General features: G+C 43.5%; 7 protein-coding genes, 1 long non-coding RNA gene and 1 pseudogene across 19 annotated transcripts in view; 7 read left to right on the plus strand and 2 right to left on the minus strand.

The window, feature by feature from the left end:
* Positions 1-347: 347 nt before the first annotated feature.
* Positions 348-53346, plus strand: LOC115113131 (heterogeneous nuclear ribonucleoprotein L-like). Of its 2 annotated transcripts, none has more exons than XM_029640412.2 (13): positions 348-776; positions 35362-35480; positions 36576-36813; positions 43907-43992; positions 44238-44334; positions 44462-44534; positions 48522-48593; positions 49110-49321; positions 49539-49660; positions 50087-50288; positions 50861-50918; positions 51026-51124; positions 51740-53346. In XM_029640412.2, exons 1-13 carry the CDS (start codon positions 573-575, stop codon positions 51793-51795), a joined length of 1638 nt encoding a protein of 545 aa, XP_029496272.1. In that variant the 5' UTR covers positions 348-572; the 3' UTR covers positions 51796-53346. The 2 variants fall into 2 exon arrangements, with proteins under 2 accessions (XP_029496272.1, XP_064868841.1); XM_065012769.1 differs by having other exon boundaries at positions 44462-44533; positions 48512-48593.
* A 20999-nt stretch (positions 53347-74345) lies between these two features.
* On the plus strand, positions 74346-102428 carry LOC115113133 (atlastin-2-like). 3 transcript variants are annotated; one of them, XM_029640414.2, is made up of 14 exons: positions 74399-74483; positions 85336-85628; positions 86436-86803; positions 95905-96048; positions 96211-96315; positions 96505-96555; positions 96667-96723; positions 96836-96928; positions 97363-97501; positions 97698-97825; positions 97939-97995; positions 98112-98183; positions 98255-98686; positions 101198-102428. In XM_029640414.2, exons 2-14 carry the CDS (start codon positions 85370-85372, stop codon positions 101309-101311), a joined length of 2019 nt encoding a protein of 672 aa, XP_029496274.1. In that variant the 5' UTR covers positions 74399-74483; positions 85336-85369; the 3' UTR covers positions 101312-102428. The 3 variants fall into 3 exon arrangements, with proteins under 3 accessions (XP_029496276.1, XP_029496274.1, XP_029496275.1); XM_029640415.2 differs by having other exon boundaries at positions 95908-96048; XM_029640416.2 differs by lacking the exon at positions 85336-85628 and having other exon boundaries at positions 74346-74483.
* On the plus strand, positions 86810-89709 carry LOC135565559 (general transcription factor II-I repeat domain-containing protein 2-like; annotated as a pseudogene).
* A 4337-nt stretch (positions 102429-106765) lies between the features above and the next one.
* On the minus strand, positions 106766-175373 carry LOC115113134 (equilibrative nucleoside transporter 1-like). 8 transcript variants are annotated; one of them, XM_065012770.1, is made up of 15 exons: positions 175192-175373; positions 141179-141249; positions 138566-138662; positions 127791-127871; positions 124994-125075; positions 124411-124592; positions 118117-118256; positions 117437-117571; positions 117247-117344; positions 116282-116366; positions 115928-116013; positions 115704-115812; positions 115359-115444; positions 108113-108312; positions 106766-107839 (listed from the first exon to the last, which is right to left on the minus strand). In XM_065012770.1, the coding sequence occupies exons 4-15, from the start codon at positions 127817-127819 to the stop codon at positions 107728-107730; spliced, it is 1344 nt and encodes a 447-aa protein (XP_064868842.1). In that variant the 5' UTR covers positions 127820-127871; positions 138566-138662; positions 141179-141249; positions 175192-175373; the 3' UTR covers positions 106766-107727. The 8 variants fall into 8 exon arrangements, 7 of the variants coding, with proteins under 7 accessions (XP_064868842.1, XP_029496280.1, XP_064868843.1 ...); XM_029640420.2 differs by lacking the exons at positions 138566-138662; positions 141179-141249; positions 175192-175373 and adding exons at positions 146158-146274; positions 146631-147200; positions 147956-148949; XR_003861080.2 differs by lacking the exons at positions 138566-138662; positions 141179-141249 and having other exon boundaries at positions 106766-107463; positions 107595-107839.
* On the plus strand, positions 130500-132170 carry LOC135565490 (general transcription factor II-I repeat domain-containing protein 2-like). Its single transcript, XM_065012534.1, has 2 exons — positions 130500-131491; positions 131672-132170. Exon 1 carries the CDS (start codon positions 130564-130566, stop codon positions 131476-131478), a length of 915 nt encoding a protein of 304 aa, XP_064868606.1. The 5' UTR covers positions 130500-130563; the 3' UTR covers positions 131479-131491; positions 131672-132170.
* Positions 175374-185106: 9733 nt separating the features above from the next.
* On the plus strand, positions 185107-189590 carry LOC115113143 (F-box only protein 5-like). The gene is made up of 5 exons (XM_029640440.2): positions 185107-185260; positions 186123-186781; positions 186892-186982; positions 188570-188767; positions 188951-189590. The coding sequence occupies exons 2-5, from the start codon at positions 186150-186152 to the stop codon at positions 189200-189202; spliced, it is 1173 nt and encodes a 390-aa protein (XP_029496300.2). The 5' UTR covers positions 185107-185260; positions 186123-186149; the 3' UTR covers positions 189203-189590.
* Positions 189591-204465: 14875 nt separating this feature from the next.
* On the minus strand, positions 204466-208236 carry LOC115113148 (VIP peptides-like). The gene is made up of 6 exons (XM_029640445.2): positions 208082-208236; positions 207466-207570; positions 206733-206837; positions 206203-206334; positions 205965-206067; positions 204466-205482 (listed from the first exon to the last, which is right to left on the minus strand). Coding segments are annotated over exons 1-6 (456 nt in total). The 5' UTR covers positions 208084-208236; the 3' UTR covers positions 204466-205473.
* A 4903-nt stretch (positions 208237-213139) lies between these two features.
* Positions 213140-270832, plus strand: anapc1 (anaphase promoting complex subunit 1). 2 transcript variants are annotated; one of them, XM_029640428.2, is made up of 49 exons: positions 213140-213334; positions 213892-213983; positions 214081-214317; positions 215389-215550; positions 215736-215778; positions 216732-216832; positions 217708-217790; positions 217908-217981; positions 218207-218352; positions 221758-221978; positions 222202-222411; positions 225735-225830; positions 225938-226028; positions 227511-227576; positions 227660-227797; positions 228359-228499; positions 229241-229301; positions 232414-232601; positions 232917-232991; positions 233654-233925; positions 235041-235132; positions 235342-235490; positions 244700-244778; positions 245942-245978; positions 246442-246515; positions 246626-246810; positions 246919-247145; positions 248883-249001; positions 250716-250987; positions 251804-252038; positions 253465-253556; positions 253849-253983; positions 256189-256271; positions 256525-256603; positions 256947-257021; positions 257450-257511; positions 257622-257712; positions 257785-257838; positions 257964-258157; positions 259580-259666; positions 260214-260331; positions 263347-263424; positions 263720-263787; positions 265607-265745; positions 266547-266633; positions 266983-267078; positions 267735-267936; positions 270163-270297; positions 270487-270832. In XM_029640428.2, the coding sequence occupies exons 3-49, from the start codon at positions 214105-214107 to the stop codon at positions 270612-270614; spliced, it is 5853 nt and encodes a 1950-aa protein (XP_029496288.1). In that variant the 5' UTR covers positions 213140-213334; positions 213892-213983; positions 214081-214104; the 3' UTR covers positions 270615-270832. The 2 variants fall into 2 exon arrangements, with proteins under 2 accessions (XP_029496288.1, XP_029496289.1); XM_029640429.2 differs by having other exon boundaries at positions 246626-246804.
* A 2372-nt stretch (positions 270833-273204) lies between these two features.
* LOC115113150 (uncharacterized) overlaps positions 273205-288358 on the plus strand; it is a 42158-nt gene continuing 27004 nt past the window's right edge. Inside the window, exon 1 of the long non-coding RNA XR_003861081.2 lies at positions 273205-273426. This is a non-coding gene — a long non-coding RNA (uncharacterized LOC115113150). The remainder of the gene's footprint in view (positions 273427-288358) is intronic.

Here is a 288358-nt window from a genome sequence, read left to right on the forward strand (position 1 = left end):
CAAGCGGTCACGTTTGCCACTCAACCCTTTATTTTACTCAAGTTTGAATACACTTCAGCTATTCAGAAAAGTGTCAATGGAAAACTAGAACTGATATATATATATATATATTTCAGTGGTTATTGTTGGCTAAACACTGATACCTTGCGGTAAGAATGTTTCACTTTACGAATTTAAACATTTTTTTCTGTTGCAGCAGAAGCACTGATATGACAGCTCGAGCAGTGGCAATAATCTCTGCGTACTTTGCTGCAGAATGTGGAGACTGGAGAGCGCTTGCTTCTCTGTTGAACGACTAAGACTGACCAATCGGTATCTGTATTCCTAATTAGCAAGCACAGACTGTCCAATGAGGGACGTTCTGGGTGGGTTCTCCACACACACCTTCTCGGTGCCACTCTGGTACAGAATCGCGAAGGAGGGCGCGTTACAGAATGACATACAGGTTTTCTTGATGCACACAACGCCAGAGACAATTAGAAAAAAAGAACGAGAGGGACTTTTCGACGAACGACTAGTCCGTCTTCACGCCTTGTGTCCAAGAAGGATTCAATCTCTCCATTTGAAGAGGCATGTCGCTTATTGAAGAATACGAGGAAGGGGAGTATGGGAGGGCGCCGAAGCGACTGAAGACCACTGAGGTGGAGGAGGGCGAGGAGCTGGAGGAGGGAGAGGATTCAGACTCGGAGTCTGCAGGGCTGCTCGGCGATGTGGAGAATGTAGGAGCCGATAAAAGGCCCCGGTGGACCGCAACGAAATACGGACCTGAAAGACGGGTAAGGGAAGCGACCTTATTATAATATAACATCTGAATCTGATCTTTTACAATGTTTCGCAATATTACTGGAAATAACTGCCAATGATCACAATGTTGCTACTGGAATAGTAGCCTAGCCTATATATAGTTTATTAATTCATTGGGTTCCTCTGCGATTGATAATCTGTCAGTTCTTTGCAGTCAATATAACAGTTGACAGTCTGAAGCGCTACATGTAAGATTGAAGGGTACTGTCCAGCTAAAAATCATACAATGCGTTGGCAGACTACAGCTATTTTATACTCTGACAAGGTGTAAATCTGGTTAAGAAAAGATGCACACTTGTTGAAGTAAAACGGGATTGCAATATGATCCACATGACATGGATTATAACTGATTTATTGGACAATTTATGCAGAACATCAAACTGCATAAAAAAAGAAAACTGTTTTGCAGAGTTTCAACCAGCCTGGTCTCATAGACTAGAGGTAACATAGTACATGTAAATCTGGGACACTGAAATGACATTTGGTATGGTTACATAAAACAGATTCGTTCAGGGTGGATGGGTGGGCATATAACACAAACATCTAGCAATCTAGCAAAGGCTAATTAGCAACTTTTCAACTACTTACTTATTTATAATAATGTAATAGGAATTGTAATTCGTAACATATCAAAATAAATATGCGATGGACAGCCACAAATGAAAACAGTTGAAGTCGGAAGTTTACATACACCTAAGCCAAATACATTTAAACTCTGTTTTTCACAATTCCTGACATTTAATCCTAGTAAAAATTCCCTGCTTTAGGTCAATTTGTTTTTGGTATCATTGCCTTTAAATTGTTTAACTTAGGTCAAACGTTTCGGGTAGCCTTCCACAAGCTTCCCACAATAAGTTGGGTGAGATTTGGCCCATTCCTCCTGACAGAGCTGGTGTAACTGAGTCAGGTTTGTAGGCCTCCTTGCTCGCACACACCTTTTCAGTTCTGCCCACACATTTTCTATAGGATGGAGGTCAGGGCTTTGTGATGGCCACTCCAATAACTTGACTTTGTTGTCCTTAAGCCATTCTTCCCCAACTTTGGAAGAATGCTTGGGGTCATTGTCCATTTGGAAGACCCATTTGAGACCAAGCTTTAACTTCCTGACTGATGTTTTGAGATGTTGCTTCAATATATCCACATCATTTTACTGCCTCATGATGTCATCTATTTTGTGAAGTGCCCCAGTTTCTCCTGCAGCAAAGCACCCCCACAAAGTGATGCTGCCACCCCTGTGTTTCACAGTTGGGATGGTATTCTTCGGCTTGCAAGCCTCCCCCTTTTTACTTCAAACATAACGATGGTCATTATGGCCAAACAGTTCTATTTTTGTTTCATCAGACCAGAGGACATTTCTCCAAAATGTACGATCTTTGTCCCCATGTGCAGTTGCAAACCGTAGTCTGGATATTTTATGGCGGTTGTGGAGCAGTGGCTTCTTCCTTGCTGAACGGCCTTTCAGGTTATGTCGATATAGGACTTGTTTTACTGTGGATACAGATACGTTTGCACCTGTTTACTCCAGCATCTTCACAAGGTCCTTTGCTGTTGTTCTGGGATTGATTTGCACTTTTCGCACCAAAGTACGTTCATCTCTAGGAGAAGGAACGCAACTCCTTCCTGAGCGGTATGATGGCTGCGTGGTCCCATGGTGTTTATACTTGTGTACTATTGTTTGTACAGATGAATGTGGTACCTTCAGGCGTTTGGAAAATGCTCCCAAGGATGAACCAGACTTGTGGAGGTCTACAATTTGTTTTCTGAGGTCTTGGCTTATTTCTTTAGATTTTCTCATGATGTCAAGCAAAGAGACACTGAGTTTGAAGGTAGGCCTTGAAATACATCCACAGGTACACCTCCAATTGACTCAAATTATGTAAATTAGCCTATCAAAAGCTTCTAAAGCCATGACGTCATTGTCTGGAATTTTCCAAGCTGTTTAAAGGCACAGTCAACTTAGTGTATGTAAACTTCTGACCCACTGGAATTGTGATAAAGTGAATTATAAGTGAAATAATCTGTCTGTAAACAATTGTTGGAAAAATGATCACGCACAAATTATATGTTCTAACCAACTTGCGAAAACTATAGTTTGTTAACAGGAAATTTGTGGAGTAGTTGAAAAACGAGTTTTAATGACTCCAACCTAAGTGTATGTAAACATCCGACTTCAATTGTACACACCATATGAAACTTAACATATCACACTAAATGGAGTGTCTTGGTTTTACATACAGAATAATATGAAATGCTCTGAGATCATGTTGCAACAAACATACTGAACCCTATATAGACTACAGTAGTAGTATGCCTACTATTGTAACCGTGACATGAATATTGACTGACATTCGTGAAGTTAGGTAATATCCGTCATATCCTTAGCCTAATATCATGATCATGAGCTATTCATTAACCCCAGTGTGTTTGGAAATGTCCTCTACCTGCTGCTTTTTGTAAAAGTGCATAGTGACATGACATCTCTTCAGTGAAGGTGATTTGCACGGCTTACATAGGCTAAGTCTGTAGACTGTGCTACACTGTCAGAGTATAGTCTAGTCTTGTACACCTGTCACCATTAGACAGTGCATTATTGATGGTGATCCATGGGTCGCTCGGTTGGATAGGTTATCTCCACTTCTGATGTCTAACGTCTGGAATTAAATTATGTGAAGGCCTGCTCATGCTCTGCAACTCTGACTTTACCAGGACATGAATAGTTGACTATTATTAAGAGCAAATAGTCTATAAACGTATAATAGTGCGTAAAGGGGAGTATTTGGATTGTTAACCATAATCTTCTGAATTGTCCAGTGAAAATGAGCATCGTGATTTTCACTCATGTTTTAGATCTGATTTAGGTCATCTCAACCTCTTTAGGGTGCATAATGCAGCCCAGTATGTGCCTTGCTTTGAGATGCAGGAAGAGAAACCAGCTCCCTGCTCTGTGTGCATAGGCCTATCTCCGCTACATCTTCTCAGCAGATTATCATAAGAACGGTCCCGGCATGAGGAGGCATTGAACGCATTATCTAGATTAGCTATGCAGTGTTTTGGTCTTTGCTAGCTCAGGCGGTGCAGATCTTTCGTCCGTTGGTCGGCTTTTCCCCTTATCACCAAGAAAAAGCTGCGAATCCGCCACCGGCAAGACAGATTCAGCTGCCTGATGTCACAACCGGCTGTGGAGCATGCCCCTTATCTGTACTCTCTCCCAGCTAGGGTTGCCTGTACTTTCAACCAATAGATTGGTCGACATTTTAAAACGTGTATTTTTCCATATATAGACACACCCTATGTTTGAATAAAATCAACTATATTTAGGCTACCGAGGTTGTCAGATGCTTTAAGCACTGCGGTTAAAAATGAAGACACACAGATTACTAAAGAGGGTGTCAGAGATCAATAGAAACATTTTTGTTCCCGACCATTCTCCTCCCTCTGCTGCTTGCTGGCCTCGTCATGCTCCTAAAGTTGCTGGTATTAGGCTACACCAGTGGTCAGCAACCTTTTCCATTTGGAGTGCTAAGTTATTGTACCATTTCTACTGATCTGCTTTGCGTGCCAGTAATGTTTTTCGTATGTACATTTTCGTGGAGCAGTTTAATTTAATATATAATAAAGTCTTCATATCTCAAAATCAATGTCATGTGTTTAAAAAAAAAATATATATATATATATATATATTTAACCTTTATTTAACCAGGTAGGCAAGTTGAGAACAAGTTCTCATTTTCAATTGAGACCTGGCCAAGATAAAGCAAAGCAGTTCGACACATACAACAACACAGAGTTACACATGGAGTAAAACAAACATACAGTCAATAATACAGTAGAAAAAAGTATATATATACAGTGTGTGCAAATGAGGTAAGATAATATAAATGCATTCCAGGTGACTTCCTCATGAAGCTGGTTGATAATACAGTAGAAAAATAAGCCTATATACAATGTGAGCAAATGAGGTGAGATAAGGGAGGTAAAGGCAAAAAAAGGTCATGGTGGCGAAGTAAATACAATATAGCAAGTAAAACACTGGAATGGTAGATTTGCAGTGGAAGAATGTGCAAAGTAGAGATATAAATAATGGGGTGCAAAGGAGCAAAATAAATAAATAAATGCAGTAGGTGGAGAGGTAGTTATTTGGGCTAAATTATAGATGGGCTATGTACAGGTGCAGTAATCTGTGAGCTGCTCTGACAGCTGGTGCTTAAAGCTAGTGAGGGAGATAAATGTTTCCAGTTTCAGAGATTTTTGTAGTTTGTTCCAGTCATTGGCAGCAGAGAACTGGAAGGAGAGGCGGCCAAAGGAAGAATTGGTTTTGGGGGTGTCCAGAGAGATATACCTGCTGGAGCGCGTGCTACAGGTGGGTGCTGCGAGCTGAGATAAGGGGGAACTTTACCTAGCAGGGTCTTGTAGATGACCTGGAGCCAGTGGGTTTGGCGACGAGTATGAAGCGAGGGCCTGCCAACGAGAGCGTACAGGTCGCAGTGGTGGGTAGTATATGGGGCTTTGGTGACAAAAGGGATGGCACTGTGATAGACTGCATCCAATTTATTGAGTAGGGTATTGGAGGCTATTTTGTAAATTACATCATCGAAGTCGAGGAGCGGTAGGATGGTCAGTTTTACAAGGGTATGTTTGGCAGCATGAGTGAAGGATGCTTTTGCGAAATAGGAAGCCAATTCTAGATTTAACTTTGGATTGGAGATGTCTGGAAGGATAGTTTACAGTCTAACCAGACACCTAGGTATTTGTAGTTGTCCACATATTCTAAGTCAGAACCGTCCAGAGTAGTGATGTTGGAAGGGCGGGCAGGTGCAGGCAGCGATCGGTTGAGGAGCATGCATTTAGTTTTACTTGTATTTAAGAGCAATTGGAGGCCACAGAAGGAGAGTTATATGGCATTGAAGCTCGACTGGAGGGTTGTTAACACAGTGTCCAAAGAAGGGCCAGAAGTATACAAAATGGTGTCATCTGCGTAGAGGTGGATCAGAGACTCACCAGCAGCAAGAGCGACATCATTGATGTATACAGAGAATAGAGTCGGTCCAAGAATTTAACCCTGTGGCACCCCCATAGAGACTGCCAGAGGCCCGGACAACAGGCCCTCCGGTTTGACACACTGAACTCTATAGTTGGTGAACCAGGCGAGGCAATCATTTGAGAAACCAAGGCTATCGAGTCTGCCGGTGAGGGTGTGGTGAATGACAGAGTATAAAGCCTTGGCCAGGTCAATGAATACGGCTGCACAGTATTGTTTCTTATAGATGGTGGTTAAGATATCGTTTAGGACCTTGAGCGTGGCTGAGGTGCACCCATGACCAGCTCTGAAACCAGATTGCATAGCGGAAAAGGTGCTGTGGGATTCTAAATGGTCGGTAATCTGTTTGTTGACTTGGCTTTCGAAGACCTTAGAAAGGCAGGGTAGGATAGATATAGGTCTGTAGCAGTTTGGGTCAAGAGTGTCACCCCTTTTGAAGAGGGGGATGACCGCAGCTGCTTTCCAATCTTTGGGAATCTCAGATGACACAGGTTGAACAGGCTAGTAATAGGGGTTGCAACAATTTCGGCAGATCATTTTAGAAAGAAAGGGTCCAGATTGTCTAGCGTGGCTGATTTGTAGGGGTCCAGATTTTTGCAGCTCTTTCAGAACATCAGCTGACTGGATTTGGGAGAAGGAGAAATGGGGAAGGCTTGGGAGAGTTGCTGTGGGGGGTGCAGTGCTGTTGCCCAGGTTAGGGGTAGCCAGGTGGAAAGCATGGCCAGCCGTAGAAAAATGCTTATTTAAATTCTCAATTATAGTGGATTTATCAGCGGTGACAGTGTTTCCTATCCTCAGTGCAGTGGGCAGCTGGGAGGAGGTGTTCTTATTCTCCATGGACTTTACAGTGTCCCAGAACTTTGAGTTTGTGTTGCAGGAAGCAAATTTCTGCTTGAAAAAGCTAGCCTTGGCTTTTCTAACTGCCTGTGTATATTGGTTTCTACCTTCCCTGAAAAGTTGCATATCACAGGGGCTGTTCGATGCTAATGCAGAACGCCACAGGATGTTTTTGTGCTGGTCAAGGGCAGACAGGTCTGGAGAGAACCAAGGGCTATATCTGTTCCTGGTTTTAAATGTCTTGAATGGTGGTTAATCAAAATCTAAATGAAAATGACACATCTAAAAGTAACTTCTATTGCCAATATGTAAAAATAGTCTAAAAATAGCCAAATAAAAACATTGCAGCCCACAGGGAGAAAATATCCTGATAAAAATAAATGTCTTATGAATCACATTGGCTACACATGGCCTTGTCTCCAAGGAACTTGAAACATGATCAACTATTGTATTAACTTGGTCAGGCCTGAAACTCCTGCAAGCAAACTTGCAACATTGTATAAAATATTCTGGGCCTTCAGAGTTTCCTAGACCAGTGAGCTCCGGACAGACAGACACTCCTGTAGGCTATGTTGGGCAAGGGATAAGAAGTAATCAGGTAGGCTTAGTTTACAACGTTTCCACCGGATCAGAGCATGACATTTTTTCCCCTTTCATGCTGAGTGATAATCGAAGGGGAGAGAGAGAGCTGGAAAGATTTTTCAAATAGGTTACGTCTATTGTCATTCTCAATGGATGTAAAAACAGGCTTTATTTACTTGCTGTTTGAGGTGAAGAACTAATTACTTTGAAAAGCTCCACAGTGATGGTGAGTTAAGACAATCAGAAATAGTATCAGATCCCCAAATGGGCACATTTACAGGTCTACATTTGTGAGCAGGCCAGGTAGCCTAGGCCTAGTTCTATGTGTAATCAGGAGCGTGTCCTTACTCAAGATGGTCAGGAGCGCTCCAAACAAAACACAATGAATACATTGACAACCCATAAATGGAATGAAATAAACCAACACTTTGTAGCCTAGGTTGTACTCTCTGCAAACAACGTGTCCAGTCCTGCAATGACAAAGGTAAGACTGTAATAATAATAGATTGAATGCATTAACAGAAATGACTGTAACCAAACAAACATTGTAGATTAGAAAATGTGGGAATTAACGGTAAATGTACTACTGGTGATATTGGTGTGCCATCCCCGCGGCCTCCTCAATGGTTTGGTCCACTTAGACAGGCGTGAATCAGACAGGTGTCTCGTGTGCCATCATTTGTTATATATATTTGCCACTGCTTGACTAAAAAAAATCTTGGTCGACCAGACAATCGACCAGTCGAGTAAATGTGGTCCGCCCTACTCCCAACTAATGTTTGGGTACTAAACATTAGTTGGGAACTAAATGTTTGGGAACTAAACTAGTGTTTATACAATGTTTATCCCATGTGTATCTCTGTGTTGCTGTTTTTGTCGCACTGCTTTGCTTTATCTTGGCCAGGTCGCAGTTGTAAATGAGAACTTGTTCTCAACTGGCCTACCTGGTTAAATAACAAATTTCACACTACAGTCCATGGTCGTCTAGACAAGACTCCAGCTTTGGGTAAGACAAAGGGGGAGGGGTGTGTCGATTTCTAATGTTAAGGAAGTGTAGATTTTTTGCTCGCTTGAGTTCCGAGTACCTCATAATAATCTACAGAACATAATATTTTCAAATATAGTTTTCATTTGTATTTTAGCTGTTCATAGCTGTTTATTTACCACCACAAACTGATGCTGGCACTAAGACCACACTCAACAAGATCTATAGGGCCATAAGCAAACAAGAAAATGCACATCAAGAGGCGGCGCTTCTCGTGGCCGGTGATTTTAATGCAGGAAAACTGAAATCCATTTTACCAAATTTGTACCATCATGTCACCAGTGTAACTAGAGGTGACAAAACTCTTATTCACCTTTACTCCACACACAGAAACATATACAAAGCCCTCCCTTTGGAAAATCTGACCATAACTCTATCCTCCTGATTCCTGCTTACAAGCAAAAACTCAAACCTGGAAGTGGACCGATGAAGGTGGATGCTAAGCTACAGGACTGTTTTACTTGCACAGACTGGAATATGTTCTGGGATTCATCTGATAAAATTGAGGCGTTTACCACATCAGTCACCGGCTTCATTATTAAGTGTATCGGTGACGTCATCCCCGCAGTGACCATACGTACTGTACATATCCCAACCAGAAGCCATGGATTACAGGCAACATCCGTACTGAGCTAAAGCCTAGAGCTGCTGTTTTCAAGGAGCGGGACACTAATTCGGGCGCCTATAAGAAATCCCACTATGGCCTCCAATGAGCCATCAAATAGGCAAAGCATCAATACATGACTAAGATCGAATCCTGCTACGCTGGCGCCTACGCTCATCGGATGTGGCAGGGCATGAAAACTATCATGGTTTACAAAGGGGAAACCCAGATGCGAGCTTCCCAGTGACGAGAGTCTACCAGACCTGTTAAATGTCTTCTATGATTGCTTCGAGGCAAGCAAAACTGAACTATGCATGAGAGCACCAGCTGTTCTGGACAACTGTGTGATCTTGCTCTCCATAGCTGATGTAAGACCTTTAAACAGGTTAACATTCAGACAGATTACCAGGACGCGTAGTCAGAGCATGCGCAGACCAGCTGGCAAGTTACTTCACTGACATTTTCAACCTCTCCCTGACCCAGTCTGTAATAGCTACATGTTCTAAGCAGACCACCATAGTCACTGTACCCAAGAACGCCAAGGTAACCTGTCTGAATGACTATTGCCCCATAGCACTCACAACTGTTGCCATGAAATACTTTGAAAGGCTGGTCATGGCTCACAACACCATCATCCCAGACACCCTGGACCCACTCCAATTCGCATTGGTGCCCCAACAGATGCACAGATGATGCAATCTCTATTGCAATCCACACTGCCCTGTTCCACATGGAAAAGAGGAACATCTATGTGAGAATGTTGTTCAACTACAGTTCAACTACAGTTGAGCGTTCAACACCAGAGTGCACTCCAAGCTCATCACTAAGCCCAGGACCCTGCGACTGAACACCTCTCTCTGCAACTGCATCCTGGACTTCCTGACGGGCAGCCTTCAGGTGCTGAGGGTAAGCAACAACACATCCGCCACGCTGACCCTCAACAGGTGGGCCCTTCAGGGGTGCGCGCTTTGTCCCCTCCTATACTCTCTATTCACCCGCGACTGAGTGGCCGCGCACGACTGCAACACCATCATTACGTTTGCTGATAACACGACGATGGTAGGCCTGATCACAGACGACAATGAGACATCCTATAGGGAGGAGATCAGTGGTGTGGCAGTGTGGTGCCGAGAAAACAACCTCTCCCTCAACATCAGCAAGACAAAGGAGCTGATCGTGGACTACAGGAAATGGAGGGCCGAGGACGTCCCCATCCACATTGACAGTGCTGTAGTGGAGTGAGTTGAAAGCTTAAAGTTCCTCTGTGTCCACATTACTAATTAGTTAACCTGGTCCACACACACCAACACAGTCATGAAGAAGACACGACAATGCCTCTTCCTCCCCTCAAGAGGCTAAAAAGGATTTGGCATGGGCCCACAGATCCTCAACAGGTTCTGCATCTGCACCATTGAAAGCATCTTGAATGACTATTACTACTTGGAATAGCAACTGCTTGTCATCCGACCGCAAGGCGCTACAGAGTGTAAGACGTATGACCCAATATAGCACTGGGACCGAGCTCCCTGCCATCCAGGACCTCTATACCAGGTGGTGTCAGAAGAAGGTCCTAAAGATTGTCAAAGACTCCAGCCACCCAAGTCATAGACAGTTCTCTCTGCTACCGGCAAGCGGTACCGATGCACCAAGGTACCGATGCACCAAGTCTGATTCCAAGTCTGGAACCAACAGGACCCTGAAAACCTTCTACTACCAAGCCATAAGGCAGCTGAATAGTTAACCAAATTGCTACCTGGACGATCTGCGTTGACTCACTTTTGCACTAACTGTTTTGACTCATCACATATGCTACTACTACTGCTTATTATCTATCCTGTTACCTAGTCACTTTACCCCTACCTATATGTACATACCTCTATTACCTCAGCCCTGCACATCGACTCGGTACTGTTACCCCGTGCAAATAGCAAAGTTATCGTTCTATCATTTTTTTATTATAGAAACCCTTTCACTGTTTGTCTACACCTGTTGTTTACCAAGCATGTGACAAATCTTTAAAAAAAAATATATATAGATGAAGTTTTTACTGTATGTGCTTGTTACGATTAAATAAACGCTTCAAAATTCATAAAAAGTGACGTTGGCTGATGAAGATTATCTTGTAAAATAAAACATATAAGATTTCCTAATCCTGTGTGTTACACAGACCATATGTCCAGCATTTATCCAAAACCCCCCCCAAAAAACTAAAAAACATTCATTTCCCCACAGTCCTACAAAAAGACCCCATTACTATTGCGCTCTATATGCTAATGTGATTCTATGTGGAGAAAACACGCCTTTTTAGCTTTTGCGCTTCAATGCACATGTGTAATTTAACGTAGCCTTCATTTAAATGAGATGCTATCAAATAGGCTCCATTGATAATCTGTTTTTATTTTGTAGGCCTATCCAATTCATCCCAATTAGGTAGCATACAGTAGGCCTACCCTGATAGCCTTTCTGAGTGCTGGATGCTGATGCTAGTGTTATTTAACACCGTAAATAATAGGAATGAGGTTTTGGGTGTATTTTCCCTTTAAGACGAGGCACCACAGTTTAAAAGGACATTTTTTTTTACATCTAAAGCTTATTAAAGAGCAGTGATACTATCAAGAGCAGTGATGCTATCAAGAGCAGTGATACTATCAAGAGCAGTGATACTATCAAGAGCAGTGATACTATCAAGAGCAGTGTGTGGGTTTCTTCTTTCTTGTCAGTTTATCATGCTACCGTCATAGAAATGTCATGCATTTTAACCACATTCAAGCCCATTTCATAGACAATGTTACAAAATTGACGATATGTAGTAACATAACATATTTTGAAGAGATTGTGATTGGGTCTATATAGGCATTTGGCGATTGGTAGGCACAATTCATTGCATTTCTCTTTAACTGCCGTTCACTGAAAGTTAGACCCTTCCCACACATCAAGTCATCAGAACTCTTCAGAAGCATCTATATTCATGAAATCTAATTTTCTGTGCTTATCTTTAGATATATTCTCCAGACTTGTATTGAGGGAATTGTGGATATGTTGTCAAATTCATTTTATATACGTGTCTTTAGTATTTCACAGATAGAAAGATGAAAAATGATTTATACACAATCGCTCTGTAAGTCCTGGAGTGTCTTAACAGTGTCCAGAAAAAGCTAGGCCCTCCCCTCATTGATGATGTGTGTGTGTGTGAGAGAGAGAGAAAGCGACCTTGTGGGCAGCGTGGACTGCAGACATACCAGGTTTGCCTGCAGTGTTTGTGTGTGGGCTGGGTGCTGCTGTGTGATGCAGAGTGACAGGGTATATGGACTGAGTCTGGATGTGAGAGTGTGTTTTGAGCCATCACTACTGATAATATGACAACTGGGACTGATACTGAAAACCAGCGTACACTGGAGACAGGAAGACGGAGAGAGAGAGGTAGAGAGAGAGAGGTAGAGAGAGAGAAATAAATAGAAAGAGAGGTATGAGAGAGAGGGGGATAAAGCATTTTATTTTGGTATACAGGAAGTCAATGAGCTCCCTATCAGCATAGCGACAGAGACGTATGACTTAGTCCATGACTAAATGTCACACCTAAACTATTAAGAAAAATATATTTAAAAGGTGTTTGAGCCTGTGGCATAAAATGTATTTCTATTTCACACCGTCTTTGAAGAGGACGGAAAAGAGAGAGCGTCTGATAAAGGGAGAGGTTAAAGCTATAGACAGACAGAAGTTGAGACAGTCTGCACCGAGTAGAGAACAGGAAAAGAGAGAGCGTCTGATAAAGGGAGAGGTTAAAGCTATAGACAGACAGAAGTTGAGACAGTCTGCACCGAGTAGAGAACAGGAAAAGAGAGAGCGTCTGATAAAGGGAGAGGTTAAAGCTATAGACAGACAGAAGTTGAGACAGTCCGCATCGAGTAGAGAACAGGAAAAGAGAGAGTGTCTGATAAAGGGAGAGGTTAAAGCTATAGACAGACAGAAGTTGAGACAGTCTGCACCGAGTAGAGAACAGGAAAAGAGAGAGCGTCTGATAAAGGGAGAGGTTAAAGCTATAGACAGACAGAAGTTGAGACAGTCTGCACCGAGTAGAGAACAGGAAAAGAGAGAGTGTCTGATAAAGGGAGAGGTTAAAGCTATAGACAGACAGAAATTGAGACAGTCTGCACCGAGTAGAGAACACAGCACCTTTTCAAGTTGTCTGAAAAGTCTGTGGATGTAACGGTTTTGGTCCTCCTCTTCTGAGGAGGAGTAGGAAGGATCAGACCAATACGCAGCATGGAACTGAACACTACACAAACTGAAAATGAAACAGTTCTGTGTGGAAAACACGGACACAGAAAACAATCACCCACAACCAAAATGGGGAAAACAGGCTACCTAAGTATGATTCTCGATCGACAGCTGCCTCTGATTGAGAACCGTACCAGGCCAAACACAGATATTCAACATAGAAAAAAGAACATAGACTACCCACCCCAAATCACGCCCTGACCAAACTAACGCAAAGATATATAAAGGAACTAAGGTCAGAACGTGACAGTGGAAGACGCTTTAACAGTGAAAACAAGATTAGTGAAAAACAATATTGGATGTCTTGTTTGATTTCCACTTTAAACACTGTTTTGATGACTGCTGAGCACATTAGTGTATGCTTTTGTAGTGTGAATGTGGGTATTTGTATTTATGGTTTGTGCAGTGGTGTAGTTTTGTGTATTTGTTTAGTTTGTGTGTGAGAGGTAAGTGACCTGGCTCTACAGTATTGATATTGACCTTGTATCCTACCTAGTGTGCCAGAATATATTAAACATTGACATTCAAATCCAAGGCACAACAAATGATCAAAGATTGAATAAAAAAACATAAGGGCAAAGAAACAGTTTTAAGTTTGTCTTTTTAGGTTTAGGTATTTTTTTGTTTGCCTCAGACAAAGGTGCTTAAAACTTGGAGTGGTGTAAAAGCCAATCTGCCCTGGATATATCTAGCAGTGTTGACAGAGAGTGCTTGTGTGCGTGTGTGTGTGAGTGCGTGTGTCTGCGTGCGTGTGTGTGGAGCCTAGGGCTGATCACAATTATTCGACTGGTCAATTGTTTGGTCGTTAGACTGTTGGTCGACCAAGATTTCTTTTGTTGAGCAGTAGCAAATATATATATACTTCTTTTTTTTATGGCGCACGAGACACCTATCTTATTCGCGCCCATTTTAGCAAACTGATCCATTGCGGAGGGAATGGGAATGGCACAGTTCAAGAAGGGGAGTGTGGCTGCACAATGCACGTCTCTCTCCAGAATGCGCTCTCTCCCGCCAATTTGTGCACCTTCATTGTTTCATAACTTCATTGTGTCAATTGTTTCGGTTTGACTGTTAGTGTCTATCATTTCCCCATTACATACAGTATATCACAAAAGTGAGTACACCCCTCACATTTTTGTAAATATTTGAGTATATCTTTTCATGTGACAACACTGAAGAAATGACACTTTGCTACAATGTAAAGTAGTGAGTGTACAGCTTGTATAACAGTGTACATTTGCTGTCCCGTAAAAATAACTCAACACACAGCCATTAATGTCTAAACCACTGGCAACAAAAGTGAGTACACCCCTAAGTGAAAATGTCCAAATTGGGCCCAAAGTGTCAATATTTTGTGTGGCCACCATCATTTTCCAGCACTGCCTTGCCCCTCTTGGGCATGGAGTTCACCAGAGCTTCACAGGTTGCCACTGGAGTCCTCTTCCACTCCTCCATGACGACATCACGGAGCTGGTGGATGTTAGAGACCTTGCACTCGTCCACCTTCTGTTTGAGGATGCCCCACAGATGCTCAATAGGGTTTAGGTCTGGAGACATGCTTGGCCAGTCCATCACCTTTACCCTCAGCTTCTTTAGCAAGACAGTGGTCGTCTTGGAGGTGTGTTTGGAGTCGTGATCATGTTGGAATACTGCCCTGAGGCCCAGTCTCCGAAGGGAGGGGATGATGCTCTGCTTCAGTATGGCACAGTACATGTTGGCATTCATGGTATCCCTCAATGAACTGTAGCTCCCCAGTGCCGGCAGCACTCATGCAGCCCCAGACCATGACACTCCCACCACCATGCTTGACTCCTCACCTAGTTGCCGCCACACACGCTTGACACCATCTGAACCAAATAAGTTTATCTTGGTCTCATCAGATCACAGGACATGGTTCCAGTAATCCATGTCCTTAGTCTGCTTGTCTTCAGCAAACTGTTTGCGGGCTTTCTTGTGCATCATCTTTAGAAGAGGCTTCCTTCTGGGACGACAACCATGCAGACCAATTTGATGCAGTGTACGGCGTATGGTCTGAGCGCTGACAGGCTGACCCCCCACCCCTTCAACCTCTGCAGCAATGCTGGCAGCACTCATATGTCTACTTCCCAAAGACAACCTCTGGATATGACGCTGAGCATGTGCACTCAACTTCTTTGGTCGACCATGGCGAGGCCTGTTCTGAGTGGAACCTATCCAGTTAAACCGTTGTATGGTCTTGGCCACCGTGCTGCAGCTCAGTTTCAGGGTCTTGGCAATCTTCTTATAGCCCAGGCCATCTTTATGTAGAGCAACAATGATTTTTTTCAGATCCTCAGAGTTCTTTGCAATGAGGTGCCATGTTGAACTTCCAGTGACCAGTCAGTATGAGGGAGTGTGAAAGCGATGACACCAAATTTAACACACCTGCTCCCCATTCACACTTGAGACCTTGTAACACTAACGAGTCACATGACACCGGTGAGGGAAAATGGCTAATTGGGCCCAATTTGGACATTTTCACTTAGGGGTGTACTCACTTTTGTTGCCAGCGGTTTAGACATTAATGGCTGTGTGTTGAGTTATTTTTACGGGACAGCAAATTTACACTGTTATACAAGCTGTACACTCACTACTTTACATTGTAGTAAAGTGTCATTTCTTCAGTGTTGTCACATGAAAAGATATACTCAAATATTTACAAAAATGTGAGGGGTGTACTCACTTTTGTTATATACTGTATATCACCAGTAGTACATTTACCATGAATTCCTATAATTTCTCATTTACAATATTTGTTTGGTTACAGTAATGAGTGTTAATGCATTCAAATATTATTATTCCAGTCTTTTACCGTTCTCATTGTCGGAGTGGACACGTTTGCAGATTTTATCTACGAGTTTTGTCAATTTAGTCATCGTCTTTTGTTTTGAGCGCTCCTGTCAATGTTGAGTAAGGTCGCGCACCTGATTACACATAAAAGTAGGCCTATAGGCTACTTGGCCTGCTCGCAAATGTAGTCATATAAATGTGCCCATTTGGGGATCTGATAGTACGCCTATTTCTGATTTGCTTAACACACCACCACTAATGAGCTGTGGAGCTTCTCAAAGTAATGTTTTCTTCACATCAAACAGCAAGTAAACAAAGTCTATTTTTACATCCATTGAGAATGACAATAATTCCTCAATGTTTTGAAAAATCTTTCCAGCCTCCTGAGTGGCTCAGCACTTTAAGGCAGTGCATCGCAGTGTTGCGGTGTCACTACAGCCTGGGGCTGTGTCATTACTGGCGGTGACTGGGAGTCCCATAGGGCGGCACACGGGTTAGAGAAGGGTTTGGCCGGGGGGACTTTACTTGGCTCATCGCGCTCTAGCGACTCCTTGTGGCAAGCCGGGCCCCTGCAGGCTGACTTCGGTGGTCAGTTGAACAGTGTTTCCTCCGACACATTGGTGCAGCTGGCTTCCGGGTTAAGCGAGCAGGAAGTGCGGTTTGGCAGGTCATGTTTCGAACAGACGACTTTCAGACGTCTTTCAGTCTACCATTATTTTTGGGGGTTGAGGACAGCCCTAGTGGAGCCTCTTGCTGTTACACCCTCTATAGAATAAAAAGCCTCTCATTACAAGCTCCTCCAAGGGACTTTCCTCAGTGACAGAATCCAGTGCTCTCTCTCCTCCTCCTTCTCCCTAAACACTGTAAGGTTAAAGAGAGTGTGAGAGGGAACTATATTCTCATATTGCTCCAGTTTTGCTCCTTCATGCTGTAAAGTGACCCCCTGACCTCTCCTACATCATCTCAAATCTTCCTCTCACCAGGTTTCCATCCAACCTTTTTATCCATGTACAGTACATGTCAGATAAAGTACATGTTTCGGTAAACTTTCTAAATGTTGACAAAACAAAATACGCTAGACAAAGTGGGATTTTTTTGTGTCTGTAAAATTAATTATGCGAGAAATGTCGGTGGAAACACTTTTATGCACAAGTGTTGATATAATAACCATCATATTGAAGTAAACTTGGAGTCACGCGATGTTGTGTGGTCCTCCCACTACGACTCATGGAGAAGCATGCAGTTTATTAGGCTACAGAGGAAATAAGTTATGAGGGTGGTGACTTCACAGGGTGGTGAAAGTGCAAGGTGATGAGCTTGATGCTGCTTTCCAATAAATATCCAGGGTCTTATCCTGTTCACATGATCATCGATGCTTGGCTGCCATTTGATAACTAAAAATAATCTTGCTTTTTTGTCGATAATAATCTCATCATGCAGGCTATACAGTGCCTTTGGAAAGTATTCAGACCCCTTGACTTTTTGAAGAGTGAAGAGGCGACTCTGGGATGCTGGCCTTCTAGGCAGAGTTGCAAAGAAAAAGCCATATTTCAGACTGGCCAATAAAAAAAAAAGATTAAGATGGGCAAAAGAACACAGACACTGGACAGAGAAACTCTGCTTAGAAGTCCAGCATCCCGGAGTCGCCTCTTCACTGTTGACGTTTAGACTGGTATTTTGCGGGGACTATTTAATGAAGCTGCCAGTTGAGGACTTGTGAGGCGTCTGTTTCTCAAACTAGACACTCTAATGTACTTGTATTCTTGCTCCTTTGGGCACGGGGCCTCCCACTCCTCTTTCTATTCTGGTTAGAGCCAGTTTGCACTTTTCTGTGAAGGGAATAGTACACAGCGTTGTACGAGATCTTCAGTTTCTTGGCAATTTCTCGCATGGAACAGCCTTAATTTTTCAGAAGAAGAATAGACTGACGAGTTTCAGAAGAAAGTTATTGGTTTCCGGACATTTTGAGCCTGTAATTGAACCCACAAATGCTGATGCTCCAGATACTCAACTCGTCCAGATACTCCAGATACTCAACTGATCTCGTCAACTTTGTCATCTAGGAACTGGACATTAGCAATTAGCGAGTAATATACTCAAAAGCGGTGGGTGGTGTGCGCGCCTCCTAAGTCTAATTAGAAGACCGCTCCGAAATTCCTCTTCTCCGGTGGCGTTGTTTTGGTCGGCCTCTGGAATCAGTTCAAATGCCCTGGGTGGTGCGAACAAAGGATCCGCTTCGGGAAAGTTGTATTCCTGGTCGTAGTGCTGGTAAGTTGATGCTGCTCTGAAATCTAATAGTTCTTCCTGGCTGTTCTGGACTAACAATGTAAGAAATAATACATAAAAAACGAAATACTGCAAATCCTGACAGAGTTGAGAGGATCTGCAGAGAAGACTGGGAGAAACTCCCCAAATACATTGTGTGTAGATTGATATTTTCATAAACAAAAATTATTGAACCTTTATTTGATGAGGGGAACAAACAATTTTTTCAATTTTAGAATAAGGCTGTAAAGTAACAAAATGTGGAAAAAGTGGGTCTGAATACTTTCCAAAAGCACAGTACGTGCGCTCAAGCCAACAGCATTCAGATACAGTACTGTATCTGCATCCTGCACGCTGTTGGCTTAAGCGCACATGCCAATATCAGACGTTGACTATATAAGGCAAAAAACTATTGTGAGAAAACCATCAGTAGAGTTAAATATGTTTGAAACCCATTAATATTTTGGTATTTTTTATTCGGTACATGGGAATTTAACCACAAAAGGTATTTTTATGTGCACTACGTCATCACACACAGCCTTTTATCTGCAACAAGTCCATTTGATGGAAATACATCTCTGGTGTGAAAATGCGCATCTTGTTTTTATGTAGATTTTAGAATATTCAGATGATAATCAGTCGCCAATTGGATGGAAACCTAGCTAAGGTTGCCAATATTAGAACAGGGCAAATATGTGTTAGATTTCCCACGGGCTTGAATCATTTTTCAAACAGAGCCTAGAACCGAGCCCTGGGGCACACCAGTAGTGAGAGTACGTGTTGCAGACACAGATCCTCTCCACATCACCTGGTAGGAGCGGCCTGCCAGGTAGGATGGAATCCAAGCGTGTGCAGAGCCTGAGAAGGGAGAAGCGGATGGGGTCAAGCGAGCAGGTTGTTGGGCGACCAGACCTCAAAAGTCGCAGGATTTCATCTGGAGAGAGAGTGGAGAAAGAGGTCAAGGCATAGGGTAGTTCTGTGTGAGTGGGACCAGTGGACTCAATAGGCTGAGTGAATGAGGAGCGGATTATGGAGGGAGGAGAATGTGGAAAATAATTTCTTAGGGTTAGAGGCAAATGCTTGGAATTTAGAGTGATAGAAAATGGCTTTAGCAGTGGATACAGAGGAAAAGAAGCTAGAGAAGGAGGGAGTGACAGCAGGATAGGTCCTCCAGAAGTTTTGTTTTCTTCCATTTTCACTTATAAAGGTGTCAAGCTCATTGAGGAACTCTCCAGGGGCACCTGGTGGGCGATAGATGACAACAATGATAAGCTTGAGTGGACAAGTGACAGTGACAGCATGGAATTAAAATGAGGAGATGGACAGGTGAGAGAGGGAGAAAATATAAAATCTCCAGTTAGGAGAAATGAGTAGACCTGTGCCAACACCAGATGCTCTTCACTGCTGAAGAGGCCAGCCTACCAGATGCTCTTTCCACAAGTTTTAATGACAGAGAAAACATAGTCAGATGAAGAAAATATTTTGTGTATTCATGCAGCTAGGATATCAGTATCAGTTCTCTGGGGTGACCCATGTCTCCATCAGGCTCAAAAATCTCAATATTTCTGGAGATCCTTCCTGAAGTAATGGCAGCATATTCTGGCTGAGATTAACTCTGTGTGTTCTTGACTGCAGATCGGCAATTGATTGACCAAATGCTGCCTTGTGTAAATTTTATTTTATTTTTTTATTTCGTGTGTATAGTGTGTGTTCAGCAGGTGATGAGAACAAGTTCTCATGGTCGGGACAACACAGAGTTACACATTGAATAAAGAGAAAACAGTACATTAAAAAAAGTAATAAATGTATCATTATTGTGCAATTTATATCTATAGACTACATTGAGGTTTTAGTTTCATTATCTTTAGGCTATCTGGCATTAATGTGTAAGTCTCCAACTAAACCCAGTCAGAGCCTAACTGTTGGCTTTAGGCATCAAAATAGCACCTGCTGGAGGCTTTTGGGAACAGTGAACTGAGATAAAGCTTACCTACGGACTTGGATCCACTGATGCAAAAAGGACAATGTCAGAGTTGAATTCAGTAAGAGAAAAGCTGTGCAATGGAGGCTTGAAAATAAAGAGAAGGGAGGGCCAGAAAAGTCATGTTTGGGAAAGATTTGGTGAAGTGGTAAAGATGTCCAGGACGATAGCAGTGCTAGTCGGGCATGTTGCAGGCAGCGATGTTGAAAAGCATGCATTTGGTTTTACTCGAAGAGCAGTTGTACAAATTCATTGAAGCCGTAAGACTAGACTTCAAATAGGCCTATGGCCTATAGAGATGCTTTCTTTATCAGCATCATAAAAGCTGATAGTATTTCTACCACAAGTTTTAATGACTCCAACCTAAGTATGTGTAAACTTCTGACTTCAACTGTACGTGTATGTACGTGCGTAGCCAATGTCTGTATAGTATGTGTAAATATTTTGTGTATTCATGCTTAATGGTATTTCTTAGTGGATATGAGAGTATATCAGTATCACTTTCTCATTTTAATTCAGCTGATACAACTTGACACCACACAATGTCCTCTTGAGCAGATGACTCTGATACACATATCTAACACATATTTCTGGAGGTTTCTCTTTATCCTTCCTGGTCTTTAGTAATGGTACAGTTGACCTATCATTCTGCCTGCTCTGGTCATTGTGTTTATGATGTGGAGTCGTCTGTGTGTCTAGGCTTTCTCCCTTCTCCCTCCTCACTCTACACCAGCCTTGGCCTGCTGGAGAAAGTCCATTTTATTGATTGACACTCAAGTGACAGGTCTCCTTTCCTCTTGCAAAGTCACAGAGCTACACAGAGTTAGGGTTGTACAGATTTGAATATAGTGTGTGTGTGTATCCTAGTTTAGGTCACCTAACAGAACAAACTGATGTCAATTCACAAATGGTGTCCAACATGGAGCTGAGGTGGCCAGCAGGCAACAGTGAGAGACTTATTTCTGGAGAGAGACGCATGTATGTGTGTGTGTGTGTGTGTGTGTGTGTGTGTGTGTGTGTGTGTGTGTGTGTGTGTGTGTGTGTGTGTGTGTGTGCGTGCCTCTCTCTCTCTCTCTCTCTCTCTCTCTCTCTCTCTCTCTCTCTCTCTCTCTCTCTCCTGGTAATGGAACACTGTATATACATGATAGACTGAGTGTGTTCGGCACACGCCACATGCCTTCAAAATGTCTGTCCTGACAGAAGCTGCAGGTGTCAAATGGATTGGCTGTGTTTGCCCCCAGTGCTGTGGAGCTAAAAGGGATTCAATTAAAGTCACATCCACTCATGCTGTCACATTACATGTGTGTAAAAGAAAATGTGTGTGCATGCGTGTGTGTCTGTTCACAACAGCTGCCCTCTCAGCGTGTCCAGGCAGAATTAATGTGACATTACACCTTAGTGAGGCATCCTGACAGGCATCAGGAAAACACCATTAAAAATGTACGCCCGTGTTCAGATAACGACAGGACTCTTCTCAGCCAAAACAGCACAACACTAGTAATTGGCTGCTATAGTAAACGATGGGTCTGAATTTGATTGAATTCGTGAATGTCAAACGTTGCCAGGTGCATACTCAGAATAAAGGGGTATGAAAAGGCCAGAGAGAGGCCAGTTATTGTCGCAGGCTTGATGAGACTTGATTGCTAATACGGCTAATCTTCTCAGACAATTATGCAGGTGTTAGAGCAGGGTTGGGCTGAAACATTACCCTTTAAAGCGGCTTCTTCTGAATGTGGTGTTCTGTTGATTAAATGGTTCGTGTTTCTGGCACCATGAATGTCAGAATGACAAATTACGTCAAAGTCTAATTTGTACAAATAATTATCACCTGCTCTACCTTTCATTTGAAAGTGTTATTGTTCGTCCAAGGAAGTCGAGGATGGACTCGATCATGATCATTATTCAGGGAAGATTTCTGTTGAAGCAGAGGTCTGTTAGTCCACATGCTGTAAGGCTCATCGTGTAACATAGAGAGGATTCTAAACGATTCATGACAGGCATGTGAAATGGTATGGTAAGCTACCTTTGAGCCTCATTTTAACCATCCCCCAAAATGTCCATTCGGAAATGTTGTTTTTAGGGCGAAGCTCAATGTGAAGGCCTTGTGTGTTTCAGGGATGCAGTCTGGTACAGAATGAAATGGTTTCATTTAAACGAAAGCCTGGTTGAACTCTGAGGTGGAATTGGAGAGGGATGGGATGCTGTAGTAGAATAATCATATTCTTAAGGGATATGTCTCAGTGAGGAATGTAGGGCTGTCACTGGGAAGTTTGTTTTTTACACATCCCTGACCTGTGGATGATATAATATTCCTCTCAGACGTTTAGGGGAGGGGGGTGGGGCTCCTGGGAGGCAAAACGTCAACAGTCGATGTTCAATACTCAAACACATACGGAGGGACACAGACACACACTCATGTTTCTCGTATTTGCACATGCTCTCGCGCACGCGCACGCACACACACACACACACACACACACACACACACAGACACACATAAACAAACATGCTCAAGCCCCCAGGAAACAAACCCTGGAAAGCTGATGTTGAACACAAACTCTCTCTTACTCCACACACTTGGAAAGCCTGGAAAGCTGATGTTCACAGTCCATGGAACATTACTCTGTACTCTCTGGCCTGGACTATCATAGATTCTCAACATGCTAACAGACTCCCCCAAGTTAACCCATGTTCAGTATATCCCACAACAGAGTCCCAACACGCTTACACACTCTCTCCTCTTAAACAGACTATGCTACTTTACTGCTTTTAATCATTCTCAACATGTCTCTCTAGACTCTCTTCACCATTTATCTGTTGTATTGCTTTCTCCCATCAGCTTACATGCTTTAATATATTTTCTGACATAGATGTATGCATCTGATCTGCTTTGTATTCCCAGGACAACATACTGTATAGTAAATCTAGCTACTGTGTGTAGAGAGACTGGTCTGAGAAGGAGACTATAGAGACTTTAAGGCTTCCAAAGCTCTCACAAGGATGAGCTTTCAGGACTCAATTTGAGCTTTTGAAAGTTTGATGTAAAATCCAATCCCCACCTGTGGATTACTTATGTAATTGCTGTATTGTGTGTGTGTGTGTGTGTGTGTGTGTGTGTGTGTGTGTGTGTGTGTGTGTGTGTGTGTGTGTGTGTGTGTCTCTGGATGTCGATTACAGGTTTGGCATCAATTCAGTTTTCAGTCAATTCAGGTAGTAAAAATGAAGGACATTTAACTACGTTTAAATTCTGTACGCATATCTCAGAGACTATCTCAGTATGTTGTATTAGGTTTATTATGATGGCGTGTATAAATTTTACTTCTCCTGGAACATACTCTGGTCACTTAATACTCTTCAACAGTATTAAGTGTTCAACAGTATGAAGTGTTCAACAGTATGAAGTGTTCAACAGTATGAAGTGTTCAACATTATTAAGTTCAACAGTATTAAGTGTTCAACAGTATTAAGTTCAACAGTATTAAGAATGTTCAACAGTATTAACTTCAACAGTATTAAGTGTTCAACAGTATTAAGTGTTCAACAGTATTAAGTGTTCAACAGTATTAAGTGTTCAACAGTATTAAGTTCAACATTATTAAGTGTTCAACAGTATTAAGTGTTCAACAGTATTAAGTTCAACAGTATTAAGAATGTTCAACAGTATTAAGTGTTCAACATTATTAAGTGTTCAACAGTATTAAGTTCAACAGTATTAAGAATGTTCAACAGTATTAACTTCAACAGTATTAAGAATGTTCAACAGTATTAAGAATGTTCAACAGTATTAAGTTCAACAGTATTAACTTCAACAGTATTAAGTTCAACAGTATTAAGAATGTTCAACAGTATTAAGTTCAACAGTATTAAGAATGTTCAACAGTATTAAGAATGTTCAACAGTATTAACTTCAACAGTATTAAGAATGTTCAACAGTATTAAGTTCAACAGTATGAAGTGTTCAACATTATTAAGTTCAACAGTATTAAGTGTTCAACAGTATTAAGTTCAACAGTATTAAGTGTTCAACAGTATTAAGTTCAACAGTATTAAGAATGTTCAACAGTATTAAGTGTTCAACATTATTAAGTGTTCAGCAGTATTAAGTTCAACAGTATTAAGAATGTTCAACGGTATTAAGTTCAACAGTATTAAGAATGTTCAACAGTATTAACTTCAACAGTATTAAGAATGTTCAACAGTATGAATTTCAACAGTATTAAGAATGTTCAACAGTATTAAGAATGTTCAACGGTATTAAGTTCAACAGTATTAAGAATTTTCAACAGTATTACGTTCAAAAGTATTAAGAATGTTCAACAGTATTAAGTGTTCAACAGTATTAAGAATGTTCAACAGTATTACGAATGTTCAACAGTATTAAGAATGTTCAACAGTATTAAGAATGTTCAACAGTATTAAGTGTTCAACAGTATTAAGTTCAACAGTATTAAGAATGTTCAATAAGTCTGTACTCTTTATCTCATCCTCATTTTGATCGTTTCAATGTAAGATGCATTTCTCAATTTCTCTTCACCATGTAAGGAAGCATGACATGACTTTATCATTTAAGGGAAGGAAGTTACAGTTCACTCTGCCTCCAATAAGTATTCAAAAAGAACATTACCTGCCTCACACTTGAATTTAGTTCAACTGCACCACCAAAACGTTTAGGTATCCGTGGACGTTTGGCAGGAAGTATGTTTGCAGGACTTCTCCTCTTTATACCAGTTCTACTGGCTGAAGATGTGGTAGTTTTATTTTGTAGAAAGAAGAGTGTTTGCGTCTTAGAAGGAGAGTTCTGTGGAATTGTCCTGCAGTTTCACAATCCAAGATACCAGACGTAAATTAAAAGAATTCTACTGGTTTAACAACAACAACAGGAAGAAATGGAAGGACACAACTATTCCGGAGGATCTGAGGAAGACCCAGAGTATTATGGTCGTTTGAAACATGGTGCTGTTGGGTATTCCCAAATTACTATAATCAAAAATTTGAGACCAAGTGACTCTGCTGAGTATAAGTTTAGACTTAACACACAGAACTCAGGATGGAAGAACAGCAAATCTGGAACAACTGTTTTTGTCACAGGTCTGAAGGTGATTAAGAATCCGGACACTGTGAAAGAGGGACAAAAAGTAACACTGACCTGCAGTACCATGTGTATCCTGAGTAACAACCCCAACCTTACTTACATCTGGTATAAGAATGGACGACGACTAACCAACCCAAAGACCCTGAAGACCAGCCTGTACCTAGACCCATTCAACATTACGGATTCTGGCAGTTACTCCTGTGCTGTAAATGATCTCCGTTCTCCTTCACTTTGTCTCCTGGATAACTGTTGGGATGTGAAATACGCAAAGAAGACAATCTGCGCCATAACCGGGTCATCTGTGGATCTGCCTTGCACTTACACATACCCCAGTGGTCAGACCATCACACAGACTCTCTGGTCAAAAACTGTGGATGCTAAAGGGAAGCCTGAAGCCTTGGAGTATGGAGATAGTGTGCAGTACCGTGAGACAAGAAGACTGACTGCACCCTGAGAATCACAGAGCTCAGAGAGAGAGACTCAGCCAACTACAGTTTCAGATTCAAAACACAACAGGGGAGCTACAGTGACCCATTTCAGGTCACTCTGTCTGTCACAGATGTATTTGTAGAGGTTAGTCCTGACATCGTCATAGAGGGAGAGAAAGTCTGGATCTCGTGCTCAACGTCCTGCATTCTGAAGCAAAACTCTACTGACTACATCTTCTACAAGGACAAACTTCGCCTACCTAGCCCTAACAGACACCGGGTCTTGTACCTTGACCCAGTCAGCAGTGAGGATGCAGGCAGCTACTCCTGTGTATTGGTTGGCCTCGAGAATCAGCCCTCCCTTGGAGCTACACTCACTGTGAGATATCCTCCAAGGTCCACCACCGTGACGGTCAGCACAGATCAGAATAAAATAGTGGAAGGCAGTTCAGTGACTCTGACCTGTAGCAGCGATGCCAACCCACCAATGGAGAAATACACCTGGTACAAAAGGAACGGAACTCAAGTGAGCGTCTTACAGGGAGAAACAGAAAGTTACACCATCCCCAGTGTCAGTCTTGGGTACATTGACCAGTACTTCTGTGAGGCTAAGAATGAGATTGGTGCTCAGAACTCTACCTGGGACCTGACCACAGATGATAGACTAGTGAATGTCTTGACTCCTGTACTGTGCATTGTGGCTGTCCTGACTGCTGGAACTCTTCTCGTTCTCAGCTACTACACACTGAAACAGAGAAACCGCGGAGAAAGAGCTGATACACCGAGAGTCCATTATGTCAGTAATGATGCCTCCAACTCCGCTGTGAATGAGGAGGAGAGCGTAGATGCTCTCTACGCTCACCCTGATGAGTACGATGACATACAGGATGACACCTACACAGCCCTTCAGAGAGACTCTCGCCTCTCGATGTACGATTCTATCCTGAAGAGAGAATCACCATAGAGCCTGAAGACCTACAGCACCAACCCAAAAATACGCCTTGCACCTTTTTTTGTCCTGCTATCACATTGGCCTGTCGGGGATGTTTCCCACACATTGAGCTATAACCTTAGAGTTTATGATGAAGGTGAATATGATTGCTGGAATGTTTTGCCATTGGCTAATGCAAATGTAAATGGTGTTATATTGTTTGGTTTTTAGAGTTGATTGTTGCTTACTACACAAGATGAGGTTGAAAGAAACATAATCAAATCATATGCAAGCTTTCCTATTCTTTACAGTGAGGGAAATATATGAAAGTATGCCATTTAGTAATTGCCACTTCAATTACTGCTCATGCTCATGCTCATGGTAATTATCTTTAATCATGGATTGATTATTACAAAATAGACGCTTGTAGATATAGCAATTAAAAATATATCAGCAATCGTGCAAAACTGTCAGTATTGTTAATATAATACTAATATTAATAAATACTAATATTTAAGTAAATGAAATTCATTAAATGTTTGCTGTATGACAATACATTTGTTTTTTTGACCCCTGGTTTATTAGCATACTAGTATGCTAACTCTAACCGTTAGGGTTATAATTACATTAAGGGTTAGGTGCTAGGGTTAGCGTTAAGGTTTTTGGGTTAAGATTGGGGTTAGGGTTAAACCCCCTAGAAATAGCATTTGACCTTGTGGGGACTAACAAAATGTCCCCAGTTGGTCAAATATTTGTTAGTGGGGCGGCAGGGTAGCCTAGTGGTTAGAGCGTTGGACTAGTGACCGGAAGGTTGCAAGTTCAAATCCCCGAGCTGACAAGGTACAAATCTGTCATTCTGCCCCTGAACAGGCAGTTAACCCACTGTTCCTAGGCCGTCATTGAAAATAAGAATTTGTTCTTAACTGACTTGCCTAGTAAATAGAATAGTTAAACACACACCTCCCTATACAGGAAGCTAATCAGTTGTCTATCACTGCAACAGCTCTTTTCCTGGATGGCCTACATTTTTTTCTGAAGCCAGTCCTGAAATGTGCTATAAATACTAGAGAGAGGGGAGAGGAGAACACACACACACACACACACACACACACTTAGAAAAAAGGGTTCCGAAAGGGTTCTTCGGTTGTCCCCGTAGGAGATCCCTTTTTGGTTCCAGGTAGAAGAACTTCTGGGTTCTTCTGTGGAAAGTGTTCTACATGGAACTCAAAAAGGGTTCTACCTTGAAACAAAAAGGGTTCTTCAAAGGGTTACCTTATGGGAACAGCCGAAGAACCCTTATAGGTTGTAGATAGCACCTTTTTTTCTAAGAGTGTAGGGGAAGACACATGTATTCTGTCTCTCAATGCGCATACTGGTGCCATGCACTCACTAAACGCCAGGCGCTGATGTGTGTGCCAGGGGGTCACCTCCCTATGAGACTGCCAGGGGTCACCTCCCTATGAGACTGCCAGGGGGTCACCTCCCTATGAGACTGCCAGGAGGTCGCCTCCCTATGAGACTGCCAGGGGTCACCTCCCTATGAGACTGCCAGGGGTCACCTCCCTATGAGACTGCCAGGGGGTCACCTCCCTATGAGACTGCCAGGGGTCACCTCCCTATGAGACTGCCAGGGGGTCACCTCCCTATGAGACTGCCAGGGGGTCGCCTCCCTATGAGACTGCCAGGAGGTCGCCTCCCTATGAGACTGCCAGGGGTCACCTCCCTATGAGACTGCCAGGGGGTCACCTCCCTATGAGACTGCCAGGAGGTCGCCTCCCTATGAGACTGCCAGGAGGTCACCTCCCTATGAGACTGCCAGGGGGTCACCTCCCTATGAGACTGCCAGGGGGTCAACTCCCTATGAGACTGCCAGGGGTCACCTCCCTATGAGACTGCCAGGGGGTCGCCTCCCTATGAGACTGCCAGGGGGTCACCTCCCTATGAGACTGCCAGGAGGTCGCCTCCCTATGAGACTGCCAGGAGGTCACCTCCCTATGAGACTGCCAGGGGTCACCTCCCTATGAGACTGCCAGGGGGTCGCCTCCCTATGAGACTGCCAGGGGGTCGCCTCCCTATGAGACTGCCAGGGGGTCACCTCCCTATGAGACTGCCAGGGGGTCGCCTCCCTATGAGACTGCCAGGAGGTCGCCTCCCTATGAGACTGCCAGGGGTCACCTCCCTATGAGACTGCCAGGGGTTCACCTCCCTATGAGACTGCCAGGAGGTCGCCTCCCTATGAGACTGCCAGGAGGTCACCTCCCTATGAGACTGCCAGGGGGTCACCTCCCTATGAGACTGCCAGGGGGTCAACTCCCTATGAGACTGCCAGGGGTCACCTCCCTATGAGACTGCCAGGGGGTCGCCTCCCTATGAGACTGCCAGGGGGTCACCTCCCTATGAGACTGCCAGGAGGTCGCCTCCCTATGAGACTGCCAGGAGGTCACCTCCCTATGAGACTGCCAGGGGTCACCTCCCTATGAGACTGCCAGGGGGTCGCCTCCCTATGAGACTGCCAGGGGGTCGCCTCCCTATGAGACTGCCAGGGGGTCACCTCCCTATGAGACTGCCAGGAGGTCGCCTCCCTATGAGACTGCCAGGAGGTCACCTCCCTATGAGACTGCCAGGAGGTCGCCTCCCTATGAGACTGCCAGGAGGTCGCCTCCCTATGAGACTGCCAGGGGGTCGCCTCCCTATGAGACTGCCAGGGGGTCGCCTCCCTATGAGACTGCCAGGGGGTCGCCTCCCTATGAGACTGCCAGGGGGTCGCCTCCCTATGAGACTGCCAGGGGGTCGCCTCCCTATGAGACTGCCAGGGGGTCGCCTCCCTATGAGACTGCCAGGGGCCCCCTATGAGACTGCCAGGGGGTCGCCTCCCTATGAGACTGCCAGGGGTGCCCCTAGGGGGGTCACCTCCCTATGAGACTGCCAGGGGTCACCTCCCTATGAGACTGCCAGGGGGTCACCTCCCTATGAGACTGCCAGGGGGTCACCTCCCTATGAGACTGCCAGGGGGTCGCCTCCCTATGAGACTGCCAGGGGTCGCCTCCCTATGAGACTGCCAGGGGTCGCCTCCCTATGAGACTGCCAGGGGTCCTCTATGAGACTGCCAGGGGTCCCCCTATGAGACTGCCAGGGGTCGCCTCCCTATGAGACTGCCAGGGGGTCGCCTCCCTATGAGACTGCCAGGGGTCGCCTCCCTATGAGACTGCCAGGGGTCGCCTCCCTATGAGACTGCCAGGGGGTCGCCTCCCTATGAGACTGCCAGGGGACTGCCAGTCGCCTCCCTATGAGACTGCCAGGGGTCACCTCCCTATGAGACTGCCAGGGGTCACCTCCCTATGAGACTCCAGGGGGGTCACCTCCCTATGAGACTGCCAGGGGTCACCTCCCTATGAGACTGCCAGGGGTCACCTCCCTATGAGACTGCCAGGGGTCACCTCCTAGAGACTGCCAGGGGTCGCCTCCCTATGAGACTGCCAGGGGGTCACCTCCCTATGAGACTGCCAGGGGGTCACCTCCCTATGAGACTGCCAGGGGTCGCCTCCCTATGAGACTGCCAGGGGTCGCCTCCCTATGAGACTGCCAGGGGTCGCCTCCCTATGAGACTGCCAGGGGTCGCCTCCCTACTGCCAGGGGTCGCCTCCCTATGAGACTGCCAGGGGGTCGCCTCCCTATGAGACTGCCAGGGGTCACCTCCCTATGAGACTGCCAGGGGTCGCCTCCCTATGAGACTGCCAGGGGGTCGCCTCCCTATGAGACTGCCAGGGGTCGCCTCCCTATGAGACTGCCAGGGGGTCGCCTCCCATGAGACTGCCAGGGGGTCCCTCCCTATGAGACTGCCAGGGGTCGCCTCCCTATGAGACTGCCAGGGGTCGCCTCCTATGAGACTGCCAGGGGTCGCCTCCCTATGAGACTGCCAGGGGTCGCCTCCCTATGAGACTGCCAGGGGTCGCCTCCCATGAGACTGCCAGGGGGTCGCCTCCCTATGAGACTGCCAGGGGTCGCCTCCCTATGAGACTGCCAGGGGGTCACCTCCCTATGAGACTGCCAGGGGTCACCTCCCTATGAGACTGCACCTCCCTATGAGACTGCCAGGGGTCACCTCCCTATGAGACTGCCAGGGGGTCGCCTCCCTATGAGACTGCCAGGGGTCACCTCCCTATGAGACTGCCAGGGGAGACTCCAGGGGGTCCTCCCTATGAGACTGCCAGGGGTCGCCTCCCTATGAGACTGCCAGGGGTCACCTCCCTATGAGACTGCCAGGGGTCGCCTCCTATGAGACTGCCAGGGGGTCACCTCCCTATGAGACTGCCAGGGGTCACCTCCCTATGAGACTGCCAGGGGTCGCCTCCCTATGAGACTGCCAGGGGGTCACCTCCCTATGAGACTGCCAGGGGGTCGCCTCCCTATGAGACTGCCAGGAGGTCGCCTCCCTATGAGACTGCCAGGGGGTCGCCTCCCTATGAGACTGCCAGGGGTCACCTCCCTATGAGACTGCCAGGGGTCACCTCCCTATGAGACTGCCAGGGGTCACCTCCCTATGAGACTGCCAGGGGGTCAACTCCCTATGAGACTGCCAGGGGGTCACCTCCCTATGAGACTGCCAGGAGGTCGCCTCCCTATGAGACTGCCAGGGGTCACCTCCCTATGAGACTGCCAGGGGGTCGCCTCCCTATGAGACTGCCAGGGGGTCACCTCCCTATGAGACTGCCAGGGGTCACCTCCCTATGAGACTGCCAGGGGTCACCTCCCTATGAGACTGCCAGGGGTCACCTCCCTATGAGACTGCCAGGGGGTCACCTCCCTATGAGACTGCCAGGGGTCACCTCCCTATGAGACTGCCAGGGGAGACTCACCTCCCTATGAGACTGCCAGGGGTCACCTCCCTATGAGACTGCCAGGGGGTCAACTCCCTATGAGACTGCCAGGGGGTCACCTCCCTATGAGACTGCCAGGAGGTCGCCTCCCTATGAGACTGCCAGGGGTCACCTCCCTATGAGACCTCCCTATGAGACTGCCAGGGGGTCACCTCCCTATGAGACTGCCAGGGGTCACCTCCCTATGAGACTGCCAGGGGGTCACCTCCCTATGAGACTGCCAGGGGGTCACCTCCCTATGAGACTGCCAGGGGGTCGCCTCCCTATGAGACTGCCAGGGGTCACCTCCCTATGAGACTGCCAGGGGTCAACTCCCTATGAGACTGCCAGGGGTCACCTCCCTATGAGACTGCCAGGGGTCACCTCCCTATGAGACTGCCAGGGGTCACCTCCCTATGAGACTGCCAGGGGTCACCTCCCTATGAGACTGCCAGGGGTCACCTCCTATGAGACTGCCAGGGGTCACCTCCCTATGAGACTGCCAGGGTCACCTCCCTATGAGACTGCCAGGGTCACCTCCCTATGAGACTGCCAGGGTCACCTCCCTATGAGACTGCCAGGGGTCACCTCCCTATGAGACTGCCAGGGGTCACCTCCCTATGAGACTGCCAGGGGTCACCTCCCTATGAGACTGCCAGGGGTCACCTCCCTATGAGACTGCCAGGGGGTCACCTCCCTATGAGACTGCCAGGGGTCACCTCCCTATGAGACTGCCAGGGGTCACCTCCCTATGAGACTGCCAGGGGTCACCTCCCTATGAGACTGCCAGGGGTCACCTCCCTATGAGACTGCCAGGGGTCACCTCCCTCTGCCAGGGTCACCTCCCTATGAGACTGCCAGGGGTCACCTCCCTATGAGACTGCCAGGGGTCACCTCCCTATGAGACTGCCAGGGGGTCACCTCCCTATGAGACTGCCAGGGGGTCACCTCCCTATGAGACTGCCAGGGGTCACCTCCCTATGAGACTGCCAGGGGGTCACCTCCCTATGAGACTGCCAGGGGCTTAGTGAACACACAGTAAAACACTCGCACACACAATAGACTGAGGACATCGGCAAGAAAGTGGGATCCACACATCATAAGAGAGGAGAGAGAGAAAGAAAGTGCTGTAGAGAGAGTGAGAAGGTAAGAGTAATTTAACCTCATTTTAGCCCTGGTCACCTGCGCTGGGGTGGAGATTATTCAGGATTAGAGTGAGGAATGAGATGGAATACAAGGCCAGTAGGCCACTCTCACTCACCACTTTAACACACACTGAAAAAAACTGCGCTCTGGGAAAATGAATCAGTTGATGGATAGGACTGCCACTTAACCTTGGGAACCATCTGGCCATGCCTGCACATACAGTACATACACTCACATACACTCACACATACACACACACACATACACATACACATACACATACACATACTTGGGCAGCCAACTGATCCTTGCACACTAGGTTGGTATTTCACAGAGAAGTGATGGGGAATGTAGATAGAACAGGGGGAGAGGAGAGGACCAACTAAGCTAGAAAGCCCAAGAAAGAGGAGAGTTATTCTGCTATTTTCATCACTTAAAGGCACCACATTCTATTTACCTGATTGTCACCAAGTAGCTGAGTCATTTAATTGGTTCTTTAGCTCAGAGAAACTGATGATATAGCCTTGCCTCCCCCTTATCCGTATGAAAGAGAATGTAATGGAACTTCTCCATGACCCTGGGAATGAATACATTGATATGGAAAGAATAACATGATTTAATGTGATGTTATAGATTATCAGAGTCTGCAGAGACTGAAATGTGGGCCATTTGAAATCAATCTCATTTTGGGAACAGAGCCTGCCAGTAAGGATTTAATCTTACTGCCTTGTCAGTAGTCTTTCTCTATCTCTCTCTCTCTCTCTTTGCACAGGCTGTAGTCTCTTTCTTTCTCTCTCTCTCCATTTGTACAACTAAAACCTTCCCTCTCTTTGCCTCTCTTTCTTGAACTACTCGCATCTCTTCGTTAACCCCTAGCTGTCTCTCTTAGTGCTGTCTTTTGACTTTTAACCTCCTCATTCTGCCTTGCTTCCTCTTCCTCTTCCTGGCTCATAGACTTTGAGTAGAATAGGACATCTGAAAGGGAAGAGTGGGAGGTTTTTGGTGCACTATAGGAATGGAGGTGTATTGCTAAATCAATCAAAGAGAGGTGTTTGAAAGAGAAGTGAGCTTTAACACTATGCTGCACAACCACCTTGTCCATTCGGCATAGGTCCTGACCGTTATTCCTGCATGTCACATATTGAATGCATGTTAACATTGGGATATCACTATCAGAGAGAGATAGAGTCCCGCCCACTACCACTAGAGAAATGCAGCTCAGCCCGCCCAGTTACAGCTCAGCCCGCCCAGTTACAGTTACTCAGCCCGCCCAGTCCTGAGGCTATTAGATCACAGAGGTAGTGTAAACATCGTTCTGTTGCTACAGCCTGAAATAAAGACTCATCTGAGATTCCCCGAGCAGGCCATGGTTTTTCTTCTAAATATTTTATCTTGCCTTTAAATATGAGAGCATTTTTTGCTGATTTTACCATTTTCATCTGTGGAACTAACCCTGTTCCCTGTTCAAAACAAAATACATGTTTTCACCTAATTTTAACATTCTATCATAAAGATCACATGCTCAATGTAATTAAAAACACATTTTCCCATCTCAAGAGGTTAAATTTAAAAAATACTATAGTAAGTGCCGATTAAGTGCCAAATAAAATAACAGGGTTGACGATTTCATCTGATATCAGCCATACATCCCCTTGTGACAGAGGGAATGGAAGCTTGTTGTGCACAACAGGGAGTTGCAATTAAATGTAAGCTTCACAAAAAAACAAGGAAATTGTTAAAACATTTCTAGCCTGGGTATCTATGGGTAACAGGGTTGACGTGTTATTCTAGCCTGGGTATCTATGGGTGTCAGGGTTGACGTGTTATGCTCGGCCCGCACAGTTTTCCACCACTAAACACCAGAAAATGGCCAAAAAGAGTAGAACCAGCTCACATGCTTTTACACTAGGATTTGACTATTAGATGTTCAACATTTATTTTTTATATATTTACAAAGGAAACGTTTCAGCAAATTAAAATGAATTAAAATGAGAATTCAGTTAATGTAACAGGGTTGACCTTAAAATGAGGGACACTAATCACATCAAATAAATGAATCACTAATCACATGAAAAAAATAATAGTCTTCAGAAATGACTTTGTCAAAACAACAAAATAACTAGGGTTTTACAATGATGGTGAAACTTGGAGAGATGTTGGGTTACGTGGGTTCAAATCTTCCTCAAGGTGACACAGGGTTGATGGAGGGACATGTCAAAGTGCTGAATTTACTTTATTCATATTAAAAGTCTGATTTATTGAATTATGCACGTGGTCTATAGTAAAGGGCACTTCATTTAATATAACAGGCTTTTAAAATTCAATATTGGTGCACAATTTCTACTTAAAATATCAAAGGGATGAAAAGGCACCCATTTGCACTCTCCAATGCACTCTCACTCTCTCACATAGAGGGGTACAGTCCCAGTTAGGGAAGGTTAGGCTGTACTGGAGGTCATCCATGTTGAGCTGCAGTTAAATTATTCAGCCTGAAACCTCCTCCCTACACCCACTCTTTTCAAAATGACTCCTATTTTAGATAGGTATTATACAGTGCATTGCACTTGAGTTGCCAGTTGATTTATGATCAACAGAACCTCTGCCCCTATTCTAGGAATTGTATTTGTTCTGATCTCTAACCAATATTGTGTGTGTGTGTGTTGCAGGACAGTGGGGATGACTCCCACAGAATTGCCCAGTCCCCAGTGGTCCATGTCAGGGGGCTGTGTGAGGCCGTGGTGGAGGCTGACCTGGTGGAGGCCCTGGAAAAGTTTGGCCCTATATGGTAAGAATCCACTCACATATGTTGGATGATATGTGCCCCCCCCACCCCTTAACCCCCTGTTTTCGTCATTGTAAGACATAGAAATAAAAAGGCTTTTATCTCATCTTTTAGTTAAACAGAAGGAAAACGAATATGGAACATGCACTGTACTGTGACTTGGAAGACTGTGGATTAGAGTGTAGCTACATGGATCATGTAAATGTGGTGTGGATATGTGTGAGGCATTTCCCCTCAGGCCTCCCCAGTGACTTGCCTTTCATCCTGTTGAAGTCATTGGGGGGTTCTGTAGAAATAAAAACGTATATCAGCATGTACTGAAGCCTCAACTCACTTCCTTTGAAGAGCTACACACATACTCACAGACACACACAAACATTTTCAGAGTCACACGTCAGTATACAGTCAACTCACACACACACATACCAGCACGCACATGGAGTGGAGGTGTTTGTGGCCAAACCAAGCTTTTACCTCACGGAGACCTTGAGTAACAGAGAGAGCTCAGTGTTAATCAGGCTCGTTATGTGGTGCAATATTAATTACGTAACGACCCATCAAACCTAGGAGAGCTGCGACAGCATGGTTAACCCACAACATAGAGACAATCTACCGTACCATGGTAACTGTAGAAACTATGGTAACTGTCCAATTAGACCAGCACTGCCCACAGTATGGTCACAACTGCACTTACTCCCTCCCCTCTTCTGTTTTTGTGCATTTATGTTGAGCCAACATAGGTGATTTTGGGGGGGAAGTATAAACAAAAAGCCCCACAAACAAATAGAGCGGTTTCCTTTCTGGTAGAATTGTTTGAGAATATAACCTCATAACCTCAGAATTGAACTTGGAAATGTTTTACATTCCAAACTTGCAAAGTTTTCATTCTGTCAGTTCAGGACATGAGTTCTCATTGGGCAAATTTCAAAGACACCCTATTTCCAATAGTGTTCTACTTTTAGCACCAAATGTCGTTCCCTACGGTAGACAGGGAATGTGGTTTTATTTGAGCCACTGTCCATTTAGAGTAATAGACCATTTTTCTACTCAGTGAATTGAATTCTAATGGACTTCCTTGTTGTTCTGTGTTGATGGCAGCTATGTGATGATGATGCCCTTTAAGCGGCAGGCGCTGGTGGAGTTTGAGATGGTGGAGAGTGCTGATAAGTGTGTGGCGTGTGGGAGTAGCGAGGCCGTCTACATCGCAGGCCAGCAGGCCTTCTTCAACTACTCCACCAGCAAGAGGATCACTCGCCCCACCAACTCAGACAACCCCAACAGTGGCAACAAAGTCCTGCTCCTTTCGATCCAGAATCCCCTCTACCCCATCACCACGGTAAGAACATGGTAACAGTACGTGACTCCTGGCATGAGTCAGTGCTGAAAATACATACTGTATTACACAATAGCATCACAGCAGTAACAGTAATTGCCACCCGCCTGGCACTGTATGCATGCTATACTGTCACCATGGTAACAGTACTGACCAAGAGTACCTCATTATTGCCCATGTTAACAGTAGTCAAGTGAATATATGAATTATAAACATTGTGTATTATCATAGAACTACAGGGTTTATATTTGTACTCTTTCTTGCTTTCTCGCTCCCTTTCTATCTCTCTATGTTACACTCTCTTTCTTTCTTTCTTTCTCTCTCTCTGTCTACCTCTCTCCCCTAATGGGAGCAGTCAGGATACATTTAGAAAGTAGTGCTTAAAAGCATCTTGTGGCTGTTTCAAGGTTTATTTCCCCCTGAGTTTGTACATATCTCCTGCCAACACCCATCTATCGCCACCTTTCTCTGGCATCTCCCTCTGCTCTCTTTCTCTCCCCCTCTCTCCTTCTCAGGTTGCATTGAAAGATAGAGAGGGCTCTCCGCGGGGTACCTGTAGTGTTCAGATAGCATATGTCTGATGTAGGGCTGACCCCATTTAGTCGACTGGTCGATAGGCGGTTGGTCGACCGAGATTTCTTTAGTCGAGCATATAGCAAACACGAAATAAAAATGTCATGGTGTACAAGACACCTGTCTGATTTGCGCCTGTCTGAGTGGACTGATCCATTGTGGAGGCCGTGGGGATGGTATAGTCCATCAGTCTAAGACATTTGCTACTGAAAATGTATATGGTCATATTACATAAGAACAATAAAAAATGTAATATTTTAAAACAAATGCGCTTTCTCCCGCGTTGGATAGCGGTCGATATCCGCGGTTCTGAAACACCAAATAAAATCAAATGTTATGGTTCTAATACACATATTTAGCACATATTATTGTGGGTGTCGTGAAATGCTTGTGGCATTGACTAAAATTCAGTAGATTATAATGCAGTACATACATATGACATGAGTAAAGCAAAATGTAAATATTATTAAAGTAACAAGTGTTCCATTTTTAAAGTGGGCAGTGAATTCAAGTCTATGTATATAGGGCAGCAGCCTCTAAGGTGCAGAGTTGAGTAACCGGGTGGAAGCCGGCTAGTGATGGCTATTTAACAGTCTGACGGCCTTGAGATAGAAGCTGTTTTTCAGTCTCTCGGTCCCAGCTTTGATGCACCTGTACTGACCTCGCCTTCTGGATGAAAGCGGGGTGAACAGGCAGTGGCTTGGGTGGTTGATGTCCTTGATGAGCTTTTTGACCTTCCTGTGACATCTGATGCTATAGGTGCCCTGGAGGGCAGGTAGATTGCCCCCGGTGATGCGTTGTGCAGACCGCACTACCCTCTGGAGACCCTCTGCGGTTGCGGGCGGTGCAATTGCCGTACCAGGCGGTGATAGAGCTCGACAGAATGCTCTCAATTGTGCATCTGTAAAGGTTTGTGAGGGTTTCGGCTGCAGATCTATTGGGGTGGTAAGCAAATTGAAGTGGGTCTGGGGTGTCAGGTAAGGTAGAGGTGATATGATCCTTAAAACTAGCCTCTCAAAGCACTTCATGATGACAGAAATGAGTGCTAGTCATTAAGTTCAGTTACCTTAGCTTTCTTGGGCACAGGAACAATGGTGGACATCTTGAAGCAAGTGGGGACAGCAGACGTCTTGTGTCTGAGTCGTTGAATTGCGATTCCACTTTGTCTCTGTACTGACGTTTTGCCTGTTTGATTGCGTTATGGAGGGAATAACTAGTGTACACTGTTTGTATTCGGCCATATTCCCCGTCACCTTGCCATGGTTAAATGCGGTGGTTCGTGTTTTCAGTTTTGAGCAAATGCTGCCATCTATCCAAGGTTTCTGGTTATGGTAGGTTTTAATAGTCACAGTGGGTACAACATCTCCTTTACACTTCCTGATGAATTCAGTCCCCGTATCCATGTATTCATCAATGTTATTCTCAGAGGCACCCAGAACATATCCCAGCCCGCGTGATCAAAACAATCTTGAAGCGTGGATTCTGATTGGTCAGACTAGCATTTAATAGAGCTTAGTACTTCCTGTTTTAGTTTCTGCCTATATGAAGGGAGGAGAAAAATGGAGTCGTGATCAGATTTTCTGAAGAGAGGGCGGGGGAGGGCCTTGGAGGCATTTGGAAAAGTTGAGTAGCAGTGGTCCAATGTTTTTCCAGAGCGAGTTCTACAGTCAATGTGATGGTAGAACTTAGGTAGCGTTTTCCTCAACTGTGCTTTGTTAAAATCCCCAGCTACAATAAATGCGGCCTCAGGATGTTTGGTTTCCATTTTGCATAAAGTCCAGTGTAGTTCTTTGAGGGCTGTCGGGGTATCGTCTTAAGGGGTAATATACACAGATGTGACTATAACCGAATCACTTATGGTCGGCATTTGATTGTGAGGTATTCTAGTTCGGGTGAACAAAATAACTTGAGTTTCTGTGTGTTATCACAATCACACCATGGGTAGTTAATCATGAAACATACACCCCCGCCTTTCTTCTTCCCGGAGAGTTCTTTATTCCTATCTGCGCGATGTACTGAGAACCCAGCTGGCTGTATGGATGGGGACAGTATATCCCGAGAGAGCTATGTTTCCGTGAAACAGAGTATGTTACAATCCCTGATGTCTCTTTGGAAGGAGATCCTCGCCCTGAGTTCATCTACTTTATTATCCAGAGACTGAACATTAGCGAGGAATAAACTCGGAGCGGTAGATGGTGTACACACCTCCTGAGTCGGACTAGAAGTCCACTCTGAAAACCTCTTCTCCGCCGGAGGTGTTTTGGAGTAGCTTCTGGAATAAGTTAAATTGCCCTGGGGGGTACGAACAAAGGATCCATTTTGGGAAAGTCATATTCCTGGTTGTAATGCTGGTGAGTTACCGCTACTCTGATATCCAAAAGTTATTTCCGGCTGCATTTAATACAAATAATAATAATAATAACCCTCCTTTTTAATCTCCTTATTGTTATTATTACTATTATTATTATGATCATTATAATAAGTAATGTTATTATCATTAGTAGGCTTAGTATAGCAGCCTTGTATAACCACCATCAAGCTGTAGGCCAAAGAGGGCATCTTGTTTAGTCTTAATCCCATAATTTAGGCCTGTATTTCCAATATAGGCTACTGTATCAATCAATCATTCATTCGTTAATGTCATCACACAGCATACGAGTCATTCATGATTTGAAATGCAATCAAGCATTTTAGTTTTCAAATAACAAAGCGAACCTTGAATAATTAGCGGAAACAATAAATAAACCGTTCCATTTCGGCGATTGCATTCACAAATTCATGCGACTGTTTTTAGTCTTTGCTGTAATAAAGGCTTTCAAATAAAAATAAAAAAAGACTTACAACAGACTCTTTGGTATGCTTATAATTGAATTTGTGTTTTTTACATTGTTTCAAACAGTCTGAACAATTATATTGTAATCTAACAGCACCTGTTTGGCACACCTTACCTTATTTTTCTTGATCTCCAGTATTTTCAGCAATTAGTCAAATTTATTCCGCACATCTGACTTCCCCTTTACCTCCTGAGCAACCAAACAGTTTTGAGTTTATTCGTCACTTCATCTGCATACATTTTGTGTTTTAGCGTTCAGAGTTTGTGCTATAGGTCAGGCCCTCTTGGTCATGTGCATGCGATGCATACGTGTGTCAGGTAACGAGAGTAAGGGAATAGGGAATGTTTAACCGAAACAAATGAGGGATTTCAGAAACCAAACTTTTCCATCAGAAATGGTTGTAATTACTTTTCAGGTTCAGCAACACAGACAGCGCGATAAACACTGTTGTCGCTGCAGCAGGGAGGAGAGAGTGACAATGGGTGCTAGTCACACAGTCACTCGCTTTCTTTTTATCAACACAGAACATCAAGTCTGATCCCGCCTGGCACAATCAAGTCAATTGCGGTCGGACTACCTCTTGTCATCTGTGTGTCTTAATTATTTAATCAAACAGTTGCCTTAAAGCATCAGACAAGCTCAGTGCATATAGTTGATTTAATTAAAACACATATGGAAAAATTGGTCGAAAGAACAGACGACTCTCGGTCGACCAATTCTTTTTTTTTGGTCGAGGACAGCCCTAGGCTGATGATAAGAATACCAGGAAGCTCAGGTATATCAGTCTCCCTCAGATATGGGATGCACAAATAGGCTGAGAAAGGATCCAGCCTTATGCTGTCTCACTCCAGGTGAGCAGAGAAGAAATAACACACGCAACAACCAAGATAAATGTGCAGAGACCTAGATAGGGTTGAATTATGTTATTATTACTCAAACTGAGACAAACTGTCTGATTAGAGAGACACAGTCACTGTGTTAGAAGTATAACAGCACACACTAAAGTACAGATAAATGTAAAGTACCAGTCAAAAGTTTGGACACACCTACTCATTCAAGGGATTTTCTTTACTTTTACTAGTTTCAACATTGTATAATAATTGTTAAAAAAACTACGAAATAACACATATGGAATCATGTAGAAACCAAAAAAGTGTTAAACAAATATATTTTAGATTTTAGATTCTTCAAAGTAGCCACCCTTTGCCTTGATGACAGATTTGAACACTCTTGCCATTCTCTCAACCAGCTTCACCTGGAATGCTTTTCCAACAGTCTTGAATGAGTTCTCACATATGCTGATCACATGTTGGCTGCTTTTCCTTCACTCTGCAGTCCAACTCATCCCAAACCATTTCAATTGGTTTGAGGTTGGTGGATTGTGGAGACCAAGTCATCTAATGCAGCACTCCATCACTCACCTTCTTGGTCAAATAGCCCTTACACTGCCTGGAGGTGTGTTGGGTCATTGTCCTGTTGAAACACAAATGATAGACCCATTAAGCGCAAACCAGATGGAATGGCGTATTGCTACAGAATGCTGTGGTAGCCATGCTGGTTAAGTGTGCCTTGAATTCTAAATAAATCACCAACAGCGTCACCAGCAAAGCACCCCCACACAATCACACCTCCTCCTCCATGCTTCACGGTGGGAACCACACATGCAGAGATCATCCGTTCACCTACTCTACGTCTCACAAAGACACGGCGGTTGGAACCAAAAATCTCAAATTTGGACTCATCAAACCAAAAGGCAGATTTCTACTGGTCTAATGTCCATTTCCCATGTTTCTTGACCCAAGAAAGTATCTTCTTCTTATTAGTGTCCTTTAGTAGTGGTTTCTATGCAGCAATTCGACCATGAACGCCAGATTTTTTTAATTTTAACCTTTATTTTACTAGGCAAGTCAGTTAAGAACAAATTCTTATTTTCAATGACGGGTTAACTGCCTGTTCAGGGGCAGAACGACAGATTTGTACCTTGTCAGCTCGGGGATTCGAACTCGCAACCTTTCGGTTACTAGTCCAACGCTCTAACCACTAGGCTACCCTGCTGACCCCGATTCACACAGTCTCCTCTGAACAGTTGATGTTGAGATGTGTCTGTTACTTGAACTCTGAAACATTTATTTGGGCTGCAATTTCTGAGGTTGGTAACTCTAATGAACTTATCCTCTGCAGCAGAGGTAACTCTGGGTCTTTCTTTCCCGTGGCGGTCCTCATGAGAGACAGTTTCATCATAGCACTTGATGATTTTTGCAACTGCACTTGAAGAAAATGTCAAAGGTCAATCCACACCTGTTAATTGAAATGCATTCCAGGTGAAGCTGGTTGAGAGAATGTCAAGAGTGTGCAAAGCTGTCATCAAGGCAAAGGGCGGCTACTACTCAAATATAAAATATATTTAGATTTATTTAACACTTTTTTGGTTACTACATGATTCCATATCTGTTATTTCATAGTTTTGATGTCTTCACTATTATTCTTCAATGTTACACCAGGAACGCACAATCCCTCCATCAGTGCTCAGACTGTCCGCAATAGGCTGAGAAAGGCTGGACTGGGGGCTTGTAGGCCTGTTGTGAGGCAGGTCCGCACCAGACATCACCGGCAACAACGTCGCCTATGGGCACAAACCCACCGTCGCTGGACCAGACAGGACTGGCAAAAAGTGCTCTTCGCTAACGAGTTGCGGTTTTGTCTCACCAGGGGTGATGGTCGGATTTGCGTTTATCGTCGAAGGAATGAGCGTTACACCGAGGCCTGTACTCTGGAGGGTCCGTCATGGTCTGGGGCGGTGTGTCTCAGCATCATTGGACTGAGCTTGTTGTCATTGCAGGCAATCTCAACGCTGTGTGTTATAGGGAAGAGATCCTCCTCCCTCATGTGGTACCCTTCCTGCAGGCTCACCCTGACATGACCCTCCAGCTTGACAATGCAATCAGCCATACTGCTCATTCTGTGCGTGATTTCCTGCAAGACAGGAATGTCAGTGTTCTGCCATGGCCAGCGAAGAGCCTGGATCTCAATCCCATTGAGCACGTCTGGGACCTGTTGGATCGGAGGGTGAGGACTAGGGCCATTCCCCCCAGAAATGTCCAGGAAGTTGCAGATGCCTTGGTGGAAGAATGGGGTAACATCTCACAGCAAGAACTGGCAAATCAGGTGCAGTCCATGAGGAGGAGATGCAGGTGGTGGCCACACCAGATACTGACTGTTACTTTCGATTTTGACCCCCCCTTTGTTCAGGGACACATTATTCCATTTCTGTTAGTCACATGTCTGTGGAACTTGTTCAGTTTATGTCTCGGTTGTTGAATCTTGTTATGTTCATACAAATATTTACACATGTTAAGTTTGCTGAAAATAAACGCATTTGACAGTGATAGGACGTTTCTTTTTTTGCTGAGTTTAGGTTCCTGCATCCAGGCTGCATCCTCTACTCGAAGGACACACAGATGTTCCTACTTGATGAAGTCTCACATAAACACTGGTTCTCATTATTCCACCAATTTCACACAGGAACCTCTCAAATATTGTGAACAAATTTGTCACCGCCTGGTGTATTGTCTCCGGTGTTGTAGGTGTCAGGGAGAAGTGCCGTTTTAATTGGAACATGTATCTTCCAGCTGCAGCCTTGGTGAGAGCTGACTAAAGCCTTCCGTGTGTCTCCGTCTCTTGTCTCCAAGGATGTTCTCTACACAGTGTGCAACCCCATAGGCAGTGTGATGCGCATCGTCATCTTCAAACGCAACGGCATCCAGGCCATGGTGGAATATCCTTTCTGTCTAGCTGGTTGGCTGGCTGGCTCGCTGGCTGCCTGGCTGCCTGTTAGAGTGTGAGTGTGAAGGGTGTGACCATAAGAAAGGCAAACACAGGTCAAATTATTCAACCAGCGTAGATTTGTTTTTGTTGGTGGTTTTAGAGGTTTTATTTCTTCTATGTGGGGACTTGTAATTGTAGATTAAGGCTTGAGCTTATTTGGTTGTGTTGCTGTTGTCCTTAACTGCCCCTCCTAACATTTGAGTCCATCGAGTGCGCTCAGAAAGCTAAGGCTGCTCTCAATGGAGCTGACATCTATGCTGGCTGCTGCACCTTAAAAATCGAATATGCAAGGGTAAGTCTATATTCACCACACACAATCACATACATAACGCTTAGCAAATAGATTTTCTTTAAAACGCTGGAACACTTCCTGATGATCAGCCTCAGCATGCAACAACATATTTGTTTCCCTCCTATAGCCAACTCGCTTGAATGTGATCAGAAATGACAACGAGAGCTGGGACTACACAAAGCCTTACCTGGTCCGAAGAGGTAAGATTCTGCTCCTTGTTCCGTGTGTGTAGGCTATGGAGTGTTCTCATTGTGTAGAAGCTGCTGAGTTAGGGCTATGGGCTGCCATATAGGGCTGTCATTGTGTCAGAGTGTCCATGGGCAGCCTGCAGGGCAGAGTCAGGTTTTCCTTGCCGTTTATCTGAAATCTGCCCAGGCTGCAAACAGAATAGCAGGAGAGGTAAGGATATCAAAGAAATGTGGCTGTTTCTCTTCTCATTCCTCACAAGCTGTAGATAGATACACTCTGAGCTGAGAGAGAGAGAGAGAGAGAGAGAGAGCTGTCCTGAGTTTAGTCTGCGTCAGCTGAAATGAGACAGAGAAGTTGTGATACTTCTCATTATCCTGTGCTAAATATGCTAACTTGAGACAGCCAGATACTGAGTCAGAGGCTGAGGAGAGCACTGTGGTTGTATCATTGCATGAGGAATGTTATAGTAGCAAAGATGCCGTTTGAAAAAAGTGCAGAGAAATGGCCTGTTGTTGGCTACCCCTCTTTACCACCCACCCTCCCCCCATCCCACCCGTCTATGTGAAGTCATCATTGTGACTGTAGCGCCCCCTATTGTGAGGTGGTTAAGGACCAGTATGGACCACAGACCTGCAGTCAACCAAGCCAACACAAGACCGACCCACTGCGCGTCCTTCTCCAAGCAACACACTCTCACATCCGTCTCTCACAAGCCTGCACCCGCCGCCCATGGGAATAGAGGGAGAGAGAGGAAAAAGAGGGATGGACGACAGGCTGACCCTGCACAGCAACATGCATCCATCTTCACCCAAACCTCAAGAGAGAGGGAGCGAGACTACTCATTCATCCTGACCTCATGCAACCTCAACATCAACACGCCCAGGACAACCCGCCAGCGCCACCTCATGGCTGGAGGACTGGCTGCTTTTAGACTTTTTAGACTGGACCAATTTCCTTCTCTTGCTTGCGTCCTGATCGTATTCAGTCAGTTATCTGACTGGTTAAAACCCTTTATATTCTCTCACCAAATAATCAGTAGTAGAAATATCGATGTATTAGTCTATACTATCTCTAGTCTGGACATGTGAACATAAGAGTGTATTTCTCTCTTTGTCTTCTAGGCGTTTGTCTTAAGTCAGACAATAAGCAAAAAATCTCTGCTCTGTAATCTACTTAAACACCAAGGTGACACTATCTTCTACTGTAAACTACTTCATATTATAGCATTTCTGTCAGTGTCAATGTGTTGAAATGCCTACTGTAGTAGAGAGAACTGCTAAGATTCAATCCTGAACATTGAATGTCTATTCTTGAATGCACTGTTAATGGGGGTACATCGTGTGGATGAAGAGAGTCACAGTTCCTTAGAGGCCCTCTATCAGAGACCCAACCTTTATATCGCTATCTGAAAGGCATTGCCCTGTGAAAGTCAGCCCCTTTTCTCCTAGTGCATCCATCTCCTCAAATTAACCAGGGGACACAGTCGACTGCTGAGGGGGTTCACCCTATGATGAATATCACCCTTTACTGCATGGCTAAATGAGAAGTCAGGCGAGATGCTAACTAATTTGAAAGCCCAGTGAGAATGAGTTAGCCTCCTGCTGTGGTGCCGTTCTTAGGACACTCAAATGTTTTCCTCCAGTGTCCTCTGTGGACGTCTCTCACCTCGCCTCGGGAATGACTGCTTCAGTACCATGCCGCTCTCCGCTTACCTGAGAGGAACTTATATTTGATTCACTTTAAATCACCCTCACACTTTTATTATACTGGGTATTGGATTGTATATCAGCATAAGTATAAGTCATGGTTCTATCAGCTGCTGTATAATGAATTATCCCACACCTACAGTATATACTGTGTGATCTGGTCTGTAGCATCTTTCCTTATGGAGAACCTATATCCCTGGCATTTAGGAACAGGTGTCAACATGGTGTTACAACACGTTAGAGCGCGATGCTCTACGTGCAACAACATGGTGTCTGGTTCACATCCCATGGGGACCAGCCAGAGAGGCTGTCTGTGACATCACGTCCCCTGTGAGTTGCCTTAGCCAAAGCAGGGTTCATATTGCTGTTGTCCACAGCGAAGATTAGCTGCCTTTTTAGCTAGCAGTCCTCCACAAGAAGACTTTGCTGTGACTCTCATCCCCTGGCCCCTTTGGGGGAAATAGCAGTCGACTTGGGTGGGGTAAATAACTAGCAATTTAAACTGAAATTCTAACGGACCATTCCGCAAAAAACGGGAAAACAGTCAGCCAAGAAGAGAAGCAGCGCTTTAATTCTCTAATCATGCTCAGTGCACCAGTTGGCCAGGGAATTATGATTGCCAAAGCATATCTGTTCTCTGTTAACTTTACCTGGATAAATAAAGGTTGAGTGCACAGCATGAGACTGCAGTCTCTCCGAGGGTGTTGTTAATGATGGATAGTTTTCCCTTCTTCTCCCCCCCAGAGGACGAGCAGAGGAGAGAGGGGTTTTGTGAGGCATGGGGAGGTGGGGGTGGATCTCAGGGTATAATAATAGATGCTGTTTGAGGCCTGATTGTGGAGGGAGGCATAGGGTGAGATGGGGGTGGGGGGGTGGTAATGATGAGTTCCGCTGGCACAGCAAACAGGGCGGTGAACCCTGCTGTACACCCCTAATCTGTGAGTGAAGGTCACTTTGACTATCTGATGAAAGCTCTCTCTCTTAATAATCCCCCTTATCATTTTACACCCATGTAGCATTTCAGTAGAGTGTGTGTGTGACTTGGCCTGGGGGGACTGTTGTGGATACCACACGGCATCACCCAACCCCCAACCACAGAGCTGACCTGGCTGCAATAGTTACATAGATGGGTTCCTGTAAGCTATAGTGGAGCATGACTGACCAATAAAGGAGATCTGGTTACTTGTAAGTTATAGAGGGGCTTTTCAGTTGTAGAGGTAAACCTATTGAACTGAATAATTGGAGTGATATTATCTGCGTTTCCATGTAGAAAAACAGGAGCTCTGATTCATGGAACATGGAAGGTTCCCACTGGGCACACACTGGTTGAATCAACGTCATTTGAACCAACGTGGAAAAGATGCTGAATTGACCTCTGTGCCTAGTAGGTTTCTTTGATCTTTTCAACTGTATTGTTCGTCTTCTAATTAGGGATCAGTTGGGACTGCTCTTGTGGGAGATGGAACTGCAGCTGCTCTTTGTCCATCCTGTGCCTCCATGTATCTCTCTGTGATTCTGTGCCAGTTGTGAACTGACTATCTGATGATGCAACACAGGTTGATGTTGTTTCACTTGTCCTGAAAGAGACAGCCTGTGCCAGTAAAGCCAAGACCTCAGTGAGAGGGGTTGCTGACTGTTCACGCTAGTGATGTAATTCAGGTACTTTTCCTCCACCAATCTTTGTATAAAAATGGAACAACGTTTTCCCCCTGTTTAAAATGTGCCCTTTGTTTTTTCTTTCTATTTTTGAATCTTCTCTCCACTGTTCCTTGTCTATAGATTGCTGAAGGATGTCAACTGTATTTAGTAACGTAAATTGCCATTGTGGTTAACAGTAGACTTACTTTAGGCCTATGTGTCTTGGTGTCTCCTTCTCTCTGTATGTAATAGTACAACATAGTACTACTGTTCAAATAGTACAACATAGTACTAATGCATGATAAAGGTACAACTGTGGATGCATTGAAGTCCTTCTAATGCACAGTATTACCAGGATTTATATTGTAACGTGTGTTAATCAATAGCATTGTTTCCATATGTTGCCTAATGGCTATAGTACTGTTACTATGTAAATGAATGTTAAATGTTAACAGACTTGGGGTATCACCAGTGTATTCAGACTCACCTGTAATGTCACAGGTCTTCTGTCGCTTCTCTAATTATATTTTGCTTATTTACCTCCAATGACCTTTTTATCAGCATGTCTATTTGAATAGCTCCTATTTGAATGTGTAGCCCAGAGTCATTTTCCTCATACTCTCTCCCTATGCTGTCAATGTGTTGATGTTTCAGAGCGTGGGAAGGGCAGGCAGAGACAGGCCATACTAGGGGAGCACCCGTCCTCTTACGGAGACAACGGATACGGTAAGGTCCCCCCTCCTAACCCCAGCACCAAAACACTACCCTATTACTCGGTGTGCCAACCATATCCCCCTTTGATGTCACGCAGGTTGATACATAGCTATGTTTTCATTTAAAAAGTCATTTTACAAAAAGTCCCACTGTGCCTAACATCATTACTAAACTTTAGACGTACGAGTTACCACACCCGGACTGCCACATTATCCACACTATCCACACTCTATCCACACTTCCCACACACCCCTTCTGCTCAGATGGAGGGTGTAGATTCTCAACCCTATCTGAAGGTGAGAGGAGTAGAGACCTCCCAAGAGGCTAGTAGAGAAAAATAAAACCCACCTCCACACTCCTTTCACCATCAGGGTTGTGTTCATGAGGACCGAACAGGACAAGAAAGTAGTAGCTGATCTCCTTCATTTCAAAATGTTTTCTCCCGTTTCGTGCCTGCTGAGCACAACCCAGGTGGAAGTGAAAGTTGTAACCCCTGCTCCTCCTTTCCCCTTGTGTTATGTATTCCAGGGTCACACTGCCCCCTGCTGCCTCTCCCAGGGAACAGCAGGTACAAGCTGAGCCCCCACGACATCCCAGAGGTGGTGGCCTACCCCCTGCCCCAGAGTTCCTCCTACAACCACGGCTCCAGCTCTGTCGCCATGGTGAGCGGCCTGCACCCCGCCAAGATGAACTGCACCCGCATCTTCAACCTCTTCTGTCTCTATGGCAACATTGAAAAGGTCAGCAGGGGGACCCACCTGAGGAGGAACTTAAGGGCATCCATGTGTGTGTTGTGGTAGTTTGTCTGTGAATGAACATTTATTTTATATTTTGGGGGGGGGGAGGGGGGTGTTATTCTGTTTGAAGTATTTCTGTTTGAAGTAGGTGTAGCTGACGGTGCGTGAATCTATTTGAGGATTGCTATGCACACAATGTTTGGAACTGTGTGTGTGGCAGGTAAAGTTCATGAAGAGTGTCCCAGGCACTGCCCTAGTAGAGATGGGGGATGAGTATGCAGTGGACAGGGCCATCACTCACCTCAACAGCATCAAGGTGTTTGGCAAGAGGCTCAACGTCTGGTGAGTGTCCTTGTTAGTACATTACAGGGAAGCTTAGGACCTGCAGTATTCAACCACGTAATTAATATTATTGCCTACTAGTATCTTATTACTCTTTCTCTGATCAAATCTAATTACCGGTACAGAATCAGTGTGCGGGGGTACAGGTTAGTCGAGGTAATTTGTACATGTAGGTAGGGTCAAATGACGATGCATAGATAATAAACAGAGAGTAGCAGCATTGTAAAAATAATGTAAATAGTCTGCGTAATCATTTGATGAATTGTTCAGTAGTCTTATGGCTTGGGGGTAGAAGTTGTTAAGGAGCCTTTTGGACATGGACTTCAACTCCCTCCCTCTCCATTTCTCTCTTCCTCCTTTTTCTCTCTCTCTCTCTCTCTCTCTCTCTCCCCCTCTCCTCTCCCTCTCTCATCTCCCCCTCTCCAGTGTTTCCAAGCAGCATGCGGTCATTCCCAGTCAGGTGTTTGAGCTGGAGGACGGCAGCAGCAGCTATAAGGACTTTGCCATGACCAGGAACAACCGCTTCACCAGCCAAGGCCAGGCCTCCAAGAACATCATCCAGCCACCCTCCTGTGTGTTGCACTACTACAACGTCCCCCCCTGCATCTCAGAGGACCAGCTACTGAGGGTAGGGCTGTGATAAGGTCTATGGTGGAGAGGGTGTGAGTAGAGGCCTGAACAGAGGGGTTGAAGGTCAAGGCTAGGGGATGGGATGTAGGGAGTAAGGTAACAATTAACTCCCAGAAGTCCATCCTTTGTACTGCACTACTGCAAATCCCTCCTGGCATCTGAAAGCACCAGCTGCTGAGGGTATGGCTGGGATGGCAGGGTAGGGTATTGGGAAGGTCCGTATGGGGTAACGTTTAGCATGGATTCATCCTGTGTGCTGAACTATTACAAGCCCCTCCCCCTACATTTTAGATGCCCAGCTGGATCTTGGGTAGGTGGTTGGGATGAGGGTGCATATCTAATATTTTGTCAATAGGGCTAAGAGGTGAAATTAGCCTGCTACTATTTTGCTGCACAATTAAAATAGCTTGCATAGAAGAAGACGACCGCTGATGGTTCTGCCTGTCACTCACTGTCAAAGATTTTTGTAGTTTGACTGAGACTGAAGAGCTCCACCATGTGGTTGTGGTTAGAACATAAGTATTGTCTCGCAACAACCTTTATCTCAGCTGTTCTGTTTTTTTTTTACAGTTATGCTCAGAGCATGATGTGCCAGGTTTCACCAAGTTCAAGATGTTTGATGCAAAGCGTAAGTTTGGGCTTTTTTAACTTTTTCTATTTGTGTGTGTTCGGCTGTTGAAGGATATAAGTGTACCGTCATACTTAAGTTGTCCTTTTCTCCTCTCTTCTTGTCAGCCTCCTCCAAAACCATTTCTGGCTTGTTAGAGTTTGACTCCAAGACACACGCTGTGGAGGTCTTGACCGTCCTAAACCACTACCAGATCAGAATACCAAGTAAGTGACCAGATGGCCTTGCTTTCCTCAACAGTGACCGCATACTAGCACCAAACACTCAACCGTTAGTAGTCACTCTCAGCATGAGAACTGATAGTGCCACATTCAGTCTGAGAAATGCCCATAAAATTGGATTTAGACCAAACTTACATGAAGACCTGAAGATAATAAATATATTTTTCCTGGGTGAAATAGCATGAGGGACATGTTATAAAATCCAAAGGGGAGAAAGCTGTCAATGCTGTCTGTTCTAGCAGCAGGTGGTTCTTTTTTACATTATTTCTCCTGTCTGTGTTGGTTGGCACCACAGGTGTTTCAGCCTGGCCCTGTGGAATCAGTCGCTGTCAGAGAGGGAGATTAGATGTGTGTGTGTGTGCTTGAAGTGAGATAGAGGGAGCACACTAGGACAGGAGTCTGCACCATCTGCTGCACACCTTTTCTCTTCCCAGACCGGACTTAACGCTCGCGTCTTCAGAATTCTCCCTGCCAATGTCCCCAACAGAGTGTGCACGTGTGTGGGCATGCCATATGATCATGTGTGTTTGTTTATGTGTAGAGATATGTGTGAGTGTGTGTGTAGTATGTGTGTAACCTTGTGTGTCTGACCTTTTCCAGATGGCTCTAACCCCTACACCCTGAAGCTGTGCTTCTCCACGTCCTCTCACCTCTAAAGACCAGTGTACCAGCAGGAGAGGGAGAGATGGAGATGGAGAGAAGGAGAAGCGATGGTACTGGGAGGGACAGACTACTAAGCTGACAAGACACTGATAAAGAGGGCCCTCATCCAGACTGACTGGCTCCTCTTGAAGTGGAGAAGACTACTGAAACACAGACGTGTGAAACACTGGAGATTGCTGAAGAGGTTTTTTATCTTGCACCTCTTATTTTGGAGTATTTTTTGTCCTCTTTGTTTTTTGTTTTCTCTGTATAGAGAGAGCCAATCAGAACTAAGAACTGAGAGATGGCACCCTGTCTCTTCCCGGCATCCATTGGGGCTGAGCATGGTACCTTAACAGGTGACCCCTGAAAAGACTTGTTGTAAGATGATTTGTTAATTTTTGCGTTGTGTTTGAAGACTGGATAGAGGACATCTATTATGCCCATGCTGGTGAAGACTATCCAAGATGGTCGCCATATTTATGGGTTGACAGCGCAGCTTTTATGCTCGGCACATTCTGTTGAGCAGCAAAAACTCAGTCGGTACTTCAGTGGAACAATGTGTCAATATGAATTTTAAATCACACTGTAATGTGATAATATGTAAAGGTGTATAGAATTGAAATGGAAGTTCTGTTATGGAGGGGTGGGACGGGGGGGAAAGGGGAATATCAATCTTATTTGAAGACATTGTGTCAGCAGGTGTTTTGCTTTGGAGTGGACTGTTTAATGACGCCTTTGTATGATGTTTACACATGAAGAGCCCATGGTCTGTCGTATGTCAGTGTTTTGGGGCACTCTGTTTGAGTGTTAGTACTGTGTTAGTATCATGGCTCGCCTGCACTGGTTCAGTGTCAGTAGTTTAGCACATTCGGATTGTTTTAGTGTTTAGTGGCACGCCGATATGTCTTATGTTCACAAATGGCTGTATCCAGAATCATTGTACATCATCCCTAGCTCTTTTCCTGATTAATTAGAAAATATAGCAACAATGTTATAGAGATATGTTTTATTTTTAAAACCCTCAAATACCTAAGGTTATTTGGGAACAGCCCTGCCAAAGAGGGTAACAAATAATATGATTGTAGAGATGCTTTGTACAAGAATTGTGGAATTCCATTTTACTTGCAAAATAAGGAAATGACACGTTAACACCATATTCCATGGGTCTACTCTGTATATTGTACTGTATAACGTGAGCAAATACATAGGTGTTATTCAAACCTTTCTGCAAGTAGCAGATTATAGTTTTTGCCACTACAGTGAAGGGTTGTCCAGGCATCAGGATCAGGGTTTGGTTGGATCTGGATGCATGCTGTGAGCGTGACACTCATTAAACATTCAGCAGTCTTCAGATCCTCTTACATCTTTATGATTCGATAATTGTTCCACGTCGTGAGTTACATTTCAAAAGGCTTGAGTTACCATAAACAGCAGTCTTGTGCTTCATTTAATGGTATCATCAAACGTAAGGAGGGTCTTAAATTTTCACTACACGCATGTTCAGATAGGTAGTACCCATGATGTCCATGTCTGACTGGTCATTAAATGGCGTTGTGTCTGTGTCTTTGTGGTGGATTTTGTGTTTGAGTTTGGTAATCTGTGCCAGTGATAGTCATTGGAGTGACACCAGAATAAAATCTTCATGAACACTACTGAGTGTGTAGTCTCCAGCCCTATGAGCTTTGAGAACACACTCCCACGAATCCTCTTAAACAAACTTCAGAGGATCTCTCTGCCCACAAATGTATCTCTGAGGGTTTGTCAAAATAGAATAATGCAACCTTTTGGCTTTCTAGAGCCACATTGTCAAACACACAGCGAAAGCTTTACTTTTCATGACTTGAGAAAACATAGACGTACATTTAAATGTGGAGAGAGCTGGTTGGGAGGAAGGGACAAAAGAAGAGGAAATGGAAGGATGGAAACGGAGGCATACACACACAGTAACATTTCATGCTAGTTATTTTTTCTTTCAGATGAGATACTGTGCACAGCTAGTGACATGTACTGAAATAACAAACATGTCTTGCTCTCTTAACTGAAAAACCAAGAAAAACATAAACTTATACAAACCCAAGTGGGCACACACTCACAAACACCTCTCTCCACCCCCACACAATCTCTCTCTTTCACACTCCAGCCTGGTCTCTACCCACAACTTTAGAGAATGTTCCCTTCAGTCTCATTAGGTCATTAAACTAACGTTCTCATAGAAATGTTCCCGTGATGTGCAAGGAAAGTTCCAAAGAGACGGTTCCCTTAATGTCAAATAGAACTTACCCACAACATGGTTACCATGCTCACAGAACTTAAGATATGAATGTGATAGACACATTTCATGGGATCGTTGCAAGAACATTCATGTGTCCAGTTTTCTGAGGGTTATGAGAATACTCCCATCAACATCCCACCGAACACACACATAACAGGGTTGCCATGTTCTCAGAATAAAAAATATGAATGTTCTAGGCCTGTTTCATGAGAATATTGCAAGAACAATCCTTTGCCCAGTTTTCTGAGGGTTAGGAGAATACTCCATCAACATCCCACCAAACATACATTACACAGAACATGGTTGTCATGTTCTCAGAACACAAGATATTCATGTCTAGACAAGTTTCACAGGAACGTTGCAAGAGCTTGTATGTGTCCCCCAAAAAAATGCCTTTACCCATCAATGTTGCCGAGCCAATCAATGCCCTGATTGATAAACCACTGATGCATTCATAGCTCTTCTTCTGTTGGCAAGGGATCGTTTTTAACATACAGTCTTTTAAACTTACGCATTTGACACACAATTGCATTGTGCATGTTCATTTATACAGTAATCATTCTTCAACATGTCCTCACCTATGATTTAAAGTCACACCATCTTTGTTCGTGGTATTCTGATCCTTCTGCTGCGCCACCATGTCCATGCCAGGAATCAGTTAAACTGGCTATTCTCTCATCATTGATTTTATTTACTTATTTCAACTATTTAAGGGTTTTCCGTATAGTTGTCTAATTTTGGTGGTGCATATCAACCTGTTTTAATGATACTCCTGAATCACTAGGATCAATAAACTATTTTCTTGAGTGTACTTTTAACAGAGCTGAGATTTACTTCAAAGTGTATTCACCCCATTGCTTACACCTATCAAGTTGTTTCAGATCTACACAAGTGCCTACTGTAGGAAGGAGGGGTTAGGGCAGTGTTTCCCAAACTCGGTCCTAGGTACCCCAAGGGCTGCACATTTTGTTTTTTGCCCTAGCACTACACAGCTGATTCAAATAGTCATCTAATTATCAAGCTTTGATCATTTGAATCAGCTGTGTAATAGCAGGGCAAAAACCAAAACGTGCAGCCCTTGGGGTACCTAGGACCAAGTTTGAGAAATATTGGGTTAGGTTTTCTTCTAGACAGGGCCTAACTACACTGTCCCAATAAGCACATTCCCTACAGATATCCTTATTAGGACAGTGGTTAGGGTGTTTGGTATTGGTGGTCTGGGTTTGAGACCTGCTAGGGGAGTCACCCTACTCTCACATTCTTAGCAATACATACTGAACAAAAATATAAACGCATCATGTAAAGTGTGGGTCTCATTTGTCATGAGCTGAAATAGAAGATCCAGAAAATGTTCCATACTCACAAAAAGCTTATTTCTCTCAAATGTTGTGCACAAATTTGTTTATATCACTGTTAGTGAGCATTTCTCCTTTGCCAAGATAATCCATTCACCTGACAGGTGTGGCATATCAAGAAGCTGATTAAACAGCCTGATCATTACACAGGTGCACCTTGTGCTGGGGACAATAAAAGGCCACACTAAAATTTGCACTTTTGTCACACAACACAATGCCACAGATGTCTCAAGTTTTGAGGGAGCATGCAATTGGCATGCTGACTGCAGGAATCTCCAACAGAGCTGTTGCCAGATAATTTAATGTTAATTTCTCTACAACAATAAGTTGTTTTAAAGAATTTGGCAGTACATCCAACTGGACTCACAACCGTGGCGCTGAGGACTATTTATGTCTGTAATAAAGCCCTTTTTGTGTAATAGTATTCTGACTGGTTGGGTTTGGCTCTCCAGTGGGTGGGCCTATGCCCTACCAGGCCAGCCCATGGCTGCGCCCCTGCCCAGTCGTGAAATCCATAAATGAGGTCCTAATCAAATCAAATTTATTTATATAGCCCTTCTTACATCAGCTGATATATCAAAGTGCTGTACAGAAACCCAGCCTAAAACCCCAAACAGCAAGCAATGTAGGTGTAGAAGCACGGTGGCTAGGAAAACCTCCCTAGAAAGGCCAAAACCTAGGAAGAAACCTAGAAAGGAACCAGGCTATGAGGGGTGGCCAGTCCTCTTCTGGCTGTGCCGGGTGGAGATTATAACAGAACATGGCCAAGTTCTGTTCATAAATGTTCATAAATTACCAGCATGGTCAAATAATAATAATCACAGTAGTTGTCGAGGGTGCAACAAGTCAGCACCTCAGGAGTAAATGTCAGTTGGCTTTTCATAGCCGATCATTGAGAGTATCTCTACCGCTCCTGCTGTCTCAAGAGAGTTGAAAACAGCAGGTCTGGGACAGGTAGCACATCCGGTGAACAGGTCACTCAGTAAAATCGTGGAAATTATTTAACGTTGCGTTTATACTTTTGTTCAGTATATGTTAATGTCATTATTGATGTTTTGAATTGCATTTATCAGACATTTTAATTGTTTATATGGAAATGTCATTAGAAATTGGAAATATTATTTATGCATCTTTGTTTATTACAATAATGTGCAGAGATTTCTCCTCTTTCACACATTTATGGGACTTTGGCTTCCAGCTTTGTGCCTTTGTGCACAATCTCTAGAAGCTTGATTAGGTTGGATGTGTTTCTGGACAAAGAAATCAACGCGGTCTTTGCGGAGTTTGCATTTGACTAAAATGTTGTCCTCTTTCTACTCAATTAACTCGAAAATAATGGGAGCATTTACACAAGGAAAATGTTAAGAGAGGTCATTGTAACGTTGAGAGTCGGGATGCAAGTTCAGGGAGTGAATACATTGAATAAATAAACAACACAATAACCACAAACAGCGCACCGACAAGAAACAGAAACAATGACGACTGGGGAAGAAACCAAAGGGAATGACATATATAGGGCAGGTAATCAAGGAGGTGATGGAGTCCAGGTGAGTGTCATTATGCGCAAATGCACGCAATGCTGGTGACAGGGCTGCGCCATAAACGAGCAGCCTGGTGACCTAGAGGCCGGAGAGGGAGCCCAAGGGACAGTAATACAGCTGCCATCTTTCTTATTTTTTTCAGCTTGATAGCCTATTGGAAATGAGTTATACTACAGCACGAATTTCGTTAGCATGAGACAAGGCTTTGATAAATAATGTATACATAACTCGCATGTAGAGATACAGTGTGGCAAAAAAGTATTTCGTCAGCCACCAATTGTGCAAGTTCTCCCACTTAAAAAGATGAGAGAGGCCTGTAATTTTCATCATAGGCACACTTCAACTATGACAGACAAAATGAGAAAAAAAATCCAGAAAATCACATTGTAGGATTTTTTTAATGAATTTATTTGCAAATTATGGTGGAAAATAAGTATTTGGTCAATAACAAAAGTTTATCTCAATACGTTGTTATATACCCTTTGTTGGCAATGACAGAGGTCAAACGTTTTCTGTAAGTCTTCACAAGGTTTTCACACACTGTTGCTGGTATTTTGGCCCATTCCTCCATGCATATCTCCTCTAGAGCAGTGATGTTTTGGGGCTATTGCTGGGCAACACAGACTTTCAACTCCCGCCAAAGATTTTCTATGGGGTTGAGATCTCGAGACTGGCTAGGCCACTCCAGGACCTTGAAATGCTTCCTACGAAGCCACTCCTTCGTTGCCGGGGCGGTGTGTTTGGGATCATTGTCATGCTGAAAGACCCAGCCACGTTTCATCTTCAATGCCCTTGCTGATGGAAAGAGGTTTTCACTCAAAATCTCATGATACATGGCCCCATTCATTCTTTCCTTTACACGGATCAGTCGTCCTGGTCCCTTTGCAGAAAAACAGCCCCAAAGCATGATGTTTCCACCCCCATGCTTCACAGTAATACCTACTGTTCTTTGGATGCAACTCAGCATTCTTTGTCCTCCAAACACGACGAGTTGAGTTTTTACCAAAAAGTTATATTTTGGTTTCTTCTGACCATATGACATTCTCCCAATCTTCTTCTGGATCATCCAAATGCTCTCTAGCAAACTTCAGACGGGCCTGGACATGTACTGGCTTAAGCAGGGGGACACGTCTGGCACTGCAGGATTTGAGTCCCTGGCGGCGTAGTGTGTTACTGATGGTAGGCTTTGTTACTTTGGTCCCAGCTCTCTGCAGGTCATTCACTAGGTTCCCCCGTGTGGTTCTGGGATTTTTGCTCACCGTTCTTGTGATCATTTTGACCCCACGGGGTGAGATCTTGCGTGGAGCCCCAGATCGAGGGAGATTATCAGTGGTCTTGTATGTCTTCCATTTCCTAATAATTGCTCCCACAGTTGATTTCTTCAAACCAAGCGGCTTACCTATTGCAGATTCAGTCTTCCCAGCCTGGTGCAGGTCTACAATTTTGTTTCTGGTGTCCTTTGACAGCTCTTTGGTCTTGGCCATAGTGGCGTTTGGAGTGTGACTGTTTGAGGTTGTGGACAGGTGTCTTTTATACTGATAACAAGTTCAAACAGGTGCCATTAATACAGGTAACGAGTGGAGAACAGAGGAGCCTCCTAAAGAAGAAGTTACAGGTCTGTGAGAGTCAGAAATCTTGCTTGTTTGTAGGTGACTAAATACTTATTTTCATGTACCTATGATGAAAATTACAGGCCTCTCTCATCTTTTTAAGTGGGAGAACTTGCACAATTGGTGGCTGACTAAATACTTTTTTGCCCCACTGTATTTTTCTGAAAGTAATACACTGGTTAAGTAATATATTGCCCCCAACATTGGTCCCAAGTGATTCTGTTGCAATTTGTCTATTTTTCCACATTAAAACTTGGAGATGGAACTCTGTGTTGTGTATTGTTTTGGTATAACTGGCATCATCATTGCTTTAATGACAAATGTGAGAAAGTTCAGACATGCTATTGTGCTACTGTAAATAAATGCATTTCTGATATTCTGAGAATATGGCAACCATATTCTGAGTATGTTTCTGCCAGAAGCAACACTATGATGAGAGCGGATGTCATTCCTTATCATAGACGTGTTTGTTCTAGATGGTACATGTGATGTGGATTTCAAAAAGACGATAGAGAGTTCTCTTTTAGATGCTCAGCTACCTGGAATACTACTGATTCCCAGGAGCGGTGCGTGGGTAAAATCACTGGGAAATGGATCATTGCATTGCTTGGTCTATAACCTGTTAATTCATATGCCTTGCGACCGTGATATATAGGCCTAAAGGCCGAGACAATAAGACACAGTGGCAGAATAAATTCAACCACACCTTTGTTTTATCACAAAACCGGATAGCAACCTCTGTCCAGTGACGTCCACAAGGCATATTGCATGTACAGTAACAGACAGTTACATGACCTACAGCATGGTCAAGCAAGTTAATGTTTCCGACATTTTCGAACCACTTAACAACTATTGATTTTGAGCCACAGAGAGTTACCGCAAGTCGCAAAGAAAACAAGAGCTGCCTCCACTATTCAAGCACCATTTCAACTTCAACATTTCAACATTATTAAATCACCTCTGCTTAGTCTAATACAGTGGCAACTAAAAGATACCAAAAACAATTTAGTCCAATCCACATAAGTTAAATATGGTGTGGCTGTCCATGGTTCTGATTTGTGTGTGTGTGTGTGTGTGTGTGTGTGTGTGTGTGTGTGTGTGTGTGTGTGTGTGTGTGTGTGTGTGTGTGTGTGTGTGTGTGTGTGCAAGTAGAAAAACATATTGACTCACCCTACTTGTAGAGAAATGTCAATGCCATCCTCCTCTCTACTTATTTTCCACCATAATTTGCAAATAAATTCATTAAAAATCCTACAATGTGATTTTCTGGATTTGTTTTCTCATTTTGTTTGTCATAGTTGAAGTGTACCTATGATGAAAATTACAGGGCTCTCATCTTTTTAAGTGGGAGAACTTGCACAATTGGTGGCTGACTAAATACTTTTTTGCCCCACTGTATATATATACAGTGTTCTATCCTATTCTACAGTATCTTAGTCTATGCCGCTCTGACATTGCTCGCCCAAATATTTATTTTTCTTAATTCCATTCCTTCACTTTAGACTTGTGTGTATTGTGTGTATTGTCGTGAAATTGTTAGATATTACTTCTTAGAAATTACTGCACTGTTAGAGCTAGAAACACAAGCATTCTGCTACACCCACAATATCATCTGCTAAACATGTATATGTGACAAGCTAGCCACTGGAGGACAACAACAGAGATGCAACAATTCAAGTATACAGTGCCTTGCGAAAGTATTCGGCCCCCTTGAACTTTGCGACCTTTTGCCACGTTTCAGGCTTCAAACATAAAGATATAAAACTGTATTTTTTTGTGAAGAATCAACAACAAGTGGGCCACAATCATGAAGTGGAACGACATTTATTGGATATTTCAAACTTTTTTAACAAATCAAAAACTGAAAAATTGGGCGTGCAAAATTATTCAGCCCCCTTAAGTTAATACTTTGTAGTGCCACCTTTTGCTGCGATTACAGCTGTAAGTCGCTTGGGGTATGTCTCTATCAGTTTTGCACATCGAGAGACTGACATTTTTTCCCATTCCTCCTTGCAAAACAGCTCGAGCTCAGTGAGGTTGGATGGAGAGCATTTGTGAACAGCAGTTTTCAGTTCTTTCCACAGATTCTCGATTGGATTCAGGTCTGGACTTTGACTTGCCCATTCTAACACCTGGATATGTTTATTTTACCATTCCATTGTAGATTTTGCTTTATGTTTTGGATCATTGTCTTGTTGGAAGACAAATCTCCGTCCCAGTCTCAGGTCTTTTGCAGACTCCATCAGGTTTTCTTCCAGAATGGTCCTGTATTTGGCTCCATCCATCTTCCCATCAATTTTCACCATCTTCCCTGTCTCTGCTGAAGAAAAGCAGGCCCAAACCATGATGCTGCCACCACCATGTTTGACAGTGGGGATGGTGTGTTCAGGGTGATGAGCTGTGTTGCTTTTACGCCAAACATAACGTTTTGCATTGTTGCCAAAAAGTTCAATTTTGGTTTCATCTGACCAGAGCACCTTCTTCCACATGTTTGGTGTGTCTCCCAGGTGGCTTGTGGCAAACTTTAAACAACACTTTTTATGGATATCTTTAAGAAATGGCTTTCTTCTTGCCACTCTTCCATAAAGGCCAGATTTGTGCAATATACGACTGATTGTTGTCCTATGGACAGAGTCTCCCACCTCAGCTGTAGATCTCTGCAGTTCATCCAGAGTGATCATGGGCCTCTTGGCTGCATCTCTGATCAGTCTTCTCCTTGTATGAGCTGAAAGTTTAGAGGGACGGCCAGGTCTTGGTAGATTTGCAGTGGTCTGATACTCCTTCCATTTCAATATTATCGCTTGCACAGTGCTCCTTGGGATGTTTAAAGCTTGGGAAATCTTTTTGTATCCAAATCCGGCTTTAAACTTCTTCACAACAGTATCTCGGACCTGCCTGGTGTGTTCCTTGTTCTTCATGATGCTCTCTGCGCTTTTAACGGACCTCTGAGACTATCACAGTGCAGGTGCATTTATACGGAGACTTGATTACACACAGGTGGATTGTATTTATCATCATTAGTCATTTAGGTCAACATTGGATCATTCAGAGATCCTCACTGAACTTCTGGAGAGAGTTTACTGCACTGAAAGTAAAGGGGCTGAATAATTTTGCACGCCCAATTTTTCAGTTTTGGATTTGTTAAAAAAGTTTGAAATATCCAATAAATGCCATTCCACTTCATGATTGTGTCCCACTTGTTGTTGATTCTTCACAAAAAAAATACAGTTTTATATCTTTATGTTTGAAGCCTGAAATGTGGCAAAAGGTCGCAAAGTTCAAGGGGGCCGAATACTTTCGCAAAGCACTGTATCTGTCAATGGTATTTGATAGGAGTGATGCCAAATCCAAGCTGGCTTCCCATGACAATTGTTTTTGGTGTGCCAGGACTTTTCACAGTTGAGCTCAACGCTGATTGGCACATTTTTTATACTCTTGTCAAGGAAGGCCAGATGCTTGCCAGCTATGGGCGGCAAACTTGTTTGGTCATAGTCGTTTGGACCTGACAGCATCAAATACATGGCTTACACATAGAAAGACAGAGAGGCGCTGTATTGCTCGCTCGGATGCTTTCTCCTGTGAGATACATTCAATCTCTTGTGAATTGTAGGAAAATTATGAAACACAGAGAGACAAAAGAAAAAAAAATATTGGTACATTTTTGGGGAAGCCTGGCTTTCTTTGGCATCCATGAATGCACACCACTGCTGATTTCCATCTTTCTAGATAAGATAGGTGTGTTGTAACTGTTGCCAAATAATGATATAAACATATATGGCTAAGAATGCGAGAGTAGGGTGACTCCCCTAGCAGGTCTCAAACCCAGGCCACCAGCACCAATGACCTAACATTTACATTACATTTAAGTCATTTAGCAGACGCTCTTATCCAGAGCGACTTACAAATTGGTGCATTCACCTTATGACCTCCAGTGGAACAGTAGTGCATCTAAATCTTTTCAGGGGGAGGGGGGGGGTGAGAGGGATTACTTTATCCTATCCTAGGTATTCCTTAAAGAGGTGGGGTTTCAGGTGTCTCCGGAAGGTGGTGATTGACTCCGCTGTCCTGGCGTCGTGAGGGAGTTTGTTCCACCATTGGGGGGCCAGAGCAGCGAACAGTTTTGACTGGGCTGAGCGGGAACTGTACTTCCTCAGTGGTAGGGAGGCGAGCAGGCCAGAGGTGGATGAACGCAGTGCCCTTGTTTGGGTGTAGGGCCTGATCAGAGCCTGGAGGTACTGAGGTGCCGTTCCCCTCACAGCTCCGTAGGCAAGCACCATGGTCTTGTAGCGGATGCGAGCTTCAACTGGAAGCCAGTGGAGGGAGCGGAGGAGCGGGGTGACGTGAGAGAACTTGGGAAGGTTGAACACCAGACGGGCTGCGGCGTTCTGGATGAGTTGTAGGGGTTTAATGGCACAGGCAGGGAGCCCAGCCAACAGCGAGTTGCAGTAATCCAGACGGGAGATGACAAGTGCCTGGATTAGGACCTGCGCCGCTTCCTGTGTGAGGCAGGGTCGTACTCTGCGGATGTTGTAGAGCATGAACCTACAGGAACGGGCCACCGCCTTGATGTTAGTTGAGAACGACAGGGTGTTGTCCAGGATCACGCCAAGGTTCTTAGCGCTCTGGGAGGAGGACACAATGGAGTTGTCAACCGTGATGGCGAGATCATGGAACGGGCAGTCCTTCCCGGGAGGAAGAGCAGCTCCGTCTTGCCGAGGTTCAGCTTGAGGTGGTGATCCGTCATCCACACGGATATGTCTGCCAGACATGCAGAGATGCGATTCGCCACCTGGTCATCAGAAGGGGAAAGGAGAAGATTAATTGTGTGTCGTCTGCATAGCAATGATAGGAGAGACCATGTGAGGTTATGACAGAGCCAAGTGACTTGGTGTATAGCGAGAATAGGAGAGGGCCTAGAACAGAGCCCTGGGGGACACCAGTGGTGAGAGCACGTGGTGTGGAGACGGATTCTCGCCACCTGGTAGGAGCGACCTGTCAGGTAGGACGCAATCAAGCGTGGGTCGCGCCGGAGATGCCCAACTCGGAGAGGGTGGAGAGGAGGATCTGATGGTTCACAGTATCGAAGGCAGCCGATAGGTCTAGAAGGATGAGAGCAGAGGAGAGAGTTAGCTTTAGCAGTGCGGAGCGCCTCCGTGATACAGAGAAGAGCAGTCTCAGTTGAATGACTAGTCTTGAAACCTGACTGATTTGGATCAAGAAGGTCATTCTGAGAGAGATAGCGGGAGAGCTGGCCAAGGACGGCACGTTCAAGAGTTTTGGAGAGAAAAGAAAGAAGGGATACTGGTCTGTAGTTGTTGACATCGGAGGGATCGAGTGTAGGTTTTTTCAGAAGGGGTGCAACTCTCGCTCTCTTGAAGACGGAAGGGACGTAGCCAGCGGTCAGGGATGAGTTGATGAGCGAGGTGAGGTAAGGGAGAAGGTCTCCGGAAATGGTCTGGAGAAGAGAGGAGGGGATAGGGTCAAGCGGGCAGGTTGTTGGGCGGCCGGCCGTCACAAGACGCGAGATTTCATCTGGAGAGAGAGGGGAGAAAGAGGTCAGAGCACAGGGTAGGGCAGTGTGAGCAGAACCAGCGGTGTCGTTTGACTTAGCAAACGAGGATCGGATGTCGTCGACCTTCTTTTCAAAATGGTTGACGAAGTCATCTGCAGAGAGGGAGGAGGGGGGGGAGGAGGATTCAGGAGGGAGGAGAAGGTTGCAAAGAGCTTCCTAGGTTTAGAGGCAGATGCTTGGAATTTAGAGTGGTAGAAAGTGGCTTTAGCAGCAGAGAGAGAAGAGGAAAATGTAGAGAGGAGGGAGTGAAAGGATGTCAGGTCCGCAGGAGGCGAGTTTTCCTCCATTTCCGCTCGGCTGCCCGGAGCCCTGTTCTGTGAGCTCGCAATGAGTCGTCGAGCCACGGAGCGGGAGGGGAGGACCGAGCCGGCCTGGAGGATAGGGGACATAGAGAGTCAAAGGATGCAGAAAGGGAGGAGAGGAGGGTTGAGGAGGCAGAATCAGGAGATAGGTTGGAGAAGGTTTGAGCAGAGGGAAGAGATGATAGGATGGAAGAGGAGAGAGTAGGGGGGAGAGAGAGCGAAGGTTGGGACGGCGCGATACCATCCGAGTAGGGGCAGTGTGGGAAGTGTTGGATGAGAGCGAGAGGGAAAAGGATACAAGGTAGTGGTCGGAGACTTGGAGGGGAGTTGCAACGAGGTTAGTGGAAGAACAGCATCTAGTAAAGATGAGGTCGAGCGTATTTCCTGCCTTGTGAGTAGGGGGGGAAGGTGAGAGGGTGAGGTCAAAAGAGGAGAGGAGTGGAAAGAAGGAGGCAGAGAGGAATGAGTCAAAGGTAGGCGTGGGGAGGTTAAAGTCGCCCAGAACTGTGAGAGGTGAGCCGTCCTCAGGAAAGGAGCTTATCAAGGCATCAAGCTCATTGATGAACTCTCCGAGGGAACCTGGAGGGCGATAAATGATAAGGATATTAAACTAACCACTGTCCCAAAAAGAGTTCTCTTTAGGTCATGTGCTTATTGGGCCAGTATAGTTAGGCCCTGTCTAGAAGAAACCCTAACCCCTCCCCCCTAGGCACATGTTGAAGAATAGTGATTGTATAAATGAACATGCAGAATGTAATCATGTGTCAAATATGTCAAGTTAAAAGCACTGTGTGTGAGTATTCCTAACCTTGCCGACGTGCAAAAAGAGCTGTGAATGGATCAGTAGTTCACCATTCAAGTCCTTCATGGCTGTGGTAACTGTAACAAGGTGTACTGTAATTGTTTGGGAGGAAGAATATTTATTTGGGACTGATACAAAGAAATGGTTTTATGAAACGTGTCTAGAACATTAATATCTTATATTGTGAAAACATGACAACCATGTCCTGTGTATGTTTGATGTGACGTTGATGTAATGCTCTCCTAACCCCCAGAAAACTGATGTATTTGATACCATTCCACTGATTCCACTCCAGCTGTTACCACAAGCCTGTCCTCCCCAATTACGGCGCCGCCAACCTCATGTTCTTGCAACGTCCCTTAAACGTGTTTAGGACATTACTGTTGTATATTCTTAGAAAATGGTAACCACGTTGTAGATCATTTATGTTTGACATTAAGGCAATGTTCTCCTAACTTTACCACCAAAACATGCTACAAATTTTCTTAGAAGGTTTTTGCTAACATAGATAGAATGTTCCACCTAACTAACGAAAAACTGGACACTCAATCATTAGGGGAACATTATGTGCTACATTACAAAAATGTTGGTAGCTGGGTAGCTTTTCTGCACACTCATTTTATTTTATTATTATTATTTATATGATTAAAATCACCCTTGGTACCCAGTAACCCGTTGGGGGGTGCTGGTCTCTCTAGTGACCCTCTAAATTAACAGCGCCTGTTGCTGTCCCTGTGTGGGTCTCTCATATTTCTTTAGCCTGCTGCGACACTCTAAGAATAGAAGTAGAACAGATTAGTCCAGCCTGAGCCTCTCTCTGCTGAGGCCTTTTCTAGTTCCCTGATTTTCTTTATTTAGCCACTGACCCACTCATCATTTCTCTTTGGAACGCAGTGCAGGTCAAAGACTCATTAGCATATTAAGGCTGTATGCATGTTTTTATCATCACTGCGTCTTATGGTCAGCACTTAAAGTATTATGAGTGATATAAACCAAGAGCAAGGATTTAGGAGGAAGATATTAGCTATGAACTTACACAGACTTCACAAGAGCACAGAGAGGGACTCCAATGAGGAAGTCAAAACTAGCACAGATGTCCTTCAGCTCTATGTGGCCCAGTTTTATAGGGGAGCCAGACCTATCTACGTAAACAGGTGCCGTTGAGCCCAGAGATACACAAAGAGATCCTTGTCTCTTCATACAGTAGATTCCCAGTAACAAATCCATTGTGATTCTAGCCTCATGTACAAGGCTTGATGGCTCTCCTGTAAGCTGACAGCTAGCTCTAGTTCTCTGTACCTGAAAACCACACATTACATTTTATAACGGCAGAGGAGCATGTTACACATGGGAAAAGTCCTTCAGGAGAACCAAAATGCCACATTTAATCCTGGCTCAGTTGTCCTGGCCTTTGGGTGTGTGTGTGTGTGTGCATAGGCATATGTGTGAGTTTATCACGTGTGTGTGTTTACTGTATCCTGAGAGTGTGTGTTGGTCCAGTGCCACCTGCCCGGATACCCGGGCAGCCTTTAAATTGGGTTGAGTAAATCTTTTATAGCACTGTGAGAGGTTATTTGAGGGCAGCTGTGAATCCCACCTTGAGCCATCCGGTGGACAGTCACTAACCAGTGAGCTCTGGTCATGAAGTTCATTCATTTCAGAGGCAATCCGCACAGTTGCGACTCATCTGCCAGGTTGTGGTGTGCCCAGTATGTCGCAGGTGTTGGGTTTTTCCAACTTGTGCGTTGCTTTGCAGTGTGGTATCAGAAAGAAAGTAGATAAGCCACTGCAGAAGGTGCTAATGTGTAGCGTGATCCTTTTTGTTGTAATGCGGCACAAGGATTGCGACGATTACGCAAAATGTACCGTAAGCCAATGTAATGAGCATCCTGTGTGCACGCAGCATTACAGTGTGTGCGGCAATGCAGACTTTGTATGGACAGGGTCAAGCTGGGCCCTAGTGTCAAAGAGGACTACTGTAGGTAAGTGAATGGGTTGATACAGCTTTAAGGAGAAATATTCACTTCCTAATAACCCTCTGCCCAACTTTTAATGAACTCATTTATATAACTCCCATGAACCCTGGGGAGAGAGCCAAGTTCAAGCCCTGCCAATACAAACACACTATCTGACAAATTAGGCTACGAAAGCAAGTTTGTGGAAGTCTGACTAGCCGAAATGAATCAAATAGAGGGTTATCTTGTGCTTGTTCTTTTTATTGTGTCAGTGTTGAAGGATTATAATGCATATGTCTCACATTTTGTAAAACACTCACAGCTATTCATTACATTATGGACCTCCACACCTACCACTTACTGTACAGTGACTGATCATCACATTTAGCATGCCCTTCTGTGTCACCTCTCCTATTCAGAATGAATTTATGACAGAGGTTTGTCCTTGCCCTTGTTTTTTTCCACAAGAGAAGAAATCGAGCGTGAACACGAACAATAGCCTCATAAAATTCAAGATAGTTGGGAACAGATTTTCGATATCCCAATACCATGGCATTTGGTCTAGGAACTGATAAACAAAACAACAATTGATGGATCAATTTGTTATTTTCAATATAAGCTATTATATGAAATTATCGCTACAAAAAGAACGCTCAGTATGTGGGGCATCAAACAGTCAGACCGGTGCAGACTCTGTCACGTGGAAACAGAATCAATAGAGCCTCTCTTTTGGTAGGCTACTGTCCATAGGTTGCTTTTTTTTGGTAGTCAGCTCCAAGAATGATTGTTATGTTATCACATCAGGACCTGCAAACTGTATTGTTGGGGGATTTGAAGGACCATAGTCAGTTAATAGGAAATATTGTGATCTTGGGTAAAATGTTTATTTTCAGGGCATTTTCGGCAGAAATGTTGCAGATGGGGAGATTCAAGTCCTTAGCGAGACACCATGGTAAAATGGAGGGATGTATTGCAAGAGGAAATATTAGAATGATGATTTACTGGGAAAGATGGTATTTATCTGTGGCTGTCTGAAGGTTAGAATTAATAATGAGTGTTGGGATAAATGCATAGCCTAAACATACACTACAAGTCAAACGTTTTAGAACACCTACTCATTCAAGGGTTTATCTTTATTTTTACTATTTTCTACATTGTAGAATAATAGTGAAGACATCAAAACTATGAAATAACACATATGGAATCATGTAGTAACCAAAAAAGTGTTAAACAAATCAAAATATATTTTATATTTGAGATTCTTCAAATAGCCACCTTTTGCGTTGATGACAGCTATGCACACTTGATGACAGCTTTGCAAACAAATGTTAAAGGTCCTCCAATCAGAGGTGAGGGTGGGGCTGTGATTATTGTATGTTTTGCGTTTAGTTATTTATGTTTTGTGTTTTGGTTTGACGCTGTGAGCGGTGTGTGTGCTGGTCCTGGTGGTTATGGGTGCCCTTGCTTCCATGTCCACCCAGGCGTCGGGCAAGGCTTGGTCCTTCCCGCCCTTGAAAAATCACTTTGGCCAGGGGCTTCGCGCTGCTGGCATCACTGGGCGGGTGGCCCGAGCTCACCCACTGGGCAGAGCATCCACGGATGGGAGTGGCCATTCGTATTGTTTTTGTATTGTATTGTTGATTTAATTCAAACTTAATATAGATAGATAGATAGACCGACCGACCGACCGACAGACAGACAGACAGACAGACAGACAGACAGACAGACAGACAGACAGACAGATAGATAGATAGATAGATAGATAGATAGATAGATAGATAGATAGATAGATAGATAGATAGATAGATAGATAGACATCATTCCATACGTTTTATTTATTTTGCCATGCCATGACTTTGTTGACTTTCAAACAACTGAAGCAAAATTAGGTGAAGACCTGAACAATCTTGAGGGCCTGTTTTATTGTGTTTGTTCTGTTCCACAAGGAGACCATTTCCTCAATCAACGTTACTAGATGTTTACTGCTCTTATCCAAATAGTGATAGCAGGAAGCAGATTACATGAAGTGAGATAAATAGCAGAATGCACCTCTAAACCAAAGAGTTGTATTGGTTTTTAAAGTGCTTCAATGTGTACTACTGCTAACAATAATGGCTAGACAATGATAAACCGATACAGAATCTAGTCAGCTCCATGGGCTATTTACAGTATACACATTTTTCAGTAGACTATGTGATTTCCTTAGTCCCTCTATGGTGGGTCTACAGAGCTCTCAAGTTCCCACCTCATCCTCTCTGACCTAATTTTCTCCTCAAATTGTCTAGAGAGCAGTGTGAGCAGAGGACAGTGACGTAAGTAGATCTATCAGTTTCTCTCAAGTGCACTGCGGGTACTAGCAATCCTTGGTCTACTCTTCTCTGAAGAATACAAAAGGGTTTCTTTCTCTCCCCCTCACCACAAACCCCACCTGCCACTGCTGCTAGAATCAATAGGCCAAGTAAAAAATATGGGTACATTTAGAGACAACTTCAGCTTTTAAGTCATCTCTGGGTGTATATACAGAAGGAACACCTACATACTGTGGTGGTTATGCTATTAGCTGGCCAAAATTTGACTACATGAAGAGTGCAATACTGCTCATATAACCGCGTGTCAGCAACAAAAGAGTGATCAAATTAAGATCCCACACTTGTAGCCTACAGTGCACTCATTTCATTCTCTCCTCTGCCTCTAAAAATGCTCTGCTATGCCTGAAGCATTATTCAACCAAACCGAGACTTAATTTCTGTGTGGCCTGGTTTGAATGACCCAGTCTCCTCTGCAACTTCTCATTTGAGAATCACCTCCACATCTGATATTTATGAATGCGAGAAAGGCATTAGGAAACTTAAATAACTAAAGCTATCAGTGTGTAGAGTCTAAATAATTTGTATTTTTTAGGAGACTCTTCTATAGACATTAGCCTATATTAGAAATGAGGTATCTAAAATTAAAGCTAACCAAAATAAACAAATAAAGTTCAATTGTCAAAAGCAAATGCTATACCCTACATCAAATTCCTTATAAGAAGCAAACCAGTCAGCACAATTATTATTATAAATTTTTTAGGGGGTAGATCAGCTTTAATATTGCAGATAGATTGAAGCCTATATCAATGTAATTGTCTGCATCATTTCCAATGCCCCGTATATTTTGGGGAAAATATATATACACATACAGTGCCTTCAGAATGTATTCACATCCCTTGATTTCTTTCACATTTCAGACTTATTCTAAAATGGATTAAATTGTGTTCATGGGAGGACACCACGGAAGAAGCCATTGCTGTCCAAAAAAAAACATTGCTGCATGTCTGAAGTTCGCGAAAGAGCACATGGATGTTCCACAGCGCTTCTGGTAACATATTCTGTGGACAGATTAAACGGAAGTTGAGTTGTTTGGAAGGAACACACAACACTATGTGTGGAGAAAAAAAGGCACAGCACAGCACACCAACATCAAAACCTCATCCCAACTGTAAAGTATGGTGGAGGGAGCATCATGGTTTGGGGCTGATTTGTTGCCTCAGGGCTTGGACAGCTTGCTATCATCGATGGAAAAATGAATTCCCAAGTTTATCAAGACATTTTGCAAGAGAATGTAAGGCTATCTGTCCGCCAATTGAAGCTCAACAGAAGTTGGCTGGTGCAACAGGACAACGACCCAAAACACAAAAGTAAATCAACAACAGAATGGCTTCAACAGAAGAAAATACGCCTTCTGGAGTGGCCCAGTCAGAGTTCTGACCTCAACCCGATTTCAAATGCTGTGGCATGACCTCGAGAGCGGTTCACACCAAACATCCCAAGAATATTTCTAAACTGAAACAGTTTTGTAAAGATGAAAGGTCCAAAATTCCTCCTGACCATTGTGCAGGTCTGATCCGCAACTACAGAAAATGTTGAGTTTATTGCTGCCAAAGGAGGGTCAACCAGTTATTAAATCCAAAGGGTCACATATTTTTTCCACCCTACACTGTGAATGTTTACAAGTTGTGTTCAATAAAGACATGAAAACATATCCTTTTTAGTGTGTTATTAGTTTAACCAGACTGTGTTTGTCTATTGTTGTGACTTAGATGAAGATCAGATCAAATTGTATGACCAATTTATGCAGAAATCCGGGTATTTCCAAAGGGTTCACATACTTTTTCTTGCCACTGTATGTGTATATATATACATATATATATACACACATATATATATATATATGAACTCAGCAAAAAGTCCCTTTTCAGGACCCTGTCTTTCAAAGATCATTTGTAAAAATCAAAATAACTTCACAGATCTTCATTGTAAAGGGTTTAAACACTGTTTCCCATGCTTGTTCAATGAACCATAAACAATGAATGAACATGCACCTGTGGAACGGTCGTTAAGACACTAACAGCTTATAGATGGTAGGCAATTAAGGTCACAGTTATGAAAACTTAGGACACTAAAGAGGTCTTTCTACTGACTCTGGAAAAACACCAAAAGAAAGATGCCCAGGGTCCCTGCTCATCTGAGTGAACGTGCCTTTGGCATGCTGCAAGGAGGCATGATGACTGCAGATATGGCCAGGGCAATAAATTGCAATGTCCGTACTGTGAGATGCCTAAGACAGTGCTACAGGGAGACAGGACGGACAGCTGATCGTGTAACACGTGTAACAACACCTGCACAGGATAGGTACAATCGAACATCACACCTGCAGGACAGGTACAGGATGGCAACAACAACTGCCCGAGTTACACCAGGAACGCACAATCCCTCCATCAGTGCTCAGACTGTCCGCAATAGGCTGAGAGAGGCTGGACTGAGGGCTCGTAGGCCTGTTGTAAGGCAAGTCCTCACCAGACATCACCGGCAACAACATCGCCTATGGGCACAAACCCACCGTCACTGGACCAGACAGGACTGGCAAAAAGTGCTCTTCACTGACGAGTCGCGGTTTTGTCTCACCGGGGTGATGGTCGGATTTGCGTTCATCGTCGAAGAAATTAGCATTATACTGGGACCTGTTGGATCGGAGGGTGAGGGCTAGGGACATTCCCCCCAGAAATGTCTGGGAACTTGCAGGTGCCTTGGTGGAAGAGTGGGGTAACATCTCACAGCAAGAACTGGCAAATCTGGTGCAGTACATGAGGAGGAGATGCACTGCAGTACTTTATGCATCTGGTGGCCTCAACAGAAACTGACTGTTACTTTTGATTTTCACCCCCCCTTTGTTCAGGGACACATTATTCAAGTCCTGTTAGTCACATGTCTGTGGAAATTGTTCAGTTTATGTCTCGGTTGTTGAATCTTGTTATGTTCATACAAATATTTACACATGTTAAGTTTGCTGAAAATAAACGCAGTTGACAGTGAGATGACGTTTCTTTTTTAGCTGAGTTTTGTACCAGTCAAACGTTTGGACGCACCTACTCATTCAAGGGTTTTTCTTTATTTTTATTATTTTCCACATTGTAGAATAATAAGTGAAGACATCAAAACGTTTTAACACTTTTTTGGTTACTTCATTATTCCAGGAAGAGCAGCAGCTAATGGGGATGGATCTATAATAAATATAAATATGTGTTATTTCATTGTTTTGATGTCTTCACTATTATTCTACAATGTAGAAAATAGTAAAAAATAAAGAAAAACCCTGGAATGAGTAGGCGTGTCAAAACTTTTGGCTGGTACTGTACATACTACGGACACAATCTATACAGTCTGATCTCAAGGCCATCAGACTGTTAAACAGCCACCACTAACATTGAGTGGCTGCTGCCAACACACTGACTCAACTCCAGCCACTTTAATAATGGGAATTGATGGGAAATGATGTAAAATATATCACTAGCCACTTTAAACAATGCTACCTAATATAATGTTTACATACCCTACATTATTCATCTCATATGTATATGTATATACTGTACTCTATATCATCTACTGCATCTTTATGTAATACATGTATCACTAGCCACTTTAACTATGCCACTTTGTTTACATACTCATCTCATATGTATATACTGCACTCAATACCATCTACTGTATCTTGCCTATGCCGCTCTGTACCATCACTCACTCATATATCTTTATGTACATATTCTTATCCCCTTACACTTGTGTCTATAAGGTAGTAGTTTTGGAATTGTTAGCTAGATTACTTGTTGGTTATTATTGCATTGTCGGAACTAGAAGCACAAGCATTTCGCTACACTCGCATTAACATCTGCATGTGACAAATAACATTTGATTTGATTTGATTTTTACAGTAGTTATATTTTGTTTGTTATTACTCCTATCCTTCGCCTACCCTCACAATTGTATTGTTTTTATTTTATGGACAGCCAGGGGCACACTCCAACACTCACAGGATTTTGTGTTTAGAGTCCACAAGAGGCCGTATACTGATATATTGATAACATTAGTGATGCGCGGGTTGACTCAACCAGCCGCAGGGCAGGCAGGTTTAGGATCATTACATATATTGTGTGGACGAAGGGAAGGTGGGAGGCGGCCGGGTTGAATAAAGAAAATACCTTTAAAAAAATCCATAAAGGTATCATTCTTGTGCATTTAAGTTTTTCTTTCGTTATTTTAGGCTATATGGCATCAGTGCATGAAAGGCTATTTCTGCTTGATCCGAAAATGTGGTCAGCGGTTCCAATTGTGGAGCCTTTGAAGGCATGCAGAGGCCAAATTGAGCTCCCTACCGCGTCGCTGTGCGCCTCCAGTATTTTATAATAAAGAGGAGGGCTCTGTATAGCTCCTTAGAAAATGGGTGGTTCGAGTCCTGAATGCTGATTGGCTGAAAGCCGTGGTATATCAGACCGTATACCACCTGTATGACAAAACATTTATTTTTACTGCTCTAATTGCATTGGTAACCAGTTTATAATATCACTAAGGCACCTCAGGGTTTGTAGTAAATAGCCAATATACCACGGTTCCCTTTCTTTAGGGATGTAGTGAAGTAAAATTAGACCTAGTCAAAATATAAATAGTAAAGTCAAGTACAGATACCCCCAAAAACGACTTAAGTAGTACTTCAAAGTATTTTTACTTAGTTACTTTAAAACACTGATTGGACATCAGCCACTGATGGTGTACTGCACTGGATCTTTCTTAGGACCCAGCGGATAACCATCAGGCAACGGGAACTTCCTAAAAGAAAGCAGCGAAACGGGGTTCTTTGACGTCAGCTACGTGTGACTATTTCAATTTAAACAGGACAAGATGGCGGAGGTGAGATTGAGCGGGCTGAGTAAGAGGAATCATTTCGAACAAAACCACAAAAGACACGTCTTTGACGAAGGTAACGTTTTATATAACAAGAAAATATGGAGTTGGATATGTGCTTGAGACTGACGAACTGAAATCTACCTCGTTTGGCGTTGCTTCTCCTGAGTGTCGCAACCTCCAGTAGCCAAGCTATGTTTTTACTTTTCAGGGACCCGGACAGTGAAAGGTGTATTGTGTAGCTTAGCTGGCTAGCTATTTCGTCCCCGCTTGTGCAGACCAGCCGTCACTCACCTCACCTGGCCTGGTCCGTCATTTCAGTCTGCGCGTGTTGCCCGCTGTTCCGTGGTTCAGCCCCAGACATTGGGGTACTTTTTGCATTTCATACGAGAGTTGTAATTGACATGCATCTATGGTTGTAGGGACATGTGTTGGCTAAATACTGTAACGTTATCGAACCAGCTGTCACTAACAGTTTCCTTGCAGCAAGCCCTCTCGAAAACCGTTTTCTCCATAGGGTTTTCAGCGGTTAGTTTCGCTGGGGTTCAACGTTTATAAACGTCAATCATCACTTGCAAAGCCGTTTTCAAAATATACTGCCCGTATCTTTCATATCAGTAGGATCACAATATACAATTAATGTAGCAGAAACATACCCTGTGTGCATCCAGTTGATGAACTACACTTCTTCCCCAGTTACGCTTACACACGCCCCGACTTTCCGACCTGAACATCACTGACTTTATTAAAATATTTATTTTTAACCTAGTTTTTCTTGAAAAGCACCATGACCATCCGATGCAGGTACCATCAAACCAGTATAAAAAAAAGGAAATTATTTCAACTTATACTCAGCTGTGCATTGCAAGTGCTACACCAACTGATCGATTTTGTTATCATAGCTTGAGTTTTGAAATATGATCTGAGAAGAACGATATTGTCAGGCCAGGCATATAGCCAATATGCTGTGATAATGTATTAGGCCTGCATGCTGCACAGAACTGAACTGTTTTAATTAGATTAATGTCAAAATTGAAGACTAGTTAAAAAAAAAGAAAGTTGAATGGTAGATATGTTTGCTTTTTGACTGCAAAAGTCTTCTTTACACAGGTTGGTGAACACTTGTCTGAAGGCTTGATTATGTCATACTCGAGGAACTGTTTGTTTAGATAGGAGAGGAAAGGTAGTGCATGTTGTGCACCGCAACATCGACCACCTCGCCCCAGAGTCAAAATGTTTACACTATTGAAACGTAATTGTATAAAACCTGGATGTTTTTATTGAGGTATGTCTTACTGTGTTCCGACCACAGGCATGCTAGTGGTTATTGACTTGTTAATTGTTTACTCCATGTGTAACTCTGTGTTGTCTGTTCACACTGCTATGCTTTATCTTGGCCAGGTCGCAGTTGCAAATGAGAACCTGTTCTCAACTAGCCTACCTGGTTAAATAAAGGTGAAATAAAAAAATAAAAATGTTAATAGGATTATTTGAACACTTCCTAATACGATTGACGCCAGTATTTCTCATGTTCTCAACATTATTTCGTTGTCCAGCAGCCAAAGACGCACTCCTAGTCATATGAACAACCCATGGTAGTTGCATCTTTAGCTCTTCCCATTTTTAACATTTAGAAATTATATTTTCATCTCATGAAACAGTTGTGGTGCGCATTGGAGAACGGTGTTTTCCCGCCAGTTGCATTTTGGAACCTTCACGCTTAGCCAGCCGTGTGCACTGCTGCCCTTATAATGTATTGTAATGACCTGACTAGCTCATAAATGAACAATTGTCCAGACAGAAGCTTGAGTTTGCGAATTGACGGTTTATTGAACCAACTCTACACAGGCTACTGTTTGGGCCGTAGCACACGCCAAATAGATAACCCACAATCCAACCGTGACCTTCTCTTGTGAAGCCCAGATGTAAGAGAGAGAGAACAAAGGCTGAACCTGGTCTTAACTTCCAATGCCCAACCCCCCCTCCACGCCACTCCGCCAACCACCAGGATGCCCGGCATCAGAACATTCCAGGCATTCCCGTGATTGGCAGATAGCAGGTTGATTGACATGTCGGACCCCGCGAACACCGGGTACTGGTCAGTACAACACAACCACCTCCTAGCCTAGCACATAACACACAGCTGTCTGTGCGGGTCGCTACACAGCCCCCCCACCACAAAGTCCCTCGTCCCCGAGGGAACAAACAAAGTCTCTGAAGCGACCCGGAGGTCTCCTTTGCCTGCGTGGCCGTGATGGTCGCAGAGTGCCCCTCTGGGAACCAGGGGATGAAGGCAGGGATATGGGGGACAAGGAAGCGGGAACGGGTAATACAGTCCGTGGTTCTGGGGAACCACGCGGTGACACAGGGGGAGACAGGGGGAGTGGGCTGTCTGGAGCCTTGTCTGCGGCACCTGAGGGTGGGTGCCTGGAGAATGTCATTGCCAGAGAGGGGAATTGTGGGGGTTCCTGGGGTTTGGGGAGAAGAGGCCCCTCTGTATGGGGCTAACCTGTCCCGGTGCAGTGCCACCTTTCTCCCCCTGGGAGGAAGCTGCACCCGGTACACAACCTCCCCTACCCTCTCCAGGACACTGCAGGGTCCCACCCAGTGACTGTCCAACTTGGGGCATCTGCCTTTTTTTTTCCTTAGGGGCTGTAGACCCAGACCAGCTCCCCAGCCACAAAGTGCCTTCCCGGGTGTGCACGTCATAGTTCCTTTTCTGCCTCACACCTGCATTCACCAGCTGCTCTCTGGCGAAGGTGTGGGCTGTCTCCAGGCGGTCCTGGAGTCTCCGGGCATACTCCGGCCCCGGAGGAACATGAGGGCTATCCAGGGGCCGACCAAACGCCATCTCCGCAGGGGTGCGGATCTCTCCCCAGCATGAGGAGGGCAGGCGTGCAGGAGGTGGAGTCTTGGACAGCGGAGCGGCATGCCATGAGGACCATAGGCAGGTGCTTGTCCCAGTCACGCTGGTGTTTGGAAGAGACGATGGCCAGCTGCTGTCCAAGCGTTTTGTTGAAGCGCTCCACAAGGCCATCACTTTGAGGATGGAGAGGAGTAGTGCGGGTCTTGTGCATACCCAGCCTCTCACACATGGTGGCGAACACACGGGACTCAAAGTTTCTGCCTTGGTCGCTGTGGATGGACTCTGCAGCTCCAAACCTGCTGAACATCCCCGCTGTCAGGGCGTCGACGATGGTCTCTGCCTCCTGGTCAGGCAGAGCATAGGCCTCGGGCCATTTTGTGAAATAGTCCATGGCCGTGAGCACCCAGCGGTTTCCACTGTCTGTGGTGGGGAACGGCCCAACTACATCCACTCCCACCCTCTCCATGGGAGCCCCCACTGGGAACTGTTGGAGCTGAGCATGAGAGCGGCCTGGGGGCCCTTTCTCGCTGTGCAGTTGTCACAGCGGCGACAAAAGTCCTCCACATCCCTCTTGTGCTGCCCCCAGTAGAAGCCCTGACGGAGACGGCGCAGTGTTTTTGTGACCCCAAAGTGTCCAGTCCCCACCCCCCATGAGTACTCTGGAGCACAGCCTCCCGCAATGCTTTTGGGACCACCACCTGCCACCTCTCCTCTCCCGTAGCTGACTCCTTCCATGCCCGCTGTAGCACGCCATCAGCCAGCCGCAGTCTCTCAAACTTCGACCACAACCCTTTGGTCGCGAGTGAGAGCGCTGTCACCTCTTCCCATGGTGGCCTCACCTGCGCCTCTACCCACTGTAGCACTGGCTGTAGGTCTGTGTCCCGTCCCTGCTGCTGCCGCCATTCAGCCACGTCGACAGTCTGCAGCTCACAGCAGACAGGCCCGCTCGCCCGACACACTGTGGCACAGACACCCTCCTCTGCCCGCAGCTCTCTCTCCGTCCCTCTCTCCGTTCACAGTGGCGGCAGCCGTCTGCAGTACAGGGCCGACGGGACATGGCGTCGGCGTTGGAGTGGCGTGCCCCTGCCCTGTGCACCACCGTGAAGTCATACGGCTGAAGCTCCTCCAACCAGCGTGCCACCTGCCCCTCTGGCTCTCTGAAAGACATGAGCCACTGGAGAGCAGAGTGGTCAGTCCTTACAGTAAAGGGCAGACCACCCAGGTAGTACTTGAAGTGTTTGACGGAAGCCACAACAGCCAAGAGCTCCCGCCGGGTGACACAGTAGCGGCGCTCATGTTTGTCAAATGTTTTGCTGAAGTACGCCACCACTCTCTCCCCTCTGGCCCCACCTGGGCCAGCACCCCACCCATGCCCACATTGCTCGCGTCTGTGTCCAGGATAAAGGGCAAGGTGAGGTCAGGGGGCGAGCACGGGGCCTCGATCAGTGCACGTTTGAGGGTGTTGAACGCCTCCTCACACTCCACTGTCCAAGTGAAAGCCTTGTCCTTCGGCAGCAGGCGGTTCAGTGGAGCAGCAACGCTTGAGAAGCCCCGTACAAACCTCCTGTAGTACGAGGCCAGGCCCAGGAAGCTCTTCAGCTGACGCTGGTCGGTGGGGGTGGGCCAGTCTCTGACAGCCCCTACCTTGTCCTCCATGGTGCTGATCCCCTCCTTCCCCACTCGGTGGCCCAAGAAGGACACCTCTCTCCTCATGAAGTGGCACTTCTCGGGGTGGAGCTTCAGACCTGCGGCAGCCACCCTCTCCAGCACACGCCGTAGCGCCCCCAGGGCTGACTGGAAGGAGCTGCCATGGGCCAGGATGTCATCGAGGTATACCAGACACTGCTGTCGGGGGATGCCATCCAGCACCCTGTCCATCAAACGCTCAAAAGTAGCTGGAGCGTTGCACAGGCCAAAGCACAGGACCTTGAACTGCCAGTGTCCTCTGTTAGTGGAGAACGCAGTTTTGGCTCTGGCCTCTGGGGAGAGGGGCACCTGCCAGTAGCCGCTGCGGAGGTCTAGTGAGGAGAACCAGGAGGACCCCTAACCAGGTCCAGCGACTCATCGATACGTGGTATGGGGTATGAGTCCTTCCTGGTTACCTCATTCAGCCGCCTGTAGTCCGCACAGAACCTCAGCTTGCCCCCTTCTTCGGAACCATGACGACTGGCGCCGCCCAGGGGCTGTCTGAGGGCTCAATGAAGTCTGCCCGCTGCATCTCCAACACAGCCTTGTCTGCCGCCTCCTGGCGTGCCAGCGGGATACGGCGGGGACGCATCTTGATGGGTCGAGCATCACCTGTGTCGATCTCATGCTGCACCAGAAGAGTCTGACCCACCTCTTCCTCACTCAACGCAAAGCTGTCTCTGAATTCAAACAGCAACTGCCACAACCGTTCCTGCTGCTCAGGGTCAAGACCAACACAGTTCCTCCCCATATCTCCTCACTGCAGACAGTGTCCTCTCCTCTCCCATCTGGGGTAGCTGGGCTGGGGGTGCGGCCCGGGCTCACAGAGGGCTGTGTCATGGAGGTAGCTGGGGGAATGTAACACACCGCCGTAGGTGACAGGGGGACTGGGGAAAAGTCACACACAGCTGTGGGGGAGGGGCGCAGCCATGAGTCTCTGCTGCTTTAACTGTTGGAGTAAAGGGTTTGTTGGGTTGAGTGAATGTGACATTAGGGGGCCATGGTGACTTCCGTCCCTCCTGGAAGCTCAGTGTGCCCCTATTTAGGTCTAACTGGCAGCCTGTGCTCCTAAGAAAGTCCAACCCCAGGATACAAGGGTCCTGCACAGCCGCCACCCACACAGGATGACGCACAGTCCTGCCCCCTACTGTCAGAGTCATTATTCCCTTCCCTTTCATGGGTGCCAGCTCACCTGTGACTGTGCGGAGCTGCACAGTTGTAGGCTCACACTGAGTCCAACCTGGCACAATATCTGGCCTCACCAGGGTTACTGTGGACCCAGTGTCCACCAGGGCGGAGCAGGGCACCCCTCCACAGTGACAGGGACATGACAAAAGTCCCCAACACAGGTCCGGCCCACCACAACAACAGGCTCCCTCCGCTTGCCCTCGTCTGCTTCTGGGGAAGTGGAGCCTTGCTTCCCCGTCTGTGCCGGTGGGCTCCTCCTGAAGATGATGGTGGTTGGGATAGAAAGCCAGGGGTCCGCACTACCCGGTCTATGCGGACCCCGAGCCGTTTCCCTGAGCTCTGGGGGACATGGGGCAATCTCGGCGCAGATGGCCTGGCTGGCCACAACCCCAGCAGACCCTGGGACCAGGGCTTGTGTTTCGTGCCGCCTGTAGCGACACAGCCCGAATGAGTTCTGTCATTTCGGCCACCCAAGCAGGCTTTTCCGGCTCCGGGCTGCTCTGCCCCCCAGCTCGCACAGAGGGTGTGTCTCCCTGCACCCCCACCAAAGCCCCAGCTGAAGCCCCAGCCCACACCAGCTCCCTCTCCAAAGCCATCTCCAAGGCTGTCTGCAATGACTCAGGATGAGCCAGCTGGGTCTGTATGCGCAGCTCCGTAGGGGAGCGCCTGTATGAACTGGTCCCGTGCTAGCTCGCTCTGCACGGAGGGGGCATGTGAGCATATGCCCGCCGAGAGAGGCTCTCAATGTCATTAGCTAGCACCCGTAGAGGCTCTCCAGGCTGCCTGCGTCTATTCCTCAGTTCGGAGCGCAGTAGCCCGGGCTGTACACACTGTCCATAGCGCCTCCTCAGTGCTCCCACTAGAGCACCATAATCATGCCTGTCCTCGGGGCTAATCAATATCAAACAGGACAGAGCTTCATCCGTGAGGCATAAAGCCAACTGCAGTGCCCTTTCTTCATCCGACCACCCCTAAAATGAGCTAACAGTTCAAACTGAGCATGAAAAGCTTCCCAATCCGCCTTACCGGAATACTTCGGGTCTTAACAGATACGGACGCAGCCGGGAACTGGGCGCCGCCATGTTTGTTTACATCCTGAGCCCCAGATTCCTCGTCACGCCGCGTCGACGTCGCCACTTCGGTCCGCCCACCAGAATCCGCGCGAAATACACTCGACGAAGCACTCATGCCCGCTTCAGCCACCATCACTCCAACGTCCTCCCTCAAGCGGCCTCTGCGCTCCGACGCCCTGGCGATCTCCTCAGACAGAACCCCGACGTCCATTCACACGCACCTCCTTGGCCATAATCGTCCCCTACCTCCACCTTCACTTTCGGATTCCCTCGAAGCATTTTCAATCCCGTTCTCACCTACGGTAGCTAGCCACATAAGTCAGCTAGCTAGCTGGCTAACTTGTATCAACGTTTTTACTTCTGACACCAATGTAATGACCTGACTAGCTCATAAATGAACAATTGTCCAGACAGAAGCTTGAGTTTGCGAATTGACGGTTTATTGAACCAACTCTACACAGGCTACTGTTTGGGCCGTAGCACACGCCAAATAGATAACCCACAAATCCAACCGTGACCTTCTCTTGTGAAGCCCAGATGTAAGAGAGAGAGAACAAAGGCTGAACCTGGTCTTAACTTCCAATGCCCAACCCCCCCCTCCACGCCACTCCGCCAACCACCAGGATGCCCGGCATCAGAACATTCCAGGCATTCCCGTGATTGGCAGATAGCAGGTTGATTGACATGTCGGACCCCGCGAACACCGGGTACTGGTCAGTACAACACAACCACCTCCTAGCCTAGCACATAACACACAGCTGTCTGTGCGGGTCGCTACAGTATTTTAATTTTAAGCTAAATGTTTTGATCTGTTGCATCAGCCTCATTGCTTTTAAACATTCTTATTTTTTTTGTATACTGTGGTTGTATTAATTTGGGATCTGTCCCAGAGTCTGTTTGGAATATCTATTTCTCGAATAGAACAATATACTAAGTACAAAAGTTGACCTATTCTATATGAGGATAGTAGACTGACATAGGCTGCTGCTTTTGCTGTTCATTACTCTTGTTTGCTGACAATGTGGACAGTTCTTCTGTCTTCAATATGTGCCTCGGAAATCGATAAGGACGCACGCCGTTGCATCACCGACGTGTCGGTCTTTACTATTAGCCTACTTCGAAGCTATGATTGCCTGTGAGAATGACCCGATCACATGACTGGCATTGGCTAATAAGATTTGAGATCTGAGCGCGCATGATGCTGCTTTTAGACAAGGGCCGCAAAAACGTTCTACCAGTCGACATAACAGGACAAGAAAGATGGTGATGGCACGACGCTATGCGCTGCTATGGTGATTTCAGTAAACACAGTGCAAATCAACATCCAGTAGAAAACAACGCTACAGCAAAAGTTGAAATATTTAAACTCTGGCGTCAAGTCCCATCTACCTTAGCGTCTGACTGCATTTACCGCCAGCCTCAATGGCATTTGCTGTCATGCTCTAATTGAAAACAATGACATCCCTCTTTAGGCTAGCTTGGCACAACAAGCTTTCTTTTCTTGCTAGCTAAAATTTTCTAGTTATTAACTCTGCTGTTTGGGATATTAAAAGTGGGGTGTTATTAGTTTGAACTCCTTTTTGATTTAGACAACCAGGCATTCTTAAGTTATTTGTGTAAAGTTGGGGACCCTCTGGCTTTTCTTTGAATCTAATGTTCCCCTCTTGAAATAGCCAGTGACGACTTTAGTCTTCTTGCAGTGCAACTGAAACCCATTTCAACTAAGCCTAATGTTAACTGGTCACCAAAGTAGGCTTAATATATAGAAAAGGAAAATCTTTGCTCCTCTGGTTTTGCATGCCCATTCTGTGTCCTTGCGTCAGATTCCTTGATTGAAGCAAGGAGAAAACATCAGATGCGTTTTCTCTCCCCCTCAGGTGTAACGGCTGTCAACTCTATTGTAACGTGATAGATGTGTAGCCTTCACTACATTTTCTCAGCTGTTCTAATCTATTGGTTACACATGGGGAAAATTCCTTTCAACCCTACCTAACATCTTTCTCACTGAACAGCAGTCACAATCTGGCACAATTATTTGTGCCCCATTGTTGATGTGTACAGAAATCAGTCCGCAGGAAAATGGAAGATTCTGAAGAGAACCCAGGTTATTTTTGACATTTCAGTAATGTGTGTCTCCTAAATCCTTTTAGCCTTGTGACATGCCACTTGTATAAGTGCAAAATACAGCTGGCTTTGTTTGTTGCAATAGTTAACACTCACTGGGGCTGCACTTTGTCCTTGGGTTACAGGAGCTTCATTTTATAAGCTGTGCGTACGTATAAAATATAGCCCAAAATGTGCATGCGCCAGTTTTCACGCAAAAGTTGGCTTGTATAACAGTTTAACTTGAAGTGAGAATGTGCTCACCTCACCGCAAACTTTAGACCATGCGTATGCACATCTGCTAGTGGTTGAAATATTGTATTGCGTGTTGGAAAGTAAGTATTTTTGTGCAAATGGGGTAATGATAGATTATTCATAAAAAAATAAAACAAGAATGCAGTTGAGCATTTACCCTCCTTGACTCCGGTCCAGAGAGGGAGTAGTCTCCTGGAGTTGGCACCAGTCCGCAGTGTTGCCAAAAAGGAGAGTGGGACTGGGGTTTTGCGTTGTGTGAAATGTTCCTTTCCTCTGAAGAAAATTCCCACAGACACGTGGCTAAGTGTGTTGTCGTGGCTTCTCAAGGCTTCAGATGTAGTAAAGGGGAGAGAGCTGTTTCAGATACTGAACTGAGATGTAGACCTCCACTGCCTGCATACATGGCCTGCCAATAGACCCTGATCAGGGCTGATACGATACAACAGGAGAGAACTGTGGAAAGATAAAAGTAATGATAAGCCTGCACATTTTTGGATACGTCTCAGTTTGCTCAAAGGTAGAGGGATTGGACTGTGTATTAGCCTAACCTCTAGCTTCCCTCGGCAGCACTCGCAGTAAATGGTTTCTTCCCATCAGCCCTATAGGAATTCTCAACAGCCCAGTCCCTGTAGAGTAGTGCATGTTTTGCCTATCTCCTATGACTCCTATAACAGCATTGGCACTTCATTCTGCTGACTAAAGCTACTTCTTCCACTGCCATGATAGATGCTTAGAGGGGCCTAATCCTTGATCATGACTCGGTTACATTACTCGAGTCATTGGACGAAGGCGTCTTCTATAGGGGGGAGTTTTGTTAAGAGCTGCGACGCTCGGTCTAAACATTAACACTCATCACTTGGGGTACGGTTTTGGAAGCATAATAACCTTCTTTCATATCGGTGAGACATAATGTTATTAAGGTTAAATTGATACATAACTTTATAGGGTTAGGATACCCAGATGGCCATATTTCCATGTTACAGTGCTTGTTTAGGGAAAACAGAAGGAAATCGGTGGACTACCTGTGCTAATTGGCGATCTGCTTTTCTGAACACCTGTGTGTAAACCGAATACAGACACCACAGACGTGTGGTCACTGAAAAATACTGTTGGCTGCATCTGCTAAAACTGTACTTTTCATTTGTGAAATTATTTTGTTGTGATATGAGTGTAGAGGGATTTGTTTCTAGAACCTTACAGCAATTGAGAATCATTCAAATTTTAGATGTTGAATTTGGCTGTTTTTGTCTTCCATAGCCAATTCACCCTTTAAACAGAATATGTAGGGTCCTTGGAGTAACGTTAGGGTCCTTTATTCCAATATTGGGCTAAGAGGTGCATGTTTGGGTTATCCTGTTAAGCTGGGCTGACGCGGGATGTTAATTCACATATAAAACGACACTACTTAAGTTCAGAGCAGTCTGGCAACAAGTTAGATGGCTTTACCCGATTCTCCCAGCGAGTCTTCTATTTCTCATCCTGACCTGCTATCATGCTACTCTGCATGTGTTGCAGGTGATTATTAATCAGACTGGTGTTAATTGCTTGTCTGTCCATGTGTGGAAATACTGAGGTGTCAGGAGCTGGAGCTTTTGTCCTGACTTGTTTGTATATAAATTCAGCTTTACTGTCACTGAGGCTAAAAAACCAACTCTGTGATATGGATGTCTGTCTAGCTGTAGAGTACATTCATAAAACCACTGTTAGTCTCTGGCTTATTGTTTGGTGTGATTTTAGTGTTTTGTTTTTTTGTACAGCGTTGTTTATCTAGTGGTCTCAAACCCACAGTGAATGCTGTCTGTTGGCAGACGAGACAGTCATTCTACCAGAATCAGCAGGATGCCTCTTCGGTGTAAGCTCTGCTCCGGAGAATGCTCCGCAGAATGCTGTCCTGTTCTCTCATACCTTCTGTTCGGCAAACCCTCTCCTGGCATCAGCCATAGTTCCCAGTCAGCCCACTGCTGTTCGGCAGAGGACAGCCCAGCACCCAGCGTTCAAACCTGCCTTACACCAAATCCTCACTCTGAGCTTTGGATGGGGTTGTTATTAGGTATGATGGTTTTTCTTCGTGTTCAAATCACACACGTCTTGTAAGACTGTCAGCTCTGAGGAAAATGTCAATGGGCAGATTGACGTTTTCCTTGGAGTCTTGCTTGGTGTTTTTTTTCTTTTTTTCTAATTGCGATGGCAGTTGTAGGATGCTTGTTTGCATGAGCACTAGCAGTCCCAATTACCTGTCATACCAGTTCCCAGGGTGTTGGTTTAGGTGTTTGTCTACTGTGATAAAGTGACGTCTCTGATGTAGAGCGATTCCCACACGTTTCTAGAAAGGGAATGCCTTCCATTAGACACCCTTTCCGGGAAATATTAAAAGGTAAAACTGAAAGCTGTTTGAAATGCTTTCCTTTTGTGACGTTGATCTCCCTGAGGTCATAGCCTTGATACATAAAATATACTGCGTAATGTAGGTGCTATAGACACGGGGCCAAATATATGAAGGCCTAGTACATTCATCTCACAATACCCCTGGCTTTTGTCTCCCTTTCGCCAATACATTTCCTAATACCCAAGTGTGTGCAGTGCAGGCCTGTGGCATTGTACTGGCAGCATGCAACAAATACCATGGCCAGGAATTGCCATGGAATGTTCAATAATATGGAAAATGTCTTGGTGATTTGAAGTTCAGATGCTGGAATCCTCTTAAGATAAGACTAATGACTAACTTTTTTTGAGAGGACAGACTACACTTCTCTCTGAAACCTTTCCTTGTGATGTGTAAAGTTTAAACTACGCCATGTGCACTGTTGACCTCTCCCTGCTCTTAACAGCATGAAACCTGTGTGTCCTGTTCTGTCAGGTGCAGGTGGTGTGGAGGATGTTCCTTTGTCCCTGCCAGATCGGAGGCCTCATTCCAGGATAGCGCCTCGGGCAGAGGCTGACAGCGAAACAGACGAGTGGGAACAGGCCCCAGAGCTGAGTCATGTTAAGGAGCAGCCAATTGAAGAGGAGCCTGTGGTGGGGTTGGCCGAGAAGGCTCGGCCCATCCAGATAGTCCTGGCCCACGAGGATGACCACAAATTTGAGCTGGACACTGAGGCCCTGGAGAAGCTCCTACTGCAGGAGGATGTCAGAGACCTCAATGTGGTGGTGGTGTCTGTCGCCGGGGCCTTCCGCAAGGGCAAGTCCTTCCTGCTGGACTTCATGCTCCGATACATGCTCAACCAGGTATAACCAGGTTCACACTTATACCTACAGTACATACAATTCACTGTATTTATATAGAATACTGATATTTCTGACCATCTGACCTGGAAAAAAACTCTGGCCCTACTTCTAGATTAGGCTAAATAAACTCAGGGCAGATCCGGTTGAAGATTTTGTTAAGCAAGGACCAATTTAACAACTTTGTTGATGCTGCTAGCAAGTGCTTTTAACCACAGTTCACAGCGAAAAGACAATCTATTTTCAAGTCATTAACATAACCCTGAGGGTAGTGTGAATTAAAACGTATTATGTAACGCTGCTCACCTTTTCAGGGTCATCTGTCGTTTCAATACTAACATTTGTAAAGAAGTTTGGAGATCCTGAATAAACCCTTTATCAGAGTCCTGTATTCCCAGATTAATGAGATGCTTACACACCTTATTGTCTGCTGCACATAATGTCCATCTAGGGCACATATGTCAGAGTCAAGGCCCGCGGGCCACATCCGGCCCGCAAGAAGGTTTTTTACGGCCCCTGGGATGATCTTGATTTATTATTAGAACCGGCCCGCAGCAAGCCGGCAGCCCGCAGATCTTTTACACGCACCAATACTACATTTCCCACAATGCAAAGGTGACGCACCGAGCAGTAGGCTGCTTCATTTCAATATTTATTGGCACAGCAGTCGTCAGCATCACAGTAAAATTAACTTTCAGATACCCATCAAAAATGGCAAAACGGAAGGTGGATACTGAGAACCGGGGGTTTCAAACAAGGTGGGAGTCGGAGTATATGTTCACGAAGGTAGCTGGAAAACCTGTGTGTCTTCTGTGTGGAGAAAGTGTGGCGGTACTGAAAGAGTATAATCTGAGACGACATTATGAAACGAAACACGCGGACAAAAACAAGAATATGGACATGGAACAAAGGCTACAAAAGGCAGAGGAATTAAAACGAGGCCTCAAATCTCGACAGGCTCTGTTCAAAAAAGCCAAATCACAAGGCCAGGCTGCTGTCAAGGCCAGTTTTATTTTGGCAGAAGAGATCGCTAAATCAGCCCGGCCATTTACGGAGGGGGATTTCATCAAAAACTGCATGATTAAAGTTTGTGACGAAGTTTGCCCAGAAAAAGGCAACTCTTTTTAAATGTGAGTCTGAGCAGAAACACCATTGCCGAGAGAGTAGACCAGTTGTCCATCAATCTAAAAGAGCAGCTTGTGAAAAAGGGAAAAGATTTTATTGCATATTCCTTGGCTGTGGATGAGAGCACCGACATTTCTGACATTGCCCAGTTGTCAATTTTCATCCGCGGAGTGGACTCCAACCTAAGCGTGACAGAGGAGTTTTTGGCTTTACGTCCTATGCATGGCACAACTACGGGGCATGATTTGTATGAAGAGGTGTCAAGATGTGTAAATGAGATGGAGCTGCCTTGGGAAAAACTCGTGGGTTTGACAACCGACGGAGCACCTGCGATGTGTGGACACAGGAGCGGACTGGTGGCGAAGATACGGGAAAAGATGCAAGAGGAAAACGCGACAGGTGAGCTGACAGCTTATCATTGTATCATACACCAGGAAGCGTTGTGCGGTAAAGCCTTGAAAATGGAGCATGTAATGAGCATCATCACGCGCACAGTTAACTTTATCAGAGCCAAAGGTTTGAATCACCGCCAGTTCAAGGCATTTCTGACGGAGTTAGAAACGGAGCATGGTGATTTGCCTTATCACACAGAGGTGCGATGGCTAAGCCAGGGAAAGGTGCTTCAAAGATGTTTCGAGCTTCGTGAGGAGATTTGTCTGTTCTTGGACAGCAAAGGGAAAGACACAACACAACTCCGAGACGAAATGTTTCTGTGTGAAATGGCTTTTCTGTGTGACATTACGAGTCATCTGAATGCAATAAACTTGCAGCTGCAGGGTCGGGATCGTGTCATCTCTGATATGTACAGTACAGTGAAGGCATTTAAAACCAAACTGACTCTGTGGGAGACGCAGATGCGGAAAGAAAATTTGAGCCACTTTCCCAGCTGCCAGACCATGAAAGAGAAGCTCTCTACCAGTGCGTTCCCGAGCACACAGTTGGCTGATAAAATAGGTATGCTTGCCGCTGACTTTCGACGCCGATTTGCTGACTTTGAAGCACAAAAAAGCAGGTTGGAACTGCTCGGTAACCCATTTGCTGTTGACGTGGAAAGCTCACCACCAAACCTCCAAATGGAGTTGATTGACCTCCAATGCAATGATGCACTGAGGGCAAAATATGCGGCAGTGGGTGCTGCGGAGTTCGCCCGTTTCCTCCCCGGCACAATGCCCCAGCTGCGCATCCAGGCTGCTCAAACGTTGTCTATGTTTGGCAGCACATACCTGTGTGAACAACTGTTTTCTTTGATGAACCTGAACAAAACATCACACAGAAGTCGACTTACTGCTGAACACCTCCACTCAATTCTGAGGATTTCTTCAGCTCAGAGCCTTACCCCGAACATTGATGAACTTGTGGAAAAGATGGGACACCACCAAGTATCACCCTCAACCTCAAACAAGTGAACATTACTGTGCAATCACATATTTAGAGTTTTTACTCAGTTCAAGTTTAAAAGTTAAAATTTAATATTTGTTTTCACTGCATGTTACTTCTCCTTAAACAAAGTGTTGTTTTTGATTAATAGATTTTTGCACTTTATTTTTTTGTATTTCAATCCAATTATATTTTAAAAATATTTCAGTTGAGTGGATGATAGAAAATTGCTATTATTGTTTTTTCTTTGAAGTAAATTTAGCCCACTTTTGCTAAAATAGAAAATATAGTCTACTGATGGTGCCTTGAATACCGGTTTCTTTCATTTAATGTTCATGTTATGGGGATATTTATATAAAGGAAATTTGTCTTTTGTGTCTGTTGAAAATTAAAGATTACTGACAGAGCCATAAGAAAATATTGCTTTATTTATCTGATCATATTGTAATATATTTGTTAGGTTTTCAGTAGGTTCAATTAGGTTCACTAGACTATATGCGTCATTTAAAGATTTTTCAATGAACATTCGAACAGTCCGGCCCTCGTCTTGTAGCTGATTTTTTTATTTGGCCCTCCGTCCATTTGACTTTGACACCCCTGATCTAGGGGTTTATAAAACTGCTGTAAACGGAAAGTCAGCTAATGGCTCTACATGGATATTATTAAAAAAAATATATTTATTTTTTAAAATCCATTGGGATTAATTTAGTGGTGTGAAATTCCTTCAGGCTCTTTACTTCCCACAAAATACATCTTCCATTCCTAGACTGCTAGATTATCGCTATCTTCATGTCATTTCACACACACTATATATAAAAATGGATGTGGACACCCCTTTTAAAATGAGTGGGTTCGGCTATTTCAGCCACATGCGTTGCTGACAGATGTATAAAATCGAGTACACAGCCATGCAATCTTCATAGACATTGAATAATATTGGCAGTAGAAGGCCTTACCGACAAGCTCACTGACTTTCAGGTGGCACTGTCATAGGATGCCAAATTTCTGCCGTTGTTGCTCCAATTAGGAGCAACAACGGCTCCGCCGCAAAGTGGTAGACCACCGAGTGCTGAAGTGAGTAGCACGTAAAAATCGGTTGTCCTTGGTTGCCGCACTGACTACAGAGTTCCAAACGGCCTCTGGAAGCAACTTCAGCACAATAACTTTGTCGGGAGCTTCATGAAATGGGGGTTCCATGGCCGAGCAGCTGCACACAAGTCTAAAATCACCATGCACAATGCCAAGCTCTGGCTGGAGTGGTGTAACGCTCCCTGCCAGTGGACTCTGTAGCAGTGGAAGTGCGTTTTCTGTTTTGATGCGTCACGCTTCATCTGGCAGTCTGACAGACAAGCTGTTACTCACTGTTAATTATTTATCCAATTTACACATACCAACATGTACAAATGATCTTGACTAACCAGTACCCCTGCATATTGACTCGGTCCCCCCCCCCCCCCCCCGCTATTGATAGTTTAATTTAAAAAATATATTTTCTTGACCATTTTTAAAACTGCATTGTTGGTTAAGGGCTTGTAAGTAAGCATTTCACGGTAAGGTCTACACTAGTTGTATTCAGTACATGTGACAACATTTGATTTGAAGCTGCCTCACACTCAATGTCACTGTAGACTCCTGCTAGATTCCCTGCCTGCCTGGGTCTGTTCATCTCAAGTCTGAGACACTGACTGAGCTGAGGACAGAAGTAAAGTCTGAAAAAACGGCTCCCAGTGGGCTCAGAGGAGCAGTGATTGAGTGCATCGTCGTCTCAAAGAAACAAGCAATCTCATCCAGGGTCAGGTTTTCAGGATTGCTCTGTGTTGCACTAGTTCCAGTCCAGAATGACCTGAAAGAACTGCAGAGATCATTGAGTGTCCCCCCATGTTATTCTCCAGCAGGTTATAACTTTTAGATTAATCATTTAATTTCCTCCTGGTGTCTGCACATCTGTGCTCTTTTTACAGCTTAGAATTTGAACACTCCATTCCAGTCACGTTTCCTGCTGGAGAGAGTCTGCTCTTCCGTGTGTGTGGCAGTTAGATTGACTGACTGGACTGGTTGACATACAGAGGGAGGAGACCGAGAGACAATAGAACTAAAGCTTGTTATCTAAAGTCTGCTCTTGCTTACACTGTAATATCCTTGTTTAATTGCACTGTAGGATCTCTTTTTAACCCTCGTGTCAATATCTGCGGTCCTGTGGAAATCACAGGGGGGCACACAATGCAAATAATCCGGGTAGGCATTTGATTACCAGTTCGGGAGTCTTATGGCTTGGGGGTAAAAACTGTTGAGAAGCTGTTTTGTCATAGACTTGGCACTCTGGTACCGCTTGCCATGTGGTAGTAGAGAGAACAGTCTTGACCATTTTTAGGGCCTTCTTCTGACACGGCCTGGTGTCGAGGTCCTGGATGGCAGGCAGCTTAGCCCCAGTGATGTTCTGGGCTGTACGCACTACCCTCTGTAGTGCCTTACGGTCAGAGGCCGAGCAATTGCTGTACCAGGCAGTGATACAACCAGTCAGGGTGTTCTTGATGTTGCAGCTGTAGAACCGTTTGAGGATCTCAGGACCCATGCCAAATCTTTTCAGTCTCCTGAGGAGGAATAGGTTTTGTCATGCCCTCTTCACGACTGTCTTGGTGTGTTTGTACCAGTCTAGTTTGTTGATGTGGACACCGAGGAACTTGAAGCTCTCAACCTACTCCACAACTGCTCCGTCGATGAGATTGGGGGCGTGCTCGGTCCTCCTTTTCCTGTAGTCCACAATCATCTCCTTAGTCTTGGTTACATTGAGGGATAGATTGTTATTCTGGCACCACACTTCCTCCCTATAGTCTGGTCGTTGTCTGATCAGGCCTACCACTGTTGTCGTCTGCAAACTTAATGATGGTGTTTGAGTCGTGCCTGGCCATGCAGTCGTGGGTGAACAGGGAGTACAGGAGGAGACTGAGCATGCACCCCTGGGGAGCTCCAGTGTTGAGGATCAGCATGGCAGATGCGTTGCTACCTACCCTCAACACCTGGGGTGGCCCATCAGGAAGTCCAGGATCCAGTTGCAGAGGGAGGTGTTTAGTCCCAGGATCCTTAGCTTAGTGATGCACTTCTAATTAGCATAATACAAAAATCAGTTTAACCTAGTTTTTCTTTTTTTGCATAGGTGCCCACAAGCCGCACAACTTGTCTGAAAGTAGCCCAGTACCAGTTATAAAAATATGGAAGCGTGTGTTTTCCTGATCTTTCATATCTGAAGATATTTGTAACCATCTTGGTTTAGTTAATCTGTGTTTACAGTGGGAGCAAATTAAGCACAGTGGGAGCAAATTAAGCATAGTGGGCAGAACAAGCAAGATGGGCCAAGCACGAGCTAGCACATTGTTGCGGCTGGCTTCCGGGATGGATGCGCGCTGTGTTAAGAAGCAGTGCGGCTTGGTTGAGTTGTGTTTCGGAGGACGCATGGCTTTCGACCTTCGTCTCTCCCGAGCCCGTACGGGAGTTGTAGTGTTGAGACAAGTTAGTAACTAATAACAATTGGATACCACGAAACTGGGGAGGAAAAAGGGGGTAAAAATAAAAAAAACGGAAAAGTGGTGCGGCAATATGTATTCACCCCTTTGTTAAATAAGATCTGGTGCAACCAATTACCTTCAGAAGTCACATAATTAGTTAGATTTCACATTCACATGGTCTGTCTCTCTCAGCAAAAAACAGAAACGACCCTGTCTTTCAAAGAATTCGTAAAAATCCAAATATCTTAATTGTGAAGGGTTTAAACACTGTTGCCCATGCTTGTTCAATGAATCAAACAATTAATGAACATGCACCTGTGGAACGGTCAATCCGACCCTAACAGCTTACAGACGGTAGGCAATCAAGGTCACAGTTATGAAAACTTAGGACACTGAAGAGGCCTTTCTACTGACTCTGGAAAAACACCGAAATAAATGTGGTACCCTTCCTGCAGGCTGACATGACCCTCCAGCATGACAATGCCACCACGCACAGAACGAGTAGTATGGCTGATTTTCCTGCAAGAAAGGAATGTCAGTGTTCTGCCATGGCCAGTGAAGAGCCCGGATCTCAATCCCATTGAGCACGTCTGGCTAGGGCCGTTCCCCCCCCCCAGAAATGTCCGGGAACTTGCAGGGTCCTTGGTGGAAGAGTGGGGTAACATCTCACAGCAAGAACTGGCAAATCTGGTGCAGTCCATGAGGAGATTAAGCACTGACATATCTATGTTCTGAAAGGCCCCAGAGTCTGCAACACCACTAAGCAAGGTACACCACCAGGCAAGCAGCACCATGAAGGCCAAGGACCTCTCCAAACAACTGGTCAGGGACAAAGTTGTGGAGAAGTACAGATCAGGGTTGGGTTATAAAAGTAAAAAAAATATCTGAAACTTTGAACAGCCCACGGAGCAACATTAAATCCATTATTCAAAAATGGAAAGAATATGGTACCACAGCAACCTACCAAGAGGGCCACCCACCACAACTTACAGACCAGGCAAGGAGGGTATTAATCAGAGGCAACAAAGGGACCAAAGATAACCCTGATAACATGTTTGGTGTTTTCCAAAAGCCATGTGGGAGACTGCCCAAACGCATGGATGAAGGTACTCTGGCCAGATGAGACACACATTTAGTTTTTTGGCCATCAAGGAAAACTCTGTCTGGCGCAAACCCAACACCTCTTATCACCCTGAGAACGCCATCCCCACAGTGAAGCATAGTGGCAGCATCATGCTGCAGGGATGTTTTTCATCAGCGGGGACTGAGAATCTGGTAAGGAATGATGGATGGCCCTAAATACAGGGAAATTCTTGAGGGGAAACCTATTTCAGTCTTCCGGAGACTTGAGACTGGGACGGAGGTTCACCTTCCAGTAGGACAATGACCCTAAGCAGAGTGCTAAAGCATCACTTGAGTGGTTTAAGGGAAAACATTTTAAATGTCTTGGAATGGCCTAGTCAAAACCCAGACCTCAATCCAATTGAGAATCTGTGGTATGACTTAGATTGCTGTACACCAGCAGAGCTCATCCAATTTGAAGGCGCTGGAGCAGTTTTGCCTTGAATGGGCAAAAGTCCCAGTGGCTAGATGTACGAAGCCTATAGAGACATACCCCAAGAGACTTGCAGCTGTAATTGCTGCAAAAGTTGGCTCTACAAAGTATTGACTTTGGGGGGGTGAATAGTTATGCACGCTCAAGTTTTCTGTTTTTGTCTTATTTTCTTGTGTTTCACAAAGATTTTGCATGTTGTGTAAATCAAATGATACAAACCCCTCAAAGTATATTTTTAATTCCAGGTTGTAAGGCAACAAAATAGGAAAAATGCCAAGGAGGGTGAATACTTTCGCACGCCATTGTAGATTTCAAATGGATGCTTTAGCATTATAGCCCTGTGACATGGCTGGGTTACCCCTTTTGTCTATGGTATACATCTCAGATCTAGTACAGACACTTCAAAACAAACTTCCTTTTAGAATATATATTTTTTTAACTTCTGTTTTTCCGTGCATGAATCTGTTATTCAATGCGTTGTGCTAATAGCAGTGAGGCTGAATGTTTAATCAAATAATTGTATGCATTTTCTATCTACTTAAAGGGGTCCTAAAATTCCAAATCTTCCAAATCTTATGTCTAAATGTTCCTTGGTCATACCATCTTAAAACAATTCCGTGTGTTAGCTTAGAAGGGGTAACACTGGGCCGCATACTCTTGTCGTACCAAGGAGCTACAGTTTTGTATAATTAGTTACTTTGTCAGTCAAATCACATTGTAAGCCTACTACTCCTGCAACATTGCATTACTCTTCCATTTTCTACAGGGATTTGTCGCCACTTGTAGAGTAACACGCACACTTCTAATGGCCTTGTTTTCATAACAGCAGCTGTTATCCTGTTGGTGTTCTTCAGACGTACGTTTTTTTTGAATGAATTCCATGGAAGGCCTAGTGTCTGTATTTTTTTTTTATACTTAAGACCTAGACAACCAGGTCAAATCAAATGTTATCACATGTGCCGACTACATCCGGTGTAGACCATACCGTGAAATGCTTACATACCAGCCCTTAACCAACAATGTAGTTAAGAAAATGCCTTAAGTAAGAATAACAAAGAGCAGCAGTAAATAACAATAGCGGGGCTATATACAGGGGGTACCGGTACAGAGTCATTGTGCGTGGGCACAGGTGTCGAGGTAATATGTACGTGTAGATAGTTATTAAAGTGAAGGTGAGGGGTGTTCTTTAATAATTAGTGGACTTAATTCATCAATCAATTACACGGTATGACTGTGGACACTCAGCACTCCGTGGAATGGGTTTGACACATGGCCTAGACTGAACGGAGTCTGACATGTTGCATTCAGCACAGGCTGTTCTGTAAAATTACCCCGATATCTCAGGCAGACTAGAACTAAGAATGATACTACAGTGACCTCCGGTGGTAATTTGCAAATGCATGTACTAAATTCCTTTTTATTTTTATTTATAAATCTGTAGGGCTTTCACCACTACCTACATGACATACACTTGCCCACAGAAATCAGTAACTTATTTATTTGAGGTTTATACCTATGACTGTTTTCTTGTTGTCCTCTCACAGCAGCAGGAGCAGTCAGACTCGTGGGTGGGGGGTGATGATGATCCTCTGACAGGGTTCAGCTGGAGAGGAGGCTGTGAGAGGGAGACCACAGGGATCCAGGTCTGGAGTCAAGTGTTTGTTGTCAACAAGCCAGATGGGAGCAAGGTGAACCTTTACTCTGACACACAACCATTGAAATTGAGAGGAACAGTCTTAATATGTTTATCTTATGTCCATCTCTGCAACTCATATTGGCTGTACTGTAAGTGGATTTCCATCATGTCTTGCTCATCTAAAGGTGACTTGCAGTATCCTAACCCTCGACAGGTTGCTGTTCTGTTAGTGGACACACAGGGAGCCTTTGACAGCCAGTCCACCATAAAGGACTGTGCAACAGTTTTTGCCCTGAGCACCATGACCAGCTCTGTACAGGTGAGTCTATGGGATGGACCTGCCTGTGACTGAGTTATTAGTGGTTTACTGATTATGTACCCAGAAGAGTGCACGCACACACATTGTGCCATTTGAGTTCCTGATTTGTTGGTTGCTGATTTGAAATGGTATGTTGTCATGAATTGGCTTACGTACAAAATATATTTCATGGTATTATTGTGTTTTCAGGTGTATAACCTCTCTCAGAATATTCAGGAGGATGACCTTCAGCATCTCCAGGTATGTTTGTCATTCCTCACCTCAATAAGAACGTTACACATTTGTTAGTGTTTGAAAACAATGTTGGTGCTATGATGACTAACATCCATTGTCTTTACTCCATATGTTTAGCTCTTCACAGAATACGGCCGGCTTGCTTTGGAGGAAATCTATCTTAAACCCTTTCAGGTATGTTACTGTCCTGAAAATGGATATGCTTTCTTCAATATACTCAACAGTTTTGACAAGCATTTGTCCTTTCTGAGCATTGATTCTCAGTAACCCTCTGTTTGTGTTCCAGTCACTCATGTTCCTGATCCGAGACTGGAGCTATCCATACGAACACAACTATGGACTGGAGGGAGGGAACCGCTTTCTAGAGAAGAGACTGCAGGTATGTCTGGATGAGAGAATGAGGCCTGTGAAGGAGAATTTTAAAATGGGCTGCTCCAAATTTTAACATAGTATCTAGTCCAGTGTGGCTTTTCAGGAGAGGAATTTCCACTACAGTTTTGAACAAAATTGTAATGAGTAATTTTGTTCAGTTTAGCTCTGAATGGAAGGAGACTTGCAGTATCACTCCTTAGCTACACTTCCAGATCCTCCTCTATCATACCACCTTATGCCATGTGTTGGGTAGCATGTAACAGCTGAGCCGTCTTATTGGGTAGCATGTAACAGCTGAGCCTCGTGTATGGAAGCGTTGACTTGTGTTATGTTTGGTATCATGTTCCAATTGGGCCAACGGCCGCTTGTGGGGTAGCATTGGACAGAAGACCAGTGTCTGTCTTGGATATTATGTAACAGCTGTGTCGATTGGTTCTGCAGGTGAAACAGAACCAGCACGAGGAGCTGCAGACCGTAAGGAAACATATCCACTCCTGCTTCTCCAACATCGGTTGCTTCCTACTGCCCCACCCTGGCCTCAAGGTGGCCACCAACCCCATGTTTGACGGAAGATTAAAAGGTGAGGCCTTGCACTACAGAGAATGATCCTTTCCACCCCTGACCCCCGTCCATATGACATCCCATCCACCTGACATTATCCCATCCTCAGTGACTCCCTGACCCTTTTCTGAAATACTGAAGTGGAGAGGAAGCTTAGTTAACCCCGGCAGGAGACCGCTCTGGGCTTTACGATGCTTCTGACTGTGTTTGTGTAGACATTGATGGTGACTTCAAGGAGGCGCTGGGCAATCTGGTGCCCTTACTACTGGCTCCTGAGAACCTGGTGGAGAAGGAGATTGGAGGGGCGAAAGTGACCTGCAGAGATCTAGTGGAGTATTTTAAGGCGAGTAGGCGCTCTGCCTCTCCCATGGCGACAGGAATACTGGAAATGCCTGAAAGTATTCTAAAAATGTCTTCTCTTTACAACAAATTAATTTCTCTACATTTATTTCCCAGGCCTATATAAAGATTTATCAAGGGGAGGAGCTTCCTCATCCCAAGTCCATGTTACAGGTCTGTATTGGTTTGTTCAACATTGATGTTAATAGTTTTGAGCAAGCCTGTGGAGTCTCTTATTCTGCTCAAACCCTCAGTTTGACTTTGCTCACATTTTCTTCCATGTTACCTAGGCAACGGCTGAAGCCAACAACCTTACAGCAGTTGCTGGAGCGAAAGACATGTACAGCAAAAGCATGGAGATGGTAGGTTTGTTCACCCCTAGTTTGTCGGTGTAATATTGTTTGATTTCTGAACTGTGTTGTTTCGCTGGTAGGTGTGTGGAGGGGACAAGCCCTACATCGCCCCTGCAGACCTGGAACGTTGCCACGAGGAGGTCAAGGAGTGCTCGTTGCGTCAGTTCCGCTCCGTGAAGAAGATGGGCGGAGAGGACTTCTGCAAGAAATACCAGGAGCAGCTGGAGGGTGAGCTGGATGAGGCCTACTCCAACTTCCACAAGCACAACGAGGGCAAGAACATCTTCTATGCCGCACGCACACCTGCAACGCTGTTCGTCGTCATGTTCGCCACCTACATCGTCTCAGGGCTGACCGGCTTCATCGGCATGAACACTATTGCCATGCTGGCCAACCTGGTCATGGGCGTGGCCCTCATGATGCTCTGCATGTGGGCCTATGTAAAATACTCAGGGGAGTTCAGAGATGTGGGCACCATCATAGACCTGTTGGCAGAGACACTCTGGGAACAGGTGGGTGTTTTCATGTTAAAGATAGAAGTATGGATAAGTGAATTAGAGTACTGTAAGTGTTTTTATTTAGGACGAGTGACTTTGCAGAATTCCTCGTTATTTCCCCTGTCTGTGACGTTGATTCCCTTCCCTCAGATTCCAGATTTCTAGTGGCCCTCTAGTTCCCCATTGGCCCCGAACTCGATCTAGCTAACAAAATGGCTACATGGACTGAGTTGACCCTTGTATTTTTGTTGTTGTTGCCCTGCCTCTATTCACACATTCAGGACTCTACGCACACACACACTCCCATACAATCATATATGCTACTGCATCTCTCTGTTTAGCCTTGTCACATCACCCCCCTATACATATCTACCTCTAGCTGTCCAGTATCCCTGCACATTGTAAATATAGAATTGGAACTGACCCTGTGTGCAGTCGGAAAGTATTCAGACCCCTTCACTTTTTCCAGATTTTGTTACAATGCAGCCTAATTATAAAATCAATTAAAAAAAAAATAATTAAAAAAAACATCCTCACTCTACAAACAATACCCCAATAATGTCAAAGCAAAAACCGGTTTAGAAGTTTTTACAAAATGTATTAAAAATAAACAGTCTACATAAGTATTCAGACCCTTTGCTATAGGACTTGAAATTGAGCTCAGGTGAATCATGTTTCCGTTGATCATCCTTAATGTTTATACGACTTGATTAGAGTCCACCTGTGGTAAATTCAATTGATTGGACATTAGTTGGAAAGGGGCACATCTGTCTATTTAAGGTCCCACAGTTGGCAGTGCATGTCCGTGCAAAAACCAAGCCATGAGGTCGGTAAAATTGTCCATAGAGCTCTGAGACAGGATTGTCGAGGCGCAGATCTAAAACATTGCTGCATTGAAGGTCCCTAAGAACACTGTGGCTTCCATTTATGAATGATGGAGGAAGTTTGGAACCACCAAGGCTCTTCTTAGAGCTGGCCGCCCAGCCAAACTGAGCAATCGGGGGAGAAGGGCCTTGGTCAGAGAGGTGACCAAGAACACAATGGTCACTCTGACAGAGCTCATCTCTGGAGATGGTTGTTCTTCTGGAAGTTTTTCCTATCTCTGCAGCACTCTCAACAATCAAGCCTTTTATGGTAGTGGCCAGACGGAAGCCACTCCTGAGTAAAAGGCACATGACAGCCTGCTTGGAGTTTGCCAAAAGGCACCTAAAGGACTCTGACCATGAGAAACAAGATTCTCTGCTCTGATGAAACCAAGATTTAACTCTTTGCCCTTAATGCTAAGTGTCACGTCTCGAGGAAACCAGGCACTGCTCATCACATGGCCAATACCATCCCTACGGGGAACTGTGGTGGCAGCATCATGCTGTGGGGATGTTTTTCAGCGGCAGGGACTGGGAGACTAGTCAGGATCAAAGGGAAAATGAACGGTGCGAAGTACAGCGAGTTCCTTGATAACCTGCTCCAGAGTGCTCAGGACCTCAGACTGGGGCAACGGTTCACCTTCCACCAGGACAATGAACCTAAGAATACAGCCAAGACAACGCGGGAGTGGATTCAGGGCAAGTTTCTGAATGTCATTATGGGGTACTGTGTGTAGATTGAGGGGGGGGCGACAATTTAATCCATTTTAGAATAAGGCTATATCGTAACAAAATGTGGGGAAAAATGGGGTCTGAATACTTTATGGCTTACTACTTTTTTTTATTAACTTTTTTTTTTTTTGTACTTTATTGGTTACTGCATTGTTTGGTTTAGAGCTTGCAAGAAACACATTTAAGTATACTTGTGCATGTGAGGTTAACTGTCTTTCTTTACTATCCAATCAGCCTTCAGGCTGCCCTTTCCCTGTCCAATCAGCTGGTGATCTGTTTTCTTCTTTAATCTGATCTTGCTCTCCCCTCTCTTCTCTGCCTCACAGAGGACTTCCAGAAAGGTGAGGTGGAGGTTTCCCTTCCTGCCCATGTTCCTGGTGCAGTTCAGTGTACTCTTTGTGTTTGGTTGTCTCTGCTGACTTTGCTCTTCTCTGCTAATTCCTTACCTCCCGTCTCCAGGTGCTTTCCAAACTCTTCGAGTCGACCAAGAATCAAATTACATGGAGCTTTTTCCTACCAGCAGCACAGAGAAAGAGACTATCCTCAAACGACAATGACAAGACTAACTAGCCTTTCTGGCTAGCTGCTTGGCTCTTTATTTCCAAATGCATCTGCATTCCGCTCTTGTCATTCCTTGTGGCCTATGGGGCTGGTCTTAATTATAGGGATGCTGTCTGCCTGGTTCACCCTACATGTAGAGCGCAGGTTGGCACTCTACCTACTCTTCTGATTGTAAATACAGCATAAATCATCTTGACACTTCATAGATATTTTTTCAGTTGAATTCTTGTTTTAAACGATCATTGTTTTCGGTCTGCATGTTGATGGTAAATATTTTCTCGCTCCTTTCTTTCGCTCCCTTTGTCCTTATTGTCATGTTCTTTTCTATTGATTTTGATTGTCATGTCCCCCTGTGCTCTCTCCTCTCCAGGTGTTGAAGCCTCTGAGTGAGCAATATATGGAGGACAACGTTAGACAGACTGTGGTCAACTCCATCAGAGCCAGTCTGACAGAACAGGTCACGCAGCACGTCAAGTCACACTGACCCCCCCTGCCATCCGCTCACCCACTCAGTGCGCTAAGTCCTAGAACTGTGCAAACCAAAGTATAGCCAGCCTCGTCTGCTGTAGTGTCCTGCATTACTGCTGACTTCTCTCAGATCCCTTCTGTTGGGAGGTGGACAATCAGTGAGTTAAGTGGAGTTGCCAGTCTTCTCCTGCCTTTACCAAAATTGGACCCATTTCTCAAATGTGCCATTTTGTAGATGCAACCCCACCCCTACCCAGGATTTTAAATTATGAAGAGTTGTCAGTTTTGCTGGCCCGGTTTTAGTTTCTAATACTGTAATTAAACTGATTGCAGTTGCTTTGGTTTCAAGGGAAATTCAGGGAAATGCAGCTCTGATGCTGTGCCTTTGGAAGCAAGCTGAACTATCTGTATGGTCATATACTGTAGCCAAGCCAGTCTGTTCCTCCCTCTCTTCTGATATTGTTTGTTTTTTAACTGGTGGATTTAGGAAGCATTTGAGCCTCATTGTTAAGGTACTGAACTTGCTTTAGTGTCTACCTACCAGTATTACCCACTGCATGGTATTAGGTCAACATAGCATAGTGCTAGAATAGGGTCCTAGAGTTCAAGCTATTGGTTAGCGGGGAAGTATTCAGACCATTTAACTTGTTTTTCTAAAACCCACAAGTATAGTGGGAGTGATCAAAGGTATTGCAAATCTAGCATGTTTTTCTCTTAATACAGCACTGATCATTTATGCCAACACCCTAGTACAAATTCCATCCACAGCTGTCTCGCCTAGGAACGTGCCAGTTTGTAGTCTTTTTTTGTTTTACAAATAAGGCATGATGTTTTTGACATTGCAACTTTATATACATTTTTCTGGTGTTATGGCTTTTTTTTGGGGGGGGGGGGATTGGCCTAAAAGTGACTTGTTATGGAATGTTTTGTGATTGGTCTTGCATGTAAAATTGTGTATATTCTTTCTACTATACCAGTATGTAAACAAACGAGGCTAGAGCATTTCAATTCCATCTCGGACAACGCTTTCTGGAATTTGAGTGGGCCGAATGTCTTTTGCATTTTAAATTCACTGTAATTTATTTTTCAATAATGCGTACATTGACCTTAATGATTAAAATCAATATACTGTTCATGACTCCTTTTAGTTTATTGGGATAAAGGCAGATTTCATAGCATTCCAGTTGACGTTGTCAATATACTAAGTAGAAAGCTGTGGAAGTTCAACACCAAAGCGAGGTTTACCATCGTAGAGCTTTGTTTTTGACCTACCTCCCACCCAGTTTACACATAAGTAAAGAACATTCTTATTTACAAGGATGGCCTACCCCGGCCAAACCCTAACCAGGATGACGCTGGGATAATTGTGCGCCACCCTATGGGACTCCACTCATGGCCGGTTGCGATAGACCCTGGTTCGATTCCAGGCAGTAGTGATGACTCTAGCACAGATGCAGTGCCTTGGAGTCCAAAGTTATGGTTTTTCTTTTAGTTTGCGATAGACCCCACAATTCAATCCACTGTCCCTTTTAGTGTCTGATTCTCAAACTACCACAACAGAGACCGCTTTGTATGAAACAGGGTGCGTGTGTGTATATACAGTCAGTAGCCAGAGAGCATTGTCACAAGAAAAGAGCTGTCCTTGTCCAGGCTGGGACAGAGCAGATATTATGTTAGTGACACTGCTGCACAGGGAAAGGTCTGCCCTTAATGTCAGAATAGTTGTGGTCTAACAAATGAATGACGCACTTGGCTCTACAATGTTAGTTTGTCTGCAGACTGGACAATTAAGGAAGTCCAAAAACACGATTGTTTAAACTTCAATCCCTTTCCATGTCAGTGTGGGTATGCAATACCTATTAGGGCCAAGAGAGGGAGACCAAGTCGTACGTAAAAACATAATTACGGGACTGCTTCATGTTGTACAGTAACTATATGGTTGACTTTCACTACATTCAAGGTGAGAAGACCGACCACATTGTGCTTTTAAAATGGTTCTGTTTGGATGCACACACCTGTTAATATAATGCAAATTGGAGAAAAGGCTTAAAGCATGAACTTAATTTACCACGTCAAACACAGGCACATTACAATTTTTCATTCTTAAACAACCTGACACACGATCCAAGCAAATTCAACTTGTACCAACACGGTTTGAAAAGAACTACACGGAACAAACTAGGGCTTAGTCGATTGGTCAACTGTTTGGTCTAATGAGATTGTTTTAGTTGAGCAGTAACAAATGCACTGCTCAAAATAAAGGGAACACTTAAACAACACAATGTAACTCCAAGTCAATCACACTTCTGTGAAATCAAACTGTCCACTTAGGAAGCAACACTGATTGACAAATTTCACATGCTGTTGTGCAAATGGAATAGACAACAGGTGGAAATTATAGGCAATTAGCAAGACACTCCCAATAAAGGAGTGGTTCTGCAGGTGGTGACCACAGACCACTTCTCAGTTCGTATGCTTCCTGGCTGATGTTTTGGTCACTTTTGAATGCTGGCGGTGCTTTCACTCTAGTGGTAGCATGAGACGGAGTCTACAACCCACACAAGTGGCTCAGGTAGTGCAGCTCATCCAGGATGGCACATCAATGTGAGCTGTGGCAAGAAGGTTTGCTGTGTCTGTCAGCGGTCAGCGTAGTGTCCAGAGCATGGAGGCGCTACCAGGAGACATGGAGGTGGCCGTAGGAGGGCAACAACCCAGCAGCAGGACCGCTACCTCCGCCTTTGTGCAAGGAGGAGCAGGAGGAGCACTGCCAGAGCCCTGCAAAATGACCTCCAGCAGGCCACAAATGTGCATGTGTCTGCTCAAACGATCAGAAACAGACTCCATGAGGGTGGTATGAGGGCCCGACATCCACAGGTGGGGGGTTGTGCTTACTACAGCCCAACACCGTGCAGGACGTTTGGCATTTGCCAGAGAACACCAAGATTGGCAAATTTGCCACTGGCGCCCTGTGCTCTTCACAGATGAAAGCAGGTTTACACTGAGCACATGTGACAGTCTGGAGAACGTTCTGCTGCCTGCAATATCCTCCAGCATGACCGATTTGGCGGTGGGTCAGTCATGGTGTGGGGTGGCATTTCTGTCAGTGTTGAATAAGGACGTGCAAGCATAGAAGTAGGCCTATAGGCTAACTGGCCTGCGTGCAAATGTGAAATGTGCCCATTTGGGGATTTGATAGTATTTCTGATTGGCTTAACACACCACCACTACTGACATGTGGAGCTTCTTAAAGTAACGTTTTCTTCACCTCAAAACAGCACGTTCATGATGTCTGTTTTAACATCCATTGAGAACTACAATAGTTACTGAATGTATTTGAAATGTTTTCCTGCCCTCTCCTTTCGTTAACCACTCAGCATGAAAGGTTAAAACGCCATGCTCCGATCCAGTGGAAACACAAGTAATCAGGTAGGTCCATTTTATCAGTGCTAGACTGATTTAGGTTCCGGTAATCATTTTGGGTGCTGGTACTGTTTATAATCTATCATTTGAACAGGAGCTCAAGCAGTAAAACATTTGAGGTGCTCTGGTGGGTGCCTGCCAAAATCAAGCACTGCTTCTTATGCCATGCGCAAATAGCCAGCTGTGTCCCAATCTTACTGTCACCGGAAAATGAGGGCCCAAAATATTTTATACAATGCTGCAAGTTCGCTAGCGCAAGCTTCGGGCCTGACCCAAATTAATAGTTGATACGTTTCAGTATTTTGAAAATGAAGACGTTACTATAAAATGAAATTATTCAAGAAAATATGCATATTTAAACCATAACTGGCAAGCAGATCGGTATAAATAGATAAATTGGCATTACACACGATAAAAGTTGCTTAGAGAATAGAACAAACAGTGGTGTAAAGTACTACAGTAAAAATACTTTAAAGTACTTAAGTCTTTTTTGGGCTATCTGTACTTTACTACCTTTCTAAAGAAAAATGTACTTTTTGCTCCATACATTTTCCATAACACCCAAAAGTACTCGTTACATTTTTAATGCATAGCAGGAAAGGAAAATGGCCCAATTCACACATTTACCAAGAGAGCATCCCTAGTCATCCCTATTGCCTCTAATCTGGCGGACTCACTAAACACAGATGCTTCGTTTGTGAATTGTTTGAGTGTGCCCCTGGCTATCTGTAAATACATACAAAAAAAATGGTACATCTGGTTTCCCTAATATAATGATTTGAAAAGATTTACTTTTAATGTGTGAATATATCTAAACACCAAATACTTAATTTTAATGAAATAGTATTTTACTGGGTGACTTTTACTTGAGTTAAAGTAAAGATTGCCTTTAATAATAGAAAATTACCCAAGTATGAAAATTGTGTATTTTTTCCACCACTGTGAAGAAAAATATAAAACGCAATATGTAAAAAGTGTGTTGGTCTTGAGCTGAAATAAAAAGATGCAAGAAATGTTCCATATGCACAAAAATATTATTTCTCTAATTTTGAGCACACATTTGTTTACATCGATGTTAGTGAGCATTTCTCATTTGCCAAGATAAATCATCCAACTGATAGGTGTGGTATATCAATAAGCTGACTATACAGAATAATCATTACACAGGTGCACCTTGTGTTGGGGACAAAAAGGCCACTAAAGTGTGCAGTTGTCACACAACACCATGCCACAGATGTCTCCAGTTGAGGGAGAATGCAATTGGCATGCTGACTGCAGGAATGTCCACCAGAGCTGTGGCCTGAGAGTTGAATGTTAATTTCTCGACAGAGGCGGCTTAGAGAATTTGGCAGTACATCCAACCTGCCTCTCATCCGCAGGCCCAGAACCACCACATCAGTTTTCTTCACCTGCCGGATTGTCTGACCAGCTACCCGGACAGCTGATCAAACTGTGGGTTTGCACAACTGAAGAATTTCTGCACAAACTGTAGAAACCATCTCAGGGAAGCTCATCTGCACGCTTGTTGTCCTCACCAGGGTCTTGACTTGTCTGCAGTTCGGCATCATAACTGACTTCAGTGGGTAAATGCTCACCTTGAATGGCCACTGGCACACTGGAGAAGTGTGCCCTTAATGGATGAATCCCAGTTAACTGTACCGGGCAACTGGCAATATGGTGGCATGTAGGCGAACGATTTGCTGATGTCAACGTTGTGAACAGAGTGCCCCATGGTGGCAGTGGGGTTATGGTATGGGCAGGCATAAGCTATGGACAACGAAAACAATTGCATTTTATCTATGGCAATTTGAATGCAGAGAGATACCTCAATGAGATCCTGAGGCCCATTGTCGTGCCATTCATCCGCCTCCATCACCTCATGTTTCAACATGATAATGCACAGCCCCACGTTGCAAGGATCTGTACACAATTCCTGGAAGCTGAAAATGTCCCAGTTCTTCCATTGCCTGCATGTTCCACTTCCGGCCAATATCCAGCAACTTTACACAGCCATTGAGGAGTGGGACAACATTTCACAGGCCACAAGAAATTAGTTGAAGTACTTTATGCAAATAATAATTTAAGTAGGCCTTAGACACTCACTGTATATAAGACAAATAAAACCCAACATTTTACCACTGATCAACTCTATACGATGGTGCTATCTGCATATCTGTATTCCCAGTCGTGAAATCCATAGATTAGGGCCTAATTCATTAATTAAATTTGACTGATTTCCTTATATGACCTGACTCAGTAAAATCTTTGACATTTTTGCATGTTGTGTCGGTATTTTTGTTCATTGTAGTTCTGATACAAAATGTTTTGATGATGAACCCGAAAAATGGCACAAACTAACAGAACAAATGAACGGGTGAGTTTACAAAAACTCTCCTCCCCTCACGTTCACTAGCACAACGCATGTAATTAGTAGCTGCATATTTGTTGTAGCTGTGCTTAAAATACCTTTACATGTCAGGGCAAAGCGCTACCATAATGAGCATTTAACACGGACGTAGGCTGTTAAAACAACTTCATTGAAATGTAAAACCTATTCTAAACTAGAAGGCACATACAACTCAATGATAACACATACTAAGACATTAGAAGCTGCACAGTTTCACAATCATTTTGCAATCCATATAAATACATGTCCTGCACCATTTACGGCTCATAGCGGCATTTTGGCCTAAGAGCTGAAATACTCCCTTGAGCTGAGAGCGCTTCTCCGGTCTTCCACCATGTTCCCTGCAGGATGAGAGACATGTTGGCAACTAGAGCACGAGATGAGAGCAGTTACATAGGCAGCTGAACTAGATTAACTTTTTCTTTCAAAATGGAGAGTATTATAATTCAGTGGGAAGAGCGGAAGCACATACACTCAAGCTCTGAGGCTGGCTGCATCTGAGTGTGCAGCAAAGTTCACCTCCTCCTCCACCCCTCGTCCTGCACGGCGGGTAGAGGAGCAGACAGTGTTCTGAGGGGTGGGGTGGTGTTGTGGGGACTCCAGGTCTAGATAATGATTCTGAAAACAAAGGACAAGGCAGCTCCAAGAGCCAAACCCAGAGACAGGAAAAACGCCATGATGGTCCCGGCCGTCTCCGCTTCGCGTTGTGCCACTTTCCTGTATGGAAATAGGAGGGACAAAACACATGACCAGGAGAAGAAAACAGGACTGTATACAAAATGATGAACCAGTGCAATGTCTTTTTCGTCATGAGAAGACTGTGAAAGTACAGTGTTTCTCAACCTGTGTTACAGGAACCGGCAAGCTATGGTTCCCTTCTATGGAGACTATAATTAGTCAGCTTTCCAGCTGAGGAACCAGTCAGCAGTGCCGGTCCCTGATACAGAGGGTTGAGAACTCTGCTGTAGTTGTCACTGGTGATGGTCTTACTTTGGTCCGAAGCACATGCAGAGGCTGGCCAGGTATCCATTGCTGAAGGAGAAGAAGATAATGAAGACGATGTACCAGGCGTCGTGGGCGAACAGCACGGGCAGGTTGTTCCTAGGCTGGACGTTACACAGCATAAAGAGAGGCACAAAGACCACACGGAGACCCACCATGACGGGCAGGATGACGCTGTCCTTACCGGGCTGACAGGAAAAAGAGACATCGTACATCAACACATCGTACAGATCCACTCCAATCTTATACTGTATACCCTGTTTAAAACAGATCACTTATGAATGTGAACCCTGATCGCAATCACCTCTCTTCATACTGGATTTTGTCAACAAGAAAGTTGCTGGTCAGGTGTGTTGAAATGTCAGGTTGCTGAGGGTTTTACACACTGCCTGTGTATCTTCAGTAATGTAAACTGAGGGGGGGACAGTAGTGCAAGGTTATGTAGCCTGAGACAAAGCCACGCCCTGGATAAGACTGGGTCTGAAACCCACACACATTCAAATGAAAAGCTTAGACAAGGAGCCTGTGAACTCAGGGAATTCAGCAATGGCCTCCAAATGAAACCTTGAGTTACAGAATTCAGAGCAGGCAGGAGAAATAAACACACTATAAACTCAATTAGTTACATTATAATGAGGCCTACTATATGCTTCAGCACGAAGTGAGGCTAATAAAACACAGCACTGTAAAAAGGGATAGTGAAACATTTTCTCTGTGAAATCATTTAACTATTCCACCCGTGGCCAAGCTTAATTGCATTTGATTATTTCAATTGGATTGGATAGCAGTAGGGCCTGGAGAATAGAACACCACAGAGCATTGAGTGGTGTGAGGCTGACTAGGGTTCAGGGCAGGTTTTCAGATGGGCTGGAGATTAGAGTAATGAGGTACTCACAGCTGGCTAAGGGATGTTCTAGGGTCAGCAATGTGTTATCAAGGCTGTATCTCAATCTAATGGTTTAGATTGTCTGGCCAAAATATGTTGAATCACGGTATAATGGTAGCCATATTGTAGTCAAAGCAATTTCCTTTAATGTAAATTAGTCAGAATCACAGGAGGTTGGTGGCACCTTAATTGGGGAGGACGGGACTGTTCTAAAGTAATCATAGGGGTCATGATGCGGAAGGGAGGGAGCGGAGGTAGAATTAAATAGAAACAGAGCACCATCTAGATCTCTATGGGGAAACCTCTCAGCCAGTGAATTACAGACTCCAGAACTGGGAGCTGTTACAGCCCCAGTCATGAGATCTAGTTAAAAACAGGAAGCTACTCCAAATCAATAGGGGGTCTTTAATTTTACCACTCCTCAACCACCCACCAAAACAGACTTCCTTCAGCAGTCACACAACCTCTTCATCCTAAAAACTAAAGGGCTTTTTTCCAATACAAACCACTGGCCTACACAGCAAGTGTTCTGTTCCAAACCAGATTTTTCACAGAATTCTGAACGATTGATAATACATGTAATTTGTAAAAAGCTTCTCACACACAAGGAGCAAATATAAAATAATCCAAAACAGACAACAAACGAAGATATATACCAGGTGACATCAGATCCAGAGGACATTAACAGAATTAGCAGAATTAGCAACTGCACGGTCTTGAGCTGTGCCATAAAAGGAGGACAGTCCTACTAGTGTCTGGAAGTGCATTCCACAGCCGCGGAACAGCGCAACGGATAGCCCTGTCACCCATAGTTTTTAGTTTGCTACGAGGCTGCTGAAGTTAGATGGAGGAGCAAAGGGTGCGTGTGGGGAAAAAGAGTAGAATGAGGTCAGACAGGTACTTGGTTCCAGAGTTGTGGATACCTTGGTAGGAGTGTAGTCGGTGCGTGAGCATATGGAGAGCCCGTGGAGTTTGGATAGCACTGGAGTGATGTGCTCGTGGGGGGAGGTGTGGGTGAGGACACGTGCACCACAGTTCTGGAAATATTGTGTCCTGTTTCAGAGCTTGGCAGATGCGCCAACAAACAGGGCGTTACAATAGTCCAGAAGGGATTAAATAAAGGCGTGGATGAGTCGCTCAGATGCAGGATGTAATCCCATAGGTCGTAACCTGGCAATGTTCCGTAGATGGAAAAACTTTGGTCACACTCTTGATATCAGCCTCAAACGAGAGCCGACTGTCAAATATCACACACAGGTTGCGGACCTCACTGGAGGGGAGGACCTTGACACCATGCCAATGCAGCAGCTACTCTTCCTGGGGTCCAGCTAAATTAAGACAGGTTATACCATTTTAAAACATTACAATACATTCCCAGATTTCACAACACACTGTGTGCCCTCAGGCCCCTACTCCACCACTACCACATACAGTGGGGGAAAAAGTATTTACTCAGCCACCAATTGTTCTCCCACTTAAAAAGATGAGAGAGGCCTGTAATTTTCATCATAGGTACACTTCAACTATGACAGACAAAATGAGGGAAAACAAAATCCAGAAAATCACATTGTAGGATTTTTAATGAATTTATTTGCAAATTATGGTGGTAAATAAGTATTTGGTCAATAACAAAAGTTTCTCAATACTTTGTTATGTACCCTTTGTTGGCAATGACAGAGGTCAAACGTTTTCTCTAAGTCTTCACAAGGTTTTCACACACTGTTGCTGGTATTTTGGCCCATTCCTCCATGCAGATCTCCTCTAGAGCAGTGATGTTTTGGGGCTGTTGCTGGGCAACACGGACTTTCAACTCCCTCCAAAGATTTTCTATGGGGTTGAGATCTGGAGACTGGCTAGGCCACTCCAGGACCTTGAAATGCTTCCTACGAAGCCACTCCTTCGTTGCCGGGGCGGTGTGTTTGGGATCATTGTCATGCTGAAAGACCCAGCCACGTTTCATCTTCAATGCCCTTGCTGATGGAAGGAGGTTTTCACTCAAAATCTCGCAAAACATGGCCCCATTCATTCTTTCCTTTACACGGATCAGTCGTCCTGGTCCCTTTGCAGAAAAACAGCCCCAAAGCATGATGTTTCCACCCCCATGCTTCACAGTAGGTATGGTGTTCTTTGGATGCAACTCAGCATTCTTTGTCCTCCAAACACAACGAGTTGTGTTTTTACCAAAAAGCTATATTTTGGTTTCATCTGACCATATGACATTCTCCCAATCTTCTTCTGGATCATCCAAATGCTCTCTAGCAAACTTCAGACGGGCCTGGACATGTACTGGCTTAAGCAGGGGGACACGTCTGGCACTGCAGGATTTGAGTCGCTGGCGGCGTAGTGTGTTACTGATGGTAGGCTTTGTTACTTTGGTCCCAGCTCTCTTCAGGTCATTCACTAGGTCCCCCCGTGTGGTTCTGGGATTTTTGCTCAGCGTTCTTGTGATCATTTTGACCCCACGGGGTGAGATCTTGCGTGGAGCCCCAGATCGAGGGAGATTATCAGTGGTCTTGTATGTCTTCCATTTCCTAATAATTGCTCCCACAGTTGATTTCTTCAAACCAAGCTGCTTACCTATTGCAGATTCAGTCTTCCCAGCCTGGTGCAGGTCTACAATTTTGTTTCTGGTGTCCTTTGACAGCTCTTTGGTCTTGGCCATAGTGGAGTTTGGAGTGTGACTGTTTGAGGTTGTGGACAGGTGTCTTTTATACTGATAACAAGTTCAAACAGGTGCCATTAATACAGGTAACGAGTGGAGGACAGAGGAGCCTCTTAATTAAAGAAGAAGTTACAGGTCTGTGAGAGCCAGAAATCTTGCGTGTTTGTAGGTGACCAAATACTTATTTTCCACCATAATTTGCAAATAAATTCATTAAAAATCCTACAATGTGATTTTCTGGATATTTTTTTCTCATTTTGTCTGTCATAGTTGAAGTGTACCTATGATGAAAATTACAGGCCTCTCATCTTTTTAAGTGGGAGAACTTGCACAATTGGTGGCTGACTAAATACTTTTTTGCCCCACTGTATCTACAGTACTAAATCCATATGTATGTATAGTGTGTATGTGCCAGTGTTTGTGTTGCTTCCCAGTCCCCGATCTTCCATAAGGTGTTTTTTTAATCTGTTATTTTAAATCAAATTTTACTGCTTGCGTCAGTTACTTGATGTGGAATAGAGTTCCATGTAGTCATGGCTCTATGTAGTACTGTGTGCCTCCCATCGTCTGTTCTGGACTAGGGGGCTGTGAATGCATGGGTGTCCGAGCTGTGTGCCAGTAGTTTAGACAGACAGCTCGGTGCATTCAACATGTCAATACCTCTCATAAATAAAAGTAGTGATGAAGTCAATCTCTCCTCCACTTTCAGCCAGGAGAGATTGACATGCATATTATTAATATTAGCTCTCTGTGTACATCCAAGGGCCAGCCGTGCTGCCCTGTTCTGTGCCAATTGCAATTTAAATTTTCATGAGTCCTTTTTTGTGGCCCCTGACTACAAGACTGAACAGTAGTCAAGGTGTGACAAAACTAGGGCCTGTATGACCTGCCTTGTTGATAAGAAGGCAGAGCATCGCTTTATTATAGACAGATCTGGCATGGGTCCTGAGATCCTCAAAAGGTTCTACAGCTGCAACATGGAGAGCATCCTGAATGGTTGCATCACTACCCGGTACGGCAATTGCTCGGCCTCTGACCGCAAGGCACTAGAGGGTAGTGCGTACGGCCCAGTACATCACTGGGGCTAAGCTGCCTGCCATCCAGGACCTCTACACCAGGCGGTGTCAGAGGAAGGCCCTAAAAATTGTCAAAGACCCCAGCCACAGACCGTTTTCTCTACTACCGCATGGCAAGCGGTACCGGAGTGCCAAGTCTAGGACAAAATGGCTTCTCAACAGTTTTTACCCCCAAGCCATAAGACTCCTGAACAGGTAATCAAATAGCTACCCGGACTATTTTTATTGTGTGCCTCCCCCAACCCCTCTTTTTACACTGCTGCTACTCTCTGTTCATCATATATGCATAGTCATTTTAACTATACATTCATGTACATACTACCTCAATTGGGCCGACCAACCAGTGCTCCCGCACATGGGCTAACCGGGCTATCTGCATTGTGTCCCACCTGCCAACCCCTCTTTTACACTACTGCTACTCTCTGTTCATCATATATGCATAGTCACTTTAACCATATCTACATATACATACTACCTCAGTCAGCCTGACTAACCGGTGTCTGTATGTAGCCTCGCTACTTTTATAGCCTCGCTACTGTATATAGCCTGTCTTTTTACTGTTGTTTGATTTCTTTACCTACCTTTTGTTCACCTAATACCTTTTTTGCACTATTGGTTAGAGCCTGTAAGTAAGCATTTCACTGTAAGGTCTACCTACGCCTGTTGTATTCGGCACACGTGACAAATACACTTTGATTTGATTTATCCCCATCTTAGCTACTACTGCATCAATGTGTTTTGACCATGACAGTTTACAAATTAGTGTTACTCCAAGTAGTTTAGTCATCTCAACTTGCTCAATTTCCACATGATTTATTACAAGACTTAGTTGAGGTTTAGGGTTTTGAGTTGAGGTTTAGGTTTAGTGAGTGTTTTGTTCCAAATACAATGCTTTTAGTTTTAGAAATATTTAGGGCCAACTTATTCCTTGCCACCCACTCTAAAACTAACTGTAGCTCTTTGTTGAGTGTTGCTGTCATTTCAGTCTCTGTAGTAGCTGACGTGTATAGTGTTGAGTCATCCGCATACATAGAAACTCTGGCTTTACTCAAAGTCAGTGGCATGTCGTTAGAAAAATTTTAAAAAGAAAGGGGCCTAAACAGCTACCCTGGGGAATTCCTGATTCTAACTGGAATATATTAGATAGGCTTCCATTAAAGAACACCCTCTGTGTTCTGTTAGACAAATAACTCTTTATCCACATTATAGCAGCCATAACACATATGTTTTTCCAGCAGTAGACTATGATCGATAATGTCAAAAGCTGCACTGAAGTCTAACAAGACAGCCCCCACAATAATTTTATCATCAATTTTTCTCAGCCAATCATCAGTCATTTGTGTATGTGCTGTGCTTGTTGAGTGTCCTTCACTATAATCATGCTGAAATTCTGTTGTCAATTTGTTTACTGTGAAATAGCATTGCATCTGGTCAAACATAATTTTTTACAGAAGTTTACTAAGGGTTGGTAACAGGCTGATTACTTGCTCAAATAGCCAAAGGGGGCTTTACTATTCTTGGGTAGCGGAATTACTTTAGCTTCCCTCCAGACCTGAGGGCACACATTCTCTAGTAGGCTTAAATTGAAGATGTGGCAACTAGGAGTGGCAATATCGTCTGCTATTATCCTCAGTAATTTTCCATCTAGATTGTCAGACCCTGGTGGCTTGTCATTGTTGATAGACAACAATCATTTTTTCACCTCTTCCACACTGACTTTGTAGTGGCATTGGCAATGTCAGTGCTTGTGGAAACAGAGCTTTTTATGTTGTCAGCATAAAAGCGAAAGCCCTGTCTGTTTCCTCAAGATGTTTCCCAGTGGCAGCATTCAGATATAAAACATTAGTAGCCCAAGGACAGAGCCTTGAGGGACTCCCTGTCAGACCACAACTGTCTGACCTACTAGGATGGCTACAAACTAGTAGCGATCAGTGAGATAGGACCTGAACCAGTCCAGGACAGTGTCTGACAGGCCCCAAGAGCTTCTCCATGTGGTCCAGCAGGATGGGGTGGCTGACCCTGTTGAATACTACACAGAGGTCCAGCAGTGTGAGGATGCTGGCAGCCCCAGAGGCAGTATTCATGAGGAGTTTATTGATGACCCTTACGGAGTTTATTGATGACCCTTACCAGGGCAGTCTCGGTGCTATGTCTAGCTCTGTAAATCCGACTGGACGGGTGTCTCAGCATGATTTCACTCATACTCCCCAACAAGGTTTCCAACTATAATTCCATTATATTCACTTTGATGGTGTGTGGAGGAGGGGTTTACTACAACCCATATAACGTCATGTAATCACCAGGCAGTAATCTGGATCAGATTTGGATTAAATATTTTTAAACAAAAGTGTTATGTCATTGTATGTTATACTGTTGTATGGGAATCATTAGCCTATCATTCTCCTCTCCCTTTTAGATTGATGAGATGCCAAGACATTCTGATCTATGGTCCAGTGAAACGTCAAAGAAGTTGGCCAAGGGGAACAATTGGTCAGACCAGGGGGAACCATTTTAAGGGAGCACAGATGTTGAGTAGGAATCTACACCAACAAGCCATTGTCTGTTTGACACAGTGTCAGTGGAACTAGTGCTCAGGGCCTCAAGACTCACCCACATACACACGGCCGTCAGACTCCTTCCTGCCCAGTCCATCACGTTGAAGAGCAGGAAACACGACACAGGGATGAAGTATGTATCTGTGGCGACAAAGGGACAATAAACCGCATGGTGAATAACAAGTCCACAGACTTAAAATCAATACTGGAACCTATTTGAGCAAAATTGCAAGGGCAGATGTTTGGCATTGTCCTTGCTAGTTTTTTTTTTATATAGAGGATGAATGCTATGAGCCTGTATGCTGGTCACTCTCTTCACACACCATTTATACAGCAAAACACAGGGGAATAAAGACTTGTGTAATCATTTACAACATAAACGCTCCCTCAGCACACTCACCCCAGGCACCTCCATTGGCCATGGTGGATCTGACATCAACTGTGACTGCAGGAAAAGTTCCGATGGTGATGGTGAACACGAAGCACACAGAGAGGGCCATTACCCAGATCTACAAACACAGGACAAAATAAGTCCAACATAAGTGGGTGGTTTTAGGCCCCCCCACCAATTTCCTCACTTCGGAGGACCACTTAGTTGATATTATCTTTGTGCAGGTCCCTTGCCTGTTTAAAGATGGCAAACACAGATATCGTGGGCTTGGCTTCCTCCTCTGTCAGACTGACCACTGGCCTCTTCTCTGCTGGGCTGTCTGTCACACAACGCAAAAGTCTGTATGATTCCTCACATCCTCTTTTGTTGTTAGCTTGACACAGATAGATGCAAAATAAGCTAATTTAAAGAAGAACTGAGAATTAAATCAAGAAACATACATAAACAAGCAAACTATAGTTATACTATAATCCAGCGAGCCCTGAGCTGAGTACACTACTACACACAAAAGGAGAAACACATTTCTCAATGGCTTCAGGTTTTATAAGCCGAGTCTTGTTACATGTCATTCCAGCTGCTGACTGTACCTTTTTTCAATAGGTTCATCTTGTTCTCCTCATCTCCGCCGGCTGGCTTGGATCCATTACTTTCCAGGTAGTACTGGAAAAACTCCTGCGAGGTAGGCAGAGACTTTAAGACAATTCAGCACATTTGCCAACCCACATTATTTATTGATCCTTATTATACCAGGTACGTTGACTGATAACATCGTTTTTTTTTACAGCAACAACCTGGGGAAGAGTTACGGGGGGAGGAGAGGGGATGAAATGAGCCAATTGGAAGCCAGGTGGCTATGATGGTATGAGTGCCAGATTGGAAATATAACCAGGACACTGGGGTTAACATCCCTACATATTATTATCAGGTTACTGAATCTGTCCATATAGCTGAGTAGGAGGACACATTATGGATACAGGCCAGGGGGCTTTATAGTGCTACACCCTGCTAACTACTTCCCTCAGATAACCTTGTTGAGCCAATGACGACTTCCCTGACAAAGTATTTTGAGGTCAGAGCATCCCATTAGGAAGACCAGATCATTAGGGGTCAATGTTCTGTGTAGATTAGAGCAGCTATTCTAAACTGGTGGGTCGCAACCCAAATGGTTTTGAATGGGTCGCAAGTTCTTTAAATGAAAAATACTCCAGTCTGAACTTAAACAACTAAAACCAGGTAGAAAGAGTGTAGAAATCTAAATGATTTTATATTTTAACCTCAACTATATTTCTTGTGGTCTCAAACCAGTGAGCTTAACATTCTTCATCAAGAACATGGACAAAATTGAAGGACTGAAAATGAAAGGTGAGACTTGTTCCCTTGTCATATAATTGGTATATTTACTAGCATTAACCACAGTTTTTCAGATTGAATTTATTTTTATTTTTAAATCAACATGTCAATATTGGATTGACAGACAACTTGGTTCAATTTGGGTCCCGAGGACAAAATCAGTTGAGAGCCACTGGATTAGTGTGTTAGTTGGAGGTTTTACCATACTGGGCAGAGCGAGGTAGGACAAGATGGCCAGGAAGATGACCACGCACGCAGTGATGAAGTAGCCAAAGGCACTGTCCTGCAGGGCTGAGCCACCTACACACAGAACACAGGGTCATGACCAGGAAGTGCTTACTATCCTCATCCTAGAATAGAAGTTATGGACCTGCTGCGAGTGTTAGACATACTGGCCAGGGCACAGATCATGGAGAAGGCAGCGAAGGTTCCAGCGAGACCCTGTCCACTCATGATAGGTGCGGTGTAGGAGGCCGGCAGCATTGCAGCCAGGCCAAACAGACTGCCTTGCAGCACTGCCCCAAACGCTGGGTAGAGAGAGAGAGAGGGGGGAGAAAATTAAGTCAATTTAGAGAGAGAATGAGCGATTGTAGATGTTGGATAGAGGGAGTAATACATTTGAAGGCAAGAAAGGGAAAAAACTTTATTGGAAGAAAAGGTCATGATATACTCAAAAGAGGAAGATCAAGAGAGGTAGGGTTGGCACATCACAGAGACATAAAGCAAAAACAAATGAGAACATCACAAGGGTTGTTTTACATAAAACATTATTTCATTCACCCCCCTTCCTAGTATACACAGTCTTCACAGGGGGAGTGCGCATATCAACATCAAAGCGTTCCAATTGGGTCACCCAGTCCTCCCCTCTGGCAGAACCTTAAACAGCTGGAGAAGCTGCTCCTCATCAGGCATCAGGATCAAACCAACAGGAGAGCAAAATGGGGGTGAGCGTATCCTGTTTTACATTCCATTTTAAACAAGCCAACTCCATAGCAGATGGTGTGAGTGGTGAATGAGTTGTGTGTGTGTGAGCTTGGTGTGTTAGGTATGAGGTAGGTTGGGGTCCACTTACAATTGATGCAGATGATTTTGATGATGGTGAGAGAGAAGAAGGGGAGAGGGCCCATGTCCACTTTGACCAGCACCGCCGTCAACAGAAACACCACCAGGATCACAGACAGGCAGCCGGCGATACGCCAATTCTGAGGAATCCTGGGGGAGAGGTGAGGTAAGAGTGAGAAAGGAGGATAAAAACAGATGACATTCCTACGACTACGAAGTGGAGGTCACCGATGGACGACTAGGGCTGGGAATCCCCAGGGACCACACAATACTTTGGTTCCAAAACTATATGCATTGTGATTCTCACAATTCTATGTATTGTGATTCGATACCGATTTTATTGCTATTCAATGTTCCAAACATATTGCTCACCATATGTCTGATGTAGAGGGACAAGAGAGATCCATGAGAAAACCACTTCTGATCAGTCATGGAAATAAGTGCTGAAAACAAATTGGCTCCCTATTTAAAAAGATGGAGAACAAGCTATGAAGGAAAAATAGTGGAGTTTTGGTGCAGGCACAGCCAACTAGCGCGATTTTGTCAAAACGATACATTACTCAGGGTTGAAATGAGAGGGAGGGTTACAGGTCTTTTCCTGGATCAAAATGGGGATTAGGTGGTGGGCGTGGAGCGGCGTGGCCAATGTTGCAGTCACAGACCAACATTTTGAGGCCCTTCTTTTGGCCGCAGTGACAAAATGATGCAGTTTAAAAGCACATTTTCTGCAATTCTACACATCTTGCCATGGGGCTAGGGTTGGCGACCCCTATTGGCAAACCCCCCACCTCCAAACATAAAACAAATTGATTCACAAAAAACAAGACGGCTAAAAAAGGACCGCTAGCATGAGCTTGTTGGAGCTGTGGCACAAAATCAGTGTGTGTGTGTGTGTGTGTGTGTGTGTGTGTATATGGTGCGTTTGTCCGATGCACCAGAAATCATGAAGGCCCCAGCTGCAGAGCATGCAACTCTGCTGTCCCAAGAACTGGATAATTATTCAATGATTTGCATTTTTGCCTAATCTTCCTCTCTTTTTAGACCTAGGCTTTTATACGTTGCATGTAGGTTCTAGAAATGGCTAATAATAGGCTATGGAAATCGGCCTACTGTGCACCGTTTCTTTCATAAGCTTTGCTCAGCTGTAAGTTCTCTTTGGACTTTTCCCATTTTGATATTGTTTGCTCAATTTGTGATATTGTTTGACAATATTGGTCATTTAAAATAAAGCTGATGAAAATCACCTAGAGACTGACTTTCACAATTGCGCCCATTTGAAAACTACAACTTTAGGACAATAAACACTATTAGAATAGCGAATTTGGGAAACACTTCAACTTGCTTTTGACAGAATATTTTAAATTGGTATGATTTGTTTTTTGAATCGCAGCAAGGAGGATGCATGAATCATTTATTTTAGACTAAGGTTTGCTCAACTGTAAGGTTTTTTAAAACGACTCATTTGTTTTTTCTATTTTGCTAATGTTTGTTCTACCTTGCTCATTATTGTCAAACTTTGCTTTTGTCAAAGAATCCTCAATTTGCAGCAATTACAGCCTTGCAGACCTTTGGCTTCTAGTTGTCAATTTGTTGAGGTAATCTGAAGAGATTTCACCCCATGCTTCCTGAAGCACCTCCCACAAATTGGATTGATGGGCATTTCATATGTACCACACGGTCAAGCTGCTCCCACAACTGCTCAATAGGGTTGAGACCCGGTGACTGTGCTGGCCACTCCACTATAGACAGAATACCATCTGACTGCTTCTTCCCTAAATAGTTTGGAACTGTGCTTTGGGTCATTGTCCTGTTGTCGGAGGAGGAAATTAGCTCCAATTAAGCGCCGTCCACAGGGTATGGCATGGCATTGCAAAATGGAGTGATAGCCTTCCATCTTCAAGATCCCTTTTACCCTGTACATACAGTGGGGAGAACAAGTATTTGATAACCTGCAAAATCGGCAGTGTTTCCTACTTACAAAGCATGTAGAGGTCTGTAATTTTTTATCATAGGTACACTTCAACTGTGAGAGACGGAATCTAAAACAAAAATCCAGAAAATCACATTGTATGATTTTTAATTCATTTGCATTTTATTGCATGACATAACTATTTGATCACCTACCAACCAGTAAGAATTCCGGCTCTCACAGACCTGTTAGTTTTTCTTTAAGAATCCCTCCTGTTCTCCACTCATTACCTGTATTATCTGCACCTATTTGAACTCGTTACCTGTATAAAAGACACCTGTCCACAGACTCAAACAGACTCTAACCTCTCCACAATGACCAAGACCAGAGAGCTGTGTAAGGACATCAGGGATAAAATTGTAGACCTGCACAAGGCTGGGATGGGCTACAGGACAATAGGCAAGCAGCTTGGTGAGAAGGCAACAACTGTTGGCGCAATTATTAGAAAAAGGAAGAAGGTCAAGTTGACGGTCAATCACCCTCGGTCTGGGGCTCCATGCAAGATATCACCTCATGGGACATCAATGATCATGAGGAAGGTGAGGGATCAGCCCAGAACTACACAGCAGGACCTGGTCAATGACCTGAAGAGAGCTGGGACCACAGTCTCAAAGAAAACCATTAGTAACACACTACGCAATCATGGATTAAAATCCTGCAGCGCACGCAAGGTCCCCCTGCTTAAGCCAGCGCATGTCCAGGCCCGTCTGAAGTTTGCCAATGACCATCTGGATGATCCAGAGGAGGAATGGGAGAAAGTCATGTGGTCTGATGAGACAAAAATAGAGCTTTTTGGTCTAAACTCCACTCGCCGTGTTTGGAGGAAGAAGAAGGAGGAGTACAACCCCAAGAACACCATCACAACCGTGAAAACATCATTCTTTGGGGATGCTTTTCTGTAAAGGGGACAGGACGACTGCACCGTATTGAGGGGAGGATGGATGGGGTTATGTATCGCAAGATCTTGGCCAACAACCTCCTTCCCTCAGTAAGAGAATTGAAGATGGGTCGTGGCTGGGTCTTCCAGCATGACAACGACCCGAAACACACAGCCAGGGCAACTAAGGAGTGGCTCCGTAAGAAGCATCTCAAGGTCCTGGAGTGGCCTAGCCAGTCTCTAGACCTGAACCCAATAGAAAATCTTTGGAGGGAGCTGAAAGTCCATATTGCCCAGCGACAGCCCCGAAACCTGAATGATCTGTAGAATGTCTGTCTGTATGGAGGAGTGGGCCAAAATTGCTGCAGTGTGTGCAAACCTGGTCAAGAACTACAGGAAACGTATGATCTCTGTAATTGCAAACAAAGGTTTCCGTACCAAATATGAAGTTCTGCTTTTCTGATGTATCAAATACTTATGTCATGCAATAAAATGCTATTTATTTACATAAAAATCATACAATGTGATTTTCTGGATTTTTGTTTTAGATTCCGTCTCACAGTTGAAGTGTACCTATGATAAAAAATTACAGACCTCTACATGCTTTGTAAGTAGGAAAACCTGCAAAATCGGCAGTGTATCAAATACATTTACATTTACATTTAAGTCATTTAGCAGACGCTCTTATCCAGAGCGACTTACAAATTGGTGCGTTCACCTTATGACATCCAGTGGAACAGCCACTTTACAATAGTGCATCTAAATCTTTTAAGGGGGGGGGGGGGGGTGAGAAGGATTACTTTATCCTATCCTAGGTATTCCTTAAAGAGGTGGGGTTTCAGGTGTCTCCGGAAGGTGCTTGTTCTCCCCACTGTATATCCCACTTTACCACCACCAATGCACCCCCGGACCATCACATTGCCTCCACCATGCTTGACAGATGGCTTCAAGCACTCCTCCAGCATATTTTCATTTTTCTGTGTCTTACGAATATTCTTCTTTGTGATCTGGACACCTCAAACTTAGATTTGTCTGTCCATTAAAAACAATTATAATCTTCCTCCATCTAGTGTTTGTTCTTTTGCCAATCTTAATCTTTTATTTTTATGGGCCAGTCTGAGATATGGCTTTATCTTTGCAACTCTGCCTAGAAGGCCAGCATCCCAGAGTCGCCTCTTCACTGTTGATGTTGAGACTGGTGTTTTGCAGGCACTATTTAATGAAGCTGCCAGTTGAGGACTTGTGAGGCGTCTGTTTCTCAGACTAGACACTCTAATGTACTTGTCCTCTTGCTCAGCTGTGCACCGGGGGCCTCCCACTCCTCTTTCTATTCTGGTTAGAGACAGTTTGCTCTGTTCTGTGAAGGGAGTAGTACACAGCATTGTACCAGATCTTCAGTTTCTTTGCCATTTCTCGCATGGAATAGCCTTCATTTCTCAGAATAAGAATAGACTGAGTTTCGGGAGAAAGTTATTTGTTTTTTGCCATTTTGAGCCTGTAATCGAACCCACAAATGCTGATGCTCCAAATACTCAACTAGTCCAAAGAAGGCCAGTTTTTCAACTGTGCTAACATAATTGTAAAAGGGTTTTCTAATGATCAATTAGCTTTTTACTGATAAACTGATAAAACTAGATTAGCTAACACAACATGACATTAGAACACAGGAGTGATGGTACAGACAGTACCAGCCAAAAGTTCAGACACCTAGTCATTCCACGGTTTTTCTTGAAAACTATGAAATAACCCATATGGAATCATGTAGTAACCAAAAGTGTTAAACAAATCAAAATATATTTAAATTTGAGATTCTTCAAAGTAGCCACACTTTGCCTTGATGACAGCTTTGCACACACTTGGCATTCTCTCAACCAGCTTCATGAGGTATTCACCTGCAATGCATTTCAATTAACAGGTGTGCCTTGTTAAAAGAACATTTGTGGAATTTCTTTCCTTCTTAATGTGTTTGAGCCAATTAGTTGTGTTGTGGCAAGATAAGGGTGGTATACAGAAGATATCCCTATTTGATAAAAGACCAAGTCCATATTATGGCAAGAACAGCTCAAATAAGCAAAGAGAAACATCCATTACTTTAAGACATGAAGGTCAGTCAATCCATAACATTTGAAGAACTTCGAAAGTTTCTTCAAGTGCAGTCGCAAAAACCATCAAGCGCTATGATGAAATGACTGGCTCATGACTGGCTCTCATGAGGACCGCCACAGAAAAGGAAGACCCAGAGTTACCTCTGCTGCAGATGATAAGTTCATTAGAGTTACCAGCCTCAGAAATTGCAGACCAAATAAATGATTCAGAGTTCATGTAACATACACATCTCAACATCAACTTTTCAGAAGAGACTGCATGTTTCAAGCCTTCATGGTCGAAGTGGCAAAGAAACCACTACTAAAAGGACACCAATAATAAGAAGAGACTTGCTTGGGCCAAGAAACACGGGCAATGGACATTAAACTGATGGAAATCTGTGATTTTTGGTACCAACCGCCATGTCTTTGTGAGACACAGAGTAGGTGAACGGATGATCCCTGCATGTGTAGTTCCCACCGTGAAGCATGGAGGAGGTGTGATGGTGCTTTGCTCGTGACAAATTTATTTGATTTAGAATTCAAGGCATACTTAACCAGCATGACTACCACAGCATTCTGCAGTGATACGCCATCCCATTTGGTTTGCACTTAGGACAATCATTTGTTTTTCCACAGGACAATGACCCAACAAATCAAATCCATTTCTATAGCCCTTCGTACATCAGCTGATATCTCAAAGTGCTGTACAGAACCCCAGCCTAAAACCCCAAACAACAAGCAATGCAGGTGTAGTATGCCAAGAGTGTGCAAAGATATCATCATGGCTAATTTGAAGAATCTCAAATATATTTTGATTTGTTTAACAATTCTTTGGTTACTACATGATTCCATGTGTTATTTCATAGTTTTGATGTCATCACTATTATTCTACAATGTAGAAAATAGTCAAATAAAGAAAAACCCTTGAATGAGTAGGTGTGTCCAAACTTTTGACTGGTACTGTATATTAGGTCCATTATATTTTCCACATACTATATCTGGTTTTAGTGATTTTAAGATAATACTGAATTTTTTACATCCCAAAAATGATACTGTTTGGACATAAGCTCTGCCGCCAAATACTTGAGGCCCATACAAGACTTTTCATGCAGACAAAAACCTTGATTAGCAGAGAAGTTAGGTTTACATGAGGCACCATTCAGGGTTAGGGTGAGAACTATGGTTGTTTAGGAGACTGTGAGGAAAATGCATTGAGTGAGGATAAGGGGACATGTAAACAGGCAGGGATTGAGGATAAGAGTGGGGTATCAATTCAATGTGCTTTTAAGATGAATGAGGTGTGGTTTGAAGTGAGTCCTGGGTTTCCTAGAGGTTACAGTAGGTTATAGTGACCATTAGTTCTAACTATACCTCTGGTGGATGAAGGAGTTGAGGCAGGTGAAGATGAGCAGGGGCACCATGGCGCACAGGGTCATCACGTTGTTGAACTTGGACTCTAGGATGCTCCTCGTGTCTCCCTCCACCACTGTGGTGTTGGCTGTCAGAATGGCTGAGCCCTCAACGGCCGGGTCCTTCAGTCGGTTGGTGAAGTACTAAAGAGAAGCAACAGGGTAAAGGAGAGAGAGACTTGGGGGTCAGCTCGTGACCAAAACTAATGAGAGTCAATGTTTTCATAATGCTAGCCTGCTGTCCAGGGCCAGTGCAGGGATTAAGGATATTGCTAAAAGTTTGAACTCCCCCTGTGATGAACCAGGGGTTTATAGCTGTTTACAAAAGTGGCCTCAATAAACATGTCCTCCCTCGAGGCAGCTCCAGAAGCTCCCTTTGGTTAGAGTATGTGTATTATTTAAGACCAGTTCTATTACCCTTTTAAAGAAATAGGAACTCAGTCTGTGTGCCTTAACAGCATATTGTTCTACTAGACTACAGCTCCAAGTCTGATTTCTCATGGTTATCATAAGGAAACAGTTGTAGAAGAATGAAGAAAAGTTACCATGGTTGCAGTCATGAAGAAATTCCATGGCAGGAGGGTTCCCAAGCCAAGGATGAAAAAAATTATCCACACTGCATTATACCTGACAAAAACAAATTTACACCAGTAATGTTAGTACAGTGGGGCAAAAAAGTATTTAGTCAGCCACCAATTGTGCAAGTTCTCCCACTTAAAAAGATGAGAGAGGCCTGTCAATTTCATCATAGGTACACTTCAACTATGACAGACAAAATTAGAAAAAAACTATCCAGAAAATCACATTGTAGGATTTGTAATGAATTTATTTGCAAATTATGGTGGAAAATAAGTATTTGGTCATTAACAAAAGTTTCTCAATACTTTGTTATATACCCTTTGTTGGCAATGACAGAGGTCAAACGTTTTCTGTAAGTCTTCACAAGGTTTTCACACACTGTTGCTGGTATTTTGGCCCATTCCTCCATGCAGATCTCCTCTAGAGCAGTGATGTTTTGGGGCTATTGCTGGGCAACACAGACTTTCAACTCCCTCCAAAGATTTTCTATGGGGTTGAGATCTGGAGACTGCCTAGGCCACTCCAGGACCTTGAAATGCTTCTTACGAAGCCACTCCTTCGTTGCCCGGGCGGTGTGTTTGGGATCATTGTCATGCTGAAAGACCCAGCCACGTTTAATCTTCAATGCCCTTGCTGATGGAAAGAGGTTTTTACTCAAAATCTCACGATATATGGCCCCATTCATTCTTTCCTTTACACGGATCAGACGTCCTGGTCCACCCCCATGCTTCACAGTAGGTGTTCTTTGGATGCAACTCAGCATTCTTTGTCCTCCAAACACGACGAGTTGAGTTTTTACCAAAAAGTTATATTTTGGTTTCATCTGACCATATGACATTCTCCCAATCTTCTTCTGGATCATCCAAATGCTTTCTAGCAAACTTCAGACGGGCCTGGACATGTACTGGCTTAAGCAGCGGGACACGTCTGGCACTGCAGGATTTGAGTCCCTGGCGGTATAGTGTGCTACTGATGGTAGGCTTTGTTACTTTGGTCCCAGCTCTCTGCAGGTCATTCACTAGGTCCCCCCGTCTGGTTCTGGGATTTTTGCTCACCGTTCTTGTGATCATTTTGACCCCACGGGGTGAGATCTTGTGTGGAGCCCCAGATCGAGGGAGATTATCAGTGGTCTTGTATGTCTTCCATTTCCTAATAATTGCTCCCACAGTTGATTTCTTCAAACCAAGCTGCTTACCTATTGCAGATGCAGTCTTCCCAGCCTGGTGCAAGTCTACAATTTTGTATCTGATGTTCTTTGACAGCTCTTTGGTCTTGGCCATAGTGGAGTTTCGAGTGTGACTGTTTGAGGTTGTGACAGGTGTCTTTTATACTGATAACAAGTTCAAACAAGTGCCATTAATACAGGTAACGAGTGGAGGACAGAGGAGAGGAGCCTCTTAAAGAAGAAGTTACAGGTCTGTGAGAGCCAGAAATCTTGCTTGTTTGTAGGTGATCAAATACTTATTTTCCACCATAATTTGCAAATAAATTCATTAAAAGTCCTACAATGTGATTTTCTGGATTTTTTCCCCCTCATTTTGTCCGTCATAGTTGAAGTGTACCTATGATGAAAATTACAGGCCTCTGTCATCTTTTTAAGTGGGAGAACTTGCACAATTGGTGGCTGACTAAATACTTTTTTGCCCCATTCTATATGTATACCAGTTGTATCCATAAAATACATATCCACGCGGCAGCTTTCCAATCCTTGGGGATCTCAGACGATATGAAAGAGAGGTTGAACAGGCTGGTAATAGGGGTTGCGACAATGGCGGCAGATAGTTTCAGAAATAGAGGGTCCAGATTGTCAAGCCCAGCTGATTTGTATGCCAACAGCTCCGCCCCCCCGCAGCTCCTCGCCCAAGCCTCTCCAGGTTCTCCTTTACCCAAATCCAGATAGCAGATGTTCTGAAAGAGCTGCAAAACCTAGACCCGTACAAATCAGCTGGGCTTGACAATCTGGACCTTATACCACCCACCACTGCGACTTGTATGCTCTAGTCGGCTGGCCCTCGCTACATATTCGTCGCCAGACCCACTGGCTCCAGGTCATCTACAAGTCCATGCTAGGTAAAGCTCCGCCTTATCTCAGTTCACTGGTCACGATGGCAACACCCATCCGTAGCACACACTCCAGCAGGTGTATCTCACTGATCATCCCTAAAGCCAACACCTCATTTGGCCGCCTTTCGTTCCAGTACTCTGCTGCCTGTGACTGGAACGAACTGCAAAAATCGCTGAAGTTGGAGACTTTTATCTCCCTCACCAACTTCAAACATCAGCTATCCGAGCAGCTAACCGATCGCTGCAGCTGTACATAGTCTATTGGTAAATAGCCCACCCATTTTCACCTACCTCATTCCCATACTGTTTTTATACTGTTTTTTTTATTTATTTATTTACTTTTCTGCTCTTTTGCACACCAATATCTCTACCTGTACATGACCATCTGATCATTTATCACCCCAGTGTTAATCTGCAAAATTGTATTATTCGCCTACCTCCTCATGCCTTTTGCACACATTGTATATAGACTGCCCATTTTTTTTCTACTGTGTTATTGACTTGTTAATTGTTTATTCCATGTGTAACTCTGTGTTGTCTGTTCACACTGCTATGCTTTATCTTGGCCAGGTCGCAGTTGCAAATGAGAACTTGTTCTCAACTAGCCTACCTGGTTAAATAAAGGTGAAATAAAATAAATAAAAAAATAAATTGAATGATTGCAGGCGGAAGCAAAAAGTTCTAAGTCAATGCACTCACTTGTCCCGTGGAGCGTTGATGGCCGTCATTTTCCTGAAGTATTGCAGGAACCAACTCTTTAGTCAAAATGTGGCACGGATTCTGAAAACGAGACATTTTCATAAATTAGCCTAGTATTTTTAGAGGCCCCTTCCTAAAGCAACAATATTCAAGCAAAACAAGATAAAGTTCAGGAGAATGAAATCAACCTGTTTTTTCCCCCTGGTGATCTATATTTTTTATTTAATAAAATCTAACAAAATGCATTGTTATATTTTCACAACTTTTCCACATCATATCTCCAATAATTGATTTACATTTCATTCCACAGGTTCATCACCAGCCAGTTACAATTCAATTTCCTGTCTAACTATTGTAGTTTGGGATACTAAGGAAAACCCTACAGATTCAGCAGGTATTTGTTCTCAAATATCTGTTTACGGTTAGGCTACTTTAAAAAGAAAAATGTATGACCAAATAAACAGAAGCGCATGTCACCAATATGACATCTCAGACAAACATCTATTTCTATTTTCTACCTACTACATTTGTAACCTAAAGATAAACCAAGTCCTTGCTTACCAGGAAAATGGTCTTAATTTAAGATAAGCAGCATATGTAGGCAACAATAGAAATACCAGTGGTTATAACAGCTGACATTATACCAAACCACAAAGTAGCCTATGCAGCTCCAGCATTTCATAATATGATTTTTAAAAAGCCAGAAGACGACCTTCAAAACCTTATCAAGCACAATACTGTCATCAACAAACCAAAACATTGTAGCCAAATATGCACATAGCTCAAATGTATCATACAAGCCAGCCACAGATTGTGTACTGTAATCAGCACTATTTTCTTCTGAGAAACATTTATTTTGAATTACACTTGGTTAGAGAAGTCCAGGGTTAGCCTAAATCCAATATTTTAGTTACTGAAAGGGTGGAACTATGAACAGAATTTCATTTTATACATGGAAGAAAAACCTGGTTAAGAGGTGGTCTCCAAATAACATCCAAACGTCCTTCCTTGAGTCCCTCTTAAACAAAAAGCCCAAGTTCACTGTACACACAGGTGGCTGTGCAGAACTCCAAGCATCCCAACAGCCCAAACAGGTTTAGGCTATCTCACAATGCATCTCATAAGCATTGCCATAAGTTATGGATACCATTAAGGAGCAGACTAAGCCTCTTTAGATGAAAATGTGCCTAATAGATAATGAAGTTGTCATGAGGAAATGGTCATATGGGAATGCACTGTCATTGGTTAAGAGTATTGAATGCAGCTCATTGTGAGTGTTCTACACTGGACAGCATTTTAGAATGTCTCACTGGGATCACATGAGAACCCACAATCCACTGGACTGTGTGTAATGTAAGCTATACATGTGAGCATACTTATTGTTAGGGACCATTGTAGAGGAAGACAAACACAGTAATGGGTCTGCTGCTGCGTTTCATTATGATGTTACCAAGTGGATTCTCATCGTGTGCTTGGTTCTCAGAGAATGTGATCTCCAAGGTTGTGAACAGTACAGCGGTGCACCCTAGATTTTTATTCTGGCTCTTATTTTGCTTAACCCCTAGAGTCGAAATTGAATTAGCATAATAAAAACATCCACCTGTTTAAGCTGTTTGTTGCATGGTCCGCATCTCAATCCACCACGTTCACTGATGCTAGCCATCCCCACTTGTGGTGAAAGGTGGCAGAGCTAAAGCAGTGTTTGTAAGACCATGAGACATCCTGAAAAATCAGTCTTCTCACGAATGTCTGGCCTACAAAACACTATATTTTTGTTCAAATGCAACAATTTCAAACATTTTACTGAGTTACAGTTCATATCAAATTCAGTCAATTTAAATGAATTCATTAGGCCCAAATCTATTGATTAGAGCAGTGGTCACCAAACTACGGCCCGCGGGCCGGATACGGCCCGTCAGCACATTTGGCCCGGCCCTCTGAACAATACCAGAGACGCTATCGAATTTTTTTCCTATTTGGCCTCCAGAAAAAAAATCCTAGGCCCGGCCCTGTCAAAGAGAGAACGGAATAATGGCGAAAAGGTTAGGTAAGAGAAAAATTGATTCAGAATGCAGGGTATTTAACCTGCGAGCAGACAAACTCTCAAAGCTAAAAAGTGGACTACTATCTCAGCAGAATACATTTGTACGCCAAGCTCAGCTGAACCAGGCATCCGTTCGGGCCAGCTTTCGGGTTGCTAAACTGATAGCAAGAAGCGGTAAGCCTTTCACTGACGGAGAGTTTGTTAAGAAATGTATGGATGCTGTCGCGGAGGAGGTGTGTCCCGAGAAGAAAGATGCATTTAATGCCGTAAGTCTGTCGGCGAGTACAATCACCAGACGCGTTGAAGAAATCGGGAGTAATGTATATGCCCAGCTGCAGCAGAAGACGAAAGAATTTGACTTTTTTTCATTAGCACTGGATGAGAGCACGGACGTGCAAGACACAGCGCAACTGCTCATTTTTATTCGTGGAGTTAGCGCAAACTTTGAGATATGCGAGGAGCTGGCAGCCCTCCAAAGTCTCAAAGGGACTACAACGGGAGAGGATATTTTTGACAAAGTGTGCCAAACCATGGAGAAGTTGGACCTGGACTGGTCAAAGCTAGCTAGCATCACGACTGACGGGGCTCCTAGCATGGTGGGCGAAACTCGCGGTCTAATAGGACGCATGAACCGGGAGTTGGAAAAAGGGGTCTCACCGCCCGCTACGAGTCCACTGCCTAATTCACCAGCAAGCACTGTGCTGCAAAGTGTTGAAGTGGGATTCTGTAATGAAGGTTGTGGTGTCGTGCATAAACTTCATCAGAGCAAAGGGACTTAAACACAGGCAGTTCCAAGAATTCCTGTCTGAACTGGAGTCTACGCACGGAGATGTGCTGTACTACACAGAGGTCCGATGGCTGAGCCGGGGCAGAGTTTTGAGGCGTTTTTTCGAGCTGCTACCCGAAATTAACGCATTTCTTCATTTAAAAGACAAAACGGTCCCAGAGCTGATCGACCCAGAATGGAAATGGCACCTCGCATTTTTAACAGACGTGACAGAAATACTTAACAGCCTTAACTTGCAGCTACAAGGCGAGGGGAAACTCATTTGCGACATGTATTCACACATAAAAGCATTTGAGGTGAAATTAGCGCTGCTTTTGGAACAAGTGAAAAAGCGCAACTTCGTCCATCTTCCTGCTACCCAAAACCTGTCGACAGAGAACCCAGCGGTCCCGTTCCCAGCTGAAAAGTGCGTGGAAGCACTGGAAATGCTGAAGGCGGAGTTCGGTGTGCGATTCAGTGAACTACATGTTCATGCAAAAGAAATCCGTCTTTTTCAGAACCCCTTTGTTGCCGACATTGATGAAGCCCAGCCTTCATATCAGTTTGAGTTGGCTGAGTTACAGAACTGTGATGTTCTGAAAGACGCATTCAAGCCCAACAGTCTCATTGACTTCTATGCCGCCCTCCCAAACGACACATATCCAAACATCAAAAAACACGCAATGAAAATGTCCACAGTTTTTGGCAGCACGTATATCTGCGACAAAACCTTTTCTCGCATGAAACTGCTGAAAACCCCGATGAGATCAAGATTGACAGATGAACATTTGCATCAGTGCTTGAGACTGGCTGTAACTAGAATGGAACCTGATATTCAACTTCTCACCAGCCAGATGCAGGCCCACAGTTCACACTGATGAACATACATAGGTAAGCTCACTTTTCTGACTTGAATGAGTCATTCTGAGCATAAACAAATATAATCATAATAAAATCTACTGGGATAAAATCCATCTTTACAACCATACTGGTAGTGAAATGTATTGTGCTGTGTAGGTGCTGTATCACTTAGTTCAGTTTCTCAACCTGCTTCTTTTGTGGTTTTCACAGGGAAGTTGATGAGAGAGAGCTGCAAACAGCGGTGTCTACAAGCCTACTGGAACCTACAAAAGGATTATAAGGAAGGAACACAATAACTTTAAGAGACTGCTCATATGTGTCAGAGAGATTCTGCTCTGACAACTGAGCTGAACTTTTATCTGTTAAGATTGTGCATGGCACGACAGAAAGTTAATGTTCCATGGCTTTTTTTTCTATGAAGAACCCAGAGAGAGTTATTTAGTTATTATTTATTTCCTGTTTTTTCTGTGAAGAACTCAGAGAGGGTTATTTAGTTATTATTTATTTCATTAATAGTGTTATTATTTGTTTCCTGACTTTTTTTCTGTAAAGAACCTGGAAAGGGTTATTTGGTTATGTGTGGCTTTCTGGAAAACAATACATTTTTTAAGCTCCCCTACGATCGTCACACTTTTTCTGTTACAAACTGACACCGGCCCCCCATCAGAGAAGGGAAAAGTTGTGGCCCTCACAGGAAAAAGTTTGGGGACCCCTGGATTAGAGCGTTGGACTAGTAACCGGAAGGTTGCAAGTTCAAACCCCCGAGCTGACAAGGTACAAATCTGTCGTTCTACCCACTGTTCCTAGGCCGTCATTGAAAATAAGAATTTGTTCTTAACTGACTTGCCTAGTTAAATAAAAGGTCAAATAAAAAATTAAAAAATGTCACATGACTGGGAATACAGATATCTTACAAAAAAAGGCAGGGGCGTTGATCAGAAAAACAGTCAGTATCTGGTGTGACCACCATTTGTCTCATGCAGCACGACACATCTCCTTCACATATAGTTGATCAGGTTGTTGATTGCGGTCTGAGCCAATGACACTTCATTGGTGCCACTCAAAAGAATATGTGAAAATGATTTCCAAGATGTGTACGTTCCGTTTTTCTGTACTCACTACCTTGTTTAAAAACCACTTGCGCTGCTCGTGCATTGACGTCCACAATGTAGGGGGGAAGGTTCTAAGGGATATGCAAGATGGTGATGGACTGATATCAGCCAATTAAAACCAGAGGTTGTTTCGTTCGCTTCTGCCATAGACTTCCAGTCAAGTTCCACTCTGAGGCTCTGTGAAAACAGATGGTTCGACAGAGAGCCGCCTGGTGGACAACATTACTATTGCAGTGGAAATTGGGCTTTATGACTAACATTATACCCTTATGTCAAGTTGTAAAACTCATAAGCCAATCATAACTACTTCTGGCCCTAAGGCAAATACGGACTGACAACTGTTGAGATTAGAAGTTGCTTTGCCCTTGTAGTCACCCTATACATCTAAAGCTGTTCCATTACCATCATTCCCAAGAGATCAGACAGTAGTGAGAAAGCATTTTGAAGTAGTGCAGCGGTCAACCCTTTACGTTAGGATAGAATGGGGTCTATATGATCTTGATTACACCACCAAATCCAAATTGAGGTGGACATAAGGGCATTGTACTGGAATAGCTGTGACTTACATTCCCAGACCGTGTTCTCTGGCTATAGCGTATGGGTCATATGACAAGATGAAAAGAACCGCGCTCTTCACCATTCCCAGACCGTGTTCTCTGGCTATAGCGTATGGGTCATATGACAAGATGAAAAGAACCGCGCTCTTCACCATTCCCAGACCGTGTTCTCTGGCTATAGCGTATGGGTCATATGACAAGATGAAAAGAACCGCGCTCTTCACCATTCCCAGACCGTGTTCTCTGGCTATAGCGTATGGGTCATATGACAAGATGAAAACAACAGGTTGAAATTATAGGCAATTAGCAAGACACCCCCAATAAAGGAGTGGTTCTGCAGGTGACAGTCACACCTGAGACCGTGTTCTCTGGCTATAGCGTATGGGTCATATGACAAGATGAAAAGAACCGCGCTCTTCACCATTTCCCAGACCGTGTTCTCTGGCTATAGCGTATGGGTCATATGACAAGATGAAAAGAACCGCGCTCTTCACCATTCCCAGACCGTGTTCTCTGGCTATAGCATATGGGTCATATGACAAGATGAAAAGAACCGCGCTCTTCACCATTCCCAGAACTTTATATAGTTGTACTCTTATCACGTTGCAACTGTCATAACTTCATCAAGATTTTAGAAGACATGCTCAGGAACTTGTGTGCAACTCTAGCAAGATGCACACACAGCAGAGCCAGAAAGCAATGACGTGGTGCACATGTCATTCGGGGACACTTTTGGCTCGTGAGCGCTACTTTCAAAACTACTGCCTAGAAAGTATACAAAAGTACCGGTTAATCCAGTGGTTCTTAACCTTGTTGGAGGTACTGAACCCCACCAGTTTCATATGCGCATTCACTGAACCCTTCTTAATTTGAATAATAAAATATGATTTTTTCAAATTCAAAACATAGGTATATACACTGCTCAAAAAAATAAAGGGAACACTAAAATAACACATTCTAGATCTGAATGAATGAAATATTCATATTAAATACTTTTTTCTTTACATAGTTGAATGTGCTGACAACAAAATCACACAAAATTATCAATGGAAATCAAATTTATCAACCCATGGAGGTTTGGATTTGGAGTCACACTCAAAATTAAAGTGGAAAACCACACTACAGGCTGATCCAACTTTGATTTAATGTCCTTAAAACAAGTCAAAATGAGGCTCAGTAGTGTGTGTGGCCTCCACGTGCCTGTATGACCTCCCTACAACGCCTGGGGATGCTCCTGATGAGATGGCGGATGGTCTCCTGAGGGATCTCCTCCCAGACCTGGACTAAAGCATCCGCAAACTCCTGGAAAGTCTGTGGTGCAATGTGGCGTTGGTGGATGGAGCGAGACATGATGTCCCAGATGTGCTCAATTGGATTCAGGTCTGGGGAACGGGCGGGCCAGTCCATAGCATCAATGCCTTCCTCTTGCAGGAACTGCTGACACACTCCAGCCACATGAGGTCTAGCATTGTCTTGCATTAGGAGGAACCCAGGGCCAACCGAACCAGCATATGGTCTCACAAGGGGTCTGAGGATCTCATCTCGGTACCTAATGGCAGTCAGGCTACCTCTGGCGAGCACATGGAGGGCTGTGCGGCCCCCCCCAAAAATGCCACCCCACACCATGACTGACCCACCACCAAACCGGTCATGCTGGAGGATGTTGCAGGCAGCAGAACGTTCTCCACGGCGTCTCCAGACTGTCACATGTGCTCAGTGTGAACCTTCTTTCATCTGTGAAGAGCACAGTGGCGAATCTGCCAATCTTGGTGTTCTCTGACAAATGCCAAACGTCCTGCACGGTGTTGGGCTGTAAGCACAACTCTAGCAGTGCTCCTCCTTGCACAAAGGTGGAGGTAGCGGTCTTGCTGCTGGGTTGTTGCCCTCCTATAGCCTCCTCCACGTCTCCTGATGTACTGGCCTGTCTCCTGGTAGCGCCTCCATGCTCTGGACACTACGCTGACAGACACAGCAAAGCTTCTTGCCACAGCTCGCATTGATGTGTCATCCTGGATGAGCTGCACTACCTGAGCCACTTGTGTGGGTTGTAGACTCCGTCTCATGCTACCACTAGAGTGAAAGCACCGCCAGCATTCAAAAGTGACCAAAACATCAGCCAGGAAGCATAGGAACTAAGAAGTGGACTGTGGTTGTCACCTGCAGAACCACTCCTTTATTGGGGGTGTCTTGCTAATTGCCTATAATTTCCACCTGTTGTCTATTCCATTTGCACAACAGCATGTGAAATTTATTGTAAATCAGTGTCGCTTCCTAAGTGGACAGTTTGATTTCACAGAAGTGTGATTGACTTGGAGTTACATTGCGTTGTTTAAGTGTTCCCTTTATTTTTTTGAGCAGTGTATTTTACTGGTGCACAAAATGAACCGTGCATCAACATCACTGTGTTCAAAGAACAAAATCATCAAAACATGATTTACACACAAAAACAAAATAATGAATATTTACTGCAAATCAGTGTGACTTCTGCTGTTGCCTTTCAGAGACCAGTTCAGAAATGTGCGGCTTCACCTTGGCAAGTGCCACTCATGTCATTTTCGCAACAAAGTCTGTTCCTTTTCTTCGTTTTTATGTCCAGCATCCTCGAAAAGGATTGCTCACAAAGATATGTTGTAACAAACGGTATGAACATCTCCAGAGCTTTCTTAGCAATAACAGGGTACGTTACCATTTGTTGACACCAAAACGTTGAAAGCGTTGTTGTTCTGAAGAGTTGCTGTTGAACCTGGCTCTGCTGAATTTCAATGATTTCACCGAGGTATTCATCATTGACATCTGTTGTCTCAACACTAAACGTGAACGGCTGTCTCACCCATGCTGGATATGACTCTCTTGTAGGGAAGTATCCGTTGAGAGACTTTGCAAGCTCATCTAAGTGCGTGGCAATTGCTTGCTTCAGTTCCGCTGGTACAGAAATGTCTCCGATTCCATGTACATCTTCGATATTACTTACACAGTTGTCCAGCAGGGGAAAGTTTGCGAAGTTATCGTTCTCTGTTCGTCGTTTCCATAACGGTAGCTTTTTTTGAAAAGCCTTCAGGTTTTCCTCCGCTTCGATGATGTTGACTCCACCGCCCTGCATCTTTTGATTGAGATGATTGAGAGCTGCGAAGATATCAGCCATGTACGCTAAAATGAGAATGAACTCAGAATTTTTGAAGCAATCTGCATGACAATGTTGGTGCTCTTGCAAAAACAGGGCACCTGTCCCTGGGATAACCACCGAACGTTAGAATGGTACAGAAGTACCTCGAATTCAGAGCCCATTTCTTTACACAGCTCACTGAAGATGCGGTGCCTCAGAGCACTAGTTCGCACACAGTTCACGCATTCCACTACAATTTTTAATACTTCTGCCAGTTTTGGAGGCAAGGTTTTTGTTACCAACACATGCCTGTGCAGAATCCAATGCGTAACAATGATGTGTGGTGCATCGGCTTTCACTAGCGCACCAAAACCAGACTTTCTTCCCAGCATGACTGGAGCTCCGTCCGAACAAACTGCAGAAACCATATCCCACGAAAGATTGTTGTCTTTGAAGAAGTCATCCACAAGTTTCTTCACATCGGCTGCCTTAGTTGTTGTTGTAAGAGGCTTACAAAATTTAAAAAATCTTATTTTATCATGTCGTCTTTCACATAGCGCACGAATACAGCAAGCTGGCTTAGATTGGAAACGTCAGCGAGCGTTGTGTTCTTGTATTTTCCATCTCCATGCAGCTTAAGGAAGTGTTCTCTTAGTTTTGCCCGGTGCTAGACTAGAATTGCTCAACTTGGCATTGTAAATCATGCAGTTAGGACGCTGACTCCCATCACGTTCCGTTATACATGTGAATCCATATTGTACATATTCGTCCGACCACTTTCTTTTTTTGCTCGACATAGTAAGTATGAAGGGATTAAAATATTAAGAAAGAAATCACAAGACGTACCATCACGACAGTCACAAGTCGACTACTGAGCGCACCAAATTCCCTGCAGCACAGATAGGCCAAGCGATGTAGCGTGATCACCTGCAGCCAATGATGGCCAAGCGGGGCATGTCATCACGAATCATATTAGTCGAATGTGTGTCTTGACCTCCGCCGAACCCCTGAGACTGACTCACCGAACCCCTGGGGTTCGATCGAACCCAGGTTAAGAACCACTGGGTTCATCTCTTTAAGGGAAAAATCAATACTACTCCTAAGAGAAATTGTCCTTTCCAAAATTAGCAAATAATAATCCCGTGCATTGGATAAAAAAGATGTAGCAGCAGTATCAAAGTTTTTCCACATGGTGCAAGTCATCCCTCTGATTTGTGAGCAGTTTGCGAGCTGTTCCACTCAGGGGATAAATCTGGTGGAACTATCAGAGTTTCCCCTGCCTTCACCCCACTACCCAACTTTGGTGACAGGACACACTCCCGCTCACCAACACACACACCCTCTGCAAGCATGTACTTCAACCCTTTACAATCCTGTTTAAACAGCCAAAAGGTGCACACTCACATTTATCATCCAAAATCTATTTCCGTCTCCCTTTCTAGGGATCTGGTTGCTGAATCTGACATGGGGTGGATCACCATGTAAAAAACATTGTGGGTTCTCGGAATAGCCTGAGGGCTGGTTTATAACAGTCACGGTTGGGCCTGTAATAGGAGACTGGTACATACGGTACTGTGGAGTGTCTGTGGGTTGCTCATGCAACCAACACACAGCCAGTCACCCTGACAGGCAGCACCTCCAAACATCGAGCCCCTTTATTATGACAGTTGGCTAGGAGTGGTGTGAACATAAAAATCCTATTCATGGCGAGTTCCCAGTAAACTCCCCATTGCTAGCTTCTCTCCTGCTTCGGATGGGGTACTTTGAAAATAAAAGCCTGGGCGAAATACATATTCAGTTCATTAGTTCCACATGACTGAAATAGCATTTAAATCAGCACAGCAGGCCTAGGTAACACAGTTGGAAGTGTTAGATACTTTGACAGACAAAGGCGTGGAGATGAACCCAAGTCTTTGGTCTTTGGCTGAGAGAACAGAGAACATGTTATGAGAAAGCCAGGGAGAAAAAGGAATACTAAAAGTTGGCATGTGTGTATAGTGAAGTTAAATTCAGCTTTGTGCAGATAATTCAGAAGCATGTGATAGTATCAGTGTTCTTTCCCACCTGGACTATAGACACACAAGCCATTACTGAACTGAAGCTCTTCAAATCCAACTTTATTTTCATACGCATTTAGGACTGATAGAAAACCTGATGGCATTATTTTCATACCTGGAGGATACTCAACATTTACCAGCTCATAACCATGCAAAAATACATTATTTAAGCGCAATCCCTTTTGATAAATGTATCCTTTGTATACTACCTAAACTGACAACCTACTAGTTTATATTATAGTTTATTATACACTTCAAGGGTTGGTGGCAGTTACCTCTGAAGAGTGGAAGGCATGTGAGCAGTGCACTGTGGTGCCAAACCAAAGCAATGTCCTTTCCTTTGGCCACAGGCAGGAGAACTGAAAAGAAAAGCTGCCCACAGAAAAGGAATACCAGGGTCACCAATGGCATTGTTTTAAATTACCCTCCCTTTTTGCTACAAATTATTTCCTGCCCCTAAAAAAATATACTAATTGAGCAATGCTACTCTATTTAGCTAAATGTTTAAATAAAAATTAACTGTGTGGCACTCTTTTGTCTGTGAAGCCTTTTCACACAGGAGTGAAGCGCTGTTGCTGTCTGTTCTAGCTCACTCAGTTTAGCTGCAGTTCATCAGCTGCTCATTGGCAGTTCTTGCTACAACAAAGAAGCCATTCTTGTGCTCCACAGCCAGGACTGTCAGGATGACACAGAAATAGCACTGACACATGTGAACGACAGCACGCACAACGACAAGCGAGGAAACACTGGGCTAACCATGCTTCTATAGTTAGCCATGCTATTAGAACAGGGTTTCCCCAAACTTGGTCCTGGGGGCACGTTTTGGCTTTTGCCTTAGCACTAGACAGCCGACTCAAACAATCAAAGGTTGATGATGAGTTGGTTATTTGAATCAGCTGTGTAGTGTTAGGGCAAGAACCAAAACGTGCACGGGAGGGAGCATGATGACCGAGTTTGGAAAACCCTGCTATAGAAGACTTGGCTATGGTCTATAGACAACTCTTCTGGGAATCATTTAAAGTAATGTTTGTCATGATCAATACACAATTATAAACTGGGTGATGCAGATTGGCTAACGGCCATGGTATATCAGACCGTATACTATGGGTATGACAAAAAAAGTATTTTTACTGCTCTAATTGCATTACTAACGAGTTTATAATAGCAATAAGGCACTTCGGGGGGTTGCTAAGGGCTGCGTCGTGCTTAAGAACCACCCTTAACCGTGGTATATTGGCCATATACCACACCCCCTTGTGCCTTAAGTATATCAAAACGACATGCAGACAAGTTTCAGCATTGGCTAGTTAGCTAACTGACAGGTCGGAAATGAATGGATAGCGCGAGCTAGCCAACTAATACGCAACTAGGCCTAATGCTTTGAACACACCGACAGTGTCTTTGCGCAAAATAGTATGCAGCATCATCTGGATATGTATGCAACAAAAGCTCAACATTCACTTTCTGCTACCATTTCTGTCAAGCCATCTACCCATACAGTTTGACTCATACATTCGATAAATCCAAGGTATGCACCACACTGAATGCACTGCAACTGCCTCTGCAAGGCAGCGTTTCATTGGAAATGAATGTAATTCTGGTGTACCAAAATGCAAGGACACTGTCGGTGTGTTTGAAGGCTTGGAAAGAAGGAAAACTCACAACAATTGTAAAGAATGCAAAACAACAACTGGACAGCTAGCTTGCTGAATTAGCTAACAGACGGGTCAGGGCCAGGCACATGACCCACCAGTCCCTATTGCCGTGTTCTTTTCACATTAACGTTCCTTACATACCTTAAGGGAAGATTTCGGCAGTAGCTGTATGGTTAGTGAGAAAGTCCATATTGCAAATGTACGGTCCCTTAATAGACGTCCGAAATCGTTTGTAAAATTCGCGGACGGCGTCGGGCCGAGCGGCAGGGCCGGACCTACCAGGAAGTCATCAAATGAACTTTGTCGGACATTCGGTTTCCGTTTTACAAAAATAATAAGATTTTGGTCATTTTTCCGCTGTCCCGGAAATTCCCACAAGAGGGCATAAGCAATCATATTGCTATTGGACAAAACATCACGATTCACGACGGGGCCTTATCTCGAAAACTGAAAATATTTAGAAGCCGAAACTCGGTGAGCGTAGGTTTGGCATAATGGGCAGTTGGCCCCGAACAAGATGGCGTCTAGGCCTCAACGGTTTTTGAGTTATGGCCATTTATCTGGGATTAAAGGTCCAAAATGAAAATAGAGAAATTATTTTTCCACTTCACGTCAAAGTCAAGGAGCCTCCGGTGTCAATAAAAAAAGAACCAGCCATTTATCTATCGTCGTTTAAGAGAAATCGTACAACGACAGATTGGTGATGTTCACGGATAGGTGTTTTTTTTTTCAACGGTTACAGATCCAGTTGCAGGGTGTTCTTACAAATCTTTTTAAAGTGTGCTGCGGAGCTCTGCGAGATTTCTGTGATTTTCTATGATTTTCTGAAATAACACACACTCACTAAACTCTCCGTAAATAACTCAGTTCTTAACGTAAAGACTTCAAACTCAGGATTCTGTAAAGGCATACCCCATTCATGATATGAGTTTATTTATAGCTTCCTGTGCCAACCGGCTAGAACGTAACTATGTGTTTTACGTTTTTATTATGTTTTAAACTAAAGGCGCTGTGAATTATGGGCCTGCTCTGACATATGTGATAGTTGGCTTCTAAATTAGTTGGAAAAAGTGGGTTTGGTGTCAATTGGTATCAGTTTGGTGTCAAAATTACATCCAATTGACTGATGGACACTGACTTGCTAGTTGACTTTTGTACATTTGCAATATGTTTAAACAGAGAGGGACCATCACCAAAATGGCATTCTGAAATCAACACAAAAAATGGCATCACCATAGTCTCCAGACTGTGCCGAGTTCAACGAGACGCCCCGCTTGACCATAGCTCGCTCTGAGTGCAGTGACCTTGAAAAAAAGCAGAACCAAAATGAGGCCTGGCCCTCAATGTCATTTGCTTTTGGGTGACAGTGAGAGAACCGTTAGGGTGAGAAGCACAATTCGACCTCAGGTACGTTCCTAAGGTCCTCCCGATCCGTGACCGTGTGGCATTAACCCTTAACAGTTAAAAGAAGGTGTTTACTTCAAACAGTTTGCATTGACTTCTCTCCCCATAGGAATACATTGCCTGAACCCCTAAATTCAACCTGAAGCCTATGTGGGTTATGAATGCCTTATGAACCTGTCTTCTATGACAGTCCATCAGACCACTATGAGGTCTACCTGTGTCGATTCTAAGCTTCCTGGAGCAACTGGAAGTGGTTAAATTGACCCAAAAGGTGTTTTGATGTACATAACCTTCAAAGGTGAAAATGACTACATTCAACCCTGTGTAGAGCGTAGATCAGTCAATTCTTAACTTAAAGACTTAAAACTCAGGATTCTGTAAATGTCTATGTCAATCAAGACATGTGTTTACTTATAGCTTCCTGTGCCAACCGGAAGTGCCTTTAATTGGGTCACACTGTCTGTTTTGAAGGGTTAAAAAAGTCACATCTTTCCTAAACTTCATATGTGTGACTAGGTAACCCTCATGAACTGTAAATCAGTCATTTCTCCCAACAGATGTCAAAGAAAAGCTCTCACACGCACACACAGCAAGGATGGAGTTAAAAAGTGCGGTGCTTAAAGACACAGAGAGCAGGCAATGGCATTACCATAATCTCTAGGCCGTGCAGAGTTCAACGAGATATCCCGCTTGACCGTAGCTCGCTCGGTCTAAGCGCAGTGACCATGAGAAAAAGTAGGCCCAAAATTAAGCCTAGCCCTAAATGTAATTTGTTTTGGGTGACAGTGAGAGAACTGTTAGGGTGAGAAGCACAATTCGACCTCAGGTACGTTCCTAAGGTCCTCCCGATCCGTGCAAGCCTAACGTTGACCGTGTGGCATTAACCCTTAATAGTTCAAAGAAGGTGTTTACTTCAAAGAGTTTGCATTGACTTCTCTCCCCATAGGAATACATTGCCTGCACCCCTAAATTCAACCTGAAGCCTATGTGGGTTATGAATGTCGTATGAACCTGTCTTCGATGACAGTCCATCAGGCCACTACGAGGTCTACCTGTGTTGATTCTAAGCTTACTGGACCAACCGGAAGTGGTTAAAATCACCCTAAAAGTGTTTATCCATACCCTGCCTGCAGTTTGATAGACATAGTGCATTCAACCCTGTGTAAATCAGTCAATTCTTAACGTAAGGACTTAAAACTCAGGATTCTGTAAAAGCATACCCCAGTGAGGATATGTGTTGACTTATAGCTTCCTGTGCCAACCGGAAGTGCCATAATTGGTGTCTCTTGGTCAGATCTTTCCAAAACTTCATATATGTGATTAGGCAACCCCCATGAACTGTAAATCAGTCATTTTTCCCATAAAATTTCAAAGGAAAACTAAATCACACACACACACAGCTTGGAAGTAGGGACCCATTGGGGTGCGTAGAGACATACACTGCCTGCATTAGTTAACCTTGTTGGAACTTTTAAAGAACCGTCAGACCTAGAGTTCTGAAACTTTAGAATCCTGTTCTAGACCTCAGGTCGATAGTGCGTGGTGAGTTACGTGGCTCTAGACGGTTCTCGGACCGAGAAACAGCTTCGTACATTTGCAATGACTTCAATTCATTTTTGCATCACGAAAATGGCGACATTTAGAAATGTCCCAGAGTCGCAAGACTAGGTGCATTGCGACCGTCTCGGCCCATATAGACAGACCCCAACGTTTCTGTCCGATAGCTCATTCAAGGACCCCGTAGCAAGTCATGGAAAAAAGTAGATTTTCAGCACCAATTAGGGTTTTGCTCGGACACCAAATGACCGATCAAGCCGAAACTTGGGATTCGGGGTCGCCTCAGCTAGGCCTACACATAACATAAGAAATGGACCCGCAGCTAGAACGTAACTATGTGTTTTATGTTTTTTTTATGGTTTGAACCGAAGGTGTTGTGAATTTTGGGCCAGCTCTGAAGTATGTGATAGTTGGCTACTAAACGAGTTGGAAAAAGTGGGTTTGGTGTCAGTTTGTATCAGTTTGGTGTCAGAATGATATCTAATTGACTGATGGACGGTGACTTGCTGGTGACTCTTGTCCAGTTGCAATATGTTTAAACAGTGAGGCACCATCACCAAAGTGACATTCTGAAATCAACCCTAACGAGCCATTGAGATGAACCAGAATCACTGCCCAGCCATCCCGAGTTCATCGGGCCAGTCAATTTCACATTCCTGCAGGATTTTTATAGCATGACAAATTCGTGATGGTACCTGCCCATTGAACCATATTGCAAATGCACAGTGACTTTGCAAAAGTAAGAAAACATAAACAAATGGACATGATGAAATCAACACGAGTGATGGAAAGGAACAACTATCACTGCCCGGCCATCCTGTGTTCCCATAGCGGGCATTAATATCAGAATGACCGGTAAATGCATTTACAACCATATTTTTATTTTTGGGTTACCAGGTGCCTATTTTCAATCACCAGTTGCACAACAATGCGTATCCATCAGAATATTTTAAACAGTCCATAAAGCACTCAGGACGGCCCCCATAGATAGAGGTCCGTAGTAGGGTATTCCCATAGCGGGCATGGACAATAGGAGTCCCGGTAAATGCATTTACAACCATATTTTTATTTTTGGGTTACCAGTTGCACAACAATGCACGTGCATTTGCAATATGATTCTATAGTGAAAAAACACCACCAAATGGACATGATGAAATCAACACAACGAGTTATGGAAAGGTACAACTATCACTGCTCGGCCATCCTGTGTTCATCATGCCAGTCAATTTTGCATTTTTGAGCATGTCAATTTTCATATGGCATTTGGCCCCAAAAAAAGTTACTTTTGACTTTGACTTTTGACTTCCTATGAAATCATATTGTAAATGGACAAATCATATTCCTTATGCACAAGTAAAAAAAATAAAAAAAATAATGATAATAAAATACAACTAAAGTATGTTGATACAGTTCTTATACGTGTGTAATTGACAAAAAATTCGGAAGAATTTCAAAAAAAGGTCCAGAAAGCACTTTTTTAAGGGTGTGAAGTTTTTTACAAAATTTTGACATTTTTGACTTTTGACTTCCTATGAAATCATATTGAAAATGGACAAAACATATTACTTATGCACAAAAAAAAATATGATAATAAAATTGGACAAAAGTATATTCATACAGTTCTTACACGTGTAATTGACAAAAAAAAAAAATCGAAAGAATTTCGAAAAACGGTCCAGAAAGCACTTTAAGGGGTGATAATAAGTTTTTGACAAAAAAATCTTTTTTTCAAAATTTTGCTTTTGGACGTTGACTTGGGTTACATTTCCAATATGAAAAACCACGGTGGAGCGGATTCGCCACCTGTTGAATTTTTAAAGTGTTACAACTGGCAATTGCCATATGGCATTTGCAATACACTTTGCATGAATCAACGCCGAATTGGGTGGTATTGGACAATGTGTATATGGTTTGTCCGATGCCAATGACTTCCCATTCATTTTTGTCCAATACAGGGGGGTCTTCCCTTACCGCGCTTAACGCTTCGAACACACCGACCAATGTCTTGCATTTTGGTACACCAGAATTACATTCATTTCCAATGAAACACTGTGTTTGTGATGAAGTGCGTTCGTTGGATTTATCGAACGTATGCGTCAAACTGTATGCGTGCGTAGACGCCTTTACAGAAATGGTAGCAGAAGGTGAATGTTTAACGCTTCGAACACACAGACTGCATCATTGCATCACTGCTGCATAACATTTTGCGCAGCTAGGCAACTATACTGATGCAGGTACCTTTTGCAGATGGTCGCTTGCGGTTGGACACATGGAGGAGAGAATCATTTTCGCAGTATCCTCAAAACCGTGTCTTTTTAACACAACTGCTGACAACTAAAGGGACATAAACACAAAAAAATGGTGCTTGGAGACAAGTGTCCACGATAGGATTGCCAGGTCAGTTTAGTAGTGAGCATGTGCTAGATGTGGCTAGTTAGCTAGCTAGCTAGCTAACCTAGCTTGCTAACCTAGCCAATGAGGTGTGTGAAAGAGATCATTTATTTGACTATGCTAGTTACTACCCCTGATAACGTTACCAAATAATAATGTTTGAAAGATTGTGAGTGTGTATGCCAGATAAATAGTAATATAAATGGTAGATACTACTGTACCCCTTATCATTTGTCAGAAAACCGTGTGTGTGTCTGTGTACAGTAGGTGACATGTCCATGATAGCCATCTAATAACTATAGTTATGTTAGGTGATGGTTTGGCTTATCGTGTTCATGTCTATGTAGAAGAAGACTGTAGGAGGAAGTGGAGAGGACTCAGGGACAGGTATCAGAGAGAGAGAAGGGCAGAGAAAGATAAGAGGTCTGGGTCAGCAGCTTCAGGCCAGCAGCCTTGGCGCTTCTGCCACATTCTTTCTTTTCTGGATCCATTTATTGTGCCTGGGACAACGAGTGGCAATTTTACAGCCAGACCCTCTACTACGTCATCCACAAGTGTTGTCGCCACCGGTGCATCAAGACCCTCAACGTCACTTACAAGTGCGACTATCGCCTCCACCGGTGCAGCGAGACACTCTACAACGTCTACATCATCCACAAGGATGACCACCACCGGTGCAGCCATGGAAGATGATGAAATGGAGGAAGCAACTCTGGATCTAGGACAACCTGAGATTATTATGAACCACTGAGGACCTCGTTGAACAGGATGTGGCCGGGTAGAGAAACAGAGAGAGTAAAGAAGAGGAACAACATCACACCAGGCGTCATCGGAGGTACCAGCCCCCAGATTCACTCAACTCATTTCAGCAGAGGCTCCTCCAAGCCGTCGAGAGCGATGCAGCCCAACCTGATGCTCACAGGAAAGAGGATGAAGAGACCCTCTTTGCCATGAGCCTGGTACCAACACTGAAGAGGCTGCCTCAGCAAAGAAAAGCAGCAGTCAAGGATAAAATGTATCAGCTGCTGTTCGAAGCAGAGTTCAAATGGTAATAAAAAAATATTCTCCACATCACAGGTAGTGTCATAAGTGTTGCAACAGTAAAGTAGGTCATTTTTACAGTATAGATATGTAGGCTAATTTGTATTTCAGATCAAAGTATTAATATGAGGCAAATGTATAGCTGTTGTTTCTGGGTTAGAAAATATCCTAAAACAACAGTTTGCTGTCTAAATATTTGCCTGTCACATTCATACAAATTCCATGAGTAAACAGCAAGCAATACATTCTCCACCGGGCTGCCAGAATCCCAAAGGCGCATTCAACAACCAACCTTGCCCTGGACAGTCGTTTGTTAAAGATCCTTAAAGGCTTTGGCAATGGCAACTGGTGTCCAGCGTAGGGCCTCATGAGGTTGGGTCTTAAAGGGAAGGCCTCGTCGCCGACGAAGACATGGGGAACAGGTCCCAGGTCTTCAGCTCCAGGGAGTGATGCAGGTGGTGGAATCTCCAGGATGCCATTATGAAGTGCCTGGCCGAAAGCAGAGTCCCGGAGGGTCCCACCATCACTTCCCTTGCCGTAAGCACCAACAACACAGAAATAGTAAATGGCATCTACAACAGTCAAGAGTACAACTTAATATGTACAGTTGTTGTAGAATTGCGAGCCTGGATTACTACATGTTTCCCGTCAACGGAGCCAAGACCGTTGGGGAAATTCCACCTCTGCAGGAACTCAGCAGCGATGGCCCACCAGTCTTCCTCCTTGGGGACAGGCATGTATTCACCAACCAGACAGTCCCAAATGGCTTGTGCCACAGAGGGAACAATGCCTGCCACCGTGGACCGTCCAACTCGGAAGCTGATTCCAATGGTCCTGTAAGGAGTCCCCTGTTGCCAAGAATCTAAAATATAATTCAAAATAATGATCAATATTGTGTGTAACTTGAATTCCACCCACATATTATATGTACTCATATAGCTACAACATTACTGTTTATTATGCTCTACTAATTATATTGTAATACTCATCAACCATCATTAACAATGCCTTGAAACAGTACAATTCAGTCTATGGCTATATCATTAAACTGTAGCTCAGGCAAACTCTACTCTTAGAAAGAATGGTCCTATCTACTTAAAAGGGTTCTCCGGCTGTCCCCATAGTAGAACCCTTTTTGGTGCCAGGTAGAACCCTTTTGGTTCCAAGTAGAACCCTATTGGGTTCCATGTATAACCTATTCCCCAAAGGGTTATACCTGGAACCAAAAAGGGTTATCCTATGTGGAAAGCAGAAGGACACTTTTGGAACCTTTTTCTCTAAGAGTGTATGTGAGTCCAATAAGAATGTAATGAATGACTGTAACTGTCTTGAACAACAATGGGTCCTGGAGAAGACTAGCATACCTTCATCAGGGCAGAGGGCAGGCACCTCAACTTTCTTTTCATTTGGTAACATTGAATAATTAAAAACGGATTATAAACCAACTTCTGGAAAAGTTATAGTCCTAATGAACATTCTGTAAAAGTACATCTGATGTCAAATAAGGACTATTAACTAGAGCCCTTTAGCTAGCTAGGTTGCACATAAAACCAATGTATCAAATATCAATCAATTATGGTATCAAAGGCTTTAAAAATGTACTTGAATGTAGCTTACCGGAGACAAATCGCCAGGCGTTCAACGGCTGGTGGACTCCCGTAGTTGGTATCCACCCGGGCGATCCTGGCTCCAACCATCTGGAGCAGATGATCGAACTGGCTTTGGTCCAGACGAAAGTAACGTCGGAATTCCTCTCCAAACAGTCGAAGCTCTTGAATGAGACGGTGGAACTCCCCTGCCTGCTTTCAGGACTTTAATCAAATCTGGACCCAAACAGACCTGCGCTTTCGGCGGGGCTGGTCCCGGCCCAACAGCGCGATCAAGACCACCTTCCTCAACGTTGGTCTCATTGTTGAAAGAGCCTACTCTGCTATCTTGACTATTTATTATTGCATTTTGGTGGGAAATTATATTATAGGCTCTCATAATTAATTTGTGGATGTCATCGAATAAATAATATACTTGGCAAATAAATTAATAAAACATGTAAAGAGATTGTACAGTCTAACTGTTTTTATTATGTTATCCCACGTGTTTTTACTGGATATGTGTGCAACAAAAATTCAACATTCACATTTTGCTACTTTCTGTCAAGTAAGTCTACACATACAATTTGATGCATACGTTCGATAAATCCAGCGTATGCACCACACAGAACGCACTACAACTGCCTCTGCAACAAAATGCTGAGAGGCAAACGCAGCGTTCCATTGGAAATGAATGTACTCCTGGTGTATCGAAACGCAAAGCACAGTCGGTGTGTTCGAAGAGTAACTTTTGTTGCATATATATCCAAATCACGACAAAGAGTTTCCTCCAACAAACATAAGCATTTGTCAGCACCAAGGCGCAGAAAAAAAGGTATGAAAACCCGAACAAAATTACAATGTAGGAGAATGTTTTAGCTAACAATTGCCATCACTCATACGTAAACAATGTGCAATCATAAATTGTAGCCTAATCGGACGCTATACAAGTTACTGCAATATTTTACTCATTTGTAAACTATTCTACAACTGAGCTATGAATGTATAAGTAGTTTTCAACAAAAAGTTAAACAGTTCAATTCTACTTCTACTGGAACAATACCTTAGCGCGAGAAGAAGAGTACCAGTAGTCTGTCCTCAACCCGGTCAAAATTCAGGATGTAGTGAGGAGCCGCACATGCATCCCCCAACTCGTGACATGCAGCAGTACTGATTGATGGCAGAGTGGTTCCCAAACTTTTTTAAAAGAAACTCAGTCAGGTTTTCCTCTCGTCGTGTCAGTCATTGCAGACCCAAGAGTGCTATTTATAACTTGTCAGAAATGTCCAGTTTAATTTGCCCATGCCAGCTAACGTTTTTTTAGGCCATTGATTTAGTTGTAATGTTTGAGCCACTCATATCACATGAGCACACAAGACATGGCTAAATGTCTAGAATTACAGGACATTTGCTTTAAAACTGCACAATATTATCTAAATTGACACAGATATTTCAAACTTAAAAGTAATAAAGAAGACTTCAACAATGCAGTCACCGAGAGATTCACCCTGAAAGAAGGATGAATGGGCAGCAGGTAGCCTAAAGTTAGTGGTTAAGGGTGGCCAATAACCAAAAGGTTGCAGGTTCAAATCCCAGAGTCGGCTAGGTGAAAAATCTCAATGTGCCCTGGAGCGAGGCACTTAACCCTAATTGCTCCGGTAAGTCTCTCTGGATAAGAGCATCTGCTAAATGACTAAAATGTAAAGCAATGGACTTCATTTACAAGTTAAAGGGCAATTCTCCCACTTTTCAACATCATATTCATTATCCCCAGGACAATACCAGGTTCTACATATGTGAAAACGGACATTTCAATGATCTGCGGTTAAAAATGTAAAATGTCCTAAAAAAAAAGCGTATTTTTTACATCATAGGGTAGGATTAAAAAGTAAGAAATACTGTGATTTTCTAAATCTGCAGTTTCTAGCCAGAGGTTATTTTCTTGCTCCCCATGTCACTGTGAATTTCATGAAGTTGAAAATCACTTTTTTTTTTTTAACTTTTGATGATGTCATCGGGTAGAACTTTAACTTTATATTTCTTTCTACAAAATCTAGTCATGCACCGCTTTCACATATGTAGACACTGGCGTTGTGCTGTAGATAATGAAAATGAGTTGGTAAAGTTGCCCTTTAAGGCAGGTCTAAATGCCTTTTTTTAGGGTTAGGCTACTGTTGAATGAACATGAGAAGAAAGGTGCTGTTGTCCATTCAGGACCACATAGTTAACCTGTAGGCTATCAGATGAGCGGCCACCGAAGTATGTGTAAAATGAGTAAGCTCAAGTAAGCTATTCTAATTTAAAAATCGGCCTTCATCACATTGGGGAGATGTCGAGGTCAGTGAAACCTTTGGTGAGGACCAACGGCTCTGCAGTTTTATTCACTATGTCCACATCTATGTTTATGCTAGAGAGCGAGCAAAAGTATTTGTGGTTGAACAAACAGACTTATCATTCCTCTTTATCCAAATAAGAAAGGCACAATCACAAATGGCAAATGTGAAACCATCTGCTTCGATGGAGTCCTCGCCAAAAACCTGAGAGTGTTGAACTGCCATAGTACAAGCTTGACTGAGCATGCACAGGATCTACACGAACTAAATCACTCCATTTTATGTCTTGATAGTGGATGATGTTTAATCATTGCCCATTATCCAGCAATCAAACGAGTTGAAGAAGGAATGAACGATGAGAGACCTCCCATTGGGACAGTTTACACAAAACTACATGGAGTGCAGAGTATAGGGCCCCCACACTCAACTGGCGGACCATGGTCCGGATCCAGACACAGAGGGGGTCAATGTGGACCACAGGTCCCGACTACAAGTTTTTTTTTGGGGGGGGGGGGATCTCGGTTGGAATTAAATCTATGGTATCATATAAACACACACAGGACATGGGAACATTTGTACAATTGCAGAAAATTAGCTTTAAAACAGAAAGTAAAATAAAACGCCCCATGGCAAAATGTGTAGAATTGCAGAAAATTAACTTTCAAACTGCTAAAATGTCTGCCAACAAGAGGAGTGTGTACAAACATGGGTTGTGAGGTGGGGGTTTGTTACTACGCCAATAAATAACAATAGTATTGAGTACCCTGGTGTAGGGTATGTCCAATAACATTCCCTCATTACATAAAACATTTTTTCTTGTTCTCCAGTTGCATCAAGTATCGCGTGGACTTGGGTTGATGCGTATCACTATGTTGGGTTTGGGTGTGTCACAAATTCTACATTTCATGTTTGATTGATTTGATTGGCAGCAACACATACAGTTGAAGTCGGAAGTTTACATACACCTTAGCCAAATACATTTGAACTCAGTTTTTCACAATTCCTGACATTTAATCCTAGTAGAAATTACCTGTCTCAGGTCAGTTAGGATCACCAAATTATTTTAAGAATGTGAAATTTCAGAATAATAGTAGAGAGAATGATTTATTTCAGCTTTTATTTATTTCATCACATTCCCAGTGGATCAGAAGTTTACATACACTCATTTAGTATTTGGTAGCAATGCCTTTAAATTGTTTAACTTGGGTAAAATGTTTCGGGTAGCCTTCCACAAGTTTCCCAATAAGTTGGGTGAATTTTGGCCCATTCCTCCTGACAGCGCTGGTGTAACTGAGTCAGGTTTGTAGATCTCCTTGCTCACACACACTTTCTCAGTTCTGCCACATATTTTCTATAGGATTGAGGTTAGGGTTTTGTGATGGCCACTCCAATACCTTGACTTTGTTGTCCTTAAGCCATTTTGCCACAACTTTGGAAGTGTGCTTGGGGTCATTGTCCATTTGGAAGACCCATTTGCGACCAAGCTTTAACTTCCTGACTGATGTCTTGAGATGTTGCTTCAATATAGCCACATAATCTATTTTGTGATGTTCACCAGTCCCTCCTGCAGCAAAGCACAACATGATGCTACCAACCCTGTGCTTCACGGTTGGGATGGTGTTCTTCGCCTTGCAAGCTTCCCCATTTTTCCTACAAACCTATCAATGGTCATTATGGCCAAACAGTTATATTTTTTGTTTCAACAGACCAGAGGACATTTCTCCAAAAAGTACGATGTTTGTCTCCATGTGCAGTTGCAAACCGTAGTCTGGCTTTTTTATGACGGTTTTGGAGCAGCGGTCTTCCTTGCTGAGCGGCCTTTCGGGTTATGTCGATATAGGACTCATTTTACTGTGGATATAGATACTCTTGGTCCTTTGCCGTTGTTCTGTTTTTGGCCTCCAGCATCTTCACAAGGTCCTTTCACACAGGAAGCCGTTGTTCTGGGATTACTGGTTTGCTGTTGGCTGGGCTCCTGCCTGTGCCATTAAACCCTACAACTCATCCAAAGCCCGTCGGTGTCATCTCTAGGCTCTCTCCAGACAGAACGCGTATCCTTCCTGGTGCTTGCCTGCGGGCTGTATGAAGGCTGTGTGGTCCCATGGTGTACATACTATTATTTGTACAGATGAACTGCTGGTACCTTCAGGCGTTTGGAAATTGCTCTTTAAGGAATACCAAGGATGAACCAGACTTGTGAAGGTCTACATTTTTTTTGCTGAGGTCTTGGCTGATTTATTTTGATTTCCCAAGGATGAACCAGACTTGTGAAGTGATGTCATTTATTTTGAGCAAAGAGGCACTGAGTTTGAAGGTAGGCCTTGAAATACATCCACAGGTACACCTCCAATTGACTCAAATGATGTCAATTAGCCTATCAGAAGCTTCTAAAGCCATGACATAATTTTCTGGAATTTTCCAAACTGTTTAAATGCACAGTCAACTTAGTGTATGTAAACTTCTGACCCACTGGAATTGTGATACAGTGAATTATAAGTGAAATAATCTGTAAACAATTGTTGTAAAAATGACTTGTGTCATGCACAAAGTAGATGTCCTAACAGACTTGCCAAAACTATAGTTTGTTAACAAAATATTTGTGGAGTGGTTGAAAAACTAGTTTTAATGACTCCAACCTTAGTGTATGTAAACTTCCGACTTCAACTGTACATCTGTGTCAGTCGATCACGAGACCATGAAATCAAGTGACACATACAATGCATTCGGAGTATTCAGACCCCTTAACTTTTTCAAAATTTTCTTACGTTATAGCCAGATTCTAAAATTGATTGTTTTTCCCCTCATGAATCTACACACAATATCCCATAATGACAAAGCAAAAACAGATTTTTAGAAATGTTTGCAAATGTATTAAAAATTTAAAACGATCACATTTACATAAGTATTCAGACCCTTTACGCAGTACTTTGTTAAAGCACTTTTGGCAGCAATTACAGCCTCGAGTCTTAGGTATGACGTTAAGAGCTTGGCACACCTGTATTTGGGGAGTTTTTCCCATTCTTCTCTGCAGATCCTCTCAAGCTCTGTCAGGTTAGATGGGGAGCATCGCTGCACAGCTATTTTCAGGTCTCTCCAGAGATGTTCGATGGGGTTCAAGTCCGGACTCTTGCTGGGCCACTCAAGGACATTCAGAGACTTGCCCCGAAGCCACTCTTGCGTTGTCTTGGCTGTGCTTAGGGTCATTGTCCTGTTGGAAGGTGAACCTTCACCCCAGTGAGGTCCTGAGAGCTCTGGAGCAGGTTTTCATCAAGGATCTCTTTACTTTGCTCTGTTCATCATTCCCTCAATCCTGACTAGTCTCCCAGTCCCTGCCACTGAAAAACATCCCCACAGCATGATGCTGCCACCACCATGCTTTACCGTAGGGATGGTGCCAGGTTTTCTCCAAGACGTGACGCTTGGCATTCAGGCCAAAGAGTTCAATCTTGGTTTCATCAGACCAGAGAATCTTGCTTCTCATGGTCTGAGAGTCTTTAGATGCCTTTTGGCAAACTCCAAGCGGGCTGTCATGTGCCTTTTACTGAGGAGTGGGTTCCGTCTGGGCACTCTACCATAAAGGCCTGATTGGTGGTGCTGCAGAGATGATTGTCCTTCTGGAAGGTTCACCCATCTCCACAGAGGAACTCTGGAGCTCTGTCAGAGTGACCATCGGGTTCTTCGTTACCTCCCTGACCAAGACCCTTCTCCCCAGATTGCTCAGTTTGGCCGGGCGGCCAGCTCTAGGAAGAGTCTCGGTGGTTCCAAACTTCTTCCATTTAAGAATGAAGGAGGCCACTGTGTTCTTGGGGACCGTCAATGCTGCAGAAATGTTGTGGTACCCTTCCCCAGATCTGTGCCTTGACACAATCCTGTCTCGGAGCGCTTCAGACAATTCTTTCGCACTCATGGCTTGGTTTTTGCTCTGACATGCACTGTCAACTGTGGGACCTTAGGTAGACAGGTATCTGCCTTTCCAAATCATGTCCAATCAATTGAATTGACCACAGGTGGACTCCAATCAAGCTGTAGAAACATCTCAAGAATGATCAATGGAAACAGGATGCACCGGAGCTCACTTTCGAGTCTCATAGCAAAGGGTCTGAATACTTATGTAAATAAGGTATCTGTTTTATTTTCAATACATTTGCAAACATGTCTAAACCTGTTTTCGCTCAGTCATTATGGGGTATTGTGTGTAGATTGATGAGGGGAAAAAATGATTTAATCCATTTCAGAATAAAGCTGTAATATAACAAAATGAGGAAAAAGTAAAGGACTGAAGCTTTGAGTCTAAATGTAGCACTCTGACTGACCTTTTCTTTGGAAAACACTATAAAGCATTACTCTAAGTGTTGTTTTCCAAATACTCTTTAGATTGTCTGCTGTGGATGTTAAATTTGTATGTTTGAATGGAATTGGCTAAAGCATTGTTTATGTTCGGCTTTGACAGTATGCATCTGGATATGCTGAGCGTGAGACTGTTGTTTGCTCTTATGTTCCAACTGCATTCACCCACACCCTGTCTAGTCTAAAATAAGGCTGCTGGGGTTTGGACACAGACCATCGGAGGAGTTGTAGTCTGGCAACTTCCACTCAATACACACCCCAGATCCCAAACCCATGAAGGAGTTGGGCTGGCTGATGGATACTCCAAAACCAGTCCTCTAAATGGTACGTCGTCGCCCAACACCATATTACACTTTTTAGAAGTAGACCCGATTACCTTCATGAAATAAGCACAAAATGAAGATGTTTGTCTCATAATATTTGTCTCTGTCACGCCAACCTCGGCCACGTGTTTTTTTTTTTTTCCCTCCAGGAGCAAAAACTCACTCCGCACACAGAGCAGAACAGCTCTGACTGTATTCTTCCAGGGGCGTGGTACAGGAAAGAGTGGCAGGGTTAGACCTGTGGTGGTTGTCTACATTTGTACATCTTGTCCTGCCACCCACTTTCCATTTATTCCACTACTCAACCAGTCAACAAACTGTATTCTGGTCAGTAACCCCATCTTATATTCAATCATGATGTCTCAAGATGTTTGTTTACCAAAATTGGTTTGAATTCTGGCTGATGTCATCTACCCATTTTAGTAACGACAGGCAATAATATGCAAATACGAAAGTAAACCTGCCTATTCTATAACTGTTGAATTTGTGGCACAAAAAGAAATAAAAAACATTCACAAAAAAGGGTGGAAGTGGTGTTTTTGACCACATACTGAAATTATTATTTTTTATTATGAAAATGTATGTGCTCACTACTGTAAGTCGCTCTGGATAAGTGACTAAAATGTAAATATAAAAATATAAATTTAAGACTGAGAACTGAAACAAATTCCAGGGGAAAGCCTTTTTAACTCTTAGTTGAGAGAGCTCTGAACCCCATGCAGGATTAGAGGCTTTGTGGGGAGCAAAGCACAGAGTACGGATACATGCTCACAATAATGCGATTATTGTGGATAGCCAGATTAATATAATCATTTTATTTAAAACATTTACAAGCTTTGCAAGAAGAACGAATTCCCTAACAATCCTGTTTAAATCCTGACACATCTAAAATCAGTATGTGAAAACTACCTCATTCCGAATTTACTTCACTCGCCCTGAAGAGGGAGGCTCGCGCACATGCGCAGATCAAATACACAGATGGAACGCTGATTAAGATGTTTACACGTCCTAATAATTTGAAAGATTGCTCAGAAAAGGTGTTTTAAATCGGCATATGCTTACTTCGATTTTGGCCTTACACGGATTAAAATAAAGAGAGTAAGGTGTTTAAATAACTATTGCATAATCTGCCAACTGCCATAATCAGTTTATTATCAAATTATTACTGTGCATGTAAACATACTCAGTGTCACCAACACTGTGATTAACCTATGAACTGCTAAAGAAGTTTAAACAAAGACAGCACTAGGCAACCTGGTCTCAGAGCATTTTGTATTATTCTGTACGGAAATCTGAGACACTCCATTTAGTATGATACGTTATATTCCGTATGGTATGTATTCATTTTTTAATTTAAATTTTTAATTTGACCTTTTATTTAAATAGGCAAGTCAGTTAAGAACAAATTCTTATTTTCAATGATGGCCTATGAACAGTGGGTTAACTTCCTTGTTCAGGGGCAGAACGACAGATTTTTACCACAATGGCTCGGGGATTCAATCTAGCAACCTTTTGGCTACTAGTCCAACGCTCTAACCACTAGGCTACCTGCCGCCCCAATGGATGTCCATCACCCATTTCGTATAATATGTAACGAATTTGCTAGACGTACAATGTGTTACAAATTTACTAAACATGCTATATGTTATGACATTGCAAAACGTATAATATGTCACAAATTATAGCTTGCAAATGGTAGCTAGGTTAAGGGTTAAGGTTAGGGTTAGGGGAAAGGTTAGCTAACATGCTAAGTTGTTGCAAAGTAGCTAAAAAAGTAGTAAGTAGCTGAAAAGTTGCTAAAATGCTAAAGTTGTCTGTGAACAGATTTGAACTCGCAACCTTTGGTTCGCTAGATGTTCGCGTTATACGCACACCCATCAGTCCCGACCAACCATCCGTTTTTGTCTTAAGTAACCATATGTCTTATACAGTTGGAAGTCGGGAGTTTACATACACCGTAGCCAAATACATTTAAACTCAGTTCTTCACAAATCCTGACATTTAATCCTAGTAAAAATTCCCTATCTAAGGTCAGTTAGGATCACCACTTTTATTTTAAGGATGTGAAATGTCAGAATAATAGTAGAGCAAATTTTTTATTTCAGCTTTTATTTCTTTCATTACATTCCCAGTGGGTCAGAAGTTCACATACACTCAATTAGTATTTGGTAGCGTTGCCTTTAAATTGTTTAACTTGGGTCAAACGTTTTGGGTAGCCTTCCACAAGCCTCCCACAATAAGTTGGGTGAATTTTGGCCCATTCCTCCTGACAGAGCTGGTGTAACTGAGTCAGGTTTGTAGACCTCCTTACTCACACATGTTTTTTCAGTTGTTATGCCGACAAATCTTCTAAAGGATTGAGGTCAGAGCTTTGTGATGGCCACTCCAATACCTTGACTTTGTTGTCCTTAAGCCATTTTGACACAACTTTGGAAGTATGCTTGGGGTCATTGCCCATTTGGAAGACCCATTTGCGACCAAGCTTTAATTTCCTGACTGATGTCTTGAGATGTTGCTTCAATATAGCCACATAATTTTACTTCCTCTTGATGCCATCTATTTTGTGAAGTGCACCAGTCCCTCCTGTAGCAAAGCACCCCCACAACATGATGCTGCCACCCCCATGCTTCACGGTTGAGATGGATTTCTTCGGCTTGCAAGCTTCCCCCTTTTCCCTCCAAACATAAGGATGGTCATTATGGCCAAACATTTCTATTTTTGTTTCATCAAACCAGAGGACATTTCTCCAAACAGTATGATCTTTGTCCCCATGTGCAGTTGCAAACCGTATTCTTTTTATGGCAGTTTGCTGAGTGGCCTTTCAGGTTATGTCGATATAAGACTCATTTTACTGTGGATATAGATACATTTGTACCCGTTTCCTTCAGCATCTTCACAAGGTCCTTTGCTGTTGTTCTGGGATTGATTTGCACTTTTCGCACCAAAGTACATTCATCTCTAGGAGACAGAGCGCGTATCCTTCCTGAGCGGTATGAAGGCTGTGTGGTCCCATGGTGTACATACTATTATTTGTACAGATGAACGTGGTACCGTCAAGCGTTTGGAAATTGCTCCCAAGGATGAACCAGACTTGTGGCGGTCTACAATTATTTTCTGAGGTCTTGGCTGATTTCTTTTGATTTTCCCATGATGTCAAGCAAAGAGACACTGAGTTTGAAGGTAGGCCTTGAAATACATCCACAGGTACACCTCCAACTGACTCAAATGATGTCAATTAGCCAATCAGAAGCTTCTAAAGCCATGACATAATTTTCTGGAATTTTCCAAACTGTTTAAATGCACAGTCAACTTAGTGTATGTAAACCTCTGACCCACAGGAATTGTGATACAGTGAATAATAAGTGATATAATCTGTCTGTAAACAATTGTTGGGAAAATGACTTGTGTCATGCACAAAGTAGATGTCCTAACCGACTTGCCAAAACTATAGTTTAACAAGAAATTTATGGAGTGGTTGAAAAACAAGTTTGAATGACTCCAACCTAAGTGTATGTAAACTTCCGATTTCAACTGTATAAACATATCAAACGTAACACATCGTACTACTTTGAGTGTCCTGGATTAGCATTTACAATGTTACGTCTAATCTATGAAACCAGTCTGCTAGGGGTCTCAGTTGGGCAAATTATGAATTTCTTCCATTTTACTCCTGTGACTCTTTCATACTCTTGCCGGTCATTTTCCCCGTTAATGTTTGTTTGTAATGACCTGTCAAACACACCCCGGTAATGGCTGAAATGGGCTCAATGTGATACATTGGCTTTCTGAATTTGGAAGCTTTGCATACTCTTGGCATTCTCTCAACCAGCACCTGGAATGCTTGTCTTGAAGGAGTTCCCACATATGCTGAGCACTTGTTGGCTGCTTTTCCTTTACTCTGCGGTCTGACTCATCCCAAACATTTCAATTTGGTTGAGGTCGGTTGATTGTGGAGGCCAGGTCATCTGATGCAGCACTCCATCACTTTCCTTCTTGGTAAAATAGCCCTTACACAGCCTGGAGGTTTGTTGGGTCATTGTCCTGTTGAAAAACAAATGATAGTCCCACTAAGTGCAAACCAGATGGGGTGGCGTATTGCTGCAGAATGCTGTGGTAGCCATGCTGGTTAAGTGTGCTTTGAATTCTAAATAAATCACAGATGGTGTCACCAGCGAAGCACCACCCCCACACTATAACACCTCCTTCTCCATGCTTTACGGTGGGAAATACACATGCGGAGATAATCCGTTCACCCAGACCTTGTCTCACAAAGACACAGTGGTTGGAACCAAAAATCTCCAATTTGGACTCCTGGGACTAGGACTTCAGCCATAGGGACTATGACTTGACTCGGACTCGAGCACAGGGGACTTGGGACTTGACTCGGACTCGAGCACAGGGGACTTGGGACTTGACTCGGACTCGAGCACAGGGGACTTGGGACTTGACTCGGACTCGAGCACAGGGGACTTGACTCGGACTCCGAGCACAGGGGACTTGACTCGGACTCCGAGCACAGGGGACTTGACTCGGACTCCGAGCACAGGGGACTTGACTCGGACTCCGAGCACAGGGGACTTGACTCGGACTCCGAGCACAGGGGACTTGACTCGGACTCCGAGCACAGGGGACTTTGACTCGGACTCCGAGCACAGGGGACTTGACTCGGACTCCGAGCACAGGGGACTTGACTCGGACTCCGAGCACAGGGGACTTGACTCGGACTCCGGACTCCGGACTCCGCACAGGGGACTTGACTCGGACTCCGAGCACAGGGGACTGACTCGGACTCCGAGCACAGGGGACTTGACTCGGACTCCGAGCACAGGGGACTTGACTCGGACTCCGAGCACAGGGGACTTGACTCGGACTCCGAGCACAGGGGACTTGACTCGGACTCCGAGCACAGGGGACTTGACTCGGACTCCGAGCACAGGGGACTTGACTCGGACTCGAGCACAGGGGACTTGACTTGACTCGGACTCCGAGCACAGGGGACTTGACTCGGACTCCGAGCACAGGGACTTGACTCGGACTCCGAGCACAGGGGACTCGGACTCGGGGGAGCACTCCGAGGGGACTTGACTCGGACTCCGAGCACAGGGGACTTGACTCGGACTCGAGCACAGGGACTTGACTCGGACTCGAGCACAGGGGACTTGACTCGGACTCGAGCACAGGGGACTTGACTCGGACTCGAGCACAGGGGACTTGACTCGGACTCGAGCACAGGGGACTTGACTCGGACTCGAGCACAGGGGACTTGACTCGGACTCGAGCACAGGGGATTTAGGACTCTATTTGTACTTGAGGTTTTGTGACTCGACTAAATCACTGGGCAAAAGAGTCATTAGCTCCTGTTCAAAGTCATTAACCCCCGTTCTACTTTTGGACACCAATGTGGCTGTGGGACGTTGATGACGGGACCGAGTGATGGAGGTGCAACCCATACTACTTTGCAGGACCATCTTGTGATTGTAGCCTCTCTCGCTCTCTCGCTTGTTTTGAATGTAATGTGCAATATCTGTGTAGGCATTTACATGTCTGTGTAGGGATTTACATGGCCAGATAATTCTTATATGTTTGATATTTCTGCTGTTTGGAAAAGAATAGGATGTTATGCAGAAAAATATGCTAGTAGGACATGGTAGTCAGTGTTTGATATAGGTTAATGAGGCAATACATTACAGATGTGACTAAAATGAAAGGGCATTTAGTTGACAAAAATGGCCCACTGTTTTCGTCATTTTGACAATGACTAGACTAAATCATTATTTGAATGACTAAAAGGTGACTAAGACTTGATGATATTTTTGCCAAAATGACTAAGACTAAAAAAGAGTGCCAAAATGAACACGGTCTCTACGTGACATACCTGGCACAGGAATGGAGCTTCGGAAAGAAGTCATCACTAGGGCTGCCCTATGACACTGACGAAATTGCATCACCATATGCTTGGTTAGTAAATCTGAACAGCCCCTATCTCTGTTCTGGTCTTACACAGATCTTAACTATATATTTAAGCTCTGTAGGTACTGTATCTAGATGGAGGGGATATTTACTTCCCTCCCTTGAACCCTACCGTGGCTGGGTTACCTTGAACCTTATAATTTGAGCAACATTCTCAACCCTCGAAGGGCTGTTCATCCTCTTACACTGTCCAGAAGTAATTAGATCAGTGGATGCTAGTGGGAGGAGCTATATGGAAACCACATGTTTGACTCATTCCATTCCAGCCATTACAATGTGCCCGTCCTCCTGTAGCTCCTCCCACCAGTCTCCACTGCATTACATGACTGTTCTCTCCCCATCATCACATAAACCCTTACCTAAGAAAGCAATAGTGAGTTGCCAAGCACAGTGCTACAAACCCATTAGCCCGGCTTGTTTGTGACCTTTTTCTAATTGTTTGCGTAGGTCCTGGAAGGCACCGGCTGAAGCCATCAAGACGGCAGACACGCACCACTGGTGGAGTAGCCTGATTGGCTCAAACACAACTGCTTCTTCTTCTGTGAATTATGTATGGCGGTTGGCTTACTGCCACTGGACTGGAGTGTGGACCAGAGACAGTGAAGGTATAAATCCTACCCAATAATCTCGTCTCCCTAAGGAAACAAAATACAGAATTAAATACTACATCCTATGAAGATTTCCCCAGCAGTTCACTTAATCCTGGCTCTTCAACCCCATTACTCCTCAAATCTAATAACAAAGAACTGTGGTTAAAAATAAGTGGCAAGAGTTGTGGAACAGGGAAAGTAAAGGAAGACACTTGTATAAGATCCAGGAAAAGGTGGGGGCGGGGAGCTCCCTTTCTCTCACATATTTCTGGCACTGAAATAGAACATGTTCCAATGTCTCCATCTCCTCCTGACAATCACACCTCCCAGTCGAATGTTTCCCCACCACTTTCAATGTACTATTTAGCCTTGTGTGTCCCAGTCTCAGCCTTGTGACTACACATTCCTCCCTTCTCTCTCGGCCTCCCCGCCCCCACCTTTTCCTGGATCTTATACAAGTGTTTTCCCTGTTCCACAAAACGTGCCACTTAACCACTGTTCTTATTGATCCCTTGGCTTCTGCTTTACTGATTGACAATTCCATCTCAACATTAGGATGTTTAAGAGCCTGCTTGGCAATAATATCCACTTCCTCATTCCCCTCTACTGTCACATGAACTGGTACCCAGAGGAATATCACAAATACCCCCATCTGTTTTACCCTATACAAACACTGCAAAAACTCATACAATACATCCTGTCTGCTCTGAGACACATGAATTTAAGCTCATCAGTGCTGCACAGCTGCCAACAACTCCATTCTGTAAACAGGCAAATTATCCGTTGCTCTTTTTGTCACTGCCACCTTAAACTCAGGAACACTAAACGCTGCTCCTGTTCTCCCTGTTTGTTTCTGTTAATATATTCAAGAAAGCATAGTATTGTGTTCTTAAATGTTCACTTACAAATTAATCTACTCCTTCCTCAACATTTCTTACTCTCTCAAGCAACCCTAGATCTATCAGTGGTTGAGGGAGAAACCAATGTGGGATAGCAGGAAGATCTACAGAGGGGCTGAACTTCCTCCCAAACAACCCCATCTCTCTCGCCATGCAATTGCCTATCCACCCAAAGCTTGTATTCAGATATTGTTTATGGTCCCAGCACTCTAGGTGCACCTTTTTTGTAGGATGTGTAACCTTATGTCCTTGTAGATTTACCCAATATGTAATGGCTAACTCTTCTTAACGGCATCTCTCCCAACTCTACCTGCATTGCTGCCACCGGGGAGGTCATGAGTGCTCCACAACATATTCTTAGGACTTGGGCCTGGATAACATCAAGCTTTTGTAAAGATGTCTGAGCTGCTGATCCATATGCTATACTTCCAGAATCCATTGATGACCTCAACAGCACTATATATATATATATAATTTCAACACCATTCTATCTGCCCCCCACTCCATTCCTGACAAGCAACGAGTGACATTTAATATTTTCTTTCCTTTGAGAACTACTCTGTTAATATGCTCCGCCCATGTCATTCGAGTGTCAAACCAGACCCCCAGGAACCTAAATCCTCCCACTATCTCCAGATTCCTTCCAAACAACTTCAAGTATATTTCCTCCACAACCTTCCTTCTAGAAAACTGAAAACTTGAAGCCCCACCTGAGGAACCACTGCTCTACTTCACTAATCTCTTCTTGAACTATTCTTGCTCTATGGGTAATATTTCTCCCTCTCTTCTATAGCGCTCCATCATCCGCAAATAATGACCTCCCAATATCAGGTCTCACCTGAGAGAATACATCGTCAATCATAATGGAGAACAACTAAGGACTAATGACACTTCCCTGGGGGGTACCATTATCCACCTCATAGCTTTCTGATAGAGCTCCCCACCCTCACTTGTATTGATCGCCCAAAAATAAAATAATTTATCTGGTTAAAAACCCTTCCTCCAACCCCCATGTTATCCAGCTTGATAAGTAGGCCTTCCTTCCACATCACATGAAAATGGCTACCACCACCTCCTTATTTGCCTATGCCTTCCGTATGACTGACTCAAGACACAGTACAGGATCCATCACTCCCCTGCCTTTCCTGAACCCACTTTGATCTGGTGACAGTCCTCTTCTCTCCAGAAAGTAAGTCTGCCTTTCCATTATCATTCTTTCCATTAATGTACATACGTGAGATGTCAACGCTATAGGCCTATAGCTTAAAGGACTAGTAGGGTCTTTCTCAGGTTTCCATATCGGCACCACTACCACCTGCATGCAACTTCCAGGCAGTTTCCCTTCCTGCCACACCTTATTGTAAAGGTCCAATACTTTCCCCATTGCTGTGTCACTGAGATTAACCATCATGATGTAACACATCTCATCCTTCCCAGGAGATGTTACCCCAGCTTTAGCTAAATCTCTTTTTATCTCAATGTATCCCTCACCATCATTCTCTGATCAAGGACTCCCGGATGTTCTCCTCTGACCCTCTCTCTCCCAAGCTGCCTCTCTTCTGTCAGATTATTTGAGCTGTGCACCTTCACAAATGCCTGGGCTAACATCTCTGCCTTCTCCATATCTCTCATTGCAACAATCTCTCCACTTTTCAGCACAGGGAGATCCCAATCATCCTCCTAATCATCCCCCATACCTCTCCCACAGGAGTGGTCCTGCCTATGTTTCCACAGAACCGGCTCCAATACTCAGCTGTCCTTGTGATCCTCCTTACTACTGCTTGTGCTTGTTTATTCTGAATCAGGTGCTGGTAATTATGGGACCGTTTCAACATTCTGAATGTTCTTATTCTTCACGGCACCTCTACACTCCACCAGAGGACTGCATTACTCTTTCTCCCCCCTGTACCCATAGGAATCACATGCCTTGCACTTGAGATCAAAATAAGATCCAGAGCAGATTAATTTTCAGTTACTGGGTCAATCCTGGTCCCCCCGCCTTCATTAAGACTCACAAGCCCTTTCTCACCTAGTAGTTCCTCCAACACAGTTCCATTTACATCAGTCCATAACCCTCCCCAGAGCGTACTATGGGGATTAAAATCCCTACACCACATTACCAGTCTCCTATCTTGACCTTCTACATTCCCAAGGGCCAGAAACTCCATTCTCTTACACAGGTTGTAAAAATTCACTATTACTATATTCCCCCCTCCCAACCACACCTCTACCACTACATACTCCCTCTTCCACACACCTATATGGGATCCCCCACTTTATAAAGGTAGCACCACCTCCTCCTCCTGCCACCCTATCTCTATGGACTGCATCATAACCTTGTAATACAACATTTAAAGTAGGTTTTAGCCATGTCTCCTGGAGACATATCACACCAGGTTTGGCTGGTAACTCCTCAAGAAACCGTTTGAACTCTTGCCCATTAGCCATCAAACTTCTGACATTCCATTGAAGGATTAACACCATAAAAAAGGCAAATTAACCAATACATGATTCCTGGCTGGACTGATTCTCAGTCTTATTGTGGTCATCCTGTACATTTTTCCATGTCAGTCCTGTGAGCCCAAGATACCTCACTGCCTGCTCCACTATGGTCTTAATCTTCTTAGTCCTCGGTTGTATTTTTTTCTGTGTAATTGATTGTTAGTGTCACAAATGTAACAACCTTCCTCATGTCTTCTACCAGTCTTGTGTCCTCCACCATTCTGCTCCCTCCATCACACCCAACCTGCATCTCAATCTGTCCTGGAATACCTGCTCTTCTATGTGCCCAGATTTGTTAATGCGTTAAATACCTTCACTGCATACGAGATGTTACGCTCACTCCTTACCTGCTGCACTTCCACCTGTCTTTTCATCACTGTCGTGACGTGACTTTACATTCATCTGATTTATTTATCTAATCAACTAACTATGTTTAATTGTTTACCCAATTTAAATTAATCATGTAACAATTAAGTCATTAGGAATTTGGGGCACCACGGTAGAAGTTGTTTATAGAGTTACCATCTCCTGAATTCAACTCTAAAAGATGTATGCATGCGTGTTATATATCGATAACTTTTTAATTTTACCTTTATTTTACTAGGCAAGTCAGTTAAGAACAAATTCTTATTTTCAATGACGGCCTAGGAACAGTGGGTTAACTGCCTGTTCGGGGGCAGAACGACAGAATGACAGATTTGTACCTTGTCAGCTCGGGGATTCGAACTTGCAACCTTTCGGTTACTAGTGTAGACATGGTTCATTTTGTAAATTACTGTTGTAGCTGGAAACAGCAGATTTTCTTTTTATGGAATATTATTATTACACTTTGGATGGTGAATCATTATACCCAACACATCCCTGAGTACCACTATTCATATGTTCAATCATGGTGGTGGCTGCATCATGTTATGGGTATGCTTGCCGGCAAGAACAAGGGATTTTTTAAATAAAAATAAGCGTAATAGAGCTAATTAAGCACATGCAAAATCCTAGAGGAAAACCTGGTTCAGTCTGCTTTCCAACAGACACTGGGAGACAAATTCACCTTTCAGCAGGACAATAACCTAAAACACATGGCCAAATATACACTGGAGTTGCTTACCAAGACAACATTTAATGTTCCTGAGTGGCCTAGTTAGTTTTCACATACACTTGAAGTCGGAAGTTTACATACAGTTAGGTTGGAGTCATTAGAACTCATTTTTCAACCACTCCACAAATTTCTTGTTAACAAACTATAGCTTGGCAAGTCAGTTAGGACATCTACTTTGTGCATGACAAGTAATTTTTCCAATAATTGTTTACAGACAGATTATATGACTTGTTATTCACTGTATCACAATTCCAGTGGGTCAGAAGTTTACATACACTTAAGTTGACGGTGCCTTTAAAACAGCATGGAAAATTCCAGAAAATTATGCCATGGCTTTAGAAGCTTCTGATTGAAATTATGTCAATTGGACTGTCAATTGGAGTTGCACTTGTGGATGTATTTCAAAGGCTACCTTCAAACTCAGTGCCTCTTTGCTTGATATCATGGGAAAATCAAAAGAAAGCCAAGACCTCAAAAGAAAATTGTAGACCTCCACAAGTCTGGTTCATCCTTGGGAGCAATTTCCAAATGCCTGAAGATACCACGTTCATCTGTACAAACAATAGTACGCAAGTTTAAAACCATGGGACCACGCAGCCATCATACTGCTCAGGAAGGAGATGCGTTCTGTCTCCTAGAGATGAAACAAAAATAGACCTGTTTGGCCATAATGACCATAGTTATGTTTGGAGGAAAAAGGGGGATGCTTGCAAGCCGAAGAACACCATCCCAACCGTGAAGCACGGAGGTGGCAGCATCATGTTGTGGGGGTGCTTAGCTGCAGGAGGGTCTGGTGCACTTCACAAAATAGATGGCGTCATGAGGCAGGAAAATTATATGGATATATTGAAGCAACATCTCAAGACAGTCAGGAAGTTAAAACTTGGTCGCAAATGGGTCTTCCAAATGGACAATGACCCCAAGCATACTTCCAAAGATGTGGCAAAATGGCTTAAGGACAACAAAGTCAAGGTATTGGAGTGGCGAACACAAAGCCCTGACCTCAATCCTATAGAAGATTTGTGGGCAGAACTAAAAAAGTGTGTGCAAGCAAGGAAGCCTACAAACCTGACTCATTTACACCAGCTCTGTCAGGAGGAATGGGCCAAAATTCAAATGGAATTTTCTGGTGAATTTTGGCCCATTCCTCCTGACAGAGTTGGGGTAACTGAGTCAGGTTTGTAGACCTCCTTGCTTGCACATGCTTTTTCAGTTCTGCCCACAAATCTTCTATAGGATTGAGGTCAGGGCTTTGTGATGGCCACTCCAAGAAGAAGAGTAGCCAGCAGTTAAAGCTTAAATTGTTCTGTGTCGCTAGGCCTACTCTGTCCGGGGTGGAAAGGTAGGCCAAACATTTGAAAGTACCACGCTTAGATTCCTAATGTCAGATTCCTAATTATTTGCAAACAAGGCACACTGATTTGGCATTGGACAAATATGATAAGATGTGTTCATCTCTCTGCCTGTAATTTCGGTAATTTGTTGGGTATTAAAAAATATTCTGCTAATATGTAAAATGACGTATGTTTATAAAATATTTCTAAAAGACCATTTTTTCTCGAATCTGCAAATACAATGATAGATTAATGCAATGCCTTCACTATAAAGGAGATCTTTCCACCCCTACTCTTTCCACGGTGATCTGTGAAACCACTATCAATCTTCCTGCACTCCTGATGGGCCGTATCCAGGTGGTGAGGGTAGGAAACAACATCTCCACTTTTCTGATCCTCAACACTGGGGCCCCACAAGGGTGCGTGCTCAGCCCCCACCTGTACTCCCTATTCACCCATGACTGTGTGGCCATGCACCCCTCCAACTCAATCATCAAGTTTGCAGACACAACAGTAGTAGGCTTGATTACCAAGACTACAGGGAGGGCTCTCAGAGTGTGATGTCAGGAAAATAACCTCTCGCTCAACATCAACAAAACAAAGGAGATAATCGTGGACTTCAGGAAACAGCAGAGGGAGTACCCACCTATCCACATCGACAGGACAGCACTAGAGAAGGTTCCTCTGTGTATATATCACTGACAAACTTAAATGGTCCACCCAGACAGACAGTGTGGTGAAGAAGGCGCAACAGCACCTCTTCAACCTCAGGAGGCTGAAGAAATTTGTCTTGTCACCAAAAGCACTCACAAACTTTTACAGATGCACAATCGAGACCATCCTGTCGGGCTGTATCACCACCTAGTACGGTAACTGCTCCAGGACACCTACAGCACCCGATGTCACAGGAAGGCCATAAAGATCATCAAGGACAAAAACCTCCCGAGCCACTGCCTGTTCACCCCGGTATCATCCAGAAGGCGAGGTCAGTACAGGTGCATCAAAGCAGGGACCGAAAGACTGAAAAACAGCTTCTATCTCAAGGCCATCAGACTGTTAAACAGCCACCACTAACATTGAGTGGCTGCTGCCAACTCAACTCCAGCCACTTTAATAATGTAAAAATTGATGAAAAATGTATCACTAGCTACTTTAAACAAAGCCACTTAATATAATGTTTACATACCCTACATTACTCATCTTGTATGTATATACTGTACTCTATACCATCTACTGCATCTTGCCATCTTGATGTAATACATGTATCACTAGCCACTTTAAACAATGCCACTTTTATATGTTTACATACCCTACATTACTCATCTCATATGTATATACTGTACCTGATTCCATCTACTGCATCTTGCCTATGCTGTTCTGTACAATCACTCATTCATATATTTTTATGTGCATATTCTTCATTCCTTTACACATGTGTATAAGGTAGTTGTGAAATTGTTAGGTTAGATTACTCGTTGGTTATTACTGCATTGTCGGAACTAGAAGCAGAAGCATTTCGCTACACTCGCATTAACATCTGCTAACCATGTGTATGTGACAAATAAATGTTGATTTGACCATGCATAGATTATAAACAGAGAGTAGCAGCAGCGTAAAAGGGGAGTCTGGGTCGCCCTTTGATTAGCTGTTCAGGAGTCTTATGGCTTGGGAGAAAAAGCTGTTTAGAAGCCTCTTGGACCTAGATTTGGCGCTCCGGTACCACTTGTCGTGAAGTATCAGAGAGAAGCTGTTGGGGGTAGAAGCTGTTTAGAAGCCTCTTAGACCTAGACTTGGCGCTTGCTGTGCAGTAGCAGAGCGAACAGTCTACGACTAGGGTGGCTGGAGTCTTTGACAATTTTTAGGGCCTTCCTCTGACCCCGGCTGATATGGAGGTCCTGGATGGCAGGAAGCTTGGCCTCTGATGTACTGGGCCGTTCGCACTAGCCTCTGTAGTGCCTTGCGGTCGGAAGCCGAGCAGTTGCCATACCAGGCAGGATGCTCTTGATGGTGCAGCTGTAGAACCTTTTGAGGATCTGAGGACCCATGTCAAATCTTTTCAGTCTCCTGAGGAGGAATATGTTTTGTCGTGCCCTCTTCACGACTGTCTTGGTGTGCTTGGACCATGTTAGTTTGTTGGTGATGTGGACACCAATGAACTTGAAGCTCTCAACCTGCTCCACTGCAGCCCCGTCGATGAGAAGGGGGGCGTGCTCGGTCCTCTTTTTCCTGTAGTCCACAATCCTCTCCTTTTGTTAGATATTGTTAGATATTACTTGTTATGAATTTGCTGCACTGTCGGAACAGGAAGCACAAGCATTTTGCTACACTCGCAATAACATCTGCTAACCATGTGTATGTGACCAATAAAATGTGATTGGATTTGATGCTTACAAGACGAAGAACAGTTTCTAAAATGGCATATCTAATGCGCGGGTCTGTCCAAGAAGTGAGGGTAAACGGTAGTCATGTTCTCTGCTATCCACTTTGTTAGAAATTATTATTTGGGTTTAGGGGAGGGTCACTTGCTTTTTTTCAAGCATTCAGGAAAGGTTTAGGTAAAAAATATTTTGCTGAAGGGAGTGCCATCTGTGATGGAACATTTTATGTTGGTGCTTTTCTATTTACCAATTTCTGTGTTCAAGCAAGTGACTGATTGATAGTGAGGATTCGTTCAGTGTCTACAATGTGGCAGTATGCCCAGAACCTTGTTTAGAGAAAGTCATATCTCAATTTCAAGGTCTCAACTTAGAGAAAGAACTCTCGTGAGGTATTGGTCTGTCACATGCATGATCCAGTAGTGGTCGGTCACATGAATTAAGCAAACGTTAATGATTGATTTATTATCAATAAGCTAAATTATGCAATTATGACTTGTCTGCAGTATATAAGAGAACTGACAGATCTTCAATGTGGTGCATCAAGTTTGTTGGAACCTCTCCAGCATGCTGACAATAAACAATGATTTATTTAAGACTGACTTCGAGTGTCCCTGTGTAAAAATGTCCACAACACATCCATTTTCATTTCAGAGAAAAATCATAAGGAAGAGAAACATTTTGGCAATGTAACATAATGTCACTCAAACACATATGGTATCAATACAGAAAGCATCTGCTGAGTTTATATGACCATGCCAAGATTGTGCAATACAAACTCAAAACTTCTATATTCACTTCTTTTCCTGAAACTGGGTGAAATGACAAGGGTGTGGTCCAAATTAAGCAAGCAAAACATTGTGCTCAGCAGAGGAAAATAACTACACCACCAACGTGGAAACTCAATGTGAGCAAGACACAGCAGCTGACCGTGGCCTACAGGAAAAGCCGGGCCGAATAGACCCCCATTAACATTGACAGGGCTGTAGTGGAGCGGGTCGAGAGCTTCAAGTTCCTTGGTGTCCACATCACCAACAAACTATCATGATCCAAACACACAAAGACAGTCGTGAAGAGGGCACGACAAAACCCTTTCCCCCTCAGGAGACTGAAAAGATTTGGCATGTGTCCCCAAATCCTCAAAATGTTCTCCAGCTGCATCATTGAGAGCATCCTGACCGGTTGCATCACCGCCTGGTATGGTAACTGCTCAGCCTCCAACCGCAAGGCACTACAGAGGGTAGAGGTCAACCGATTATGATTTTTCACCGCCGATACCGATAATTGGAGGACCAAAAAAGCCGATACCGATTTCTTTACATTTATTTGTAATAATGACAATTACAACAATACTGAATGAACACTTATTTTAACTTAATATAATACATCAATAAAATCAATTTAGCCTCAAGTAAATAATGAAACATGTTCAATTTGGTTTAAATAATGCAAAAACAAAGTGTTGGAGAAGAAAGTAAAAGTGCAATATGTGCCATGTAAGAAAGCTAACGTTTAAGTTCCTTGCTCAGAACATGAGAACATATGAAAGCTGGTGGTTCCTTTTAACATGAGTCTTCAATATTCCCAGGTAAGAAGTTTTAGGTTGTAGTTATTATAGGAATTATAGGACTATTTCCCTCTATACCATTTGTATTTCATTAACCTTTGACTATTAGATGTTCTTATAGGCACTTTAGTATTGCCAGTGTAACAATATTCCTTCCGTCCTTCTCCTCGCTCCTCCCTGGGCTCGAAACAGCAACACAACGACAACAGCCACCATCGAAGCAGCATTACCCATGCAGAGCAAGGGGAACAACTACTAGAAGGCTCAGAGCGAGTGACGTTTGAAACGCTATTAGCGCGTGCTAACTAGCTAGCCATTTCACTTCGGTTACACCAGCCTCATCTCGGGAGTTGATAGGCTTGAAGCCATAAACAGCGCAATGCTTGACGCACAACGCAGAGCTGCTGGCAAAACGCACGAAAGTGCTGTTTGAATTCATGTTTACGCGCCTGCTTCTGCCTACCACCGCTCAGTCAGATACATGTATGCTTGTATGCTCAGTCAGATTATATGCAACGCAGGACACGCTAGATAATATCTAGTAATATCATCAACCATGTGTAGTTAAGTAGTGATTATGATTGATTGTTTTTTATAAGATACGTTTAATGCTAGCTAGCAACTTACTTTGGCTTACTGCATTCGCGTAACAGGCAGTCTCCTTGTGGAGTGCAACGAGAGAGAGGCAGGTCGTTATTTGATTTGGACTAGTTAACTGTAAGGTTGCAAGATTGGATCCCCCGAGCTGACAAGGTGAAAATCTGTCGTTCTGCCCCTGAAAGAGGCAGTTAACCCACCGTTCCTAGGCAGTCATTGAAATAAAGAATGTGTTCTTAACTGACTTGCCTAGTTAAATAAAGGTATAAAAATAAAATAAAAATCGGCAAATCGGCACCCAAAAATACAGATTTCCGACTGTTATAAAAACTTGAAATCGGCCCTAATTAATCGGCCATTCCGATTAATCTGTCGACCTCTAACAGAGGGTAGTGCGTACGGCCCATTACATCACTGAGGCCAAGCTTCCTGCCGTCCAGGACCTATATGACAGGCGGTGTCAGAGGAAAGACCATCAAATTGTCAAAGACTCCAGTCACCCAAGTCATAGACTGTTTTCGCTGCTACTGCACAGCAAGCGGTACCCGGAGCGCCCAAAAGGCTCCTTAACAGCTTCTACCCCCAAGCCATAAGACTGCTGAACAATTAATCAAATGGCCACCAGACTATTTACATTGACCCCAAATAAAGTTTGATTTGAATATTCAAGCGGCAGTGACATTTTCATGTGTTCTCATACATGGTACATTACACCTATTTTTGTTGAATAGAGGTGGCGACTTAGTTAATTATTTCACCACCCTAAGATGCTTAAGGATTCGACTGGAGCTTACAGTGCATTCGGAAAATATTCAGAACCCTTGACTTTTTCCACATTTTGTGGACAAGTTCCTGAATGTCCTTGAGTGGCCGAGCCAAAGCCCAGACTTGAACCCGATTGAACATCTCTGGTGAGACCTGAAAATAGCTGTGCAGCGACACTCCCCATCCAACCTGACAGAGCTTGAGAGGATATGCAGAGAAGAATGGGATAAACTCCCCAAATGCAGGTGTACCAAGCTTGTAGCGTCATACCCAAGAGCACTCAAGGCTGTAATTGCTGCCAAAGGTGCTTCAACAAAGTACTGAGTAAAGGGTCTGAATACTTATGTAAATATGATTATTATTCATTTTTTACAAACCCGCTTTTGCTTTGTCATTATGGGGTATTGTGTGTAGATTGATGGGAAAAACAATACATTTTATAATAATGCTGTAATGTAACAAAATGTGGAAAAGTCAAGGGGTCTGAATACTTTACAAATGCATTGTATTTCCTGACTTTTCTCTCCATCCACTATCTGAGTAAGAGGGTCTGCAGTGCCAGGTGGGACACAGGGTGAAAAAAATGCCATTACTCAGGAATTTTGAAAGAACATTGTCTCTCAACCGTGAATATCTTGGCTGTCCACCACAGCATACGTAAGAGGATAGTGAGTTTTAACCACCCTTAGGCAAACACTCAAATACCTCAGCAGACCCTCCCTGGCAGTGTGGCTGTGATAAAGGGATGATTTTGTGAAGCAGTCAGAAGTTGGCAGCTTGCTCAGTAGGGTAGTCCCTTAGCTGACTACTGCACAGCTAGACCATGGAATGTGCCTACATAACAAGCTGATACCAAAGGCACCTGGTCGGCGAGAGGTCAAGACTGTAATTCAAACCTGAAAATATCAGACTTAATTAAAACCTATGACACCCCTACCCTCGTCTGAGGGCTTATTGAACCAATTGTTTTTCAGTCAATTCTATCCCTTTCCGTTTTCAAGGAATATGACGAATAACTGCAATTGATTACAATTTTGCAATATCTAAATATCACAAAATCTAGCCCACAAAGACAATAAATATCAGATAGTAATAAACTGCATACATTAAAACCGGGCTGAGCCATGGCAGTCTGTGCATTTTCTATCTGAAAAACAACCTCAAGCTTTGGGTCTTCTTGGGTATGACGCTACAAGCTTGGCACACCTGCATTTGGGGAGTTTCTCCTATTCTTCTCTGCAGATCCTCTCAAGCTCTGTCAGGTTGGATGGGGAGCGTTGATGCGCAGCTATTTTCAGGTCTCTCCAGAGATGTTTGATCGGGTTCACATCTGGGATCTGGCAGGTCCACTCAAGGACATTCAGAGACTTGTCCCAATGCCACTCCTGCGTTATCTTGGCTGTGTGCTTAGGGTTGTTGTCCTGTTAGAAGGTGAACCTGTAGCCATTGTGTTCTTGAGGACCTTCAATGCTGCCGAAATATTTTGGTACCATTCCCCAGATCTGTGCCTCGACACAATCTGGTTTCGGAGCTCTATGGAAAATTCCTTCAATCTTATGGCTTGGTGTTTGCTCTGACATGCACTGTCAACTGTGCAACCTTATATAAACAGGTGTGTGCCTTTCCAAATCCTGTCCAATCAATTAAATTTACCACAGGTCGACTCTAATCAAGTTGTAGAAACATCTCAAGGATGATCACTGGAAACAGGATGCATAACATACAGCTGAGAATGCTATCTCACTACAGATTACTTTGAGCAAATGCTTATCAGAGAGAAGCACATTATAAAAGATGGAGGGGTTTGAGTCAATAGGAAATGTCTACAGTCATGCTCATGGAGATCCTATTAAATTACTAGAGAGGCCATGTCATAAACCCTCAAAGTTCCAGAATGGGGTGGAAATGTCAGTCATGTTGGCCATGGAGAAATCGACACCAGTCCAATTGGAATTAATGGCAGTAGAGAGACATAATACTGATTATATGGTCGTGTTACTATGTCATGTATTCTATAGGGGATATTTTGTTAACTCTCGTTCTCCCACTGTAAAGACCCCCCACACACACACACACACACACAGTATGGGAATGTGTCATTGGGTTGTGTGGCCTCTATGCAAAGTTTTGTTTAAAATAATACAATATCCTACAGCTAACCAAACTTGATTCCTGTCTCTCTCTCTCTCTCTCACACACACACACACACACACACACAATGTGAAATCATAAATTATATGTTTACTAATGCTTACTAAGGTAACGGTGCATTCGCATGTCATTTCGAGGTAGCGCAGTGCATTGTAGTTACCATTAGACTTTTAGCTATAAACATTTGCTATTTGTGATCTAGGCTAATCCGCGCAGTTTACATGCATTGTGTTTGGTAAATTCGTTTGTTAAAATAATTTAATCCCAAAAACTGCATCCAAATTATTAGAAGTTTCTCTGACAAACGCTTGGCTACCTCATTCGGATTCTACTCATATCCTCTCCCCAATTAGACTCTTAAGAGCTTTTGGCATGTGCAGTTTCAGAGTTCGTTATGTGAGTAAAACGATTTACTTACATGAAATGTGGTGGGATGTTATAACATTCAAACGCGCTCAATTTTCGCCACATAAAGTTGGTGGGTGTTATTCTTTTTACCCAACAGATTTGCTCCAGTTGTCGACTCGAGTCATTTGTCAAAGAAAAACTTACAAACTGGGTCTGCATTCATTCCTAAAGCGGTATGCTGGTGGCGGCGCGGGCACATGCAAATAAACAGGGGACCCGGATGTTCCAAATTCCACCAGAAATAGGGATTTTTACAAATCCAGGATTTAAATAATTTTGCCTACCTACTATAAGAATTTGCATCATAATAACATGTACTGAAGTTTATTGGCTTCCAATGGAACGTTAGCCTACACAGATGTGGTATTGAACACTATCCATTCTGATGATAAGCATCCTAATAACGGGAAAACAAAGCCAGAGCAAACTCAATGTTTGAAGCAAACGTCCCTGTGGACACTGGCGGATTTAGCATTAGACAGAATATGCAATTGCCGTAGGCCTCATCAAGGGGCACATGAGCTGGGCATTAAAAAAACATTAAATCAACACTTTTTTTCTCCGCTTGAGCCCCCCATGCTCTGCTTATATATATTTAAATCACAATCTAAATCCATCTGTTTAAGATTGAGATCATTTCTGTTTTGCATGGGCTTTGTCTCAGTCCACTGCATCCGCCTTCCGCATAGCTTCAGCGGTGTTTCAGACCAGGAGACATCCCGAAAATCCGGTATTCTCATGATAATTTCTGCATCATCTGAACGGTTTTGGCTACACACATGATTCCTTTCTGAAAAGATGACACTCACGAACACGATGATGTTCTCTGTTTTGCTCTAAAACTCCCACAAGTGTCAAGGGACTCGTAATCTGGTACCAGGCTGAAAAATGTATAGAAGTGAATAGGGCATTTACATGTAAAAGGTATATTGGTAATTCCACGGAATAAATATATATACTGAACAAATATATAAACGCAACATGTAAAGTGTTGGTCCAATGTTTGATGAGCTGAAATAAAATATCCCAGAAATGTTACACATTTGTTTATATCCCTGTTAGTGGGCATTTCTCCTTTGCCAAGATAATCCATCCACCTGACAGGTGTGGCATAACAAGAAGTTGATTAAACAGCATCATCATTACACAAGTGCACCTTGTGCTGGGGGACAATAAAAGGCCACTCTAAAATGTGCAGTTTTGTCACACAACACAATGCCATGTCTCAAGTTTTGAGGGAGCATGCAATTGGCATGCTGACTGCAGGAATGTCCACCAGAGCTGTTGCCAGATGATTGAATGTTAATTTCTCTACCATAAGCCGCCTCCAACATCGTTTCAGAGAATTTGGCAGTATGTACAACAGGCTGATGGAGTGCTGCATCAGGTAACCTGGCCTCCACAATCACCCGACCTCAAACAAATGTAGATGGTTTGGGTTGAGTTGGACCACAGAGGGAAGGAAAAGCAGCCAACAAGTGCTAAGCATATGTCGGAACTCCTTCAAGACTGTTGGAAAAGTATTCCAGGTGAAGCTGGTTGAGAGAATGCCAAGAGTTTGCAAAGCTGCCATCAAGGCAAAGGGTGGCTGCTTTGAAGGATCTCAAATATACACTTTAATTTGATTTGTTTAACACTTTTTGGTTTCTACATGATTCCATATGTGTTATTTCATAGTTTTGATGTCTTCACCATTATTCCACAATGTAGAAAATAGTAACAATAAAGAAAAACCCTAGAATGAGTAGGTGTGTCCAAACTTTTGACTGGTACTGCATTTTATGTAGCATAATGGACTGGCTCATTGTTTCAATTTTCCTCCTTGTTCATTTCACTCTCCATTACTGACATGACTCAGTACCTCCCAAATAGGAAGCCACACAACACACTGACACTGGGGGAGACTCACAAAAGTCTGACATAAAGATCCACTTGAGGGGCTATTTTGGTGGGCCTTGTTTATTTCCCTCTCCTATAAAACTATGCTAGTCCATCAAGCATATCTAAGCAACTGCAACAGCGTCACGTTGTCCTGTTATAATAGCAGTCACTCAGCCAACCCTAACAGTAGTGACATCTAGGGTAGCAGGTGTGACCTCCTCTAATGATATTGTTTATGCATTATAAATTAATGCAGGCTCATGCAGTCAAGGGCAAGGAATTCCAGAGGAGATAACTAGTTTTGTCTTGCTACTGAGCTGATGTGTAAATACCACATGAACTTCTCCATCAAGCAACATGAGTTGTTTTGTTTGAGTAGGCCTATGTGGACTGAAGTTTTTGAACTACCTTACCCTACTATGCATTATGACAAGAATGTAGAAGCACTTGTGAAATCCTCTTTAAATAAATGTTTTATTGTGGATTGCAAGTAAATCCCATTTCTTTGATAACTTTATGGTTTTGAAAAAAGTTTAAAATGTTTTTTTTTTTTCATTCACATAAGAATTGGATGATGAGTCAATCGAGTCTAGAATACATATGAGGAACTTGGTCATTTCTCCTTGTCAGACCTTCCTCCCCAGAACACCACTCCCTAGTCATGTCTCACCCTTCCTCCTTAATCCTCACCCTATTGGTGAGATTGACTGATGCACGGGTGAGAGAGGTGAGGCAAATGGGTGATACCTGACCAATGCAGGGGTGAGGGTTGAGGAGGAGGAGTGACACTTGACCAGTGCAGGTTTGAGACTTGACTAGGGGAGGGGTGACGTCTGACTGGGAGGAATGACAACATTTATATGTATTCTATAATCCAGACCTCATGTCTGCCTCATTCAACAAGTCATTCTGTTGTGTATGGGAGGTTGTGTTTTGCAGCTGTCTACTTCCTCTGTCTCCCTCCCTCACCTCTGGCTAAAAATACCACAACATGGGTGTGACATGACCGCCCAAATGGCCAGATGGCTTTTGGCTCTGGTTGTGTGGGCGCCAAACTCCCCTCTGAAAGACCCCAAATCCTGGTAATCTATGGTGACATTACAGTCCCTGGCCTGACCCATATAAGGACATTCCTTAAAATTCTCTTGAATAATTAGCACATAATTTAACTTTGCAGGAGAATAACTTTTTTTCTGAAACATGTGTGGTGGCCCACCCCAGGAAGCCTGATGGAAGCCCTGCAGCCAGAAGTTATTTAATCCACTGGAATACCCTAGTTTTGTATGAAGAATTTTAGCAACCTGGGGGGCAGACAGTGAAATATGATTTTAAACCAAAGCCAAAACCAAAGAGTTCAATGTTACTCATAGTCTGAGAGTCTTTTGGTGCCTTTTGGCAAACTCCAAGCGGGCTGTCATGTGCCTTTTACTGAGCAGTGGCTTCCATCTGGGCACTCTACCATAAATACCTGATTGGTGGAGTGCTGCAGAGATGGTTGTCCATCTGGAAGTTTCTCCCATCTCCACAGAGAAACTCTAGAGCTCTGTCAGAGTGACTATCGGGTTCTTGGTCACCTCCCTGACCAAGGCCCTTATCTCCTGGTTGCTCAGTTTGGCCGGGCGGCTAGCTCTGGGAAGAGCCTTGGTGGTGCCAAACTTCTTCCATTTAAGAATGATGGAGGCCAATGTGTTTTTGGGGACCTTCAATGCTGCAGACATTTTTTGGTACCCTTTCCTAGATCTGTTCTTCGACACAATCCGGTCTCAGCGCTCTACAGACAATTCCTTTGACCTCATGGATTGGTGTTTGCATGAAATGTCAATTGTGGAACATTATATAGACAGACAGGTGTGTGCCTTTCCAAATCATGTCCAATCAATTCAATTTACCACAGGAAGACTCCAATCAAGTTGTAGAATCATCTCAAGGATGATCAAAGGAAACAGGATGCACCGGAGCTCGATTTGAGTCTCACATAGCAAAGGGTCTCAATACTTGTGTAAATAAGGTATAAATAAATAAATATTTTTTTATTTAATCCATTTTAGAATAAGGCTGTAAAGTAACCAAAATGTGTAAAAAGTCAAGGGATCTGAATACTTTCCGAAGGCACTGTATGCTGTATGAAACTGTTACTAGTAACACATTACTCAATCTGTAAGTAGGCATATTCAATTAACTGCAAAGTTAGATGGATGTTTCCTCCCATCTTCTGGTCAAACAGGGGATTGGTCCCGGGTTTCTTTCTATAAACCAGGGGTTTCCATGGAGGGCCGAGTGCGCTGGTTGTTGATTTCACCTTTCAATTTGTGTCCAATTAAGACCTATACAACCAGGTGAGGGGAGTATCATAGTTACTGATCTATGGACTGCCCAGCACAACTGACATGAAAGCTTTATGAGCCAAAGTTTACATGTGCTAGGACAAAATGTGAAGCCATAGTGAGTAACGTGTTAGCACCATGGGCAACTATTTTGGTAACACAGGACCTAGACCAGGTTGAATGTGTGTCCCTGTCCATTGATGCGTCCAATCATGGACATGTAAAGCTGCTGCCAATAGTAGTCAGATATTGTAAGATATATGGTGGCAACACATCTGTGGAAACAAAATGCATGATTTTGTTGAATTGAAAGGAGAAACAGCAGAGGAGATTGCAGCTGAGGTCCTGGTGGTCATCCAAAAATATAAACTGCAAAACAAAGTCGTGGCATTCTCTGCCATCAACACAAATACCAACTTTGGAGGACTGAATAGGCTGGGAGGGTCAATGTCCATACCAAAGTTAAAAATGCTCTGCAGCGGGAGGTGATTGGCTTAGGTTGTCCTGCCCACATCATTCATAACACGGCCAGAACAGCTTTGGATATAATCCCTCTTGATGTTGAGTACCTGCTCACAAAGATATTTGGAAATTTTCACCGTCAGAGTAGAAAGACTGAAGAGCTTTTGTGAGTTTGTTGGCCAGGAGTACCATAACATTTTAGGACCCATTAATGTTCGCTGGCTGTCCATGCTCCCTGCTCTAGAAAGAGTGCTGAAAAGGTATGTGCCATTGAAATCCTTTTTTCTTTCTGAAGACAAATGCCCTGTTGACCTGTGAGCAATGTTCGAAGATCCACTGACTGAACTTTGTCTGGCCTTTGTCCATGGAAACTTGACCATATTCAGTGACATGATCAAGATGCTTGAATGCCAGGACTGCTGTGCTGTGGAGTCAGCTGCAATTCTGAGAAACATTGAGGCAAAATTGACTGCAAGATGTGATGACAACTTCATTCCAGTTTTGGTCAGAGGACTTCTGAGAGAGCTAGGGGGAAATGGAGCCATGTCTAAAGAGAGCTTTCTCAAAACATCCCAATCATTCTTCACTACGGCTGTGAACTACTTGGAGGCATGGGGAAAGCACACAGATAATCTAAAAGATTTACATGATCTCCTTTTAAAAAGGCAACCTCTGCGTGAAGAGATCCAGAAGGCAGCAGGCACACTGCAGGATTTATGCCCCAATGTGAACATCAATGAGGATGCATTGTGTGACGAGGTTACTGGCCTGCAAGAGTTACTAAAGGGGGGGATCGCTTGAAGAATGGAAAACATCTGAGACACCGCTTAGTCAGAGATTTAGCACGGTGGAGACACCGCTTAGTCAGAGATGGAGCATGGTGGTTACCCACTTCAAAGAGAACGACATCCCACACACTAACCTGGCTAGATTAGTGTCTGTTGTCATGTGCTTACCTGGAAGTCATGTGCTTACCAGTCGAGAGAGTGTTCTCCCAAATGAATGATATATGGACAGCAGCAAGAAATGGGTTCACTGTTCCTACCATCAAGGCCATGCTTATTGTGAAGACAAACTTCAACCTCCCTTGCCAGGAGTTCATGGAGAAGCTGGCCAAAGACAGAGCAATCCTGAAGAAGATACATTCTTCTGAGAAATATATAGATTAGATTGGTATAAGTATATTATGTAGTTACCAATCACATCATCTTCTTATTTCTTTATTATGTTAAGTATTTCACATATACTATTGTCTGTTTTTTCAGTTTTGCTCATGTTCTCTTCTGCTCTTTGTCTACCCAGACTACCAGGACCACTGAATGGCTGTTCAGATCGGACAGTTCTGTGTTGTCTGTAATGTTTCTGTAATATAGTTGTTTTCTCTATCACAGTGTGCCTGTTAGACTAAATACATGAAACCGGAATTGTCCCCCTTTTTTATTTCATAGATAATAACATTGGATATTTTAATATTGACTGCCGAACTGGAAATGTCCCCGGTTTTAATTTCAGAAATCTGGTCACCTTACGTTATATTCGACACAACTGCAGCTACAAACTATCCAAAAAGCTTCAGAACGTCATACCACTTCAATTAGGTGTCGTTATGCAGCGTTAACGTTAGCTAGCATGATCAAATGCAAAACAAATCAACAAATGATATAAATATTTTTCCTATGTTGAATTGAGCCTTTAATGCAAACCATTGTTTAGTGTGGCTTTTACACAAGCTGTCAAAATGCACTTAGAGAACGTGTATGGCCGATCCATAATTTTCTGGAATTTTCCAAGCTGTTTAAAGTCACAGTCAGCTCAGTATATGTAAAATTCTGACCCACTGGAATTGATACAGTGAATAATAATAAGTGAAATAATCTGTCTGTAAACAATTGATGGAAAAATGACTTGTAGATGTCCTAACAGACTTGCCAAAACGATAGTTTGTTAACAAGAAATTTGTGGAGTGTTTGAAAAAACAAGTTTTAATGACTCCAACCTAAGTGTATGTAAACTTCTGACTTCAACTATATGTCTATAGGCAGCAGCCTCTGATTTGCTGGAGATGGCTGTTTAACAGTCAGTGGTGTATGATAGAATACAATACAGTATATACATATGAAATGGGTGATGCAATATGTAAACACAATTTAAAAGTGACTAAGATACTGCAGAATAGTGTGGAGTGCAGTTTATACTACATATGAGATGAGCAATGTAAGATACTTAACATTATTACAGTGGCTAGTGATCCATTTCTAAAAGTGGCTAGTGATTCCAAATCTATGTCTATAGGCAGCTGCCCCTGATGTGCTAGTGATGGCTGTTTAGCAATCTGATTGTCTTGAGATAGAAGCTGTTTTTAATTCTATCGGTCCCAGCTTTGATGCAACTGTACTGACATCGCCTTCTCAATAATGAGGGGGGAACATGCAGTGGTTCGGGTGGTTGATGACCTTGATTATCACTTTGGCCTTCCTTTGGCATTGGGTGCTGTAGGTGTCCAGGAGGGTGGGAAATTGCCCCCGGTAATGCGTTGGGCAGACCGCAACACCCTCTGGAGAGCTTTGCGGATGTGGGCGGTGCAGTTGCCGTACCAGGTGGTGATACAGCCTGACAGGATGCTCTCAATTGTGCATCTGTAAATGTTAGTGAGGGTTTTAGGTTTTAAGTTTTAAAAATGTAGCCTCCTGAGGTTGAAGAGGCGCTGTTGTGCCTTCTTCACCACACTGCCTGTGTGGGTGGACTATCTCAGTTTGTCAGTGATGTGTACGCCAAGGAACTTGAAGCTTTCCACCTTCTCCACTGCGGTCCCATCGATGTGGATAGGGGGGTGCTCCCTCTGCTGTTTCCTGAAGTCCACGATCATTTCCTTAGTTTTGTTGACGTTGAGTGAGAAGTTATTTTCCTGGGACCACACTCCCAGAGCCCTCACCTCCTCCCTGTAAGCTGTCTCATCGTTGGTAATCAAGCCTACTACTGTTGTGTTGTCTGCAAACTTGATGATTGAGTTGGAGGCGTGCTTGTCCATGCAGTCATGGGTGAACAGGGAGTTCAGGAGGGGGCTGACAACACACCCTTGTGGAGCCCCAGTGTTGAGGATCAGCGAAGAGGAGGTGTTGTTTCCTACCTTCCCCACATGGGGGCGACCCGTCAGGAAGTCCAGGAACTAGTTGCACGGGACGGGGTTCAGGCCCAGGGCCTCGAGCTTGATGATGAGCTTGGAGGGTACTATGGTGTTGAATGCTGAGCTATAGTCAATGAACAGCATTCGGGCCTCCCGTGTGGCGTAGTGGTCTAAGGCACTGCATCGCAGTGCTAGCTGTGCCACTAGAGATTCTGGGTTTGAGTCCAGGCTCTGTTGCAGCCGGCCGCAACTGGAAGGCCCATGGGACGGCGCACAATTGGCCCAGAGTCGTCCGGGTTAGGGAGGGTTTGGCCGTGCACTAGCAACTCCTGTGGCGGGCCGGGGCGCAGTGCACGCTGAAACGGTCGCCAGGTGCACGGCCAGCTGGAAGTACGGAAGTTCCAGTGATTGTAACTACTACCAATTGGATACCAAGAAATTGGAGAGAAAAAAGGGGTGAAAATAACAACAACAAAAAAAGACAGAAAAAATTAACAACATTCTTTTACTGTATGCCTCTTGTTCAGATGGGACAGGGCAGTGTGCAGTGTGGTGGCGATTGCATCGTCTTTGGATCTAGTGGGGCAGTAAGCAAATTGAAGAGGGTGTAGGGTGGCAGGTAAGGTGGAGCTGATATGATCCTTGACTAGTCTCTCAAAGCACTTCATGATGACGGAGGTGAGTGCAACGGGGCGATAGTCATTTAGTTCAGTTACATTTTCCTTCTTAGGTACAGGGACAATGGTGGCCATCTTGAAGAATGTGTGGACAACAGACTGGGATAGGGAGAGATTGAATATATCTGTGAACACACCAGCCAGCTGGTCTGCACATGCTCTGAGGACACGGCTAGGGATACCGTCTGGTCCGGCAGCCTTGCGAGGGTTAACACGCTTAAATGTCTTACTTACATCAACCACGGAGAAGGGGAGCCCACAGACCTTGATAGCGGGTTGCATCGGTGGCACTGTATTATCCTCAAAGCGAGCGAAGAAGGTGTTTAGCCTGTCCGGAAGCAAGACATTGGTGTCTGCGACGATGGTTTTCCCTCTATAATCCGTGATTGTCTGTAGACCCTGCCACATACGTCTTGTGTTTGAGCCTTTGAACTGGGACCCAACTTTGTCCCTATACTGACATTTAGGCTGCTTGATTGCTGTGCGGAGTAAATAACTACACTGTTTGTATTCTTCCATATTCCCAGTCTTCTTTCCCTGGTTAAATGCGGTGGTTTGAGCTTTCAGTTTTGCGCGAATGCTCCCATGTTTCTTCGCCCAAAGCAAGTCTCTTCTTCTTATTGGTGTCCCTTAGTAGTGTTTTATTTTGCAGTAATTCGACCATAAAGGCCTGATTCAAACGGTCTTCTCTGTTACTTGAACTCCGTGAAGCATTTATTTGGGCTGCAATTTCTGAGGCTGGTAACTCTAATGAACTTATCCTCTGCAGCAGAAGTAACTCTGGGTCTTCTGCTGGGCCCTTGAATGAGTAGGTGTGTCCAAACATTTGACCTGTACTGTATATAAAAAAACATGTTTTATCTCAGTAATGTTGTGAAGAGGTTCATTTGCAGAATGAGAGGTATCTCTGGGTCTTCCATTCCTGTGGCGGTCCTCATGAGAGCCAGTTTCATCATAGCGTTTGATGGTTTTTGCGACTGCACTTGAAGAAACTTTAAAAGTTCCTGAAATTTTCCAGATTGACTGACCTTCACGTCTTAAAGTAATGATTGACTGTCAATTCTCTTTGTTAATTTGAGCTATTCTTGGACTTGGTCTTTTACCAAATAGGGATATCTTCTGTATACTTTTTTGATTACTTCATGATTCCATATGTGTTATTTAATTGTTTTGATGTCTTCACTGTTATTCTACAATGTAGCATGAGTAGGTGTTCTAAAACCTTTGACCAATAGTGTATTTCTAACAAAAAATAAAAAAACATTGCACCAATATTTTAACGAATCACCTCTACCTCGGTGTATTTCTATTGTATTTGCAAAGAAAGATAACTGGTACATGTTTGAAATGGTCGAAAAAAATGTAGTGGGGCTTATGCAGTTTAAGCTCTGACGTTAGACGTCCGTTTGCGCTTTTCTGTTCTCCCATTGGTTCCCCGGTTTAAAGGTAACTTCCCTCATTGGTTTGTGACATTTTGGATACGGATTTCAAAGGTGCAGCGAACTGGCGCTTTTTCCATATTTTCCTCATTCAAGCATCAAGAAAGTTTCCGAACCCAGTCTAGCTGCTAATGTCGGTGGCAGACCAGAAATAGGTGAAGTTATCTTAAAGGTATGCAATATTTTTCTTGCCTCAATCAACAACTGTGTTGTTAAATTGTTTGCTAGGCTAGTAGTTATTACTCATTTCATTTGATTCAGGCTAGTTCCGCAAAACTTTTGACGTTTATATGAGAAAGCACATCCTTCTAGCCATGATGACCCTAGTTTTGTTACAATATTAGCTAGCTAACGCTACTCGCTTGCCAACTTGTCTACATAGCTAGTTAGCTGCTTGACTAACTAGCGGTAGCTAGCCATACCTGGCCTAGCTATGTCACTGTAGTTATCTAACGTTAGTTAACTGTGTAGGTAACTTAACTAGGCCGTTGTACGATTTGCAATAGTTGGCTAACTACATGTATATTTTTGACGTCGTTATAGTTAGACTTTTGTTTTAAATCCACTTAAGTTAGCGGCTCAAAGTTAGACTAGTTAGCATTACCAATGCCATTGGCTATCCTATGAATATAGTTAACGTGATGGTGGAAACGACTAACTATTAAAATGATTTAATACGTTATGGTACGTTAAATGCTTATTTTGTACTAAATTACTATGCATGTAACATTAGTTAGCTATTGTGATATCAAAGACGGTACTGCCAAATTAGTTGGCTACCTAGCTATGCTACAAAGTAAATTTGGGGGGGAAAAGGAAGGCGCACTATGGAGATATTGCAGCTAGTTAGCAGCTTCTTGATAACTAGGTGTATGGTAAATTGGTTTAACGTTAATGTTATGTTTTAGAATTTAGCTATATCGAGTAACTGAGTGGGGCAATACACTGGTTTGAAACTTATGTACTGTAGCTAGCCAGTTTGGCGCGTTTTGATTGTGAGATGGAACTGACTAATGACTTCTCTTCTGGCTCAGGGATACAGTTTGTGAAGTCAATGAAAAATGAAGTGTCAGTCCAACAACAATGAACTCCGGTTTGCATGCGACATGGAGAAACATGTCACATACAAGGAGTCAGGCCTCTCAACCTCACCACTCATGGGATGCATCCAATTAGTAGTCAAACAACTCTCTCCAGGTCTCACCTCTGCCAACATTTGCCTCAACGATGATGTGCAAGGTGTTCACAATAAGGAGAACAACCAATATGACCGCATCCTTGACGAGGTGAACCTAGGCTGTGAAGCATTCGAGGACAGCGGTTACCTGTCTTTACAGAACAGCCAGATGGAGGACTTTTATAATGTTAAGGAACAAGGGGAGTCTCTAGGACTGGAGATATTCTCCCCATGTACTCCAGTTGCTGATTGTCACAAGGCTAAGCACTCTGCCTCTCAACTCCCCATACTGAAGTTTCAACATGCCATCTGCCAAGAACTCACCAATAGCTTCAAGAGGACCCAGAGCTATGACTGGACTGTCATTAACTGGCTAGCAGAGGACTCTGGCCTTGAAAGGGTTATTGGTGGGAACATGGGCCTTGAGTGTATGGATGTTTTAAAAGCTCTGCTGGAGAGGGACATGAAGCACATCCTAACCAGGATCCTGTGTCTTCTTGATGTTGACTTGATAAGGTAAACATTTAACCTTTACTGCTCTTATGATTTTATATAGAGATTTTTCAACGTGAAAATGGTTTTGTACTCTTATCATATATTCATGGTTGTTTTTGTTTTCTTCACAGCTGTAGAAAAGTGAGCAAGAGCTGGAGAAAAATAATCTGCCAAGACAAGTCTGCACTCCGTAAATGTGACCAAGCTGAACAGAGACTACAGGTAAGTGCTAACATTTTAAATGGATGTCATGTATATCAGGTAGAGGTCGACCGATTATGATTTTTCAACGCCGATACAGATTATTGGAGGACCAAAAAAATAAAAATATTTTTATATATTTGTAATAATGACAATTGCAACAATACTGAATGAACACTTATTTTAACTTTATATAATATATCAATAAAATCTATTTAGTTTCAAATAAATAATGAAACATGTTCAATTCGGTTTAAATAATGCAATAAACAAAGTGTTGGAGAAAGTAAAAGTGAAATATGTGCCATGTAAAAAAAGCTACGGTTTAGGTTCCTTGCTCAGAACATACAAAAGCTGGTGGTTCCTTTTATTGACATGAGTCTTCAATGTTCCCAGGTAAGAAGTTTTAGGTTCTAGTTATTATAGGACTATTTCTCTCTATACCATTTGTATTTCATATACCTTTGACTATTGGATGTTTCGTATTGCCAGCCAACTCTCGGGAGTTGATAGGCTTGAAGTCATAAACAGTGCAATGCTTGAATCACAGCGAAGAGCTGCTGGCAAATGCAGGAAAGTGCTGTTTGATTGAATGCTTATGAGCCTGCTGCTGCCTACCACCGCTCAGTCAGACTGCTCTATCAAATCATAGACTTAACAAAACGTTTATTCTTTCAGTGAAATACGGAACCATTCCGTATTTTATCTAACGGGTGGCATCCCTAAGTCTAAATATTGCTGTTACATTGCACAACCTATGTCATGATTATGTAAAATTCTGGCAAATTAATTACGGTCTTTGTTAGAAAGAACTGGTCTTCACACAGTTCGCAACGAGCCAAGCGGCCCAAACTGCTGCATATACCCCGACTGCTTGCACGGAACGCAAGAGAAGTGACACAATTTCCCTAGTTAAAAGAAATTCATGGTAGCAGGCAATATGAACTAAATACACAGGTTTAAAAATATATACTTGTGTATTGATTTTAAGAAAGACATTGATTATCGTTAGGTACACTGGTGCAACGACAGTGCTTTTTTTTTGCAAATGCGCTTGTTAAATCACCTGTTTGGCAAAGTAGGCTGTGATTCAATGACTAACAGGCACCGCATCGATTATATGCAACGCAGGACAAGCTAGATAAACTAGTACTATCATCAACCATGTGTAGTTAACTAGTGATTATGATAAGGTTGTTTGTTTTTTACAAGATGCGTTTAATGCTAGCTAGCACCTTACTGTGGCTCCTTGCTGCACTTGCATCAGGTAGTCAGCCTGCCACGCAGTCTCCTCGTGGAGTGCAATGTAATCGGCCATAATTGGTGTCCAAAAAGGCAGATTACCGATTTATGACAACTTGAAGTCGGCCCTAATTAATCGGCCATTCCGATTAATCGGTCGACCTCTAATATCAGGTATCAATGCTTTCAATTCACATTGACGGTTTTGTTTTTTAAGCTTGCAGGGGCTCCCAACTTTGCTGTTATGTTTGATATTTACATTTATTTAGAGGCCCTTTGCAGTACTTCAATCTTAATTGCCTAACCATAGGGTAATCCACTGCATGAGTATTGTATGCTAAATAGCAATGTCCTTTTTTGTTATAGGACTCAAGAATCCCCGTAGGACTGGAGAATGTGTTTTTTTTGACGAGAGACACCACCGGGTCCAGGGTTGTAATGTCCTGTATGCAGAGAGTAGCTTCAATCCCTATCCAGAAGTCTACCAAGAGGATGCTCTCCCAGAGAGCATGCACGCAGGTGCCATACTGCTCCCACCAATCTCGCTTCAGAGAATACCAAGAGGTGAGGGTTCCTCTATTCACTTTTCATATGAAGGTTCAGAGGACATGATGGTGCTCAGTGTGTCTGTGTACTTGGGTTGGTCACCTTCCAATCAGTTCCAAAAAAGTAATTGACATTATGTTCATGTTACATATTGTGAGTTATACTCTGTAGCCTTATACATTGTTTGGTTGTGTTCTCTAGGCTGCCAGTTCGCTGAAGCAGCACGAGTCGCTGAAGCCCTGTAAGCGCTGCGGCTCTCCAGCCAAGCACAATGCAGACGCAATGAGGGCCACCTGTACCCGCTTTAGTTGTGCCTTTGACTTCTGCACCCAGTGCCAGGGCCCCTTCCACGGCTCATCAACCTGCTGCACCCGGCTGACATGGCGGCCTAGCAGCTCCACAGCCATCCTCATTGGCAGCGCTCGCAGCAAGAGGAACGTCAGGCGCCTGTGAGATGAACGCAGCCTGGGATGAGACCCAATCGCTCACCTTTTAAAACTAACATAATTTTTATGGAATATTTGTTTTATTCATAGCCCTTTTAGCCCACTACCGCCTCCGCCGAAGACCAAAGGTATCTTGGCTATTGGAATACTCTGCATTAAGAGTAGACTGTATTGAGGCAATCAAGTGATTCCAGTTGTCTGACAATGTCGTCAGAAAGCGACTATTCGTACTGCAAGCCCAAAAAAAGAACATCCCACTGGATGCAAAGAAATTTTTCCTAGACTTGTATTTTTCTTAATGAAATGTCCTTGTCCTCGTATATTTGTACATATTTTAAATGTGAGATATGTAAATATTTATATTGTTTAAATAAATGTCTCTTGGGATTTAAGAACGGATCTTTTATTTTTCAAGGCCACATACTACCAGAAACCTTGTAATACGCACCAACTTTCTTTCAGAATTTATCAAGAAGAATACATGTTACAATGCCAATAAGGGTATGAAAGTTACATCCTACTTCCAGGGTCAGTTCCCAGATTTTTTTTTCAAGGGGCTTGACAATTATATCTTAATTTATGAAAACACAGCCGTTTAAAAAATATGTATGTATACAATATATTTGTGTATTAGTTTACTTCTGCCGGATACTTAAGTTATTGTGTTGAAGACCATTGTGCTATGTATTTGTCCATTGAAGACTATTCCAAAAGCCTACAAAAGTTCAAAAACTACAAAGCTACTTCCTGGAAAATGACATCACTGTCATAGCTTGTTTGCCACTTGCTTCAAAAGCTTTAACAACTAGTGAAACTAAGCCATTCTGCCATTAGATGGTGCCATAGTGTAGCTCTAAAAACCTCCTGGCTCACTATCTGGAAAGATTAAGGAATTTAGAAGACAACATATAGCTGAAAACAGCCAGTATTTCTGCACACTTAATGGTGATTTAATGATTCACGCTTATAATACCGGTATTTTCCAATAACAAAATTGCATTCAATGTGTAGGCTTATCTGAAAAGTAAGGTCTTCTACAGCTGGATGATTCAATTCATAATTGTGATTGTTATTTAACTAGGCAAGTCAGTTAAGATCAAATTCTTACTTACAATGAATGATGGCCTACCCTGGCCAGACCTGGACGATGCTGGGCCAATTGTGCACCTGCCCTATGGGACTCCCAATCACAGCCTGTATCACAATCATGTGATACAGCCTGGATTTGAACAAGGTACTGTAGTGATTCCTCTTGCACTGAGATGCAGTGCCTTAGACCACTGTACCACTCAGGATATGTAACATGTTCAATTAAAATGTCTGGGTAGTACAGTTTCTCCACAGTCTGACACTGAAATTGGTTTCATAGGCTCCATTTCCTGGTTGAAATAATCAGTGGTGCACAGAATATTCCTGTGAAATGAGAAGGGACAAGAAATATAATACGTCATGAAGAGAGGTTGTTTTCTGGGTATGTTTTAGAGGCTCAAATGTAGGTGGTAAGCCTACATATCTTTCAATAGTGATTAGTGATGCCAATCTACATATTTTTTAATGCCGATTAGTGATGCCGAATACAATATGTGACCACATGAAACATGCTTTCTGTGCATTAAAATCATTTTGCTGTCATTTAAAAGGGTTGCCATTGTTTTTCTCCTGCAGATCCAAAACATGTGTTTTTTCCAATTAGCCTCCCCCTCAGTGTGCCTCTGCCCCTTCCATCAGTGTCTGGCCACAGTTGTGTCAGCTCCCTCTGTGCACCTCTATCCTGGGGCTGCACTCTTTAGCTGCCTGCTACACAAAATGTCAATGTCCAGTTGACTGTTCTATCACTGTCCCTAAATGGCCTGCCAGCTGTGGTGACAAGTAGCTATTTTTGTGACTTCCCCCTCCTGCTCTGTGCAACGACAACAGCGGAGGAACTAAATGTAGCACTCCCACCTCTCAACCGCCCCCTGCTTATTTCTTCCACTAATTGTTTGGAGGGTATGGGCAAAGGAGAAAAAAATCATTCATTTATGTAGAGTATACAAACAAGAAAATAAGATGCCCAAGGTTACCACTGTATCTGTTTGCTATGAGTCAAACATGGCTGTTGATTGGGATTTTCTGATTATGTTTACGCTTTCTCACATATACAGATGCATTCTTATTCTAATCTAGATAGTTTCTTAACGTGAGTAAAGCCATGCAAATTGAATTAAATGTTTAACGGATGCCCCAAATGCCATCATCTTTCAGGACACTGCATTTGACTGCGTATGTATCAGATGGCCTTTTTGCTCTCAGTACACCAGATAATTGATCTCTTAGCTGCCCTTTCCAGGACAGAGAACCACATGGGTCTTTCATTACTCTGATTTATTGAACTCCAGCGACACTGGGACACTTCTCCAAATGAAAGCTCATAATTGAAGTAATTAGACTTTCACACAATCAGGTGTTTTCCTATCATTTACCATCCCTGTTTACGTCAACAGTGGAATTGTGTATGAGTCATACAAGGCTTGTAACTAGTAACTACAGTAACTTACTTTCACTGATCTGATTCTGACAATTTTCTGATATTAGCCTTTTTTCTGCCACAACAAAACAGACAATTTCCATGATTGTGTTTGTCAACATCTGCAGCAAGAGTCTTATGTACCAGCAATACTTTCCCTGTTTCCACAAAGATGCATAGGTAGATACACTATAGATACACTACATACAGTACATACAAGTATGTGTTGACTCCTACAAATTAGTCGATTTGGCTATTTCAGCCACACCTGTTGCTGACAGGTGTATACAATCGAGCATACAGCCATGCAATCTCCATAGACAAACATTGGCAGTAGAATGGACTTACTGAAGAGCTCAGTGACATAGGATGCCACCTTTCCAACAAGTCAGTTCGTAAAATTTCTACCCTGTTAGAGCTGCCCCGGATAACTGGAAGTGATGTTATTGTGAAGTGGAAATGTCTAGGAGCACAAATGGCTCAGCCGTGAAGTGGTAGGCCACACAAGCACACAGAACAGGACAGCCAAGTGCTGAAGTGCGTAGTGCGTAAAAATCATCTGTCCTCGGTTGCAACACTCACGAATGAGTTCCAAACTGCCTCTGGAAGCAACGTCAGCACAATAACTGTTTGTCGGGAGCTTAACGGGTTTCCATGGCCGAGCAGCCGCACACAAGCCTAAGATCATCATGTGCAATGCCAAGCGTCATCTGGAATGGTGTAAAGCTCGCCGCCATTGGACTCTGGAGCAGTGGCAACGCGTTCTCTGAAGTGATGAATCAGGCTTCATCATCTGGCAGTCGGACGAATCTGGGTTTGGAGGATACCAGGAAAATGCTACCTGCCCCAATGCATAGTGCCAACTGTAAAGTTTGGTGTAGGAGGAATAATGGTCTGGGGCTGTTTTTAATGGTTTGAGCTAGGCCCCTTATTCCCAATGAAGGGAAATCTTAACACTACAGCATACAATTACATTTTAAATGATTCTGTGGTTCCAACTTTGTCGCAATAGTTTGGGGAAGGCCCTTTCCTGTTTCAGCATGACAATGCCCTTGTGCACGAAGTGAGGTCAATACAAAAATGGTTTGTCTAGATCGGTGTGGAAGAACTTGACTGGCCTGCACAGAGCCCTAACCTCAACCCCATCGAACACCTTTGGGATTAATTGGAACGCCGACTGCGAGCCAGGCCTAATCGCCCAACATCAGTGCCCAACCTCACTAATGCCCTTGTGGCTGAATGGAATAAGTCAATATAGCAATATTCAAACATCTAGTGGAAAGCCTTCCCAGAAGAGTGTTGTTATAGCAGCAAAGGGGGGACCAACTTCATTTGGGCACCTTTACTACACAGAACCCTACTAATCCATCACGGTTGGTCTGCCGACGGAACCGCACGAGGAGGCTCTGCACGAGGAGGTTACAACAGACTTCTTCCTTCGCGACGTACCTCTAAGACCCTTCTGCTAGCTGCTAGCCCCGGCCCGCTAGCTGTCTGAATCGCCATGTCTCCAGCCAGTTTAACTATTCACTGGACCCCTATGATCACTTGGCTACGCATGCCTCTCCCTAATGTCAATATGCCTTGTCCATTGCTGTTCTGGTTAGTGAATATTGTCTTATTTCACTGTAGAGCCTCTAGCCCTGCTCAATATGCCTTAGCTAACCCTTCAGTTCCACCTCCCACACATGTGGTGACATCACCTGGTTTAAATGATGTTTCTAGAGACAATTTCATCGTCACTCTATGCCTAGGTTTACCTCCACTGTATTCACATCCTACCATACCTTTGTCTATACATTATGCCTTGAATCTATTATATCACACACAGAAACCTGCTCCTTTTACTCTCTGTTCTGAATGTACTAGACGACCAGTTCTTATAGCCTTTAGCCGTACCCTTATCCTACTCCTCCTCTGTTCCTCTGGTGATGTAGAGGTTAATTGAGGCCCAGCAATGCCTAGCTCCACTCCCAATCCTCAGGCGCTCTCATTTGTTGACTTCTGTAACCGTAAAAGCCTTGGTTTCATGCATATTAACATTAGAAGCCTCCTCCCCAAGTTTGTTTTATTCACTGCCTTAGCACACTCTGCCAACCCAGATGTCCTAGCCGTGTCTGAATCCTGGTTTAGGAAGACCACCAAAAACCCTGAAATTTCCATCCCTAACTATAACATTTTCCGACAAGATAGAACTGCCAAAGGGGGCGGAATGGCAATCTACTACAGAGATAGTCTGCAGAGTTCTGTCATACTATCCAGGTCTGTACCCAAACAATTCAAATTTCTACTTCTAAAAATCCACCTTTCCAGAAAAAAATCTCTCACTGTTGTCGCTTGCTATAGACCACCCTCTGCCCCCAGCTGTGCCCTGGACACCATATGTGAATTGATTGCCCCCCATCTATCTTCAGAGCTCGTGCTGCTAAGAGACCTAAACTGGTACATGCTTAACACCCCAGCCATCCTACAATCTAAGCTTGATGCCCTCAATCTCACACAAATTATCAATGAACCTACCAGGTACAACCCCAAATCCGTCAACACGGGCACACTCATAGATATCATCCTAACCAACTTGCCCTCCAAATACACCTCTGCTGTCTTCAACCAAGATCTCAGCGATCACTGCCTCGTTGCCTGCATCCGTAATGGGTCTGCGGTCAAACGACCACCCCTCATCACTGTCAAACGCTCCCGAAAACACTTTCTAATTGACCTGGCCCGGGTATCCTGGAAGGATATTGACCTCATCCTGTCAGTAGAGGATGCCTGGTTATTCTTTAAAAGTGCCTTCCTCACTATCTTAAATAAGCATGCCCCATTTAAAAAAATGTAGAACCAGGAAAATATATAGCCCTTGGTTCACTCCAGACCTGACTGCCCTTGACCAGCACTAAAACTGTCATGTATTGTCGTGTTATGTCTTGTTCCTGTTCTTTCTCTTCTCTTCGTTTCCCCCTGCTGGTCGTATTAGGTTACCTTCTCTCCCTTTCCTTCCCCCAGCTGTTCCTCATCTCCTCTAACTACCTCGTTTACTCTCTCTCACCTGTTCCCTTTTTTCCCTCTGATTAGGTCTCTATTTCTCTCTCTGTTTCTGCTTCTGTCTTTGTCAGATTCTCGTTTGCTTCACCCTTGTCCTGTCCTGTCGTAATCTGCCTCTTCATCAGATGCTACGTGTGATCAGGTACCTCTGTACTTTACTACCCGCGCCTACCCGGAGAGACCAGCAGTCTGTCGGCGTTAACCCTGCTATTCTCCTCTGCTGCTAGAAGGGGACTCTCCTGTTAAGATCAGAGGACTTTATAATTTGTTTGTCGCCCTCTCTGCGGGTTGTCTATGTTGTCAATCGATACATCTGAAGAGGATCTATGTCTTCCCTGTGTTTTGACATTAAAAGACTCTGTTTCTGTTAAAGCGCTTTTGGGTCCTCACTCACCTGCATAACAAAAACATCCTGTTGCGTACTGCATTAGCATCAAATGGCCCCCGTGATATGCAACTTTTCAGGGAAGTTAGTAACCAATATACACAAGCAGTTAGGAAAGCTAAGGCTAGCTTCTTCAAACAGAAGTTTGCATCCTGTAGCACAAACTCAAAAAAGTTCTGGGACACTGTAAATCCATGGAGAGTAATAGCACCTCCTCCCAGCTGCCCACTGCACTGAGGCTAGGAAACACTGGAAACACCGATAAATCCACGATAATTGAGAATTTCAATAAGCATTTTTCTATGGCTGGCCGTCCATTTCACCTGGCTACCGCTACTCCGATCAACTGCCCTGCACCCCCCACAGCAACTCGCCCAAGCCTCCCCATTTCTCCTTCATCCAAATCCAGATAGCTGATGTACTGAAAGAGCTGCAAAATCTGGACCCTACAAATCAGCCGTGCTAGACAATCTGGACCCTCTCTTTCTAAAGGTGCTATTATCTGCCAAAATTGTTGCAACCCCTATTACTAGTCTGTTCAACCTCTCTTTCGTATCGTCTGAGATCCCCAAAGATTGGAAAGCTGCTGTGGTCATCCCCCTCTTCAAAGGGGGAGACACTCTAGACCCAAACTGCTACAGACCTATACCTACCCTGCCTTTCTAAGGTCTTTGAAAGCCAAGTTAACAAACAGACCACAGACCATTTTGAATCCCACCGTACCTTCTCCGCTATGCAATCTGGCTTCCGAGCTGGTCATGGGTGCACTTCAGCCACGCTCAAGGTCCTAAACGATATCATAACTGCCATCGATAAGAGACAATACCGTGCAGCCGTATTCATTGACCTGGCCAAGGCTTTCGACTCTGTTAATCACCACATTCTTATCGGCAGACTCAACAGCCTTGGTTTCTCAAATGACTGCCTCGCCTGGTTCACCAACTACTTCTCTGATAGAGTTCAGTGTGTCAAATCGGAGGGCCTGTTGTCCGGACCACTGGCAGTCTCTATGGGGGTGTCACAGGATTTAATTTTCGGGCCGACTCTCTTCTCTGTATACATCAATGATGTTGCTCTTGCTGCTGGTGACTCTCTGATCCACCTCTATGCAGACGACACCATTCTGTATACTTCTGGCCCTTCTTTGGACACTGTGCTAACTAACCTCCAGACGAGCTTCAATGCCATACAACTCTCCTTCCGTGGCCTCCAACTGCTCTTAAATGCAAGTAAAACTAAATGCATGCTCTTCAACCGATCGCTAACCGCACCTGCCCGCCTGTCCAGCATCACTACTCTGGACGGTTCTGTCCTAGAATATGTGGACAACTACAAATACTTAGGTGTCTGGTTAGACTGTAAACTCTCCTTCCAGACCCACATTAAGCATCTCCAATCCAAAATTAAATCTAGAATCGGCTTCCTATTTCGCAACAAAGCATCCTTCACTCATGCTGCCAAACATACCCTCGTAAAACTGACTATCCTACCAATCCTCGACTTCGGTGATGTCATTTACAAAATAGCCTTCAACACTCTACTAAACAAATTGGATGTGGTCTATCACAGTGCCACCCATTTTGTCACCAAATCCCCATTTACTACCCACCACTGCGACCTGTACGCTCTCGTTGGCTGGCCCTTGCTTCATACTCGTCGCCAAACCTTCTAGCTCCAGTGTTTAATTGCTATATTGTAATTACCTCGCCACTATGGCCTATTTTATTGCCTTACCTCCCTTATCCTGTCTAGGAATGGGGTTCGGCTAGAATCATGTAGTAACCAAAAAAAGTGTTCAACAAATCAAAATATATTTTATATTTGAGATCCTTCAAAGTAGCCACACTTTGCCTTGAAGACAACTTTACACACTCTTGGAAGTCTCTCAACCACCTTCATGAGGAAGTCACCTGGAATGCATTTATATTATCTTACCTCATTTGCACACACTGTATATATACTTTTTTTCTACTGTATGTTTGTTTGTTCCATGTGTTACTCTGTGTTGTTGTGTTTCGAACTGCTTTGCTTTATCTTGGCCAGGTCGCAGTTGTAAATGAGAACTTGTTCTCAACTATCCTACCTGGTTAAATAAAGGTTAAAAAAATAAAAAATAAATGAACGCCCATGATTTTGGAATGAGATGTTCGACGAGCATGTTCTCACATACGTTTGGCCATGTAGTGTATGATGTGTGTGTCAGACCTTCAAGTTTGCCATGGCCTTATAGAGCAATTTGACAGTCTGGAACCCAGCACCCAGAGACAACAGCCTATACAATTAGCCTGAAGAACAGTTTCATGGGGAATTCTAAACATTTAGAGGAATTCTAAACATGTTCCTCTGTAGTGTGGCTGAGGGGGCATTGTGATCTACAGATCTTCCACTCTACTAGAACATTGGGGTAATGCTGGCTGTTTGGGTAATTTCGCTAGCCTGACAACCCATTGTAAGGGTTTTCCTGTGGTGAAGGAGAAGCGGACCAAAATGCAGCGTGGTGGTTATTCATGTTCTTTAATAAAGGAACTAGACATGAAATAACTAACAAAACAATAAATGTGCGAAAACCTAAACAATCCTATCTGGTTAGCATCATCTGGGTTAGGGGAGGGTTTGGCCGAGAGGGCTTTACTTTGGCCCATCGCACTCTAGCGATTCCTTGTGGCAAGCCGGGCACCTGCAGGCTGACATCGGGGGTAGGTTGAATGGTGTTTCCTCCGACACATTGGTGCAGTTGGCTTCCGGGTTAAGCGGACAGGTGTTAAGAAGCGCAGTTTGGCAGTTCATGATTTGGAGGACTTGACCTTTGCCTCCCGAGCCCGTTGGGGAGTTGCAGCGATAAGACAAGATTGAAAAGGGGTGTAAAATACATTAAAAAAAAATAAAAGACGGTACCCTACAGCAGGCTAGACCTAATATTCGACATCTTACAGGCACTTCTCAGGATACAACACCAAGCCAAGAACTTTCTTTAGGTCCCAACTCACGTGGGGGTGCCTGGGAATGACATGGCAGATGAAGCAGCATAAGGAGCAATACACCACAACATCAACATCATAGTTCCAATGTCAAAATCTGAAATAAAGTCACTCATTAAAATCAAAATCACAGACAAATGGCAAAATTAATGGACAGAAGGGGGAAAAGGAAGGGATCTACACTCCATCCACCCACTGGTTTCAAATCAGCAATAACTACAAAGGACTCTTAAGATGATCAGAAACCATAATCACCCATCTGCGAATAGAACACAATTGCCTCAATCTCTCTCTAAAGATAGGAAAACAGCAGCAGAAACTACAGATCACTTCCTCCTTCTTTGTCAAACTTATGAACATCATATGCAAACACTCAGAAGAACAATCACATCCCTGGGAATAAGCTTCACCCTCTCCAATTTACTGAAACCCGGACAGAACAAACTGTAATCCATTTAGCAGTAATTTCCTTCCTTCAGTCATGTAGACTAGTGCAGAATCTAGAACACCTCCATAGTCCCATCACACTCCAGTAGGTGGCGGTAATAAACCTAATACTGGTTTGCACACCGCCATAAAACTACGCAGAAGAACAAGACAGACAGTACAGTGTGACCAGAGGAAATCCCTTAAAAAAAAAAAATGTGTATACATAATTTTTTTAATTAACAACAAATCAATACATAAAGCATATGAGGGAACACACGCATACATAGATTACAAACAATGGACAATCGAGCTAGGAGGTACAATATCACATTACATTACACAAGGACCTTAAGGGACATACATATACTTACAATTCGAACAGCTTTTTTGATAGTAGAGCATTTAACCGTCTTAAAATACAGTTCAATTTATTTTTGTAGGGTAAGAAAATGTGGTTTTCTGTTTGTAAATTTACATTTGTGTATATGAAATTTGGCCAAAAGAATAATGAAATTAATGACATAAAAATGTTTCCGCTTATTTCTATCATATGTAAAGAATCCAAACAGTACATCTCAACACAATAGTGTAAAATCTTCATAAATGTGTTCAATTATAAACCTACTGATCTCTTGCCACAGTTTTCTTACTAGCAATTTGAGTTGATGTTTTCCCTAAACTTATTCATATAGTGGTTGGCAGGATAATATTTATGAATAATTTTAAAGGAAACTTCCTTGATTTAGTTAACAAGTAGGTATGTGTGTGGCAACATCCAAACTTTTTTCCAACAGATATTATCAATAAATCCATTCCAATAAGGCATAACATAAGGCATAGATGAAACAAGGGTCGTATCCCTCTGTTATTGAATGGACCAAAAGAGAAACAAATCTTTCCTCCTGATGAGTCAACCGGGTCAATAGAAGGTAGGCTCTGAGGGTCAGGTCTTGACACGTTCCTGAATAACATAGCAATACCCGAGGGAATGGCATCTAAAACAATTGCAAAATATTTAAGTGTTACGGGGACCTTGTAAAGTGATAAGAATTCCTTATAACTGAGTAAAAGACCCTCTGTGAGAGGAAATCCCTTATCACACTTGTAGGCGATGTCATGGCGTTGGCTAGCTAAAATCATGCTGTAGAAACACGTCATCGGATCTAACGTTCATCTCGCGCCGAAAGCCACTCCTTCGATATAAGGTAGTTTTTATGAAAATGAAAACTCGTCAGTTTGTCACTTTCACGAGGTTGGAGTAATAACATGTTAAACTGCTTAAGACGTTGTCTCGAATCTAGGTTGTGCCTTCAGATTTTGAGAAAATGAACAACTAAGGAAGAACATTTCACTCTCTCATTGACTTCTCAAACCGCCGGGGTTTGGTCTGTTTCCCAGCGTTCCCGGAGGTCTTGTGGTGTTGCAACTTTGGGTTTAGAAACGCTGTAATCACGTCATTGGCTTTCATCAAACTCTGTGCTTTCATACTCTGTTTAGAGATGGTCCAGTTGTTGATTCATTTGTTTTGTACAACGCCTCTCATTTAGGCAACCATTTAGCTACCTTTCTCTATTCTCTGCTTCTCTCTCAACCTCATGTCTCAGAATGTGATGGTGAAACGCACACATCATTAATCACACACAGTGGTTGATGCGCATGTACGGACACAACTTGCCGGTTGGTGTATGATGGAGCTTTGGACGGTGTGACACTGATAAGGAGTGACTGACACCTGTCGCCCGGCCATATGTCACACAGCCAAAGGTCGATCCCATTACACGCTGTCACAAACATTATGTGGCAACACCACTAGGCAAGAAACAGGAAGTGGGGTGGCCAGGAAGAAGTACTATCCCCCCTTGAAATCAGCAACACCCCCTCCCTTCCCCTGAGTCAAGACTGAATCACCACACACTGACCCTATCATTAGAGTGTAAAACTGGTCTAGGAAGAGTGGCCCAACATTCAGCTAAGTAATTACCAAGATATGTTGTGAGCATTCGAAGGGTACACTTATCAGGATGCCAGTCACATTGCGACTGAATATTTGTTTTCCCACATTGAGAAAGAAGTGGTTGGAGGGCTAGGTGGAAAGGCATAGGTACATACATGTAGACGCAGGGGCATACACACACTGTCCATTTGTCCATATCTGTAAGAATGGGTCGCTTTAGTGGTAGTTCCAATTACTGCCTGGAGCCAGTGAGAGCAGTCAGTTAGAGCTCAGAGTAAAAATGCTGGACCTGACCGTGCTTGAGCCTCTCTATTTTTACACCCAGGGGGCCTGCAGGGGCCATTAAGATCAACAGTAATGAGAGTTAATGAGTCTGGCCTCCACAAGGCAGAGAATAATGACATATCATTCGCTTTACACTGGGGAGTGGACACAAAAACACACATATGCACCGGCCAGTGGTGGCTGGTGACACTTTAAATGGGGAGGATGGAGTTCATAGTAATAGCTGGAACGTAATAAATGAAATGATCTCAAACACATTAAACACCTGGTTTCCATGTGTTTGATACCATTCAATTTACTCTACTCCATTCATTATTATGGCCCGTCCTTCCCTCACCAGCCTCCTCTGGTGCAGACACGCATACACACACACATTATTTTACTTATTGGGGACTGATTGAATAGGGCACTAAGGTTGACCACCCGATTCAACTGAAAATGTTTTTGTCTTTGTTTGCTGTCCTTAGTCACCGCCATGGAGTTTTGCTTCACCCCAAGCACCGTAACGACGGGAATATGATGTGACAAATTGAGATGCATGGAGCCCAGAAGAAACTTTATCAGTGTAAAGTGTTTTTGTTTGCCCTGCCTTCAGAGAACATGGTTGTTGGTGATACTGAAAGATGATGGAAAACAAAACCAACCAGTGCACAGCACTACTGTATTTGATTTATAAGGACATTTAATAATCACAAAAGATAGGTATTGTCAAATTGTGCTTGAAACAGGTGCATGGTTACCATAGCAACATGGTGAGAGGATAGTTTTGATAATGTGTTGGTCAAAGGAATCATCATGTGATTGTTTTCCATATCTACAATATGTGGATCCCTGTACATACTGTTGGAATTGTTGTTTCCTGGTAATTAAAAGCTTTGACATAGATGCAACTTGACAGTGATTTGAATGTATTTTCTCATTTTAGATCCCACATAAGTCCCTGCTAATAATGTCATTTAATTTGGACCCCCCCCCCTCCCAGCGTATTGCTTATGACATTTATGAGTCAAATATCCTGTGCCATTTCGACACTTGTAAACACACTGAGTCATGACTTTCGTGGCACGTTTTCACACTGGCTTCGATGATTCCAACACAGTGAGTATTCATCCCAAAATAATGTAGTAAATGTGATTGTGTTTTTTGTTCATATGAGTTAAGAATTTAACATCACCATGTAAGAGGGTCAGTGAACACTTTTTTACTTTTCGATGAAGAAAGCACATTCTATTCAAAGAGGTAGGATAGTAGGTCTTATACCTGCCAGAAACTATACAGTGAACTAAGCATTGTACAATTAAGCAATAAGGCACGAGGGGATATGGTATATGGCCAATATACCATGGCTAAGGAATGTTCTTATGCACAACGCAACGCGGAGTGCCTGGTACAGCCCTTAGCCGTGGTATATTGGCCATATACCATAAACCCCCGAGGTGCCTTATTGCTATTATAAAATGGTTAATAACGTAATTGGAGCAGTAAAAATAAATGTTTTGTCATACTCATGGTATATGGTCTGATATACCATGGCTGTCAGCCAATTAGCATTCAGGGCTTGAACCACCCAGTTTATAATACATTATAGTCAATGACATGGATTGTTTACAGTCCTTTTCACACCCATGATTACACTTAGCTTGTTAGGAGGCCGAGGAGGCCATCAAAATAGCCCTGGCGTCTGGCATGGATTACGATAGTGATTCTACACAGGTTAACATACAGTGAGATGGACACACTACCGTACCATATGTAGCCTACACTGTATACATGCTGAGGCCAATGCATATTACAAAAACAATTTTACCTTGATCAATATGCTTACTATGTATCTGTAAATAACGACCAAAATACACTGCTCAAAAAAATAAAGGGAACACTTAAACAACACAATGTAACTCCAAGTCAATCACACTTCTGTGAAATCAAACTGTCCACTTAGGAAGCAACGCTGATTGACAAATTTCACATGCTGTTGTGCAAATGGAATAGACAACAGGTGGAAATTATAGGCATTTAGCAAGACACCCCCAATAAAGGAGTGGTTCTACAGGTGGGGACCACGGACCACTTCTCAGTTCCTATGCTTCCTGGCTGATGTTTTGGTCACTTTTGAATGCTGCCGGTGCTTTCACTCTAGTGGTAGCATGAGACGGAGTCTACAACCCACACAAGTGGCTCAGGTAGTGCAGCTCATCCAGGATGGCACATCAATGCGAGATGTGGCAAGAAGGTTTGCTGTGTCTGTCAGCGTAGTGTCCAGAGCATGGAGGCGCTACCAGGAGACAGGCCAGTACATCAGGAGACATGGAGGAGGGCGTAGGAGGGCAACAACCCAGCAGCAGGACCGTTACCTCCGCCTTTGTGCAAGGAGGAGCACTGCCAGAGCCCTGCCAAATGACCTCCAGCAGGCCACAAATGTGCATGTGTCTGCTCAAGCGGTCAGAAACAGACTCCATGAGGGTGGTATGAGGGCCCGACGTCCACAGGTGGGGGTTGTGCTTACAGCCCAACACCGTGCAGGACGTTTGGCATTTGCCAGAGAACACCAAGATTGGCAAATTCGCCACTGGCGCCCTGTGCTCTTCACAGATGAATGCAGGTTCACACTGAGCACATGTGACAGACGTGACAGTCTGGAGACGCCGTGGAGCACGTTCTGCTGCCTGCAACATCCTCCAGCATGACCGGTTTGGCGGTGGGTCAGTCATGGTATGGGGTGGCATTTCTTTGGGGGGCCGCACAGCCCTCCATGTGCTCGCCAGAGGTAGCCTGACTGCCATTAGGTACCGAGATGAGATCCTCAGACCCTTTGTGAGACCATATGCTGGTGTGGTTGGCCCTGGGTTCCTCCTAATACAAGACAATGCTAGACCTCATGTGGCTGGAGTGTGTCAGCAGTTCCTGCAAGAGGAAGGCATTGATGCAATGGACTGGCCCGCCCGTTCCCCAGACCTGAATCCAATTGAGCACATCTGGGACATCATGTCTCGCTCCATCCACCAACGCCACGTTGCACCACAGACTGTCCAGGAGTTGGCGGATACTTTAGTCCAGGTCTGGGAGAAGATCCCTCAGGAGACCATCCGCCACCTCATCAGGAGCATGCCCAGGCGTTGTAGGGAGGTCATACAGGCACGTGGAGGCCACACACACTACTGAGCCTCATTTAGACTTGTTTTAAGGACATTCATCAAAGTTGGATCAGCCTGTAGTGTGGTTTTCCACTTTAATTTTGAGTGTGACTCCAAATCCAGACCTCCATGGGTTGATAAATTTGATTTCCATTGATAATTTTTGTGTGATTTTGTTGTCAGCACATTCACCTATGTAAAGAAAAAAAGTATTTAATAAGAATATTTCATTCATTCAGATCTAGGATGTGTTATTTTAGTGTTCCCTTTATTTTTTTGAGCAGTGTATATTTTTAAATAACTATCAAAATATGTCAATGCTTCATAATGCAAATTGGAAATGGCCATTGAGATTGAGATTATACTTGTAGAAGTGAGATTAGAGGTGTATACAAATGTCACGTCTGTTCAGGTCCCAATTTATTTTATATATATATAAATTGCTCTATCAAAAAGTTAAATGTAGATGTAAAATCCAAGGCTATTCTTTGTTATTCATTATGCCAATTGAATCCTTCTATAATGGCAAGAAGAATCACACGTAAAAACAATCGCACAAGTATAGCCTATGTCATTTTATTCACTGAATATATTCGGAGTTACATTCATTTAAAAAATGGAACAATAATTCTTGCTTTGTGGAAACAATCTTTCTCACAGTCCTCTAATCATTTTGATGATTAGAAGACAGCCTATGACTTATCTATGTCTGTTGAAATAAATTATGTATTCTTTGTCTCATGTCTTTTGAAGTGAATAAATAAAAAAAATAAGATCCCTGCCAACCTTAATTGAGACACAAGGTAGTTGCTTTCAAGTCCTTCTCTATCTTTTGATGATTTGATCTGATAGCCAATATCATGCTTATTTAGCATGTTTATTGTCATGAAACTGATCATTTCAAATGGTATGAAGTTGATATGCATGAAATCAAATGTAGTAGTCTGCTTACCATCTTCATTCAGGTGAGCAGGTCATCAAAGCACATGTTGAGTGCAACTATAAGTTTGTGGTGTAATTTGTCATTTTTTGCAATACTTTTTCACATGAAAAGAGATAATCAACATCAATATTTACTTACAAAATTACTCAGCTTTGAAAAATAAATGGACATCTTTTATTTGGATGCACGGTTTTACATAACTAAATGCTCTAGGTAAGTTTATGCACAAGGTATAGCATTGTTCCACATGGATATAACGTGATTATATGCATCAGTGTCACTCTAAATGTGGTCCTCTACTGTATGAGCTGATTATACTTTATACCAGTATAAAGTTTGTTTTAGGAATGCATTTATTGAACTACCATTTACAGTCCTGGTCAAAGCAAATCTATCTGATCCCAGGTGGACGTATATAGTATTTACTGTTGCCTACATCTTCAGACCAATATTTGTAGTTTCAGTATATCTTGTATACAATGTAAACATTTACTTTATACTGTAGAGATAACCACACTTGACTTTGAAACATGTCCATTGTTGAAGAACTGAAATATTTGTTTTGGATAGCAAATCGATGAGGTTGACTGATTGAGGTAATCGCACCAGCGGGTCTTCCTCAGAGTGGCTGAAAAAGACAGTTGGAGCAGAGGGAAAGAGTGAGGGAGAGAGGGAGGAAGAGAAAGGTCCAGATAATTGATTATTGATCAGAATAGTGAGAGAATCACAAGTACATGCAACAGAGTTTCAAATCATGGTATGAGAAGACGTGATAAGGGCTTTCATTTAGTAGAAACATCATACTCTACTGCCCATATGTTTTCAATAGCTGAGCTTCTGTAATAAAATGAAAGAAGCCCTATGGCTATACAGTATGTTCTTAGCAGTACAATGTACTGGAAATGCAGCTACGTTTGTCCACTACAACTCCACTATACAGGTGTCAGGTCTTGCTGTCTCTATGCGTAGCAGTGCGACCACACTGTGTTCCATACCTTCTCTATGCAATGACCACCACAGTAACAACCCAATTGAGATGGCGTTCAACTAAACTTAGAAATGAGAGTGGAGTGAAAGTGAATGGAGGAGGAGGAGAGAGACTGAACCTACCAATTGGAAGTTATTGAGAAGGTGATCTACATCGACGTCATCATAGCTCTCTAGAAACGAGGGCTCACTTCTGGATTCTTCTTGCATGGGAGGGTCTTCTTGACTGAAAAGACAAGAAGGGTACATTTGACTTTCCTCTCACTGTGGAGGCACACTGCAAAAATGCACATGCGGACATACACATGCATGCACACTGGCAAACACACAATCCATTATTGTGCTCTGTACTTGTTCCCACCTTCTCTTTCCTGTCAGAACTGAGTTAAGGTATTTCTTCACAGCCATCTGTTTGCGGAAGCGACTGTAGTTGTCTGTGAAAATGGCATCTGAGTGGCGCTTCACTGGTACCTGGTCCTCCATCATGTCATCACTGTGACAAATTAACCACAACACATTTTAGTCCATCATTTTTGAGACATTTGCTAACCTGTTTTGGCTTTTACTGAACTTATCCAATAAATCGTTTTTTTTAAAACCAGAAGTAAATCACAATTGTGATGACAAATCTAATACAATTACAACAAATTAGATTATTAACCGTTTTCAAGGCAGATATGCGAATACAACTTTTTTAAGGATAACCTAATTTTTCAAAGAGACAAAAATCACAGAAATAGGCATACAGGAAGACAATTTTGTGGAATATATATTTGTGTCATGCTTCCTGACTCTAAATGTTTTCAATAAACCTGAATGTTCCTGAAAATATGTTATGAATATTATCATACTGCGCGCTAATCTGAAGGAAAAGCATAAACTACAGTCTACCTGACTCGCTTTCCAATCAAGGATTCCAGGTACCGCCGCGCCGAAAGCTGTCCAAGAAGTTTGCTGTAACCACTTGTAAAGAGACCGTCTGCGTGTCTCGTCGGTCTGCCAACAGATTAAAAACAGTTATTAGTCACACTGTCTAGCATAAATCTGAAAAGATGGTTTCGGAGTCATTTATGGGCAGAGCGTTTCAATAGGCTAATATTGGGGTAAAACAAATATGGGCGTATGTGATTACTCTTAGACAATACCAAAACGACATTAAGTCACGAGGCAGACATTATTTGTATCATGACATTCAATATTCCATTAGAAGAAATGATTATTCATTATTATTCATTACTTTCTTAATCATCCAGAGAACACAATCAATATTCACTTATATGAAAGTAGCCTGTGGAAAATAATTACATAACATTTCTCAAGACGTAAATGTTATTGTTAGAAAGTACTATTGTTCTAGGATATAGTCGACGAATTAATTGTTGACTGTCTTGTTTATTGATGAACCCAGAGTTAGAATAAGTTAAAACACGTTAACACTATAGCCTATAATGTATTTGTCCATGATGATATAAATTCCTATTGATACACATAAAGTTATTGGCCGATAGCCTATAATATAAAAAGTTAGTACATCGTTGCAGTTTTTGAACTCTTTGGCAAAAGTAACTAATGATGCTCTTTTAAACCTTTATGTCCGCATGCGTAATAGCGGTACTATTCCTACCTCATAGACGCATATGGCAAACACTGAGTCCGGGAATATAACACACTGCACAGGGCTATTAGGAAAAGGAGCTGGGAGCCGTTCCTTTGTAACATCGCTTTATACCTGTAAAAAGAGATATGGGTTTCATTCAATAATGTTTCTTTCAGATAGCCTACATTCTTATGGTCAATATGAAAACGACAAGAATTCTTAAAATGATTGCCTCGTCATTCCGTACCCAATAATTCTTAAAATGATTGCCTCGTCATTCGGTACGCCTTTATGCACAGAAAAACAAGTTTATCAACACTTTCTATTGTGCTTCCCAGTGCCACCAGAAAACAAACACGTTGAGAATGAAGACAAATGTGCAGTTGCGCACGTATCCAATTGGTGAGGACTTGTTTTCAACCTGTGTATGAACATTTGTTTATGTGATCAAATGCTATTGCCAATCAAAAATCATTCTTATATTTGGAATCAATAACTATTTACAGTTATTAATTTGCTGGAAGATGGATACAATGACAAAAACTTTAGAATATAGAATGTGATGTGAAGCCTAACTGAAAAGAATATCTAACAAATATCATAATTATCAAAAACAAATAGCATCATCTGAAAAAAGTCTTACATTGTCTTTAGTAAATGATCTGCTGTTCCTCTTGGGTACCGGGTGCTGTCCAAGGTCCTGGAATGCTTTGTGTTTGTATCTCCTAGAGAAGTCACTGTTCAGTACCTCAGTTGCTTCTTCGCTGGTCAGCGTCTCTTACTATACCTTCAACCCTTCCCTCGTTTTATACATCTGAATACTTTTCATCAAGCAGGAAGGCAATCAGATTAGATCAGGGTTGATACGTCATATAAGTCCCATTGGGAGTGATGCATTCGTCATTGGCTTGTTGGCATGTTCATTCAAACCAACCTTATGGTAAAATTAGGTTTTGCTCATACAATAATTTCTTATTATATATCATGGGGGTTGACTCATCTTATATTATACACATTTCAAATGGTATAGGCCTAATAGTTATGAATAGGGGGAAACAAAGCACTTAGATACATAAACAGTGAAAATACCTTTTGACATTTGGTAAGCAAAGTAAATATAATGTTATACACAATGTGGACACAGTGGCGATTTCCATCTCCCCAGATTGTATTTCCGGTACATAACTTGAAATTGGTTTATGTCATTTTGTGATATCTTGGACTATAACTCCCTCTGAGTGGTTGTACAGTGTCTGCATGATAGCCATGAAGAATAAAACAATTATTGAAACCATGAATAGTCTTTATCAGTTTCAACACCTACATCTCCTTCCCTTTCTCCTCTTCTACCTCACCTCTCCCATCTCATCATCTTTCTAATCTATATCACTCTCTCCTCCTAACCACATTGTCTCTCCCAATATAACGACATTAAACATTGACATTCCTTTACACAATGCAGATAAAAGGCTCAGTTGACACAGATGTCAGATACTCTCATGGAATAACTTTGCACACTTCTATTACACAAGAACCAATCACATCCAAATCCCATCATCCCCTCATTAGGTTGAACTAAGTAAAGATGTGCACAGATGTTCTGATTGGAGAGAGTTTATTGAACAGAGTTTATCCCAGAGGGAATTAATACTATAGATTTTGTGATCTTATTTGTAGTCTGGTAGATGAAAGACCGTATGTATGGCTGTTGTGCTGGAATGTTGGTGGTTCCATGGGAAAATAGATCAATCATGTCTATCTCTCAAGGCTCAACTACTGACAAACGTGTTTCTATAACCCATAATGGTTTTGCGGGTTAACTTTAGTGAAAGGCTTCAGGTTTGAACCACAGTGTTGTACTTCGGCATCTGGATTCAGTATCAGCGTTGGACTCTAGTTTAGCTGTACTGATTCTCAGTGTTGGGTCCTATGTTTGCATCTCATGTCTTCAAGACTGGGTGACATTGTTGAATGCATCTCATATACTCAAGAATGGGTGGCTGTAGCCTTATCTCAACCAGCAGCCTCTGGAAGCCTAATCACAATTGTAATGTAATCATGCCAAACATCAAGTAGATTACGAACAAAGGACTGGGAAACATGCTCATTTAATTGACAGTGATGATTTAAAACAGAGTCTGGAAAGGACCCTGTCATACAGGAAACACATGCATTATTTTGTTGAAATGTGCAGAATTTGCAAGTTCCATTGGATGAGCAAGTTTTAGATCCTCATAAACTACTGCGTTGCTGAAACCATACCTTTGGTGTTATGATGCACAGACTTTCCTCTCAGTCATCCAGCAATAATGTCAGCATCACGTCACATGAATATGGATAATACATTATGTGAGCTATAAATTGACCCTTTGTAATGCTCCAATACCTAATGGACAGAATACACAACAGAAAACACCTGGCCACGAGTCGGATGCTGGGGAATGCCACAGCTTGTTAGAGCCTTTTGTGGTTTAGATTATCTAGCCGCTGAATAATGGAGATGTGTTTGTTGCCAAATTGGCACTGACAGACTGTTTTACGGGCCAGGGTCTAATATGACAGGCAGTCACGCCCTCATGGTGAGTCAGTTTTACATAGTTTGCCTGAGGAACTCACTACCCAGTGGATTACTTTATCCCCATTTATGGGTTCCCTCACCAGGGTAAAGGTCCACCTGGATCTTCTGAGTAATGGATCCCAAATAGAGCAAATTAGATGGCAAAACTAGGCCCAATAAATCAAGACTGAGGGAGTGGACTTTTCTCAGAGTGAAGACCATGAATGATACATATCATCTTCCCTTTTGCTGGCAAACCAAGGGCAAGTTGAACATGGAAATTGAACATTTACAAACATAGATCATTGGTATGTTCTAAACCGTGTACTGAGTTTTATTTAAAGAACAAAATCCACATTTTATTCAAGATCTTGACTTTGCTAAGCTACTGCATTTGAGAAAATATTGAATTTAGGCAATAAAAAACAATAACTTTGAGCCCTGATGGACCCAAATAAAACACACTGTGGGCTGATGGTACACCTTATTTTGGGCCCATGGAGGACCTGTAATCATGGTCCTGTTTTAGGCTGAAATCCCTGCAATGGATCAATTAAGCAAAGTTCTTCTTCATTGCATCCCAACTAATTCTGTAAATACATTTGTGTCTCAAGCCATATGGAAAACATTATGACCAGTAATGGTCTCCGTGCTTCATTAGTCCAGTAATCAAAGCCACAAACCACCCTACAACACTCCTGGGACCACCAGTCATCAGATCCAATCACATTACAGCTTTGCCTCTCTGCACTGCTCTCGGAGGTAGAGCCATGCTTTACATTTCCTTCAATACTAACAAGATAGATAGTGAATTTAACTCTCTGAGGAGTTGGCTCTCTGGATATCATCTACATTGTATATAGTGCATTTGGAAAGTATTCAGACCCTTCCCTTTTTCCACATTTTGTTACGTTATAGCCTTATTAAAAAATGTATTAAATAAAAATGTTCCTCATCAATCTACACACAATACCCCATAATGACAAAAAACAGATATACCTTATTTACTTAAGTATTCATACCATTTGCTATGAGACTAGACATTGAGCTCAGGTGTATCCTGTTTCCATTGATCATCCTTGAGATGCTTCTACAAATTGATTGGAGTCCACCTGTGGTAAATTCAATGGATTGGACATGATTTGGAAGGTCATACACCTGTCTATTTAAGGTCCCACAGTTGGCAGTGCATGTCAGAGCAAAAACCAAGCCATGAGGTCGAAGGAATTGTCCGTAGAGCTCTGAGACAGGATTGTGTCGAGGGAAAGATCTGTGGAAGGGTAACAAAAAATATTTTGCAGCATTGAAGGTCCACAAGAACACAGTGGCCTCCATCATTTTTAAATGTAAGAAGTTTGGAACTACCAAGACCCTTCCAAGAGCTGATCGCCTGGCCAAACTGAGCAATCGGGGCAGAAGGGCCTTGGTCAGGGAGGTGACCAAGAACCCATTGGTCACTCTGACAGAGCTCCTCTGTGGACCTTCCAGGACAACCATCTCTGCAGCACTCCACCAATCAGGCCTTTATAGTAGAGTGGCCAGACAGAAGCCACACCTCAGTAAAATACACAACAGCCCACTTGCCAAAAGGCACCTAAAGACTCTCAGGCCATGAGAAGCAAGATTCTCTGGTCTGATGAAACCAAGATTGAACTCTTTGACCTGAATGTCAAGCGTCATGTCTGGAGGAAACCTGGCACCATCCCTACGGTGAAGCATGGTGGTGGCAGCATCATGCTGTGGGGATTTCAGTGGCTGGGACTGGGAGACTAGTCAGGATCGAGGCAAAGATGAATGTAGCAATGTACAGAGAGAGATTCTTGATGAAAACCTTCTATATAGCGCTCAGGACCTCAGACTGGGGTGAAGGTTCACCTTCCAACAGGACAACGAACCTAAGCACACAGCCAAGACGACGCAGGATTGGCTTCAGGACAAGTCTCTGAATGTCCTTGAGTGGTCCAGCCCCTCTTTTGTGATGTACCTCGGGACAAACAGGATTATTGGCAGCGAGGTCTACCTAGTTTAGCAGGCACACTGTGGGAAGGAATAGCTTGCTAAATCTTTCTATTAAACTCATATTGATCAGTCACATCCGTCTCTAGTCCCTATGTCCCATGCATTTGTGAACATCAATCGAAATGAAAAATAATGGAGACAAATATAAGAATTTAGGCATGGCCTATATTAAAATCTTTACGGGATCGGTGTCCCCCCCGCCAGATGGTTGTGCTAACGTAGGCTAATGTGATTAGCATGAGGTTGTAAGTAAAAAAATAAAATCCCAGGGCATAGACAAATCTGATATGGGCAGAAAGCTTAAATTCTTGTTAACCTAACTGCACTGTCCAATTTACAGTAGCCATTACAGTGAAATAATACCATGCTATTGTTTGAGGAGAGTGCACAATTATGTATTAACAAACCAATTAGGCACATTTGGGCAATCTTGATACAACATTTTAAACAGGTATGCAATGGTTCATTGGATCAGTCTAAAACTTTGCATATACACTGCTGTCATCTAGTGGGCAAAATCTAAATAGCGCCTGGGCTGGAATAATATATTATGGCCTTTCTCTTGCATTTCAAAGATGATGGTACAAAAAAACACATGTTTTTTTTCTTTGTATTATCTTTAATGAGATCTAATGTGTTATATTCTCCTACATTAATTTCACATTTCCGCAAACTTCAAACTGTTTCCATTCAAATGGTATCAAGAGTATGCATATCTTTGCTTCTGGATTTGAGCTACAGGCAGATAAATTTGGGTATGTCATTTAAGGCAACATTTTAAATAAAGGGTAAATAAATAAAATAAAAGGTGGCATCCTATGATGGTGCCACGTTGAAAGTCAGTTAGCTCTTCAGTAAGGCCATTCTAATGTCAATGTTTGTCTATGGAGATTGCATGGCTGTGTGCTCGATTTTATACGCCTTTATACGCCTGCCGAATCCACTAATTTGAAGGGGTGTCCACATACTTTTGTATATATAGTGTATGTTCCACAGTCAAACAGGCTTCATATACTTTGTACATTCTCTCTGGCTACAATGTATCTATTGCTTAAAATATAAATATGGAAATATAACCACTTGACACGTCACTTTCCTTCTTCGTACTTGATTGGTTGATAAAGTGAGGAGAAGAATCTCGGGACAGCAAGATGTCCGCGCACATTTGAAAAACTGATGTAGCTAGCTGTATTCTTATTTTATGTGTTGCTTTAAGGTGTCTTTATGTTGACAATACTGACTAGGTGGTACCCGAGGAAGAGTCATATAAAGAAAAGACAAGGACTCCGAGACAAGAGCCAGACTATTCCTTTTTATCAGGTTCGCGCCTGTGCCACGGTAGTATGCTAGCTAGCTAACGCTAGCTAGCCACTGCATGTATGACAGTATGCTAATCTAAACATGGTTGCTAGCTAGTTAGCCAGACACAAAGATGCGACACTCAACGTTATTTATATGTGTATTTGAAGTTTACGCAATGTGTCCAGCTAATATTAGCAATATGTTATAACGTGAGTCTTTCATACTGAACGTTTTGCTACTGACATAGTTAACCGGCTAGCCTAGCTTCAAGCCAATGGCTTGCTAGCAAGTTAGCTTAAGTCGTGATACAACAAAAATAATGATGACCACAGACAGTAGCTAGCTACAATTATTTTCTTACCTTCAAGGCTATTGCTAGCTGCAGTATTTTAATAGTTATCTAGCTATAATTAGTAAGTTGTTATAGTTAGCTACGTGTCTGCCGTTGAGCATGTTCTACCTATGTTAGCAGTTGAGTTGGCTACCAAAATAAACAACTCACAATGAGCTGCCCAACTAACGTTAGTATAACTTCTTGACTCTGACCAACGTGTTGTCATGTCATTTCACTCAAGTTTCCAGACCTGAGCATCCCTTCAGTCTGGTGAAAACTCTGCCTCATCACTGGTCTCATTGGATTTTCGAAGTATTTCACAGCATTCTACAGGTAAAGGGTACCAGGGTATCGCTAAGTGAGGTACTGTCAGATGTTTATAATGTATTTGAATTCATGCAGTAACATACACTATCTCTCTCTCGCTCAGAAATAATGCTGATATCTGGAACTCATGTCGAACGTCTATGAAGAGAGAGCCACAATGATAGCCGCAGGGGAATTGCAGTCGTTTGGCCCATTTGGCCGTGAGCACTGCAAGAACCACCCAAACGCTGTGAACCTGCAGCTCCGGCAGTTGCAGCCAGCCTCTGAGCTATGGGCCTCAGATGGAGCAGCCGGTCTGGTGGGCTCCCTCCAGGAGGTCACTCTACAGGAGAAGAAGAGGGTAAGACTGGGGGGGGTTCATCTTTTTCAGATTTACAGGGTGCTACTGATAAATATGTATAGCTATATCTGGGATAAATAACATGTTTGTCAGATAGCTTTGTTTTGGTTCAAGTAAGATCTCCTTACTCGGCTTATGGTTTCAGGTGCATACTTTTCTTTAACATTTAAGTCATTTAGCAGACGCTCTTATCCAGAGCGACTTACAAATTGGTGCATTCACCTTATGACATCCAGTGGAACAGTAGTGCATCTAAATCTTTTAAGGGGGGGTGAGCGGGATTACTTTATCCTATCCTAGGTATTCCTTAAAGAGGTGGGGTTTCAGGTGTCTCCGGAAGGTGGTGATTGACTCCGCTGTCCTGGCGTCGTGAGGGAGTTTGTTCCACCATTGGGGGGCCAGAGCAGCGAACAGTTTTGACTGGGCTGAGCGGGAACTGTACTTCCTCAGTGGTAGGGAGGCGAGCAGGCCAGAGGTGGATGAACGCAGTGCCCTTGTTTGGGTGTAGGGCCTGATCAGAGCCTGGAGGTACTGAGGTGCCGTTCCCCTCACAGCTCCGTAGGCAAGCACCATGGTCTTGTAGCGGATGCGAGCTTCAACTGGAAGCCAGTGGAGAGAGCGGAGGAGCGGGGTGACGTGAGAGAACTTGGGAAGGTTGAACACCAGACGGGCTGCGGCATTCTGGATGAGTTGTAGGGGTTTAATGGCACAGGCAGGGAGCCCAGCCAACAGCGAGTTGCAGTAATCCAGACGGGAGATGACAAGTGCCTGGATTAGGACCTGCGCCGCTTCCTGTGTGAGGCAGGGTCGTACTCTGCGGATGTTGTAGAGCATGAACCTACAGGAACGGGCCACCGCCTTGATGTTAGTTTAGAACGACAGGGTGTTGTCCAGGATCACGCCAAGGTTCTTAGCGCTCTGGGAGGAGGTCACAATGGAGTTGTCAACCGTGATGGCGAGATCATGGAACGGGCAGTCCTTCCCCGGGAGTGCTTTCTCTTGTGTGCTGGACCTGTTTGATACATAAGCCGAGTAAGGAGATTGTTTTTACTATTGTGTGTCTGTTTGCAGGAATGCTGGTTGCTGAGAAAGGGTTCCAGTGTGGACAGTGATGAGATGGAGTATGATGAGGAGCTCTATGCAGCAGGAAACATGGTCATATGGAGCAAAGGGAGCAAGAGTCAAGCCTCCCATGTCTATAAAGCTTTTACCGTGGACAGTCCAGTACAACAGGTAATTCTGTTCTAGATCAAACTAAACATGTCATATTAAACATGCATGCATACCTACATACTCTGTGTGTACATTATATGGCATGTCTGTTGTCATCGTCAACATTAAGATATTAGTCAGCTTATCAATAAATACTTATTTTTCAGGATGTATATCCAGTAATATCTCTCTCCCTCCCTTTTCAGGCATTATGGTGTAACTTTGGTATTCCACAAAAGAAGAAAGATGGTAAGTAGGCCGATGCCACATCCTCATCGTCACAATTTATTTCCATTAAATTCTAGAGCTCATTGATGTACACTACCAGTCAAAAGTTTGGACACACCTACTCATTCAACGTCGTTTCTTTATATTGACTATTTTCTACATTGTATAATAATACCGAAGACATCAAAATAACACATGGAATCATGTAGCAACCAAAAAGTGTTAAACAAATCAAAATATATTTGAGTTTTTTCAAAGTAGCCACCCTTTGCCTCTATGACAGCTTTGTACACTCAACCAGCTTTACCTGGAATGCTTTTCCAACAGTCTTGAAGGAGTTCCCACATATGATGAGCACTTGTTGGCTGCTTTTCCTTCCTTCCTTCCTTCACTCTGTCCAATTCAACCCAAACCATCTTAATTGGGTTGAGGTCGGGTGATTGTGGAGGCCAGGTCACCTGATGCATTACTCGCCTTCTTGGTGAAATAGCCCTTACACAGCCTCTGTGGAAACCACACATGCGGAGATAATCCGTTAACCTACTCTGCGTCTCACAAAATCTATAATTTGGCCTCATCAGACCAAATGACAGATTTTCACCGGTCTAATGTCCATTGCTCGTGTTTCTTGGCCCAAGCTAGTCTCTTCTTCTTATTGGTGTCCTTTAGTAGTGGCTTCTTTGCAGCAATTGGACCATGAAAGCCTGATTCACACAGTCCCCTCTGAACAGTTGATGTTGGGATGTGTCTCTTACTTGAACTCTGAAGCATTTATTTGGGCTGCAATTTCTGAGTCTGGTAACTCGAATGAACTTATCCTCTGCAGCAGAAGTAACTCTGGGTCTTCTGCGGGCTCTTGAATGAGTAGGTGTGTCCAAACTTTTGACTTGTACTGTATATTTAAAACATTTATTTTTATTTTTGTATGTCTCAGTAATGTTGTGAAGAGGTTAATTTGCTCTATTGTATTCCAGAGCAGGAGATTTTGGAGAAGACCGTGTGTATTGTCCAGAGCAGCTGCGTGAATGTGCACAGTGTGACAGGGAAGGACTTTATCTCCCCTCTACCCTTTCAGGTGAGTTCCTCATCACTGATTGGTATGCTGTTACATTGTCTAAAATGTGTGCTATCATCGCTGGATGATCTGTCATTTGACGTTTCATGGTGTTCATTACGTGTTGAATTTGGTGATGTACTACTTGTGATGAAATGTGATTTACTTTGAACATTTGTTAGAAAAATCCTTATTTGTACATTTTGTAAAATATGTCTCCCAGACCTGGCTGTTTTAATTTCCTTGTTAGAATCCCTTAAGGAGAACCATCAGATATGGACAGTAATTATTGTTGCTTACACAGTTATTGATATTCTCCAGGACCAGTCCATTGTCTTTTTAACCAATGGTAATGGGGGATTTGGCTCACTGACAGCTGACAAGAGGCTTCAGATTACAATGAAAAACACCACCATGCAATTAACTGCCTCTGTATTTATGTGTGATTCTTTTTCACATCGAAGTCCACTTGATATGATTTAAATTTGGTTTTGTTTTTCTGGTGATTTGCGGGAAAAACACTGTGTCAGTCTACGTTGTGACATGCAGGGTAAATTACATTGCTTCTTGGTAGCTAATTTAGCTGATGTTGATTGGGTCCACATTTACAGACCAGATTTGTATTGGTGGATGCATAAAAAAAAATAAAAAAAAACATTTTGTAACCAGTTCAGTTGTATTTGATAAGACATGACTCACTAGCTGCCAGACTCCACCATTATTCTACTGTAAATAGGGACATGTTTCTTTTCCCACGAGTTACAATGAAAATGCAAACTGCCTGTTTCTTTAGTGAGCCATTCAAGTGTTGACAAATCATGTTTATCAAATTTTTCTTCCACATCCCCTTGATAGAATTTCATGAAATTAAGTCCTGTGACTCTTGTTTTTTACAGGTCTCTAATCTGTGGCCTACTAAGTTTGGTCTGCTGTTAGAACGCAAAAACTCTGCACCTGATGCTTCTCAGAGTCCTCCCAGGTACACAGCAGAAACCTGTAATGCACACACCCTGCTGTTTCTGATATATTTTGGTTCATGCTAGTGTGTCAGTAGAGGTTGTTTTGAACATACCACTGTTTGTTTCTCTGTTTTCAGGGAACCTCTTCCCACAGTATTCAGCATGCTGCACCCTCTGGATGAGATTGCCCCAGTGGTGTGCAGGCCTACAGGTGAGACTCTCAAACACGCATACATAGAAATTGTCACAATTTGTTTGACATTGTGTTTACTAGGAGCACGGTGGAAACCACCATACAAATAAACTATAATGGATGTTGAAGCCAGCATTGTTGGCCCTCTTGCACTCCTTGGCTGCCCTGTTAGCTGACTACCGGTACCTTAATTGCTGGCCCCATTATGGCTTGTTAATTGCTCATCTCCTGTGTCTCTGGCAGGTCTGTTCGAGGCTGCACATGTGCAGTACGTCTCTGACAGCACCATGAAAATTGTCTTCTCCAACTGCGAGCCCTCCATAGTCATGACATACGACACCGTGCAGTGCATACACTCTGTGTGGGCGCTGCGCAAAGTCACTCCAGATGTAAGATAACATGCAAGAACAACACTGTTATTACTGTTCCATTACTGGTTTTTCAGTTGTAGAAAATGTAATGTTTATGGCATCAATGGAATTGGTAAATAATTCTCATCATAGCAAGAGTGATGACTCAAAGGCCTATCTACGACCCCTAAGGGTGGATTTAAATTGGTCTGACTCGGGCCAGGGATAATTACAAAATGACACATTGGTTTCCTTACACCAGTGGTTCCCAAACTTTTTATAGTCCCGTACCCCTTCAAACATTCAACCTCCAGCTGCATACCCCTTCTAGCACCAGGGTCAGCGCACTCTCAAATGTATTTTTTTTGCCATCATTGTAAGCCTGCCACACACTATACGATACATTTATTAAACATAATAATGAGTGTGAGTTTTTGTCACAACTCTGCTCGTGGGAAGTGACAAACAGCTCTTATAGGACCAGGGCACAAATACAGTTGAAGTCGGATGTTTACATACACCTTAGCCAAATATATTTAAACTCAGTTTTTCACAATTCCTGACATTTAATCCTAGTAAAATTCCCTGTCTTAGGTCAGTTAGGATCACCACTTTATTTTAAGAATGTGAAATGTCAGAATACTAGAGTGATTTCTTTCTTTCATCACATTCCCAGTGGGTCAGAAGTTTACATACACTCAATTAGTATTTGGTAGCATTGCCTTTAAATTTTTTTACTTGCGTCAAACGTTTTGGGTAGCCTTCCACAAGCTTCTAGGATTGAGGTCAGGGCTTTGTGATGGCCACTCTAATACCTTGACTTTGTTGTCCTTAAAGCCATTTTGCCACAACTTTGGAAGTATGCTTGGGGTCATTGTCCATTTGGAAGACCCATTTGCGCCCAAGCTTTAACTTCCTGACTGATGTCTTGAGATGTTGCTTCAATATATCTACATAATTTTCCTCCCTCATGATGCCATCTATTTTGTGAAGTGCACCAGTCCCTCCTGCAGCAAAGCACCGCCACAACATGATGCTGCCACCCCCATGCTTCACGGTTGGGTTGGTGTTCTTCGGCTTGCAAGCCTCCACCTTTTTCCTCCAAACATAATGATGGTCATTATGGCCAAACAGTTCTATTTTTGTTTCATCATACCAGAGGACATTTCTCCAAAAAAGTACAGTCTTTGTCCCCATGTGCAGTTGCGAACTGTAGTCTGGCTTTTTTATGGCTGTTTTAGAGCAGTGGCTTCTTACTTGATGAGCGGCCTTTCAGGTTTTGTTGATATAGGACTTGTTTTACTGTGTATATAGATACTTTTGTACCTGTTTCCTCCAACATCTTCACAAGGTCCTTTGCTGCTGTTCTGGGATTGATTTGCACTTTTCGCACCAAAGTACGTTAATCTCCAGGAGAAACAACACGTCTCCTTCCTGAGTGGTGTGACGGCTGCCTGGTCCCATGGTGTTTATACTTCCGTTGAACAGATCAACGTGTTACCTTCAGGTGTTTGGAAATTGCTCCCAAGGATGAACCAGACTTGTGGAGGTCTACAATTTTTTTTCCTGGGGTCTTGGTTGATTTCTTTTGATTTTCCCAGGATGTCAAGCAAAGAAGCACTGAGTTTGAAGGTAGGCCTTGAAATACAGCCACAAGTACACCTCCAATTGACTCAAATTATGTCAATTAGCCTATCAGAAGCTTCTAAAGCCATGAAATCATTTTCTGGAATTTTCCAAGCTATTTAGTGTATGTAAACTTCTGACCCACTGGAATTGTGATACAGTGAAATAATCTGTCTGTAAACAATTGTTGGAAAAATTACTTGTGCCATGCACAGTAGATGTCTTAACCGACTTGCCTAACTATAGCCCCTTCTTATTAATGGGATGTTGCTTTTATACTTAGGCTTATTTTTCAAATTGGCATGTTTTGTTTCTAAATGTCTGCGCAAGCATGGAGGTTTCATCGAGGCACTACTCACAATACAAGTAAACCCCAAATCAATGTAGTTATCATATTTGTGCCTCTTCGATGGTCCAACGTCCCTGTCTGTTCGGTGCTTTACCGTGTAAGGGGGCAGTAGCTATTTGGCTGCATCAGATTCACAACTGCCAGTGTCCATGTTAGCTGGGCTAACAACAAATTCAGAATTACTGATGCTAGCATTGGATGTGTGGTCGTGGAAGCAGAAGAACTTGTCGTTGACAGGTGCAGGTGTAGTACTGCTGGTAGTAGCAGTACTACCAGTGGAGCTGTTATGTGTCTTTATGGATGTGGGCCTTATGTTTTTTTCACCATTTATCAATTTTTGAGCAAATGGAATGATCAGCAGCTACGTTTGGCTACATACGGACCGTTAGTGGAATTTCCGCAAGAGAGTAACGGTTGCTGTGATTGGATGTTAATTATTTGACTAGGCTACCTGTATTTGACATTGTGTTGTTATTTCTCTGAACACTAGATGGTTTAATTTTATTTCTGGCAGTGAAACGAGGCTACTCAGGTGAGGGGGGCAAAAAAAACAAATGTATAGCCCCGTTGGAAAATATAAATGTACTGTTTGAAATTGTGACAAAAATCCTAATAATTAAAATAATATTTTTACTTTCACCTCCTATTAAAACTCACTAATTCCCCTAACCTCAATGATTTGAGATGCTGACGTGAATTGACCAGGTGGATGACCTCTTGCAAATTTGCACATTTTTGTCTTAAACATTATTAGGCTACACAGCACACTCTGGATTGGGAGTAATAGATTAAGAGCTCAGACACAGAGATTGTGTTTTCTGGCCGAGTGTATTTAGCACCTCTGAACCCAATTTAGCGATCCAAGTGAGCACCGATTTAACATTTTAGAATCACGTGAAAAAAGTTTACAGCCATACGTCTACAGCGAGTATTCCCTAAAACAAAGCACGATGAGTGATTGGCAGACGAACGCTAGATCCACATTCGTGTGTGAGCCTTAAGTACTCTGAAAGCCAGCCTATGGAACAACCACCCTGGTCTCCCCTATTTACTGTTTATGTTGTTGGAAGACCAACAAAAGTAAAAATGTGTCAATATTTGACACTCAGTCTAATCATGGAGTATAACATCATAGATGGATTTAAGGTGAGCATTTTTGTCCAATAAATGACTTGCATGTATACATGATTTTGTTTAGTTATTTTGACAAAGGAAACCAACCGGACCAAATGGGGGTAAAAAATACAATGTAACAAATATTCCAACTCTGACCCGAACTATAGCAACCAAACTGTGTGACAATGGCACCCGGACCCTGCCCTTTTTTGTTTGCGCACCATCGGGAGGACCACGTCAGACTGATCTAAATTGCTAGTTTGATCATTGTTGTGTCTGGGGGGGGTTGGAACAGAATCTGTTGCTTGTATATCATTTGAGTTGAACCTTTCACTTTTAACTCTGTCCCACAGGAGCAGTCCACAGTGCTGAAGTGTCCGGAGCAGGTAGACACGCCCCAAGGCCTGATGCCGCCCAGCTTTCTGACCACACACCTGAGGAACGTCTCCAGGATGGACTCGCCTGGTTCACCCTTTCATTGCCACGCCCTGCACAACCAAAACAGGATGACCTCATCACCAGGCCTCCACTCACGGACACATTCACCCAGCATCTCCAGCATGGCTGCACTCAGGTGAGTTTATACCAGGAGTCTTCAGTTGTGGTTCTGGAACGCTACAGAGTGCAGGCTTTGAGTCAAATACCGAAAGAGGATGTAAACAGGATCTCTGCCGTCCCACTGGGTTATACACAGTTTCCGTCAAACATTCACCCTCAAAAGCTCATGACTCATTTACAACCACCACACTATGGACCATAACCAACCATTCTTCTGCGCTCTTCTGACACGTCTGTAGCCGGTCCCACTCCCCTGGCATGGCGGCACCCTCCTTTTCGGTCGCGGCACGGTTTAACATGTCGTACCACTCATCGTCCCCCAGAGGGCACAGCTTCCTGCCCTCGCCCAACAGCACGGCCAACGAGTCTGTGCTGGTCCCGGAGATGGAGCCCATAGTGCCTGACCTATGCATCGAGCAGCTGTGGAGTGAGACTGCTTCCTCCCACAGGTCAGTGTCCGACGTTCAAAAATCCTGCTCTGTGGTCTAGTTGGTTGAACCACTGCTAGTTTATAATTAGAGCTGGGAATTGCCAGGGACGATAGCACGATACTTAGGTGCTGATACAATATGTATTGCGATTTTCACTATTGCATATGTATTGAAATTCGATATTGCGATTTGATGTTTCAAACATGTTGCTCACTATATACAGTTGAAGTTGGAAGTTTACATACACTTAGGTTGGAGTCATTAAAACTCGATTTTCAACCACTCTACACATTTCTTGTTAACAAACTATAGTTTTGGCAAGTCGGTTAGGACATCTACTTCGTGTATGGCACAAGTACTTTTTCCAACAATCTTTTACAGACAGATTAATTCACTCACAATTCCAGTGGGTCAGAAGTTGACATACACTAAGTTGACTGTGCCTTTAAACAGCTTGGAAAATTCCAGAAAATTATGTCATGGTTTTAGAAGCTTCTGATATGCTAATTGACGTCAATTGAAGGTGTACCTGTGGATGTATTTCAAGGCCTACCTTCAAGCACAGTGCCTCTTTGCTTGACATCAAGGGAAAATCAAAAGAAATCAGCCATGACCTCAGAAAAACCATTGTAGACCTCCACAAGTCTGGTTCATCCTTTGGAGCAATTTCCAAATGCCTTAAGGTACCATGTTCACCTCTACAAACATTAATACGCAAGTATAAACACCATGCGACCACGCAGCCGTCATACCGCTCAGGAAGAAGACGCGTTCTGTCTCCTAGAGATGAAGGTACTTTGGTGCGAAAAGTGCAAATCAATCCCAGAACAGCAGCAAAGGACCTTGTGAAGATGCTGGAGGAAACAGGTACAAAAGTATCTATATCCACAGTAAAACGAGTCCTATATCGACATACAGTGGGACAAAAAAGTATTTAGTCAGCCACCAATTGTGCAAGTTCTCCCACTTAAAAAGATGAGAGGCCTGTAATTTTCATCATAGGTACACTTCAACTATGACAGACAAAATGAGAAAAAAAAAAATCCAGAAAATCACATTGTAGGATTTTTAATGAATTTATTTGCAAATTATGGTGGAAAATAAGTATTTGGTCAATAACAAAAGTTTAACACCATCCCAACTGTGTAGCATGGGGGTGGCAGCATCAGGTTGTGGGGGTGCTTTGCTGCAGGAGGGACTGGTGCACTTCACAAAATAGATGGCATCATGAGGGAGGAAAATTATGTGGATATATTGAAGCAACATCTCAAGACATCAGTCAGGAAGTTAAAGCTTGGTCGCAAATGGGTCTTCCAAATGGACAATGACCCTAAGTATACTTCCAAAGTTGTGGCAAAATGGCTTAAGGCCTACAAACCTGACTCAGTTACACCAGCTCTGTCAGGAGGAATGGGCCAAAATTCACCCAACTTATTGTGGGAAGCTTGTGGAAGTCTACCTGAAACATTTGACCCAAGTTAAACATTTTTAAAGCCAATGCTACCAAATACTAATTGAGTGTATGTAAACTTCTGACCCACTGGGAATGTGATGAAATAAATACATCACTCTCTCTACTATTATTCTGACATTTCATATTCTTAAAATAAAGTGGTGATCCTAACTTACCTAAGACAGGGACTTTTTACTAGGATTAAATGTCAGGAATTGTGAAACTGAGTTTAAATGTATTTGGCTAAGGTGTATGTAAACTTGTGACTTCAACTGTATCTGCTGCAGAGAGACGAGCGCATGAAAATATGAGTTTTGATCAGTCTTGGAAATAAAAGAGCTGAAAAGATTTTGGCTCACTATTTGTAAAGAAGAGGATGAACAAGCTCTAGGATGAAAAATACCATATTTTGAAGTCATATATATATATATAGATAGATCGTCCCATAATAACATTGCGGAAAATAAATAAATAATGTTAATCACTATTTATGTCAGTTAGACACTGCTGATCTTTCCATGTCACTGTGTTTTTGGGGTTGGGCTATATTATGATAATGTTATCTATTGTCGATGATTGATTGCCATTGTCGAAGATGACAATTGTGATGCAACAATGGTTTAGCCTATTTGAACTTGACTGACTGACGCAGTAAAGAACGGAGTCTTGCATTGCACAGCAGGGAAGCACAGAAGTGACGTTCTCAGTAATTTGCCTATTTGCTATAGCCCATTTCAATAAATATGTTCTATACAGAACGCAAGAGCGGAATGTAGGCCAGACAGAGCAGAGAATTCCACCAAAGCAGCACAAAATGTCCAGAAAATATTGTTTGTCTTTCTCTGTCAGATGCATGGGCCTCAGGCTATATATAGCCTTATAGCCTAAACATTTTCATTGGTTTTTATAATGGACACTCCTTAACTATCTTGTCAAGTTGTTTAAATAAAACGTAGCCTATGTTCCCTTCTCTCTCCATTTGATACGTTAGGAATGTGACTTTGGGCTATAGGCTATGCTTTCATTGTTTTATGCATGTCTTTCTCCTGCTCAAACAATGAACGTAACAGAGTTCCATGTCAAAAAGTTGTTTGAATAGCCTAAAAACGTATGGTAGTCAGGATAATAACAATGAAAGGGATACAATTGTATCAATAGCCTATGAATGACAGTTTCATCAAGTTAGAAATGTTCTATGCGGGCCCGGGAAAAAATGTCCTCCGTGTCAAGTTGAAAACCAAATGACCAATAACCTATCCTCCTCCTAGGCCTATCATAAAAGCTTTAAGACACGTTAAAGTTATGAACAGTAGCATATTTCCCAAATAGTCTAGCCTGAGAAGGTGTTGTGCTGAAGTTGACTCTTTAAAAAATAACAAGAATGAAAGTGTTTAGCCTAGACATAGGTTATTCTCAATCACAGCTTTGAGAGGGAGGACAAACAATATTATTCATTCACCTTTATTTTGAAGCATATAAGGCAATTATTATCCAGTTTTGAAGACTGTAGACTCCATGATCTATAACCTAATCAGACTGTCACAACTCCATCATGTGCGGCCATAATGGGGGTCGGCCAATAGGGGCCGATAACATTTTATATCACAATGTTTTATGTGCTGAATAAATGTACATGCATATACACAGCAAATATCCATTTGACAAGGTGAAGATTAAAAATCATTGAACAGTAAATATATGGCTGTTATAATCAAAAAAACATTTATTTATATAGACCTTCTTACATCAGCTGATATCTCAAAGTGCTGTACAGAAACCCAGCCTAAAACCCCAAACAGCAAGCAATGCAGGTGTAGAAGCAGGTTATGGTGTTTAAAGGTGATGCTGTGTGTCTGAGAGAGAGGTTAACAACACTCTGCTTCTACAGGGAGATGAGCTGCCAGGCCTCTAAGGTGTTCATCACCTCTGACTTGTGTGAGAACAAGTACTTGTGCTTCCTCGTGGAGTCCCACCAACAGCTCAGGTCAGGGAACACGTATCTTATCTTTGTAGCTTTCAGTGTCCTATCTCTGTCTTTCTCGGTCTCAGTCAATCACTCTCTCTCACATGTTGATTTGTTTATCTTCACAGATGTGTAAAATTCATTGAGAGCAACAATCCTTCCCAGCTTATCTTTGCATCTGTTGCCACTATCCCTGCAAAAGACGCAGCACCATTACAGGTAGAGTCAATTTGACTAATTGCTTTGCGTTTCCCTTAGCGGTGGCAACGATTCTACGTCTCTCAGGACCCAATTGAGCTATTTTAGGCTAGGTCTTAATCCTCTACTAATCAAAAACATACTGTACTTTAAATGATGGTCAAGGTCCTATCTTATTGACTGCTTTATTCTGCATGTGTAAAATGGTGTGTTGCTGTGTCCATACATTGTATTCAGAAAGTATATAGACCCCTTGACTTTTTCCACATTTTGTTACCTTACAGCCTTATTCTAAAATGTATTAAATAGTTTCCTTCCCCCTAAAGAATCTACACACAATACCCCATAATGACCCCAAAGTTTTGTACAGATTTTTTTGCAAATGTATAAAATAAAAAATATCTGAAATATCACATTTACATAAGTATTCAGACCCTTTACTCAGTACTTTGTTGACACAGCTTTTGGCAGTGATTAAAGCATCGGTTCTTCTTGGGTTTTGATGCTGCAAACTTGGCACACCTTTATTTGGGGAGTTTGTACCATTCTTCTCTGCGGATCCTCTCAAACTCTGTCAGGTTGGATGGGGAGCGTCGCTGCACAGCTATTTTCAGGTCTCTCCAGAGATGTTCGGTCTTGTTAAAGTCCGAGCTCTGGCTGGGCCACACAAGGACATTGAGACTCGAAGCCACTCCTGCGTTGTCTTGGCTATGTGCTTAGAGTTGTTGTCCTGTTGGAAGGTGAAACTTCATCCTAGTCTGAGTTCCTGAGCGCTCTGGAGCAGGTTTTCATCAAGGATCTCTCTGTACTTTTCTCAGTTCATCTTTCCCTTGATCCTGACTAGTCTCCCAGTCCCTGCCACTGAAAAGCATTCCCACAGCATGATGCTGCCACAACCATGCTTCACAGTAGGGATGGTTCCAGGTTTCCTCCAGATTTGACGCTGGACATTCAGCCCAAAGAGTTCAATCTTGTTTTTATCAGATCAGATGGAGTGCTGCAGAGATGGGAGAACATTCCAGAGGGAAAACCATCTCCACAGAGGAACTCTGGAGCTCTGTCAGTGACCATCAGGTTCTTGGTCACCTCCCTGACCAAGGCCCTTCTTCCCTGATTGCTTGAGTCTTAGTTCCAAACTTTTTCCATTCAATGGAGGCCACTGTGTTCTTGTGGACCTTCAATGCTGCAGACGTACCCTTCCCTAGATCTTTGCCTCGACACCATCCTGTGAGTCTCATAGCAGAGGGTCTGAAATACTAACTTAAAAAGGTATTTTAATTTTTTATACATTTGCAAAAAATGATATAAATTTGTTTTTGCTTTGTCATTTGTGTGTATATTGATAAAACATTTTTGAATCAATTTTAGAATAAGGCTGTAATGTAACAAAATGTTGAAAAAGTCAAGGGGGCTGAATACTTTCCAAATACACTGTATGTGCTTGTGTACTGTTATTACATCATTGGTTTGGTCTCATCTCAAACTGTTATTTTTTCCTCTCAGGATATAGATGCCATGCTAGTTCTAGAAGCCAATGGAAGCTTGGTTCTGTACACTGGAGTGACAAGGGTAACTTGAAAGTAGTGCTCACACTGTTTAAATGTGTTTATTGGTGATGCAAGTTCAAATGGTAAAATGTGTTCTGTCCACAGGTGAGCAAGGTGTTTGTTCCTGGCCTCCTGTCTCCCACCTTCAGCCTGTCCAACCATGTAACCCACCTTAGTACCCCCATGGACAGTGTGAGCACTCCCGCCAAGGCCACAGGGAGACACATAGGAAGACTAGAGGAGGTACCACTGACACCTGAGACTGGTGTATATCTATTGGGTTGGTTATTAGAATGATAAGTGCAATTGCAATGAATGCATCAAAATAATTAATCTGCTCTCATGGAAATTAAGTCAGATTGCTATGACAGAGTATAACTAACCACCAAACTGAAAGCAGGTAATGGTAATGGAAATGGTGCAATCTCAATCTGAATTACAGTGAAGAACTGCTGTCCCTCTGACGTCCCTCCATTGACAGTAGAGTGAAGCTGCAGTATTAGTCTGCAGTAGACCAGCCAGTAACTAATGGAGACTATATTATGGATCCTGATCAATACTCTAATTAGATTTAATCTTCAGACTGTGTGACGTCTGTTTTTTAAGGAAATAGATTGGGAGAAACGAACAGTAGATGAATCAATTTAATATATGTTGCATTCATTGCAGAATTGCTTTAGAAGGTAGAGCTGAAGTGTATGGATTAGTTCCCGTAACTTGCCACAAATTATCTTGATTGTGTCTATTCATCCCGGGTAGCTGAGTTCTTCTTTGTCCCTCCTCCACTCCTTTCCTGTTGGCCAGGTGGCCATGCCCTCCCCTGTATCAGAGCTGAGGGGCTCCACCAAGCACCACGAAACCTCCTGGCTGGGCGACTACACCTTTCAACAGTCTGTACCCTACATCCACGCCCTCAGAGACCCCGTCAGCAGCAGAGTCACCCTGGTGTGTGTGTGTGAGGGTGGTGGGGTGGGGTCTGGTGGTTGGGTGTGTGGTGTTTGGGGAGTGGGTGTGGGTGGGTGGTTGGGTGTCGGTGGGTGGGTGGTTGGGTGTGTGGCTCGGTGGGTGGTTGGGTGTGTATGTGGGTCAGTGGTCGGTGTGTGGGTGGTTGGGTGTGTGTGTATTGATATGAATGAAAGGTGGAGTTTATAATGAGTTTGAGTCTGGCTGGTTGGTATTTTAGTACTTAGACCTCCAGGGGTGAATGTTTTTTAAACAGACACTAATTGAACAGCTTCATTTGAGGAATTGGAATGGAGAAAAGCTCAGCCTGTGTACAGAACTGAGCACCAGACGCCTGTCAGTGTGTTTACTGGGTCCAATAAGGTTACAATTCTCTTGGTGGACATCGCTACCTGCAGGGGCAGTTTTGTCAAGACCGGTGAAGACATGCCGCTCAGCCAAGGGACCTTTTTCTCTCAGACCTGTCAGTCATTTTCAAGCCCTTTTGAGAGAGGCCCTCTTGAGATGTTTTTATTTTTTAAAGATTTTAAATGTCAAAGTCCAACTGCATATGTTATGATGTCATATTGATTAGATTTTTTTTTTATCCCTTGATGTCATCTGTCAAATGATTTAATTGATCAAAGCTTTCAAGAGTTGACTGAAAGGTAGCGTGTAAACATTTCTAACTTATGGTGAAATGATCTATATCCCTATGATTCATATGTTGTTGTTTTTTTGTAGGAGCTAAGCAACGGCACAATGCTGAGGATAACTATCCCTGAAATTGCTACCTCAGAGATGGGTAAGTTTTAACACAACAATGTGCAAAACCAATGTGTGTGACAAGATATTGTGTATTGGATTAGGTTTCTCACACAGCTGAGTCATCCAGCGTTGATGGCCTGAAAATTGGGTTTAAGTGCTGCCAGCCTCCCGCTGTCACATTGACGTAAACCTAAGGGGCCCCACCCCACTGTTCCTCGCTCGTACTTACACACTCGCCATTCCCCTACACACACTTGACATCCCCCACCCCACCCACTCTCATTTCTCCTGGCATGCCACATGATGTACACACACAGTGACTATATACATTCCATTCTATCTGGGTAAGCCACAGCATTACGAAGGCATCACCACAGCAGCTACTCCACGTAGTTGCTGTTTGTTATGGTGGGATTCCCATGCCCTTATTCAGCCAAAGATTCGATTGGGCCCTGGAGTGTCGGGGGGGGGGGATAGATGAGAGAGATGATTCTGCTCCGTTCCTATCCTGCCCAATAACATGCTCTGTGGTGCTGGTATATAATGGAAGTCTGTGTTCAGGTAAATTATTGCTTAAGCATAAGACTATTTCTGTACCTGTCAGTAAGTGGGTATATTAACCTTGGTTCCTTGCGTTTGTGACAGTAATATCTAAAGATGGGTACTTTTTTTTGTAAATGACTTCATGTATGGCGACCTATACTGAAGCCATGCACGATTCACACGTCTTTCCCGTGGCGACATTTGAGCCTCTGCTGAAGCAGCCTTCTCCACCAGTACATGCATGTACTGTAAAACATGCTGTGGCTCCTCTTTCTACCCAGCTGTAGATAAGTGTAATAGCGTATCATTTTACACTGTAATTGAGGAAATGGAGCACTCGGGTGTACCGGTATTTGCCTTACAACCCTAATTGGCTTTTTGTGCGTTTTTTAAGGTCTTTGTTTAAACCATGAACTTTCGACTCTTTGACCCCACATCTTTTGTTTTGTGAAACCATTACTGATTACAGTGTAGTGTTGTTCCCAGTTCCCACATATTAGTGCCTAATTGATCCAAAAGCCAGGACTTCTCAGTCTAATGAAATGGCATTTCTCCTGCTCTGCCTTGACCTTTTTGGAGTTTGTTGTCCAATTAGAGATTGCGGGTGGAGTTAATTACCTGTCTGATTGGGTGGACCTGGGAGAGGACACGGACACTAATCAGACTTTCGTGTAATTTGATGTCAATGTAGGCACAATGAATATATGTACTGAACAAAAATATAAACACAACATGCAACAAGTTAATCAGTCACTTAAAATAAATTCATTTGGACGTAATCTATGGATTTCACATGACTGGGAATACAGATATGCATCTGTTGGTCACAGATGCCTTTAAAAATAAAAAGGGGGCATGGATTAGAAAAACAGCCGTATCTGGTGTGACCTCCATTTGCCTCATGCAGAATGACACATCTCCTTCGCTTAGAGTTGATTGTGGCCTGTGGAATGTTGTCCCACTCCTCTTCAATGGCTGTGTGAAGTTCATGGATATTGGCGGGAACTGGAACATGCTGTCATACTTGTTGATTCAGAGCACCCCAAACAAGCTCAATGGGTGACATTTCTGGTGAGTATGCAGGCCATGGGAAGAACTGTGACATTTTCAGCTTCCAGGAATTGTGTATGGATCCTTGCGACATGGAGCCGTGCATGAACATGCTGAAACATGAGGTGATGGTGGCGGATGAATGGCACGACAATGGGCCTCAGGAACCTTGTTACGGTATCTCTGTTTGAAATTGCAATCGATAAAATACAATTGTGTTCGTTGTCCGTAGCTTATGCCTGCCTGCCCATACCATAACTCCACCATTGGGCACTCTGTTCACCACGTTGACATCCGCAAACCGCTCGTTCACATGACACCGTACACATGGTCTGCGGTTGTGAGGCCAGTTGGACATACTGACAAATTCTCGAAAAGCGATGTTGGAGGAGACAGCTTATGGTAGAGAAATGAACATTACATTCTCTGGTAACAGCTCTGGTGGACACTCCTGTAGCCAGCATGCCAATTGCACGCTCCTTCAAAACTTGAGACATCTGGTGTTGTTTGACAAACCGGCACATTTTCGAGTGGCCTTTTATGAAGCTCCTTTCTGTGTTTGCAAACATTGCTGCACGAGACATTGCTCAAACATTGCTGCACGAGACATTGCTCAAACATTGCTGCACGAGACATTGCTCAAACATTGCTGCACGAGACATTGCTCAAACATTGCTGCACGAGACGCGCACAAGGTGGTGGCAGAACACAGGGGAGTTCTTATAGAACGCCAGCAACAACCACAAAAAAGTATTGAGTGCATTTCACACTACTTTAGGATTCTAATAGGATTTTAAGGCTTGTATGAATGTCCTGCCTAAAATAATGTTTGTCATCGCAAATTAATTGCATTATACTTAAACACTTCAACCAGTAAAATGGCTCTTTTGCTACAGCCTATGTCAATGACCGTTAGCATTCTAGCTAACAACTGCTGCATCCTAAATAGTTATTTAACAAAGATCACAACCAAATACAGTCTTAACAGTCGCTAAAGAATCAAAACATAATTTGTAAGCGTGTGAGAACCCCAAAAATATGTTTTGAAGTAATAAAAAAGGTAAATCTAGGACATGTTGAATGGGCTCAGATGGTGATTGCTTTCTCACTGCAGCCAAGAGTCGCGCGCATCTGTGCGTGACATCAGTGTGTTGTGAACTGTAAAGGGGTAAATCCACCCTAGCACAAGGTGGCTGCTGTTTAAGCTGCTTCTAGATATGCCACAGGTGTCCGGTGGCTGGATTGTCTTGGCTAAAGAGAAATGCTCACTAACAGGGATGTAAACAAATTTGTACACAACATTTGAGAGAAATAAGCCTTTTTTGCATATGAAACTTTTGTGACATGTTATTTCAACTCATGAAACATGGGACCAACACTTTACATGTTGCGTTCATATTTTTGTTCAGTGTAGATTTTTTTTAACCACGCCACTTTAAAAAAACAAAATAAAAGTTTTACAAATCAGCACAAGTTTGATACATATAAATGTCAATTTTCTGTGTGAAATGGATGTAATTGTGCACTGTCTTACATATGCTTCCTCGTGTCCGTAGTGAGGAAGTGCCTCCAGGCGGTGCGCTTCATCCTGCCCAAGGAAACGGCCATGAAGGTGCTGATAAAGTGGTACAACATCTACAACGCCCCCGGGGGGCCCAGCGCACACCTGGAGTGGAACCTGTTTGTCACCTGCTTCATGACTCTCATGGGCTACAACACAGAGCGACTGGGTTGGACACGTAACGTGAGTCGCCTTGGCAACGGTGCTGTCATTCCCAAGAGAGAGAGTGCCTTAAAGTAGACAGTGCAGAGCCCATGCAGGATAGTCACAGTGCAGGATAGTCTTACTGAATGTACAGTCTATACCCAAGTACATAGAAGTGCCTCAATCTAGGTCATACCGATGTCACCAAAGCCTGCACATCTCTGAAATCCAGACATAGAGACTAAGCCACAAATGGTAGGTTGGCAAGGCAACACAGGAAGGACCTATGTAGTTTATCAGATGGTTATTTGGTCTGTAGCCCAACCATGCTCTTGACCTTTGTTCCCCCCACAGCTCCATTTTGAAGTGCCCCTCTCTCCTGTGATTGCACCAAAAAAGGCCCGGCCTTCGGACACAGGGTCTGATGAGGTAGGTAGGGGTTACCCCCGTAGACCATGCTTTATGTGGAAAGCACAAGACTATTCATGTTACTCTCAAGCTCTGAATCCAGACAGAGGCTAAAAGGAGGTAGCGATGAGGTCAACTTATGAGTGAATTTGCTTTTCTGTCATGCATAATAAGAATTTCAGTAATATGTTGAATTCATATACAGACCACTACTTTGAAATGGTTGAAATCTGCTCCAAGTGCACTGTGATTTATAGATGTATAAAAAAAACAAAAGTATTGAAGATTAGGGTTAGGTTGATAAATAACCTGTAGTCTTTCTTTCCTTCATCCGTTTGCCCTGTGCATTATACATTCATGTAGAATGTTAGTGGTGTTGTGGAGGGAAAGTGGTGCTGTGCTGTAGCATGGAATCCTGGAAGGGGTCATGGCCCAGGGTTAAGGGTGCACAGTTGAACTGGGGAAGTGTCGTGTAGAGTTCACCCTCTGGCTGAGAGCTGTTACTTAAGAAAGGAAGTGCATGTTGGGAAACTGCTGATTCAGACCAGGCACAAATATTGTTCCTTAATCCACTGACCTTTTTGTATGTGTGGCTTTGGGCCCTGTTTCTATGTATGCATTTCATTTAAGTGTGAGTGTTTCTGTGTGGCTTTGTGCGTGTGTCTATGCATATAATCCACCAGGACTGGGACTACATGTGGTGCTCAGACTACCACAGACAAGTGGTGTTCAGGCATGGGTGTGGTGCTGTGAGTCTGGAGTCCACCGACACCTCTGGCTGTGAAGAGTCTCTGTCTTCCACCCCTGCCCTGCATCTGGACCCCTCTGCCCCACTCTTCCCCCACATCCCAGCCCTGTTCTACGTGCTGCACTTGCTCTATGAGGAGCTGAAGCTGGACGAGCTGCAGAGGAGCGGGGGCCGATCACTGGTGGGCCTTCTGCAACAGTTGGCCAGGTACTGGTGCTCTGTCTTCACAATCTAGGTTAACGCTCTTAAATAATCTTGGAAACCCATAAATTAAACCTTGCGTAATTGCGTCAGATGCTCAATTTGGTTCTGGGGAGATGAGAAAAGAAAATATACTAATGAGACTAGTGAAGGTCCCCCCCTAAATGTAAACTCTCAGCCAAAGTATGCGCCGAATGTCCCCTCTCCCTCCGAAGTTCAAGAGATGTGAAATCGTAGTTTGTCCAAATAATAATTGAAGAAATCTGCACACCAGAGCCAAGTTCCTCGTTAGTTGTTACATCCCACAGTCTATTGACGGACACCTGGACAACATCCTGTCCACGAGAGAATTCCTTTCAAATGACTCCAGTTAAATGTTGTGGATTTATTATTGTCACTCGGATATCTATGGCCATTCAGAGGCGAACTAAAGCGACAGGTCGCAGGTGCATCTTTTCAATTCAGAACGAACACAACAATTTCATGAAGCTGTTAAACATTTAAATGGAGAAGTATGTCCGATGAGTCACTGCTCAATAAAACCTGATGAGTTTGGTCTCTCCTAAAACGTTAATATTACCAGGATAAGAAAATGGCATTTAAACGGTTTCAAGTGTGTCAGGTGGCCTCGTCAACAGTCCCATTTTACGTTTAAAAGAAGAGCTGAAGTGGGAGAATCAACTGGCGCTTGAATTGCTTAGTGCTTATTTGGCCTTGTTTTATTGTCCTGGTCATTTAGTATTACCAGGCTGGTTGACACAACAGTTGGTGTTTCAGCCAATTAATAATTGTATTCACTGTCATTGCCATACATACTGTACAAAGAGATACAGTAGCTAAAGCACAGACCAATCTGGCAACCCGGCTAGGCCTGTACCGTAATGACCTCACTACATCTAACCCAGCCTGAAACCCCCACGTTAGTACTAGAAGTTTACGTGGGTGTTCGCTTAGTCATAGTTCTGATTGGTTTATCTGCTTCTGGTTGTGTTTAGCTGTCTGTGTAAGTGCTTCACGGTGAGGGTAGAGCAGGTTGGATATTAAAAGTATTGATTCAATGGCTCAGGTTAGATTAACAGCTTCTCTTATGACCTGCTAATTGTTGTACTATTTATTAAAAGGGATCTGCAGCTGGAGGAGTATATCGATCTGTACTGGCGAGATTACCCCTCATTCATCACCACGTTCAAGGAGTCCTGCATCATAGATCCGGGTAAGAGGCAAATCAACCTCTAAAGCATGTGTAGTCCCCTCTGCTCACATAGAAGAGAGGACATGTCTACTACCACTTTGGCTTTTCATTTTCCTAATATTGATTGAAAGGATGGTCTGACTGTGTGATAAGAACAGGTGTGTCTGTAGTCGCAGAGCCTGTTGTGACACTTTGAATGACAGTCTCTGTGGCCCCTCCCTCTCCTGCAGCCCAGATGGAGCAGATGCAGCGTCCATCCTTCCTGAGGGCGGAGCCTCCGTGTGTGTTCAGCTGGCTCAGCAGCTGTCTGAGGGGTGAGGAGGTAGCACCCTTCCCCTATCTGCCCGGCATCTGTGAGAGAACCAAACTACTGGTGCTGGTATGCTATCATCGTCTTATCTTTTCTATCTTTTCCTCATGATGACAAGGGCAATTGATGGAACCATCTATCACTAGGGTTATGTATATAAGGTGGGAGTTTTAGAGTTGGGTTGCGATATAGACATCTCCAATAGGGGGTGCCACAGACGAATTGAAAACCCTACCTGGGAATTACTATTTACGTTGTCCTTGGTTTTGGTGTGAGGAAAGTAGATTTCCCATCACCTTGGTTAGCTACAGCATGTGTGCCCAGCTAGATTACCTCACCACCTGACTGACATGTTATGTAAATACACTGTTGGACAACAAATAATTCCTGAATATTTTGAGTGACCAATGTCAACACGTAGCCGTTTGTGTTCTAAATAAACATTCTACTCCCTGAGTTGGTTTGCGGGCCCTAGCCCCTGTGTTGCCAATGGCAATTTCTGTTCAAACATGATTTCCCAATTAAAAGGGGTCATCAAGCATCGACACACACACACTCGCACGCACACACACACACACACACACACACTGCTTAAATGTCAAAGGGCTATGATATAGGGCTTCATGCCAATCAGAGGGAGGGGGAGAGCGAGAAAGGCATTTTGCCTATTCGTAAAGACTAGGGATGTGCATCTCTCCTTTCCTTCGATTTGACGGGCATCTACATACAGTTGAAGTTGGAAGTTTACATACACTTAGGTTGGAGTCATTAACTCGTTTTTCAACCACTCCACAAATGTCTTGTTAACAAACTATATTTTTGGCAAGTCGGTTAGGACATGTACTTCGTGCTTGACACAAGCCATTTTTCCAACAATCGTTTACAGACTTATAATTAATTCACTGTATCACAATTCCCATGGTCAGAAGTTTACATACACTAAGTTGACTGTGCCTTTTAAACAGCTTGGAAAATTCCAGAAAATGATGTCATGGCTTTAGAAGCTTCTGATAGGCTAATTGACATCATCATTTGAGTCAATTGGACGTGTACCTGTGGATGTATTTCAAGGCCTACCTTCAAACTCAGTGCCTCTTTGCTTGATATCATGGGAAAATCAAAAGAAATCAGCCAAGACCTCAGAAAAAAATGTAGACCTCCACAAGTCTGGTTCATCCTTGGGAGCAATTTCCAAACGCATGGAGGTACCACGTTCAAATCAAAGTTTATTTGTCACGTCCGCTGAATACAACAGGTGTAGACCTTACAGTGAAATGCTTACTTACAAGCTCTAAACAATAGTGCAACAAAGGTGTTTGGTGAACAGTAGGTAAGTATGGAAATTAAACAACAGTAAAAAGACAGGCTATAAAAGTAGCGAGGCTACATGCAGACACCGGTTAGTCGGGCTGATTGAGGTAGTATGTAAAGTGACTGCATATATGATGAACAAAGAGAAGCTGTAGCGTAAAAGAGGGGTTGGTGGGTAGCGGGACACAATGCAGATAGCCCGGTTAGCCAATGTGCGGGAGCACTGGTTGGTCGGCCCAATTGAGGTAATATGTACATGACTATAATTAAAGTGACTATGTATATATGATAAACAGAGTAGCAGCAGCGTAAAAAGAGGGGTTGGGCGGGGCACACAATGCAAACAGTCCGGGTAGCCATTTGATTACCTGTTCAGGACTCTTATGACTTGGGGGTAAAAACTGTTGAGAAGCCTTTTTGTCCTAGACTTGGCACTCCGGTACCGCTGGGGTGGCTGGGGTCTTTGACAATTTTTAGGGCCTTCCTCTGACACTGCCTGTTATATAGGTCCTGGATGGCAGGCAGCTTAGCCCCAGTGATGTACTGGGCCATACGTACTACGCTCTAGTGCCTTGCGGTCAGAGGCCGAGCAATTGCCGTACCAGGCAGTGATGCAACCAGTCAGGAAGCTCTTGATGTTGCAGCTGTAGAACCGGTTGAGGATCTGAGGACCCATGCCAAATCTTTTTAGTTTCCTGAGGGGGAATAGGCTTTGTGGTGCCCTCTTCACGATTGTCTTGGTGTGTTTGGACCATTCTAGTTTGTTGTTGATGTGGACACCAAGTAAGTTGACCTTTCATCTGGACAAACAATAGTGCACAAATATAAACACCATGGGACCACGCAGCCGCCATACCGCTCAGGAAGGAGACTCGTTCTGTCTCCTAGAGAAGAACACCGTCCCAACCGTGAAGCACGGGGGTGGCAGCATCATGTTGTGGGGGTGCTTTGCTGCAGGAGGGACTGGTGCACTTCACAAAATAGATGGCATCATGAGGTAGGAAAATTATGTGGATATATTGAATCAACATCTCAAGACATCAGTGAGGAAGTTAAAGCTTTGTCGCAAATGGGTCTTCCAAATGGACAATGACCCCATGCATACTTCCAAAGTTGTGGCAAAATGGCTTAAGGACAACAAAGTCAAGGTATTGGAGTGGCCATCACAAAGCCCTGACCTCAATCCTATAGAAATTTTGTGGGCAGAACTGGAAAAAGCGTGTATGAGCAAGGAGGCCTACAAACCTGACTGTTACACCAGCTCTGTCAGGAGGAATGGGCCAAAATTCACCCAACTTATTGTGGGAAGCTTGTGGAAGGCTCCCTGAAATGGTTGACCCAAGTTAAGAAATTTAAAGGCAATGCTACCAAATATTAATTGAGTGTAACCTTCTGACCCACTGGGAATGTGATGAAAAAATGTTAAGTTCTACTATTATTCTGACATTTCACATTCTTAAAATAAAGTGGTGATCCTAACTGACCTAAAACAGGGAATTTTTACTAGGATTAAATGTCAGGAATTGTGAAAAACTGAGTTCAAATGTATTTGGCTAAGGTGTATGTAAACTTCTGACTTCAACTGTAAATGGTCTCAGAAACGATAGTTTTAGTTTGAAACGATTGATGTGAATCGAGACACTACATTTTTTGCATGAACACATCCATTTTAAATTTAATATCTGTTCCTGATGGAGCTCATGAGCTGGGCCTCTGAGCTGGATCTGTCTGAGAGTACTTTTTTAGATGAGTGGCCCTCCGTTAGTTTTTGTGTGCATGTGTCTGGTGTGTGTGTTTTAATGGTATGTGTAGGCACCTGAGCTGAGCCATAGGGCAGACTAAGCATCTAACACCCCACTATCAGATTAGGGGTGGGGGCATTTTATGCTTTTTGTCAGCTCCACTTTTTTATGTGAAATCACCATCACCCACTGATTTAAGTTGTACATTTTGCAGATAAAACATGTTTTGAGCTAGTCCTGTCAATATTTATCTTCAGACATTAGCAATGGCATTTATACAAATTAATATAATGCTACTTTGGATTTTACCCCCGTCTCAAAAGTGAATTGTTTAGACTGGTAGGAATTTTAGAGAGCTTATCGCACTCTGACCAATGAGTGCAACCATGCCATGCACAGCTCGCAAATATTATTGCTGTCCTTTATGAAATTACTCTGTTCATGTAAAAATGAACAAATACACCGACTGTTTAAAGCAAAACTTCCAAAACGATTTCTTATTGTGAACCTGAACAATGTACATTAAATCGGAATGATCGAAAACCCCTATCAGAAGTTGATGTAAGTTTCATCCAGTCTGGTAGGTTACACAACAATTTTCTACAGCGCATTTGGTAACAATGACCCAGAAAATTACACTGAACAAAAATATAAACGCAACATGTAAAGTGTTGGTCCAATGCGTCATGAGCTGAAATAAAAGATCCCAGAAATGTTCTGTATACACAGTTTATTTCTCTCACATTTTGTGCACAAATTTATTTATATCCCTGTTAGTGAGCATTTCTCCTTTGCCAATATAATCCATCCACCTGACAGGTGTTGCATATCAAGAAGCTGATTAAACAGCAGCAGCATTACACAGGTGCACCTTGTGCTGGGGACAATAAAATACCACTCTAAAATGTGCAGTTTCGTCACACAACACAATGCCACAGAGCTCTCAAGTTTTGAGGGAGCGTGCAATTTTAGGAATGTCCACCAGAGCTGTTGCCAGAGAATTCAATGTTCATTTCTCTACCATAAACCGCCTCCAACGTTGTTTTAGAACATTTGTCAGGACATCCAACCGGCCTCACAACCGCAGACCATACCTAACCACGCCAGCCCGGGACCTCCACATCTGGCTTTTTCACCAGCAGGCATCGTCTGAGACCAGCCACCCGGACAGCTGATGAAACTGGATTTGCACTACCAAAGAATTTCTGAACAAACTGTCAGAAACCGTCTCAGGGAAGCTAATCTGCGTGCTCGTCATCCTTGCAAGGGTCTTGACCCGACTGCAGTTCAGTGTCATTTCTGACTTCACTGGGCAAATGCTCACCTTCAATGGCCACTGGCACACTGGAGAAGTGTGCCCTTCACGGATTAATCCCGGGTTTCAACTGTACCGAGCAGGTGGCAGACAGCGTGTATGGGCGAGCGGTTTGCTGATGTAAACGTTGTGAGCAGTGTGCCCCATGGTAGCGGTGTGGTTATGGTGTGTGCATGCATAAGCTACTGACAACTAACACAATTGCATTTTATCGACAGTGATACCTGAAGAGATCCTGAGGCCATTGTTGTGCTATTCATCCGCCGCCATCAACTCATGTTTCCAAATGCTTTGCCACATTTTTTGCAGTATTATTTTAGTGCCTTGTTGCAAACTGGATGCATGTTTTGGAGTTTTTTTTATGTACAGGCTTCCTCCTTTTCAAAGTCAATTAGGTTAGTATTGTGGAGTAACTACAATTTTATTGATCCATCCTCGGTTTTCTCCCTTCACAGCCGTTAAACTCTAACTATTCTAAAGCCACCATTGGCCTCATGTCGAAATCCCTGAGCGGTTTCCTTCCTCTCTGGCAACTGAGTTAAGAAGGAGGCTTGTATCTTTGTAGTGACTGGGTGTATTGATACACCATCCAAAGTGTAATTAATGATTTAACTTCACCATACTGAAAGGGATATTCAATGTTTGCTTTTTTACTTTCCCCCTTCTACTAATAGGTGCCTATCTTTGCGAGGCATTGGAAAACTGTTCTGGTCATTGTGGCTAATCACTGCTTGACTCAGGGGCCTTATAGATAATTGTATGTGTGGGGTACAGAGATGAGGTAGTACATTTTTTACAAATAAATGTTAAACATTATTATTGGGGGCCTTCTGAGTGGCGCAGTGGTCTAAGCTAGAGGCGTCACTACAGACCTAATTTTGAGCCCAGGCTGTGTCACAGCCTGCCGCAACAGGGAGACTCATGAATCGGCGCACAATCGGCCCAGCGTCATCCGGGTTATGGGAGTGTTTGGCTGCCCGGGATGTTCTTGTCCCATCGCGCGCTCTAGTGACTCCTTGTGGCGGTCCGGGCGCATCCATGCTGACTTTAGTTGCCAGTTGTACAGTGTTTCCTCTGACACTTTGGTGCGGCTGGCTTCCGGGTTAAGTGAGCATTGTGTCAAGAAGCAGTGCGGCTTAGCAGGGTTGTGTTTCGGGGATTCATGGCTCTCATGGCTCTTTGCCTCTCTCCGTGAGGGAGTTGCAGCGATGGGACAAGACTAACTACCAATAGGATATCACTAAATTGGGGATATATGAAAAATACTTTTATTGCACACAGTGAGTCCATACAACTTATGTGACTTGTTAAGCACATGTTTTCTCCTGACCTTATTTAGACTTGCTGTAACAAAGGGGTTGAACTGAAGACATGAACTGAAGACATTTCAGCTTTTAATTTTTATTTAATATGTAAACATTTCTAAAAACATAATTTCACTTTGATATTGTGGCATACTGTGTGTAGGCCAGTGACGACAAAATCTAAATGTTTATTGATTTTAAATTCGGGCTGTTAACAACTAAATGTAGAAAAAGTCTAGGGGTGTTAATGCTTTCTGAAGGCACTGTACCTCACGAACAGCTGCCTCCTCCACTGTGCACAACTCTTATGACTGTCATATCCTTTGCATGCATGCACAACACACAGATGTATTTTTTAAATAAAACATGAGTTAAAAAACAGTGAACCAGCAATTCCTAACATTTTAATCGGTTTTCTGACCATGCATTAATTTGGATTGGTTTGGGCTCCGACCAGCCAGTTGACACACTTGTATGCGTATCGGTGAATCGTTACGTCCCCTATGTCTTTACAAGGGATGTACAGTGCATTTGGAAAGTTCAGACCCCTTAACTTCCACATTTTGTTACATACGTATTTGTTACTTATTCCAAAATGTAGTAAATTATTTATTTTCATCTACACACAATACCCCATAATGACAAAGGGAAAACAGGTTATTTAGACATTTTTGCAAATGTATGAAAAATACATATTTATGTAAGTATTCAGACCCTTTGCTATGAGACTCGAAATTGAGCTCAGGTGCTTAATGTTTCCATTTATCATCCTTGATGTTTCTACAACTTGATTGGAGTCCACCTGTGGTAAATTCAATTTATTGATTGCACATGATCTGGAAAGGCACACGCCTATCTACAGTTGGAAGTCAGACGTTTACATACACCTTACATTTAAACTCAGTTTTTCACAATTCCTGACATTTTAAACATAGTCAAAATTCCCTGTCTTTAGTCAGTTAGGATCACCACTTTATTTTGAGTGTGAAATGTCAGAATAATAGTAGAGTGATTTATTTCAGCTTTTATTTCTTTCATCACATCCCAGTGGGTCAGAAGTTTACATACTATTTGAGTGTATTTGCTAGCATCGTTTAACTTGGGTCAAACGTTTCGGGTAGCCTTCCACAAGTTTCTCACAATCAGTTGGGTGAATTTTGGTCCATTCCTTCTGGCAGAGCTGGTGTAACTGAGTCAGGTTTGTAGGCCTCTTTGCTCGCACACACTTTTTCAGTTCTGCCCACAACATTTCTATGGGATTGAGGTCAGGGCTTCGTGATGGCCACTCCAATACCTTGACTTTGTTGTCTTTAAGCCATTTTTGCCACAACTTTGGAAGTATGCTTGGGGTCATTGTTCATTTGGAAGACCCATTTGCAACCAAGCTTTAACTTCCTGGCTGATGTCTTGAGATGTTGCTTCAATATATCCACATAATTTTCCTCCCTCATGATGCCATCTATTTTGTGAAGTGCACCAGTCCCTCCTGCAACAAAGCACCCCCACAACATGATGCTGCCACCCCTGTGCTTCACAGTTGAGATGGTGTTCTTCGGCTTGCAAGCATCCCCCGTTTTCCTCCAAACATAACGATCGTCATTATGGCCAAACAGTTCTATTTTTGTTTCATCAGACCAGAGGACATTTCTCCAAAAAGTACGATGTTTGTCCCCATGTGCCGTTGTCCCCAAACCGTTGTCTGGCTTTTTAATTGCGGTTTTGGAGCAGTGGCTTCTTCCTTGCTGAGCGGCCTTTCAGGTTATGTCGATATAGGACTCATTTTTACTGTGGATATAGATACTTTTGTACCTGTTTCCTCCAGCATCTTCACAAGGTCCTTTGCTTCTGTTCTGGGTTTGATTTGCACTTTTCACACCAAAGTACGTTCATCTCTAGGAGTCAGAATGCGTCTCTTACCTGAGTGGTATGACGGCTGCTCGGCCCCATGGTGTTTATTCTTGCGTACTATTGTTTGTACAGATGGACGTGGTACCTTAAGGCGTTTGGAAATTGCTAGTCTGAGAACAATTGTTGGGAAAATGACTTGTGTTGCACAAAGTAGATGTCCTAACTGACTTGCCAAAACTATAGTTTGTTAACAAGCAATTTGTGGAGTGGTTGAAAATTGAGTTATAATGTCTCCAAACTAAGTCTATGCACACTCCCAACTTCAACTGTGTATGAGGTTGATGGAATTGTCCGTAGAGCTCTGAGACAGGATTGTCTCGAGGCACAGATCTCAGGAAGGGCACCAAAAAATGTCTTGAATGTCCTCAAGAACACAGGGGCCTCCATCTGTCTTAAATGGAGGAAGTTTGGAACCACCAAGACTCTTCCTAGAGCTGGCCGCCCGGCCAAACTGAACCATTGGGGGAGAAGGGCCTTTGTCAGGGATGTGACCAATAACCTGATGGTCACTCTGACAGAGCTCCAGAGTTCCTCTGGAAATGGGAGAACCTCCCAGAAGGACAACCATCTCTGCAGCACTCCACCAACCAGGCCTTTTATTTCTAGAGTGGCCAGACGGAAGCCATTCCTCAGTAAAGGGCACATGAGAGCCCACTTGGGGTTTGCCAAAAGGCACCTGAAGGACTCTCAGACCATGAGAAACAAGATTCTCTTATCTGATGAAACCAAGATTAATTTCTGGCCTGAATGTCAAACATCACATATGGAGGAAACCTGGCACCATCCCTACGGTGAAGCATGGTGTTGGCAGCATCATGCTATGGGAATGATTTTCAGTGATAGGGACTGGAAGACTAGTCAGCATCGAGGAAAGATGAACGGAGCAAAGTACAGAGAGATCCTTGACAATAACCTGCTCCAGAGCGCCGAAGACGTGAATGTCGATTATGGCAGCCCCCCGCACCTCTGATTCAGAGGGGTTGGGTTAAATGCGGAAGACCCATTCAGTTGTACAACTGACTAGGTATCCCCCTTTCAACAAAGTACTGAGGAAAGGGTCTGAATACTTATGTAAATTGTGATATTTCAGTTTAAAAAAATGCCTAAACCTGTTTTTGCTTAGTCATTATGGGGTATTGTGTGTGTGTAGATTGAGGGGGAAAAAACTATTTAATCAATTAGAATAAGACTGTAATGTAACAAAACGTGGAAAAATCCAAGGGCTATTTTCCAAATGCACTGTACATGTGTGAGACTGTGTGTGTGGGCGCACGCTTGTGTCTGTTTTTGTCTGTGTACTCTGCTATAATTAAGCCCTGGTCGGATGGAGGGCTGAATCACTAGCGGTTTAGGTGTAGGTGGATCAGGGGGACTGTGCTGATGACCAGGCCTTGTGCGTCTCCTTCCATCAGGCTAAGTGAGGTGACGCACGTCACCGATGAGAGACTGACAGCCTGTCATGCAATTACAGATTCTCTTTACCCCATCACTCTCGTTCTCTCTCTCTCGCTCTCTTTCTCTCACTCTCGTTGACCCTCTCTCACTCTCGTTTACCCTCTCTCTCTTGTTGACTCTTACTTGCACACTCACCCTTTCGTTCTCTGCCCCTGTCTCTCACTCTCTCTTGCACACTAAGCATCTCTCTGTTTCAATAGGCCAGACACTAACGTTTGTTTCTCTGTCCTACCTCTCCCTCAGAGCTACGCCCTGTACATCATTGGAGATGACAACGCAACTTCAGTTGATGTGTCAAAGTATCTGGCCAAGCTCTCTGCAGGTGGGTTTGTGTGTGTCTGAATACTGAGCAGTGTGTGCCCAAGATAACGAACAACCATCCCTGGGACATGCCTCCCACGTGCCTTACGCGTCCCCACATGCATGTTACATCGGTCAGTCATTTCCGCACATGAGGGAAGAGAGATTCTGGCATTTAAGGCCTTGTTCTACTTACCAAGAGTTAGATGAACGGCGTACCTATTGGCTCCCGAGTGGCACATCGGTCTAAGGCACTTCATCTCTGTGCAAGAGGCATCATTACAGTCCCTGGTTCGAATCCAGGCTGTATCACACCCGGGCCGTGATTGGGAGTCGCATAGGCCGGTGCACAATTGGCCCAGCATCGTCCGGGTTTGGCTGGGGTAGGCCGTCATTATAAATAAGAATTTGTTCTGAACTGACTTGCCTAGTTAAATTAAGGTTAAAATAAATCAAATGTTCAGTCATTGTGCTAATGCTAGTTAGCATTAAATGCCATGCTAGTTAGCATTAGCTCGCAAACCAACCGCTAACTTCCTTCATACTGCACACAGATACAAATGGTATCCACGAGTTCATCTGACCCTGGGGAAGCAAAACAAATGCCAGAGTCTAGCAGTATCCTTTTAAGTAAAGTCTTCATTTGGCTATTGTTACTTTTACCTTTTTTAAAGGGGCTGCTATCAGCAGTAGCAAAGCGCTCTCCCTGCCCAATTTCTGTAAATAGCTGAGGGATGGGGCTGGAGAACTGTAACCACGCTCAAATTCATAGACTGACCATCCATGATATTAAAATGATAGCCTCAAAACATGGTTAAAACTATATAGTGTTTGTTAACGAAGTATTTTTGGGGTACAACTAAGCTCATGAGGCATTTATAATTTATATTCTTCAAGAATCAATGGGTACATGGCATTTTAATTTGTCAGTCAAATGTGTGTAGCAATTGCAGATTGCCCTTTTAATGAAGTTTCCAAAGAAATGTCCTTTGAAGTAGCGCTGTAAATGTAAAGCTTCATTATTTGCAAGCATGATAATCTGAATGGCATTTTGGAATCGAGTATGGGCATTATGGTGACAATTGTGAGGCTGTCATTCTCCTGTTTTCTCTGACCCATTTCACAATTCCTTTATTGTGACAACTGAACTAAAGCACTCGTGTGGCGTCTCTCTCTCTCTCACAGGCCAGAAGAAGACTGTCATTGAATCAGCTTTGAGGAGGTAAAAACTTACCAGGAGCACATCCTGAATCACTTCCTTCTTATAGACTCTATATTCCCCATAAAGCATTTTCCCATAAAGCCAAAAGAAGGGTTCACTCCGTTTTATTAACTGGGTAGTTTGTGTCCTGGATGCTGATTTGCTGAAAGCCATGGTATTTCAGACAATATACAATGGGTAGGACTCAAAAATACATGCTTACTGTTATATTTATGTTGGTAACCAGTTTATAATGGCAGTAAGGCACCTCTTGAGTTTGATATATGGCCCAATATACCACAGCTATGGACTGTATCCAGGCACTCCACGAGGCGTCGGGCATAAGAACAGCCCTTAGCTGTGGTATATTGCTTAAATATACCTCTAGTAATAGTAAAAGCTATAAACTAGACTCTTGTCCTAACATTTTAACCATGATTTTCCAACTTGAGACGGAGAAATGTAATCCCTGTTTCTCTTCCAGACCGAGCTGTATGAAGCCTGATGCTCCAAATGAAAGTTTGGCTGTAAAGCTTGTAGTTTGGCTAACATCAGAAGGTAAGACTTTACATCAGGCCTAGAAACATCTCCACAGCCTGTCTGTTATTGCTATGCTATGGAGTATTTGCTGGTGTGAGACTCTTTTTACATTCATGTGTTGTATTTAGGTTTCACATTGAAAGACCTGGAATCTGTGCCCTTTGGTGTGGCTCTGCCCATCAGAGATGCTATCTACCAGTGTCGAGAGCAACCCTGCTCTGACTGGTCAGAGGACGTCTGCCTATTGATTGGGCGACAGGATCTCACCAAACAAGCACACAAAGTGACCGTGGCCAAGGGCAAAGCTGTAAGTGTGAGTTTCTGGGGTTATTGGATGGTTTGGTCTTCATCCTTTACAACCTTGTGGATTTAGAGTTAATGTTTCTGTTTCGTGTGTGTTTGTTTATGTGTGTGTACTCAGACGGTGGGTCTGGGGCTGATGCTGGAGGCTCCAGCCACCACAGAGGCAGAGGAGGAGGAGGATGGTATGACAGATCTGAACCAGGACGTAATTAGTCTTATCTGGAGCCAGGACCTGCGCGTCCATGAGGCCAGACGTCTACTCCAGAGCTCCCGACCAGTCAGGGTCAGTGTGGTTCACCTGCCTGAGGTCAGCGACCACGAGTACATAGAGGAGAAGGAGAACAAGTGAGTAATATCGTTCAAGTGATTGCAGCTATCGTAGTCTCATTCAAAAGCTGTCTGGGCCCACGTTACAGGCTATATCCAAATTCTGCTTCGTTTCAACCTTGCTTTTTAAATTATAAAGTGTACACTTAAACAACACAATGTAACTCCAAATCAATCAAACTTCTGTGAAATCAAACTGTCCACGTAGGAAGCAACACTGACAATAAATTTCACATGCTGTTGTGCAAATGGAATAGACAACAGGTGGAAATTATAGGCAATTAGCAAGACACCCCCAATAAAGGAGTGGTTCTGCAGGTGGTGACCACAGACCACTTCTCAGTTCCTATGCTTCCTGGCTGATGTTTTGGTCACTTTTGAATGCTGGCGGTGCTTTCACTCTAGTGGTAGTATGAGACGGAGTCTACAACCCACACAAGTGGCTCAGGTAGTGCAGCTCATCCAGGATGGCACATCAATGCGAGATGTGGCAAGAAGGTTTGCTGTGTCTGTCAGCGTAGTGTCCAGAGCATGGAGGCGCTACCAGGAGACAGGCCAGTACATCAGTGGAGGAGGTCGTAGGAGGGCAATAACCCAGCAGCAGGACCGTTACCGCCGCCTTTCTGCAAGGAAGAGCAGGAGGAGCACTGCCAGAGCCCTGCAAAATGACCTCCAGCAGGCCACAAATGTGCATGTGTCTGCTCAAACGGTCAGAAACAGACTCCATGAGGGTGGTATGAGGGCCCGACGTCCACAGGTGGGGGTTGTGCTTACAGCCCAACACCATGCAGGACGTTTGGCATTTGCCAGAGAACACCAAGATTGGCAAATTCGCCACTGGCGCCCTGTGCTCTTCACAGATGAATGCAGGTTCACACAGAGCACATGTGACAGACGTGACAGTCTGGAGACGCCGTGGAGAACGTTCTGCTGCCTGCAACATCCTCCAGCATGACCGGTTTGGCGGTGGGTCAGTCATGGTGTGGGGTGGCATTTCTTTGGGGGGCCGCACAGCCCTCCATGTGCTCGCCAGAGGTAGCCTGACTGCCATTAGTTATCGAGATGAGATCCTCAGACCCCTTGTGAGACCATATGCTGGTGCGGTTGGCCCTGGGTTCCTCCTAATGCAAGACAATGCTAGACTTCATGTGGCTGGAGTGTGTCAGCAGTTCCTGCAAGAGGAAGGCATTGATGCTATGGACTGGCCCACCCGTTCCCCAGACCTGAATCCAATTGAGCACATCTGGGACATCATGTCTCGCTCCATCCACCAACGCCACGTTGCACCACAGACTGTCCAGGAGTTGGCAGATGCTTTAGTCCAGGTCTGGGAGGAGATCCCTCAGGAAACCATCCGCCACCTCATCAGGAGCATCCCCAGGCGTTGTAGGGAGGTCATACAGGCACGTGGAGTCCACACACACTACTGAGCCTCATTTAGACTTGTTTTAAGGACATTCATCAAAGTTGGATCAGCCTGTAGTGTGGTTTTCCACTTTAATTTTGAGTGTGACTCCAAATCCAGACATCCATGGGTTGATACATTTGATTTCCATTGATAATTTTTGTGTGATTTTGTTGTCAGCACATTCAACTATGTAAAGAAAAAAGTATTTAATAAGAATATTTCATTCATTCAGATCTAGGATGTGTTATTTTAGCGTTTCCTTTATTTTTTTGAGTGGTGTAGTTGTGTTGGCTATTGTTCTGATGCCTCTCTCTCTCCATCCCTCTCTCTGCTATCTCTCTGGGCAGACTGTTGCAGCTTTGCCAGCGTACCATGGCTCTGCCAGTCGGCAGAGGCCTGTTTACCCTCTTCTCCTACCACCCTGTGCCAACGGAGCCCCTACCAGTGCCCAAACTCAACCTTACTGGTACTGTATCCCTTAGGCCTTTCTCATACCTGTGTGTGTCTGAGAAATCGTGTCTGTCTTCAAACTAGTACTGGCCAATATATCAAATTCATTTGAATGTATGTTTTTGCGTGATATTTCAAATGCCTGTATCGCAATAATGACTTTTTTATTTATTTTTGGTGCACCTTCTCATTTACACCAGAGAGCTGAATATAATGACAAGATGCCCCTACAATGGGAGTCGTTGTCCCAAAACCGGGAAGGCAGGCGACAAGCCTAGGTTCAAAATGAACCTCTAGAAACGCATTGGGCTTATTTTGGACAGGTTTTGGCGAGTGTGAAACCTCTCGCTTTGCCTTTTCCTCTCTGTTTACACACACCAAGCCCCTGCCACTCACACCAACAAAGTTGAGAGATCACTTCTTCCTCTCTGACAAGTGGTTTCAACTTGCTATTTGCATTTGAGGTTTGGTCCAACAGAATTGGTAATATGGCCACTGAAACACATGGAGACATTATTTTACTGTAAAAGAGAAGATAAGCCTTCTAACGAGACCCTTTTTTATGTCTCAACTACACATTGTGCCCAAAGCAGACACTACTAAAACAGGAGTATCAATGAACGTTGATTCTGGAAAATGAATGCTCAGTTTGTTGCGCGCGGCATTGCGGTACCACATAGCAATAGCAGCATTTTAGCCAAAGACTGTTATACTAGCTGTCTAGTCTGTGTTTTCTAAATGTGCAATAAGCATAAAACACAATTTTATAAGGAATGGGCAACTCGTTCTCATTCTGAGGAATAAGGTAGGCCACTTGATTCCAACATCTGAACAAAGTGGACAGGCTAGCATGCTGGTCAAACAGTTGGAGACGGACAGAAGGGTGTGTTCATAACGATTCAACTGTTCTACCTTGTTAGCTAGCAAATAGATCCAAGTTGGCATATATAAAGATTAGCAAGCTACTCACTAGAACGTTGACTTGTGCTTGAGAGATTGTTTGAGACCTGTTTTGAATTTTCTATAATGCCTGCTACAAGAAGTTAGTCATTACATTTGTAACAAAAAGGGCATTTTCATAGAACGACTTGAAAGCCAGATCAGGGATTATTGCAAAAAAGCAGGTTAAACTATTTTGATAAAATAATTGAATTGTTAGTGGGGCTTAAATTTAGCCTTCATTTCACACGCCCTCAATTTTTGAAATGCAGTGTATTTGACATTTACTTGTACATAAAGCTTATTTAGAGAAAACATTGAAATCGTGAATCTTAAGTTTGAAGAGAAAAATATATATATTTTTAGGCCATATTGCCCAACCCTACTTCAAACACGTTTACAGAAATAGTTATGACAAAACATCAAGTACAGGAATATGTTGTTTTTCCTTTGAAGATCTGAGTAAAAAGGCTTTTCTCAGTCTGTCTATGCAAGTTCAATCTATGGGTGTGTTTTTAACAGCAGCCCACAAGAAAGCTCACAAAGCTCACTTTAGTCAGTCTGGATCTGTAATTACAGCTGGTGCTTCAGTGTGTTGCTTTTTAGGACAAGGGAAAGAATGCAATGTGTGTGATCACTGTGATGAGAAGCAGAAACTTATTTTGAACCCGGCAGGCCATGTTTACATTGCTCCTTGGTGCTAACGTGATTCTGGCCTAAATGTCGAGAATGCATGCATGCGTGTGGAGTTTGTCCGAATCTGATATGGAGTCCTGTGTTTCTGGTGACAGGTCGTGCGCCCCCTCAGAACACCATGGTAGATCTGAACAGCGGGAACATTGACGTTCCTCCCAACATGACGAGCTGGTCCAGCTTTCACAACGGGGTGGCTGCGGGCCTGAAAATCGCTCCGGCCTCCCAGGTGGACTCTGCCTGGATCGCCTACAACAAACCCAAGAGCCCCGAGCTGGCCAACGAGTATGCAGGCTTCCTCATGGCTCTGGGCCTCAACGGACACCTCACCAAGCTGGCCACACTCAACATACATGACTACTTAACCAAGGTGAGCATGCATGCAAACACAGGTTCTGCGGTTGAGTTTAGTCGTGTACCTTTTCTCATGACATGTTTTGAAGCTTCTCTAGATTGCACGTTGGTTTTAGCAGAAATTGTCTCTCGGCATCCTGTTATTTTTCTCACATGAAAGTGGGAAGGCCTCAGCGCGCTGAGAGCGGAGTTTCACTTTGACTTTTCCCTGGCAGTGACGCATAGCAACTTTCTCATTTCCAGTTAGGCCTGCCATAGAAGGCTCTGTGGTCATATCTTTCACATCTCTCAGCTCAGGAAAGATCAGTGGTTATTTACTACAGTATACGATTTTACTACTATTCTCATTCTTGTTAGCTTATCACCTGTGCCAGGACAGATGAGCCTACATTGGATCACAACATGTGAACTTTTAAAGGTCTGCTGCTGTACTGTTAATTAGGATATAGTACAGCAGTCTTTGATGGCTGAAAATGTAATATTGAATTATTTAAGTATGAAAGGGATCAGGTGATTTACGCAAAATTAGTACTTCCAAATGTTCTCATTCATTTTGTTAAGTAGCGTAATTCTATGATGGAGAAAATAACTTATTTTAGGCTGAACTACAGTGTCGTTTGGTTCCCCCAAAAAGAGGACGAGGGCAAAAAATTACCCCTCAGCACATGTTGAGCAAAGAGCTCTGATCTGTTATAACCTCGTTGTTTTATACTAGCTCCCCATTCAGCCCTACACAGTAACTCATAATCTCTATTTGTTAATAAACAAGTGAACCCCTCTGTGTATAAAGTCCATGGGGGACTAATGAAAATGGCTTCCTGTGTGTCCTCAGGGCCACGAGATGACAAGCATCGGGCTGCTCCTGGGTGTGTCTGCAGCCAAGCTGAGCACCATGGACATGTCAATCACCCGACTGCTGAGCATTCACATTCCCGCACTGCTCCCGCCCACCTCCACTGAGCTGGATGTACCGCACAATGTTCAGGTGGCTGCCGTGGTGGGCATCGGCCTGGTCTACCAGGGCACAGGACACCGCCACAACGCGGAGGTGCTGCTCGCTGAGATCGGTCAGTGATAGATACATCCCTAATGAAGTAAATGTTTTGTTGTCCCGTGGGGATATTTGCAGGGAGGAGGGCATACAACACTAAATACAAGACACAAACTGTTTTGACATGGAACTGCTGGTCCCACTTAAAACAAACAACTTATACATGCTTTATAATTGCATATGTAGACTTCAGATGCAACAGATGTGTCACATATCATTAATAAGCATATGTCATGTTGTAAAGGGTGACATAACCGCTCCCAACGTATGATGCATTGCACAACCTAATTTCTTATGAGATTTTAGGATGGTTGCGCAAATTGTCATGTTTAATTCTTCAAGTCTTACTGGGAAATGTCCATACAGCATCTGCATGCCAACCATTTAATTTCATGGGGATATTCATTTCGATCTTTAGTTAACAATAGTGTTGTTTTGAATTATGTACGCTGAGCAAATTTTTGCGCAGATGGTGTTAGCAAATCGCACATATTTTGCCTAGTGGTGTGCGCTGTTGTTTTGGCTGCATGAGAGAGAGATTCGACCATTTGTACAATCAGTAACAGTATATTTCTATGCTGTTCTTTTATATAGAGTAATATCATGTGATCTTGCAGACATTGATTCGCTCATGCGCAGAATCATCTGAACTTTAGCTGTCGGAAGCAGGGTTTCTGAGAACTCTGATCTGCAGCCTTGCCCTTTTATTTATTCACCGTCTTTATTTAACCTGGTCAGTTTACTCCAAGCATGTGTCATTGGCTTAGCATCACACTGTAGGCCTCACATGACAGTTACCCCTGACCTGCTCCAGGCCAGAACACAAGGTTTTCACTAGGTATGGCAGTTGCATCACATCAATACAGTTTCATATTGTTTCGATGGGGCAAGTCATTTCAGGTGGAATCTCACACTTTATATCAGCATCTTAATTTGCATGGGTTATGTCAGCCTTTTATAAAGCACATTCTTTTTTTGGGAAATGTACATAGTGTATTATCACATTTAGCAGTGCACCCTGCATATGGAGCGGTTATGTCACCCTTTAATAGTCCCTTTAGTAACAGTATACTTAAGCCAGATGGTTTGTGAAGCGTCTATGTTGTGCCTGAATATTGAATAGATTATATGTGCTGGCGCTCCAACCAAGATTTAAAAAATTGTCTGGACTGCTGAAGGGGGGCTCAGTCCTTAGAAATAGAAACTGAAATGTCTAAGGAAGGTTCAGCACGACAGTCTTATTCTCTTCAATGATTAGTATTGCTGTCACGTTTCGGAGCAAGCTTTGTTGTCAAGGCAGAACTTTCTCTAAGATGCGTCAGCAAAAAAATATTATATCATTGAAGTAAAATGTATTCCTTCAAATATGGTGCTTTGATGATGGAGCTTACTCCGAAACTCCAATAGATATTGAAGTTAACAGATGTTGCTGCTTCCTGCAGGTCGACCCCCTGGTCCTGAGATGGAGTACTGTACAGACCGCGAGTCCTACTCCCTTGCCGCTGGGCTAGCCCTGGGCATGGTCTGTCTGGGGGTAAGTCTAGTAGTACACACTGCAATTACACTACTGGATCAGCTCTGCAGTAAGTTACTTACTGTACCCCTGTGTATGTAGAGGTAATAGAAAGAGGAAATGTTCTCACATGGAAAGCCGTCTTCATACGTCAAAAGGCTGAGAAATCATAAAAGGGTGCTGAATGAAAAAGGTGGCTAAATGCATCACTAGCGTTCACTCAGGATGTGGATCATCTAAAAAAAACTGAAGAGGAGAGTTTCTCAGTCACTGAATGACCCCTTCCACTCCCACCCTCTCTCTCTCTCCATAGCATGGCAGTAACCTAATAGGTATGTCTGACCTGAACGTCCCTGAGCAGCTCTACCAGTACATGGTGGGGGGGCATCGACGCACCCACGCCGGCATCAACAGAGAAAAACACAAGTCCCCCAGCTACCAGATCAAGGTAAAGGGGAAAAAAAGCAAACGGCGAGACAACTTTCCTCACTTGTAGGCTGTTAGGTTCTAAATAAACGGAGTAAAAACTCACGGACCGTGAGTAAAGCTCAAAACAAGTTTATTCACCCACAGGGTCACACAGCTGCATAAGACAAAAACATGTTCCCACCAGCACAAATATTTATACCCCCCCTTTAGACGGAGTCTCCTCCTTTCCTCTAAACATTACATCTTTGCAGGAAGTTAAGTGATGTGGGTAATAAACTGTTCCTTCTCCCTTTATGTGACCTGACCTCGTCCCCCATTCCTCACTAATCCACAGCTACAGTGGGGCAAAAAAGTATTTAGTCAGCCACCAATTGTGCATGTTCTCCCACTTAAAAAAATGAGAGAGGCCTGTAATTTTCATCATAGGTACACGTCAACTATGACAGACAAAATGAGAAAAACAATCCAGAAAATCACATTGTAGGATTTTTAATGAATTTATTTGCAAATTATGGTGGAAAATAACTATTTGGTCAATAACAAAGTGTATCTCAATACTTTGTTATATACCCTTTGTTGGCAATGACAAAGGTCAAACGTTTTCTGTAAGTCTTCACAATGTTTTCACACACTGTTGCTGGTATTTTGGCCCATTCCTCCATGCAGATCTCCTCTAGAGCAGTGATGTTTTGGGGCTGTTGCTGGGCAACACGGACTTTCAACTCCTTCCAAAGATTTTCTATGGGGTTGAGATCTGGAGACTGGCTAGGCCACTCCAGGACCTTGAAATGCTTCTTACGAAGCCACTCCTTCGTTGCCCGGACGGTGTGTTTGGGATCATTGTCATGCTGAAAGACCCAGCCACGTTTCATCTTCAATGCCCTTGCTGATGGAAGGAGGTTTTCACTCAAAATCTCACGATACATGGCCCCATTCATTCTTTCCTTTACACGGATCACTCCTGGTCCCTTTGCAGAAAAACAGCCCCAAAGCATGATGTTTCCACCCCCATGCTTCACAGTAGGTATGGTGTTCTTTGGATGCAACTCAGCATTCTTTGTCCTCCAAACACGACGAGTTGAGTTTTTACCAAAAAGTTCTATTTTGGTTTCATCTGACCATATGACATTCTCCCAATCTTCTTCTGGATCATCCAAATGCTCTCTAGCAAACTTAAGGATTTGAGTCCCTGGCGGCGTAGTGTGTTACTGATGGTAGGCTTTGTTACTTTGGTCCCAGCTCTCTGCAGGTCATTCACTAGGTCCCCCCGTGTGGTTCTGGGATTTTTGCTCACCTTTCTTGTGATCATTTTGACCCCACGGGGTGAGATCTTGCGTGGAGCCCCAGATCGAGGGAGATTATCAGTGGTCTTGTATGTCTTCTATTTCCTAATAATTGCTCCCGTAGTTGATTTCTTCAAACCAAGCTGCTTACCTATTGCAGAATCAGTCTTCCCAGCCTGGTGCAGGTCTACAATTTTGTTTCTGGTGTCCTTTGACAGCTCTTTGGTCTTGGCCATAGTGGAGTTTGGAGTGTGACTGTTTGAGGCTGTGGACAGGTGTATTTTATACTGATAATAAGTTCAAACAGGTGCCATTAATACAGGTAACGAGTGGAGGACAGAGGAGCCTCTTAAAGAAGAAGTTACAGCTCTGTGAGAGCCAGAAATATTGCTTGTTTGTAGGTGACCAAATACTTATTTTCCACCATAATTTGCAAATAAATTCATTAAAAATCCTACAATGTGATTTTCTGGATTTTTTTCCCTCATTTTGTCAGTCATAGTTGAAGTGTACCTATGATGAAAATTACAGGCCTCATCTTTTTAAGTGGGAGAACTTGCACAATTGGTGGCTGACTAAATACTTTTTTGCCCCACTGTATCCACCCTTATCAGTGACCGCAACCATGTGATTTCCTTTTCCCTTAGTAACATTCCAAGCCCCTGGCTCATATCCAAAGTCCATTGACCCCACCATATACATTCCTCCTATATATAAACATTAACTTATGTTGTAGCAAGTATTTCAAATTACAACCCACCAAAGCCTACTGTCCAGTTCATCCCCATCTAACATATTCACATTTTTCCTGATGGCACAAAACCAAGGTCTGACAGAATACACTGCCCATATACTTTGTCCCAACTGTGAGGGTTTCTGGTTATTGTCTCGGGTAAAAAAAAAGAAGACAAGTTAACTAATGCCCCTGTTCTTTGTGACAGGAGGGTGACACCATCAACGTGGACGTCACCTGTCCTGGAGCGACCCTGGCGCTGGCTATGATCTACCTGAAAACCAACAACAGGTGAGAATGGATTCCACCACCACCACTCTTATTCTCATATTAGATTAGCCTTCAACGAGACGCAATGTCCTATTCTCTTATACTTGACTCCACTCAGCATGCTCCCTGTAAGTAATGGACTCCATCTAATCTTACACGGTGCATCACAGCACATCTTGTCCCCAGCGCTCCAGCACATACAAAATGACTTCTTCAGTTATAAGCTATCACCTGGTTCTGGCTGCCATTAACACCTATTGTCACCCCTTCACAGGTCTATCGCTGATTGGCTGAAAGCTCCAGACACCATGTTCCTCCTGGATTTCATCAAACCAGAGTTTCTGCTTCTCAGGGTGAGTCAGTGCAGAGAAGCTCAGCTACTGTAGCCACTGTGTACTGGCCACTACGGACCTGCCTTATTCACTATGCCAGACCCCAGAGTGTGCAAAGCTGTCAAGGCAAAGGGTGGCTACTTTGAAGAATCTAAAATATATTTTTGCTTTCTACTTGATTCCATATGTGTTATTTCAGAGTTTTGATGTCTTCACTAATATTCTACAATGTAGAAAATAGTAAAAATAAAGAAAAACCCTGGAATGAGTAGTTGTGTCCAAACTTTTGACTGGTACTGTATATAATTCAAAATGTCTGATCCACTACCCTTACACATTGTCACTGTCTCCTCTCCCTCCTCAGACACTGGCCAGGTGTATCATCATGTGGGATGAGATTCTACCCAACTCGGAGTGGGTGAGCAGCAATGTGCCTCAGGTAACTGCCCTGAATATGCACACATGCACGAAAACCTCAGCTCATTAGACACAAGTCACTGCCAGCACAAACCTCTACTCCGGACAAGTGGTAATATCATTTCGGCCTCGGGTTCTTGGGGTGAACAGTGCAGAAGGCCCAGTCCATAGACATTAGAGGTTCAATCTGAGGCTCTTAATGTTGTTAGTTAGTCATACTGTGTGATGAACTTGTTAATGAATGACATCAGTGCTAATAAGGAAACTAAGTTTCAGTTCTCAAATGACTCTTTACTGCCAAGCGCGCACGACTGAGGCAACAAGGCTCAATGGCATTTCCTCCATCTGGACCCATTTACACGTCAACAATATCAAATTAGTTAATATCCCCAAAACAATGATAACAATGATTATAGAATCAAAGATCGGTTTGCTTTGTTTTGAATCCAGATAATCCAAGAGAACATTGGGAACCCAGTGGTTTCAGAGGATTTGAACATGGAAACTTTAGCGTGAGTACAAACTGACTTTACGTAAAGTTTCCTTAGCTCTCTCCGCATGGCTGGATTTGAGTTGGTGTGTTTAGTCTCATAATGATGTGTGTGACAACTCCTGTCCTCAGCCAAGCCCATGACTATATAATTGCTGGAGCATGCATGGCGGTGGGATTTCGCTTCGCTGGCTCGGCCAACTCGGACGCATTCGACTGCTTGGTAAGAAGAGCAAACTTTAAAATAAGTTAGTTTTTGACTAGTTCGTCTCTAACCCTTCTGTTTCTCGCACAGTACAAGTTTGCAAGGAGTTTCATGCAGTGTTTGACATCAGCGACAGCGACGGTTGTAAGTTTCACTGCTTTCATATTTCTCCCAACCATAATGTCCATTTACGCCAATAGAATACACTCATGCTCCAAATCACCACAACCAATCTTTCTGTCTGTGTCTCTGTGTGTCTCCTATGCTAGACGGGCCACTATAACCTGCAGACATGTCTGAGCATGGTGCTGCTGGCCCTGTCCATGGTGATGGCTGGCTCTGGTAACCTGAAGGTGCTGCAGCTCTGCCGGTTCCTCCACAAGAGGACCAGTGGAGAGATGAACTATGGCTTCCACATGGCCCACCACATGGCCCTGGGCCTGCTCTTCCTGGGAGGAGGGAGGTGAGACATGTTTTCACAACAGGTTTCAGCCAGCCTCTCCAATGATCATAGCTGACATAAATATTTATTGTACTGTCTTTTGCATTGAAAGTAAATCAAACATAATCTAGTCAAGGGATGTTTTACTTTTCACCTGTCATTTGTATCCGTATCAATATTGATTGTATGTTTTGCTACAACACGTGTATAATGAGTTCATGAGGTGTGTCCTGTTATGCGAGTGTTCTTTATAACCAATAGTTCAAATATCCCAGGGCTATGCAAACAGTGACTATGGGGTATCTAGTTTTATGTAACAATACTCATTACTGATGCTAAATCTGTCTCCTTATCAACATTTACTGGACAAACCCTTTGATTTTAGACTTGCTGTTTTTAGACTTGCTTATTTTAGGGCTGACAATTGCAGGCCCACAACTTCAAGGTCGCAATTTGAATGCCCTTATTGTAGTATTCTCCGCCTATTCCGGCCTTGAACATACGCCTGCGTAACGAAAGATTGTAGTGGGGATCAGACATATGGCGTCTTTCTTTTAATCTTTTCTTGCACTCACTCTATCTTTTTCTCTCTCTGGATGTGGTCTGTGGATAATTATTTCATCCTGCATAGTAACCAATCACCATACAGCCCTGCCAGTCTGGCTTTCATCATAGAACCTGAAGTGAAACATTTATCTTCTCATTTTGTGTAGCTACAGAGTTCCACAATGAGCCTAGTCTCAGCATAGGGAATGGGTCAATTCAAACATCGTAATATTGCTCAGGGACAAGTTTCTGAAAATGAATTTGAGAAGCGCTAAATGAACAGCCATTCTCAGTGAATATGTTACTCTACAGTTCAAGATGAGATCAGTGTTGAGCAAACATAAGTTGACTGTTGCTCTGTATGTTTGTGGGCCTTGTTATCAAGCTGACTTGTGTAGTAAATAGTGCTGTTTTTTTCACCTCTGTCTGTAATACACTTCGTGAAAACAGGAACATCCCAGCCAGTTCTCTTTATCTATTGCCATGGAGAGTGGATGAGTGGCAGCTCGTGGGTTGAGAATTAATCTCTTCAGTTGGTATTTTAAGAGGAGGCGAGGCAACCCCTCACCTACACTAACCCGAACAAGTGATTTTTCTCTCAAAGCCGACACAATGGTTTGAACCAGCCTAAGCACACACTTAAGTGCAGTCATTTAAATAAAAAAAATGTTTTTTTAAGTAGGGCTTTTATGAGCACAAATTACGTCAGGTGCCTAGCATTTCAAAACTGTTTTGCCCAGGCCAAATTCCTCATTTGTTCTTTGGACCTATTCGCCAAAAAAGGATTATATTGTAATATGTGCCAACATCAACACTGATGTGATGTGCCTGTTTGTTTACATTAATGTCTGTATCCATGATGTAGTGGTCTGATGTTATCCCATTGTCCTCTCACAGGTACACTCTCAGCACCTCCAACTCGGCCATCGCTGCCTTGCTTTGTGCTCTCTACCCCCATTTCCCTGCCCACAGCACAGACAACCGGTAAGACACAACCTCAGGGAATACAAACAATAGGTACAGCTTATCAGAGCTCTAAAATGGCAGGATAGACAGAGCTCTAATGTAACGGCATAGACTTTCAATGACCATAATGAATTTGGTGTGTACTGTTTGAAAGTATTGCTGTTTTGAGCTGTAGATTTTAAGAATAACAAAATGGGCTGTGAGACGGGGAGGGAGTGTTACATGAGGCGAGATAAGAAAGTCATCAGAACTTCTACTGACAGAGCCAAGTCAAGCTCTCTAAGTCTATGACCATAATTAAGAGTAGTTAAAGAATACCATATAGACGAGTGCTATTCAAGTATTGCATATTTTTCGTTTCTACCTGGTAGGTGGTTTATCAATTGATTTGTAGAAGATTAGACAATGTTCACTCATCTGGTCAGTTCCGGCCGGTTCTGACTCAGTTGTTGATTAAATTTAATCAAGTTGATTTGATTTAGAAGGAAAGGGTGAAAAGCAGCAATGCTGTGGCCCTCCAGGTCCTTAATGTAAAATGTTTGTGTGTGTGATCTCTGTGCTTCAGGTACCACCTGCAGGCTTTGCGTCACCTGGGTGTCCTGGCGGCTGAGCCTCGTCTGCTGGTCCCAGTCGATGTGGACACACTGAAACCCTGCTACGCCCTGCTGGACGTCACATACAAGGTATTCAACTCAATGAGTTAGTCCCCAGTCAAAATACAACCTGTTGAGACCAATGCATGGTCATAACTCCCATTTAGTGTCAACCTAGCTGTGTCTGCTATGACCTTCATATGTGATACCTTCAAGATGAGTCTGATTCATTCATTCAGAATTAAAGCCACGTGTTAAAACAATCACTGGAGACCCATGAACTTGAAAATGATGAAACTAAACAGGTGTTAATAGAGGGAAGTTAACATTTTGGAATGCACTTCCCAGTTTCAGTTTTGCATGTACTCATCTGAACCCTCACTATAGAGTTGATTGGTACAGTGCGCACTTGTATTAGTAAGAGGCAATAGCAGAAGTGTAAGCTACATGTAATTCCTTAGAATTTGGCCCTGCTAATAGTAGTAGCAACAAGCAACTGTTGACTTCCCTGTATTTAATAGTGATCTTGTTACACAGGAGAACTCAAGTTGAACCGTTTCACTCTCATTTACTGAAAGCGTCATAGGTGTCTGACTGGGCGCTCTCTTGTGTCATAAATGTTCCTGTGAACATAGCCGTAGTTGTCACTTCCTCTATTTAGCCTTATTTGAGGAGGCTTTGGTACTGTGTGTCTGTCATTTCATTATTAGCCTAAAATTACATGCGCACAATTTTTTTTGTTGCCTTTATTTAACTATTTAAGAACAAATTCTTATTTACAATGATGGCCTACCAAAAGGCCTCCTGCCGGGACGGGGGATTAAAAATACGAAAACCGTTAATAGAAATATAGGACAAAACACACATCACAACAAGAAAGCCAACACAACATTACATAGAGACTGAAGAATACAACATAGCAAGGCAGCAACACATGACAACACAGCATGGTAGCAACACAACATGACAACAACATGGTAGCAACACAACATGGCAGCAGCACAACATGGTAGCAGCACAAAACATGGAACAAACATTATTGGGCATAGACAATAGCAAGAAGGTAGAGACGACAATATATCATGCAAAGCAGCCACAACTGTCAGTAAGAGTGTCCATGATTGAGTCTTTGAATGAACAGATTGAGATAAAACTGTCCAGTTTGAGTATTTGTTGCAGCTCGTTCCAGTTGCTAGCTGCAGCAAACTGAAAAGGCGAGCGACCCAGGGATGTGGGGACCTTTAACAGAATGTGACTGGCAGAACAGGTGTTCTATGTGCTCAATATATTGTTCATGGACACAGGGACATACAACAAGGTAACCTGCCTAAATGACTACCGACCCGTAGCATTCACGTCTGTAGCCATGAAGTTCTTTGAAAGGCTGGTCATGGCTCACATCAACACCATTATCCCAGAAACCCTAGAACCACTCCAATTTGCATACCACCCCAACAGATCCACAGATGATGCGATCTCTATTGCACTCCACACTACCCTTTCACACCTGGACAAAAGGAACATGTGAGAATGCTATTCATTGACTACAGCTCAGCGTTCAACACCATAATGCCCTCGAAGCTCATCACTAAGCTAAGGACCCTGGGACTAAATAACTCCCTCTGCAACTTGATCCTAGACTTCCTGATGGGCCGCCCCCAGGTGATAAGGGTAGATAACAACACATCACCCTGATAACAACAACACCCTGATCCTCAACACGGGGGCCCCTCCTGTACTCCCTCTACACTCATGACTGCACGGCCAGACACGACTCCAACACCATCATTAAGTTTGCAGATGACACAACAGTTGTAGGTCTGATCATCACAAAGACGAGACCGCCTATAGGGAGGAGGTGTGAGACCTGGCCGTGTGGTGCCAGGACAACAACCTCTCCCTCAACGTGATCAAGATAAAGGAGATGATTGTGGACTACAGGAAAAGGAGGACCGAGCACACACCTGTTCTCATTGACGGGGCTGTAGTGGAGCAGGTTGAGAGCTTCAAGTTCCTTGGTGTCCACATCAACAACAAACTATCATGGTCCAAACACACCAAGAGTCGTGAAGAGGGCACGACACAACCTATTCCCCCTCAGGAGACTGAAAAGATTTGTCATGGGTCCTCAGATCCTCAAAGTTTACAGCTGCACAATCGAGAGCATCCGGTCTGGTATGGCAACTGCTCGGCCTCCGACCACAAGGCACTTCAGAGGGTAGTGTGTATGGCCCAGTGCAACACTGGGCCAAGCTTCCTGCCATCCAGGGCCTCTATACCAGGTGGTGTCAGAGGAAGAACCTAACAATTGTCAGACTCCAGCCACTCAAGTCATAGACTGTTCCCTCTGCTCCCGCACGGCGCCCCCTGCACATTGACTCTGTACCGGTACCCCCTGTATATAGCCTCGCTCTTGTTATTTTACTGCTGCTCTTTAATTATTTGTTACTTTTTTATTTCTTTAGGTATTTTTCTTAACTTTAGTGTTAGTTAAGGGCTTGTAAGTAAGCATTTCACTGTAAGGTCTATATACCTGTTGTATTCGGTGCATGTGACATAACATGTGATTTCATATGGAGGATGAGGGCTGCAGTTAATATCTCAGATAGGGGGGAGTGAGGCCTGAGATGATGATGTGGCCGGGGACACTTTGCTTCTTCAAAGTCCAATATCTTGAAAACATGACTTCTGACATGCAACTGATTTTGGGACTGTATCAACAGTGGACTAATTTAAAAAATACCAAAATATAATTTTCGGGTTCACCATGAAGTGCTCCTTATTTCAATTACTCTGGAACAGCAGAGGGAGAGACATGCGGCGCACATCAATTATAATGACACCCCCTGCATATGTGCAATCACACACTTCACCTCTGCACGTACACACACACTGCATATTTCGATGTTCACTATGATGTTGCATGCAGCACACGTGTACATGATTTGAATGTGTACATGGTGAATTTACATTTTCATTTTTTTGCGCACAGAGCTTTAGTCCATGTTTCAGTTCATGTTACGTATGATGGCTGTGTGTTTCTGTGTTAATTTCTTCTTGAAAGTCTTCAGAGCATATTTATTGCTTTGTTTTTCTCTGTATCAGGAGACGCCATGGTATGAGGAGACTACAGTGGAGCTGATGGCCCCCACCATGTTGCCTGAGCTGCAGCTCCTCAAAAAGGTAGAAGGAAATGTAGTACTTTATCAGACAAATGTAGTCAGGCTGCACAATCTTTCTGTTTAGTCTTGTCAAGCAGGATGGTTGATGTCAACATGTTTGTTTGGAAATGAGTAATGCGATTTGGACTTTTATAAGCTTTTCTTACTTCCTTTTTATAATACAATACAGGGAAGAAAGGTCACTTAGTGTGGTCAAACTCGGCTATTACAAGAAAATAATATGATATTTCCACATTGTTCTCAAAATAAAGTTTAAAAAAGTATTGGCTGACCTTCTTGTTTTAATGTGCTTACAGGTGAAAGTAAAAGGACCAAGATACTGGGAGCTGTCCATAGACATGAGTAAAGGGACTCAACATCTAGAGTAAGTCCTCCACTTGTATGTGAAAAGTTTCTGGCCCAATATACAGATTAATTTCATAATATTTCTGTGGGTGAGATGTTACCATGTCTATGTCCAGTGATGTCTTTACGATACAGAGATTTTGTGATGTGCTGCTGTAATGGTTGATAATGGCCGCAAATGTTTTGTCCATACTAACGAGCGACCCAAAATGTGTGTATTTGACTATATAAACTCAGCAAAAAAAGAAACGTCCCTTTTTCAGGACCCTGTCTTTCAAAGATAAGATAATTTGTAAAAATCCAAATAACTTCACAGATCTTCATTGTAAAGGGTTTAAACTGTTTCCCATGCTTGTTCAATGAACCATAAACAATTAATGAACATGCACCTGTGGAACGGTCGTTAAGACACTAACAACTTACAGACCGTAGGCAATTAAGGTCACAGTTATGAAAACTTAGGACACTGAAGAGGCCTTTCTACTGACTCTGAAAAACACCAAAAGAAAGATGCCCAGGGTCCCTGCTCATCTGCATGAAAGTGCCTTGGGCATGCTGCAAGGAGGCATGAGGACTGCAGATATGGCCAGGGAAATAAATTGCAATGTCCGTACTGTGACACGCCTAAGACAGCGCTACAGGGAGACAGGACGGACAGCTGATCGTCCTCGCTGTGGCAGACCACATGTAACAACACCTGCACAGGATCGGTGCATCCGAACATCACACCTGCGGGACAGGTACATCACAACTGCTCGGGCAGTTATTGTTGCCATCCAAATCCAATTTTATTGGTCACATACACATGGTTAACATCTGCTAAACGTGTATGTGACTAATAAAATTTGATTTGATTTGGATGGCAACAACTGCCCGAGTTACACCAGGAATGCACAATCCCTCCATCAGTGCTCAGACTGTCCGCAATAGGCTGAGAGAGGCTGGACTGAGGGCTTGTAGGCCTGTTGTAAGGCAGGTCCTCACCAGACATCACCGGCAACAGCGTCGCCTATGGGCTCAAACCCACGGTCGCTGGACCAGACAGGACTGGCAAAAATTGCTCTTCACTGACGAGTCGCGGTTTTGTTTCACCAGGGTGATGGTCGATATTTGTGTTTATCGTCAAGGCATGAGCGTTACACCGAGGCCTGTACTCTGGAGCAGGATCGATTTGAGGTGGCAGGTCCGTCATGGTCTGGGGCAGTGTGTCACAGCATCATCAAACTGAGCTTGTTGTTATTGCAGGCAACCTCAATGCTGTGCGTTACAGGGAAGACATCCTCCTCCATCATGTGGTACCCTTCCTGCAGGCTCATCCTGACATGACCCTCCAGCATGACAATGCCACCAGCCATACTGCTCGTTCAGACAGAAATGTCAGTGTTCTGCCATGGCCAGCGAAGAGCCCGGATCTCAATCCCATTGAGCTCATCTGGGACCTGTTGGATCGGAGGGTGAGGGCTAGGGCCATTCCCCCCCAGAAATGTCTGGGAACTTGCAAGTGCCTTGGTGGAAGAGTGGGGTAACATCTCACAGCAAGAACTGGCAAATCTGGTGCAGTCCATGAGGAGGAGATGCACTGCCGTACTTAATGCAGCTGGTGGCCACACCAGATACTGACTGTTACTTTTGATTTTGACCCCCACTTTGTTCAGGGACACATTATTCAATTTCTGTTTGTCACATGTCTGTGGAACTTGCTCAGTTTATTTTGGTCGTTGAATCTTATGTTCATACAAATATTTACACATGTTAAGTTTGCTGAAAATAAACGCAGTTGACAGTGAGAGGACGTTTCTTTTTTTTGCGGAGTAAACTTCTCTATATATGTGTTGTAGGTCCATTCTTTCCAGAGATGGGGTTCTGTATGTGAAGCTGCGTGCGGGGCAGCTGCCCTATAAGGATGACCCTCGGGGTTGGAAGAGTCTATTAGCACCCAACGTCAACAACAGGAACTCAGAAGTCCGCACATTCAAGGTACAAACATCCTGGCTCTCCGCTTACAATCCAATCCTTTTATGGTGCAAAAGAGGCACAACATGTTTCTATGTTAATGCTACTCCAGAATGATATTGTATACATAGAAGGTTGTCTTTACCATGCAGGTCATATTTGAGAAGGTCTGGTCACAAATTTCCTAGGTGGCAAAGTCCTGTTGGGTATGGCTTGCATACAGTATTTTTTTAATGTAACCTTTATTTAACTAGGCAAGTCAGTTTTAAGAACAAATTATTATTTACAATGATGGCCAACCGAGACAGAGGGTTAACTGCCTTGTTCAGGGGCAGAACGACAGATTTGTACCTTGTCAGCTCGGGGATTCGATCCAGCATCCTTTCGGTTACTGGCCCAACGCTCTAACCACTGGGCTATCTGCTAGACCAGTACACACATGTATTTCATTAGTATGTCAAGGTTGAGGAAATTGAATAGCTGAAATCAGTATAATAGACCTAGTATAATGAGTCAGAAAGGGTAAAAATAGGTCATATTGATGCTCATATAATCCCAGTATAACAAGGAGTAGTCACGTGACGTCACTCTGGAGTGGCAGAACGAAACCAATATGTCTTGACAGTATGTGTGACCACTTATTTCCCTGTTCACTCAATGTCGACCTCCATACCTGTCTATTGCCCAATAGCCTTCTCAGTCAATATGTCCCACTAGGTGCAATACATCATCCCTCATTGGAAACCTTCCAGAGCCCTTCAGTGTGCGTGCCTCCCTTAGGCACGATCAGGAGACCTTGTTGTAGCAGTTTTTTTTCTCCCACAGCCCGAGGCCATCTCAACCTTCACCTCCGACGCTGCCTTGGTCTCCTTTGCTGAGTACTTTTGTAAATCCTCGGAGAGCGTGAAACATGTGAGTTGATTAGGAAAGTATGGTATATGGTGCAGCAGGAGAACCTATCGCTGAAACGTGCAACATTCAAACACAGAGGAGAAATTTGACTTAGACTGCCAATGTCTCCCCTTGTGAATGCACTTGTTAATCACTTGAATCCTATTTAAACCAGTTACATATTATGTCCGTATATGTAATTGGAGACACTGTGAAATTGAAGGAGATTGGTGATAACCTTTTGTTCATGATTTTATTTAAATTATTGAAACCCTTCACTGTCCTATTTTATAAGTCCAGTTTTTTTCTGATTGTTCAATTGATAAGCTCGCACTGAATGGCGCTTATATTTACTGTTGTCTTTGTCCAGAAACGGGACACTTTGGCCTTATTCTCTGCCATTCTATATGAGTGTGTCACTCAGGAGAACCCTGAGATGCTGCCGACATACATCGCTATTGATCAGGTAAGAAACATTAGAAATTACCCATACAATAGCAACAGTGGTCTCTAACCCTGTTCCTGGAGAGCTAACCTTTAGGATCTCGCTCCAACCCCAGTTGTAACTAACCTGATTCAGTTTGTCAACATGCTAATTATTAGAATAATGTGCACTAGATTAGGGTTGGAGTAAAAACCTACAGAACGGTAGTTCTCCAGGAACAGGGTTGGGTAGCCCTGATGTACATGCTCCCACTCATAGAATGCAACTGTATTACTGTTAGTTAAAAATATTCACTTTGCAGAAATTGCTCTGCCATTTACTGGTTGCTAAAGTTCTAATAGTTCCCTAATTTCCGTTTATGTGATGAAACAAGCAAGTATAGTGTAGAGAATCATTCACCATCTAAACCACTGTGAAATATACTTTCCGTAACCAAAAGTAAAAGACACAAAAAACAAAACTTAAGCACGGGAAGCATAGAAATAGAGTACATGGAACAGATCTACCGCTTCTTAGACTTGCTTTCAATGAGAATGACAGATCTATAATAAGTTTTCATAGATTGACTTTTCACACTGCAAACTGATGTCACTTCAATGTGTTCTCGATTGTATTTCTCCAATGTCTTCTCTCTGTGTGTGTGTGTGTGTGTGTGTGTTGACTGTTTTCTCCCCCAGGCGGTACGGACCCTGGAGCAGACGGAGATGTGTGAGACGTTTGCTCTGTGGCAAATGAGACTGGTGTTGGAGCTGTGTGAGAGCAGGGTGCTGCAGCACAGACTGAGGGAGGGGGCACAGGGCAGGGGGCTGCTGCTCAGCTCTGAGTTCCTGCCTGTCATGAAAAACTCTGCTGATGGCACCCTGGACCGCTGGCTCACTGGTGAGCAGTCTCAACACAGTGGGAAAGGCACAGAGGATAGACTATTAACACATAAACTATTAACACATTGAATGAACTGTACATTTGAATGTACACAGTACAGTTTGTACCAGTTTGTACCTGTACTGTGACACACAGTTCCTATCAATGGGACTATACGTGCCAGAACATGTCTTTGGGTGTGACAACTAAAGATGTGGGAAACGTGGGAGGTGATTATGCCAGGCTTTCTTTCTCATGAAATATTGGCAAGTGGCAACCATCAATAGAAAACGGATTGTGATAGTCTTAAATTAGGAATAAATCAAATAAAATGTTATTTGTCACATGCGCCGAACACAACCGGTGTAGACAATACCGTGAAATGCTTACTTACAAGCACTTAACCAACAATGCAGTTTTATGAAAATATTTACTAAATAAACTAAAGTAATTTTTGTTTTATTTTTTAAGTAAGATAATAAACTAACAATAACGAGGCTATATAAAGGGGGTACCAGTACTGAGTCGATGTGCGGGGGTACAGGTTAGTCGAGGTAATTAGTAGGGGTAAAGTGACTATGCATAGATAATAAACAGCGAGTAGCAGCAGTGTAAAAACAAAGGGGGCGGGAGCTTTTTGGACCTAGACTTGGCACGCCGGTAATGCTTGCCATGCGGTAGCACTGAGAAAAGTCTAACTTGGGTGACTGGAGTCTATGACCATTTTTTGGGGCCTTCCTCTGACACTGCCTAGCATATAGGTCCTGGGTGGCAGGAAGCTTGGCCCCAGTGATGTACTGGGCTGTACGCACTAACCTCTGTAGAGCCTTATGGTCAGATGCTGAGCAGTTGCCGTACCAGGCGGTGATGCAACCAGTCAGGATGCTTTCAAGGGTGCAGTTGTAAACTTTTTGAGGATCTGAGGACCCATGCCAAATCTTTTCAGTCTCCTGAGGGGGAAAAGGTGTTGTTGTGCCCTCTTCACGACTGTCTTAGTGTGTTTGGACCATGATAGTTTGTTGGTGATGTGTACACCAAGGAACTTGAAGCTCTCAACCTGCTCCAGTACAGCCCTGTATATGTGAATGGGGGTGTGTTCAGCCCTCCTTTTCCTGTAGTCCACGATCAGCTCCTTTGTCTTGCTCACGTTGAGGGAGAGGTTGTTGTCCATGCACCACACTGACAGGTCTCTGACCTCCCTATAGGCTGTCTCGTCGGCCTAACACTGTTGTGTTGTCAGCAAACGTAATGATGGTGTTTGAGTCGTATTAGGCCACGCAGTCGTGGGTGAACAGGGAGTACAGGAGGGGACTGAGCACACACTCCTGAGGTACCCCAGTGTTGAGGATCAGCTTGGCAGATGTGTTGATGTCTACCCTTACCACCTGGGGGCGGCCCGTCAGGAAGTCCACGATTCAGTTGCAGAGGGAGGTGTTTGGTCCCAGGATCCTTAGCCTCGTGATGAGCTTTGCGGATGTAGCCTGTAATCAATGGCTTCTGGTTGGGATATGTATGTACGGTCACTGTGGGGACGATGTCGTCGATGCACTTATTGATGAAGCCGGTGACTGAGGTGGTGTACTCCTCAATGCCAATGGATGAATTCTGGAACATGTTCCAGTCTGTGCTAGCAAAACAGTCCTGTAGCTAAGCATCTGCGTCATCTGACCACTTCCCTATTGAGTGAGTAACTGGTGTTTCTTGCTTTAGTTTTTGCTTGTAATCGGAATCGGGAGGATAGAATTATGGTCAGATTTGCCAAATGGAGGGCGAGGGAGAGATTTGTGTGCATCTGTGTGTGGAGTAAAGGTGGTCTAGAGTTTAAATGTTTATTTTTTTTTTAAACCTCTGGTTGCACATGTGACATGCTAGTAGAAATAAGGTAAAACAGATTTAAGTTTGCCTGCATTAAAGTCCCCGGCCAGCTAGGAGCGCCGCTTCCGGATGAGCATTTTTTTTGTTTGCTTATGGCCTCATACAGCTCCTTGAGTATGTCTTAGTTCCAGCATCAGTTTGTGTTGGTAAATGGACGGCTATGAAAAATATAGATGAAAATTATCTTGGTAGATAGTGTGGTCTACTGCTTATGAGGTGCTCTACCTCAGGCCAGCAATACCTCAAGACTTTCTTAATATTAGACATTGCGCACCAGCTGTTACTGTCAAACAATCAGGTCCATTACATGAGTGCATGTAACCTCTTTACATCTGACCTGTGTGTGAAACCCCTCCCCCGTCTCCACAGATAACAGCCATGTATTAAGGTCATACATGAGTGGCCAGTCCCTTACTGAGGACATGCTGTCCAACATGCTGGCTTGCTTCCTGGTTTACCACTCCATCCCCTGCCTCAGTAAGCTGTCTGCCACACACCTGGAAGGTAAACGACTGTTAGCTGAATGTTGTGGTTAGATTTATGTTTAGTTTGAACCTAACATGTTTGACACTGGTGGTCTCTTATTTGGCTGACTGCTGGATTCTTATATCTGACTTTTGTCTCATGTGCGGAGAAGTCGTCATGTCTCTGCTGGTCTCATGTTTCTACCAATCCACTCACTTGTTTCCACAGGAAGTACATCGTTCCCTGAGCTCCTGTTGAAGTTCAGTCAGCTGGGCATACCTGTACGCGCCCTGCTGCGTTTGGGCCCTCTGCTTCTAGGGACTGCGGGCTTCTGGACCGGCCAACTGGCCTGTTGATATTACCCTGACCTTTGACCACTAACCTTGGTCTCTGACTTTACCCTGGTCTTGACCCACAAGGGTCACTCTGCAATGCTTGTTGCAGCTCGCAAGAAATGGATATGATATAACATTTCATTGTAAAGGCTTTCTTGATACAGATTGTATGTCAAATGTTTGTACTGTACTTGTTTGTTTTCAATATATACAGTAAATAAAATGTGATTTGAGACTAATGTTCGTGTAAGTGACAAGTATTTGCACTTAATGTATTTAAAGGTAAAGCTGTTAACTAACGTGGATGTGGATGACCAAGAACTTTAAGCATTGTACATGTTATTTTGGCCAACTCTGTGTGGTTACAGTATTGCTATTTTGTGTTTTCCATTTCGGCACGGGATATAGTCTAGACTGTTACCTTGAATTATCAGAAAATTTGTTCCGGAAAAGTTGTTCAGATATTAGTTCAGTCTCTGCAGTATGTTTTGGGAAGTAGTGCGTGGGCTGTGGTGCAACAGAATGCATTGGCCAGAGCTGTGATCTAACAACATAACTGCTCTGGGAACATTCCACAGTATAATGGAAAACATCCTGCAACAAATACCACACCCGCCTCACCCCATATAAATCTCTGTTTTCTTTTGGCCTTGTACAGTGCATTCGGAAAGTATTCAGACCCCTTCCATGCAGTAAATAACTTTTGCCTCATGTAAATTAGGTATTTGTTTTTTGTTTGTAATGTGCAAACATTTCTAAACCTATTTTCACTTTTTCATTATGGGGTATTGTGTGTAGATTGAGGGGGAAATAAATAAATGGATTACATTTAGAATAAGGCTGTAACGCAACAAAATGTGGAAAAAGTCAAGGGGTCTGAATACTTACCGGATGCTCTGTATAGCCAAATAGCTTTGTCTTCATCTTGAATTATTAAGCATGGCCTAGCTGTTTATCATGTCTCCCCATGGTATACATTCAAACTCTTTAAAAAAAACTGTTGACTATAGCTCTTTTGTGGCATCTTTAGGACCAACTGGCATGAAAGGCACACAGAGCTGTGGCAGATGGATTGCATACATACCACATTCGTAGAAGTGCTGTCATGTGGTTCAGTGAACATTACAGACACACAGGAAAGTATTTGATTTTGTGAGGGAGAAGCATCAGAGAATGTAAGGAATTTAAAGGCCCAGTGCAGTCAAAAACGTGATTTCCTGTTTTTATACACATTTCCATACATAAGGTTAGAATAATACTGTGAAATTGTGAAAATGATAATGTCCTTTGTGTAAGAGCTGTTTGAAAAGAACGCCTGCTATTTCAGCTTGTTTTGGTGGGATGGAGTTTTGGCATTTCATGATGTCACCGTGCTGTAAATGAATTAATAGACCAATAAGAGTCCCAAACCCCTCTCCCAATAACAGCACATTTTTCAGTTTTCCCTTCCCAACTCATACCACTCAGACAGTCCTAGCCAAATTCTTGCTTGAGAAATTTTGTTTATTTTTGACCTTTCTAATTGAAAACAATCACCGTAAGGCGGTAACTGCTGCATTGGACCTTTTTAAATTGTGCGGTGCAACTTTTCTCTGTTAACTAATTGGAAGGGAAGTACAATGTGGGTAACTAATTCTCTTGTAGTTTCGATACAGTATAATTGAATACTGTTTTGGAACATTGTGGAAACCAGCCAAGTGAAGTGACTAATAGTGCAAATCCTCTGGGGAGGCAGCAACCAGTTCCAAATCTGGTACAGAGAGGCAGTGATGCTGTGTATTTTTTCCTCTGTAGGAAGTATGACATTGCCATTTGGTTTGTTCTTCTATGGACATCCAGGAAATGTGTAACAGGATCTACAACTTCATATTCCAAAAAATGTAATGGGATTTTACAGGTCAATGGCCAACCAGAACTGTAGTCAGAGTGGGTTAATTCATGAGTTTATGACCTTCAAATGTGATTCCTTTAATAAGCTGTGGGAACCAGTGCCCCTGGGAGAGGGCTGTTTACACAGAACATTCTGTGTATGTCATACTGGTACACACCCTGTGGTCCTGGAGGTTCTCACTTCCAAAGTCAACATTGAAACAAGGCCATAAAAATAACAACACAAACAAATTAGAAATGCCTCTTGGTCCTTAATCTTTAAAACATAATTTTCATAAATTGCCGAAAGAATCGAATGTCCAGTTTATAAATAGGCTATATTTTTTTATGATACTAGTCAGGTGTTTACTGGCATTTCGGGCACATGCCAGATGGGCTGGTCTAGATTTAGCCTAGTGGCCCTGACAAACTTGGATATTTGGCACAAAATTATAATTAAATGGCAAATACTGGTAGCCTCAAAAGAAACAATTAGCCGATACTGGGACCTTGAGGAAAAAAATGGTCCGTTTGGGGCCATCAAAGGAGAAAATTGTCCTGTGTGTTCCAAATGTCTGGGACGATTTTTGGTACCCTTCTGCCCCATATTAAGTTGTTTTAAAAGTGCCTACTTATGTGCACAAACAGACATTGATTTAATTCAGACAACGTTTGAATGGAAAAAATGTCAGTTCGTGGAGGGAGGTGGGTGTGACCAATTACGAAGAAAAGTGTCACAGTTCAACTCCAAAGCTATGAATGACTACAGAACTACAAACGCCTAGTGTTACTATACATGAAAAGGCAGGACTTCGATCAGTTAGGTAGTTAACGTTACACTGCTTAGTCCGGTTCAGAATTACTTTTGCCAACATCGAAATAACTTGGTCAAAATGTATTATCCACCTAACTCGTTCCTGAACTGGGGCAAACCAGAAATATTCTGCACTACTTTTAATAATGGGTAAGTAGTAATTACATACGAAATAACTTATTTGATACATTTTTGTTAGTGAGTAGACACACCGAAGCCCGAACGAATATTTTACATCTTAAATAATATTTTGTAGTTTGAGGAAGCCATGCAGTGATACTTGAATGGAAATATAAGTACTGTACACATAAGGGCCAACTAGGGTGCAGTTAAATGGATGCAATAAGAGTAATTATTTACATATTTATAGATACATTTGAACGATAACTTCCCTCTGAAATTGACGTTTCGGGAAGTAAAGCACGAATGACGTTGGCTGATAAAAAAAAGAATTTGTGGACTACAGAGCACTCGTGTAAAGGGCGGTTTACAGAGATAAAAGGAAGCATGCAATGTCAGCATGAGATTGAAGTCTAGCTTCCTGTTCCTTTTTGTATTTTTAAAAACGAAGTGTACAACTGTTTCAAATCCAATAGTCTTTGAAACGTTGGCAATCTTACAAAGCCCTTTGGAGAACTGCCCATCCAAAATATGAACGGAATGCATACTCAATATATTATTTATCTACATTTCTATAGGGCCCAGGTTTGTGATGAGACTAGAGTGCCGAGTCATATACTTTCATTTCTGAGTGACAAGAAGGTAGGGGGGCGTGAGCTATCAATAATGCAGCACCTGTTTCATGGACATTATCCCAAGTGCACTGGTTCAGTTTACATTGCATTTCTTTATTACCACAAACATAAAACGACTGGAAGAGGTGAATGCAAACACCCATTTATCCAATTCAGCCCAGATGGGACAGGAGAGAAGGACAGGTTGTCTCTACATAACAACACATTTCCAAAATATTTAAGCCCCAGTGTTCCATATACTCTACAACCAAAAAGCTACGTATTTTCCCTGGCCTGAATGAAACAATTTTTCTGTCTCAGAATGAGTACTCTGGGACTTCCCTCTCTCTCTCTCATATCCATTCATGTGGTTTATGTTTGGCTCAGTTAGCTGGCTACATTCATCAGATAAGCTGTGAATAGAACAGTCATTTTCATATTGCTCTTCAGAAACCACAAAGGTGACCTTAATCTAAAGTTCCTCCCTCCCTGTATTATGTGTTTTAGCTTAGGTAGACTGAAAGACAGGTCCCACCCAAATCAGTTTACATTTAAGATGGACAGAAAACAAACTGTATTTACATGCACGGCACACAGTTGACAGAATTACAATCCTTAGGAAACTGAGCGAGGTCATCTCCTCTTCCCATGATTGATGGGAGTGGAACTAGAACACATTCTGGTGATTCTCATTTAGAATGAACTCCCCCCTCGTATTAGCTTCATCAACAGGAGCTGCAGTTTGCTGTATCACAGGATGGAGGTAATGGTAATTCTCCAGAATAGTGTATGTCTTTCTGTACTTGTGGAGCTCTCGTCACTGCATACTGAAAACGCTAAACAGAAATAGTTGATAGTGGTTGGAGCTTGTGGCACTATATGGTTAACAGTTGTGAAGGTTCACACGCAAAACCTAGTTTTGTAACGATACGTCAGTTTACAACGGCACCCCAGTCTGTTTTTAGTCAGTGGGACTGGTTTCCAGTAAACACCTGCCATTGTTGAGTAGAAGAGAAAAGGAAGTGGTGGCCTTGAAACTTGCATTCATAAAACAACGTGTGTAGTGTTGAAATGGCAGTCTGAGTCTGAACACGTTTGGTTTTAGTATTGTACTCCAAACTGGTGTCAGTACTGGTGGTGCAATAGTCTAATATTCACAACTTGAATAAAGCTAATGTTGAGTATATTGCGTTTAATATCTACAGTTATGGAGAAGAGCAATAAAAGAGGAATTGGCCAATAGGTAATCAGAACAGTTGATGAAGTGATAGAAAATTGAAATCCTTAAAATCATACTTCAGAATAAATTGAAATCTTTTTGGTGTTTAGTATTTTATTAGGATCTTCATTAGCTGTTGCAAAGGCAGCATATACTCTTCCTGGGGTCCATACAAAACATGAAACATGACATAATACAGAACATTCGTAGAAAAGAACAGCTCAAGGACAGAACTACAAACATTTTAAAATGGCACACATACATACACACAAAATGTCTAGGTCAAATAGGGGAGAGGGATTGTGCCGTGAGGTGTTGCTTTATCAGTTTTTTCAAACCAGGTTTGCTGTTAATTTGAGCAATATGAGATAGAAGGGAGTTCAATGCAATAATGGCTCTATATAATATTGTACGCTTTCTTTAATTTGTTCTGGATTTGGAGATTGTGAAAAGACTCCTGGTGGCATGTCTGGTGGGATAAGTGTGTTTATCAGAGCTGTGTGTAAGTTGACTATGCAAACAATTTGAAATTTTCAACATGTGAATGTTTCTTAGTAAAAGAAGAAGTGGCGCAGTCAGTCTCTCCTCAACTCTTAGCCAAGAGAGACTGGCATGCACAGCATTAATATCGGTGGAGGCTGCTGAGGGGAGGATGCCTCATAATAATGTCTGGAATGGAGCGAATGGAATGGCATCAAACACATGGAAACCATGTGTTTAATGTTGTTGATACCTTTCCACGTATTCCGCTCCAGCCATTACCACGTGTCCGTCGTCCCCAATTAAGGTGCCACCAACCTCCTGTGATTTATATTAGCCCTCTGATTGCAACGAAGAGAAAGACCTGCCACTCTGTTCTGGGTCAGCTGCAGCTTAATGAAGTCTTTCTTTGTAGCACTTGACCACATGACTGGACAATAATCAAGATAAGACAAAACTAGAGCCTGCAGGACTTGCTCTTTGGAGTGTGGTGTCAAAGGAGCAGACCTCTCCCCGTCTTTACAACCATTGAATCTATATGTTTTGACCATGCCTGTTTACACTCGAAGGTAGACCACAAGTCTGGTTCATCCTTGGGAGCAATTTCCAAACACCTGAAGGTAACACGTTCATCTGTACAAACAATAGTACGCAAGTATAAACACCATGGGACCACGCAACCGTCATACTGCTCAGGAAGGAGATGCGTTCTGTCTCCTAGAGATTAACGTACTTTGGTGCGAAAAGTGCAAATCAATCCCAGAACAACAGCAAAGGACCTTGTGAAGATGTTGGAGGAAACAGGTACAAATGTATCTATATACACAGTAAAACAAGTCCTATATCAACAAAACCTGAAAGGTCGCTCATCAAGGAAGAAGCCACTGCTCCAAAACGGCCCTAAAAAAGCTAGACTACAGTTTGCACATGGGGACAAAGACTGTACTTTTTGGAGAAATGTCCTCTGGTCTGATGAAACAAAAATAGAACTGTTTGGCCATAATGACCATTGTTATGTTTGGAGGAAAAAGGAGGAGGCTTGCAGGCCGAAGAACACCATCCCAACCGTGAACCACGGGGGTGGCAGCATCATGTTGTGGGGGTGCTTTGCTACAGGATGGACTGGTGCACTTCACAAAATAGATGGCATCATGAGGCAACATTACTTATGTGGATATATTGAAGCAACATTTCAAGACATCAGTCAGGAAGTTAAAGCTTGGTTGCAAATGGGTCTTCCAAATGGACAATGACCCCAAGCATACTTTCAAAGTTGTGGCAAAACAGCTTAAGGACAACGAAGTCAAGGTATTGGAGTGGACATCACAAAGCCCTGACCTCAAACCTATAGAAAATGTGTGGGCGGAACTGAAAAACGTGTGCGAGCAAGGAGGCCTACAAACCTGACTCAGTTACACCAGCTCTGTCAGGAGGAATGGACCAAAATTCACCCAATTTATTGTGGGAAGCTTGTGGAAGGCTACCCAAAACGTTTGACCCAAGTTAAACACTGTAAAAGCAATGCTACCAAATACTAATTGGGTGTATGTAAACTTCTAACCCACTCGGAATGTGATGAAAGAAATAAAAGCTGTAATAAATCTCTCTATTATTCTGACATTTCACATTCTTAAAATAAAGTGGTGATCCTAACTGACCTAAAACAGGGAATTTTTACTAGGATTAAATATCAGAAATTGTGAAAAACTGAGTTTAAATGTATTTGGCTAAGGTGTATGTAAACTTCTGACTTTGATGTTGAAAAGCCATAAAACATACAGTACCAGTTTGGACGCACCTACTCATTCAAGGGTTTTTCTTTATTTTTACTATTTTCTACATTGTAGAATATTAGTGAAGACATCAAAACTATGAAATAACACATCGTCGTAAGTTTACATTTACGTTTATATTTGAGATCCTTCAAAGGAGCCACTCCCTTTTCCTTGATGACAGCTTTGCACACTCTTGGCATTCTCAACCAGCCTCACCTGGACTGCTTTTCCAACAGTCTTGAAGGAGTTCCCACATATGCAGAGCACTTGTTGGCTGCTTTTCCTTCACTCTGGGGTCCAACACATCCCAAACCATCTCAATCGGGTTGAGGTCGGGTGATTGTGGAGGCCAGGTCATCTGATGCAGCACTCCATCAGTGTCTTTCTAGGTAAATAGCTCTTACACAGCCTGGAGGTGTGTTGGGTCATTGTCCTGTTGAAAATCAAATGATAGTCCTACTAAGCGCAAACCAGATGGGATGGCGTATCGCTGCATAATGCTGTTGTAGCCATGCTGGTAAAATGTGCCTTGAATTCTAAATAAATCACTGATAGTGTCACCAGCAAAGCACCCCCTAACCATCACTCCTCCTCCATGCTTCACGGTTGGAACTACACATGCAGAGATCATCCGTTCACCTACTCTGCATCTCACAAAGACACAGGGGTTGGATCCAAAAACCTACATTTGGCCTCATCAGACCAAAGGACAGATTTCCACCGGTCTAATGTTCATTGCACATGTTTCTTGTCCCAAGCAAGTCTCTTCTTATTATTGGTGTTATTTAGTAGTGGTTTCTTTGCAGGAATTCCACCATGAAGGCCTGATTCACGCAATCGTCTCTGAACAGTTGATGTTGAGATGTGTCTTTTACCTGAACTCTGTGAAGCATTTATTTGGGCTGCCTTCTTAGGTGCAGTTAACTCTAGTGAACTTCTCTTTTGCCGCATTGGTAACTCCTTTACTGTGGCGGTCCTCATGAGAGCCAGTTTCATCATAGTGCTTGATGGTTTTTGCAACTGCTTTTGAAGAAACTTTCCAAGTTCTTGAAATTTTCCAGATTGACTAACCTTCATGTCTTAAACTAATGATGGCCTGTCTTTGCTCATTTGAGCTGTTCTTACCATAACATGGACTTGGTCTGTATACCACCCCTAACTTGTCACAACACAACTGATTGGCTCAAACACATTAAGAAGGAAAGAAATTCCACAAATGAACTTTTTCTTTCTTTTTTCTCCCCAATTTCGTGGTGTCCAATTGTTTTTAGTAGCTACTATCTTGTCTCATCGCTATTACTCCCGTAAGGGCTCGGGAGAGACGAAGGGTTGAAAGTAATGCGTCCTCCGATACACAACCCAACCAAGCCGCACTGCTTCTTAACACAGCACGCATCCAACCCGGAAGCCAGCCGCACCAATGTGTCGGAGGAAACACCGTGCACCTGGTCCACCACAGGAGTCGCTGGTGCGCGATGAGACAAGGACATCCCTACCGACCAAGCCCTCCCTAACCGGGACGACATGCTAGGCCAATTGTGCGTCGCCCCACGGACCTCCCGGTCGCGGCCGGGTGGCCCACAAATGAACTTTTAACAAGGCACATCTGTTAATTGAAATGCATTCTTGGTGATTACCTCATGAAGCTGGTTGAGAGAATATCAAGAGTGTGCAAAGCTGTCATCAAGGCAAATGGTGGTTAGTTTGAAGAATCTCAAATATTAAATATATTTTGATTTAACAATATTTTTGGGGGGTTACTACATGATTCTATATGTTTTATTTCATAGTTTTGATGTATTCACTATTATTTTACATAGTAGAAAATAGTAAAAATAAAGAAAAACCCTTGAATGAGTCGGTGTGTCCAAACTTTTGACTGGTACTGTTTGTTTTCTCAGCATCAGGTTATGGTCAATAATATCAAAGGCTGACTGAAATCTAACAGTACAGCTCCCACAATGTTCTTGCTATCAATTTATTTCAACCAATCATCAGTCATTTGTGTCATTGCAGTACATGTTTGTGTCAGTGCAGTACATATTTTAATCTAATGTGAATGTATTCACCTCAATAAAGCAGTGAAGAGCTGTTCTCCTTCTGCTCCTGGTGATGGCTTGTGGTATGCAATATCAGATACATTAGGTTTTAGTGCCATCTAGTGAACCTTTTTAGAGACGTTGGCTTTTACCTTTCCACTTGGTAGGGTTACGTCTCTGTCTCAAGGTGGCACTGTTTTCACAGTAACCTTGGAAGAGTTTTTCCAATAATGATGTGAGCACCTCACAATGGTCAAATCATAATGGATAATGATTCACATTGTTGTTCCCACTAACACAAACTTTTGCTCAGTTGCTCAGTTACTAAAAAGTAAATTGATGGATTTGTCCTTTGTCAAGACTGTTGATACACTGTAGGTGAAAATGTAATTCTGCTTTGATAACATGTAATCACCTAGTCTCACCTAGTTTATATGTACTGAGCCCTGTAACATTGTGTTGCATGTCTAGTTACTAGTATACCAGTATCAAAATGGTAAATGGGAAACACCAAAGTATGTTCTGTACTGTAGTGTAGGTCAAAGGTCATCCATCAGATGTTGACTGGCTCTCTTTCAAGAGAATGTGGGAATGTGTTATCATGGTGTCTGTGATAGATCTCAGAATATTGACTTCCTCATGAAATCACACCCAACATCATTGTCTGTCTGAATGCTTCCTGCCCGCCTGCCTGGGCTGGGCTGGTGAGCTGCTCTATTCTCTCTGTCCCCTCTAGGATTGGAGGATATTGATTGGTTGTTTTGTGTCAGGTAGATTTATTGACAGGCATATTCTAAGCAGTGGGGAAGGAGAGGATGAGCAGTGAGAAAGTGTACAAACCAGTTTCACACTGTAGATTATTATAATGAGGACGGGGACACAGCTGTTGGCCTACACTGGCCTACTTTTCCTGACAAAGACATTGTGTGTGTGGGGTGTGTGTCTGTTCAGTATGCACGTGAGGGATTTCAGTTCCCACTTATTGTGTAACATGGATCAAACTAATACAAATAAGACATACAAATCTTCATGCCCAGTAATTTTGTTGGCAGGTGTGGGGCTCTATTTTTTTTTGCTACAAACTATAGTGATTTGTAGAATGTGTTATGAGAGACTAATGTAGTCAGATGGTAGACTAGGGCTGTGATGATTACGGATTTTTGGGGAACAATTAATTCTCATACAAATGACCACAGTTATTGTCATAAAAGTATTTTTATTTGTTTTGCTTGTAATGCATCTTTGAAAATGAGCTACAGTACATACCTAATGAATAAAGCACAGCTTTGGTGACACCCCCGTCTCAAAAACGAATGGTTTTGACCAGTTGGAACATTTGGAAATTAAGCTTTTCCTCCCGACCATGCCATTCTACTCGTAAAATAATTACCAATTTTTCCCTCTTCATGTGAAAATAAAAAAAGGTTTTTATTTTTCATGGTTATTGTGCCAACCCGATGGTCGACATCACTCCCTGTACTAGGATAATACTAACATCCTGCTATTAACCACTCTGGGTGTCTCAGAACAGGCTTTACTCCTCCACTCTACCTCCCACAAATTCATTTTATTCCCACCTGTGGTGTCTCATCGTTGGTGGTCAGACACACTGTGAATCACCCACACAGTACAGTAGTTTTTTTTGTCTGGAGTTGGAACTGAGGGGTAGGAAAGGAAATGTTGTGCATGCAGTCTCACCCCCGCATATCTGACATGGTAGTATAATTAAGCACACACAATGAAGAATATGTCTGTGACCTGGCTGAGAACTAACTCTGTTAATCCTAATCCAGACCTGACTCAGTTCCTCTTCTCCCCCGATTTAACCCAGACCCCCTGTAGGGCTGTAGAACTGTCCTTAGCCACGAGTTTGAAATGTCTCTACATTTCATGTAGTTGCCAAGTGGGCAAACATACTCCATTCGCAGTTCCTACTCTCACATCAAGGTCATACTGTAATTCCAGTATTTTTTGTTTCCCATTACGGACTGGCTCAGTGCCTGTGTGGGTGTGTGACAGAGTGTGGGAATGTCTGTTTTTGTAGCATCATGACTGACTCATTTCTCTCAGTTGCAAAAGGCCCTTCCTGTGTACCAGATGACAGAAATATATCCTTCTCGGGCCACGAAAAGGATCTTACTTAAAGATGTACTATACAAAAATCGCTCCGCCGTTTTGTGGTTACAAAAATTACAATTGTTTGCCTAATTTCAGTTTGTGACAAAACAAGCAAGTATAGTGTAGAGAATAATTGTGTCTAAACCACTGTTAAATATCTTTTCCAGAAACAAACATATTTTGTAATGTGAAACATAGAAATAGAGCATACAGAACACATCTACTGCTTCTTAGACTTGCTTTCAATGAGAATGACAGATCTTTACTGTTAACAGTTTTTATTGTTTTTCAGCATAGAAACAACACGAATGACAGTACATGCAGTACAGAACAAAAAACAGGGGGAGGGAAATGCATCAAATAAGAGTTACAAAGTTTCTACTTCGTACAAATGATCTTGGCAGATATTCAAGTATGGACTACAGGATTAAAACTTGAATGTGGCCTCCCGGGTGGCATAGTGGTTAAGGGCGCTGTACTGCAGCGCCAGCTGTGCCATCAGAGTCCCTGGGTTCGCGCCCAGGCTCCGGGAGGTCCGTGGAGCGGACGCACAATTGGCCTAGCGTCGTCCGGGTTAGGGAGAGCTTGGTCGGTAGGGATGTCCTTGTCTCATCGCGCACCAGCGACTCCTGTGGCGGGCCGGGCGCAGTGCGCGCTAACCAAGGTTGCCAGGTGCACGTGTATCCTCCGACACATTGGTGCGGCTGGCTTCCGGGTTGGATGCGCGCTGTGTTAAGAAGCAGTACGGCTGGTTGGGTTGTGTATCGGAGGACGCATGACTTTCAACCTTCGTCTCTCCCGAGCCCGTACGGGAGTTGTACGGGAGTTGAGACAAGATAGTAGCTACTACAACAATTGGATACCACAAAATTGGGGAGAAAAAGGGGTAAAAAATAAATAAATTTAAAAAAAATACAAAACTTGAATGTGTACATTTCCAGAGTCCAAGAACTTGCGTACAGTGACCCAGTGACCATGTAAACTTAGATTGAAGTCCTTGAACAGACAAGCTGCACGTTCCATGTATAAAAGGTCTAAGTAGTCCTCCGGCCAGCGGTCCACAGAAAAGCAAGTTGGTTTAGGTTCTTTCCAGTTAAGAAGAATGATTCTCTTGACTGAAAGTGTATGAACAGTATATTTTCTGGGCTTTGACCAAGTAAACTTAAGATGGGGCGGCAGGTATCCTAGTGGTTAGAGCATTGGGCCAGTAACCGAAAGGTTGCTGGATCGAGTCCCCAAGCTGACAAGTTTAAAAAGTCTGTTGTTCTGCCCCTGAACAAGGCAGTTAACCCACTGTTCCCCGGAAGGCCGTCATTATAAATAAGAATTTGTTCTTAACTGACTTGCCTAGTTACATTTAAAAAAAATGGAACACCTTGGAAATTCAACTTAAAAAATGTTGGACAAAACTGAAATAGCTTCAGACCAAAATGTTTTCACTCCAGGGCATTCCCACAATATGTGAAGTAAAGAGCCGTTGCTACCACAGTTGTGCCAGCACAAGTTAGATGTATTAAAATCTATCTTTGAGATACGTATATGGGTGATATAGGCTATACACTATACACATGATCTTATACCTAACACATGTTGAAGTGGTCAGACCCCTTCTCCAAGTAGTGTCCCATTGTGATGGGGACATTGTTCAAGTTAGTCTATACTAACTGAATGGGTGAATATGTATTTGGGACGGAAAAAATCAACCGTCTATAAATGCCTCATACAGTTCTTCTCTTGAAGGCAGTGTTGCTGAGGTTCTGATCTAACTCTGTACCAGAGTCAGATTCAGCATCCTCCTTTTTACGGACCGTACACATGACTGTCTTAAGCTGTAGGTATCGCTCAAACCTAAATCAGCCTTCACTTGGGAAAAGTGTAGAATATCATCTTTAACTATCTGACCAATAGATGAAATACCGTGGCTATGCCAGCGTCTATTATTCAAAGTGTTTTCCCCAGCTGTAAACAGGGGGTTATGCCACATGGGACAGGATGGAAGAGAAAGACCTTTTACACCAAACCTTCTGCGCATCATCTTAACAATGCTACATGAGAACCTGATAATTACACTGTCAAGGGCAGTAGGGGGTTTGGGGCAGTACCACATTGATGCCAGGGAAACAGACCTGTGTTCAGACATTATCCTCTCCTCTAACCACTCCCAGCTGCCAATCTTATAGATTTGTAAACCCATATAAAGGGATATCTTGACAACTAGTAGATTAATACAACTGAGACACCCAGCCCACCTTTGAATCTAGGTGCAGCCAGTTTCTTATAACCTATCCTGTGTTTCTGATTGTTCTATAAGAACTGTGAAGAGAGAGTTTGTACCTCCTTAAACCATGACTGGAACTGGCCAGGGATGGAAGAAATATCACAGGCTAGCCTAGGTAGTACATTTATCTTCAAAATATCAGCTCTGCCCCATACAGATAGTTATCCATCTCTTAATATCATCACTGATGACCTGGACAACTCTAGGTCCATTTAGACTGAATATCTTGGTTATGGGGAATACTATATTAACTCCTAGATACTTCATGCCACTAGTCTTCCAAACAAATGGGGAACCCACTAAGTCAGCCTGAAATGTGTGTGGGTTGCGAGGCATAGCCTCACTCTTACTCCAGTTGATATTGTATCTTGAGAGGGAGCCAAATGAGTCAGTCAGCTTTAAGACTGCTAGTAGGGAGATTGGAGGGTTACTAAGGGTGAGTAGGATGTCGTCAGCATATAGATTTAATTTGAACTCATGTTCATAAATGCGCACACACCTGAGATGGTCTTTTCAGCACGTATCGCACATGTCAATCACCACCTTCCGGAGACACCTGAAACCCCACCTCTTTCAGGAATACCTAGGATAGGATAAAGTAATCCTTCTCACCCCCTCCCCTTAAAAGATTTAGATGCACTATTGTAAAGTGGCTGCTCCACTGGATGTCATAAGGTGAATGCACCAATTTGTAAGTCGCTCTGGATAAGAGCGTCTGCTAAATGACTTAAATGTAAATGTAATGTCAGGGGATCGAAGACTCAAATAAATAGGAGTGGACTAGTGGGGAAACCCTGTCTCACACCTCGTGGAGACAAAATTAGTCAGACACTATTTCATACGTTTTGATGGACGAGACCCAACTAATGAACATGGGACCAAAGCCAAACTTGGTGAGTGTATGAAACAGGTATGAGAATGACAGAACTATAACTTACATTTGTATGTGAAGTTTGTCAGGTCGCCCAAAAAGTTACATTTTGCAGCTTTAGGAAACCTCTTAGAAATAGCATGCCTGTCCAGTGTTCTAGATTTTTATGAAATATGACCTAAAATGAATTACAATATGATTTTAAATAGATGTCCTTCCAAAAAAGTATAATTAAAAATTTTAAAAAGCAGCTTTTCTCTGTGACCCTGATTGGCCTGCTTGGAAACAACAGGGTTGTTTGGTGTATATTGGTGAAAGAAAAAAGGAAAAAAAGGGATTTGACCGCAAAGCCAATGAAACACCCATACACTTTGATATTCAAATTAGCTCCCACGTGGGGGCACTGGGACAGACCGGCTGCACCAAGTCAAGTGATGGATTCAGGATGCACAATGGAACTACTAGGGCACTTTAACAGCAGTAAATGCAGACTGATTATTTCATATGATTGAGTCATTTCTGTCCTTTGCTTTGTCACTATATTCCTATTTATTTTGTTAGTTACCTAACTAGCAAGCCGTGAAGCTAGCTAGCTACTGCTAGTACCTACAGTACCAGTCAAAGGTTTGGACGCAGCTACTCATTCCAGGGTTTTTCTTTATTTTTAATATTTTCCACATTGTAGAAACTACGAAATAACACATATTGAATCATGTAGTAACCAAAAAAGTGTAAAACAAATTAGATTCTTCAAAGTAGCCACACTTTGCCTTAATGACCTTCTTTGCACACTTGGCATTCTCTCAACCAACTTCATGAGGTAGTCACCTGGAATGCATTTCAATTGGCAGGTGTGACTTATTACAAGTTTTTGTGGAATTTCTTTCCTTCATGGATTTGAGCCAATCAGTTGTGTTGTGACAAGGTAGGGGTGGTATACAGAAGATAGCCCTACTTGGTAAAATACCAAGTCCATATTATGGCAAGAACAGCTCAAATAAGCAAAGAGTTTTGACAGTCCATCATTACTTTAAGACATGAAGGTCAGTCATGGCGGAACATTTCAAGAACTTGTTTTTCAACAGGACAATGACCCAACACACCTCCAATCTGTGTAAGGGATATTTGACTAAGAAGGAGAGTGATGGAGTTCTGTATCAGATCACCTGACCTCAACCCGATTGAGATGGTTTGGGATGAGTGGGACCGCAGAGTGAAGGAAAAGCAGACAACATGTGCTCTGCATATGTGGGAACTCCTTCAAGACTGTTGGAAAAGTATTCCAGGTGAAGCTGGTTGAGAGAATGCCAAGAGTGTGTAAAGTTGTCATCAAGGCAAAGGGTGGCTACTTTGAAGAATCTAAAATCGAAATATATTTGGATTTGTTTAAAAAAATGTTGGTTACTACATGATTCCATGTGGTTTTTCATAGTTTTGATGTCTTCACTATTATTCTACAATATAGAAAATAGTTTTAAAAAATAAAGAAAAAACAAACTTTTGACTGGTACTGTATATCAGTCAACAATAGCTAACTAGGTTGCCTCTTGACATAACATTTTAGCTACTGTAAGGGTTTTCCTGTGGTGAAGCGGACCAAAATGCAGCGTGGTGGTTAGTCATGTTCTTTAATCAAGGAACTAGACATGAAATAACTAGCAAAACAATAAATGTGCGAAAACCTAAACAGTCCTATCTGGTGCAAACACAGAGCCAGGAACAATCACCCACAAACAGTGAAGCCCAGGCTACCTAAGTATGATTCTCAATCAGACAACTAATGACACCTGCCTCTGATTGAGAACCATACTAGGCCGAAACATAGAAATACCCAAATCATAGAAAAACAAACATAGACTGCCCACCCTACTCACGCCCTGACCATACTAAATAAATACAAAACAAAGGAAATAAATGTCAGAACGTGACAGTACCCCCCCCCCAAAGGTGCGGACTCCGGCCGCAAAACCTTAACCTACAGGGGAGGGTCTGGGTGGGCGTCTGTCCGCGGTGGCGGCTCTGGCGCGGGACGCGGACCCCACTTCACCATTGTCTTAGTCCGCCTTATTGTCTGCTTCCGTGGCCTCCTAACCACGGCGACCCCTCTAAATGACCCCACTGGACTGAGGGGCAGCTCGAGACAGAGGGGCGGAAGCTCTGGACAGAGGGGCGGAAGCTCGGGACAGAGGGGCAGGGGCTCTGGCGCCTCAGACTCCGGCAGCAGCGCCGGACAGGCGGGAGACTCCGGCAGCAGCGGCGGACAGGCGGGAGTCTCCGGCAGCAGCGCCGGACAGGCGGGAGTCTCCGGACAGGCGGGAGTCTCCGGCAGCAGCGCCGGACAGGCGGGAGACTCCGGCAGCAGCGCCGGACAGGCGGGAGTCTCCGGCAGCAGCGCCGGACAGGCGGGAGACTCCGGCAGCAGCGCCGGACAGGCGGGAGACTCCGGCAGCAGCGCCGGACAGGCGGGAGACTCCGGCAGCAGCGCCGGACAGGCGGGACCACCTGCAGGGAGGAGACAGAGACAGCCTGGTGCGTGGGGCTGCCACAGGAACCACCAGGCTGGGGAGACCTTCAGGAGGCTTGGTGTTAGGAGGCACCTGAAGGACCAGGCTGTGGGGGAGCACTGGAGCTCTGGTGCGCAACCTTGGCACCACTTCCCCAGGTTGGACAACTACTCTAGCCCGGACCCTCCAGAGTGCAGGCACAGGTTGAACCGGGCTGTGGGTAAGCACGGGAGATCTAGTGCTTACTACACGCACCTCTCCCTTAGGCTCCACTCCCACATTTGCCCGGCACGAGCGGAGCGCAGGCATAGGACGCACTGCACCCTCCCAGCGCCCCGGAGACACAGCACGCAGAGCCGGCGCAGGATACCCTGGACCAAAACTGCGTACCGGCGACCAGGCCCGCTGAGCAGGCACCATACGCCATGGCTCGCTGCCCACACTCGCGTGGCACTTTCGGGGGGGGCTGCCCTATAGCGCACCGGGCTATGGGCACGTACTGGCGACACCGTGCGCTTAACCGCATAACATGGTGCCTGACCAGTAATGCGCTGCTTATAATAAGCACGAGGAGTGAGCTCAGGTCTGCTACCTGTCTTAGTACCACACCTCGTCTGCCCCCCCAAAACATTTTTTGGGGCTGCCTCTCGTACCTGTCGCACTGCCGTGCTAGCTTCGCCAACCTCATTCTCCTGTAACCTTCCTTGCACTGCTCCATCGAATCCCAGGCGGGCCCTGGGTCGACCGCCCACCTGTCTATCTCCTCCCAAGTTGTGTAGTCCAGATTCTGCTCCCATGTCCCGAAATCCTGACCTCGCTGTTGCTGTTCCTTCTCCTGCTGCTGCTTTTGCTGCAGCTGCTGTTTACCATGCCGCTTGGTCCTGTTGTGGTGGGTGATTCTGTAAGGGTTTTCCTGTGGTGAAGTACAGGTGGACCAAAACGCAGCGTGGTTATGTTGATTCATGTTTAATAAAAACATAAACTACAAAACAATAAACGTGGAAAACCAATGACAGCCCTATCTGGTGCAAAACACAGAGACAGGAACAATCACCCACAAACAC

This window comes from Oncorhynchus nerka, linkage group LG28, assembly GCF_034236695.1.
Source record: "Oncorhynchus nerka isolate Pitt River linkage group LG28, Oner_Uvic_2.0, whole genome shotgun sequence".
Lineage (NCBI taxonomy): Eukaryota > Metazoa > Chordata > Actinopteri > Salmoniformes > Salmonidae > Oncorhynchus > Oncorhynchus nerka.

What these genes read in the sequence shown, in the direction of transcription:
- LOC115113131 (XM_065012769.1), top strand. Translation starts at nt 573, where the DNA reads ATGTCGCTTATTGAAGAATACGAGGAAGGGGAGTATGGGAGGGCGCCG. An exon ending in CCCTCTACCCCATCACCACG is followed by an intron (nt 36,814 to 43,906) that starts GTAAGAACATGG and finishes CTTGTCTCCAAG; the next exon opens with GATGTTCTCTACACAGTGTG. An exon ending in CTACCAGATCAGAATACCAA is followed by an intron (nt 51,125 to 51,739) that starts GTAAGTGACCAG and finishes GACCTTTTCCAG; the next exon opens with ATGGCTCTAACCCCTACACC.
- LOC115113143 (XM_029640440.2), top strand. Translation starts at nt 186,150, where the DNA reads ATGAAGTGTCAGTCCAACAACAATGAACTCCGGTTTGCATGCGACATG. An exon ending in CTTGATGTTGACTTGATAAG is followed by an intron (nt 186,782 to 186,891) that starts GTAAACATTTAA and finishes TTTTCTTCACAG; the next exon opens with CTGTAGAAAAGTGAGCAAGA. An exon ending in AAGCTGAACAGAGACTACAG is followed by an intron (nt 186,983 to 188,569) that starts GTAAGTGCTAAC and finishes TTTTTGTTATAG; the next exon opens with GACTCAAGAATCCCCGTAGG.
- LOC115113133 (XM_029640414.2), top strand. Translation starts at nt 85,370, where the DNA reads ATGCTGTCTGTTGGCAGACGAGACAGTCATTCTACCAGAATCAGCAGG. An exon ending in TCTATCTTAAACCCTTTCAG is followed by an intron (nt 96,724 to 96,835) that starts GTATGTTACTGT and finishes TTTGTGTTCCAG; the next exon opens with TCACTCATGTTCCTGATCCG. An exon ending in ATCTAGTGGAGTATTTTAAG is followed by an intron (nt 97,826 to 97,938) that starts GCGAGTAGGCGC and finishes TTTATTTCCCAG; the next exon opens with GCCTATATAAAGATTTATCA.
- LOC115113148 (XM_029640445.2), bottom strand. An exon ending in TTGATTGGAAAGCGAGTCAG is followed by an intron (nt 206,335 to 206,732) that starts GTAGACTGTAGT and finishes AATTTGTCACAG; the next exon opens with TGATGACATGATGGAGGACC. An exon ending in GTTCTGACAGGAAAGAGAAG is followed by an intron (nt 206,068 to 206,202) that starts GTGGGAACAAGT and finishes TTGTCTTTTCAG; the next exon opens with TCAAGAAGACCCTCCCATGC.
- LOC115113134 (XM_029640418.2), bottom strand. Translation starts at nt 127,819, where the DNA reads ATGACGGCCATCAACGCTCCACGGGACAA. An exon ending in ACCTCGCTCTGCCCAGTATG is followed by an intron (nt 116,367 to 117,246) that starts GTAAAACCTCCA and finishes CCTACCTCGCAG; the next exon opens with GAGTTTTTCCAGTACTACCT. An exon ending in TGACGGCCGTGTGTATGTGG is followed by an intron (nt 108,313 to 115,358) that starts GTGAGTCTTGAG and finishes TTTTCCTGTCAG; the next exon opens with CCCGGTAAGGACAGCGTCAT.
- LOC135565490 (XM_065012534.1), top strand. Translation starts at nt 130,564, where the DNA reads ATGAAGGTTGTGGTGTCGTGCATAAACTTCATCAGAGCAAAGGGACTT.
- anapc1 (XM_029640428.2), top strand. Translation starts at nt 214,105, where the DNA reads ATGTCGAACGTCTATGAAGAGAGAGCCACAATGATAGCCGCAGGGGAA. An exon ending in GACTGGGTTGGACACGTAAC is followed by an intron (nt 232,602 to 232,916) that starts GTGAGTCGCCTT and finishes TTCCCCCCACAG; the next exon opens with CTCCATTTTGAAGTGCCCCT. An exon ending in TACCTGAAAACCAACAACAG is followed by an intron (nt 256,272 to 256,524) that starts GTGAGAATGGAT and finishes ACCCCTTCACAG; the next exon opens with GTCTATCGCTGATTGGCTGA.